Source organism: Schistocerca piceifrons, chromosome 7 (genome assembly GCF_021461385.2).
Source record: "Schistocerca piceifrons isolate TAMUIC-IGC-003096 chromosome 7, iqSchPice1.1, whole genome shotgun sequence".
In the NCBI taxonomy this organism is placed as follows: domain Eukaryota; kingdom Metazoa; phylum Arthropoda; class Insecta; order Orthoptera; family Acrididae; genus Schistocerca; species Schistocerca piceifrons.
Window position 1 is genome coordinate 235,968,285 of NC_060144.1, and position 288,358 is coordinate 236,256,642.

At 40.3% G+C, this 288,358-nt stretch overlaps 1 protein-coding gene across 1 annotated transcript; it reads left to right on the plus strand.

The window, feature by feature from the left end:
- The first annotated feature begins 99,698 nt into the window (after window positions 1-99,698).
- LOC124804709 (nuclear pore complex protein Nup58-like) lies at window positions 99,699-229,199 on the plus strand. The gene is made up of 8 exons (XM_047264968.1): window positions 99,699-99,870; window positions 122,442-123,451; window positions 138,999-139,083; window positions 157,078-157,252; window positions 159,917-160,115; window positions 193,544-193,768; window positions 198,203-198,277; window positions 224,525-229,199. The coding sequence occupies exons 1-8, from the start codon at window positions 99,806-99,808 to the stop codon at window positions 224,722-224,724; spliced, it is 2,034 nt and encodes a 677-aa protein (XP_047120924.1). The 5' UTR covers window positions 99,699-99,805; the 3' UTR covers window positions 224,725-229,199.
- Window positions 229,200-288,358: the final 59,159 nt, after the last annotated feature.

The following is a 288,358-nucleotide window of genomic DNA, read 5'->3' on the forward strand; positions in this document are numbered from 1 at the left end:
GAACATGTGGCAACTGCAAGCTATGTAGCAATTTCCAGTAGCCATTGAAATAGCATTCGAACAGAGATTATCTATGTCTGTCTCTAAGTTAGAGAAATTTCAGTGAATAGAAGGGACAAGTTACTGATTGCTACTTATCCTTTATACTATAAGACAATTATTTCAGAGTGTTGATGATTTATGATTTAGGCCAAGTGCCCAGGAGTTGGCAAACCGAGTGGTAGTCAAAGCACTCGTCTCTGATAAAGGTCCTTCCTAACGACTGGACGTCCTATTAAGAGATTTTGGTCTGACACCTCTGTAAACAAATTTATTGGTAGAATAATAAACGAATTGAGAAAAAGTTCAAAATGGCTTTGATCACTATGGGACTTAACTTCTGAGGCCATCAGTCCCCTAGAACTTAGAACTACTCAAACCTAACTAACCCAAGGACATCGCACACATCCATGCCCGAGGCAGGATTCGAACCTGCGACCGTAGCGGTCGGGTGGTTCCAGACTGTAGCGCCTAGAACCGCTCGGCCACTCCGGCCGGCATTTAAAATGGGAAAAATCAAATAATGTAAGAGTAAATCAGTAGGTGAACCGTAGAAAACAATCGGAATGGCACAGGAAAAAGGACATAAAATTTGGAATGCAGAAACGCAAGAAATAATTAAAGGGAAACAAAGAACATACGCTGTTTTCTGCGGTCTCCCAATCGCCAAACAAGAGAAAAGCACAGACTTATTACAAATTGTGGTGTGCGTACTGTAAGACCTTCAGTACACACACCGTCAGATTATTTGACTTGTCACCCTAACGAAGTAGGCGAGTGTCAGCAATATGTCTCGTGATTTTATTGTGGCGTGTTTATCTTCTGCCGTTAGGTCAGACGATAGAAATGCCACTTGCACGCTTAGAGTAGCAGATTGACGGTGACCAACTTTAAACAGAACTTGATTAATTTTCACACACATTTATTAAAATATTAACAAGCATAAACATTACGTAAGTTGATTCTGGATGCTATTTACAATTGACAATCTGAAGTTCCTTTGGTCTTGGTACGTTAATCTTATTCTCACATATCTCTGATACTTGACAAAGTGTCTATACTTTTATCTTCATGGCTATGTACGGGAATATGATAATCTTCTTGGGTGCAGTCTGAAACTTGACTATAGACTGGTACAGACTAATGTAGACTGGTACAGACTGCTGCAGACTGGTAAAGACTGGTGCAGATAAATGCAGACTCGTACAGACTAATGCAGACTGACTAATCGGAGGTCTGTACACTCGTTATAATACCTCGCACGTTCAGGTATCACTGCGCGAGTGTGATCCACAAGAAGAAAAGGTTCTACGTTAGCAGCAATCTCATTGGCTGCGTTACATATTAATACGTGGATCGGCGGAAGCAGAATTTGGTCCGTCTCTAAGGCAGCACCATCTCGTAGTGCGGAGACGGACGAGTGCTGCGCCTGCGCTGTTGTGCTTAGCGGGGCACGCTCTAGTGGGAAAGTTGTGTACGCGCTGACTATGCGGAACTATGTACACAACACAAATAAAGCAAAATCATCTACAAGAAAGACTGATAGTAATAGGGGTTGAACATAATGTATACAGAAGACAAGACAAGACATCACTCTGAAAATACTAAGAAATGTATGTAATCCTGAGAAAGATGTAGTACCAATAAATGTAATAAGTCGGGAACAACGGACTGAACATTACAAGAATCTTTGGTATAATGCAAACGCACGTAGTCATTACGAAAATGGAGCTCATTGCGTTAACACATATTTAATTACTTTTTTAAAAAATTCTGTATTCTTGATCTTTATATATTATGTATACAGGGTGGTCCATTGATAGTGACTGGGCCAAATATCTCACGAAGTAAGCATCAAACGAAAAACCTACAAAGAACGAAACTCGTCTAGCTTGAAGGGGGAAACCAGATGGCGCTATGGTTGGGCCGCTAGATGGCGCTGTCATAGGTCAAACGGATATCAAGTGCGTTTTTTTTTAATTGCAACCCCCATTTTTTATTACATATTCGTGTAGTACTTAAAGAAATATGAATGTTTTAGTTGGACCACTTTTTTCGCTTTGTGATAGATGGCGCTGTAATAGTCACAAACGTATAAGTACGTGGTATCACGTAACATTCCGCCAGTGCGGACGGTATTTGCTTCGTGATACATTACCCATGTTAAAATGGACCGTTTACCAATTGCGGAAAAGGTCGATATCGTGTTGATGTATGGATATTGTGATCAAAATGCCCAATGGGCGTCTGCTATGTATGCTGCTCGGTATCCTGGACGACATCATCCAAGTGTCCGGACCGTTCGCCGGATAGTTACGTTATTTAAGGGAACAGGAAGTGTTCAGCCACGTGGGGAACGTCAACCACGACCTGCAACAAATGATGATGCGCAAATAGATGTTTTAGCTGCTTTCGCTGCCAATGCGCACATCAGTAGCAGACAAATTGTGCGAGAATCGGGAATCTTAAAAAAGTCAGTGTTGCGAATGCTACATCAAGATCGATTGTACTCGTACCATATTTCTATGCACCAGAAATTGCATGGCGACGACTTTGAACGTCGTGTACAGTTCTGTCACTGGGCACAAGAGAAATTACGGGACGATGACAGATTTTTTGCACGCGTTCTATTTAGCGACGAAGCGTCATTCACTAACAGCGGTAATGTAAACCGGCATAATGTGCACTATTGGGCAACGGAAAATCCATGTCTGCGACAAGTGGAACATCAGCGACCTTGGCGGGTTAATGTGTGGTGCGGCGTTATGGGAGGAAGGATAATTGGCCCCCATTTTATCGATGGCAATCTAAATGGAGCAATGTATGCTGATTTCGTACGTAATGTTCTACCGATTTTACTACAAGATTTTTCACTACATGACAGAATGGCAATGTACTTCCAATATGATGGATTTCCAGAACATAGCTCGCGTGCGGTTGAAGCGGTACTAAATAGCATATTTCATGACAGATCTATTGGTCGTCGAAGCACCATACCATGGCCCGCACGTTCACCGGATCTGACGTCCGCGGATTTCTTTCTGTGGGGAAAGTTGAAGGATATTTGCTATCGTGAACCACCGACAACGCCTGACAACATGCGTCAGCGCATTGTCAATGCATGTGCGAACATTACGGAAGGCGAACTACTCGCTGTTGACAGTAATGTCGTTGCACGTATTGCCAAATGCATTGAGGTTGACGGACATCATTTTGAGCATTTATTGCATTAAAGTGGTATTTACAAGTAATCACGCTGTAACAGCATGCGTTCTCAGAAATGGTAAGTTCACAAAAGTACATGTATCACATTGGAACAATCGAAATAAAATGTTCAAACGTAGCTACGTTCTGTATTTTAAAAAACCTATCTGTTACCAACTGTTCGTCTAAAATTGTGAGCCATATGTTTGTGACTATTACAGCGCCATCTATCACAAAGCGAAAAAAGTGGTCCAACTAAACCGTTCATATTTGTTTACGTACTAAACGAATATGTAATAAAAAATGGGGGTTCCTATTTAAAAAAACGCAGTTTATATCCGTTTGACGTATGGCAGCGCCATCTAGCGGGCCAACCATAGCGCCATCCGGTTTCCCCCTTCAAGCTAGTTTCCTTCTTTGTAGTTTTTTCGTTTGACGCTTATTTCGTGAGATATTTGGCCCGGTCATGATCAAAGGACCACCCTGTATACAACCCACCAACTTCACATGATTAGTGGGTCCTTCAGTATTACAATATCATTATTATTAGCAGCTAAATTACAGAGTTTACAGGTGAGCTACAGTACAGTACAGTACAGTGTGTTGCGATGGGCAAGTTATTTTCTATTATTAGTACTCTACGTATTCTAATGGCTACTTACGGCTAAACCTGTGCTGCCTGCAGCGTCACAGGTGTGTCAGTGAAGTGTATAAACCTGCTGCACGTCCTTGCCCACCGAGCTAACCCTGATGAGCGTGCCCCTGATACTAGTCAGGCCAAGGATGACTCGAATCGCTGCAGGTTCCTATTTTTGTTTCCTATTTCTAAGTCCTGCTATCCTACGTGAAGTCCGGTGCATGTCTCAGTTCGGTTTGTTGTACCCCACTCCCCCCAGTCTTGCACGTGGCGGATTCCAACTGTGTTGTTAAGTCGACCTATCCACGCACAGGCGGTACGGGATCAGGGTCCTGGGACACATTTGGTTATTTGTTACTGTTCACGATTCTCCCTCAAATATTCTGATACAACTTTCCGTGATACCTTGCTTGCTAGATTGTTGAAAGTTCGAAAGGTATCCTCACGTCACAGTAGGAAGTAGTTAATTACTTTGCAAGAATTGAAGATATAATTATAAAACAAAAATTCAAGAAATGCTCAGGATCTAGCGGGATTAGTATTGAGTCTGTTTAACATTGCGGGTTATTGCTATAGTTCAGAATTTTACATCTTATCAGTACCTGTTTACCAAACGCCAAAAATTCCATAAGACTGGCTTACAGCAAACATTTTGTCACTGTTTAAAAAGGGGAATGGGAGCAAAAGGACGTAAGGATGTTAGACACTGCCTATAAAATACGTTCAGGTGTATCAAATAAAAGATTAAAGATTGTTTCAGAAATATTACTTTCAGAACAAAGCGACTTAATAACGAAGTCAGCATTGAGGATTATAACGTGAATAAAACCTGCTTGCTTTCAGGGAAAAAATATGTTGCATTTATTATTGAACGCCCCTCGTATATTGCAGTACGTAATGCATTGTTTAGTAAATACAGAAGTCCCTCGGAGAGTTGAATGACGAGAGAATTACCGAAACAATTGACGAAACAATTCGAGTTGGATTAAAGGCCCCAAACAGGAGCTAGGGATCGCTGCGATCCGCCACCAGGTCGTGCGATGTGTCCGTAGATAGCAGTTCGTGGCTCTCAATGACCGATCACTGATCGCTTGCATTCTCAGGCAATTTTTTGAACCGCATGCGATACTTCGCAATTTGGCTGTCTGGATTCAACTCGTTTGTCTAGTTTTTAAGTGTGGTTGTGTAGTTACGTAAAAACTTTACGTTATAGTTATAGTTATTCAGGGGCCACGCGAGAAGTGAGTTGAGAAGTGGTGCTGCGACCGATGTTGCTATTTACGTTAGGACATAATACAAAAACGACATTGGCAGCCTCCGATTTTGCGGTGACTAACTATGTGCGTGGAAGTAGAAAATGGAAAGTCCATACAAATAGTCGCGATAGACTGGACTCCACCTGACGACTGCGAGTTGTTTATGAAACAACTATACGCGTTACGAAAGCTTTTTACTTCTATACTAAATGACACACTTTAATAAAAGTGGAGATTTTAATTTAAATGTTTAGAGCAAGTAAACGATCCAGTCAAATTAGTGTGACCACCGCTTACGTTCAGCGTCAACCTTCAGTAACCACTCACAGGCGTCAGGTGGCAGCGCTAGCATCGAGGGATATAAATCTTGTCCGAGGGACGGGGAAAACAGTGCAGTAGTAATGCGGAAACGGCGCAATTTATCTGACATCCAAAAGGGTATGATGATTGGCTTGCGGGCTAAGGGTGGAAGCATTTCCAGAATGGTAAACTTCGTAAACTGTTCGCGTGCCGCCATACTTAATGCATAATGTTGATGGCAAAATTGCCGAATGCAAAACTGCCGCTGAGGGGAACTGTGGCTCATCATGTGCAATAGGTAACGGGGGAGACAAATGGCTGCAGAGATGTGTACGAACGAACAGACTAGCAAGTGTTGAGCAACTGGCCTCCCGAACGAACCAAAAGGCTTCTACAGTCTCATCTGAACGACCATTCAGCAAACATTGCTGCACAAAGGCCCCCACAGCAGGCGTATTGTTCGTGCACACATAACCGACGATGCCTGGAATTTGCACACCAGTACCACAACTGGACGTTCACTGAGTGACGGCAGGGTATCTTTTTAGATAAATCACATTTATGTTCCACCAGCGTGGAACGCCTGAAAGACAACACCCTGCGACAGTCGTCGGAAGAGTCCAGGCCGGAGGAGAGAGCGTTATGGTCTGGGGAATGTATTCGTAGCATTCCTTGGGTGATCTCGTCATTCTGGAAGGCACAGTGAATCAACATAAGTATGCATCTATCCTTGGGGACTATGTTCACCCCCTACATGCAGTTTGTTTTTCCTCGACACGGTGGTATCTACACTCATGCTCGTAAATTAAGGATGATTGCAGAATGTGGTGCTACACAACGTGGCACAACACAAAACTGGCGCTAATAGTATAGGCACAAACACACACGACACAGATCTGTATGTCCAGGATATTGGTGATAACTTGAGAAAACCGTCCCGAAACACATGTGGTACAAAACACCACTGTTTCCTGCGCATGTACCCCGACATCAAGATGGGATATGATCACCATGCACATGTACGCACGCCGCCCAAACGGTTGACATATTCTGGATCAGGTGGTCGAGCAGCTCCTCCAATTCTTGCACCAGTGCCTGTCGGAGCTCCTGAGGTGTCCTAGGACTTTGAAGACGTGCAGCGATACGTCGACCGAGAGCATCTCAGGCGTGCTCGATGGGGTTTAGGTCTAGAGAACAGGCAGGCCACTCCATTCCCCTGATATCTTCTGTTTCAAGGCACTCCTCCACGATGGCAGCTCGGTGGGGCCGGGCGTTATCATCCATCACGACGAAGGTAGGACCCTCTTCACCCCTGAAAAGGCGGACATCCTGGTGCAAAATGACGTACCGATACAAGTGACCCGTTACAGTTTCTCAGTCAAAGACATGCAGGGGTGTACGTGCACCAATCATAATCCCACCCCACTCCATCAAACCACGACCTCCATACAGGTCCCTTTCAAGTACATTAAGGGGTTGGTATCTGGTTAATGGTTCACGCCAGATGAAAACCCGGCGAGAATCACTGTTCACACTATACCTGGACTCGTCCGTGAACATAACCTGGGACCACTGTTCCAGTGACCATGTACTGTGTTCTTGACACTAGGCTTTACGGGCTCTCCTGTGACCAGGGGTCAGTGGAATGTACCTTGCAGGTCTCTGGGCGAATAAACCATGTCTGTTCAGTCGTCTGTAGACTGTGTGTCTGGAGACTGTTCCAGTGGCTGCAGTAAGGTCCCGAGCAAGGCTACCTGCAGTACTCCGTGGCCGTCTGCAGGCACTGAAGGTGAGATATCGCTCTTCTTGTGGAGTTGTACGCAGTGGACGTCCCGTACTGTAGCGCATGGCCACATTGCCTGTCTGCTGGAATCGTTGACATATCTTGTGATCACACTTTATGGCACACGGAGGGCCCGTGCTACGACCTGCTGTGTTTGACTGCCTCCAGTCGCTCTAGTATTCTACCCCTCATTACGTCATCAATATGTGTTCTTTGAGCCATTTTCAACACACAGTCACCATTAGCATACGTCTGCACACTTACTCGCTGCACCATACTCTGACATGCACCAACACACCTCTGCGTATGTGGACTGCTGCCAGCGCCACCTTGCGACGACCGCAAGACAAATGCACCGCATGGTCATACCTCGACGTGATTTAAGCCCGCATACCGCCCACCAGAGCGTTGTTTCACCATGTATCAGCATTATCCTTAATTTATGAGCATGAGTGTACCAGCACGACAATGCAACGTGTGACTGCTCGCAGTGTACGTGCATGGTTCAAAGAGCACCTAGATTTAAACCCAATCGAGAATTGTGGTCCCCCTCGATCGGGCTGTTCGCGCCATGGATCCTCAACCGAGAAGTTTAGCGCAGGTGGTCAGGACGTTGGAGTTGGCATGGCTCCACATCCTTTTCGGTGCCTTCCAAAAATTTGCTGATTCTTTTCCTGCACCTCTCGCAGCGATCCGCGCTGCAGGAGGTGGTTATTCAAGATTTTGACAGGTGGCCACGTTAATGTGATTGGACGGTGTATTACACACTGAGGTGAAAAGACACACGGGGCAGCGGTATGTACATATACAAAGGGCGGTAGTATGGCGTACGCGAGGTATAAAAGGGCAGTGCATTGGCGGAGTTGTAATTGATATGCAGGTGTTTCATGAGAAAAGGTGTCCGATGTGATTATACCCGCACGATGGGAATTAACAGACTTTGAATACGGAATGGTGTAGTTGCAGCTAGAGGCATGGGGCACTCCATTTCGGAAATCGTTAGGAAACACAATATTCCGATATACACAGTGTCAAGCGTGTGCCGATAATACCAAACTTCAGGCGTTAGCTCTCACCACGGACAACGCAGTGGCCGACGGCCTTCACTTAAAAGACCGAGGGCAGAGGTATCTGCGTAGTGTTGTCAGTGCTAAGGCACAAGCAACACTTCGTGAAACATGCGCAGGAATCAATGTGGGTAGAACGACGAACGTATTGGTTAGGATGTTGTTGTTGTGGTCTTCAGCCCTGAGACTAGTTTGATGCAGCTCTCCATGCTACTCTATCCTGTGCAAGCTTCTTCATCTCATAGTAACTACTGCAACCTACATCCTTCTGAATTTGCTTGGTGTATTCATCTCTTGGTCTCTCCCTACGAATTTTACCCTCCACGCTGCTCTCCAATAATAAATTTGTGATCCCTTGATGCCTCATAACATGTCCTACCAACCGATCCCTTCTTCTTGTCAAGTTGTGCCACAAACTCCTCTTCTCCCCAATTCTATTCAATACCTCCTCATTAGTTATGTGATCTACCCATCTAATCTTCAGCATTCTTCTGTAGCACCACATTTCAAAAGCTTCTATTCTCTTCTTGTCTAAACTATTTATCGTCCACGTTTCACTTCCATACATGGCTACACTCCATACAAATACTTTCAGAAACGACTTCCTGACACTTAAATCTATACTCGATGTTAACAAATTTCTCTTCTTCAGAAACGCTTTCCTTGCCATTGCCAGTCTACATTTTGTATCCTCTCTACTTGGACCATCATCAGTTATTTTGCTCCCCAAATAGCAAACCTCCTTTACTACTTTAAGTGTCTCATTTCTTAATCTAATTCCCTTAGCATCACCCGACTTAATTCGACTACATTCCATTATCCTTGTTTTGCTTTTGTTGATGTTCATCTTATGTCCTCCTTTCACGACACTGTCCATTCCATTCAACTGCTCTTCCAAGTCCTTTGCTGTCTCTGACAGAATTACGTCATCGGCGAACCTCAAAGTTTTTATTTCTTCTCCATAGATTTTAATACCACCTCCGAATTTTTCTTTTGTTTCCTTCACTGCTTGCTCAGTATACAGATTGAATAACATCAAGGAAAGGCTACAACTACCATCTGGTTTCTGTACAAATTGTAAATAGCCTTTCACTCCCTGTATTTTACCCCTGCCACCTTCAGAATTTGAAAGAGAGTATTCCAGTCAACATTGTCAAAAGCATTCTCTAAGTCTACAGATGCTAGAAACGTAGGTTTGCCTTTCCTTAATCTAGCTTCTAAGATAAGTCGTAGGGTCAGTATTGCCTCACGTGATCCAATATTTCTACAGAATCCAAACTGATCTTCCCCGAGGCTGGTTTCTACTAGATTTCCCATTCGTCTGTAAAGAATTCGCGTTAATATTTTGCAGCCGTGACTTATTAAAATGATAGTCATTTTCGCATCTGTCAACACCTGCTTTCTTTGGGATTGGAAGTATTATATTCTTCTTGAAGTCTGAGGGTATTTCGCCTGTCTCATATATCTTGCTCACCAGATGGTAGAGTTTTGTCAGGACTGGCTCTCCCAAGACTGTCTAATGGAATGTTGTCTACTCTCGGGGCCTTGTTCGACTCACGTATTTCAGTGCTCTGTCAAACTCTTCACGCAGTATCATATCTCCCATTTCATCTTCATCTACATCCTCTTCTATTTCCATAATATTGTCCTCAAGTACATAGCCCTTGTATAGGACCTCTATATACTCCCTCCACCTTTCTGCTTTCCCTTCTTTGCTTAGAACTAGGTTTCCATCTGAGCTCTTGATATTCATACAAGTGGTTCCCTTTTCTCAATGTCTCTTTAATTTTCCTGTAGGCAGTATCTATCTTACCCCTGGTGAGATAAGCCTCTACATCCTTACATTTGTCCTCTAGCCATCCCTGCTTAGCCATTTTGCACTTCCTGTCGATCTCATTTTTGAGAAGTTTGTATTCATTTTTGCTTGCTTCATTTACTGCATTTTTATATTTTCTCCTTTCATCAATTAAGTTCAATATTTCTTCTGTTCCCCAAGGATTGCTGGAAGCCCTCGTCTTTTTACCTACTTGATCCTCTGCTGCCTTCACTACTTCATCCCTCAAAGCTACCCATCCTTCCTCTACTGTACTTGTTTCCCCCGCTCTTGTCAGTTGTTCCCTAATGCTCTCTCTGAAACTCTCTACAACCTCTGGCTCTTTCAGTTTATCCAGGTCCCATCTCCTTAACTTCCCACCTTTTTGCAGTTTCTTCAGTTTTAATCTACAGTTCATAACCAATAGATTGTGGTCAGAGTCCACATCTGCCCCTGGAAATGTCTTACAATTTAAAACCTGGTTCCTAAATCTCTGTCTAACCATTATACAATCTATCTGAAACCTGTCAGTATCTCCAGGCTTCTTCCATGTATGCAACCTTCTTTTATGATTCTTGAACCAAGTTTTAGCTATGATTAAGTTATGCTCTGTGCAAAATTCTACCAGGCGGCTTCTTCTTTCATTCCTTCCCCCCCAATCCATATTCACCTACTGTGTTTCCTTCTCTCCCTTTTCCTACTACCGAATTCAAGCCACCCATGACTATTAAATTTTCGTCTCCTTCACTATCTGAATTATTTCTTTTATTTCATCATACATTTCTTCAATTTCTTCGTCATCTGCAGAGCTAGTTGGCATATAAACTTGTACTACTGGAGTAGGTGTGGGCTTCGTGTCTATCTTGGCCATAATAATGCGTTCACTATGCTGTTTGTAGTAGCTTACCCGCACTCCTATTATTTTATTCATTATTAAACCTACTCCTGCATTACCCCTATTTGATTTTGTATTTATAACCCTGTATTCGCCTGACCAAAAGTCTTGTTCCTCCTGCCACCGAACTTCACTAATTCCCACTATATCTAACTTTAACCTATCCATTTCCCTTTTTAAATTTTCTAACCTACCTGTCCGATTAAGGGATCTGACATTCCACGCTCCGATCCGTACAACGCCAGTTTTATTTCTCCTGATAACGACGTCCTCTTGAGTAGTCCCCGCCCGTAGATCCGAATGGGGGACTATTTTACCTCCGGAATATTTTACCCAAGAGGACGCCATCATCATTTAACCATACAGTAAAGCTGCATGCCCTCGGGTTAGGATAGTGTGTCGAAATTTGGAGAACGGAGGCAGACGACCGACGCGAATGCCTTTGCTAACAACACGACATCGCCTGCAGCGCCTCTCCTAGGCTCGTGACCAAATCGGTTGGGCCCTAGACTACTGGAAAACCGATTCAGTTGGGAAGAGCTGATGGCAGGATTCAAGCATTGCGCAAACCCCTCGAAGCCATGAACCTAAACTGTCGATAAGACACTATGCAAACTTGTGGAGGCTCGATAATAGTGTGGGCTGTGTTTACATGGAATGAACCGACCACTGACTAGTTATGGTTATATTCGGCTGCATGGAGACCATTTGGAGCCATTCACGGACTTCACGTTTCCAAAGGACGATGGAATTTTTATGGATGACAATGCGCCATGTCACAGGGCCACATCTGGCCAGCCAGATCGACAGAGATGAACCCCATCGAACATTCACGGGCCATAATCGAGAGGTCAGCTCGTGCGCAAAATCCTGCACCGGCAACACTTTCGCAATGTTTCTGGAGATGACTTCGAACGACTTGTTGCGTCCACGCCACGTGCAGTTGCTGCACTGCGCTGGGCTGAAGGAGGTCCGACACGATGTTAGGAGGCATTCCATGACCTTTGTCATCTTAGTATATATTGTACTTAAGTCTTTTTCGTTACATGTAGTGTAACTCTCCCTCATCCAATTTATATTAAGAGTTATGACAATCGTTCGTGCTGCTGTTGACAATATTTCTTTAGACACATCGAGATTTCAAAACAAATAACAAAGCAAATACTCACAGTTAAACAATAAGATTAATGGATGAGAGGAATTGAAAACTAATAAATGAAAAAACGCCAAAATAACTGTTCATTACTTTGATAAATTAAAAATGGATAACACACGTTGCAAAGAAGTTAGAGGGGACACGGATGAACTCCAAATTAATCCACAAGATATTGGGGAACGACTGCCACTCAGAGAGAAATTTCAAGATTCCAAAGATTTCCGTGAAAAACCCAAGAAGGAGACTGAAACCACTCGGACAGAAGATAGAAGAGATGAATATCGAGAAGGGAGAAACAATTGAACTAACCGTAGTCCATAGCGGCTCATACTTAAAAGAAGACGAAGAAATGAAGAACTAATTGTATTAGCGCGCTGAAAAAATGTACACAACTTGAAACTTCCTGGCAGATTAAAACTGTGTGCCGGACCGAGACTCGAACTCGGGACCTTTGCCTTTCTCGGGCTAGACCACTTGCCCGCGAAAGGCAAAGGTCCCGAGTTCGAGTCTCGGTCCGGCACACAGTTTTAATCTGCCAGGAAGTTTCATATCAGCGCACACTCCGCTGCAGAGTGAAAATCTCATTCTGGAAACATCCCCCAGACTGTGGCTAAGCCATGTCTCTGCAATATCCTTTCTTTCAGGAGTGCTAGTCCTGCAAGGTTCGCAGGAGAGCATCTGTAAAGTTTGGAAGGTAGGAGACGAGGTACTGGCGGAAGTAAAGCTGTGAGGAGGGGGCGTGAGTCATGCTTGGATAGCTCAGTGGGAGAGCACTTGCCCGCGAAAGGCAAAGGTCCAGAGTTCGAGTCTCAGTCCGGCACGAAGTTTTAATCTGCCAGGAAGTTTCATATCAGCGCACACTCCGCTGCAGAGTGAAAATCTCATTCTGTACACAACTTATTCGGCGTCAGTGAAAAATGTACTATGTTCCATAAAGTAGCCCACAGTTCCCAAGACATGCGTTTCAAAACAAATTTAATAAAATACTCGTACAATCCCTGTTTTTTTTTTTTTAGTTTATTTATTGCAAGTATATGTGAGGCTGCGGAAATCCAGCGCCTTGGTGCAAAACATATCAGTTCATTTTTACCGACCGCAGCGAGTCCGTCACTCTTGTGTGGGTCCTTTAGATAGCCGCCTACTTCAAATTATAGTGTCTGCGGGTCATCTGTCATGACAATTGGTTTGATTTATCGATTTACCAGCACACATGAAATTTCCCCGATTTATTGATTTTATCGAGGAACCGATTTTATCGAAGTTTGAAGTAACTCTTTCTCTCTTATTCTCATTAAATCGTCCTACATTTCCTTCCAATCATGCAGCGACGAAAATACGCGAAGATTTCAATGCCATCAACTTTCAAGCTCCACTCCAGAACGCTGCCAGTAAAAGAATATTACAGGAGCATTTTCTAATTCAGTATACTCTTCAGACCACTCGCTGTTCTATTTCTGTCACATTTTAATATGTGTAAGCATTCTTTCATGGTACAATTTGTGACAGAGATGGCAGAAGCGAGCGACTGTGGGTACCAAATTTAATTTATCACTTTACGCGTTTACCGCTGTATACGCGCGTACACTGCCGGATTTGATGATTAGCTACTAACATTAATTTTAATTTGCAATTCACTATAATTCAGCTGTATATTATTCAGTGTACGTTGAACTGTTAAAATGTGGTATGATTATGAACGCATTATATTAAAAGAGCTGCGGCGAGTAAATAACTTAATTACTAGCTACAGAATAAATCAGCAGATATTATCGTTTCCAATATTTAATTTAACTTCACCATTGTATACTTCAAATGCCCAGCATTAAGAGTGGACGTTAGCATTACGTCATCTGCTGCAACTTATGAAAGGAAGTTTTGCCTCCAGTCTTAACAGGACTTTTGTTTTGTGTGACTCTTGTCGTGGAAGAGTAAACGCAAATTCTCATTTCATGATCACAGTATGGCTTTAATTTGTGATCATAACGCATCGGACCAATGAATTTGATAAATTTCCTTGAATTTACGTCTATGGTCAAAAACTTTTTGTTAACAGATTACCGGTTTCGGTCTTTAATGACCATCATCATATCTGCAGCAAAAATGGGAAAAACATAAATACACTCGCAAACTCTCTACAGCTTAAGAACAAAACATAAAGTTTGTGACCATAGACGTAAATTAAAGGAAACTTATTACATATACGGGTCACTGTTTCTTTCGCGACGATGTCGCAGCTTGTGAGAATTTGATAAAACTTTTATCCATTCTGGATTTGGAACACTGCGACTGTCTTGTTAAATGTTTCAGGAACTACTGCAACCAATCGCCGTTTTTTCTTCAATTTTTATTTATTCATGACCGGTTTCGAATCGCCTAGCGATTCATCATCAGATGATACAATTTAGTTTGGAGTATTGTGGCGTCGTGCATTGTTTTTATTCTTGTGACAGGCACTGGTCTGGAAAACATAATGTATGCTTACCAATATCGTTAAATATCAAATGAAACAGGCACATATGCTGTAAAGTATGTGGGAGTCGCCATCGGTGGAAAAGTGCCTGTTTCATTTGATATTAAACGATACTGGCAAGCATACATTATGTTTTCCAGACCTATGCCTGCCACAAGAATAAAAACAATGCATGACCCCCACAATACTCCAAACTAAATTGTATCATCTGAAGATGAATCGCTAGGCGATTCGAAACCGGTCATGAATAAATAAAAATTGAAGAAAAAAACGGCGATTGGTTGCAGTAATTCATGAAACCTTTAATGAATTTGATTCCAATGAAATAAAACAACATGGCTTGTACGCAGAATGTTAACTGAACAACAAGATTGAATTCGCCGGAAATTCAGACACTTAACGTGTATTCATGTGCCGAAGGAACTTTCCAACGTTGGTAAAAAAAAAAAAAAAAGAAACAAAGGGGGACCATTGGTACAATTTTCAGCCTGTCAAAAAAAATGAAAGATTAAGATTGTGAAATGTAGGAATAACTGAATGGTAAAAGTGGTACCCTATAGAGAGAGAAAAAAAGACATAGAACACATTTAAGAAATCGTCTGAAAAGGAAAACTTCATGCATGTTCGACTACAATTCGATAAAATAAACGATTAAGGCGTCTTGACGTATTATAACAGTTTGTCGGCTCAGACTCAAAGACTTAAAAGCTAGCTTTCGCGGGAATTCCTCTTACCGACAAAGTTATCTCTGTGTCTCACACTGTTTTTTATTTGTGTGAACCATTCCGCCCCTGCACCCTCATTAGGTCCACCAAATCAAAGATGACTTCGGTCTAAATTTTGAACTAGGAATAGATTTTCTCTTGGAATTCGGCCTGTCATAATGGACTCAAAAGAAAAAAAATCGGTATTATGATTCTCTGTTACCTAAATATCTTCCGAGGTACACAGTCACCACCCACGATCCTCGCCCTCCCCTCCAATCCCCCCCCCCCCCCCCCCCGTTCCCTCTAGTTTAAGTTCCGCCAGTGGATCTCTCTACGTTCTGTAAACAGTTAAGTTACCGTATTGACTGATCTACATCACTTAAAAAGAGAATATTTTAGTGTTTTATCTCCATCTGCAATACGGTCTTCTATATATTTGTTGTTGTGGTCTTCAGTCCTAATACTGACCTGGTACAGTCCGCCATATTATGCTGTCCTGCACAAGCCTATTCATCTCTGCGTAACTACCGCAGTCCACATCCGCTTGTACCTGCTTCTTGTATTCAACCTTGGTCTTCTTAAACAATCTTTATCCGCCCCCCCGCACGCACACTTCCTTCCATTATCACATTGACAACTCATTGATGCCTCAGAATGTGTGCTGTCAATAAATCCTTCCCATTAATCAAATTGTGCCATAAATTTCTTTTTCACCAATTCGATGCTGTACCTCCTCGTTTTTTTATTCTGTCTACCTATCTAATCTTTAGCATTCTACTAAAGCACCACATTTCAAAAGCTTCTAATCTATTCTTGTCTGAACTGCTTATTATCCCCGTTTCACTTCCACACGAGGCTACACTCCAAATATCTTTAGGAAAGGTCCGCAGCTCGTGGTCGTGCGGTAGCGTTCTGGCTTCCCACGCCCGGGTTCCCGGGCTCGATTCCCGGTGGGGTCAGGGATTTTCTCTGCCTCGTGATGACTGGGTGTCGTGTGATGTCCTTAGGTTAGTTAGGTTTAAGTAGTTGTAAGTTCTAGGGGACTAATGACCATAGATGTAAAGTCCCATAGTGCTCAGAGCCATTTGAACCATTTTTTCTTCAGGAAAGACTGTCTAATATTTAAACTGATTTTAGTTGTCAATAAATTTCTCTTTTTCAGAAATGCTTTTCTTGTTACTACCAGTCTACATTTTATATTCTGTCTACATCGAGCACTATCACTTATTTTTCTCCCCAAATAGCAAAACTCATCTCCTACTTTTAGTGTCGCGTTTCCTAATGTAATTCCCTCAGCATCGCCAGATTTAATTCACTAAGACTGTCGTACCCTTGTTTTACTTTATTTGATGTTCATCTTACAATCTCTTTTCAAAACACTGTCTATTCCGTTCAAATGCCCTTCCAAACCCGTTTCCATCTCTGACAGAATTACAATGCTATCAGTAAAACTTAAAAGCTTTTATTTCTTCTTCGTGAACTTCAGTTTCCTTTATAAATTTCTCGTTGGTTGTCTTTACTATTTGCTCACTGTACAGATTCTAGAGGATGATTCAACTGCCCTTACCAACAGGTTTTATGCAACCCACGATGCCTTCGAAAGCCATAAGCAAGATTTTCATTTCTCTCGCTCGCTACGCGAAAAATATCAATCCTACAGAAAAACGAATAGGACCTTTTGTAGTTAATTTAACGTAGTTAAATTTTGTACTGGGATATGATTTTGCTGGAGGCGCAGTTTTCGAGTTATTCGAGAAAAATGCTTTTGAAAGTCAATTTTGTACGTTTTTCTTGAATAAATCGAAAACTATGGCGCCTAGGGAAAATGTATCCCGATACAAAATGTGACTAAATTAAAATTCTTACAAAAAGGTCTTGTTCATTCTTTTATAGGACGAACAGTTTGCACATAGTGCGTGAGAAGATAGGAAAATCTTGACCTTTGGATTTGAAGGCATTGCAGGTTGTATAAAACCCGTCGATAGGGGCAGGTGAATTATCCTGCGTACACAGAGACATGAAATGAAAGATAAGTATGGTGTTCGACTGTCCCACAACTAGCCACACACTTTACACTCGAGTTACCGAACGGAGTCTAGAGTGCTTCAGCCACTGGATCTGTATTTGGAGAAACGGCGTTTAAATTCGCGTTCAACTATATCGTTCTGGGTTTACCCCGGTTTTCCTAAATCATTAAAGGTCATTTTCTGAATATTACCATCAAGAAGATGGCAGCTGATTTCTACCTTCACGTTTGTCTAACTAAGCTAGTTTTCCGTCCTTAGTCACCTCGTTGTTGACCGACCTACCCTCGTTCATTCACTCATTCCTCCACTGAGGAAAATGCAACAGAACAGAGCACTTCGTTTTGGGAGCAACTGGGAGGGTCCCGTCAATGAAACCAGTACGTAACAGGATCTACGCGATCAATTTTCTCTAAAGACGTTCGTTACGAACAAAAGAATAAACCGTCCAGCACCGTAGTGCGGGGGAAAAGGTAGTCAAGGGAGCACGTGGAGTGGAGTAAGAATCAGTGGCGTCTGGTTCTCATCAGTAATTACTTGCCATGCGCCAAATTATCGTCGCTGAAAAGCATGTACTAGTGCTACAAACCTAACTACTGATTTTTTTTCTTCTAAAGCCGCCAAATTCGATTGTTGGTTATGTGATTGTGAAGTGGAAATGAGAAGAGACAACTAGAGATAAACCAAGACAAGGCAAACCTCATGTTGTGACGGACAGGTTATAAAAAATCGCACGAAATCAGCGGACGGGATCACTCGTGAGTTCGAAATGCAGCGCAATGAACTGTAGCAACAACGGAAGGAAGAGACTGCATTTGCCTGTCTTAAGTTTCGCAAGAATCCTGAGAGATATGAAACATCACATTACAAGACTCTTTGGTCAAAGAGCAGCGAAACATTTTACACTGTACAGGGTAGAGCAACACAGTAGTGAAGTTTACCCCACACTAGATTAAGATTTCACAGATTTTTTTTTTTTTTGGTCATCAGTCTACTGACTGGTTTGATGCGGCCCGCCACGAATTCCTTTCCTGTGCTAACCTCTTCATCTCAGAGTAGCACTTGCAACCTACGTCCTCAATTATTTGCTTGACGTATTCCAGTCTCTGTCTTCCTCTACAGTTTTTGCCCTCTACAGCTCCCTCTAGTACCATGGAAGTCATTCCCTCGTGTCTTAGCAGATGTCCTATCATCCTGTCCCTTCTCCTTATCAGTGTTTTCCACATATTCCTTTCCTCTCCGATTTGCGTAGAACCTCCTCATTCCTTACCTTATGAGTCCACCTAATTTTCAACATTCGTCTATAGCACCACATCTCAAATGCTTCGATTCTCTTCTGTTCCGGTTTTCCCACAGTCCATGTTTCACTACCATACAATGCTGTACTCCAGACGTACATCCTCACAAATTTCTTCCTCAAATTAAGGCCGGTATTTGATATTAGTACACTTCTCTTGGTCAGAAATGCCTTTTTTGCCAGGGCTAGTCTGCTTTTGATGTCCTCCTTGCTCCGTCCGTCATTGGTTATTTTACTGCCTAGGTAGCAGAATTCCTTAACTTCATTGACTTCGTGACCATCAATCCCGATGTTAAGTTTCTCGCTGTTCTCATTTCTACTACTTCTCATTACCTTCGTCTTTCTCCGATTTACTCTCAAACCATACTGTGTACTCATTTCACAGATATGCACTTTCAAACAGACCGCCTTTATACAGGGTCATTCATCTGCTCCTACCTATGGGTTTTATGAAACCCGCACAGTCTTTAAATACCATGATCGAAACTTTCATATTCTCTCCCTCACTGCGTCCTACATAAAAAATGAACATGACTTTTTTGTGGCCAAATTAATGCAGTTAATTTTTGTATTGTGACCTGTTTTCGCTAGAAGCTGTAGCCTTGGAATTATTAAAAAAAATGTGCAAATGAATGAAAGAGACATTGAAACATGTTTTTCTTCAAAAACTCGAAAGCTGTGGCCTCCAGCGGAAACATATCCCAGTACAAACTTTAAAAAATTAAATTTTCTACCAAAAGGTCACGTTAATTTTTTCTGTTGGACTAATAATTTGCATGTTGTGCGTGAGAGAATATGAACATTTCATGGGTGGTTTTTGAAGGTGTTGCGGGTTGCATAAAGCAGATAGGGGCAACTGAATCACCGTGTATAGAGAGAATAAACAGGTGTCTATAAATGTACTAATGTCTTCCTGACATCTAAAGATTACTAAAAGTCCGTATAAACGTGTGCCCGAAAATCCTTCATTTGTGGGCTACAAAAAATATTCCCTGTAGTGAACCTCGATTATGTATAGCACCTAAGACATGTTTTCTTACTCACGTTCTTATTTACAGATGATCTTGGCATTTGTTTTTAGTTTTATGATTATCTTTTGTTCTTTTTTGTGTTTGTCAAAATAACTTTTATTTTTATTTTGACTGGTTACCTATCGTTCCTTAGTGTTATATCCAGGCCGGCCGAAGTGGTCCAGCGGTTCTAACTTTTTTTTAAACCAGATTGTAATTAACAAACAACGTTTCCAGTAGATTGGAAAGCAGTTTTAAACAGTAAAAATGTTTTTTATGTTTCCAAGACAATGAAATTTCAACAACAGTTATCGAACATCGAAATAATTAATTACAAGGTATTCAGACAATCAACCGTCATAAAAAGCTAAAGGTTATCTCCACAGCAAACAGTTAGTGATGCTATTCCACAACAATAAATGACAAACCTTATTCACAACATTAGATTTTAAATAGTAAAAAAATTATCGCAAAACAATAATAATGCTTTAAGCTGCACTTAAACAGCGGAGCTCAAATAATCAATAATTTTACCTCACACAATAATAATGACAAAAGCATAGGAAAAATCAGTTTTCAAATAAATAAAAATTTTTGTCCCAGAACAATGGCAACGATAAAGCTGCACTTGAACAGTAAGCGCTCAAATAATTAATAATTTTACCTTACACAATAACAATGACCAAAGCTTAGCAAATCTGTTTTTTAAACAATAAAAAGAAATTATCCCAGGACAATAGTAATAACAAAGCTGCACTTGAATAGGGTGACCAGACGTCCGGATTAATCCGGACATGTCCTCCTTTTTAGCTCTTTGTCCGGGGTCCGGGCGGATTTTTAGTGTCCGGCTCTTCGCAAAGTTGAGCGTAATACAGTTAAATTTACAATTCGTCCCGTTCTATTGCTCTTTTCTTAAATACTTTAACTATTGGCACAGCCTTCGTGATAAACTCGTACGAAGGCGGTGTTAGTAGGTGGCACCAGGATCGTCGATGTTATCGTTGATCTACCAATTCCCGGCAGTCATGTGACTTGTCCAAAGCTGACGGGTGGTATCCTCACCTGCAGTTGACCCGTTTGATGCGTCCTCTTTCTTCTTCCTTTGTCCTCTTTTTGAAGCTGTTTGTCCTCCTTTTTAAACAGTTGCATCTGGTCACCCTACAGTTGAACAACAGAACTCAAGTAATGAATTATCTCACTTCAAACAATAAAAATTACAAATGTGTATGCAAATCAGTTTTTGAAACATTTAAGAAATTTTATACCAGAACAATAATAATAACAAGCTGCACTTAAACTGCAGGGCTCAATTAATTAATTATCTCACCCCACACAAGAATAATGACAAAATCTTATAGAAAATCCATTTTTAAATGGTTAAAATTAAAACATTAACCAGCGGATCGCGGTATCTTACAATAGGTGATGCTGTAATTTACCGTCTAGTAAGGTCATCCGAAGACAAGTATCAGTTGCAAAGCGATTTCGAAAAGATTTCTGTTTGGTGTGGCAGGTGGCAGTTGACGCTAAATAACGAAAAGTGTGAGGTGATCCACGTGGGTTCCTAAAGAAATCCGTTGGAATTCGATTACTCGATAAATAGTACAATTCTCAAGGCTGTCAATTCAACTAAGTACCTGGGTGTTAAAATTACGAACAACTTCAGTTGGAAAGACCACATAGATAATATTGTGGGGAAGGCGAGCCAAAAGTTGCGTTTCATTGGCAGGACACTTAGAACATGCAACAAGTCCACTAAAGAGACAGCTTACACTACACTCGTTCGTCCTCTGTTAGAATATTGCTGCGGGATGTGGGATCCTTACCAGGTGGGACTGACGGAGGACATCGAAAGGGTGCAAAAAATGGCAGTCGTTTTGTATTATCACGTAATAGGGGAGAGAGTGTGGTAGATATGATACGCGAGGTGGGATGGAAGTCATTAAAGCAAAGACATTTTTCGTCGCGGCGAGATCTACTTACGAAATTTCAGTCACCAACTTTCTCTTCCGAATGCGAAAATATTTTGTTGAGCCCAACCTACATAAGTAGGAATGATCATCAAAATAAAATAAGAGAAATCAGTGCTCGAACAGAAAGGTTCAGGTCTTCGTTTTTCCCGCGCGCTTTTCGGGAGTGGAATGGTAGAGAGATAGTATGATTGTGGTTCGATGAACCCTCTGCCAAGCACTTAAATGTGAATTGCAGAGTAATCATGTAGATGTAGATGTAGATGTAGATGTAAACACAACCCTTGGCCCCTCCCAAAGGCACACAAAGGGCCTCGCCTCCTGACGACATACACGTCACAGCGCCGCTAAACAGGCTACTGGCCTGAAATACCAAATGAAATTACATCTACAACACACTAAGATAGGTCATGAGCGGCCGATAATGGAACATACAGAATTCAAAAATAAATGTACGTATACCGGACTCTGCATCTTGTACTTCCCCTTTTGTTTTTTTCCTTTTTTTTTCTCTTTAGGCACTGGACGGAAACAGGGAAAGTCCGGACACTGCAGAATACTTGTGCACGAATCTAAAAATCTGTTATACTCCCACTTGTTCGAAACTATCATGTTTTAATCTCATTCCACCTGAAAATAAGATGTAGTAGTTGGTTTCTCGTACTCATTGTAGGTTAAAGGCCTTTATGTCTTTTACTCTACTTTCCTACGATGTTTGTGAACTTTCAGGCCGGCCGGAGTTTCCGTGCGGTTCTAGGCGCTACAGTCTGGAAACGAGCGACCGCTACAGTCGCAGGTTCGAATCCTGCCTCGGGCATGGATGTGTGTGATGTCCTTAGGTTAGTTAGGTTTAAATAGTTCTAAGTTCTAGGCGACTGATGACCTCAGAAGTTAAGTCGCATAGTGCTCAGAGCCATTTGAACCATTTTGAACTTTCAGAGCTTGGCAGAAGTGTAATTTTGTGTTGAAAGTGGAAGAACTTTTTTTAAATAAATAATTCGTAAGGTGGAACAAGCAGACAAGTGTCAGCCAGCGTGGGCACGCCACAAACACAAGAATAACTGGGGTGATATAGCGTCGTTAGTGAGCTAACACATGTATCCTGCCCCCCCTAGGCAAAATTCGCCACTTATGGCAAGAATGAGGCGAGCCCACTCTAGATCAAATTTATCTTTCAAGACAACTCTATTGCACATTTTAATGAGGCACTAGCTAACTAAAATTTAACCTTGCATGGCAGATACTTAAGACACTAACCAGAAATAACTGCTCTTAAATCCACACAAGACAGTCAAATCCCCAATGTTAAAGAACAGTAAAACCAGCTTCACTAAAGAAAGTTACGAAAATTTGAGAGCCTCGCTCATGTTGCATAGTGTGACACTACAATACACTCCTGTAATAGTCCAAACCATTGCAGTGGAACAGACAACCAATAGCCAAAGCAACCAGGAGTGACCGGGGAAACAACAAATTCCCACAGTGAGGATAGGTAGTCCACCACCAGTGCTTAACATTGTAGGTTCATCTTACGCTAGGGAACCGAACCAGCAAACAGCAGTCAGCGGCAATGTTCAAGATAACAATCACAGTGGTAACATGTTTACAAGGTGAGACAGCACATCAGATGGACCTCGTACAAACAATATGAATGCTCTCACCTTCCCTCACTTGAAAGAAACAGCATCAGCTAATACAGGGGTAAAAAAAAAAAATACCATGCCAATGGAACACACTAGCCCCTCTCCAGGAAACACTCGGACAGGTAACACCAAAAAAATGGTTCAAATGGCTCTGAGCACTATGGGACTTAATTTCTGTGGTCATCAGTCTCCTAGAACTTAGAACTACTTAAACCTAACTAACCTAAGGACATCACACACATCCATGCCCGAAGCAGGATTCGAACCTGCGACCGTAGCGGTCACGCGGTTCTAGACTGAAGCGCCTTTAACCGCACGGCTACACCGGCCGGCAGGTAACAGCAGACATCCTTGGCGTAGACCAAGTGAATCGGCTGCGCAAGAGCCTCCCTCCAGTTCTAGTTGTCCCCACCGCCAACCCATGTACTCGTAGAATCAACACCCGGCGCCGTCCGGAAGAAGGAAGCGTCTGCTACTCACCTGTGTCTGTTCATCCCTGCTTGCGACCAGGAGCCATTCTCCAAGCCGTGCGCGACGGCCAGTAAACGGCTCTGCTGCCCAAGCCATTCGCGCAATGGAAAGGTAGCACAAAGTGTCCAAATTGAGGTTTCTAATTCTGCCCATAAAGCCTTACCGAACAAACGTACCTATAGGTTCTCAGGAATAAGATGCTTCACTTACATTTTAATATACCTCTAGAGGTCATACAACAAATGTGGCTTGTGCACGATGGTGCTCCATCTCACTTTGTAGGAATCTCGATGAGCAGTTTCCGAATCGACAGGTTGGTTTGGCACCCTTCAAAAGCGTAGGAGTGAGACCGGGAGAACTTGGTGACCACAGAACTAGCTCTCCCCTTCCAATCAAACAATTGGGAGAACATTGTCTAAATGTTCTCTGCCGCCAAAGGTAAAGTGAGCATGGGTCCCTTTACCCTGTAACCACAATCGTTACTGCCAGAGGGATATTCCCCAAAATTTTCGGTAGTACTTCACGGAGAAATATGGTAATTTTTATCCACCGCGCATGATGGGCAGAAGATACGGCCCAGTCACATGGTTGAGAACTGTACCAGCCCAAACATGTACGGTAAGAGTTTGTTGATGGTTGAACACGTGAGTTGCGTTAGGAGTTTCCAATTTCCAGGCACGGCTATTTGACAGTTGAACTGTGCACTTTGGCAGTTGATCTGTGGACTTTGGCCTAATGGAAGTCCAGCCTCAGATTCTTCAAGGACCCCTAGCGAGGAAACGGTGCACATGTGATACTTGTTTCACATAAAAAGAGTACTGTTTTTTAACCTCTAATAACTCTATAAATTTGCGTACGCAGTTTTTATATACCAAAATGATAACCAGGCAGCCTTAGACGGAGCATATGTTGTCCACAACAAGCTTCGGGACGTTACAATATGAATGCTCTCACCTTCTCTCACTTGAAAGAAACAGCATCAGAAAATACAGGGGTAAAAAAAATACCATACCAATGGAACACACTGGCCCCTCTCCACGAAACACTCGGACAGGTAACACCAGACATCCATGGCACAGACCAAGTGAATCGGCTGCGCAAGAGCCTTCTTCCTGTCTTACTTCCCGACGGCGGGCCTCTTGAGGTCATCTGGGGTCTGAGGGACTGTTCCTGCAACGATGCTCTAAGTTTTGTCTGATGCCAAGGGTATACTGGGGATTCCACAATTCCTAAGGTCGGAGAGAGAACTTAGTAAATAAAGTTTTGCTGAGTAACCGAATCCGAAACTGCATCGTTTGGATGTAAAATAAATTTGAAGATCGGATCACCTTGAAATCTCTCGTTTCATGTTATGCACACAGCGGAGACCACGGGCTGTGATATGTGTGCTCTACAGGAGCAGCTCCAAGTGGCGACGTGGCGACCCTGCAGGGTGAGGCAAATAAAAGTGGCCCGGATGAGAGGATACGATTGGACGTGAATGTATGCATATAACCAAAGCCCGTGACGCGTACACCACGTTTATACCGTCACGTGATCCACACCAGTTCAGAGCATAGTGCGCGCTGTGTCAAAGTGCGTGAGGCTGTGCAAAGGGGACGATGGTACTCACAGTGGAGCAGCGGGTGTTCGTTGTGCAAAGTTGCGTGACGATAAAGTCGAGGAAACGGTGTGGTGAATTGTCTGTTGAGAAGTTTAATGGTGTCAAAGTGCTGTTGTTGTTGTGGTCTTCAGTCCTGAGACTGGTTTGATGCAGCTCTCCATGCTACTCTATCCTGTGCAAGCTTTTTCATCTCCCAGTACCTACTGCAACCTACATCCTTCTGAATCTGCTTAGTGTATTCATCTCTTGGTCTCCCTCTACGATTTTTACCCTCCACGCTGCCCTCCAATACTAAATTGGTGATCCCTTGATGCCTCAGAACATGTCCTACCAACCGATCCCTTCTTCTGGTCAAGTTGTACCACAAACTTCTCTTCTCCCCAATCCTATTCAGTACTTCCTCATTAGTTATGTGATCTACCCATCTAATCTTCAGCATTCTTCTGTAGCACCACATTTCGAAAGCTTCTATTCTCTTCTTGTCCAAACTATTTATCGTCCATGTTTCACTTCCATACATGGCTACACTCCATACGAATACTTTCAGAAATGACTTCCTGACACTTAAATCTATACTGGATGTTAACAAATTTCTCTTCTTCAGAAACGCTTTCCTTGCCATTGCCAGCCTACATTTTATATCCTCTCTACTTCGACCATCATCAGTTATTTTGCTCCCCAAACAGCAAAACTCCTTTACTACTTTAAGTGCCTCATTTCCTAATCTAATTCCCTCAGCATCACCCGACTTAATTAGACTACATTCCATTATCCTTGTTTTGCTTTTGTTGATGTTCATCTTATATCCCCCTTTCAAGACACTGTCCATTCCATTCAACTGCTCTTCCAAGTCCTTTGCTGTCTCTGACAGAATTACAATGTCATCGGCGAACCTCAAAGTTTTTATTTCTTCTCCATGAATTTTAATACCTACTCCGAATTTTTCTTTTGTTTCCTTTACTGCTTGCTCAATATACAGATTGAACAACATCGGGGAGAGGCTACAACCCTGTCTTACTCCCTTCCCAACCACTGCTTCCCTTTCATGTCCCTCGACTCTTATAACTGCCATCTGGTTTCTGTACAAATTGTAAATAGCCTTTCGCTCCCTGTATTTTACCCCTGCCACCTTTAGAATTTGAAAGAGAGTATTCCAGTCAACATTGTCAAAAGCTTTCTCTAAGTCTACAAATGCTAGAAACGTAGGTTTGCCTTTCCTTAATCTTTCTTCTAAGATAAGTCGTAAGGTCAGTATTGCCTCACGTGTTCCAGTGTTTCTACGGAATCCAAACTGATCTTCCCCGAGGTTGGCTTCTACTAGTTTTTCCATTCGTCTGTAAAGAATTCGTGTTAGTATTTTGCAGCTGTGACTTATTAAGCTGATAGTTCGGTAATTTTCACATCTGTCAACACCTGCTTTCTTTGGGATTGGAATTATTATATTCTTCTTGAAGTCTGTGGGTATTTCGCCTGTTTCATACATCTTGCTCACCAGATGGTAGAGTTTTGTCAGGACTGGCTCTCCCACGGCCGTCAGTAGTTCCAATGGAATATTGTCTACTCCGGGGGCCTTGTTTCGATTCAGGTCTTTCAGTGCTCTGTCAAACTCTTCACGCAGTATCATATCTCCCATTTCATCTTCATCTACATCCTCTTCCATTTCCATAATATTGTCCTCAAGTACATCGCCCTTGTATAGACCCTCTATATACTCCTTCCACCTTTCTGCTTTCCCTTCTTTGCTTAGAACTGGGTTTCCATCTGAGGTCTTGATATTCATACAAGTGGTTCTCTTATCTCCAAAGGTCTCTTTAATTTTCCTGTAGGCGGTATCTATCTTACCCCTAGTGAGATAAGCCTCTACATCCTTACATTTGTCCTCTAGCCATCCCTGCTTAGCCATTTTGCACTTCCTGTCGATCTCATTTTTGAGACGTTTGTATTCCTTTTTGCCTGTTTCACTTACTGCATTTTTATATTTTCTCCTTTCATCAATTAAATTCAATATTTCTTCTGTTACCCAAGGATTTCTACTAGCCCTCGTCTTTTTACCTACTTGATCCTCTGCTGCCTTCACTACTTCATCCCTCAAAGCTACCCATTCTTCTTCTACTGTATTTATTTCCCCCATTCCTGTCAATTGCTCCCTTATGCTCTCCCTGAATCTCTGTACAACCTCTGGTTCTTTTAGTTTATCCAGGTCCCATCTCCTTAAATTCCCACCTTTTTGCAGTTTCTTCAGTTTTAATCTACAGGTCATAACCAATAGATTGTGGTCAGAGTCCACATCTGCCCCTGGAAATGTCTTACAATTTAAAACCTGGTTCCTAAATCTCTGTCTTACCATTATATAATCTATCTGATACCTTTTAGTATCGCCAGGGTTCTTCCATGTATACAACCTTCTTTCATGATTCTTAAACCAAGTGTTAGTTATGATTATGTTGTGCTCTGTGCAAAATTCGACCAGGCGGCTTCCTTTTTCATTTCTGTCCCCCAATCCATATTCACCTACGATGTTTCCTTCTCTCCCTTTTCCTACACTCGAATTCCAGTCACCCATGACTATTAAATTTTCGTCTCCCTTCACAATCTGAATAATTTCTTTTATTTCATCATACATTTCTTCAATTTCTTCGTCATCTGCAGAGCTAGTTGGCATATAAACTTGTACTACTGTAGTAGGCGTGGGCTTCGTATCTATCTTGGCCACAATAATGCGTTCACTATGCTGTTTGTAGTAGCTTACCCGCATTCCTATTTTCCTATTCATTATTAAACCTACTCCTGCATTACCCCTATTTGATTTTGTGTTTATAACCCTGTAGTCACCTGACCAGAAGTCTTGTTCCTCCTGCCACCGAACTTCACTAATTCCCACTATATCTAACTTCAACCTATCCATTTCCCTTTTTAAATTTTCTAACCTACCTGCCCGATTAAGGGATCTGACATTCCACGCTCCGATCCGTAGAATGCCAGTTTTCTTTCTCCTGATAACGACATCCTCTTGAGTAGTCCCCGCCCGGAGATCCGAATGGGGGACTATTTTACCTCCGGAATATTTTACCCAAGAGGACGCCATCATCATGTAATCATACAGTAAAGCTGCATGCCCTCGGGAAGAATTACGGCTGTAGTTTCCCCTTGCTTTCAGCCGTTCGCAGTACCAGCACAGCAAGGCCGTTTTGGTTATTGTTACAAGGCCAGATCAGTCAATCATCCAGACTGTTGCCCTTGCAACTACTGAAAAGACTGCTGCCCCTCTTCAGGAACCACACGTTTGTCTGGCCTCTCAACAGATACCCCTCCGTTGTGGTTGCACCTACGGTACGGCTATCTGTATCGCTGAGGCACGCAAGCCTCCCCACCAACGGCAAGGTCCATGGTTCATGGGGGGGTCAAAGTGCTATGCAACGCTTAATCCGAAAATAGCGTCAGACAGAATCTATTTTGAACAAGTCAAAAAGCATTCCGTAACGTGCTCGCACACCAGAAAACGTGGCTGCAGTTCACCAGAAAATGCTTCAGAGTCCTACCAAATCAATCCCACTCCCGTCGTAAGAGACCGGCACATAACGTGGATCATGAGGGCGAATATTCCACCTAGACCTGTACATGCATCCCTACCGAGTGTCTGTGGCTCTTGCGTTAAAAACCAGCAGATGCTCCTCAGTGCCTCCAGTTTTGTGAGTGGCTGTTCACTGAGATAAGAATGAATGGCTTGGACATGGATCTGTTCTTTATGTCTGGTGAAGCCTGGTTTCACCCGAGTGGTTATGATAACCTACAGAGTCACAGTTTCTGGGCAGCGTAAAATCCGCATAACTATCACGAAACACCATTGCATGATCAGAAGGTTGGGATTTGGTGTGCAGTGTCTGTACGCCGCATTATTGGTCCCATCTTCTTTCGTCACACGCTGACTTCGGCGAGTTATATTGCCAACGTTTTGAAACCATTTGTAGCAACATTAACCGAGAGGAAAAGACCTACAGTTAGTTCCAACATGATGGAGCAACTGCCCATACAGCCGGCCTAACCTCAGAGCACATTTACACAATCTTGGCGCTTGAAAAAGTTGTTAGCAGAGGTCAGTGTGATCGCGGCCCTAGCTGGCCATCCAGGTCACCTGATCTGTCAGTGTCGATTACTTTGTGTGGGGAGCCCACAAGTCTAATGTGTGTCGCGACAACCCTCACAGTCTGCAAAACCTGCAGCAGAACATTTTAGATGAGATTTCAGCAGTTCCATCAGTCCAGCATCGATTTGTCTTCATCAGCTTGCTGCCTAGGCCCAAACATGACAAGAGATGAATGGTGGTCACTTTCAACATCTGCTATAGCCTTTCCTCTGCTGCGTTTCTTTTTACCCTGTAAGGGCCTCTTTTGTTTGCCCACCCTGTGTAATATGTACCTGCGACGCACACTTTCATACACATAGTCCACAAACCCACGTGCGCATCTGTGGAGCACCACAGCAAACTCACCTAGTTGGGAATGTACCAGTTTGTCAATGCCGTTCCTGTCAACAGTGCTGCCATCAGAGACGAAGCACAAATTCGGATTACAAAAGGTTAGAAAAGGAAATTGTATGTGCTCTTTTCGAAGGAACCATTCCGGCATTTGCTAGGAGTGATATAGGGAAATCACGTAAAACCTAAATTTCGGTGGTCAGGTGGGGATTTGAACTGTCCTCATCCCGGGTGCCAGACCATCATGCTCAGTGTGGGCTGTGCAGCTCTACCATTACCTACAGTACTGTGAGGAAGAGATCTGAAAGTGATCCGATCTTCAAACTTACACTGCCTTACAAAAAGAGCAAAGCTCCCAGAAAACATAGTCGGATGTCAATGTAAATTCATATACGTATCAACATCTGCGGGCAGTTAAATGATACTGTTGCAAGTCTCCGTTACAGGTAGAATTGCCACCAGAGTAGATTAGTGTTGTTCGTGTTCAGTGCTGTTACCGTGTTTGATAAGATATATAAGGGGCCAGAACAGCGTCCGATGTTGAGTGAAGGACACGGAGATACCGCGAGCTTCTATGGGACAGCGTTATCATATCTGACAGAGTGTGAAATGGGAGTCTTTGTGGATCCCCATTTAGCCAGCTGGTCGAATCGTGCAATATCCAGATTTGTGGAGCATTCGGATGTGAGAGCAGCTCGATAATGGACAGCACAGAAACGTAGAGGCAAGCCAAGTTTCTGATCAACTACGTCTGACCACCACAATGGAGGATCGTTGAATTGCACACCAGGCACACGGTAACTGTGGTGTCGTCCGAAGAACGAGGTCCCATATCAGAGAGGGTACCTCAAACGGAACCACAAGTAAGAACAGTCGCTGATAGATGCAGCAACTAATGAGTGACGTCGGCGAAGACACGTCCTCAAGTACAATACGCTGCCACTGCCGGAAGATACGTCAGTGTGCAGCGCCGCTCAGCCCATTTTGTAATCATCGCCTATGACGACAGCATCGTCTTAGCTCAGATCCGGCTGCAACCTAACAGAGCTATTAGTCATTAATGTACATCAAAGTTATTCTACACAGAGATGTGACTATTAATCTACATTGTATCAAGTGATAAAAGTATTAGTATTCGGCGACAGTAACAAATACATAGTGAAATTGCTGTGGATATGGATTATTTTCAAGGTGAGTAATTTACACTCTTCAAATTTTATTTAAGTCATCTAATATTTTGTGTGTATTGTAGTATCCGCGCAACCTCCTCCAGAAGTAAATCTAGGCTTGCTACGACACACTACAATAGCCCGTTCACATCTGCTCCTACCATTCAAGAACAAGTAATGGACTCCATGCAACATTCTGTGAGGTCCCGCACCATTGGCCGGAGACTAGCAACCGGACAAGGGAATTAGCTTCCCATGTGTAGGCTGCCTGTAACACCACAATACAGACGGCAGCTGTTGGAGTTATGCCGTAACAAGGAAACATGGACTGCAGTTCTGCACTACCCTGAATGACCATTATCGCCGAGTATGGTGGCGGGAGAGGCTCCATTCTTCCAATGTCTTGGAGAGGACCAGGAGTCATGGTGTGGGGAACCATCAGGTATCACTTGAGGTTCACCGCTCGTAGTGATTGAGATAACGATGACGGCACTACGGTACTTCAAGGACATATTGCATCCTCATGTATTACCTCTCATGGTGCAGAATCGTGGTGCCATTTTTCAACAGGACAGTGACCTTCCGCACATAACACTTGTTTCTACAAACGCGCGGCTTGATGTTGAGGTACTCCCGCAACCAACAGGATCTCCAAATGCGTCCCCAACAGAACGTGTGTGGGACCATTTCAGTTCTCAACTTCGACTCAGGATATTAAGGACCAGTTTCAACAGCTGTGTGCCAGCTTGCCTTAAGGGAGGATGCAACGATTTTATGATACTCTTCCCAAACGAATCAGTGCATGCATTCAGACCACAGGGGATGAAACGTCACACTGATAAGAGGGCTCCTACTGCCAAGTTCTGTGTAAATCTGACTCGATTTTGTAATCACTGAGAAAACATCACACACACTAAAGCGGAGTTACTAAATAGAGTTTTCTGTAATTCCTTCACGAAAGAAGATGAAGTAATATTCCAGAATTCGAAACTAGAACAGCTGTTAGCATGAGTGACATAAAAGTAGATATCTTAGGTGTTGCGAAACAACTCGAACCACTTAACAAAGGAAAGTCTTCCGGTCCAGATTGCATACCAATCAGGTTCCTTTCAGAGTATGCAGACACAATAGCGCCTTTTTTAGTAATCATATACAACTGCTCACTTGACGAAAGATCTGTTCCTAAAGACTGGAAAGTAGCACAGGTCACACCAATATTCAAGAAAGGAAACAGGAGTAACCCATTGAATTACAGACCCATATCACTGACCTGAATTTGCAGTATGATTTTGGAGCATATACTGTACTCGAACATTATGAATCACCTTGAAGAAACATAACCAACATGGATTCAGAAAATGTCGTTCTTGTGCAACGTAGCTCTTTATTCCAATGAAGTAATGAGTGCTGTCGACAAGGGATCTCAGATCGATTCCATAGTCCTAGATTTCCAGAGGGCTTTTGATACCGTTCCTCATAAGCGACCATAAATCAAATTGCGTGTATATGGAGTATCGTCTTAGTTGTGTGACTGGATTCGTGATTTCCTCTCAGAGAGGTCACAGTTCTTAGTGATAGACGGTAAATCATCGAGTAGAACAGAAGTGATATCTGGCGTTCCGCAAGGTAGTGTCATAGGCCCTCTGCTGTTCCTGCTTTACATAAATGATCTAGGTGATAATCTGAGCAGCCCCCTTAGATTGTTTGCAGATGACGCTGTAATTTACCGTCTAGTAAAATCATCAGACGATCAATTACAATTACAAAATGATCTAGAGAGAATTTCTATATGGTGCGAAAAGTGGCAATTGACACTAAACAAAGAAAAGTGCGAGGTCATCTACATGGGTACTAAAAGAAATCCGATAATTTTTGGGTGTACTACAAATCGCATAAATCTAAGGGCTGTCAATTTGCCTAAATACCTAGGAATTACAGTTACGTGCAACTTAAATTGGAAATACCACACAGATAAAATTGTGGGGAAGGCGAAACAAAGACTGCGCTTTGTTGGCAGAACACTTAGAAGATGCGACAAACCCACTAAAAAGACAGCCTACATTACACTTGTCCGTCCTCTGCTGGAATATTGCTGCGCGGTGTGGGATCCTTACCAGGTAGGATTGACGGAGGACGTCGAAAAAGTACAAAGAAGGGCAGCTCGTTTCGTGTTATCGCGCAACAGGGGTAAGAGTGTCACTGATATGATACGCGAGTTGGGGTGGCAGTCAGTGAAACAAAGGCGGTTTTCTTTGTGGCGAGATTTAGTTGCGAATTTCAATCACCAACTTCCGAATGTGAAAATATTTTGTTGACACCCACCTATATAGGGAGAAATGATCATCACAATAAAACCAGGGGAATCAGAGCTCGAACGGAAAGATTTAGGTGTTCCTTTTTCCCACGCGCCATTCGAGAGTGGAATGATAGAGAAGTAGTGTGAAAGTGGTTCGATGAACGCTCTGACAGGCACTTAAGTGTGAATTGCAGAGTAACCATGTAGATGTAAATGTAGATGTAGACTCTCACCCCATGCAGTTTAATTTCGTTATCTGCTTCCTTTCTGGGTGCTTCACTTTTTTCTATCAGGCACTGTATTTTATATCCAAACGGTAAATTTCCGGACATGGGTTCCTTATCGGTAATAAACCCCTAGAAGCCTGTAATTGGAAATATGGAACTCCCTGTAAACATGAGGGGCGTTCAATGAGTAAGGCAAAACATTTTTTTCTGAAAGCAGGTTGCTTTTATTCAAGATTCCAGTACACTATATTATTCCCCACTCTTTTGGCTACTAAATCCTATTTTTCAACATAATCTCCGTTCAGTGCGGCTGCTTACTGGGAGGACGTGGCCGACATCGGAGTCAACGTGTTGGTTCATCAGTAGCCTCCCATCATCCACGTACTGCTTCTTGTGGAGTGCATCCTTCGTTGGGTCGAACAGATGGAAGTTGCGAGATCCAGTCTGTAGCGCGGTTGAGGAACAACAGTCCACAGAAGCTTTGTGAGGTCCTCTCGGGTGGACTGACTTGTGTGAGGTGTTGCGTTGTCAGTGGGAAGGACAAGTTCGTTTGCACAATGAGGGAGGACATCCAACAGGAAACTCATCAGAGACCCAGAAGACCGTTGCCATGACTTTACTGGCTGAGGGTGCATCTTTGATCTTTTACTTCAGAAGCGATGTGAGGCGACGCCATTCCAAGGACTGCCATTTTGTCTCCAGTTCAAACTGAAGAACCCATGTTTCACCGCCAGTGAGGAGGTTAGACAAAAAAATTGTCACCATCAGGCTCGTAACGCGCAAGCATTTCAGCACATAAGGATCTTCGTTGGTCCGTATGGTCTTCTGTTACGCTTCGAGGAATCTAGTGGGCTCACACCTTCATCTACCCCAACTGGTGGGCGAGTGTGTCAGCACTACCAACAGACGTCCAGCTGAGTAGCGGGCTGTTTGATTGTGATCCGTCGTTCACCTCGAATGAGAGTGTCCGCACGTTCCAACACTGCAGGATTCACAGCTGTGTGCGGCCGGCCGGCACGCGGGATATCGGACTGGTTTGCGCGACCTCGTTGCGATGATGAGAGACACCTTGTCCGACTACTCACCGTGCTTTTGTTCACTGTCAGGTCTCCGCAGACGTTCTACAAGCGCCTGCAATGCTCTGGTTTTGCGCCATAAGAAACTCAATGATAGTTCCCTGTTGGGAACGCACCTCCGTTACAGACGCCATTTTAAAGGTTTCGTGTAGCGCCGCCACATATCGGAATTTCACAAAACCATAGGGACGGAAGCGGGAATATTCCACGATGCTCCACGACAAATTCCACTTTTTTTTCAACCGAAATTGTCCGACAAAAAATGTGTTGATTACTTATTGAAAGCTCCTCGTATTTGTCCATGGCTTCCATTCAGTCCCTTATTGACAAGTCTGGTGCGGCAGTTGAAGATAGCGAAACCGCCGGCCCGGGTGGCCGAGCGGTTCTAGGCGCTACAGTCTGGAACCGCGCGACCGCTGCGGTCGCAGGTTCGAATCCTACCTCGGGCATGGATGTGTGTGATGTCCTTAGGTTAGTTCGGTTTAAGTAGTTCTAAGTTCTAGGGGACTGATGACCTCACAAGTTAAGTCCCATAGTGCTCAGAGCCATTTGAACCATTTGATAGCAAAACCAAAGCTGAAGTTTTAAATTTCACGTTTGTGTAAACATACCGTCATTTGACCATCGAACGGACTCCCATATGGACGACATAGTAATAAGCATACCAGGCGTAGAGAAACCATTGAAGGATTTGAAAGCAAATAAATCATCAGGTCCTGATGGAATCCCAGTTTGATTTTACAAAGAGTACTCTACGGCACTGGTCCCTTACCTAGCTTGCATTTATCGTGAATCTCTTGCTCAGCGCAAAGTCTCAAGCGATTGGAAAAAAAACGCATGTGACTCCAGTATATAAGAAAGGTAAAAGAACGGACCCGCTAAATTACAGATCAATATCTCTAACCTATGTTTGCTGCTGGATTCTTGAACATATTCTCAGTTCAAATATAATACACTTTCTTGAGACTGAGAAGCTTGTACCGAGCGGTCTAAGGCGTTGCAGTCACGGACTGTGCGGCTGGTCCCGGCGGAGGTTCGAGTCCTTCCTCGGGCATGGGTGTGTGTGTTTGTCCTTAGGATAATTTTGGTAAAGTAGTGTGTAAGCTTAGGGACTGATAACCTTAGCAGTTAAGTCCCATAGGATTTCACACACATTTGAACATTTGAGAAGCTTGTGTGCATGAATGAACATGGGTTTAGAAAGCATCGCTCATGCGAAACTCAGGTTGCCCTTTTCTCAAATTATATACGAAGCACTTCGGATGAAGGGCAACCGGCAGATTACATATTTCTAGATTTCGGAAGGTATTTGACACTGTGTCCCATTGCAGGTTGTTAATGAAGTTACGAGCGTATGGAATAAGTTCAGGATATGTGAGTGGCTCGAAGACTTCTTAAATAATGCAGCCCAGTATGTTGTCCTCGACGGCGAGTGTTCATCAGAGACAAGGGTATCGTCAGGAGTACCTTAGGGAAGTGTAGTAGGACCACTGTTGTTCTCTATATACATAAATAAACTGGCTGAAGGGTGGACAGCAATCTGCGATTGTTTGCTGTTGATGCCGCGGTTTACGGCAAGGTGTCGAAGTTGAGTGACTGTAGGAAGATACAGGACGATTTATACAAAATTTCCAGTTGGTGTGAAGAATGGCAGCTAAGCCTAAATGTGGAATAATGTAAGGTAATGTCGTTGAGTTGGAAGATCAAACCTGTAATGTGCAGATATAGTATTACTAGTGTCCTGCTTGTCACAACCAAGTCGTTTAAATATCTCGGCATAACGTAGCCAAGCGGTATAAGGTGGAACAAGCGTTTGAGAACTGTGGTAAGGAAGGCGAATGGTAGTCTTCATTTTACTGTGGGAATTTTAGGGAAGAGTGCTCCATCTGTAAGGGATACCGCATGTAGGACGCTATTCTTGAGTACTGCTCGAGTGTTTGAGTTTCATACCAGGTCAGATTGAAATAAGATATTGAAGCAGTTCAGAGGGGGACTGCTAGATTTATTACCAGTGTTACGGACATGCTTTGGGAACTCAAATGGGAATCCTTGGAGGGAAGGCGACGCTGTTTTCTAGCAACACTGTAGATAAAATTTAGAGAACTGGCATTTGAAGCTGTCTGCCGAACAATTCTACTGCCGCCAACATACGAGGGTAATCCCAAAAATAAGGTCTCCTATTTTTTTTATAAGTACATAGACCTGTTTATTTCTACAGTGGTTTACATCAGTTTACAGCTTGAACATGTAGCTATTTTTCGACATAATCACCGTTTCTGTCGATGCATTTTTGTAGACGCTGTATCAGTTTTTGTATACCCATGTCACACCAGCTCGCCGCCATGCTGTTCAGAAAGCTATGAACCTCTTTTTCACCTCGTCGTCGGAGCTGAATCTCTGGGACCACAATTAACGCTTACAGGTACTGTGAGACGCTGAAGAAACTCAAACAGGCAATTCAGAACCGGAGAAGAGGAATGTTGAGCAAGGGCGTACACATTCTCCATGACAACGCTCGCCCACACATCGCTCGGCAAACCGTTGCTCTCCTGCAACAGTTTCTGTGGAACATAATCACCAACCCACCCTATAGTCCTGACTTGGCGCCCAGTTCCCTAGGTTAAAAGAACATTTGGCCCGAAAGCGAATCAGCTCCGACGACGAGGTGAAAGAAGAGGTCCATAGCTTTCTGAACAGCATGGCGGCGAGCTGGTATGACATGGGCATACAAAAACTGCCACAGTGTCTACAAAAATGCATCGACAGAAATGGTGATTATGTCGAAAAATAGCTAAATGTTCAAGCTGTAAACTGATGTAAACCATTGTAGAAATAAACAGGTCTATGCACTTATAAAAAAAATAGGAGACCTTACTTCTGGGATTACCCTCGTACATTGCGCGTAAGGACTACGAAGATAGGCTACGTGAAACTAGGACTCATACAGAGGCATACAGATAATCCTTTTTCCGTCGCTCTATTTGCGTGTGGTACAGGAAAGGAAATGACAAGTAGTGGTGCAGGTACCGTCGGCCACGCACCGTATGGTGGCCTGCGGTGTATCTATGTACATGTAGATGTAGATAATGCTTATTCTTCCGATACCCTGTTTACTTCTAATCTACTTCTATACGCGTTCACCGATACGCAGGTAGTGCAAACTTCTTTATAGTACATAACGTGACGCTGAGGTCGGTCCACCGAGCACAGGTAGCGGCGTTGCGGTAGTCGCGTCACGTCACGTGACTCGGCAGAGCATCCAAACGCTATCTGAGCCGCCCCCGGAGCAGTCGGGCGCTCCCTCGCGGGCTGGACATCGGTATGGGGATCAGGTTGCAGGCGGCGCCAAGGGGCTCGAGAAATGGCCGGTGTGGGCGCGGTGGGCGGTGGGCGGTGTGCGTAGGCGGCGCAGCTCACGTAGCGCCGGCCAAACTGCTTCAAACGAGGTTTCCCGGCCGGCTCTGCTCTGCACGAGCGGAGCGCAGAGACAACAGGCAGCTATTTGTACACCGCAGCCCCACAAGCTGGCCGCCTTTGTGGGCCGCGCGTGACGGACATGGATAGGAGCCGGCGCCCCCCCCCCCCCCACCCTGCCCTCCCCTTCCTCACAAGCTCGCAGCCGTGCGGCCGGCCAACTTCCTTAGAAATAGTCAACTCGAAATACCAGGGCGCCTTACTGCAGACTCAGAGGCGAATCGTTACAACCAGAGTAGCGCTCTACGGTTCAGTAGTTTTGGTACACTGCATAAATGACGAGTAAATGATAGGACTACCGGCAGTACTGGTAGAATTGATAGGGGAAACAATGAATGTGCAACAGAAAAACAGGGAGCCGGCTTCTCCTTGCTTCTTTTTTGGTTTGTTTGATTGTTTCTTTTGCACATAATTGGAACCGCACGTCATTCATTGTTAGTCCATTGTATAATTCATATCCTTACAGAATATAAATTAAATTTTGCAAGTAATAAAAATTAATTTATCACGTAATTTCTGTGCTTTTACGTAACCAAAGCAATTACACTGAAGAGCCAAAGAAACTGGTACATTGCACTATGAATCCTGCAGGGCTGTCCATAAATCCGTAGAGTACGAGAGGGTGGAGATCTCTTCGGAACGGCACGTTGCAAGGCATTCTGGATATGCTCAATAATGTTCACGTCTGGGGAGCTTGGTGGCCAGCGGAAGTGTTTAAACTCAGAAGAGAGTTCCTGGAGTCACTCTGTAGCAAATCTGGATGTGTGTGGTGTCGCATGGTCCTGCTGGAATTGCCCAAGTCCATCGGAATGCACAATGGACATGAATGGATGCAGGTGATCAGACAGGGTGCTTAAGTACGTGTCGCCTTGCCAGAGTCATATCTAGACGTATCAGATACTCCATGTCGCTCCAACTACGCACGCCCCACACCATTACAGGGCCTCCACCACCTTGAACAGTCTCCTGCTGACATGCAGGGTCAATGGATCATGAGGCTGTCTCCCTAATGTACACGTCCATCCGCTCGATACAATTTAAAACGAGAATCTTCCCATCAGGCAACATATTTCTAGCCATCAACAGTACAAGGTCGGTGTTGACTGGCCCAGACGGGGCGTAAAGCTTTCTGTCGTGCAGTCATCAAGGGTAAACGAGTGTGCTTTTGTCTCAGAAAGCCCATGTCAATTATGTTTCGTTGAATGGTACGCACGCTGGCACGTGTTGATGGCCCAGCATTGATATGTGCAGCAATTTGCAGAAGGGTTGCACTTCTGTCACGTTGAACGATTCTCTTCAGTCGTCATAGGTCCCGTTCTTGAAGGATCTTTTTCCGGCGGCAGCGATGTCGGAGACTGATGTTTTATCGCTCGGCACACTCGTGCAATGGTCGTACGGGAAAATCCCCACTTCATCGCTACCCGTGTCCCATCACTCGAGCGCCGACTATGACACCCCGTTCAGACTCACTTAAATCTTGATTACCTGCCATTGTAGCAGCAGTAACCGGTCTAACAACTTCGCCAGACACTTGTTGCCGACCGCGGCGCCGTATTCTGCCTGTTTACACATCTCTGTATTTGAATACGCACGCCTATACCAGTTTCTCTGGCGCTCCATGTACTTTTTATGTAAGTACAGTTTGCATGCTCTAACAAAAAAAATATATTTAACCATCGTTGTTACTTTGCACTCATTAGAACGTTCTTCATTATGATCAAAGCAAACGTTTCTTGCTGTTATTGATAAATTCGAAAGTTGTTTATGAATGACAGACAGATGTGCTGTATAAGTTCGACTAACTAGACAAGCGATGACTGATATATTTCTATTTTGCATTTTTTTAAAATTTTACAATTTGTTGAGGAAATTGCGTTTACCAGCACTATATGATAAATCTATATATTTTCATTATTTTTACTGCAACATCCCTCAGTTTCACTTTACAAATCAACAATTTTCGAATAATATCTGAATTAACCATTGACAATTACAGTTCTGCTATAAATATTGTTTATTCTTAAGTAACAGACAAGAGTACAACTACGTAGAAGAAAAATGTTCTGTAAGGATCCGGTCCTTTATATATCCCCACTCAGATTTTGCACGATTCATCACTTCCGGTTCTTAGGGGACATTGATCACATTAAGGTAGCCATCGTTAATAGAGAACCCCAAATAGGTATGCAACACATCCAACGTACAGGTAATGCAGGTACGACCTTAACCGACAAAAGCTACAAGGGAAACTACTGCTGTAGTCTACGAGCCGCGCGGGGTTAGCCGAGCGGTCTACGGAGCCGCAGTCATGGACTCTGCGGCTGGTCCCGGCGGAGGTTCCAGTCCTCCCTCCGGCATGGGTGTGTGTGTTTGTCTTTAGGATAATTTAGGTTAAGTAGCGTGTAAGCTTAGGGACTGATGACCTTAGCAGTTAAGTCCCATAAGATTTCACCCACATTTGAACATTTTTGAAGTGGTCTACGATAGGTTTACAACTCTATCACAGACGAATCATTACAAGGAAAGAAGACTACTCTTCATACGCTTCAGTCACAGTATAGTAACTTACATTGATCCAAGACGACTAGGTTCAACAGTCTTATGCTGCCATTATGTCGTCATATGGAACTTCTACTAAAGGTGCCAAGTTATACAGGGTGTTACAAAAAGGTACGGTCAAACTTTCAGGAAACATTCCTCACAGACAAAGAAAGAAAATATATTATGTGGACATGTGCCCGCAAACACTTACTTTCCATGTTAGAGCTCATTTTATTAATACTCTTCAAATCACATTAATCATGGAATGGAAACACACAGCAACAGAACGTACCAGCTTGACTTCAAACACTTTGTTACAGGAAATGTTCAAAATATCCTCCGTTAACGAGGATACATACATCCACCCTCCGTCGCATGGAATCCCTGATGCGCTGATGCAGCCCTGGAGAATGGCGTATTGTATCACAGCCGTCCACAATACGAGCACGAAGAGTCTCTACATTTGGTACCGGGGTTGCGTAGACAAGAGCTTTCAAATGCCCCCATAAATGAAAGTCAAGAGGGTTGAGGTTAGGAGAGCGTGGAGGCCATGGAATTGGTCCGCCTCTACCAATCCATCTGTCACCGAATCTGTTGTTGAGAAGCGTAGGACCACTTCGACTGAAATGTGCAGGAGCTCCATCGTGCATGAACCACATGTTGTGTCGTACTTGTAAAGGCACATGTTCTAGCAGCACAGGTAGAGTATCCCGTATGAAGTCATGATAACGTGCTCCATTGAGCGTACATACTGACGAAACTAAAATGAGCTCTAACATGGAAATTAAGCGTTTCCGAACATATGTCCACATAACATCTTTTCTTTATTTGTGTGAGAGGAATTTTTCCTGAAAGTTTGGCCGTACCTTTTTGTAACACCGTGTATTACATGAAGATAAAGCACAAAGGCACTCATTTGTACTTTGACTTTCTGTAATGTAACATGCTTCTTTTATAACAAGTTCCGTAAGATTACATGATGGCAGCATAAGAGTGTTGAAAGTTGTCATCTTGGAACATGTGAAGTTCCTGTACCACGATCGCGGCGCCTTCAAAGGGTGTTCTTAGTTTCCAACCATACAGATCGCCCCACAGCACAATATGTGTACCTTACAGAATCATTACAATTCATAGCTTTAGAGTGTCACATCATAGAACTACTGATTAAAGTATCTGGACACCTGTACGCAATGCGGAACTGGCCACTAGATGTCACGAGCGGCCGAGGAGGCGGGGAGTACTGTGTTGTGACCAGAGAATCACTAACAATGGCATGGATCGACCACGAAATCTCAATACATTTGCCCGTGGATTGGATGTCATCTGAATAACAAATCCATTAGCAACATTCCCACCTTTCTAAAACGGCCAAGGTTGACTATTGGTAATGTTTCTATGAAGAGGAAATGTGAAGGAACAACCACAGATAAACTAAGACCGGGCAGATCTCATGTAGTGTGGAATATATGTTCAAAAGGATCAAACCCCTCGACAGCAAGTAACTAATACGTCTCCTCTACAATCGTCCTAAAGCAGGTAGGTTTTCTTGCTTTGAAACTGTTCTTTCAGGTCTCGAATCAAAATGTCTCTCTGTCTCCGTCTGAACAGATGTCGGAAGGCACAACGTTACCGAGTGACCGACGTGTCATCCTCAGCCAAGAGGCGTCACTAGAGGCATGTGGTCAGCACAACACTCTCCCGGCCGTTGTCACTTTCGTGACCGCAACCTCTACTTTTTCATCAAGTAGCCGCCTGCCACCAACGCTCGGAAGACCCAGACGGTCACTCCTTCAGCTACTAGCCAAGCCCGACAGAGCTTAACTGGCGGGAACCGATGTTACCACCGACGCAAGGCTGTTGCTTCAATAGACATACGAGCGTATAATATTATAGCCCGTGACACTAACACAAATTTTCTGTACACCAGTCCTTCTAATGTGAAATTTAAGCTGATTTTTTCTGCTTCAAATGCGTCACTACTTCAGCTTGCTCCCACCTATCATGCGAACATAGTCACACTCTCATAGATATATTTTCAAGAAAGTCCCCAAAGAGAGTACTTCATGCCTCTCAAATACTTCCACCTGGCATAATTTTCACGGTTATCTCTCTAGAATGTCTCAGAAAGAAACCGCAGCTGACTACATACCGAGACTTCAAACACATTAATTTATCTGAACTTGAAACTGAGGTGCAAGAAACAGCTTGGGGAAAGTCTTCCATTTCCTTCTCGGACATAAACGAAACACTTCATTGATTTTCTAACAAACTTTCTCAACAATAAGACAAAATGCCCCCTTAAAGACCGGAAAAGTACGAAGGAAAGACGCACCTGGCCTAACTCAAAAAATAAAACACCTTACGAATCTCACAGGCGCTGCACATCAGCCAAACAGAGCTCTGTGCTTGAAAATCATCTTACTTACAAGCGGGGGCGGAACAGAGTTAGTGAAGCTGTGGAAAATGTAAAACTCAGACATGCCCGCACATTGCCCGACAACAGAAACTGACCAGCTGTCCTACGGAAAAACCTGCGTGGTCGTGATATAGGCAAAGTTAAAGCTGCAGCTGATCCCTTTGTCCCAGCGATGAGATGAACCGGTACTTCACATTACCTACAATGACAATTGAACCGTAAACGAAACAGAGAGTCATTGATTACTTCAAAGGGGTAAACTACTGTAGCCACGAAAAATTCTAATTAAAGCATGTTACTTGCAACAGCGTCAAGAAGGCCATCGTGCGCATCAGATCATCGTCCATTAGAGAGGATGGCATCTCAGTCCAAATGATGAAGCTTATTATTGACCCAATATAGCAGATATCTTCAACCACTCCTTAACCACAAGCATGGAAACAGGGGCTAGTTAAGCCATTACCCAAAAAGGACGCTGCCGCAATAACCTCTGATTGTCGACCTGTTTACATTCTTCGTGCACTGTCCAGGGTTTTAGAATGTATAGCCAACTACAAACAACCTAACTACAAACAACTTACTAGAAAAATATCACTCAGGCTTCCGTAAACATTGTAGCACAACATCTGCCTTAATAAATGTAAAGAATGACCTCAAGCTTACCATGGATGCACTAGAAGCAATTGTCAGGTGCTATATAGGCTTCAGCAAAGCCTTTGGCACTGTCGACTATGATATTTTACGAGCCAAACTTAACAGCCTAAATTTCTGCCGGCCAGCGTGGCCGAGCGGTTCTAGACGCTACAGTCTGGAACGCGCGACCGCTATCGTCGCAGGTTCGAATCCTGCCTCCGGCATGGATGTGTGTGATATCCTTAGGTTAGTTAGGTTTAAGAAGTTCTAAGTTCTAGGGGACTGATGACCTCAGAAGTTAACTCCCATAGTTCTCAGAGCCATTTGAACCATTTGAACGTAAGTTTCTCACCAAGTGGAGTGCAATGGTTTCGCTCATACCCGATGTCTTGGCAGCAATGAGTCATGTGCGGCACTCTAATGTTACAATGGAGGCAAGCAGTATGAGACGTCTCTCAGGATTCGGTATTAGGTCCTACACTCTTTTCACTGTACGTAAATCATGTGTCATCAGTCTTGTATTATAGCAAGTACCACAAGTAAGATGACAAACTCCAGCTGCATCTAAGAGGAAAACCAATAATCCTGAAGACAGATACCGAGAATCTCAAGACCGACCTGTCTGCAGTATCAAAATGAAAGCGGGATGCAGGGTTAAAGTTCAATCTATCCAAAACCCATGCGGTGCTGGCTGGTCATTCCAGTCTCATTAGTCCGCAATATCGGGGATCCTCACCATCTTTAACCCTAAATGGGACAAATATCAACTTCTCTCCTTCAGCAATGAGTCTAGGAGCAATAACAGATGAAAATCTAAGTTGAACTGAGCACTTAACCGTAAAATGCAAGAATGCATCTGCATAACTCCACGCTCTACTAAAATATAAAGAGGTCTTCCCTCCTGACCTGAAAATAAAGTTGTACAAACAGTTATGCTTCCTGTTATTGATTACAGCGATACTCACCCTGCAAGGCCTTTCTCAGGAAAGCTCACGGCGCCTGGAACTGGTTATGAACGCCTGTGTTCGTTATATCTGTGATAGCCAACTCTTTGATCATAGTTCACCATCATATGCACAGCTATTTTGGCTTCACGCAGACAAGTGCAGAGATTTCCATACCCTCTGTCTTCTCTGGCGTCTTATCAGTAAACATTGTCCCTCATATCTCTCCTCAGAGATCTTGTCTGAACAACGTGGCAGAAACGCTCGTTCCCATCAAAGCAAAATCATTTCTGTGTCAAGCCATCGTTTAGCCACCTTCTGGAAGTTCTTCTCAGTAGCGGGAACCCGACTCTGAAACAAACTCCCATACTATATTGAAAGGGTACAGTACCGCCCGACATTGAAAATAGGTACAACATATTTCATTATTTTTGTCAGAACAACACATTTTTTTTGTAAAATAACTCAATTTCAATTAATACAGCGAAGCCGGATACCAGTGTGGGAAAGAATGACAACTTATTTATTTAATTGATCACATGTGCACTCCCACAAAGTAAATCCCTACATCCAGTTTGGTGAGATCTGTGAAATGAATGAATGTATGGTCGTCTGCTAACCGCAGATAGTGAATGTGAATATATGATCATCTTTGAGTCGATCCTTTGGCCACCTTTGGTGGGACCAAAGAGATGAAATTTACCAGAGCTTTGAGCGCCTGAAATGTGGCTGACCAATACGATAGCAAGGTGTTTCACCCACCTCGACAGAGATGGGAGAGGACCGAGAGAACGGCCATGTTTCAGCACTCTGCCGCTGGATCTTGTGCTGTTAAGACCTGTTTTAGTTGTGCTCCGTAATGATGAAAGAGTGGAGACATGGTATGCATGTGGAATATTTAAGAGTAGTTTGAAATAATAATTTCTCTATTTCAGGAACTTTTGTGGGGAGAATTAAATGTCAGGCAGGTAATATTAAAGGGATTGTAGTAATCTTCGGAAGTGACCAACGGTCACAATGAAACCACGTGTAGCAATAAGTTGAAATAATTCCGTGTGTTTAAGTTAAGCTGAACTACTAGCGTGTGTACAATAAGTTGAAATATTTAAGAAATAGCGTGTGTACCATAAGTTGAAATATTTAAGAAATGGCCTGTGCAGGACTTGAAATTAGAGACGAGTACTTCCACGTGGTGAGTACTGTGTGAGTCTCAATCTGTGTATGAGACAAAGGATAAAGAGAAGTACTCGTCCATGGTATCAGTTGAGGACTCGCGTGTGTGATGAATACGTTCTTAATATTACCTTGCGTGATATAATTCCGTGTGACGCTAGATTCAAACTCTGAGAGAGAAGCAAGGTGAGTCGGCCGTCTATCCAGCAACGCCACTTGGCTTGCATTGCACAGGAAGACGTGCATATATCTCCAGAGTTCATAGTAGGAAAGTAGAATTACGAAGTGGGGCAGTTGAAAGGGTCCTGTAGCCACCTTTCATTGCCAACTCTCGTAGTAGTCAAGTCGGCAAAGAGGTTTCCGCTACTTGGGAGAGATCCACGTGCGTTAGGTTGGTGGCGGAAATGGCATCCTGGGGTTTTCCGGTCCACGCGGAGCGTGGAAGAGGCTGGAGAAGCGGGAGGCAGTCTGCCGCCGGAACGGGAAGCGTACACAGCTGTGCTCCAGTTGAAGAAGGGTGAGATGGACTGACCGCGTGGCGCGTTGTCACATAGAGAGGGGAGCTTTTAGCTTTTGGTCTCGAATTTCGTCTTATAAAGATTTACTTGCTGGGCTTTTGTAGACTTTCAGTTTGATTCCCAATGCAGTCTTGACTTTGATCCGTGAGAGGAACGCAGCACAAGGGAGTTGCATATGTTGAAGTGCCCTCGGTTCAGTGTGAGTGTTTATGTGCCTACAACTGTGTGTGCATGCTTCTAATCTTTTCCGGATCTTGGTAATTTTTGTGTATTTGTGAATTTTCTTTGTCTCATGTGATTAAAATTTGGCCACGGTCCATAGAAATTGTCTCCGCGGACCGAGTGGGCACGCGAGTCTGTTATGAAACGTATAGTATTTCACAAGCAATTGTACATAGTTAGCATGCAACAGCAGTCTATAGATGCACTACATCAATGTTTTAAGGAATAAATAATTTTGCCTTCAATCTTATCTTGTGTACCGATGTTACGTCGCCGTTACCTTCGCCATTTACCTTGTAGTTTTCCTTGTTGGCCCACCTATAGCGTTTCCATGTGCACAGGTGTAGTGATTAGTGTCCCTTTTTTTATCTGAAACAAATGCTCTGGAATAGATCGTGTTTTCACGAATCTTGCTGCAGGTTGCACTTACGCATGGTGTTCACGCCCTGTTTACTTTACTCAATATTTGATTCACGGGAAGAATGCCTGGATCATATTAATAACTACATCCCATTCTTTATCAATGACTTTACAATGAATGTTCTTTTGTGAGTTTTTCTTATTAATAAATTAAGTAATTTTCCGACTCAGTGCTACCACTTCTTTGTCGTGTGGCTAGAGTTGGTGGCGACCCTATTTTTTATATTGATTTCAGTGTCAAGTAGCATTTTCTTATTCAAAGTGCGCGTGGCTCTTTCAGCTATCAGGATACATTCAAAGGGCGCTTCATGCTTCTTGCACATAGCATCCTTTTATTCACGCTACTTACACAGTGTCGTGTGAAACTGGGATAAATATTAATTGAAGTGGGAAAGCTGAAAGTGATAGTGTTGTGACTATTTAGTGTTTTATATTTCTTATTGCAGTGTGATGTATGTCATGTAATTTGGGTATGTGTGGTTTGCATGGGAGAGTAGCAAGGTAGTTTCAAAAGATTAGTGGGTTATGCTTGTTCCTTCGGTACCGCTCGGTCTGGAGGGAAGTTTTGTGATGATGATTGTGAGAGTGGAAGTGTGAGGTATAATAAAAGATCCACCATCCTATCCAGAAAGTGCACTGTAGCGTTAAAAATAATTACGAGACCATAATATAGAGATTCACCATTGTAAAGCCATGCCCACTGGGCGGAATTTCTCATGTGTTATTGTTGTAGGTTGTAGAAATTGTGTGTTTAGGTTAGAGAATTTATCGGAATAAATAAGATAGTGAAAAGAAAAAGATTGGTGGACTTTTCCTTCGAATTGTATGTTGTCATAATGTCCCGAATTTATAGTGTGTGCGCCATTCAAATTCAGTGCGGTGGCCACGTGTTGACAAAAGCCATTAAATAAAAGACAAAAAGAAAATGTGGTATTGCCAGTGCGTAGTGTACAGTCAGAGTTCTGTAAATTACTGATAGTCAGATGCGTGTTTCTGTTGCGTATTAATCATGTAGGAGGATAACTTGTAACTTAAGTGTGAGTATTAGAGTTCATGTTACTCGATAAATAAGAATGAATCCACTCGCTTGGCAGACCACTCATCTTGCAGGCCTGACTGCTTGATGCCACAGTATGAGCAAGGCATGTGGGTGCCTCTCATAATTTCGACCCTGCCAGGATATTTTGCTGTTAGGTTTATTGCTGTTAAGATTTTTTTTATGGAATGTATTGTGATAGCGCTAGGAAGTAAAATTTATTTTGTTTGCAATTTCTTTCTGGATTGGTGAGGATCTTTTTTTATGTAATTAATTGCTGTATCGTCCAAGGCTGGAAGATTGTTGCATAATTTTTTTTTGCGTTATGTCCGTAGTAACTAGGTCGCAGTCGAAAAGTGTAGTCACCATGGAGAATAGCGATTCTGGGGTGAACGTAGCAGTGCAGCAGGAAGTAGGTGTCGACCATGAGCTAATGAGCGGGGACGACAAACACTCGGAAGGGGCTGAATTGTTCAGTGGACCGCTGCTAGGTGATCCTTTATGCGGCGGGCTTTGTCCACAAACGGGGGCTTTTCCCGACGACGCGGGCGAGCCGGGACTAGGTCAGGTATGCAGTGAAAGTGCAGCTACCCTTAGGGAAGCTACGGTTTCACAGGCGAACGAGGTGAGCGCGTCGAAAGTAGCAAATGACAATGTGCTACTATAGTTTTTACAGAGGATGGATAGAGATAATAAGGAGAGAGATAGGGTGGTTAAGGAGAGAGATAGGAAGAATAAGGAAAGATTTGAAGCAACTAAGGAAAGATTGGAAGCAAATAAGGAAAGATTGGAAGCAAATAAGGAAAGACTGGAGGCAATGGATAAGGGAAATAAAGAGGCAATGAGGAAGCTACCACAGTTATCGATGAGCGTCTGTCCGCAGTTAATAATCGGTTAGATGAGGGGAGAAGAATCTGGGCGCGTTGAAGCAAGTATGTGATGCCGTGAAAGAAAAAGCCAATAATTTGGAAGTACGAATAAGTGCAATAGAGAGCGATATTACAGAACATAGGGGCGTGTGGCCGGATGAGCGAATCAAAGAGATAGTGGAGGACTTACTTGCAGATAAACAAGGGGCATTAGACAGTGTGGAAGCTCAAGTCACACAGCAGGAAATGGCGCTAAATAAACACAGGGATGAAGTTGCGGAGGTAGTGCTCAGAATGAATACGATTAGCGCAGATGTAGAAAAGATCAGTATAAGAGGCGAAACAGGCTCTGACAGTACACAGCGAGAGGTTTATGCCAACCAGGAGGAGATACAATCACTATTACAGTTTAAAGAGGCACAATTAGAAACAAATAGGAAACATAGGGAAGAACTAGCACAGTTGCAATTAGCGTGCAGAAGCGAAGGTGAAACACCACCAGGTAGACTGCAGAGGGAGAGTGAGATAAATTCAAAAAACGAAAATAGGCAGAAAGAGGAAGACGAACTCAGAGAGTTAGAAGAACGGTTGTGTCGGATAAAGCAGGTGGCAAACCCAACTGGGTATAGTCCAAGGTCGGAAAACATAAATGCGGAAGAAGAATGTAGGAGGCACTTCGTGTCGGTACAAACGTACACTTGTTTTCCGGATCCTGATAATTACCAACATCCGTGCCTGTGGCTGTCTCAGTTTCAAGATTCATTATCTTCATCGTGGGGACCGCTCCTCAAAATGAAGTTTGTGTGTAACCATTTGAGGGACGAGGCGAGAGCGAAAAGGCAGGAAGTTACTAAAGACTGTAGTAGCTACAAGATATTTTGTGACAAGTTTTTAAATGAATTCTGGTCGAAAAGTAAGCAGGACCAGGTTAAGCAAAGCATATTGGTGATGCCAAATTGTAACGAAGGTGGTATAAGAGATCCAGTGTCGTGCTATCAGGAAATGCTGAGACGAAACAGGTATTTGGATGTGCCATACGAAACTGGGGAGCTCATTAGGATCTGTATAACGAAGTTGCCAGTGAGATTGCGCAGAGATATAGTGATAGCAGGCAGAGGCTTGAACGATTCTGCGTCATTTCAGCACTTATTACAGGAACTGGGTAATGAGAGCAACATTGTGAACGGCGACATGACTCATAGGTCAGACAGAGTTGAGGATAGGAATGGTAGAAACTATCAGAATGACAGGAGAGCATGGAATCAGAGGAATGACGGAAATGGAAGATGGCGAGGAAATAGGGGGCAAAATTCATGGGGATATCGACCGGCAAACCGGGAAAATAGAAGATGGGACAGAGATGGAAGAAGAAGGGAAAATGAAAATGATGGGCGAAGAGAGGATAGGCAGTCATTGGGTTCACGAGAGGCCAATCACTCTCAATGACGGAGGGACAAGAAGGTGACTGCATGATAGACGGGTACAAACCAGGACTATTAATGACGTAAATATTAGGTATATCGATTACGGAAAACTAAGGGAGAATCTGTTAGAGGAGGTAGAAGATGTGGGGAGTGAAGTCCACCCAATAATTAGCGTAGAAATAAATAATATAATCGTACCTTGTGTCATCGACACAGGCAGTGTAATGACTGTTTTGAGGGAAGATGTGTTTAATTGTTGTAGTCTTACAAAACCATGGCCAACGTTGCCATTGCAAAGGACAACAGTGAGAGGGGCAGTTACAGGTAAGGGAATTGAGGTGAAGTTACAAGCGCAGGTAGACTTTGTGTGCCAGGCGAAAAGGTTTAGTACAGTGTTCATGATTGTGTCATCTCTAACTGTTGAAGGGATATTAGGAGTTAATTTTTTGAACCAATATAAAGCAGTCGTTAACATGAGAAATGGTTCGATGGAGTTGAAACGAGATTCGGAGGAAATTACATTAAGATTCGACTATTGCTTATATGCTAAAGATAACGCACACTTGGCATTATGTCTGGCGGTAAAGTCCGGTAGACAGGCACAGAATACGGGGTTCGACCAAGGGAAGAAGGAAATTCATAAATGTTTGGAGGAGGAGATCAGGGAGAAAATCTGGCATTTACGAGGGACCACGGTCTACGGGGAATTGCAGAAAATTTTATACGAGAGTAGAAAGGTATTTAAACATGCTGCGGGAACAATAAGAAATTTTGTGTATAGATTCAAGGTCAAGCCACATAAACAGTTTAGGGCCCAAGTGTACCCGATACCTGTTGTGTACAAAGAAAGAATGGAAGCTGAGATCGAAAGCATGCTACAACAAGGGATTATCGAACCAGCATCCAGTCCGTACAACAGCCCGTTAGTTTGTGTTGAAAAAAAGGATGGGTCAATTAGATTAGTTTTGGACGCAAGAAGGATTAATAAGATAATAGAGCCAGAGACAGATCGGCCGCTGACACTTGACGAATTGCTACAAAAGTTCCACGGGATCAGAGTTCTCAGCTCAGTTGATTTGAGAATGAGTTTCTTTCAGGTGGAGTTAGATAGGGGGTGAAGAAAATACACTGCTTTCTTGTGCTACGGGAAATCGTATCAATACCGGAAACTACCATTTGCGTTAAATGTATCATCCGCGGCATTTATCAGAGCGCTAAATACTGTCATTCCTAATGAAATAAAAGATAAGGTAACACAGTACGTGGATGATGTCCTGATAGCCGAAAGAAACTGGGAAGACCAAAATAGAACGTTAAGCATATTGCTCGGTGCATTGGAGAGACATTGGGTAACCGTGAATTTGGGAAAGTCAGAATTTGGACGAAAAGAAATCGAGTTTCTAGGTCACATTGTGACACCAGAGGGAATAAGACCAAATCCGGACAAACTCGAAGCAATCAGAGATTTTCCGGTGCCAAGAACAAAACGTCAGCTACGGGGTTATTTAGGATTAATCAATTTTTACAGGAGGTTCATTAAGATTGGGGGTGCAGCGACGCCCAGACTATGCCAGCTGACTGGAAAGAAAACGGTATGGAATTGGGACCCTGTCGCACAGGAAGAGTATGAGGCGTTAAAGAAGGCACTGCTATCGGCACCTCTTCTCGGGCATCCAGACCTAGGGAAAGAGTTTTGTATGGCCACGGACAGTTCCCGTAGTGGACTTGGGGTAACATTGTTCCAAGAGCAAGAGCAAGGAGGAGAAGTAATACAACAACCTATTGCATTTGCGAGCCGAGTGCTTAGCAAAGCTGAGATAAATTACACGGTAACTGAGCTTGAAGCTTTGGCAATAGTATGGGGTTTTAGTAAGTTTAGATACTATTTGTACGGAAGGCATACTAAAATCTATACTGACCACAAGTCACTACAGTTTCTGATGTCGGCCAAACTTAACCATAGACGACTCGCTAAGTGGGCACTCTATTTACAGGAGTTTCAGTTTTCAGTCATGTATATTCCTGGGCCACAGAATGTAGTGGCAGATGCGTTGTCAAGGAACCCAGTAGGTCATGGTCAATGCTTTGATGAGGAGGTAAACGAGAACAGATTTGATATATTGTTTATGCAGGGCGTGCCGTTCGAGAAATACATAGGGGCAGTACTCACAAATATCGCGAAAGAGCAGGATAAAGACGCGTCATGGAGAATGGTGAAGGACAGAGTTAGAGCGAACTTAGATGCCAATATAGCGCGCTTTTATACAATTCAGAACGGGGTCCTTTTCTACCGTAGAAATCCGAACACACAGGACTGGGTGTTGTGTATACCAAATGAAATAGTCAACAAGTTGATCTGGTACACGCACCTAAGTTACGGGCATTACGGGGCAAGGAAATGCTGTAAGAAGTTAAGGGAATCAGTTTATTTCATTAGTATGGAGAGGAGGATCAAGAACGTGCTTGGTAGTTGCAAATTGTGCCAGAAGGCAAAATCGTTAACTATCTCATGCAAAGCACCGCTTTTTCCGATAGTGCCAGGTAGATTGAGGGAATTCGGAGCAACAGATTTGTTTGGCCCGCTACCTAAGTCAGTGCAGGGATATAGATATGTTTTAGTAGCAGTGGAATTGGTGTCGAAGTATGTGACTTTTACCGCATTGAAACGTGCGACGGGAAGGACAGTGGCAGCAGCGATCGTTAAAAACTTTTTGTGAGAAGTAGGAACTGTAGAAAAGTTCATAGCTGACAATGGACCGCAATATAGATCCAGACAATGGCTAACCACACTGAAGAGAAGAAGGATAAAACCGGTGTTCATATCCCGATACCATGCTGCAAGTAACCCCAGTGAAAGAGTGGTAAAAGAACTGGGAAAATTGTGTAAGATCTATTGCCATAGGCAACACAGAAGTTGGAGTATTTTTCTCAAAGATTTTCAGGACATCCTCAATGAGCTACCACATGGAGCAACTGGTTTATCACCAATTACGGTACTAAAGAATGAACCACCACCAGATCGAGTCAGGGAGCTGGTAGATTTTCCGCGATCAGGAAAGCAGAGGCACACAGAAATTGTCAAGGTTGCGATAGAGCGTATTAAGAAAGCAGCTAAGGATAGGCAGGAGAAGCAGAAAGGAAAGATCCGTAAGATCGAATTGGCAGTAGGAGACAAGGTTCTAATTAAAACTCATCGATTATCAAAGAAGCACAGATTCCTAACTAGCAAATTCTTTACGGTGTATAGTGGACCATTCAGAGTGAGGCGGATTGTCCATGAAAATGCTGTACTGATTGAGACGATCAAGGGAAAACAATCTCGTGGGCTTCATCACATTTCTAACATCAAATTATGGAAAAGTTAAGGATAGATCTAAAGTAGGCAATTTATGGTAGATAGTCAGTGTATTTATTTGTGGTGTGTAACGTTGTGCAGGGTCAAAATCGAACATAAGAATTTTCAGGCGGGATGTCAGGAAGTATGACGGAATCGACTGGTCGAATGAGTCATGAACAGGAGTCGACAGAGTGGTGTATGTACGTATTTTTTTTTGTCATATGAATAAGGATCAAGCAGAAACGACGTGATGATTAATGAGTGGATAAAGATGGTAGATAGAGAAGCGACGTGATAAATAGAAGTGGATAAAGGTGATATATAAGGAGAGAAGCGCCGTGGAGCAGTGTGATTAATAAAGAGAGATTCGACGTGGTGAAACAGTGGTAAATAAAGGTGAGTAGAATTGAATAATGTGGAGATGTCTTAGATGTATGTTACAGAGAGGCCGGTGTATGCTGCAATCGAGATAGATGCAAATGGCGAAGGAAGACCAGGAAATGATGGAGTAATGGACGGACGGAGAGCCGAAATACGAATGAAGAGATGAGGACAACTGCACAACATGAAAGGACGTAAAGGGAGTATGAGATCCAGATGGTGAACGTTGTGGAATACTGACGTGAGATGTAATATAAGTGTAACTCTAATTCTTACCATAACAGTTGCTATGTGAAAAAAATTATTTTTGTTGTTTTTGTTGTTGAAGTGTGGTACCAGTATAACTAATCAAAACGGTACCAAGAATGTGTACAGTTATTTTGCAGGAGGAATAATTTGTGTATTTTTTGTTCTTAGATGAAATGCCACAATTCTAAAGTGATATTTAGCAGGAAGAATAATCGGTAAAGTGAATGCGGAGGTAAGCCGATGGAGAGAGGTGCCAGAGTGAAAGGACGAATTCGGAGACTGGAAAGCTATCTCCGAAGCAGCTTCATGTGTTATGTGGTTGAGTGTAAGGGAGCAAAGGTATGGTATGTTGTCGTGAGTGTGGTGGTGCTAAGGTTAGCTGACTTCTAGACCTATTCTGTTAGTGTATTAATGGATTGAATGAGAAGGAAAATGTGATGTCTGGTGAGTGAGAGTCGTAGAGTAGTGTGATCAATGCGCACACTCCTGTAAAGGGGATGCTACCGACCCATAACTAAAACAGTATTGTGCTTTATTGTTTGATTTGGATGAACCTCGATGGCAGGTCAGGATCTGACATCATGTGGATGGTTCATACATGTCCTAGAAATGTTGTTATATATAATAAAAAGGTAAAATATATAAAGAGATATTAATTTCAGTCTGTCACAAGCACAAAGGTGCATTGTATGTTGTAGATTTAGAGTCATCAGTTTCTAAAATGTTTATTGTGTTAGGATGTTAAAGTAGTTTACTATTTAATAACATGTGGTAGGTAATTGTGAGCTGTGTAGATTATTTCTTATTTTTTTGTTAGAACACTTTCAAGCGGTATTAATTTCAGTCTGTCACAAGCACAAAGGTTCGCTGTATATTGTAGTTTTAGAATAAACAGTTTCTAATATTTTCACTGTGATAGGATGTTAGCGTAGCCTACTATTTGATATTGTAATTATGAGCTGTATAGATTGCTTATTATTCCTTTTGTTTTTTTTTTACACTTTCGTGTTTTGTATGAGGGACGACAGGTACAATCAATAGCACAAGTGTGGGCTGTATATAGAAAAGGGATAAATGTTGATGTTGTATGTGTAGAAAACTAGGGGGTATGATTTTATGTTTTTTTTTTAGAACAAAGATTCTTTTATTACCAATGTATCTAATAGATCATACATGTAATCAATGAGTATTTAAATACTGTAAGAATATCCTTTTGTCTGTAATGTTGCGAGATGTACGGAAGGGTCTGACTGATTGGGTGTCGTAGCGCTGAGGGGCTACGCCGAACGCGCCCGTACGACATAATCCAAGGAGACGTCGGCAACAGAGCCGGTGCACTCCCCACTCCACTGCCGGTCAGGGTACGCTCCACGCGCCCGCTACAGCAGGTCAACGGCCTGGGGCGACACGCACGTACCACTGGCCATTCATAAGTTCCGCCACCCTTACGACTGGGAAAAGTATCCCGCGGAGGCAACAGCGGGTGGTTTCTTCTGCTCAACGCGGCGCGCAGCGGCGCCACGGCAGAATGGACGGCGTGCGGCAGAGCCCGGCGGGCATTTGTTACCAGCAACTATTAACTAGTACTGGACTGTGGAGCCGTGAAACAAGACGACTGCTCGTTACGTCTCCATAAGGTGGAAAGTGAAGGACTGCTGTTTCCACGTTGTGAGTGGTGGAAAAGATTTTGTCTTTAGCAGACAGGACGATCGTTTTGTTTTGTCTTGACCACTAAATGGTGGGATCCATAAACTTTTGGCAGCGACTGGTTAAGTGTGCTTTGTGAATTGCATGTGGGATGCTTGGTATACTTAAAGAGGACAGTTGTCGTTTGGTGACTAATTATTGTATGAACGCAAGAAACTAGAGTGGGACATTGACATTTGCGTCTGTAGTAGGAGACATTTCTTTAATTGGTGCGGGAATAAGTGCTGTTTGTTGGAACTTACGACTTTTAATTACACCATGAACTGAAAGGACAGAACCGTGGGTAATAGTAGTTGTAGGGCTATTTCTGGACGACCAGATTCGTGTGGATGGTGCGCTGAGAGTGACTATGACATTTGTGTTTAATGTGAGATACAGTTTACTGTTCAGTGCGTGTTCAAAATGCCGATTTGAGTGACTTAAAGACTTTCGTCCGGGAAACCATGGGAGAGCTTTGACACCGAGACAGTGTTTCTAGGAAAACTATCAGCAACTTTTTGACCCCAATAAAATCACAGAATGAAATGTTTCCGTGTGACTCGCAAGATAGGGAATAATGTATTTGAAATTGTGTAAATGTTTTTTTTTATATGTTTCATTCCTGAAGGGACAGCAAGTGTAATTGTATTTCATTAACATTTGTGTTTACAATAGTTAGTGTTTTTCTTGTTTGTTCTGGGTTATCAAGTTCACATAGCATGTTTATTAGAATATTTGGTACAATGATGCTTTAATTATTAGCCAGTGGCGTAGTACTAACGTAGCGGCCCTTGTAGCATTGATCAGTAAGATTGTCACAGGGGACAAGAGTTTGCATTGCACAACAAATATCGGAATTAACTGATGCATTTTAATGTCGTGGACAGTAATGATCTTGTTGGTGTGTTGACTGAAGTCACTTATTTTCATTATCGCAGTGGTGATATTTCACATTAAAGTGTAATGAAGGCTAGTCGAAATGCAAGTTCTTGTCGTCTAAATGTGTGACAACAGAGAAATGTGCAGTAGAGTAAGATACGAGAGCTACTGGTGGATTCAAGCACTTATTGCTAACTATTTATTGCGTGTATTGATATGGAGCCTGACTTCTACGTGTAACTAGTGTACTCAATTTTTTCTCTTTTGTTGATTTTGTTTTGTATTTAGACATTGCCGTGTAAAGATTATTACAACGCAATTTATGAATGTCAGATTACTTGTTCTGTGTTTGGACGGTGAGCTATTTGAAATTTCATGAGTACAATTAGTATTTTCTTTTATTTGTCATAGAATTAGTGAAGCTTGGATTACTCATAAAAATAATGGAGATCCCGGTAACTAAGCAATTTTTTATCTCACCATTATTTTTTATTTGTATGATGTAATGTTTTATTTGTCATGTGGATTGTTGTAAATTTGTATGTGTACGTTACTCTGCATTGTGGAGAGTACAATAATGCAACAACTGTGTCAATAATTTGGTAAAGTAACAACATTTGGACGTCAATTTGAGGTCACCAGGGGCTAAGGTCTCCTCCTGGTTATTTTGATGACTTGCTAAGTTTGTTCTAATACAGCTTTCTTAAAAAAATGTTCGGAACTACCCTCGCATTGCAAGGATAGTACCGTGCCATTTTTTTTTTGCATGGGTAGCCGGTGGTGAAAGGGTACTGTACCGCCCGACATTGAAAATAGGTACAACATATTTCATTATTTTTGTCAGAACAACACATTTTTTTTGTAAAATAACTCAATTTCAATTAATACAGCGAAGCCGGATACCAGTGTGGGAAAGAATGACAATTTATTTATTTAATTGATCATATGTGCACTCCCACAAAGTAAATCCCTACATCCAGTTTGGTGAGATCTGTGAAATGAATGAATATATGGTCGTCTGCTAACCGCAGATAGTGAATGTGAATATATGATCATCTTTGAGTCGATCCTTTGGCCACCTTTGGTGGGACCAAAGAGATGAAATTTACCAGAGCTTTGAGCGCCTGAAATGTGGCTGACCAATACGATAGCAAGGTGTTTCCCCCACCTCGACAGAGATGGGAGAGGACCTAGAGAACGGCCATGTTTCAGCACTCTGCCGCTGGATCTTGTGCAGTTAAGACCTGTTTTAGTTGTGCTCCGTAATGATGAAAGAGTGGAGACATGGTATGCATGTGGAATATTTAAGAGTAGTTTGAAATAATAATTTCTCTATATTTCATCCCACTCATGGCTATCAATGCATTGAAATCGTTTTCCATGTCAAATCTATACCTTCTGTACGACCAGAGATAGTCATTTTCTTTGATCATATCGGAACGCTGAACACAGTAACTTTACACTCCAACAGACACACACATTTCCGATTCTCGTTTATATGTGTATAGCGCCTGAAAAATGTATATCGACACACACATTGGCTAGGTGTCTCGATTCTTCTCAGTTCTAGGAAATTATTTGACATTTAAGTCTTCCAGCCAATTAGATTCGAGAACAGATTGCAGGTATTTTCAGTCAGCAGTTCTGAAAGGAGCTGCATACCACCAGGACTGTCTCAAATCAGTGTTGTAAACCACAGGCAACTGGCACTATACGATAATCGAGAGAGCTCCCGTGGATGGAAGGGCTAGAAAGACATCATCGATATGGTTTGGTGTACTAGAATATACATCGCATTCAATAGCCCGAAAAACAATGTGTGAGGATCAGCTTAGGGTAACCAATGAGAGGATCATCTGTGTATCCAGCCGTATTGCCAGCCCTGTTTGTACACTATAGCAGCCCAGTTGACCCATGCATTGGTATATTGTTCAGGTGTTTACAAAATGAATATAACACCCCTTAAGGTCGAATATACTCCTCAGTGCTTTGAAATAACAATTCTCCTTGCCGTATCTATCCTCCCCTTACAACTAGACATTCGTAATCTTTTTACAGGAATAGTAATCTGATCACAACCGACACATGTCTGGTGATATGTCAGAACATTACCTACAGTAACTTTACGTCCAACAGTATAACGTTCGCTACAATTAACGTGATTATCATTTTTGTACATGTCCGAAAAATTAAGGCATGTACACACCCATATCAGCTGGGTGTCATTTTGCACAGCCTACCATAGCTTCCCAGTAGGAAACACTCCCGCCACATCGTCGTTATCACAGATTTGTCGAGGAATAAAGGGAGTAATTACAATTAAAAATCCCTCACGTCTTTTATTTACGTTAGGTACTTTCTTGCACAATAGCCAGCGTTTGCCAGAGTAGAAGGAACTGTTACCCCAGCCATCTCACAAATCCCTGCTAGTTCCCTCGAAATCCCATCATGTTCTGACAGCACTGTTCCACAGTTAGAAGGCTGTCTAGTCCTCCATCCATCACTGACTATGTAGAGAGCTATCACAACAAAAAAAATAGCACGTTAATTTGCAGTGCACAAAAAAATTCAGAAGCATAACACCTACAATTCATCGATAACGAATGGCAGTCTATAAATATCGCCCTGTGCATGTTCTAATCTCCTTTATCGTATTCCTGTCGCTAAATTAGAGTCATCACAGTTACGAAACTCAAGACTCTGTTTATGTCCAAGATATGGCAGGGGAATGGAGTACTTCACATACATCTTCTTTCATCTACAGGAGGGTACCGAAATAGGTTTCCCATTAGTTTGGTGGATGTGATTCGTCACATGTGTGTTGCAGGTCCTCTGCTGACTGTGGTATGGAAAGGTTTGCTGTTAACTGTCGCAGGTAGATAGTGTTGTAAGTGACGCACACAACATGCAATTGTACATGAGTCGAACGCAGGTTATACAACATAACTGATAGACCCAGTGGAACAATGGAAAGAAAGGTTAACTGTGTGATAAATGATCTGCCACAGCAACTCCTTCTCTCTAGAATGCACCATCAGTCTACCACTAAATCACACCTCTTTACAACCACTCTCAACCGATTACTCCATCTACTTTCTATCATCCTTTAACGCAGATCCATGTCAGTTTAGAGGCAGCTGGTTCTCTTTCGCAGGATAGCATCAAAGATAGGAGTCAATTTGTATGTATCCCTATTACCTCAATGGATATGCAACACTACTTTGTTAAAATAATTAAAGGAACTATTATGTAAAGTATTTGCTAGAATATTTGTTGGAATAGATAGTTTAACGTAGATGACTACCGAATGTAGAGTAATAAATTTATATATGTTGGGTCACAAGCCCAGGTATAACCCTACAGTTATCGGCAACCACCTTACAGATTTTTGGAAAGTGTCTTTAGCGTAAGAGTATTGTATTGCCAGCTTTGGGTCTGCAATATACAACTACAGAATGAATCGCCTGTTTGAATCTGTGCAAGACAGTTTACATGTTTTAAACTCTAACAAACAGTATTTACAATGTGCTTCTCTGCAATCTCTACCAATCACAGCTGTTTGGAGTGCTGGAGGATGACATAAGTTGTCTTCAATCAGAAAGACTTCCAACAATTAATAATAAAATGATATGTATTAAGTATGAACAAATGCCCAAATCAAATGATGCTTCTTAGACGTTTGAAATTATTACAAGTCGTCTAAACATTACAATCCCGTCACTGTGTCTACGAGTGATGCCAATGTAGAGTCCAGAGCTGTCCTACAATGTCTATGGAGCCTACGTCTTGGAGATGATGGACAAACATTGCAGGCTGTAGACTTGTCAGTAACTGGAAACTACACGATTCGGCACACTGAAGAGAACTGTCCACTGTAGGTCAGTATTTCGGTATTTAACGAGGCATCAACTAATTGCTATCAATACACATGATGCCCATGGGTTGGCAGCTGCAGCCCCTGGTGGATCTCAGTATAGTTTGTACTACTAACCCTTATAGATCATGCACTACGATGTTTCGAGGATGGCTTATCGATTGTAGTGTGGTATTCTCTGGAGTCGTGAGTACTGTCAGCACAACACCCATGTCGCGTGAGCTAACGAATACCTTACAGAACACACCCTGTTACATCTTGGACATAAACAGAGTCTTCAGTTTCATACCTGCGGTGATTCTAAGTTACTGAGAGGAGTTTGGGGGATAATTGCAATCACTGTGTTTACATTTGCTTGATAGATATTGTGTGTGAAAGAGAATGTATCTGTTTACGGAATTAGAGCAGCATGGCGTTAATTTCACGTGTCCAACACCACTGCTAAGTGTTTGTCAATTTCCTCATAAGATGTCGTTGTTTCCTCCATTTTCCATTGCTGATGATAATTTTATATGACTGATGCGAGCATAGCATAATTTCCGAACCGTAACCTGGTTTGAACAGTAGGTACTATATACATTTGGAAAGCTATATAGTACACAGATCACAAAGAAGCTATGTTTTCTTTTCCCCTTTGGTGTGCAAGGTAACAGTTTTCTCATCTTAAAGTTTCTCACCATGTGAGTGTCATAGAAAACTTACAGGGTGAATGTATGTCAGGTACTGGAAATACAGATCCATAAGATCACCAATGGTACAAGGACGTCCCATTACGTCCAATGCTGGGGTGCTTGCCAATTTCGGAGAGCCCTGGCAGTAGTGACACTATGTAAGGGAAAACTAAATTGAAGTTTGTGTTGGGGAGGGAATTACAGCTTAGGTAGTTCGTGCAGGTGGTGTAATGGTTAGCATTTCTGCCTAGCAAGCAAGAAGACCCACGTTCGAGTCCTGGCTGCAGCGCAAATTTTAATTAATTTTGTCTGCTTCGATCATTACTGGAAATATATTTCCTGCATTGGTGTATTAACAGCGTTTCAGTCCATGCGACTTATATATCGGGAATCACACTGCTTTCCTAACATGCTTAAGTTCAGAATTGTGTAGCCTCAGGAATGTATGCTTAGGTTCTACGACCATTTTCCCCTTACCCATACCTTCTTGGTATGAAATCCAAACACTACAACAGTTCTACAGAATTGATAGCACACGTGATTTACATAAAATATTTCACTCTCCTTCTGTCTCGAGCTCCATTACACATAAATCATATGTTTCTTTTTTTTCTTCTTAATCATCTGTTATATCACCAAAATACTCTCAAATGTATCAGGCTCGTATCTACTATGCGCCATTGATTGCTAAACTCCTCAGCATACAAGCATCTAGAGAGATTGAGTGTAATTGTATGCGTGATGTGAGTAAGACTGGTATGGAACAATCTTCACAGAATGGCAGTTACGGTATTGGAATGAGAATACTGGTCTGTATACTGGGGTCGGTTAGTACAAGTTTGGAACACTCTCTGCGAAAGCAAAATATCGAAGTGTATTGATTATGTGGAACTCAGCTCATTCTGTCCCTTCACGAGACATCGAATGTACGGGTGTAGTACTCTCCTATTTCTGGTCAGTTCCAAATTAAATCGGAGACAATATTACAGGGAGGGCTGTTTAAAGACAGGGAAAGATTTGCGAGATGCATGGAGAGAGGCCATTTAGAGTTTTGCTCAGGGTTCTTAGCCGATATGTTCAACGAAAGGGTAGCTTGTTTCGAAATAGAGAGCAGAGTGCTAAATGTCTGAATCTCCTATTTCATTCTATGAATTTTAGAATACTTTGTCACTCCCATCCTCGTAGGGGGAGATGGCAAATCGTCATGAAACCTCACCAAATTTATAAAGTGTTACCACTAAGGAACGTAGTTTTTGCACTTCCTCTCTGCTGATGGCCGTTTCCTACCCTAAGAAACAGTGGTGTAGGCTGTGTAACAGGGTTAGCAATCTATCCACATTTATATGACCCTCGCAAAGTAATTGGAGGGGGTGATTTAGCAAGGATACAGTAATTGAGAACCGTGCAGCAATGTCATTGGCTGATAGTGTCATGAGATCGACATGATGAAACGTTTTGTTGATGTGACACCTCATCGAGAGTGGTGGTTTGGACCTCGAGTAATTGAGTAAAATGCTAGTATGGAAAACCTGGTAAAATTATGAAAATGATGAAAAATACGTTAAACTGATGAAAATTCGACGAAAATGTGGAGGGATGAGGGTAATTACATGCTCGCCTGAGTGTATGAAAATAATTCCATTCCTCCACTAATGGTGCATACTATCTGTACCCTATGTGTTTAAGTCCTGAAGAACACTCCCTTGTTCCACTTGCGTTTGTGGATTGTGCTTAGTCAGAAAAATGAGAAACGCTGTGTCCAGTGATTTGGGGGTCAGGGTGACTACTGCCTAGGACACGGTATGCTAGGATGCGGTATGCTTCACCAATATGAGGACTCAATGCTCTGGGTCTCTTTGAAGAAAGAACACTGAGACATTTGCAGCCCCGTCACTGTGGAAGATGAGATTGAATGTAGAGGTCGTCACCTTCGAGTAGCTGTTTCAAAACGCTCTATTATGCCGAAACCTCTTCCAGTTTCCATATACTGAGATATCTTCCATATTTATGTCAATAAGAAACAACGCCTCTGCCTTTTATTTCAACCATTCTTTGTGTTGTCGGAGCAGTTTGGTTTACACCATGCGATGTCAGCTTTCTGTGGGAGTCAATGGGCCAAAATGGGTTAATGCCGGTTCAGTATCTGACAAAGACCTCAAGGTGTTGGCAGAAAAAGAAAACGTATGTATGTTTACACATCTGGGCTCGTACATTGCTTCGATGTGTTACAGCAAAAGTCAGTGTATCAAACTGCTTCTGAAACGACATACAAAAACTTTCTATTGTGATTGATAGTCCGTGGGATATGGTCTTCCTCCAGTGCAGACGACAAAACTTTACACACTTCGATCACTCGCTGCCTGCTGCAATGGACCAATATGGGATCAGCACATATGGTAGATATCGACACGCAGTCGGAATTTGTTTCCGATGTATCAGAAGAGATGGTGAAATTTTATCGAGTTCTCTACTAGGTGACGTTAGCGAAGTTTTTATAGTTCGAAGTTTCACTCTATTGGATGTTACAAACATAACGAGGAGAAAGAGATACACTGTATTGTCAATGAAGACTCTGGCAGCATTACACTGTCATATTTCTAGCGTGGTTGTCATAGGAATACGATAAAGGAGATTATGACATGTAGAGGGGGATATTTATAGACTGTCATTCGGGTATCGATGAATTGAGGGTGTTATGCTTCAGAATTTTTTTATGCGCTGTAACTTAGTGCGATATTTTTCTCGTTGTGATAGATCTCTACCTAGTCAATGGTAGATGGAAGACTAACCAGCCTTCAAACTGTGGAAAAGTCCTGTCAGAATATGATGGTATTTGGAGAGAATTAGCAGGGGTCTGTGACTTTGCTGGGGTATCAATTCCCCCTGGTCTAGCAAGCGCCGGCTATCATGCAAGAAAGAAAGTTATCTAAATAAAAGATTCTAGGGCTTTTTATTTTTTATTACGCCCTTTAATGTGATAACAATGACGTGGCGGGAGGGTTTCGATATTGAGAACTTATGGTAGGCTGTGCGAAATGACACCCAGGTGGTGTGGATTTGGACATATCAAATTTTTCGGACACTGTACACCTATAAGTGATAATCACGGTAGTAGTCGGGAATGTTATGCTGTTGGAATGTAAAGTTACTGCAGTTACTGTTCTGACATACCACCAGACTTGTATGTACCATGATCAGACTACTAACCCTGTAACAAAGTTACATGTGTCTACTTATAAGTGGAGGATAGATTTGACGTGGGGAATTGAGATTGCAATGTATTCAGGAGCATATCCGACCTAAGAGGTGATAGATTCATTTCGTAAACACCTGCACAGTATACCAATGCAGTTTAAACTGGATTGCTGTAGTGCGCAAACAAGGTAGACAATATGGCTGTAACCAGAAAGATACAGAGAACGTCCTCTTATCGCCTCCTCTAAGCAGAGTCTCATATATTCTTTGTCTCACTATCAACTGCAATGTTTATTACAGTACACCAACCCATGTCGGTGATGTCTTTCCAAAGCTTTTGTCTCTGTGAGTGTTATTTATTATCACATAGTGCTGGATGCCAGTGCCTTACAAACATTAGTTTGAGAGAATTTTGGCGGCTTGGAGCACCTTCTGGAACTACTGACTGAAATCACCTGCAGTCCATTCTCGAAACTAAATGGCTGGTAGGCTTATATGTCAAATAATTTTCTAGAACTGAGAAGAATCGAGACACCTACCAGGTGTGTGTGTGCATATATCATAACTTTTCACAGGCTGTACACATATAAATGATCATGAAAATGTGTGTGTTGCAGTGTAAAGTCCCAAGAAAATAACTATGTCCAGTCATAAGGGAGGAATAGATTTGGCCTGGAAAACTACGATTTCAATGCATTGATAGCTATAAGGAGGCTGGAAGTATTTATGTGGAAAATTATGTTCAGTCACAACAAGGATATAGATTTACGAGGGAAATTGATGTTTCCAGAGCCATAGTCGTCAGGAGGAGGTATTTCCAATACTTTTATCATTGTCAAATGTCACCAGATTGACACTACAATCGAAATATTTAATTGTAATTACACCGATATATATGTCGCAAGTTTCCTTGGACGACTCTGCTCGCAATCTGGGTGTATGTTGGAGGTAGCTGGTGACCAAAACGAACAGACATTTCTGTCTTAATGTGCAAGCCAGCACTGACCCTTCCGAGCTGGTCAGGTGGAGTATGGGGATGCAGTCATCCCGGACACCCTCCACAGTCAGGTGGTACTTCTGGTTGGCCGAGTCTGGCTGCAGAACTGTCACAATCGCTGAGATGTGTGTACTTGGTGGGAACTGAAGTGTCGGCAGAAGTGCCAACACCGTGTTGTTTGAGGAAGCCGAAATGCACGCTATAAGCTCACGCAGGATGGCGTGAGGTCTGAAACAGGATACGTAATGAATGCTATAAAGAAAAGTACGTAGCTGCTGGAATACTTAACTTTAATCCACAATTGGGGAACATTGGTCTTGTTGATACAGTATTATCATTTCAATATAACTTGGTGATGGCGCCTTGCTAGGTTGTAGAAATTGACTTAGCTGAAGGCTATGCTAACTATCTTCTCGGCAAATGAGAGAGTCTTCGTCAGTGTCTGTTGCTAGCTACGTCGGCTGTACAACTTGGGGCGAGTGCTAGTAAGTCTCTCTAGACCTGCCGCGTGGCGGCGCTCGGTCTGTAATCACTGATAGTGGCGACACGCGGGTCCGTCGTATACTAGCGGACCGCGGCCGATTTAAAAGGCTACCACCTAGCAAGTGTGGTGTCTGGCGGTGACACCACTGGAACTATCACTACACAACCTCTGACCTAGGGTGCTGCATACGGACATTGAGACATGTGCTCGCGGGATTTACGAGTGTTCCAGCGATCTAACTGTGACAACTACTACTACAGAATGGAATGTGGTTGAAGTGTATGGTGTCTATTGCTTCTCAATACAGTCCAGTGGACTCTGTCTTCCAGAGGAAAGGTGGGTGTGCTATTCGGTGTTGTTACTATCCAATCATGTGCTAGACCATTCCTCCTCCTCTGTCTCAATCCTCATCCTGGTCTAGCGGAGAGAACCAACCCAGGGATTATATAGTGATTTAAAAACCAATGGAAATGTCAAATTTCCGATTGATCAATTTATGGTTTCCACTAGTGGTACTTCGAGCATACTCCAGTCGAACCCCTGCCCTGTCTGCTGCAAACTGTTTAAGGACATAGCGCAGTTCAGCTGAAATTTTAAATTCTCAGCTACATCTAATGTAATGGACTTCCTGCCAAACGACCTAACTGTACCAGGTAAAGATCTTTATAGTAGCCACCCATATGATGCAAGGTAAAACTGTCCCACATAGAGGTTATTGAGTTAATTAATTAGTCAATCAGTTTGATAGAGTGGGGGACCTATTTCTAAGACATTCACAACCTAGCATTTTTGGAGGGCCTGGGGGTTTCTCGGGTATCTTCTACTTTGTTCAGGACAAGGGAGAGGTTAGTGTGGTTTCTGGTGGCAGATGACAGATACTACCTAACTCTTCTGGAATGCCTTCGTTCCATCAGCTACAGGTTTCTACAACACTGGAAGTGCAAGAGCAAAAGGATATACCAGCTACCAGCGCCTGGTCTGCATGAGGAATGGGAAGAGGGGGGGGGCAACACCTTGGTCTCTGTATGTTTGCACATGTTATTTCACTCACAAACAGGCAGTAGCCACTTGAGAGAATGCAGCGACGGTTTCATAGGTATCTAATATCAAAGGGTTCCCACCACCTGATACTTTGTTCAACAAGAAGTAGCCACTTGACAGGGGTTGATGCCTGTGCGAACCTCCAGTCCTGCTCTGGCTGGCAGCGGTGTCACGTTTTGTGGTCACGGCGAAGTGGCGAGCACTTGGGTGCACTAAGACACAATGCTCCAAACAGTATGGCCCCCGTGATGACTGGGTGTTGTGTGATGTCCTTAGGTTAGTTAGGTTTAAGTAGTTCTAAGTTCTAGGGGACTGATGATCGTAGATGTTAAGTCCCATAGTGCTCAGAGCCATTTGAACCATTTAGTATGGCCCCCAGCATGTCAGCCCTGTGGACAGTCCAAAGATGCAATTGGAAGTTTTTTAACATTGTAATTCCATGTGGTGAGTTAAGTTAACACCGATCTCATGATGGTATTCCTTGCACTATCGAAAAAACAGATCTACTTATGTATTTAATTCCTTCTTTTTGATGTATTTTACAAGACCTTCATCTTCCAAAATTAAATAAACGATAGAGAATGATGAGTTTTCCTACAAAATAAAAGAGAGGACCAACCCCTGCAAACAGAGTTTATAAATAAACAATATATTATTACACCCTCTGCAATGTAGGCGACTTTCCTGTCATGAGATCCTTGCAGTCCATCAGCTCAACGACTTTTTCAACCAATTTTTTTGTGGGAGGGACGGGAAGGGAGGAGGTGAGGGTTGGGGGTTAGATGACCTCTGCTTGTGGCATTGTGCATTAACTCAGTCGATCCCTGCACACCAAGGTGAGCGCTCATGTGAAAATTTCAAACCAGACAACACTTCCAATCTGCAGCAGCGAAATTACATAATTGGGACATGTAGTTCTGGACAGGGTAAAACTTTCACCTCCCACACCAACAGCTCTGCACAGATTGAGCGATTTTCCCAGCATTTTTTTCTAAGTGGAGGGGGGGGGGGGAGAGTTGGAGGCAAAGGAGGCTGTGGGATTTCCCAGGACAGGATCAGGGTATTTAATTGATCAATTTAATTAATTAATCAATTAATTTGGTATGAAAAATGTGCTTGTATTGGCGAAGGGGAGAGGGAATGTTGGGGATATCCCAGAGGTGTTGAGGGAAGAGGGGAGGGGGAGGTGTGAGCAGTTTGTCAGAAGAATGCATTGATTGTCCCCAGAGGTCATAAATTAACCCCTAGGGATTCATAAATCAGTTACCATAACAGTAGGTTAAGGGGAGGAGGAGGAGGAGGCAGTCATAAACGAATCAAGTTTACACCGAATGTATGCTTGCACCTGAATGTATACAACCTGCACACCAAAAATGCGCCAGAACTGATATTACCTTGCTACTAGCATGTACCCTTTGTAAGTGGTATGGATGTAATTGTTGCTCATGCATTACATCTCAGACAATACTGTGACTAACACTCATTGCATGTGCAATTTTTCGAGTATCCATTGATGGATTCTCTTCAATATGATGCAGTACATCTTCTTCATATTCACTCGTGAGGCGTTCCTGTGGAGTGCCACAGCCCTTCCCCCTCATAGTGAATCTACCTGTTTCCTGGAGCTGCTGCGTAACTTGGGCAAAAAGTTTGTGCGATGGTGTGCTACATTGCGAGAAACGTTAGTGATACAACCTACTAGCAGCTCTTCTGTTAACTCGAGCTTCATCATACCCAAGAACATGTCCGTGTATTCCGAAATCATATAGCAAACCATCGAAGACTCACAGCCGGCCGGAGTCGCCGAGCGGTTCTAGGCGCTACAGTCTGGAACCGCAAACGGTCGTAGGTTCGACTCCTGCCTCAGGCATGGATGTGTGTGATGTCCTTAGGTTAGTTAGGTTTAAGTAGTTCTAAGTTCTAGGGGACTGATGACCTCAGAAGTTAAGTCCCATAGTGCTCAGAGCCATTTGAACCATTTTGAAGATGCACAGGCATTGAATAGGTCTCACAGCAAGACGAACGTTATGACATCTGGTGACCATCTGACGCAGTACACTTCTTCCTGTCTAACCTCTTGCATATCAGGACAAGTAACTCTGATAGTTTTCTCTTTTCCTCAGCAGACGTAGACTGGTTCTACATCTGAATTGAAACCGTAGTAGATCGGAAACGGTACGTTTCCGGACATGGGTTCCTATTAAAAAATGTTTTGCACTGACTCCCCTCTACAAGTCGTAGAAGTCTGTAAGGGGAATTTCCGAACGCCCTGTATTTGGGTATTCAATTTGAAAAAACTCTGGCATTTCGAAAGCACTGCCAAAACGTGAAGGGAAAAGATTGTACAAGGGATAATATCATCCCAAAACTCACCAGGACAAAATGACGAGCTCAACCTCAAATTCTGAGAGCATCGGGTCTTGCAATATGTTTCTCTGTAGCAGAGTATGCGACACCAGTCTGGTACAACTCTGCATACGCCAAATGTGTGGACGATGTGGCAATTAATGAAAGAGTGCACATAATGTGTAGCTGCCTAAATCAACGACAGTTCAACGAATTTACCCCACTTTCGACATTGCACCACCCACAATCAGAGGGAAAGTTGCAGCTGAGTCCGAAAGAAGGAAACGATCCAATGATCAAAGGCACCCATTGTACAGTTACCGAATACAGCACAGCCGAATGAAATCCTGGCAAAGTTTTACGTGAATGACCAACCCTGTAGACGAGTTGCCTGAAATACTTCGAAAAAATTTATGGCAAAACTGTATTAATCAGACGCAAATAAACAAATGAACAATTGGCTACTGGGAATCGTTTTCCGACATGGAGAATGCTTAACGGCTTAAGAACTGGGGTCACATGGTACTATACCACCCTGGGAAAATGTGAATATAGAGAGCGATTGTAGTGCAATAGAGGATCATCACAACCTAATGATATGCCCAAAAATAGGCTAAACTTACAAAGTGATAGAATTTATCATTGCAAATAAAAAAGCCGTCAACGTTACTGATTATTGGAAATATGCAGTACAGATGGTGATCTGGAAACTAAAACAAACACTGGACTGTGGACGATTGGAAACGAGTGATTTGGGGCGATGAATCACACTATATCCTGTGGCAATCTGATGGAAGTGATTGAGGTTTGTCAAATGTCTGGAGAACCTTACCTGTCGTCATGTGAACTGCCAGCAGTGAAGTATGGTGGAAGAGATGTTATGGTATGGGGGTGTTTTTTGTGATCAGGATGTGGTCCCCTTATTGTGCTTAAGAAGAAGCTAAATGTGGAAGGATATGCTAACGCTGACGCTGAAAAGACGAGCCTATCCTTGGCTCGAGGTGGTGCAGTTTAGACAAAATTTGTCATTCCTGCGGTTCCTGTAAAAGAGAGAAAGATATATTACCACTCTTGTTGATCGGTCCTAGCTGGTGTAACCTGAAAAAGAGAAAGACACACTCTGTTGAGGGATTAGTAAAACTTAATCCCTCAGCAGGTCAGGCCAACGCGTGGTTGGCCTCTGATGAGGTTGTTGGCCCAGTCCTCGGATGAACCAGTTGCGGGAGCGTCCCGTCTTCTCGTAGAACTTCCTGGCGCTGGCGCGAAACCTGTCTCAGAGAGACAGGATCCTGGTGTTCTCGTGGAGTTGGCGTGTCGACAAGCGCCTCGGAAGATGCATAGCTGTATCCGCTGCAGAGTCACAATGTGCGGCTTTCCCCCAGACCACGGCCGCATACTCTAACAGTGGGCGAACCAATGTCAGGTAAAGGGTGATGCCGTGTTGCGGTGGCAATGACGACTGCGGGTTTAGCAGCGGATACAGGGCGCGAAGGCGTCCTATTGCTCTCCCTTTCACATCACGGATGTGATGCTTCCAGGTGAGCCTGCGGTCTACGGTAACCCCTAAGTATTTCGCCGTCCCACTCCATGGGATAGTTTCTCCCAGGATTTCAACCGGCGTAAGCCCTGGCGGCAGAAGTCTTCGGGTGAAGACGACTGCCTGGCTCTTTGTGGCGTTGAATTTCAGCCGCCACTTTGTTGCTCATGAGCCTAAGGCGTCGCACCCGCGTGGAGACGGTTTCTCAGCACTTGGGGGTTCAAGCTGCGAGTGAACAGGGCTGTGTCATCAGCGTACAGCGCCAGTTCGACTCCTGCCATTTTCGGCGCGTCGGCAGTGTACAGGAAGTACAGCGAGGGGCCGAGAACTGACCCCTGCGGCACCCCTGCACGTATCTGCCGGTCTGTGGACGTACCGTCGTCAGCCCTCACGTGGAAGGTTAGTTCACACAGGTACGACCGCATCAGCGTCATCTGGGACGTCGGTATCCCTTGTTCAAAAAGTTTGAACTCGTGACCGTCGTGCCACACCGAGTCAGACGCTCGGGAGACGTGGAAGGATATGAACATATTTTGTGGCATTGTGTACTCTGTACAGTAGAGAAATTGTTCGTAGAGATGTGGGTTTGCATCGGCATGACAGTGCATTCTTTCATAAAGCATCATGTGTAAGACGTTCGTTTGTGGAAAATAACATTTCTGAAATGGACTATGCAGCCTACAGTCCCAACCAAAACCTAACACAACGTCGACTTCGCTCCAGATCGACTTCGCTCCAGACCCCAGCGTCCAACCTCACCACCTTCTCTGGTTTCGGTTCTTGAGGAAGAACGAGTTCCACAGACATTCAGACACCACATTGAAAGTATCCCTAGCAGATTTCAAGTCATGTTGAAGGTGATGGATGGACACACGCCACTCTAAAGTCCACTGATATGTGTCTCGGTAATTTTGAGCAGATGGTGTATAAGCGCTCTTGTGACCATTAAAATTACAGCATTATGAAAAAGCCATTCAAGAAATGTCAGTTTACCGGTAAATGAACTACACGCTTGAATATGCAAATGGTTAGCGTATCAGCACAAATTCACAAAGTAGTTAGGAGTAATACCGTCTGGATTCTGTACATAATGAAAGATTATGCAAAAGGTTTCTCATTTCAAAATCGCATTTTAATGTTAGTTGTTTGCGAAAAGATCGTGTCATGCCACGTGTAAGAAGGAGAAGCATCTTACCAGCAAGTGTCGGTACTGGACAGCGATAGGACAAGAGCTGCTGTAATCTGCAGCAAATAAATACACACTTCTACAATTACAGTATTTACTGGCCATTAGACATTAAGACGACATATATCACCGTGTCCATGTATCTGGGAAAACCTGGAGTCCACAATAAAATACGAGGAGCAGAAACAATTGACACTTTGGGTTCCTTAAGATCAGGATGCAACCAGTGGCACTTCATATCATTCATAGACTAAAACTGTGTAGCGGACCAAGACTCAAACCTGTGACATTTTTTGTACATTTTCGAAATATTTAGTTGTCTCGAGTTAAAACAAATGCCCTGTATATTAATTCTAAATAAATTCGCTGACTACGAATATCTTGGCATGATCTGTATAGCATATTAGTGACATGAAAATTTGTGTCTAACTGCCAACTGAATCCGGGTTTCCCACGTACAGCGAGAAGTCACCTTAACCACTTTGGCTACCACAACACACCTCCCAGCTGGACCCGAGCTTCCGCACATCACATTATCTACATCCCTACTCCATAGTCCCCAATATTCACGTACTGATATGTAGTAGCTAACTCAACTGATGCCAAGATATTTGCGCTCAGCAAATTTATGGCGAATTAATTTCGGATGGCTTCCAATCGTCAGTAATGTGTACATACAAAGTGTCGTCAGGCGCATTTTCTCTGGTGTTTCGGCAGATGTTTCCAGTTTCATTTTTGCGAAGTGCAGCTGGAGTTAGCCCAAAGAAATCCTGTGTGTCAAGTCTTCCATGCGACGCCCAGAATCAATGGAAAGCATCACTTTGTTTCATGTTACCAAGAAAACGATTTTTAAATCGGAATTCTACGTGGCCATTCGACAGAGTGGTCCCAGATTAGTCTAGTGCGGTATTCTTTTTATCGACGTCTATTAACTGGAAACCGGAACAGTAAAACAAGAATAATAACGAGTACTCCAGCAGCGACAGCTCCACCCTGACCTGCACTGACTGCTACAGTCACGCAGAAACACTGCTCCATTGCTGCTGGAATTCTAGATTATTCTTCTTGTTTTACTGTCCCTGTTAACATATATCGATAAACGAGTATCGCACTAGACTAATTTGGGATAGCTCTGTCGAATGGCGCATAAAATTCCAATTTAAAAGTAATTTTGTTGGTGAAGGGAAACAAACCGGCGCTTTCCGTCGAAACGGAACATTGCATGAGAAACTTAATGAGCAGTGCTTGTTTGGGCTGCTTCCAGCTACACATTACTAGAACGAAACTGCAAATACCTGCTGGAACACCAGAGAAAATGCACCTGAGGACCCGTAGTGTGGGTATCAGCTCTGCTCTGTTACTGTAAAACCTAGTCAAGTTTTGTCTTTCAGATATCTGACCTTGGTTGTGGAACAATAAATGGAAAAAATTCAATTCGTCACGGAATATTTGCAATTTGCCGTGGAAAAAAGCATAATAATAAAATAAAAATTTAGAAGACACAAAACCATAAAAGACACTACTATCACATGACAGAACACAGTGAAAGTAGGGTATTTTCTACAACTGCATAAACATCTACATCCATGCTTTGCGAACCACTGTGATCTACAGAGGGTACGCTTCATTACACCACTTATTAGAGTTTCTTCCCGTTCCATTTACCTTTGGATTATAGGATGAATGGTTGTTTAAATGCCTCTGTGTATGTGAACATTACATAGTGGATGGTAGTATATTCCTACATTCATCATTTAAACCCGGTTCTTGAAACTTTGTAAGAAGACTTTCTCAGGATACTTGGTGACATCTTCAAAAGCCTGCCAGTTCAGTTCCTTCAGCATCTCTGTGGCATTCTCCCGTGGGCCAAAGGAACCTGTGGCCATTCCTGCTGCCCTTCTCTACGTACGTACAATACCCTCTGTTAGTCCTACTTGGTACAAGTCCCATACACTTGAGCAACATTCTGGAACTGCTCGCACAAGCAATCTCGTTTGTAGACTGACTGCACTTCCCCACTGTTCTACCAATGGACTGAAATCTACCCCCTGCTTTACCCATGACTGAGCCTTTGTGATCATTCCATTTCATATCCCTACAAAGTGTTACACCCATATACTTGAACGAGTTGGCCAATTCCAACAGTGACTCACTGATATTGTAGACACCGGCTAATACGTGTTTTTTCATTTTGTGAAATGCAGAATTTTGTATTTCTAAATATTTGAAGCGAGTTGCCAATCTTTGCACCACTTTGAAGTCTTATCAGGATCTGACTCCATATTTATGCAGCTTCTTTCAGACAGTACTTCGCTATAAATAACTGCCTCATATGCAAAAGTCTAAGGTTACTATTAACATTTTCTGCAAGGTCATTAATATACAACATGAACAGCAAGCGTCCCGACATACTCCTGGAGCACACCCAAAGTTATGTCTAAAGACGAACTTCCATCCAAGATAACATACTGCCTCCTCCCTATAAAAAAATCATCAATCCAATAAAAATTTCGCTTGATATCTCGTATGATGATAGTAATTTTGACAATAAGCGTAGATGTGGTACTGCGTCAAATGCTTTTCGGAAATCCAGAAATATTGCATTTGTCGGCCTGCTTTGATCTAAAGCTTTCAATATGTCGAGTAAGAAAAGTGCGAGTTGGGTTTCACATGATCGATGTTTTCGGAATCCCTGCTGGTTGTCATGGAAGAGGTCGATCTATCTGAGATAACTAATTATGTTTGAGCTCAGAATATGTTCTGAGATTCTACAGCAAATCGATGTCATGGATACTAGACGGTAGTTTTGTGAATAACATCTGCTATCCTTCTTGTAGACAGTGTGACCCGTGCCTTTTTCTAAGAACTGGACACATTTTTGTTCGAGATATCTACAATGGGTTATAGTTATTAGAGGGGCTAGCTCAGTGACAAATGCAGTATAGAATCCACACTGAAGCTTTGTTGAATTTTAAGTATTTTAGGTTAATCAACACCGCTGATAGTAATACTTATTTCACTCATCTTTTCAGTGGTATGAGAGTTACATTGGGTCAATTATCCCAGGTTTTCCTTTGTAGAAGCACATTTGAAAAAGCATTTCAGCTTTTGCCCTGGTACCCTCAGTTTCGGTTCTGTCTCAATTGTGAGTGACTGGACACTAAGTTTGGAGCCATTAACAGCCCTTACATATGATCAGAATTACTTTGGGTTTTGTGAGAGATCATTTGACAATATTGTGCTATGGTAAACACTGAGCACTTGACACACTGCCGTCTTGACAGCCAAACGTGTTTCATTCAGCATCTCTCTATCTATAGCCTTATACTTTGTCTTATAACTGTTATGCAGTTGTCTCTGTTTCTTTGGGAGATTCTTTACAGTGAATGTGTACCACAGAGGGCCCTTCCCAGTATGAACTGTTCTACTGGATACATATCTATCCAATGCAAGGTCAACATTTCTTTTAAAATTGGGCCATAGTTCCTCTACAGGCGCCTGCGCTGTGCTTAAAGTCTTCAAGTTTCTCATTGAGATATGACACTACTGCTTTTTATACCTAGTTTACTCAACATATATATCTTTATACTTGTTTTAGTTGTCTTTTATACTTCGGTAATCACTGCTGCTAGAGCTGACAACAGTTTCCATGTGAATATCCTCAAAGAGGTCAGGTCTGTCTGTTGCCATAGATCCAATATGTTTCCATCATGAGTGGGTTCCAAACTATCTCTTCTAGATACTTTTCTGAGAAGGCATTTAGTAACATTTCACAGGACGTCTTGGCACAACCACCACTAACAAAACTGTACTTTTTCCAGTTAATTGTTGAATTATTAAAAGTCTCCACCAATGATTACAGTATGATTGAAGAACTTACATACAAATGAATTGAGATTTTCTCTAAAGTTTCAGGGTTTTCTGTTACATCAGAAGATATCTTGTGGGCGACAGAAGGAGCTAATTACTGTTTTATACCCGCTATTGATACTGATTCTTGCACAATCAATCTTGCATGCAGTTGCAATTTCTAACAAATACACCACTTCCATTTTCTATTTGCCTATCCTCTCGATATATACTTAATTTTTCTCCATAAATCTTACTGCCATCAGTTTCAGGTTTCAACCAGTTTTTTGCAGCTAGTATTATCTGAGTTTCGCTATTTTTCAGGAGCGCTTCAAACTCTGGCACTTAGTTGCAAATGCTTTGAATGCTTTGGCAGTTAACTACTTGATTTTAATGTTCTAGAGGGCATTCTTTTGGATCTTACATGTATACTTCCGGCTGTCCTACAGTTGTTATCTGTACTGGATAGCCACCTAATCTAAAAAAAAAAAAAAGACTGTGTGCACCACACACACACAGTCAGCTACCTGGGTAGCAGTGTCTGACGTGTAGTGCGTACTTGACCCATTTAGGGTGACCCTACATTTCTCAGCCCTTTTGCACAGCATAACTTGTCACAGAACCTTCAAAGTCTCTGTTTCAGTCTTTCCACCCGACTCAGAACCAGGAGGCCACGAGCAGTTCTGAGATTAATGCTGCAAATTGTGGGCTTCTTTGAAACTCTGTCTGCAAGTGTGGTCTTATCAATCTTTCCTGGCAGTCATTGGAATGATACCAGTATGACCTCAGAGTCTAGACGACAGGCATCATTTGTTCCAACCTGCACCACAATCTACATTTGGTTGCGCCCTATTCCCTTCGTGGCTGCCGAGATATTTTCTCCAACATGTTGAATGAAGCCCCAGAACATCACACTGAGTGCCCCTGGTGCTGTTTCCTGTCCCTTGCTGCCATTATCCTAAGGGTACCATTGGAGGGCAGCGTGGAGTGTAAAAATTGTAGAGGGAGACCAATAGATGAATACACTAAGCAGATTCAGAAGGATGTAGGTTGCAGTAAGTACTGGGAGATGAAGAAGCTTGCACAAGATAGAGTAGCATGGAGAGCTGCATCAAACCAGTCTCAGATCTGAAGACCACAACAACAACAACCATTAGTCACTATATGTTTGAACCGCTGACGACTCATAGAACCCTACCCTTTTGTGTTTGTCACCTCTTGACACAGGACAAAACGATTTCTCCAAAACAGGTGAAGTGAGTCACATTACGGATCATTATAACATCCTGAAACATCTCTGGCCCCCGTCTACCCTACACAGGACGCCTAGCTTTAACACTGATACACCACTCACAGTCAAGAGGACGAGCAACGACAGACCCTATACTTCCTGCAGAGTATATGGGATACACAAGAGAAGATAGTACTTGAGGCACCTTTGTTACCAGTATCACAGGTATATGACTGTCAGGAGCTCTCTCAACATACCGATTAGCAGCAGTTGCCAGTCGTTTGATAGTAGTCAGGGCGATTCCCAGCTGCTTATGGACATCAACTAGCTCACCCCATGTTTGAGAACAACAGACACAGTGGGGCTGCACTGTGTCTGGTGCCATGCATTACAGGGTAGTGAACAAATAGCTTCACACTAAGTCTATTGAGCTTAGAAAATTAGTAATTCCCTAAAACAATTGAAGCAGATACACAAAACGTGATTAGTACTAACGCAACAGGAAAACCTGTAGTAAAAATTACTAGTTTCCAAAGACTTTTCGAGGACACTTATAGTCATTAACAAACTCGAAAATAGAGTTTATTTAAGACAGATGTAGATAATATATACTCCTCTTGAAGGAAAAGCTAAATGGAACACAATATGTTAGTTACAATATTTGCTACAGTAACTAAATCACAAACGCCAAATAAATTAACAAACGATGGAGCTGATCCCCATTGGTGCACAAAATGGAGCAAACACAGTTGCAGAAACAAAGAAAAAAGCATGCCAAATCTGAGCGAAAACGAAATCTCCAAGATTGGCGATCTTCTACAGAAGGTCGAAATTTGGCATGCGAGATGCTTATAATCGTTTCCACAACGAAACTTTGTCTCTAAATCTGGCAGAAAGTAAGAGATGCTGGTCGTATATAAAGTACGCTAGGGGCAAGACACATTCAATGCCTTCTCTGCGCGATAGCAATGGAAATACTATCGATGACAGTGCTGCTAAAGCAGAGTTACTAACCACAGCCTTCCGAAATTCCTTCACCATGATATACGAAGTAAATATTCCATAATTCGAATCAAGAATAGCTCCACACAAGGGCGTACCAAGGATTTGAACTGGGGGGGGGGGGGGGGGGGGGGGCAGGTCATACTAGTCTCAGAAAACAAGGACTCGAGACAACATACAGCACTTATTAAATAAAACAGTAAACCAGTGAAAAACTGCTTTTAATAAACATATTAAATACAAGAATGCACTTGTACAATCCGAGAAAACATGCACCATTTCTTATTAAATAAAACAGTAAACTATTGAAAAACTGTGAATATCTTCTAGGGGAGGGGGAGGGGAGGGCAGCTGCCCCACCCTGCCCCTCGCTGGGTACGCCCATGGCTCCACACTTCGTATCATATACAATAGCCCGCTCAGCGGAAGATATCTACACAAAGACTGAGAAGTTCCACAGCTTATGCCTATATTCAAAAAAGCAGTAGGATTAATCCACTAAATTACAAGTCCACATCATTAACGTCTATATGCAGCAGGATTCTGGAATGTAGATTTTGTTCGAACATTGTGATTTACCTCGAAGAGAGCAGTCTATTGACAAACAGTCAACATGTATTTATAAAACATCGTTCTCGTGAAACACAACTAGCTGTTTGCTCACATGAATTGTTGAGTGATATTGACAAGGGATTTCAAATTTATTCCGTATTTCTAGATTTCCAGAAAGCTTTTGACACTGTACCTCACAAGTGGCTTGTAGTGAAATTGTGTGCTTGAGAAATATCGTCTCAGATATGTGACTGGCTTTGTGATTTTCTGTCAGTGAGCTCACAGTTCATAGTAACTGATGGTAAGTCGTCGAGTAAAATAGGAGTGATTTCTGGTGTTCCCCAAGGTAGTGTTATGGGCCCTCTGCTGTTCATTATCTATATAAACGATTTAGGAGATAATCTAAGCAGCTGTCTTACGTTGTTTGCAGATGATACTGTCGTTTATTGTCTAGTTAAGTCATCAGAAGATCGAATAACATTGCACAACGATTTAGAAAAGGTATCTGTATGGTGCGAAAATTGGCAATTGACCCTAAATAAAGAAAAGGGTGAGGTCATCCACATGACTGCTAAAAGGAACCCGTTAAACTTCAGTTACATGATAAATCAGTCAACTCTAATGGCTGTAAATTCAACTAACTATCTAGGAATTACAATTACGAACAACTTAACTTGGAAAGAACACAGAAAATGTAATGGGGAAGACGAACCAAAGACTGTGTTTTATTGGCAGAACACTTAGAAGATGCAACAGATCTACTAAAGAGACTGCCTACACTACCCTTGTCTGTCCTCTTTTGGAGTACTGCTGCATGGTGTGTGATCCCTACCAGATAGATTAACAGCATATATCGAGAAAGTTCGAAGAAGAGCAGCACATTTTGTATAATAGAGAAGTAGTGGAGAGAGTGTCACGGACATGATACAGGATTTGGGGTGGACATCATTAAAACAAAGATGTTTTTCGTTGCTGCCGAATGCGAAAATATTTTGTTGACACTGACGTACATAGAAGGAAACTATTATCGTAATAAAATAAGGGAAATCAGAGATCACATGGGAAGATCTAGGTGTTCGTTTTTTCCGCGCGCTGTTCGAGATTGGAATAATAGAAAATTATTGTGAAGGTGGTTGGATGAACCCTCTGCCAGGCACTTAAGTCTGATTTGCAGAGTATCCGAGTAAATGTGTAGACTATGAATTACACACAGGACAATGGTAACTTCCGAAAATTGTCAAAAACTGAACGTTTAGTTACATTGATACACATTGAAATTCAGAATGATCTATGGTTTGGCAGTAACTGTGAATCAGAAACGGTAATTTGTTACAAAATAAGCTATTCACAATACTTGTGTCGGTAACACGAAAATAATCCACGATATGGTTTTGTAAGAGACCAAAAATTCTCAAAAGTAACCTATTATTCACATAATTACACAATAAAATTAGAGACTGGTTCTCAAATACTTCAAAGAGCACAAACAAGTCTAAGCCTACAAGCGATGATAGTGGTATGATTTCTCCTGATACTTCGAAATTTCACAATCGGCATACGATTTGACACATGCAGTCACAAGGCCAATTCACATTCGCCATCATGGTATCATCATGTCACAGCACTGTAACTTCATGGTGTTTTCACGCTGTCCATCGCATCTCGTCATCTCAGGTTAATTCAGAGCATGTGGACTGAAGGCGTATGGCTGCCCTCAACTGTTTTTCGCGGCAACTGTCGTCTTCACAAGATGATGTCAACTGTTTTCAAGCACGAAGTGCACGTAGACAACATGATAGCTTATATATGTGGCTGCTGGAGTTCAGCTCTTTGTATGAAAATGACCTTAATCGGATTCAAATGTTTTACAGCTTGCAGGGATAGTTTGTATGTTAGTGTAGGAAGACAGAAGTGCGACAAAACGCAAAAATGCTACTATGTGGTACAGAATGGGAATTTCAAACACTTTACAAGAATCCCAAGGAAGAGGAATTTGCATTGTATATCTATTTCAGAAAGTCGAAACCCCATTTTACTTATTTACTACGTCAAATTTCACGCAATATTGTTAAAAGGAACACCGTGATTTGAGCAGCCCTCACACTACCTAACAAATTGGTTTCTTTAAGATTAAGTTTCATTGCCAGTCCAATGCTAATTTTTGTGCAATATTTGTGTGTCTTAATATCTCTCCGTTCATGATTTACAGGTTTCCTCTACATCTTGTACTTGGCTTCTAATAGTTCACGTGCCTTATTTGTACTGGGATTAGCGAGTGAAACGACATAAATATTGTGCACTGATGCTTACAGACCTGTTCCACACACAATTCACAGAGCTTCTTAACAATAAATAACCCAACTGAACAGTTTGCGGCTGGTCTACCAGCCCATAGTGTCCAATGGTTGGAATCTTTCGGCGATCAGACGTGTCGTCATCGTCAGGTGCATTGACGAACTGAGCACCTCAGGTTTTTTTTCTTTTCTTTTCATCGCTTCAGTCCTTCCTCTGTGGGAGGAAGGTGGGCTGTTTGAGTGGGTGAATGCACTATTCACCTTACAGCCAAAGGAAAACTGCAAATGCCAGCCAGAGCTCCTGTTGGTGTTACCAATATAATCCTAACCATATCTTCCCATTCTTCTTTGCCTGTTTGTCCGAGTCATCTCCATACTGCAACCATGCGTTTATTGCTTTCTTTAAATAGGCATTCTTTGTAGATCATTAGTAGTTTTCCTTCTCTGACCACTTCATCTGTTTGTGACTCTTGGTTGACTGGGGCGATGGTTTTTTTTTTTTTTTTTTTTTTTTTGCGTCTCCTTCTTCTTCCAGTTCCGACACTGTCAATTGCCTCCTTCTGTGGAGTTTGGTTTTCCACCTGCGTGTATTGCAAAGTCATCTATCGCAACAGGTCTTCTGGCTGCACCAGCTTCCAATATTTGCCGTTCATGCACCTCACACAGGAAGAGGCAGGCAGCCTCCAGATCTGCATGTAACAACATCCTGAATCAGCTTTCGGCTTGTCAGATGACAGCATCAACATTGATACCCAGTCGTCTCTCCTGTTGGCCGCTTCTGTACCACCTTCTGCCACTGTGGCGGCCTGTCCGTTTCAGCAGGCTGATGATGAGTCACTTCCCTCCGATTCGCACAGCTGGCTGCCCTACCCATCACTATCACTGGTAGATGGGTAGATGGGGGCTGCACGTTATTGACTGGGGGGGGGGGCAGCCGTGCACATCTGGTTTTTCAACTTGCATTTCTTCTCACTGATGTCACTGGGGCCTGGGAAGACCGGGCAGCCACGCCAGTTTGCAACATGCGGGCCGCCACAACAGGCACTTATAGGTCGATCTTCTTCCTGCATTGTACGTTCTTGGGTGGAATAATTGCCAGTGCACTTGATGCACTTTGCTTCATTGCAGCAGTATGTTGCCACATGACCCTCCTCTTGATACTTAAAGCATTGTGACTTTGTGTCAAGTCCCACTGGTAGAGTTCCTGTCTGCAAGCTGAAGCCCAGGAGCTTGTCGGTCTTGAAGACTTGACCAGCTTCTTTGTTGTGCCACTGGTTCTCAGATGTATACATGGCTATGCTGAAGAGTGGCGGTTTCTTCCTACTTGTTCGCTTATGTAGCTTGACAACCACATTCCTGAACCCACCTTGCACCAGTCTCTTGCAGACCATGTCTTCAGTACACCTCCAAGGCAGCCCTCTAAGGAGCACCATGGTTGTCGTCAGAAGGCACACGACTGACTTATATCCCCTCCCACTTCAAACCATTCCCTTCATAGTCCACCCCTGAAAGAGCGTGTTGGCAGTTATAGAGACTTTCGTGTTGGCGTTTGCGGTAGCATCGATGAAGTTACTCTGTCTGCCCTGGTTGTCAAACCATTGTGTTTGCTGAGCGTCTTCTTAATTAGACCCAACGCTCCTTCCCAAGCCTTGCTGAGATAATAGCCAAAGTCATGACTGATGAGATTATCCCTGGTGCGAATTTCGATGGCTTCTGTAACGACACTACCCCAGTATTTGAAAGTCTGTATTAATATCCTGGTATATTCGTATTCCATCTCATGATTCTCTGACAAACGACGCTCTATGACCACTGGCTTATTGAGGTACATTAGTTGAGAGTGATAGTGGTATTCTTGGCATCGATTTTCCATGGTGAGCACTGTTTGTCCAATGTATGTGTTGCCACATTGGCACAGAATTTGATATACCCTGGTATTTTGCAAACCAAGGTCATCTTTGACACGTCTGTGTTCTATTCATTAGGCAAAACAGTTATTACACAGTGCTTTTCCAGTATGCTCCCAACTTTTTCCAATAGCATGCTGGTGTACGATATAAAGGCTGTGACTACCACTTCCCCAGTGATATCTTCTGTCTCCACAGATTAGACTGTAGTGGTGGGGTGAAGAGCACACTTAATCTACCTTTCTTGGTATCCAGCTACTGAATATATAGCTATTCAGAATGGCAGATTTAGTGCATTCTTCACTACACCACTACAGTACTACCTGTGGAGATTGAGGATATCACAGAGGACAAGATAGCCACAGTCTTTATCTGTCTGCTGGCACGCGATTGGAAAAAGTTCGGTCGTACTGATAAAGCACCTTGTAAGAACTGTCTTTTGCCCACAGAATAAAACATGGGCATTATTGAGGATTGTCAAAGATAACCTCGGATTGCAGAAGGCTAGAGTACACTAGATTCATTGCCAATACGGCAAGACATATATTGGACAAACAGTGCTCACCATGGAAGATAGACACCAAGTATACCGCTAGCACACTCAACTAATGTACCTCAATAAGCCAGGAATCACAGAGCATCGTTTGTCAGAGAATCATGAGATGTAATACGAACATATCAGGATTTTAATGCATACTTTAAAATACTGGGATAGAGTCGTTACAGCAACCATGGAAATTCGCACCATGGATGATCTCATCAGTCGGGACTGTGGCCATAATCTCAGCAAGGCTTGGGAGGGAGCACTGGGTCTAATTAAGAAGACACTCGGCAAACACAATGATATGGTGCCCAGTGTGGACAGAGCAACTATATCGATGCTACCAGGGACGCAGGTGCAAATGTCTCCATGATGGCCAGTGCATGTCCTCAGACATGGACCATGGAGGAATGGCTTGTGGTGGAAGGGGATACAAGTCAGCCACATACCCTCAGAAATTCAGTTTGACAACGCACATGACAATGGCGACATATCTGATCGCTGAAATATTGTGCCCATTGGACACTATGGACCAGCAGTTCACTCATGAACTGTTCAATCAACAAATACACTGTGGAAAATTGAGGAATCAATAAAAGAGCCTACCACAAACATATATTTAAACAAAAAACTCTAATACATTAATTGATATATAGTTCACAAAAAGGCATTTTGCCACTTTTGCAGTGTCTGAAAGTTTCAGTCCATTTCTTTATGAAACATTACAAAAGTCTAACAAGATACAAATAAATTTCCATTTACTGATCAATCTGATTCTACCCACAGTACGTTTTCCACTTGAAGTTGGAGCCACATTGCAAATCCGTTTCATTAAAATTACAGTAACAGTATGTATAAAAATCGATTTTATAAATGTAGTAGAGGGCAAGTAATTTAGCATGCTTATGCCATGCAATTTAGACTCTTGGCTCACTGTTTCAATTAACTTCCATAACTCATTATAAAATTATAAATTTTAACAAAATAAATAATGAAATGAAACAATTTATAACAAAAATAATGAATAACAAAGGCTTAGAATAACAACTTATATCAACCAAAGGAAACAAAGTATGGAGATGAGCTTGTGAGTCCTGTGACCAACAATGGATGAGGAAAGGCCAGTTCACACTGACTGTCACGTCACACCACATCCTGCCCTGTCAAAACAGTCTGCAATGCATTTTAAAACGTGGCATCCACTCTGGCCATCCCATCCTGTTACATCATATGACACCACCATCAAGGTTTCTTGGGAAGAAAGTTTTGCCAACTGACACAATACATCTCTTGTTGATCACATGACCCCCAAGCACATAAAATGAAGATTCCTCTTCCTCGAGCTTCTTGTATAGTGAGTGAAATTTCCCTTCTGTACCACTTAATGACATTTTTCAGACCCACACTCTTTTTGTGTTATTTTGCACTTTTAGTCTTCCTTCTCTAATATACAAGCTATCCCTGCAAGCTGTAAACCATATGAGTCCAATAAATGTCAATTTCACACAAACGTGCATTCCAACATCCACGTATATGCACTTTGCATGTAAAGACAGTTGAAAACCATCTTGCGAAAATCCCAATTCCCACGAAAAAAGCAGTTAAGGCAGCCAAGTGACTTGAGATCAACATTTCATGAGTTGAATTGACTTGACATGCCATGATGGGATGGAAAGTATGAATACACCTTGATGTGATTGTTCTGTGATGTGGCAGTGCCATGACGGCCAATATGAATTGGCCTGAAGTTAGTCATCAAAACTTGCTTCACAAGAACTCTTGACGGTGTCGTTATGTGTCGTGATGGAAATTGTGGATATTTCCATTTGAAATGCACTGAAGAATGTTTTGACAGGTTTATGACATGACGAGATGATCAGTGTGAATTGGTCTTCACATAAAGGAAAATGCCAAATTTGGCCTTTACGTATAAATAAACATGCAAATTGCACAGATTTTTCTTAGCTGCCTTCCACACTGTCAGGCCGAAGATGAACACTTTTGATGCTAGCAAGTGACAACATCATAAAACTTTATTCTAAAGTAACCTTGATGGTGATGTGGCATGATGGTCTGTTGACAGCCTATGTGAATGTTGCCTTTTAAAATGCAATATGGAATGTTTTGACATGATGCGACATGATGGCACGTGTGGATTGCCCTGTATGTGGTAGTGATCACTGCATGTCTTGCACTTTTAAAAATCGATACCACACTCTTCCTAGTATGTATCTCTGAATGAGTTTTGTTCATATTACTTTTGAAAACGTATTTATAGTATAAAATCGTGTAAAATATTCTACATTATTTTGTTCAAGCATGTCATTGGTGTCGTTAGGTAACCCACAGCCTAACAAACAAAGTCGTGACAGTCTTTGTTGTGAAAGTTGTTACCGTTTGACAGCTAGCACAACACTAGTGCTCCAAGTGGTGAGAAACCAGACAGTCACATGCATTGTAAGGATAAAGTATGTTTTCAATTGTTTTTCTACTTAATCATGACACATTTATTACGTACTGCATTCCATACCTTACTAAACTAGCAAGAAAAAAATAAATCATGAAAAAATATAAAGACAGTCAAATCTCATTTATTCAATGATATAAGCTACAACTTATTCTGAAGATGTACTTTCGAATCTGTGCTTAATTTCAGCTTATTCCACTGAAAGCAAGACAATATAAACACATACTTCATGCATGAGAAGCATATTTTTCTGTTCTTGTCTGTTCCTATTACGATAGGCACTTTTCTTGATATGTAAAAATTTGTATGGAGTCTAATGATTCGCCCATTCTTACACTTCAGCCAACTGTTTAATACACAATTTTTTTTGTAAATGTGATAAATTTTGCATTCAAAGCTTATATGTTGAAGATCCTTACTGTTTGTTGCTATATGTAACAAAAATGGTGGAAATGGTTTCTTCTGCATCAGGAAACAGTTTTATTGCTTTTAACGTTTTATTATTATAGCTGCATTGTTTTTCTTCAGTTACAAGTGAATCAGCTTACTAGATTAGATTCAGTTTACTTTCCATAGACCCAAAAATGAGGTGATTCTTTTAGATATGGAACAAATCAGAAAGTACAACATAAAGACATAAAAATCTGAATATAATACTCACTACCCTAATCATTTGTCAGGATACTGTCAAAATAGGTGAGCACATTACAGTAAATTGGACCTGATCATATTTACAGAATTAATACTCTGCCAGGAGGAAAATATTTATACACTTTTAATAAATTTATCAAACAAAAAATACCTAATACTGACTGTTGTGACCAACTGCTGTCAAAGCTGAAATGTAATGGACTTTACTTGAGCTGGTCTAACAGTCTCTGTTAAGCTATTCATCTATAGGGTAGACGAAGTTGCCTATCAAAAAGTCTTTCAAACTCTGTTCAAACTGTGCTTTATCCGAAACCAAGTTTGTTATGATTGCTGGTAATTTATTGAAAATGTGTGTTCCTGAATATTGGACCCCTTTCTGGAACAAGGTAAGTGATTTTAGGTCTTTATGTAGATTTTTCTTATTCCTAATACTGATAATATGTACTGAACTATTCGTTGAAGGCAGAGACCTATTACTTGCAACAAATTTAATTAATAAATGAATACACTGAGAAGCAGTGGTTAGAATACAAAGTTCCTTAAACAGATTTCTACATGATTTTCTTGAATTTACACCACCAATGTGTCTTATTACACGCTTTTGCACAGTAAAAACTTTTGCTCTGTTTGACAAGTTACTTCAGAATATGATCCTGTGTGATATAATAGAATGCTAGTAAGCAAAGTACGCATTTTTTTGTTTTTTTTTTTGTACCTCCTACATCCGACATCAACCTCACTGCAAATACAGGCTTCTTTAGGCACTTCAGCAATTTTGTGGTATGCCTTCACAACTGAATTTATTATCAGGCTGTAATTCCAGAAATTTAACACTGTCAACCTCTTCACTCTGCTAGTCTTCATATGTTATGCACATGGTGGAAGGAAATCTCTTACAGGATCTGAATTGCTTATAGTGTATCTTTTCAGAGATTATTAACAGTGAATGAAATTTATAAATCTGTATGCGACTTGCTCCTTATTGCAATGTTTGTAGCATCCGCAAAGAAAACAAACTTAGCATCTGACAATATAACAGACAAGATTTCATCAATGTACACAAGAAAAAGCAATGGACCCAAGGTAGAATCTTGAGGAACACCACATGTAATTAAGTTTATGGATATCCATCTTTTTGACTGCAGTTCTGTGGGACTATGGCCATTTGCTATTGTAAGAAAATGAAACGCCTACCTCCATCCTTATGATCTTATTTATTGTGTAGCAACTAGTTTTGGCACTTCAATGCACCATCTTCAGGCCTTAGCTGATGCTGAAGGAGTTTTACGATCCATATACAAAATGCATCAGTGTCCAACATAACTGGTTTACATAGACAGTTGTTGATACATCACAGTTACAGTTAGTCAACACAAGCTAGTCACATTGGCCACTGATACATCATATATATGGATCACGATAACTCCTTCAGCATCACCTGAAGCACTGAAGGGCCGAAACTAGTAGCTGTACAATAAATAAGATCATAAGAATGGCTGTAGGCGTTTCATTTCTTACACTATGTACCTAATTCCCAATCAGATGAAGGCATTTGACAGGTCACAGAAAATGCCAGTAGCTTCTAATTTATTTTCTAATGAATTATGTACTTTCTCACTCTACATGTAAATAGCTTTCAGTACATCAGAACTCTTAAGAAATCCAAACTCCGACTTGGACAATGTATTATTTGCAATTACATGCTTAAGGAGTCACTTGAACACAACCTTTTCAAACACTTTTGAAAAAGCTGGCAAATTTTGAAATTCGTTGATAGTTTGATGGTATCTCTTTAGCCTCCTTCTTGTGAAGAGGCTTAAGTTTAGCAAGTTTTAGCCAGTCTGGAAATGTTCCAGTGATAAGAGACTGATTACACAAATAACTTAAGATAGTACTCAACACATGTGAGCACTCTTTGATTAACTTTGTTGATATATTATTATAACCACCAAAATACTCAGATTTCAAGGATTTTCTGATAGATGCTACTTCTTAGGGAGATGTGAGTGCTGCACAGAATGGCCGCATGGTTTGAGGCGCCCTGTCACGGATTGCATGGCCCCTCCCACTGGAGGTTCGAGTCCTCCCTCGGGCATGGGTGTGTGAGTTGTTCTTAGCGTAAATTACTCTAAGTAGTGTGTAAGTCTAGAGACCGATGACTTCAGCAGTTTGGTCCCTTAGGTATTCACACACACACACACACACACACACACATGTGAGTGCCATTTCCATTTTACTAAAGTTATTTGTAAAGACTGGTCCCAGATACTCCATAGCACTGTTTATCGAACCCGATCGCGTCAAGCTGTCAGTAACAGAAACAAAGTATTTGTTTAAGAGGATTGCAACACTACGCCTACTTGTTACCAATGTCTCATTTATTTTTAGAACTATCTCTCCCTCTTCCATTTTAGCGCCATCTGTCTCTGTCTTCACCATGTATCACATACTTTTTATTTTGTTGTCTGATGTAATTATCATTCTCTCATAATAAATCTGCTTATATTTGTTAATTACTTCCTTCATTATTTTGCAGTATTCTTTGTAATGCATTGCAATGCTAACATCAGAGCTGTTCCTAGATAGTAGATACAGTCTCCTTTTTGTCTCTCTTGATAATTTCGTTCCTTGTGCAATCTGTGGTTTATATTTAGACATCTGTTTGACTTACCTTTAGCGGAAAACAATTTTCAAAAGAGGGAGCATCTTTATTAATGAATGCTTTGAATTTTCCATTTGATTCAGAAGTACTGTAGCCATCTATCCAGCCCACGTCTTTGAGCAATCTCTTAAACCTCTCAATTTTGGGCTGATTTATTGCTCTCCTATACTCAGATTTAATAGATTTTTTTATCCTGACAAGTTTAAACATTTAACACAACATGCTGCATGTCACGACCAGATAGCACATCTACTATTAGTTCTTGTGATATGACGTTTTTTCTAGAGTTGTACACAGCGACATTATCAACAATGGCCTCAGAGCATTTGCATACCATAGTTACAAAGTTCACAGTAGAAATTATTTGGTTCTTTAAATAATGTAGGTATTACATTCCATACAAAATGGATGCAGCAGTATATTGCACACCTTTCTGCACAAGAGTTAAGGAAGCCCTATCCAAATGCAGGTTTGATTTCTGCTGAGTATTAACTGAGTGAAAACTGGTTATTCTTGGGAATAAGCTAATATTTTAACAAGAAATGACATTAGGTATATATATTGAGAGGCCAATATCAAAATACCCAGACTTGTGAACAAGGGTCGACAAGAGATTTGTGAACTTACACCATTTATTAATCGAACCGACCGCTCCTGAGCCAAAAATATTCTTTTAGAATGGGAAGAGTTACCCCAAAATACAATACCATACGACATGTTGTTGTTGTTGTTGTCTTCAGTCCTGAGACTGGTTTGATGCAGCTCTCCATGCTACTCTATCCTGTGCAAGCATCTTCATCTCCCAGTACTTACTGCAGCCTACATCCTTCTGAATCGGCTTAGTGTTTTCATCTCTTGGTCTCCCTCTACGATTTTTACCCTCCACGCTGCCCTCCAATGCTAAATTTGTGATCCCTTGATGCCTCAGAACATGTCCTACCAACCGGTCCCTCCTTCTTGTCAAGTTGTGCCACAAACTCCTCTTCTCCCCACTTCTGTTCAATACCTCCTCATTAGTTATGTGATCTACCCATCTAATTTTCAGCATCCTTCTGTAGCACCACATTTCCGAAGTTTCTATTCTCTTCTTGTCTAAACTATTTATTGTCCATGTTTCACTTCCATACAAATACTTTCAGAAACGATTTCCTGACACTTACATCAATACTCGATGTTAACAAATTTCTCTTCTTCAGAAACGCTTTCCTTGCCTTTGAAGTCTACATTTTATATCCTCTCTACTTCGACCATCATCAGTTATTTTGCTCCCCAAATAGCAAAACTCCTTTACTACTTTAAGTGTCTCATTTCCTAATCTAATTCCCTCAGCATCATCCGACTTAATTCGACTACATTCCATTATCCTCGTTTTGCTTTTGTTGATGTTCATCTTGTATCCTCCTTTCAAGACACTGTCCATTCCGTTCAACTGCTCTTCCAAGTCCTTTGCTGTCTCTGACAGAATTACAATGTCATCGGCGAACCTCAACGTTTTTATTACTTCTTCATGGACTTTAATACCTACTCCGAATTTTTCTTAGGTTTCCTTCACTGCTTGCTCAATATACAGATTGAATAACATTGGGGACAGGCTACAACCCTGTTTCACTCCCTTCGCAACCGCTGCTTCCCTTTCATGCCCCTCGACTCTTATAACTGCCATCTGGTTTCTGTACAAATTGTAAATAGCCTTTCACTCCCTGTATTTTACCCCTGCCACCTTTAGAATTTGAAAGAGAGTATTCCAGTCAACATTGTCAAAAGCTTTCTCTACGTCTACAAATGCTAGAAATGTAGGTTGGCCTTTCCTTAATCTAGCTTCTAAGGCAAGTCGTATGGTCAGTATTGTCTCACATGTTCCAACATTTCTGCGGAATCCAAACTGATCTTCGCTGAGGTCGGCTTCTATCAATTTTTCCATTCGTCTGTAAAGAATTCGCGTTAGTAATTTGCAGCTGTGACTTATTAAACTGATAGTTCGGTAATTTTCACATCTGTCAACACCTGCTTTCTTTGGAATTGGAATTATTACATTCTTCTTGAAGTCTGAACGAATTTCACCTGTCTCATACATCTTGCTCACCAGATGGTAGAGTTTTGTCAGGACTGGCTCTCCCAAGGCCGTCAGTAGTTCCAAAGGAATGTTGTCTACTCCCGGGGCCTTGTTTCGACTCAGGTCGTTCAGCGCTCTTTCAAACTCTTCACGCAGTATCGTATCTCCCATTTCATCTTCATCTACATCCTCTTCCATTTCCATAATATTGTCCTCAAGTATATCGCCCTTGTATAGGCCCATTATATACTCCTTCCACCTTTCTACTTTCCCTTCTTTGCATAGAACTGGGTTTCCATCTGAGCTCTTGATATTTATACAAATGGCTCTCTTTCCTCCAAAGGTCTCTTTAATTTTCCTGTAGGCAGTATCTAACTTACCCCTAGTGAGATAAGCCTCTACATCCTTACATTTGTCCTCCAGCCATTCCTGCTTAGCCAATTTGCACTTCCTGTCGATATCATTTTTGAGACGTTTGTATTCCCTTTTGCCTGCTTCATTTAGTGCATTTTTATATTTTCTCCTTTCATCAATTAAATTCAATATTTCTTCTGTTACCCAAGGATTTCTACTAGCCCTCGTCTTTTTACCTACTTGATCCTCTGCTGCCTTCACTACTTCATCCCTCAGAGCTACCCATTCTTCTTCTACTGTATTTCTTTCCCCCATTCCTGTCAATTGTTCCCTTATGCTCTCCCTGAAACTCTGTACAACCTCTGGTTTAGTCAGTTTATCCAGGTCCCATCTGCTTAACTTCCCATCTTTTTTTGCAGTTTCTTCAGTTTTAATCTACAGTTCATAACCAATAGACTGTGGTCAGAGTCCATATCTGCCCCTGGAAATGTCTTACAATTGAAAACCTGGTTCCTACATCTCTGTCTTACCATTATATAATCTATCTGATACCTTCTAGTATCTCCAGGATTCTTCCATGTATACAACCTTCTTTTATGATTCTTGAATCAAGTGTTAGCTATGATTAAGTTATGCTCTATGCAAAATTCTACCAGATGGCTTCCTCTTTCATTTCTCTCCCACAATCCATATTCACCCACTATGTTTCCTTCTCTCCCTTTTCCTACTCTCGAATTCCAGTCACTCATGACTATTAAATTTTCATCTCCCTTCACTACGCGAATAATTTCTTCTATCTCATCATACATTTCATCAATTTCTTCATCATCTGCAGAGCTAGTTGGCGTATAAACTTGTACTACTGTAGTAGGCATGGCCTTCGTTTCTATCTTGGCCACAATAATGCGTCCACTATGCTGTTGGTAGTAGCTTACCCGCACTCCTATTTTTTTATTCATTATTAAACCTACTCCTGCATTACCCCTATTTGATTTTGTATTTATAACCCTGTATTCACCTGACCAAAAGTCCTGTTCCTCCTGCCACCGAACTTCACTAATTCCCACTATATCTAACTTTAACCTATCCATTTCCCTTTTTAAATTTTCTAACCTACCTGCCCGATTAAGAGATCTGACATTCCATGCTCCGATCTGTAGAAAGCCAGTTTTCTTTCTCCTGATAACGACGTCCTCCTGAGTAGTCCCCGCTTGGATATCCGAATGGGGGACTATTTTACCTCCGGAATATTTTAGCCAAGAGGACGCCATCATCATTTAATCATACAGTAAAGCTGCATGCCCTTGGGAAAAATTACGGCTGTGGTTTCCCCTTGCTTTCAGCTGTTTGCAGTACCAGCACAGCAAGGCCGTTTTGATTAGTGTTGCAAGGCCAGATCAGTCAATCATCCAGACTGTTGCCCCTGCAACTACTGAAAAGGCTGCTGCCCCTCTTCAGGAACCACACGTTTGTCTGGCCCCCAATAGATACCCCTCCATTGTGGTTACACCTACAGTACGGCCATCTGTATTGCTGAGGCACGCAAGCCTCCCCACCAACGGCAAGGCCCATGGTTCATGGGGGTAGGACCATACGACATATGCAAATGAAAATAAGGAAAGTAGACTAATTTTCGTGTCGAACAATCACTCACTTCAGATACTGTTCGAATAGTAAAAATTGCAGCATTAAGTCTTTAAACAAGATCCTGAATGTGGGCTTTCCATGACATTTTACTAACTACCTGAATACCTAGAAATTTGAACAGTTCAGTTTCACTAATCGTACGCCCATTCTGTGAAATTAAAACGTCAGGTTTTGTTAAATTGTGTGTTAGAAACTGTAAAAACTGAGTCTTACTGTGATTAACCATTTGTTTATTTTGTACAAGCCATGAACTTAGGTCATGAACCGCACTATTTGAAACCGAGCTAATGTTGCCCACAACATTCTTTACTACCAAGCTAGTTTCATCAGCAAACAGAAATATTTTAGAGTTACTTGTATTTTGAGAGGGAATATAATTTACATAAATAAACTGATCCCTGCAGTACCCCCCCCCCCCCCCCGCTTGACTATACCCCACTCAGAGCCACCATCACAGCCATTCTCAACATTGTAAATAATGACATTTTGCTATCTGTTGCTAATGTGAGAAGTGAATCAATTGTGAGCTGCTCCCCTTATTCTGTAATGGTCCAACTTCTGGAGCAATACTTTGTTATCAACATAATCAGAAGCCTTAGTTAAATCAAAAAATATGCCCAACATTCAAAACCTTTTGTTTATCCCATCCAGTTCCTCACAGAGGAAGGAGAATATAACATTTTCAGTTGTTAAACGACTTCTAATGCCGAACTGTACATTTGATATCAAATCGTGTGATATAAAATGATCAATTATCCTTACATCCTTTTCAATAACTTTAGCAAACACTGATGGCATAGAAATAGGTCTAAAATTACCTACATGGTCCTTTTCTCCCTTTTTATAAAGCGGCTTTACTTGTGAATACTTAATCATTCAGGAATCTGACCATTCCTAAAGGAAAAATTACAAATACATCTAAATACAGTACTTTAATATTCTGCTAGGCACTCCATCGTAACCATGAGAGTCCTTAGTCTTCAGTTATTTAATTATTGACTCAATCTCCCCCTTGCCTGTATCACAGAGGAGTATTTCAGACATCAATCTCAGAAAGACATTTGCCAAGAAAGTTATGTGATTCCCTGTAAAAACTAAATTTTTATTTAATTCACCAGCAATGCACAGAAAATGATTGTTAATATTGTACATGTATCTGATTTATCAGATACATGTTTATTTTTACTATGTACTGACTATATCGCTGACCTCGTGCTGGTGACCAGACGCTTCCTTCACAACTGACCATATGGTTTTAATTTTATCATGTGAATTACCTATTCTATTTGTATACCACATACTCCTTGCCTTCGTAATAACAATTTTAAGCACCTTACAGTACTGTTTGTAATGGGCTACTGTAGCTTGGTTGTGACTACTTCTAACATTTTGATATAACTCCCACTTTTTTCTACATGACATCCTTATCCCACTAGTCAGCCAATAGGACTGTCTACTACTGCTAGTTCCCTGTTTGTTGTAATGGAAAGCAACTCTCAAAGACATGAGAAATGTGTTAAGGAAAGCATTATATTTATCATCTATGTTATCAGCACTGGAAACAATCTACCACTCTTGTTCCTTGACAAGATTTAAAAAACTCTCTATTGCTGTTGGATTAACTTTCCTACATAGTTTGTAATTATATGTGATATTGAAGGATTACTTAGGTAAAACAGAGTATGGGTTTGATGGAACATGTTATACAAATAAATAATAATAGAAATGATTGTAAAATACCCGACATTCCACATAACACCTTCACTTTATGTTTTTTTTCCTTTCTAGAAATACTTTCTTCCTCTTTCTGAGCACAGCATCTCACTCTTTATGGAGGGATACTGACTCAGTTTTTCAGGATAGCAGATGGGAAGTTGCAGTACAGAAAATGGCCCAGAGATCACAAGTGTGTGTGTGTGTGTGTGTGTGTGTGTGTGTGTGTGTGTGTGAAGTGATATAAAACAATGTGTGTATAGTGTGTGCAGTGACTGATAGTGAGATATGAGTAAACAATATGGCATTACATTACTTAATAGGCTATTTGTAAAAAAAAAGTATTAAATACCAGGAATGTTATACGATAAATCTAATGATTGTCTTTAACTAGAAGTTTGTAAATATATGTGTGTACGAATTAGCTTATTTTAAATAGATCTAAATTTGTAAATACTTTGACATGTCCTATATCCTTGTAAAAAGAGATCTACGGATGAATAAAGCTACTACTACTACTACTACTACTACTACTACTATTACTACATTTGTTTGACTAGAAAAACCTTTTAGTATTGAAATTTGTGCATCATGGTCTGAACGGCCATTCACTCTTTTACTAGCAGAATGCCCATTCAATAACGAAGAATGAATAAAAATATTATCTATGGCTGTGCTACTGGTCCCCTGCACCCTAGTTGGAAAAACACAACCTGCATCAGACCATATGAATTTATAAGATCTATAAACATCCTTTTTCTTGCACTTTTATATACAAAATTTGCATTGACATCACCATGTATAACTAAATCTGGTACTTCCTAGAAAGTGAATCAAGAACCCTCTCTAGCTTGAGCAATAATGCTCTGAAGTCAGAGTTAAGGGACCTATAAACAACAACAATTAGAAGTTTAGTTTCACTAAATTCAACTGCTCCTACACAACATTCAAATATCTGTTCAGTGCAGCGCTGTGATACATCTATAGACTCAAATGGAATGCCGTTTTTTCGTACATAGCCACTCCTGTACCTCGCAAGGAACTCATTGAAAAACAGCCAGCTAATCTATATTCTGGTAAAGGGAGCCTCTGAATTGTAAAGCTGTTTAAGTGGTGCTTCGACATACTAATAATTTCAGAGTCAGCATCTATAGGCAATTCACTAACTTTATCTTTAAGTGAATTACAAATCAATATGTTGTTGTTGTTGTGGTCTTCAGTCCTGAGACTGGTTTGATGCAGCTCTCCATGCTACTCTATCCTGTGCAAGCTTTTTCATCTCCCAGTACCTACTGCAACCTACATCCTTCTGAATCTGCTTAGTGTATTCATCTCTTGGTCTCCCTCTACGATTTTTACCCTCCACGCTGCCCTCCAATACTAATTTGGTGATCCCTTGATGCCTCAGAACATGTCCAACCAACCGATCCCTTCTTCTGGTCAAGTTGTGCCACAAACTTCTCTTCTCCCCAATCCTATTCAATACTTCCTCATTAGTTATGTGATCTACCCATCTAATCTTCAGCATTCTTCTGTAGCACCACATTTCGAAAGCTTCTATTCTCTTCTTGTCCAAACTATTTATCGTCCATGTTTCACTTCCATACATGGCTACACTCCATACGAACACTTTCAGAAATGACTTCCTGACACTTAAATCAATACTGGATGTTAACAAATTTCTCTTCTTCAGAAACGCTTTCCTTGCCATTGCCAGCCTACATTTTATATCCTCTCTACTTCGACCATCATCAGTTATTTTGCTCCCCAAATAGCAAAACTCCTTTACTACTTTAAGTGCCTCATTTCCTAATCTAATTCCCTCAGCATCACCCGACTTAATTAGACCACATTCCATTATCCTTGTTTTGCTTTTGTTGATGTTCATCTTATATCCTCCTTTCAAGACACTGTCCATTCCATTCAACTGCTCTTCCAAGTCCTTTGCTGTCTCTGACAGAATTACAATGTCATCGGCGAACCTCAAAGTTTTTATTTCTTCTCCATGAATTTTAATACCTACACCGAATCTTTCTTTTGTTTCCTTTACTGCTTGCTCAGAGGCTACAACCCTGTCTTACTCCCTTCCCGACCACTGCTTCCCTTTCATGTCCCTCGACTCTTATAACTGCCATCTGGTTTCTGTACAAATTGTAAATAGCCTTTCGCTCCCTGTATTTTACCCCTGCCACCTTTAGAATTTGAAAGAGAGTATTCCAGTCAACATTATCAAAAGCTTTCTCTAAGTCTACAAATGCTAGAAACGTAGGTTTGCCTTTCCTTAATCTTTCTTCTAAGATAAGTCGTAAGGTCAGTATTGCCTCACGTGTTCCAGTGTTTCTACGGAATCCAAACTGATCTTTCCCGAGGTTTGCTTCTACTAGTTTTTCCATTCGTCTGTAAAGAATTCGTGTTAGTATTTTGCAGCTGTGACTTATTAAGCTGATAGTTCGGTAATTTTCACATCTGTCAACACCTGCTTTCTTTGGGATTGGAAATATTATATTCTTCTTGAAGTCTGAGGGTATTTCGCCTGTCTCATACATCTTCCTCACCAGATGGTAGAGTTTTGTCAGGACTGGCTCTCCCACGGCCGTCAGTAGTTCCAATGGAATATTGTCTACTCCGGGGACTTTGTTTCCACTCAGGTCTTTCAGTGCTCTGTCAAACTCTTCACGCAGTATCATATCTCCCATTTCATCTTCATCTACATCCTCTTCCATTTCCATAATATTGTCCTCAAGTACATCGTCCTTGTATAGACCCTCTATATACTCCTTCCACCTTTCTGCTTTCCCTTCTTTGCTTAGAACTGGGTTTCCATCTGAGCTCTTGATATTCATACAAGTCGTTCTCTTATCTCCAAAGGTCTCTTTAATTTTCCTGTAGGCGGTATCTATCTTACCCCTAGTGAGATAGGCCTCTACATCCTTACATTTGTCCTCTAGCCACCCCTGCTTAGCCATTTTGCACTTCCTGTCGATCTCATTTTTGAGACGTTTGTATTCCTTTTTGCCTGTTTCACTTACTGCATTTTTATATTTTCTCCTTTCATCAATTAAATTCAATATTTCTTCTGTTACCCAAGGATTTCTACTAGCCCTCGTCTTTTTACCTACTTGATCCTCTGCTGCCTTCACTACTTCATCCCTCAGAGCTACCCATTCTTCTTCTACTGTATTTATTTCCCCCATTCCTGTCAATTGCTCGCTTGTGCTCTCGCTGAATCTCTGTACAACGTCTGGTTCTTTTAGTTTATCCAGGTCCCATCTCCTTAAATTCCCACCTTTTTGCAGTTTCTTCAGTTTTAATCTACAGGTCATAACCAATAGATTGTGGTCAGAGTCCACATCTGCCCCTGGAAATGTCTTACAATTTAAAACCTGGTTCCTAAATCTCTGTCTTACCATTATATAATCTATCTGATACCTTTTAGTATCTCCAGGGTTCTTCCATGTATACAACCTTCTTTCATGATTCTTAAACCAAGTGTTAGTTATGATTATGTTGTGCTCTGTGCAAAATTCTACCAGGTGGCTTCCTCTTTCATTTCTGTCCCCCAATCCATATTCAGCTACTATGTTTCCTTCTCTCCCTTTTCCTACACTCGAATTCCAGTCACCCATGACTATTAAATTTTCGTCTCCCTTCACAATCTGAATAATTTCTTTTACCTCATCATACATTACATCAATTTCTTCGTCATCTGCAGAGCTAGTTGGCATATAAACTTGTACTACTGTAGTAGGTGTGGGCTTCGTATCTATCTTGGCCACAATAATGTGTTCACTATGCTGTTTGTAGTAGCTTACCCGCATTCCTATTTTCCTATTCATTATTAAACCTACTCCTGCATTACCCCTATTTGATTTTGTGTTTATAACCCTGTAGTCACCTGACCAGAAGTCTTGTTCCTCCTGCCATCGAACTTCACTAATTCCCACTATATCTAACTTCAACCTATCCATTTCCCTTTTTAAATTTTCTAACCTACCTGCCCGATTAAGGGATCTGACATTCCACGCTCCGATTCGTAGAACGCCAGTTTTCTTTCTCCTGATAACGATATCCTCTTGAGTAGTCCCCGCCCGGAGATCTGAATGGGGGACTATTTTACCTCCGGAATATTTTACCCAAGAGGACGCCATCATCATGTAATCATACAGTAAAGCTGCATGCCCTCGGGAAAAATTACGGCTGTAGTTTCCCCTTGCTTTCAGCCGTTCGCAGTACCGGCACGGCAAGGCCGTTTTGGTTATTGTTACAAGGCCAGATCAGTCAATCATCCAGACTGTTGCCCTTGCAACTACTGAAAAGGCTGCTGCCCCTCTTCAGGAACCACACGTTTGTCTGGCCTCTCAACAGATACCCCTCCGTTGTGTTTGCACCTACGGTACGGCTATCTGTATCGCTGAAGCACGCAAGCCTCCCCACCAACGGCAAGGTCCATGGTTCATGGGGGGGACAAATCAATATATACGACGACATTTCCACTCATCCGATATGGTACTCAAAAGAGCAGCTTGATGGCCGCTTGGCGCGTTGCTATCGAGTGGGTAACAGAAACACGACGGGGTGTCGCGATGTTCTGATGTTGACTGGTGTTCTTTGTAATGAGTGGAGTATCTGGCAATTTAACTTCCATGAGTATATGGTGCAATGCTTGGCGGCCTGTTTTGTTGGGATTGTGAACTTGTTGTCAGTTGTGACATTAATCGCCAGAAAGTAAACAGTGAGAAGACAACAAAATATTTAAAAAAAAATGTCGTTTGGCTTCGGAAGTCAAGCTATTACAACCACCGGAACGGCTTTCGGGTTCGGTGTGAAGTGAGTAAACGAAATTAGTTCACACTAAAAACTCTAGTTTGCACAGCGAAACTTTTCCCTCCACTTGTGTTTATAGCATTTCTGACTGGCATTGTTTCCCACATTATGTTAAAATCGTTAGCGATCACATTTGTTATTTGAAGCGTCGTTCAAGAAGCTATAGTACGCTGCGCACTGAAAATTTGGACGGATCTGTAAAGAGGCAGAGGAACGATTCTAAGGGGCTTGCCCATCATTTTAAAAAACACGTCCCGGAACTTATCGTTTGTTGTGGTATCGTAATTTTAACTCTTACTGCAAACACAGTTTTTTTGGTATGATTTGTAACTACGTCATACCAATAACACTAGCTTATCATATTAATTGTTCGATGTCATCATGGACATATATAGAAAACTGTAGTGGAAATTAAATACATATCCGTAAAGTTGTTTTGAGGTTCCAAAAGCAGGAATGAAATATAGGCTACTGAAATAAGATTGTTATATTCTCCATGCATGTAAGGGCAAATATGAGTGGCAAAATATGGAAGTAGATAGGAGAAAAATTTTGTTCTGAGTTTTTAATCCCTAATATGATGAGCTATAAGTTTACTGAATATGTGAGCATCTAGGTAACATGAAGGTGCATAGAGCTTTTTATCATCTCATATCACGATATAGCACTGGACTCGGATTATTTGTGCCCATTACCTATGTTGTGTCTGAACTTCTGATATCAGTTGACCTTTTTGTTGAATAATGCTTTTCTTAGGTACTCCATTGAACTATTTGTGGTCTTGCAGAATTAATTTTCTCTACGTCTATCATTTTGTTTTCTGGGTAACAGATAAGTGTTTTACTTAATGTAGTGCATTTCCTCTCATTTAAGAAATGTAATTTGACATTTTGCACCACATTGGTTCCACCATTCCATTTAACGGTTCTAGATCTTTCTTTCTTTTTTGCATTGACATACAAATTTAGCAATGAAAATATACGACAACCTTGTTAATATTAATCTTCCTTTCTTCTTCTACATTTATTACATGCAACTTCTTATTATATATCACTTATCTCTCAAACATTTTTACTACTCTTTGTATTATTTTGAACACCTTTTTTTCAGATTATCAACAGATGATCTCCTGAAATGGTTAGGTTCAGCTAATTATGCTATTAGAGTTATTTCAAATTTTGGTGATAAATATGTCAGTAAATTAGTCTACTATGGCTGTTTTCATTCACTGCTTTCGTATGGCATTGTATTTTGAGTGATTCATCATTAAGAGAAAAAGTATTCATCGCACAAAAGCTTGTAATCAGAACAATAGCTGGAATCCACCCATGATCATCTTGCAGACATTTATTCAAGGAACTCGGGATATTCACAGTACCTTTGAAATACATAGTCCTATATTCACTTATGAAAATTGTTATTAATACCCCATCCCAATTCAAAAATAACAGTAAAGTGCATAGCTATAACACTAGAAGAAAGGACGATGATCACTATTCTGGGTTAAATCTGACTTTGGCATAGAAAGGGGTGAATTATGCTGCCACAAAAATCTATGGTCATTTGCCAGATAGTCTGACAGATAGCCAACCACCATTTAAAAATTAATTAAAAGAATTTCTGAATGACATCTCCATCTACTCAATAGATGAATTTTTAGATATGAAGTAGTAACTGCAAAAAAATAAAACTATTTTCTGAAAAGAAAACTTCTAGCCTACTAAAGTGACACAATCCACATCATTACAAAATCTTGTATTCATGGTCTGTGGAACAAGTATTGATAATTGTATGTATGTAATGATATCGTTAGGTTTGACAATGAATTTTATTGTAATTTCAGTGGATGTTCAAATTGCTTCTCTGGTTCTTTTACATATTCTGTAACCAAATTGGTACTTGTTCTGTACCTCAATTTTTCTTACTGTTTTATCTGCACTTGATGCAGGCTATAATATGTCAGGCTGATAGTGTGGCAATTCTCACACATACTCCTTGCGTCTCCTTCATTTATATGAGGGTAATTTTCTTTAAAAAAAAAATCTAATATGTATCCACCTCCATATATTTTGAGGTAGGTTCCAATAACCACTTAGCTCTGATATTTTCCAACTGATTTTAGTGATTGTAAATGTGTTGTATCAGCACCTTCTGTTCTGTCATTTTCTGACCATTAGGCAGCTTCTTTTTTTCTCCTTTCATATTTCATAGCTGCTCTTTTCTGTTGGGATGACTTTGATGAACAACTGTTTGCCATTTTTCTCATTGAAGAGTAATTTGCATATCATGAGTTAACTTCTTAATTTTTTATTATTAGAACCTGATCTTAATCTTCCAATACGTATCATTGTTTCCCATTACAAAATCTATTTAAATATATTTAGTCTCCCTTTCACACATTCTGATTTTGCTACTTTGAATTTGTTGTTTTCTTTTTGAAGCAAATATACTGCTTGCTTCACACAATGTCCTTGGTAATCTTCTGTTGCCTTGCTTCATGAATATGCTGAAATGTTTAGAGTTTTTCTCAAAATATTTGTTATATTTTTCTAATTTTGAAAAAAGTGATTGCTCTTCTTAGTTTGTACCTGTCACAGAAAGAACCATAGTTCCTCTAGCAAGATCCCCCCCCCCCCCTTACTTCATTTCTAGACTGTACAGTAATACTACCTTCCTTTCCCTCTTGTCGTAACAATTTATAGCTCCATGGAATTCCATATCCTCTCTTGTCCCTTCCTCAACCTACTACACATGCTAGTTTGTCGTTAACTTGTGAAGCCGGTGTGTTGATGTGCTAAATGGAAATGTTATTCTATTTTCTAGTGCTGCTGCTGTTATTCTCTAGTCAACTGATAAAACGTCATTATCTTGATTACATTTCTTTTCAACGGCTTCCATTAAGGCTACTTCTCTCTCCATATTCTATTAGTTGCCCATAATATCTTCTAAGATGTCCCATTCCAGTTTTAACCAAATAAATCTTAACAAACGTATTCCTTAAGTTTGATATTGTAAACAAGTTTTTCTACAGGAAATAGTTTTGCAGTTGTTGTCTGCTTGTGCTTCATAAAGAAGTATCTGAATAGCTACTATTATATTACATAATGGTTTATTTGCTTGCTTGCTGTTATAAATGTGTATTTGGTTTTAATTTTAATATATTGTAACCTACTGAACCTGCTGGTAGTGGATGTCAGCTTTTTCTTTTAACGTAATTATATGTTAGCAAATTATCTTTTACATTACAAGTTGAACAACTTCTTACTGTTGTCAGACGAACATATTTGATAATGTATGGTAGGTGTTGTAGGTGCACATTAAATTTAAGATTTTATTTTAAACAAAGAAAAGCACGGAGTTTAATCTCTCTCTCTCTCTCTCTCTCTCTCTCTCTCTCTCTCTCTCTCTCTCTCTACGCTTCTTGGCTTACATCCACAACTTGCAATGATGTGGAGTATGTCAGTATAATCCCATTTAATTAATTCTTCTACAAAAAGCATGCGTATATCTGGCCATTAACATAATTGGATTTTTAATTTTGATCTTAATGGACATGTGATAAATGTAACCCACCGTGTGGAAACTATCTACTCAGAAATTTGTCTGCTGGGTAGGGGGAGGTGTGAAGTAGAAATGATTTCAGTTTGTTTTTAAAAATTTCATTATCCAGCAGAGTGAGGATGGTAAAGGCTGTTGGTTTCTCATGTTTTTGAAGAGTTCTATAGCATTATTTCAAATAGTGCCTGATTTGGTAAATGTGCTTCTACAGGCCCCGACCCCGCAGCAGTTGCATTGCTTGCCAATGTTGGTAACAACTCATGATGAATTGAATACAACAAATTGTGAGTTATTTGATAGTAGCCAGTCACAATGCTTTTTTGTAATTTGCTATGTTTCCTATTTAAAGTTAGCTGGTATTTTGTTCTTTTAGGTTAGAATTTTGCTGACATTGATAGAATTTCCAGCAAAATGAGGAAGAAGATATACAAGTACCTTATTGCAATGACAGATGTATATCTTGGGCTGTGCTAGACAGCATTCTGTTTGGCAGTCTGCCACATTCCCACCTAACCTAGGTCTCAAGCTACATAAAAGATCAGTCTGTCAGCATATCTAGTTTTCTTCCAGATTCCCATACCGAAAACAAATGTAATCAATTGGTGTCTTCCACTGAAAGACATCATTAGATTGAAGGACTTGCACTGGCTAGTGTACACTATTGCCTGATGACCAACATCAACAAATTACCAACATCAGGATGCAATGCAAGCGCTGTGGACACAGTGAGTGCACTTTAGCCAACTGATTCTTCACAGTGATTTCCATATGAGAGTAAATGTTTTGTGAGGCTGCTGTTAGTATGTTCAATTTTCTAAACAGTTACCACAGTATGGGGTGAGACTATATTTTTTTAAGATTTTTGATTCCAAGACTACATTTCCTGAGGATTCTTCCAACGAATCTTACTATGGCTTGTGCCCTTTCTGTGATGTGGTCGTTCCATTTTTAAATCACTCTGTATGCATACGCTTAGGTATTTTGTGAAAGTAACCATTTCCAGTGATTGTTCTGCAATTTTGTAATCCTACATTAATTTCGGTTTTGTTTAGTTTTTATTTGTCTGTGAGGCTTTGGTTACATTTAAATTTGCAGTGAAGCTCTCTTTGTTTTCATAGCACTATTCTAATGCAGCTTCCAAACCATAATGAGTCTTTTCATCCATCGCAACTCTGTTCAGCACATACCTGCTTAAAGCATGTCAATGCACAATGCTCTTGAATATCATGTCCATTGATACACATTTTGTTGGTGGTGGAGATGAAATTTTCATGCTGACCTCTTGGGTAATCTGCAAGCTGTTAGTTCCCTGATAAGGCATTTAGAGCAATTTCGAACAATTCCCTGTCCCTAACAGGTGCTCTAATCACTTAGGTCCCTCAGTCTATAGCTGTTAAGTAAAAATCTGCACCTACAACTGTAGCACAGTCTGGAAATGTACACAAAATATTCTCAATGTTTCCTCTCAAATGTTCAGGCATTACTACCGCTGAAGCAGGGAGTCTATAAAAGGGACATTCCATGTCAAATGAGCTCAATTTTAATGTGAATTTTATCTCACCATCTCTGACCCATTTTGAAAATAGGTGATGTGAATTTGTCTAAAATACCCCACTACCATAATTTGAAACTGCTGTAACAACTCGCCTATGTAAACCAAAATGATGGGATAAGTTTTTCAAATGTAAATAAAAATTTTAAATAACAGCAGCTGATGGTGAAACATGCATTTTACACATTACTTGATGGCTGTTGGTTGCCACCTTTCAAAAATGTTTCAAAATTTAAATCTTTACTTTATCAAAGACATCTTCAAAAAGATTTTAAAAAATGTATAAAACACTTCACATTTTTGTTAACTAATTCCCTAATTATGAAAGTGGGCCTGTCAGGGGTTCACACTTGTACAAAATTTTTAAAAAAATATATTTTGCTAAAAATGACATTTTTAGATGTAACGACATTTATAGATATAATTGTAAAAATGCATAACTTATCCATAAATAAATTTTCATTTGCTCCATAAATTTTTTTATTCATGAGAATAGAAGCTGAAGCAATGAATTAAAAATGGGGCCTTGGCCGGAACTGTAACCCAGGTCTCCTGCTTACAAGGCAGATGTGCTAACCATTATGCCACCATAGAGTTATGACTTTATGTTTAAAATGTAGTTAGTGACTGAGATGTGTGATTATTTCTTTAGACCTACTAAAAATGAAAGTTTTTTAATTAATTTGTAATCCAATGTAACCCGATAAAAAGCATACTACAAAATGCATTTAGTAGTAATATGGTCAAAAATATGACTTTTCAACAGTGGGTTTCAGTAAACTTAGAAGCAATCCAGAATACCTCATCAGAATTCATTGAACGAGTTTCAGAAAAATTGACTGCATGATTTTCTAGCTGAGCTCTTTTGTAATTAAAGTTAAGGAAAGCTTGAATGAGGGTGAATATGTTGTTACTTGCGACTTCTCTTAGAATTATACTTTCGATATTATGAGAAGGAAAGTTGCCACTCACCAAAAAGCAGAGATGCTGAGTCGCAGATAGGCCCAACAAAAAGACTGGTCTAAGGCATTAGATAACATCCCCAGATATCCTGCACTTCCGAAATAAATTTGGAAAATAAAATGTAGGTGAAACCTGGTAATTGGGACCTTGTGTAAACAAACTGAAAGGAGCCTACACTTAACAAAGTAAGTAAAAGTGAATGACTGAATGCAGAGATCAGAGGTATGGCCAAGTCAACATAGAATACAGCATCCCTTGGTGCAGTGGCTTGATGCCCCATACTTACCATGCATATACTCAGAAATAGTTGAGCCCATTGAGTGGATTAACTAACACACAATCACAAGTTTTCAAACAGCTCTTTTGGTATGGTAACTCATAATTCAAGGATAGCGCAGCTACTCATTCTGGTGTGTCTCTATATGATGTAACCATGTTTGAAAATATTCAACAAGTAAATATATTATTCAGGTGAAGGAAAATATTCTTCCTTAAGTCCTGAAAAGCTGTTGTACCTAATTTCTTTAAAAAGTTTTCCGCATTTAAAATAGACATTTGTATTAGTACTGTACTTCACTGTCCTAGCCACAAATGCAGCTGTATATTCAACTACGTGATTCACATATAAAATGAGAGAAGCTCAATAAAGTATGCCATCATGCTGATGATTTACGAGTATTAGTGTAGTTTCTAGAACAGATGGCAACTCATTACATTTTCTTGATTACTTGATGTTACACTAAGGATTGTGATAGAATCAATGGCAGAGCAATTAGTGCCAGTAGATGTACTAAGCTAAATGTATACTGAACATCTCTTGAACGCAGCTTCAAACTACTGCTGTGCTGTGGGTTTGTTGTCCTGCCCCTCCCACGATGTCTCACAGCACTATAAAACAAACATTTCCAGGCTGTCTTGACTGAGTTTATATGTTTATAAGAAAGTCATTTGGTGCAGTTCTGCCTGTGATAGTCTTATATGCAGCTAATGAAGAATAGAGACTATTAATTATATGTATGCAAGCAGTTCTTTTTGTTGGTTGCACCAGTAACGTTCCCTCATCTGTTTTAATGTAATTAGCCATACCTTTTCTTTACTTTACATGTAGGCATATATCACTGTACATATTTGTGCCAAAGGGACTTTTGAATCCCTTTGAAAATAATCTGTGCTGTTGAAAATATCAAATAAATCATTAATTATCCTGGAAAATTTCACTTTTTCGTCACAGCCCTGAAACTGAAGTAGGCCTGATTTTCATCATGATATCTGAAGTCACTGGCAACAATTTCAATTAATGTCTGTACACCGAGTTTAATCTTCATTGTGCCAGTTAATAGGAAATTTTGTTAATTTTGTGCTTAAATACAATTTCTCTTGAGCCCATAATTCTTCTAGTTCAACAAAAAAATCCACCTCATTAGGCTATCTTCACTGAAGAATTCCTCATTTGTGGAAAGACAATTTCTAACAAGTTTTAACATGTGACAAGCATCTAATACAGGCCTGTTAATGGGCTTACAAACCATAATTTCGTCCTGTCTAGACTAAATTCAGCTCCCAAATAATGAGCAATTGACAAATTAGCAGTTGCACCATCAAATGATAAGGTGAGTACATTAATTCCAATCTCTTTTAGAAAATCAAGACAAACCATAAATTGCCCCTTTCACTACCAGTCAAACCACTTGTCAGGAAATACTCCATGGGAATTTTCCAGTTGTCATCCAGTGCTACAACCATGAATACCAAGGCATCTATTTCCTCTGGTCAACTGTAGAAATTATTTTACTATTGCAGTTTCAGTCTTTGGGCCATTGTGAAATGATACTGCAAAAACAACAAGGAAAGAACAAACAAAAAACTAAACCACAGAATGTAGAGCCAGAGTTGCACAAACACCACAAAAATAAGAGAAATTAGGGCTCATATGCATGTATATAGACAGTTGCTTTTCTCTTGCTTTATTTGGTAGTGGAACAGGAAAGAAAAAGACAAGTAGCGGTACACTGTACCCTCCGCCACCCACAGTACAGTGGCTTGGGGAGTATAGATGTAGACGTATATGAACATGCCATCAGATAGTAGTACGCTACAAAATGCAGTGAAAATAGCATATCACCTAAATTGTGTTTCAGCACATGTCATAATTTGAAATCGTCAAGCATGTATACATCATCAGAAATAAGACTTTTGACTTTAGAAATAGGGCAATGCCAGACGAGTGCGAAGCTATGTACATAATTGAAATGATGTAAATTACATGAACTGTTGCCAGATGTTCCAGTTCAGCCAAATATTAATTATTTTGATAGTCCTAACTAAGATCAGTAAAAAACTTGATATGCCAGTTATATGGTATTAAACATTTGAAAAACTACACTGTGCGCAACTTGTAAGGGCGCATGTGACATTAAGAATGTTAAGATTCTGTAGAATGGGGTATTTGTTTCTTTTGACATCACAAATATGTACACAAATGTTGCAGATTTAAGAGACAGTAAAAGTAATAAGAACAGGTTTAATTATGTGCAAACTCACATGAGCAGAGGTTTGCAATTTTGTTAACTTATTAGAATTACTCACCTCCCCAACATCAAAGAAAATTCAGTACTGTAAACGATGTATCAGTGGTTCATTAGTACTTTCTGAGGGATTTGTTACCGATGTAGATATAATGCATTACTAACTTAATAGCCTGCATCCCCGTATAAAATTTATGGAAGAAATAGGAGTTAACAAAAGTACAACTTTCCTAGACGTCCAACTATCAAATATTGACAACAAATTTTTAAGTTTTTCATAGCCAGTCACCATGGATTGTACTGTATGTAATGATTCTTGCCATTCAGTGTGCCATAAGTGAGCCTATTATAATTGTGTGATACATTGACTAAACAACCTGCCACTAGATGAAGATGAGGAAATGAAAAAAAGAAGAGAGAACCGGCTGTCTCACAAGGAGTAGCTATTAACAGTGGTTTCAGAGGGGAAATGATCACTGAACTATGTGAGTGGAAAGTTAATACAAACAGTGCAGATATAACTGATGGAGTGACAGTAGAAATAAATACTATTAAAAACAGTCTTGATCACGATTTATTTAACAAGGTGACCGGTTTCGACCACTACTGTGGTCATCTTCAGACCTGTAAGTTGTATACAAAGCTCTAATTAGAGGGCTACATACATTAAACAGAATACATAAAGTTATAAAGCTATAAAACGTTGAATTACCATTGAGTAGGAACCTCTTTCTGTTGGAGAATCACTACTGGAGAAACCAGTGCACGCCTTACTATATATAATGGAGGCTCCACCCACTTCTGACTGCATGATGTCATTATTAACCAATGAGTTACAAGTCGAATTACAATTTAAAATTACTTAGTTAAAAGAACATTGTCAAGAATTATAAATAAATACACACTAAACTTAGCTTATTAAGCAGCTATTGTCAATTAAGAAATGTTAAAAATATTTAAATATGTAGGAAAATGAACTTCGGTTTGGCAGTACATGGGCTGCCCTCTCAAGGCCTGTCAGTGAACCATTTGGAACCACTGGTTGCTATGGTGAAGTTAGACGCCGTTGCAAAGATGATGCAGCAGGCTTCTTTCACTGAAGTTGTTGTAAAGTCAATAGTCGAACTATTGGTTGCCATGGTGAGGACAAACACCAGTGCAAAGATGTGGCAGCAGGCTTCTTTCCAACGAAGTTGTTGCAAAGTAGAATGGCAAAGACTGTAGCGTCAGACGATGTATTATTGAGTAGCAACTTGTCTTTATTGAAACGAAAAGAGTAAGCTACAATAATCTGTAGCTAACATGTACACTACATGCTGCCCAAATATGATACGAAGTAGTTGTCCGTATATATGAAATATTATCTATGAAGTTGATATGTAGATTACATGAGCCTTTTTTTTTCATTTAATGCATTGCTATTCCTCTGTTTATATGCCAGTCATATAAGCAAATAAAAATGAAAGACTTTAAAAATTATAAAATTATGAACCAGTGTCAAAAATAAAACGATGCAAATTAGCAATATGCAGTCTAAAAGCATAAAAGCAAAAATTCTAAAACATATAGTCAATCATAAAATAATGTTTGGTAAAAGACAATTACAATGTAAAGATAAAATATTTGCTAAAAGTCTTTATAATAGAAATATATATATAAACAAAGATGATGTGACTTACCAAATGAAAGTGCTGGCAGGTCGACAGACACACAAACATACACACAAAATTCAAGCTTTCGCAACAAACTGTTGCCTCATCAGGAAAGAGGGAAGGAGAGGGAAAGACGAAAGGATGTGGGTTTTAAGGGAGAGGGTAAGGAGTCATTCCAATCCCGGGAGCGGAAAGACTTACCTTAGGGGGGAAAAAAGGACGGGTATACACTCGCACACACACACATATCCATCCACACATATACAGACACAAGCAGACATATTGGTCTTCAAATAGTTGATGTGGGTTTTCTATAAATAGAAATATTATGTTTTCCATTCTGATGTAATAATAAATGCTACATCATGCCATCCATTAAGATACAAAATGGCATTTTTTAAAACTATGATACATAGGATACTGAAATTACCCCTCCAACATGATGCAATCCAAAAGGAAATTGATACATTAAAACAGATAGCAGTTGCTAACAATTATAATTCCCTTCAGGTTGATCTGTTATATCAAAAATTAAAAGAAAAAAAATGACGCTGTTATAAATTCCAAGAAGAGATTTACACAAATGACATACATGGGACCTATCTCAGATAAAATAAATAAATTATTTAAGAACACAAGCGTGACAATAGCATTTAAAACTAATAACCCCCTACAGATGAAACTGAAACACACAATTGGAGACTCAAATAGATACCAAAAGTCAGGCGTTTATAAAATAATATGTAATGACTGTGAGAAACAGTGTATTGGCCAAACTGGCCGTAACTTTTTAACACGTTTCAAAGAACATACTACTGGTACTGCATGCATAAAATCAATATTTGGTCAACATCTTGATGGATACAATCATTCTGAGGGTTGCATTTCTAGCAATTTGAAAATATTACATACTGTGCCAAAAGGACCACTGCTAAATACCTTAGAAGAAATTGAAATTTTTTCACTTCACAAAAGTAATCCATTATCTGTTTTAAACGAACAAGTTCAGTTCAAAGACAAACATTTCTTTGAGCTTTTCGATGATCTGCTTTAGAATGTTTACTCTTCTGTTCTTTGTTTTTATATATATATATATATATATATATATATATATATAAAAACAAAGATGAGGTGACTTACCGAACAAAAACGCTGGCAGGTCGATAGACACACAAACAAACACAAACATACACACAAAATTTGTGTGTATGTTTGTGTTTGTTTGTGTGTCTATCGACCTGCCAGCGTTTTTGTTCGGTAAGTCACCTCATCTTTGTTTTTATATATAATTTTTCCCACGTGGAATGTTTCCTTCCATTTTATATATATATATATATATATATTTCAATTATAAAGACTTTTAGCAAATATTTTAACTTTACATTGTAATTGTCTTTTACCAAACATTTTTTATGATTGACTATATGTTTTAGAATTTTTGCTTTTATGCTTTTAGACTGCATATTGCTAATTTGCATCGTTTTATTTTTGACACTGGTTCATAATTTTATAATTTTTAAAGTCTTTCATTTTTATTTGCTTATATGACTGGCATATAAACAGAGGAATAGCAATGCATTAAATGAAAAAAAGGCTCATGTAATCTACATATCAACTTCATAGATAATATTTCATATATACGGACAACTACTTTGTATCATATTTGGGCAGCATGTAGTATACATGTTAGCTACAGATTATTGTAGCTTACTCTTTTCGTTTCAATAAAGACAAGTTGCTACTCAATAATACATCGTCTGACGCTACAGTCTTTGCCATTCTACTTTGCAACAACTTCGTTGGAAAGAAGCCTGCTGCCACATCTTTGCACTGGTGTTTGTCCTCACCATGGCAACCAATAGTTCGACTATTGACTTTACAACAACTTCAGTGAAAGAAGCCTGCTGCATCATCTTTGCAACGGCGTCTAACTTCACCATAGCAACCAGTGGTTCCAAATGGTTCACTGACAGGCCTTGAGAGGGCAGCCCATGTACTGCCAAACCGAAGTTCATTTTCCTACATATTTAAATATTTTTAACATTTCTTAATTGACAATAGCTGCTTAATAAGCTAAGTTTAGTGTGTATTTATTTATAATTCTTGACAATGTTCTTTTAACTAAGTAATTTTAAATTGTAATTCGACTTGTAACTCATTGGTTAATAATGACATCATGCAGTCAGAAGTGGGTGGAGCCTCCATTATATATAGTAAGGCGTGCACTGGTTTCTCCAGTAGTGATTCTCCAACAGAAAGAGGTTCCTACTCAATGGTAATTCAACGTTTTATAGCTTTATAACTTTATGTATTCTGTTTAGTGTATGTAGCCCTCTAATTAGAGCTTTGTATACAACTTACAGGTCTGAAGATGACCACAGCAGTGGTCGAAACCGGTCACCTTGTTAAATAAATCGTGATCAAGACTGTTTTTAATAGTATTTATTTATAAGACATTGATCACTGCTGTTCCCATAATGCATTCAAAAGTAATGACAGTAGAAAGTCCCAAGCACAAAAAGACTTAAGTTTGCCTAACTACCATACTTAGGTGCAGTCCCAGACAATATTGCACTAGTATTCAAGAAAACTAATGTAGGGACTAGTTTTTATATAGGTAATACATTAGGCAAGAAAATCAGACATAGCACTGGTACACCAACCACTTTGCCAGACATGGGGTCTACAGAAGAAACCGTAGCACTTGCACAAAATGTTATATTGGACGAGCAGAGAGGGTGTTCAGTGGCGGGTCTGAGGGTGTATTAGGCAGAAAGAGAGTAGTAACTCTACTGTAAGCAAACATCTAAGTGAGAACAAACATACAGTGAGGAACATAGATTCAGCCCTTCCAATATTGTATACAATGCCTGAAAGTAGAATAATTTGTTCTTGTAGAAATATAAATTTTACATTTCTTACATAAGTTTGATCATAAGCAAGTCATTGGGATTATTTCTGATGTAGTATCAGAAATAATCCCAATGACTTGCTTATGATCAAACTTATGTAAGAAATGTAAAATTTATAGATAAATTCCAGTGTGCTTTTAAGTGCAAATGATAGAATGTATCATGGCACTAGGTTGCTTTATTTTTTCTGGTGTGGTTCTGCCCCAACATTATGTACAGAAATGTATGTATCTTGATTTTATAATATGTATGGTACTCATAACATTTTTATTTGAGGATATGGCAGAGTCATATATGCTATGACTTCTATTTTATCTTTATCTTATTTTTAGAATATATTATGTGGTGTATTTTACCAGGTCTTCATAAATGAAAATAAAGTTTTATAAGTGTTTCCAGTGTTTTCTATTGCATTGCAATTTTTGTACATAATGAGAGAGAATGGAGTGCACTCCCATATGTTTTATGTTTTTAATTTAATTTATGATCTGTATTTCATTTTATCTTTAAAAGTGTGTCTTGTCTTACCTGTTTTAGTAGTGAATCATAATAGGGTGTTATTACTTTTTACATTTTTCCTTATAAAGTTTTAAGCACTTCGGAACTGTATTACTATTATATGTACATATGTTTGTACATAATTGCATTTTATTTACCATATTAGAGCTTAGTAAAAATACATTCCTATATTTAAGGGTTTTCATGTCATCATCATCATGTATTTTCTGTTTGCTGTGCTGCTCTGTTGGCTGTTTCATTGGGCAAGCATTTTGCTCCTTCTATATTTTTAATCATTTGCAATGTATATGCAGAGAAAATGATATGTAAGATTACTGTTGCCATGTTCTGTATCAGTACGCAAGCCTCTGTAAGATCTTTAGGACAGATGAGATATGTAGTTTAATCCCACTCCCTTATAAATTTCTGTAAACTGTCTCCTTGTACCTTACGGCCAAATTGTCACATGAAAAGCTGTGTGCTGCCAACAGATTGGAAACAATGTTATGATATGAAGCTTAGAGTTGTTATTGCTGGACTGTACTATTTCTGATAAGTGCAGAGAAAATTGAATTGTGAATGTATTTTCACACCAGTGACCCCAGTTCACATGGAAACAGTGTTTAGAACATTGATTTATAGCAGTTTGTGTTAAGGATGTTAACAGGGTAACAGTTCACATAATTTAAATAATTTCCACAACATACAGAGTTTTGCACTCTTTTGATGCCACTGTATTCCTACATTCAGAAAGCTTAGTTCTGAAGATGATGGGTATACATGTCAGAGGTTTTTAATACTGACCTGTGCTGAAGAGAAATGTAAATGAGGTGTTATTTTCATCATTTCTTGTAATGTTTTACTGTCTGGTGGCATGATTGTGCAGCTGTCTATACTCACTTGCTTCACTTTTTGTATATTTTTTAGCTTTTGATGTAGGACTTGATAATGACCCAGGGGCTGAAATTGCAATAGTAAAATAAATAATTTCTACAGTGACTGATGAACATTTTGTCTTTCAAAAAATATTACATTCCTGTGAACCCAGAAGTCATTCTGTGTGTATTCTAATGAGCATTTCATCTATCATGAGAAACTTCATCTACCGTGAGAAACAACTGTCATGTTCATGACAGCCATATGGTATCATTTCAGGATCATTGCAGTTTTTGCTTCTGTGCTGAACCCTGGTTTACCATATACTCCTTGGTACAGTTTTTGTAAGGTAGTGGGATGTGGTGAAGCATTAATGAAAAAAAGAAAAAACTTCTGACTTTGTTATAGGCGTGGCTTAAAAAATAAGAGTAGACAAAGGTAAATTTTTCCTTTTGATGCTGGGCAACCACTAGAAGAAGATTCTAAAAAAAGAAAAGGAACGGTTTTTACTATGACATGAAAAATATATTTGGACAAAAATGGAAATATGCACACAACTTATTTGTACAAAAATCCCCGTTTACAGTAATTGTCATAAGTATATAATAGGTGTAGATTACTGCTGTCAAGCTCAGATACTTGTCTGTTTGAAAGACTAAATGTATACACACAAAACAGTTACCAATGAAGCACTATTAATTACTCTGTAGAACTCTTTAACATTTGCAGCTTTGTGTAGGTAATAAGACAAAAAACGTGTAATTGTTTCCAGTAATCCGCTGCTTTCATTTTAAATCTGACAGCAGTGTTTCAGCAGTACTGGATTTGTTTACTAAATGGTGGCAGTTTTACATTAGTAAATGTAAATTCTCCTTAGTTTCTTCAAGCCTATTTCTAGAAACTTCCACTAAATTAGTTGTTTTATTTCTTGTCATAAACCTATACATGTGATTTTCTGAGTTTCATGCCTTATTTAGTTGCTGACCATGGGACTAAAAAAGCAATATGTTCACAAAATTTTCTGTGCTTATTCTGAACATAAATTTAACATTAACTACTAGCAACAAAAATCATAGGGGCTACAGTACTTCCATTTTGAATCAGTAACTAGTAGTGCTCTGGTGACAACAAATATTATTCAGTAATACTAGTCATGATGTTTCTACGTAGATTTTTATAAAAACTAATCCAAAATTGTGCTAAATGTAGTTCCAAATGGAATGAAATTACATGTTTAAGTGATTGAAACTAGTTCTCATTAGTCATGTTGATGAGAATACTTAGTTTTCTGTAGTAAATAATGGCCATTTGTCTTAGCTGGTGGTTTCCTCTTTTCTCCTTTAGATGCAAAGTGCTGAAAAAAGTCAAAAATTGATGGTACAACACCTTGGTTCAGTTCTCTTCTAGTAAACCAAAGCTCTTAATGTTGAAACTGCTGGTGAAAAATGTATGCTCTTTGTCATTGTGTAGAAGTTTGGTTTAAAATTCTCCATTTTCAGAGTGACTCCCTAAACATTCCTTCGTATTTCATCAACGGGAAAACTGCAACCAGTCAAACAGTGAAAACAAGTTATGATACTAAACAGAAAAAACTAAAGACCTTGTGGTTAATATTCATAAATTTTCGCATTTATTTTAATGAGATATAGAGTATAATGTCCCTTATCATTCACTTCATGATATTTAAACAGAAATAAATACTATCAATTAGAAAAGACTGTTCGCATTTGCTTTGTGACAACATTACTCCTTTGCTTCATCCTGTAAATATGTTGACTTAGTCTCGAAAAATGGCTTCACAAATCTTTTTGCATTTTTAAAACCTCTTTACCCATGGAACAGAATAGTAGGCTACTTCCTTTCACATATCTTTTGATGTGTAAAATGCCCTGCAAAATTTCACCTCTGTAATAAAGAAACCCGAACTGAAAATACTGCAGTTAAGATAAATTGAACATTATTCCAGAAGTCACCTGCAAATATGTATAGGCTGTGCATGCAACCACATAAACTTGGTTTCTTGTCCTGTGTCGCATGACTTAGATGTTGATTACATTGTAATGAAGTTATGTGCAGTCTATCTTACTTATGTTCTAAGCCTGATACCCAGCATGGCAGCCAGTCCTACATGGAGTGTCATCAGGTACCTACACAATTACAGTCCCCCAACCATGCAAGGAACACACTGTTGATGCCTGCATTGTTTCCTCCCAAAGACTGCCCAGAAGTATGTGTCTATATTATGTGGGCACAAGAGAATTCTGGACAGCAATGCATGGGCTGTTGCTTAGACAGGATGGCACCCATGGGAAGAGACTCCAGCTGGAGTGGGTCAGGTTGAATCACACTGATCGCTGTAGGGGTCCAGCAGCCTCATCAGAGTGCCTTAACACAAAGGCTTATTTCAAAAGATAGACAACACACACACACACACACACACACACATACACGACCACAGTCTCTGGCAGCTGGACCCAGGTGACAGCAAAACTGGCAACCCTGACTTCGCAGGATTTCCCCCTCCACTGCTATCAGAATCATGCTTGTGGATCGTAGCTAGTAGGTGGTGTTAAGCCAAATCAAATTGTGATTAACAATTCTAACCTTTTCTTACTACCATAATTGGTAATGGTTGTTGTCACTGCCCTGATGAACAGGAACACTTGCTCTCACTTTGCTCAGTGGTTTGCATAGCTCTTCAAGAAACTTGGTTCTGTACTTAATTACCTGCCTATTATAAGGACATAATAAACGCTGAAAGATGCTATGAGAGTGTGTACAATATAGGAATCGCCCTTGCGACATATATATCCCATCCCTCCTACGGGTGATGCGGCATATTGGGAGATCATCAATTTCATCTCCTCTTTAGCCCCGCCCTTTGTTTTACTGGATGATTTTAATGTCCATAACCCTTTATTTGGCAGCTCCGAGACCAAAAACAGTTGTAACATATTAGAAAAACCATTTTTAAATCTGGACCTCTGATCCTGAATAATTTCTCCCCCACTTATTTTAGTCCAAGATGAGTAAATGCAACTAGCTTATTTAGAAATCATTTTTTTTCCCAAAAAAAGTAATGCAGATATGGGACTACTCAGGAGAACATTATTATCAGGAGAAACGAAACTGGTGTTTTATGGATCGAAGCGTGGAATGTCAGATCCCTTAATTGGACAGGTAGTTTAGAAAATTAAAAAGGGAAATGGATAGGCTAAAGTTAGATATAGTGGGAATTAGTGAAGTTCAGAGGCAGGAGGAACAAGGCTTATGACCAGGTGAATACAGGGTTATAAATACAAAATCAAATAGGGATAATGCAGGAGTAGGTTTAATAATGAATAAAAAAAATAGGAGCACGGGTAAGCTTTTACGAACAGCACAGTGAGCACATTATTGTAGCCAAGATAGACATGAAGCCCACACCCACCACTGTAGTACAAGTTTATATGCCAACTAGCTCCGCAGATGACGAAGTGATTGAACAAATGTATGATGAGATAAAAGAAATTATTCAGATAGTGAAGGGAGACGAAAATTTAGTGGTCATGGGGGACTGGAATTCAATAGCAGGAAAAGGAAGAGAAGGAAAAGTAGTAGGTGAATATGGAATGCGGGTAAGGATTGAAAGAGGAAGCCACCTGGTAGAATTTTGCACAGAGCATAATTTAATCATAATTAACACTTGGTTTAAGAATCATGAAAGAAGGTTGTATACACGGAAGGGGCCTGGAGACGCTGGAAGGTTTCAGATAGATAATTAACGGTAAGACAGAGATTTAGGAACCAGGTTTTAAATTGTAAGACATTTCCAGGGGCAGGTGTGGACTCTGACCACAATCTATTGGTTATGAACTGTATATTAAAACAGAAGAAACTGCAAAAAGGTAGGAATTTAAGGAGATGGGACGTGAATAAACTGAAAGAGCCAGAGGTTATAGAGAGTTTCAGAGAGAGCATTAGGGATCGATTGACAAGAACAGGGGAAAGAAGTACAGTAGAAGGAGGATGGGTAGCTTTGAGAGATGAAATAGTGAAGGAAGCAGAGGATCAAGTAGGTAAAAAGATGAGGGATAGTAGAAATACTTGGGTAACAGTGGATATATTGAATTTAATTGATGACCGGAGAAAATATAAAAAAGGAGTAAAAGAAGCAGGCAAAAAGGAATACAAATACCTCCAAAGTGAAGCATTTTGCAGAATTTTAATGATGATATCAAGCAGATGGCATCTCAATACAGTGTCTTAATAAAACTCGGAAGTTTCCTTCAACTCTTTGACGCATATCAATGGGTATGTTGGCAATATCTTGACGAATGTTGTTCTTCAGGTAAGCCAGAGTTGTAGGTTGATCGTTGTAAAAACATGATTTTAGAAATTAGGTGACCTTGCTGGCCAGTGCAAATCTCCCCTCAAGGAGATGAGGCATCCTGGGAAGCATGGCCGCAAAACAATCTGTGACATACGCAGGGTGTGTGGCATGGCATTGGTCTGCTGGAACTGTACATCTCACACAACCATCTCATTGAATGTTGGCAGGTAAACTCTTCAATCGTGTGGATGTAATGGTCAGAAGTCACTGAAAAAAACACACTCTGTGCATATATGGAGTGCTGATGAAGTTGTTTGGGGTATCAGTTGGGGGTATTAGTTCTTCATGAAGGATCCACCTCATAGAATGAGTGATTACTAAACGACTGTAAGAAAAGCAGCCCTACCTTCTCGAATGTGCCTACCCCCCCTCCCCTCCCCCGCAGAACAACAGTTGCTTCAGGGGCCCAAATTCAAATAAATCAGTTGCTCTGCTCTACCCTGTACAACATGTGGATCCATTTCAGCTGATGACAACATGGTGTTTAGCCTTGGTTTACTCCTTTCTTTGATGGAAGATTTATGATGAACTTCAGGATAGTGTCTACTATGTGATCATTTTATCCCCCACACCAGTACTCAGCTGAATCGCTCTGCCTTGGATTTTTAAGGCTGCTGATTGGCACACTTTTTGCACTTCTTTAATGCTTAATGTAACTCACCATGAGACTGTTGAAGAGGCCCATAGACCATCAAGATCATAAGTCGCTATTGCATGACGCGTGTGTAGCGCCCTGCAGTTGGCAGGAAAGAACTAACAGTCAATTTGAACACATTTTATTACAATTAAAGAAAAAATGCCTTCTTGGTTTACACTAAGTTTTAAATGCAGAACAAACAAAAAAAGAACCCCACAATACTTTGCTAGCAAAAGCAGATAAGGAAACAAGACAATGGAAGAAAATACTGGGTGCTAACAACTACTGATCTCCTTTTTCTAATGTAAATGATGATGAATGTGTTAACTTTAGTAAACATCATCACTATGATGATATCATCACTAATCCCTGTGTCTATACTGACACTGTCAATAATGTCAGGCATGTTTGAAGCTACAAGGTCTAAAATATTTCCATTTCATGTGGGCTGTCACACTAGCGGTTGAAGACTGTTTTTGTAAAACATGTTCAAAAGTACTTCACAAGACATATCTGTCCATACTAACTGCAGAAAATGTATAGATTTCCAGTCTATATGCAGTGGATTAAAATCACCTCCAACTAATACTACATTGTCTTAAATAACATCTCCTTGGGTCCAAACCACACCACAATTTTGAAACTTCATGATGCTATAATGTTGTCATGTTGATATTGTAGCAATTTGGCCCCTGGTTCGGCAGCACTGTGACTCCTAGACCTGATCAACCTTTGGGGATCAGGCATGCAACTGTTGCCTTCTGGATGAGCCCTGGGGATAACCTGGTAGAGACAGGAAATCCCCCTGCTCCATGAAAGTGTGTTCCAGTTTCAGTGGTATATTATAACTGTTGAACTTAAACCATTAACAACAAGTTGTACATCAAATTTAAGGTAAACTGATCTAGTTTTTCTTACAAATGTTCAGTATGTACATGTTCAGTTACACGGCACATTACCAACCTAAAATCCAGTTCTTCCCACACTTTAACACTTATGAAGCAATGGAAGAACAGCCTCTGCAATTCTTTGTCTCAACTTTGACAGACCATCAGGACACATTCTTTTATAAAGTCCCAAAGAAAAAAAAATCACATGGTGTGAGGTTAGGTGAATGTGTAGGCCAGCAGAAAGGAGCTCTGTCCTATTGACCATTATGACCAATCCACTGGTCAGGGACTTTCAGTCACTCTTGTACAAAGAGATGCCACTTGGGAGTGGTTTAATCTATGTGGTAAATAGAGTTTTCAGGGTTACCTTTTAATTGGTGAAAGAGTCACTCTTGCAACATATCCAGATAAGCAACCTTTGGTACTGTAGCTACAGTTAAAAAAGCACAGAAAACATTAAAATTTTTGGGGAATCTCTGATGTTAAACAGGTTCATAAGGATGTTCTGACCCCAGATATGAATATAATGAGTACTTACCTTACCTAGTTACGTGAAAACTTGTACCATCACTGATCACCACACAGTCAAGAAAGTCGTTTTCCCACTGTAACACTTCACTTGCAAATTTGTAACATACACAATAGTTTTCTAGTAAAGCATGCACCAACTGTAACATTATGGGCATGTGTAAATGTTTTCTTAAAACCTTGTGCACTTTTGTCTTTGGCAACTGAAGCTCAGGACTTGCTTTCCGAACAGACATCTTGGGACTGTGAAAGTAAGATACCCTGACATGGTCAACATCCTCTTCAGACACTTTTGGTCATCCTGTGCTTTCGCATTTACACACACATCAAGTAATTTCGAATTGACTGTACCATTAGCCAATGTTTCTGCAACATGGGGGATCCAGTTAAACTTGAAAAGAAACATGAGTTGAACTGAAATTATAGATTCACACTTAGCAAACTGCAGAACACAAAGCACTTTACACTCAGGGGCCACCATTTTGTATATGTGGTGCGGAAAACTGGAAACAACAAAACAGTACTCATGCATGCACTTATCTGAAACTGTTTGAGTTATTCTTTAATTGTGACCTTCAACCAATGCTCTACAAAGACGATAGTTGATACTATTAAAATTTATAAGAAAGACATTCTTTTATGGACAGCCTGTCTATTTTATGCAATTTAGCTGTCTAAAATGATGGCTACAATTGCATTACATTATCAGTTATCCTCACACATTCCTTTGGCAATCCTAATCAATGGATCATATGAGTACATCAAGCAACTCAGTTAGTGTACACACAGAAGATCCACTGTGCCAGCCATATTTAGAAAAAAACGTCATTCGTCATTCTAGAATAAGTATAGGAAATTGTGAAACATGTGCACCTGTGTGTGTGTGTGTGTGTGTGTGTGTGTGTGTGTGTGTGTGTGTGTGTGTGTAAGGAATAAACCAAAGTGGTGTTAATATTAATGCTGAAATGTTAATAGTATATGGGGAGCAACTTCTTTGCTGCAAGCCATCAGCCTCTCATATTAACAACGTACTGGACATCCAGTTGCTATGACTTCATTAACAGATGTGTTACATATTTCATGTACCGCTCGGAACAGTTGCAGCGTTCATAAGTAAACCATGGCTGGCAGTGTTTTTCCAATACCAGTATTCTACAAAGAGAGCATTTGCAAAGTCAGCCAATGCTGAAAGATGGGTGGATTCTTATATTGAAAATTAGCTGAGGTGGTGTGGTATGAGTGTAAATTTTGTTTTGCCCAGCAAGTAGTCTTATGAAATCAAAAATCTTATGTTATTTTTCAAGCCAGTGTAGTACAGATGTGTCATGATGGTAAAGTGCTGTACTTGTAGATTCACATTCAGGAGTGGGGTCCAAATCTCTGTCCAGTTACCCTTTTCTCTAAATTGCTTCAGGCAAAGGGAAAGGAATATTTAATCACTTGATAATACTGTTATTTACATGTTTTTAATTTTTTGTTATCTGGATTTATTAATTTTATCATACAATACTAAGATAAAACTGTGTGTGTAAGTCTTCTTGTAACTTCCCTACTATTTTGTGGAAAATTTATTTAGCAAAGTTTTCATTTAACTGTTGTTCTTTTTTCCAGACCATCTACACCAGCTTTTGGCCTTGGAACTGCAACTACGACTAGCTCTCTTTTTGGAACACCGCAGCAGGCAAATGCAACTTCAGGAATAACATTTGGCACTCCTGGTGCTACACAGAATACTGGTTTGTTTGGAACTGCAACAACTACACAGGCTTCAGGATTAACATTCGGGACACCTACTACCCAAGCATCAGGACTTACGTTTGGAGCACAAGCCACAACTGGTCTTTCATTTGGGACACCAACTACCCAACAATCCCAACCAACTGCAGCATCTACATTGCCATTTGGGACTCCAGCGTCATCTGCACAGCCCACAATTAATTTTGGAACTCCCACCACTACAACTCAGACAGGGCTTACTTTTGGAAGCGCAGCACTCTTTGCCACTCCGTCCTCCTCTGCTCCAGCTCAATTTGGAACACCTGCAACAACTAGCCAACCAACATTGGCATTTACTACTCTGACAACTACCGCGGCCCCAATTCCTTTATCTTTTGGTAGTCAGGTGACGACTTCAGCTGCTCCTACTCCAGCTTTTGGTTCTGGTGGTTTTGCCTTTGGAGCATCGTCTACTACAGCAGCAGCAGCACCAGGAACAACAGCAGGAATTGGTACTCTTGCAGCAGCAGCTACAACAGCAACAGCTGGGACAGCATTTGGCACTCCAGCAACACAATCACAGCCATTTGGGTCTTCCTTGTTAGCTACCCCTACCTCAAGTAACCTCTTTAGTACACCTACTACAACAAGTACAAGCCTAGGCTTTGGTATTGGCACAGCAACAACAAAGCCAGCGGGACTTTTTGCCACAGCAGCAACTGCAACAACTACATCTGGATTAACACTACCAGCTTTTGGTAGTACGGCAACGGCATCTAGCAGCTTATTTACTTCATTTACAAAACCTACCACCAGCACAGCAACCACAACTAGTTCTGCACCTTCCATTGGTCTAGGTGGTCTTGACACAACACAGAGCAAAGGTCTAGCCAGTAGTATAACAGGTAATTGGACTCAGTTTTTGTAAAGACATCATTATAATATTTCCAGTAAATTATTAAATATTTTAATGGATGCCACTTTTAAATAATGGATATATTAATATAAAAATTTTGTATGTACTTAAGAACATTATAGTTTAGTAATAATGTAAAAATGTGGAACTGATGATGTATTGCAGTCAGTAAAAGTAAGGTTTTTGTTCTTTGAACTGCAGACACCTATTATGGATCAAACAAAAAGCTAAGTCATTTAAAGTAGCAGAATATAAGTCTTAGAGACATAGAATAAATATTATGACAGACACAGAATAGTGATGCAATGATAATATCGTTAGAAATGTTCACATATCTGTTACAATGAGAGCTGTACATTACCACATTTCAGCCAGTTTCGTTCCCCATTATCATTTAATTTTAATGATAATGCCCTTGCAGAGTCCTGTGAGCTCAGCAGAAGTTACCAAAAGGAAGTTGTGAAATCACGATTGACGCATTGCAAACTAGATTCTGTTTGACATATCTCACCTGCTGCCACTGAAGGTGTTACACAGAAAAAATAACATTATTGCTCATGTTCATTTTCAACAACACCCAAAATAATAATTGAATTCTAGTGGGGAAGCTGGGTCCCGCATTTGTAAGGCTCTTGGTCCTATTCAGTACATCATGTTTCAGCACTGTTGACTGTTGATGGTAAAAATAATCCCCCTTACTCCTTTCTTGAATCTGGTGGAACAACAGGCTCTTGATCATCTACCTGGAACCATAAAAGAGCCATTCTTTGCCTGAGTAGTTGTAACCTCTCAGCACTTGCATCACACATTTTGAGAACATTGAAGTAGTGCAACAGTCACGTTTCTAGATTACTTCTCTCAATTGAATGAAATATGTAATAATGTAAAAATGTGGAACTGATGATGTATTGCAGTCAGTATCATACATACTTTTATTTAATTGTAAGGAAAATTATAATTGAATTTGACTTGGTGGTGAAGTGAATATCTGCCAAATTACAGCTCTAAAGATTTGGGTGTCAAATCTTTGTCTTCTTCTATCTCTTATCACTACTTCCATCTGTGACAATGAGTTGTATATGTAAAAATTGCTAAGTTGTGCCATGGTTGAGAGCCCCTGTTGAACTGTAGGTCACCATATTACTGGCCGGGAAAGTCAGTTGCACAGATTGAAGGAAGGTAAGAGGGTACCACCTAAAATAGAACCATACCTAGTAAAGCACAGCAGTGTTCAAACCACTTTGTGTTTGTTCAAACCACTTTGTGTTGAGGTCAGTTTTACTTTGCATTAAAACAATGTAATGCATAAAAGTAGTGTGCAATGTAGTGAAGATGCTAAGCAATCCTTAAGACATGTAACCAAGAGCTTGAGCAGGGTAGTTCATCTCTCAGGTATTCTTTTTCAGATTAAGCCCCCTCCCCCAAACAAACGAACACACACACACACACACACACTCTGTGCACCTACATTGTGCCAGCTTACCACACAATTCTGCAATTGCATTTTGGCAGGTGGACGATGGTGTGGTGGTTGGCGGGTGGGGAAGGTAGAGAGAGAGAGAGAGAGAGAGAGAGAAGCCGGGACTGGGGGTGGGTAGCTAGCAGCATGGAGGTAGGCAACAGGTTTGCTGCCTTGGAATATGGGAAGAATGGATGACTGGAAGAAGGGAATTGGATGGGGGTGACTAGACAGAGCGAGGTGAGTTGTTGAGTAGAGAGTGTGGGGACATTGGATTAAGAATCAACTAGGAAGGAATGCCCCCCCCCCCCCCAAAAAAAAAAAAAATCCCTCTGGACTGGAAGAACTGCACCATGTCCTTCGCCAGGGCTTTGATTATTTATCATTGTACCCAGGTATGAGGGAGGTCCTACCCAAGACCCTTCCTGCCCCTAATAAAATAGTATTCTATCACCAACCCAACCTACGAAACATCCTGGTCCATTCCTACATCATTCCCAACCTCTTGTAACAGAATCATATCCCTGTGAAAGACTCAAGCAACACCTGCGCAGTCCACCCACCCACCACTTCCTACTCCAACCCTGTCTCAGGCTTTTGCTGTCAGAATCCAGGCCACATGTCAAAGCAACCACGTCATATACCAGCTGTCTGCAATCAGTTCACAGTTTTGTATGTCAATGTGATGACCAACCAGTTGTCCATTGAAATGAATGGCCACCACCAAACTGTGGCCAAGAACAGATTTGGCCACCTAATGGTACAACACTCAGTTGAGAACAGCAGGTCACATTCACTGGCTTCTTCACACCTTGGGCTACCCTGACCCTTCTTTCACCACCAGCTTTTCTGAACTACGCAGATTGGAGTTATCCTTGCATTGCATTCTTTGGCCCTGTAACTGTCCTGGCCTCAATCTCCCTTAACCAGTTGGTCCCACAACCTCTGCCCAACAGTTTCCTCTTCATATGTCTGTTACCACCTCCCAATCTAGGCCTCCATGCCACCTCCATTGTGTGCTGCACCCCACAGGCTCTGGTACTCATGGATCACATGCCTAGCCCATACCCCTGCCATCCCCCCCCCCCCCCTTTTTTTCCCTTCTCACATTCCTAGCCAGCAAACCTGTTGCCACCCCTCAAGCTGTTACATACACACCCCAACCCCTCTTTCTGCCACCCACCTCTCTCTCACCTACCCACCCCACTGGCACAACCCCATACCACCGTAGCCCACTTGCCGACATGCAGAACGTGTAGAGCTCAGAAATGAGCATTGTATACTCTGATGTATATAGACTGAAGCAGCAGGTGAAAATTTGTACCAAAGCTGGGAATTGAACATGGGTCTTCTGCTGCTTACTAGGCAGATGGACTAGCCATTAAGCCACCTTGGCACAGTGGTTAGCACAACTGCACAGATTACCCTGGCACTACTCCTTCATTGATCCAGATTCTCACTGTTGCCTCAGTATACTTTAAATTCCCCCTTACACATGAACAAAATTACCGAGGCTCTCCAGTAAGCAGGAGACCCGGGTTCGATTCTCAGCCTTGTTACAAATTTTGAGCTGTTGCTTCAGCGTATATACATCAAATCACATCTGTATGAGACCAGTGAAGTCTCTAAAATTGTGTCATTCCTCTGTATACTCACTTTAAATTTGCCATTGGGCCCTCTGATGCCATCTTCTAACTGGCCATTCCTGTACACTAGGAGACTTGACTCACGAGTCTCCGCCACTGCCCATTTACAACTGTGAACTCGTGGCTTGAATCTTGTCAGATACAAGTGAAGTCTACCAGCATTGAAAGGAGGGCAAGTATAAGATTTTCTAGCATAACCAAGGACTCACAGCATTGTCGCTACTTAGAAACTGTTGAGCATGACAACTGTTATATACCAGTACAGTGACTGGCCGTTTAGCAGTGAATATTGTTCTGTTATTATTATAGTATTATGAAAAGGAAAGTTTCTACTCATTATATAGAAGAGATGCTGATTGCAGATAGGCACAACAAAAAGACTGTTGCAAATAAGCTTTCGGCCAAATAGATGACACACACACACACACACACACACACACACACACACACACACACACGACTGCAGTCTCTGACAGCTGAAGCCACACTGCGAGCAGCAGCAGCAGTGCATGATGGGAGTGGCAAATGAGTGGAGCTAAGGAGGAGGCTGGGACGGAGAGGGGAGGAATGGTAGGGTGAAGGTGAGTGAGAGTGAAGTGCTGCTGGGGAACACGCAGAGATGAGATGAGGTGAGGAGAGGGTATGGCTGCTAGGTGCAGTTGGGAGGTTAGACACAGGGCAGGGAAGAGTTTGAGGGGAGATGGTGGGGGGGGGGGGAGGTAGTGGAAAACGAGAGAAGTAAGAGTACTGGGTGCATTACTGGAATGAGAGCTGTGTAGTGCTGGAATGGGAACAGGGAAGGGGCTGGATGGGTGAGGACACTGACTAATGAAGGTTGAGGCCAGGAGAGTTATGGGAACGTAGGATATATTGCAGGGAGAGTTCCCACCTTCACAATTCAGAAAAGCTGGGAAGGATCCATATGGCACAGGCTGTGAATCAGTCATTGAAATTACGGGTGTTATGTTGGACAGCATGCTCAGCAACAGGGTGGTCCACTTGCTTCTTGACCACAGTTTGTTGGTGACGATTCATGCGGACAGACAGCTTGTTGGCTGTCATGCCCACATAGACTGCAGCACAGCTGTTGCAGATTAGCTTGTAGATCACATGACTGGTTTCACAGGTAGTCCTACCTTTGATGGAATAGGTGATGTTTGTGGCCGGACTGGAGTAGTTGGTGGTGGGAGGATGTATGTGACAGATCTTGCATGTATTTCTATTACAGTGACATGAGCCATGAGGTAAGGGGTTGCGAGCAGGAGCACATTTGTAGGTTTGGTGGACAGCGGAATACCACTGTGTGTGTGTGGGGGGGGGGGGGGGGAGGGGGGGGGCTAGGGGGCAAATCTGGGGTACGGCTATGGGCACCCATATGGCACCATCCTATGCCAACCTATTCATGGACCATCTAGAGGAACCTTCCTAAACACACAGAATCCTAAATCCCTCACCTGGTTCAGGTTCAAGGGTGACATCTTTGCAATCTAGATTGAGGATGGAGACTCCCTATCCACATTCCTCCAGAACCTCTATAGATTCTTCCCCCATTTGCTTCAGCTGGTCCTACTCAACCCAAATATCCATCTTTCTATATGTTTACCTTCACCCCAAAGATGGATACATCAGTACTTCTGTCCATATTGAACCTACGAACCACCAGCAATACCTCTACTTTGACAGCTGCCACCCATTCCATACCAAGAACTGCCTTCCATACAGCATAGTCACCTTTGGTTGTCACATCTGCAGTGACGAGAGGTCCCTCTCGAAATATACCAAGGTGTGTGTAAAACTTTTTTGAAAACTACTTTAAATTTATTGTAATTAGAGCCTGGATTTTATGTAACATCAAATTAAGAATTATTGAACCAAAATTGGTGAAATATGTTGTTGTTGTGGTCTTCATTCCAGAGACTGGTTTGATGCAGCTCTCCATGCTACTCTATCCTGTGCAAGCTTCTTCATCTCCCAGTAACTACTGCAACCTACATCCTTCTGAATCTGCTTAGTGTATTCATCTCTTGGTCTCCCTCTACGATTTTTACCCTTCACACTGTCCTTCAATACTAAATTGGTGATACCTTGATGCCTCAGGACATGTCCTACCAACCGATCCCTTCTTCTAGTCAAGTTGTGCCACAAACTCCTCTTCTCCCCTATTCTGTTCAATACCTCCTCATTAGTTATGTGATCTACCCATCTAATCTTCAGCATTCTTCTGTAGCACCACATTTCAAAAGCTTTTATTCTCTTCTTATCCATACTATTTATCGTCCGTGTTTAACTTCCATACATGGCTACACTCCATACAAATACTTTCAGAAACGACTTCCTCACACTTCAATCTATGCTCAATGTTAACAAATTTCTCTTCTTCAGAAACGCATTCCGTGCCATTGCCAGTCTACATTCTGTATCCTCTCTACTTCGACCATCATCAGTTATTTTGCTCCCCAAATAGCAAAACTCCTTTACTACTTTAAGTGTCTCATTTCCTAATCTAATTTTTGTTGATGTTCATCTTATACCCTCCTTTCAAGACACTATCCATTCCGTTCAACTGCTCTTCTAAATCCTTTGCTGTCTCACAGAATTACAATGTCATCGGCGAACCTCAAAGTTTTTATTACTTCTCTCTGGATTTTAATACCTACTCCGAATTTTTCTTTTGTTTCTTTTACTGCTTGCTCAATATACAGATTGAATAACATCGCGGAGAGGCCACAAACCTGTCTCATTCCCTTCCCAGCTACTGCTTCCCTTTCATGCCCCTCAACTCTTATAACTGCCATCTGGTTTCTGTACAAAATTGTTAATAGCTTTTTGCTCCCTGTATTTTACCCCTGCCACCTTCAGAATTTGAAAGAGAGTATTCCAGTCAACATTGTCAAAAGCTTTCTCTAAGTGACTTATTAAACTGATAGTTCGATAATTTTTGCATCTGTCAACACCTGCTTTCTTTGGAATTGGAATTATTATATTCTTCTTGAAGTATCAGGGTATTTCACCTGCCTCATATATCTTGCTCACCAGATGGTAGTTTTGTCAGGACTGGCTCTCTCAAGGCTGTCAGTAGTTCTAATGGAATGTTGTCTACTCCCGGGGCCTTGTTTCGACTCAGGCCTTTCAGTGCTCTGTCAAATTCTTCACGCAGTATCATATCTCCCATTTCATCTTCATCTACATTCTCTTCCATTTCCATAATATTGTCCTCAAGTACCTCGCCCTTGTATAGTCCCTCTATATACTCCTTCCACCTTTCTACTTTCCCTTCTTTGCTTAGAACTGGGTTTCCATTTGAGGTCTTGATATTCATACAAGTTGTGAAGTATGTAATGAAGCAATTATATGTAAAATCCAAAATTTTATTTTTTTGCTGGAAAAAATAAGCTCACTGGTAGGCTAGTCAAATATCTATGTTAATTCTTAATCAGTTCACTTCTTCTAAAAAGTATTGAAGTACAAATATCTCCTATTCAAGCCCGGGATATGCAGTTCATTATAGTGTACTTTTGCAAATATTCTGTTGCCATGCACAGTCTTTCATATGACTACATCTTTTTGTAATATAATGTAATTGGATAGATATAAAAAATCTACTCACCAGGAAGTGGCAGGAGAACATACGTGTAGTGAAAGGTTTTACGTATGCAGTATTTCAGAGCCAGTGGCTCTTTCTGCCACAAGGAATGAAGAAAAAGGAAGAGGGGTGAAGAAAAGGACTGGAGAGGTTTAGGAAAAGGGGTGAAGTTTGGAAACGTCACCCAGAACTCGGAGTCAGGGGAGACTTACTGGATGGGATCAGAAGGAAAGACTCGTCGTCTTTTTATAAATAGAGATAGGTTACTCAGCTTCGCCAAAAGTCAGAGGTGCATATTTATACTGAGATATTATGCTAGGAATAATACTCTGAAGGAGTTCTACCATTTTGTCATTAAATAAACAAAACACAATAGCAAGATTCGAGTATCCAGGGTTCTTATCCAGCCCAGATTGCAGTTTGCTGGAATCTGCACCACCCATTTCACCTGGTTGGACATTGACCTTCAGAACTGCGCCTTCCAGTATTCCCGCAGTCTCTTGGGGAGGCATAATTGAAGTCTCCAATTTCTTGATACTGTCATGAAGCCAGCTGATGTGACTTGCAAATAATGAAACTCAACTGAGTGCTTTAGAATTGTTGAATGCTGACATGGATTCACTCACAGATACCCTGCAGGATGAGAAGAAAAGATCTCTGTCACTGACTTCGCAGCTTGAAAGTGTTTACTGTAGAAAATAACAGCTGCAGTCCCTGTTGTCACCTTGTTATCATTGGCTCCAGATGTAGAGGTACTACATCAGGCAGTAGCTGTTTGTAGCGATGTAAACAATAATGACATTTAAAGAAAACCTTCTTTATTTCTGATTTCAGTGGAATATCAGGAAACTGATGTCTGTCTCTGCCACTTGTTGCAATGCATAAGTCATACACGTAGCTTGCACAAAGTTTGGATAAAACACATTAAGCAATTTCTCCGCTTTCAACATGTATGGAGCTGGTTCAGTGTGCATCAGTAGGACCCTCTCTTCTTTTATGCCATCAGACCATAATACCGTAAGTTTATTGTTAATGAATTCAGCAATTGTTGAACTATCTGTTGCCTCCAAAGACTTACAGTAAATTAAGCAGTCTCGGAGTCAGACTTGCTCACAATGAAGTTAGCCGTGGAATGGCCTATGGCATCTGTTGTTTCATCTGCAGAAATCCATATAGGTGATTTGACTAGGTAAGCCCTGATTTTTTAAAATATGTCAACATTGCAAGAATCCAGGTAATTCTTCCTGACAGTGAATTCATCGGGAATATTGAAGTTGAAGTAGTATTTCTGTAAGAAATGATTAAATTAATGTATCTGAAGTTTGTCCCTGCAACCAGTGCAAACACAATTCTTTGTAAAATTTGCTATTAGGTGATGTATGTTTTCCCGGCAACTGTGTAAGTAGGATCTGTTTCTTTGAAGAAATCCATTGTTTATTCTTAATATGTAAGATTGCTTCATAAATGTTGTTTTATTTGAAATGTCTGCATACATCCTATACGTTTATCCAAGTTTGGCAAAGGACTATTTCACCATCAGTGGTTAAAGCACCATCAATCGAAAACCATGTTTTCAGCTTTAATGGCAAGATGTGAAGTGTCTGAGAACAAGAAAGGAAATCCCCCCTCCCAGGGAAGGAAAAAATCACTGTATGTTACTTTCCGATCATCCCTCATAATTCTGCAATAATATTAAAATGTGCAAAGTTATGTAGTATAGCATGAAATATGTACTACATCTCAAAATATGTAATTTAAAACTTTGAAACAAGGGTCTTTTCAGTGTAATTTGTAAACATTTAGTTTTTCTTATAACAACATACAAAGGAACAGAATACGTTAGTCATAAAATCGGGGCTATAATTTTAACAATCTCTGTTCGGAGAATATCTAACAATTACATGATATAAACACATTTTCGGCACATTACTGAGTCTTTAACGACAATGCAAGGAAACAGGGCACTAGAGAGGAAATGTATTCTGGAAATGGCGATTAATTATTGAAATAAATTTTCAGCAGTTTTTGAAGAAGTTAGAGATATTAATGACAAGCTTGATATTAGCCCTTAAATCCAAGTTGCCATGACTAAAAGAATACAGAAATAGTGCGTATATATTTTCTCATGGTGGAGGTGGCATGTGCAAGAATGCACCCATTTTCTTTTCATTGGACAAACTTTCTATGATTATCATCCAAAGGGTGGAGTAGAGCATCAAGCTTTTCCAGGCATCACTCTTCCTCTAATGGATCGCGTTTGCAGTTGTATACATTGCACCACTTAGCTTTCTTCTTGAACCCTCCCCAGTCTGACAAAAAACAACTTCATTAGAGACCACCTGATCCTGATGTTTAGTGATTTTGTCCTGTCAGTGTTAAATTACAATAGCAAAATTGTGCACTCAGCATCCGTACTAGGCTACACACCTGCCTGCTTCTGTAAGAGAGAATGAAGCGACAAGTTGGGACTGATCGCCAGGCCACCATTCTCAGACTCATCAAATTTGTGGAATTACAGTGGAAAGGAGGAAGCCAGTGTAACACTGATGTAAGAGAGGTGCCCTGATTTCCTGGGTATGCAATCCTCAACATTAGACTTACACTTGCTCCATTTATGACCTGTAAATCCCAGCATTGTCTCTCCCACTAATACACAGCATGCATGCAAGTGTGTGTGTGTGTGGGGGGGGGGGGGGGGGGCAAACAGAAGGAACAGAAAGTTTTCTTCCTATTTTCCCCTATTTGTCCATAAAGTAAAACCTTCTTCAGTGCCGTATCCCTACCTTCACTTGCCTTCTTTCCTCTCCAAAATAACCCTGATATTAGTTACATACAGAAAACTGAATAAATTTTGTCACTAAATAGTGGTGGGAAGAGGGCTATGATTCCTACTCCACTGCTTCATTTTCTAGTTATTTCAGTATACTCAGGTTTAGTTTATAAAGTCATAATGAAATTTGTAATTTGATTTTACTAGATGCATAAGAAACATGGACTCCTATTGCTTTTTGTGCTCTGTGAGCTCTGGTAATTAAAACAATGGAGTGGTTGAAGTATTTATCTCATAGACACTAATAACTGGCAAAATTTTCACCCAGTTGGACCAAGACTGCACTGATGCTAACAGCTTCACCTATTCGTAATTTATCAGAAAGTAATGATTAACGATGTCAGGAATAAGGAATTAAGATATAACAAAGAAAGAGAATTTGCAAAACATGTCATCATCAGGCGAAGAAGACAGAACGATCTGTATCATTTATAATAAATTTTAATAGTTTTGATTACAGTACAATCCAAAGATACCTAGGTGATGACTAGTTTTGCATTTTCCAACAACCATTTTCAAGTCACGAATTCACTGTAGATCCAATTGGTATCTGAGACTTCAGACAATATTGTTGTTGTTGTCTTCAGTCCTGGCACTGGTTTGATGCAACTCTTCAGGCTACTGTATCCTGTGCAAACTTCTTCATCTCCCAGTACTTACTGCAACCTACATCCTTCTGAATCTGCTTAGTGTATTCATCACTTGGTCTCCCTCTACGATTTTTACCCTCCACGCTGCCCTCCAATACTAAATTTGTGATCCCTTGATGCCTCAGAACATGTCCTACCAACCGGTCCCTTCTTCTTGTCAAGTTGTGCCACAAACTCCTCTTCTCCCCAATTCTATTCAATACCTCCTCATTAGTTATGTGATCTACCAATTTAATTTTCAGCAATCTTCTGTAGCACCACATTTCGAAAGCTTCTATTCTCTTCTTGTCCAAACTATTTATCGTCCATGTTTCACTTCCATACAGGGCTACACTCCATACAAATACTTTCAGAAACGACTTCCTCACACTTAAATCTATACTCGATGTTAACAAATTTCTCTTCTTCAGAAAAGCTTTCCTTGCCATTGCCAGTCTAAATTTTATATCCTCTCTACTTTGACCATCATCAGTTATTTTGCTCCCCAAATAGCAAAACTCCTTTACTACTTTAAGTGTCTCATTTCCTAATCTAATTCCCTCAGCATCATTCGATTTAATTTGACTACATTCCATTATCCTCGTTTTGCTTTTGTTGTTGATCATGTTATATCCTCCTTTCAAGACACTGTCCATTCCATTCAACTGCTCTTCCAAGTCCTTTGCTGTCTCTGACAGAATTACAATGTCATCAGCGAACCTCAACGTTTTTATTTCTTCTCCATGGATTTTAATAACTACTCCGAACTTTTCTTTTGTTTCCTTTCCTGCTTGCTCAATATACCGATTGAATAACATCGGGGAAAGGCTACAACCCTGTCTCACTCCCTTCCCAACCACTGCTTCCCTTTCATGCCCCTCAACTGTTATAACTGCCATCTGGTTTCTGTACAAATTGTAAATAGCCTTTCGCTCCCTGTATTTTACCCCTGCCACCTTTAGAATTTGAAAGAGAGTATTCCAGTCAACATTGTCAAAAGCTTTCTCTAAGTCTACAAATGCTAGAAATGTAGGTTTGCCTTTCCTTAATCTATTTTCTAAGATAAGTCATAGGGTCAGTATTGCCTCACGCGTTCCAACATTTCTGCGGAATCCAAACTGATCTTCGCCGAGGTCGGCTTCTACCAGTTTTTCCATTTGTCTGTAAAGAATTCGTGTTAGTATTTTGCAGCTGTGACTTATTAAACTGATAGTTCAGTAATTTTCACATCTGTCAACACCTGCTTTCTTCGGGATTGGAATTATTATATTATTCTTGAAGTCTAAGGGTATTTCGCCTGTCTCATACATCTTGCTCACCAGATGGTGGAGTTTTGTCAGGACTGGCTCTCCCAAGGCCCTCAGTAGTTCTAATGGAATGTTGTCTACTCCCGGGGCCTTGTTTTGACTCAGATCTTTTAGTGCTATGCCAATCTCTCCACGCAGTATCGTATCACCCATTTCATCTTCATCTACATCCTCTTCCATTTCCATAATATTGTCCTCAAGTACATCGCCCTTGTATAGCCCCTCTATATACTCCTTCCACCTTTCTGCTTTCCCTTCTTTGCTTAGAACTGGGTTTCCATCTGAGCTCTTGATATTCATACAAGTGACTCTCTCTTCTCCAAAGATCTCTTTAATTTTCCTGTAGGCAGTATCTATCTTACCCCTAGTGAGATAAGCCTCTACATCCTTACATTTGTCCTCTAGCCATCCCTGCTTAGCCATTTTGCACTTCCTGTTTATATTCCCTTTTGCCTGCTTCATTTACTGTGTTTTTATATTTTCTCCTTTCATCAATTAAATTCAATATTTCTTCTGTTACCGAAGGATTTCTACTAGCCCTCGTCTTTTTACCTACTTGATCCTCTGCTGCCTTCACTACTTCATCCCTCAGAGCTACCCATTCTTCTTCTACTGTATTTCTTTCCCCCATTCCGGTCATTTGTTCCCTTATGCTCTCCCTGAAACTCTGTACAACCTCTGGTTTAGTCAGTTCATCCAGGTCCCATCTGCTTAACTTCCCACCTTTTTTGTAGTTTCTTCAGTTTTAATCTACAGTTCATAACCAATAGATTGTGGTCAGAGTCCACATCTGCCCCTGGAAATGTCTTACAATTTAAAACCTGGTTCCTAAATCTCTGTCTTACCATTATATAATCTATCTGATACCTTCTAGTATCTCCAGGATTCTTCCATGTATACAACCTTCTTTTATGACTCTTGAACCAAGTGTTAGCTATGATTAAGTTATGCTCTGTGCAAAATTCTACCAGACGGCTTCCTCTTTCATTTCTCTCCCCCAATCCATATTCACCCACTATGCATCCTTCTCTTCCTTTTCCTACTCTCGAATTCCAGTCACCCATGACTATTAAATTTTTGTCTCCCTTCACTATCTGAATAATTTCTTGTATCTCATCATACATTTCATCAATTTCTTCATCATCTGCAGAGCTAGTTGTCATATAAACTTGTACTGCTGTAGTTGGCATGGGCTTTGTGTCAATCTTGGCCACAATAATGCGTTCACTATGCTGTTGGTAGTAGCTTACCCACACTCCTATTTTTTTATTTATTATTAAACGTACTTCTGCATTACCCCTATTTGATTTTATATTTATAAACCTGTATTCACCTGACCAAAAGTCCTGTTCCTCCTGCCACCGAACTTCACTAATTCCCACTATATCTAACTTTAACCTATCCATTTCCCTTTTTAAATTTTCTAGCCTACCTGCCCGATTAAGGGCTCTGACATTCCACTCTCTGATCCATAGAACGCCAGTTTTCTTTCTCCTGATAACGACATCCTCTTGAGTAGTCCCCGCCCGGAAATCCGAATGGGGGACTGTTTTACCTCCGAATATTTTAGCCAAGAGGACACCATCATCATTTAACCATACAGTAAAGCTGCATGCCCTCAGGAAAAATTACGGCTGTAGTTTCCCCTTGCTTTCAGCCGTTTGCAGTACCAGCACAGCAAGGCCGTTTTGGTTAGTGTTGCAAGGCCAGATCAGTCAATCATCCAGACTGTTGCCCCTGCAACTACTGAAAAGGCTGCTGCCCCTCTTCAGGAACCATATGTTTGTCTGGCCTCTCAACAGATACCCCTCTGTTGTGGGTGCACCTACGTTACGGCCATCTGTATCGCTGAGGCACGCAAGCCTCCCCACCAATGGCAAGGTCCATGGTTCATGGGGGTAGGCAGACAATATTACTTACCACAAAATGTTACTGTAAGTAACTTGTCAAAAAAAAAAAGAAAAAAAAAAAAAAAAGATTTTACTCATTGTAATGATTCTATGGTGGTTAGCACCATATGTTGTCTTAGGTACCAGTTACGTTGGCGGTATGATCTAAAGATCATTGTTGTCAACGAAACCAGTTACAATTTATTTATTTATTTTTTAATTGGAAAACTTTTAAAATTTGTGTTAAAGAAACATAAACTATAAGAGTTTCGGTGTAGCAGTACCAATACAGAGGAGCAGAAATCATTTTTGTCAAGGGTGGATTTTAAGAACATAGAAAAATTTAAAATAGATCTTACACAAAAGTAGATCATATAGTTTAAAAGTTTTGCCATATTTGGGGATATCGACGTCATCAGGATTTTGAGAATGAAAATAACACAACAGTTGCTTAATGGAGGCTACCAATGAGGCAGATAGTTTTGAATTTTGATAATGTTTGTTTTTACAGCCAATTTAAGCAGTCTTGAGTATTCTGAGCAAGAACTTTTTTTCGTTGGAACTATGCAAAATGATGATATATACCAGTAATGGAATTATTATACAATGGATGTAATCCCACACCCTTGACGTTTGGCATGAATGGGCATCTCAGGTACAGCTTCAAATACTGTAGTTATATTTCTTTTCAATTCAATCTAATAGAGGCATGTTGTAGCATCAGTCTAAGGAAGGTAGAACCACCCATATCACTTTTGCTTCAATCTCAGTAAGTTCAGTGTCATGTAGTTATTTTGATGTTCCTTTGCAATTACATTTGGCCAAGATTTTGAAATCTGATACCCATCAGTTAAAATCCCCTAGAAATTTGGACATTTAGCTTCTGGGGTGTAAACCAGACAGTGATCACATTTTGGACCATTATTTGCAGCAACTGAAAATGTCATTGTAATGTTATGTAAAAAGTGGAATAAAAAACAGTGGGGATCCAGTAATTACTTTTTTGAAATTTGAAAACATGACAGATTAAATATGATATAAAGGGCAGTTAATAAATCAGATGTAAGAAGATAACAGGCAAATTATATGAGTGTAAAAAGAACAACAGAGAAGCAGCAAATGATATAGTGCAGAAGAATCAAAGGAACATGACAGATTAAATATGATATAAAGGGCAGTTAATAAATCAGATGTAAGAAGATAACAGGCAAATTATATGAGTGTAAAAAGAACAACAGAGAAGCAGCAAATGATATAGTGCAGAAGAATCAAAGGAAATGACAGATTATGACAAAGTGCAAAATATGAGACAGTTAGTGTAAACTGAGGCCCAGTTGGGGGTGACAATCAAGCATGTGTCCCACTTCTCTCACCTCTTTTGCATTCATTGAAGAAACCTCTTAATCTGAGAACTAGCATTTGTGTCATTTTCTGTATGTGATTGTTCCTTGCACTGCCTCTTTTTAATTGTATGTAATACGGGAGTCCCTTTCGTTCTAAAGGCTCAGAATACTGTGGTATGTGAGGCATAATTTCATCCCTTGATTGTTTTGTCAGTAAAGAGAGAATTATGGTGCTATAAAAACCTCTTTTAGCTTGGATACATAGTCAGCACAATGGATGAATTGGCAGCAAATAACTCATAATCACAAGATCAGTTTTGAAACCCACTGATAAGCTATGAATTGCTGTGAGCTGTTTGTTGCATGGAAGTAGTCTGTAAGCTGGTGCTGAATTTTATCCACTCCCTTTTCACTCCATCAAGAATATAACTGTAACTACATTTTAATGACTATTCATCAGTCGTCTCCACAAATCTTTTACAAATAAGAAATGGAATCAGATACGATATTCAGTGGAAAAATGTCAGATGGTTGCCTGTTATAAACCTGACATTTTTATGTTTGAATAAGCTGTATTATTCAACCTTTTTCAACAGAAGAGTTGTTTAATTTACTAAAAGAATTACACATTGCATTCTTCATATAATATTAGACACTTGATATCCATCAGGTACCAAAATTTCTCATGGTGAATGTACAGTTAAAAAGGACAGAAAAGAAAAGTTGTTGTTCATCATACTAAATGAAAATGCTTTTATATTTTGGAGTTGTGCACTCGATTATCACTAATGTGTAAGAAAATTTATTATTATTCAGAATTTTCTCATTAATTTATCACATTGAGTTACAGGTGCTTCAGTCAATCGAGGAGAGTCAAAAACAGTGAAGGAAACTGCCGTTCCTAATGAACTACTGCAAACAGTGGACAGCTTCAAGTGAGTGACCATTTTCTTTTTCACCTAAGGTTGATGTATGGCTTTTGTTATGTCAGATTTTTTAATTAATATTTGCATGTTACTCCATTAAAGAAATATAAGAAATGTTTATTTCCAATGAGAACTCTTAAAACCCTTATGTAGTACATACAAGAAAAGTAGTGGTAATACCTGTACTTTTATTATTGCCATTACCATACAGTGAGATGTCCTGCATTTCTTGAAGAAAATAAAATTACTTCTAATTTTAACATTCAGTATAGAGTTACTCCTACATTGGACACACCACACAACATGGTACACAGATTTACAGGGAAAAAGGGGCAGAACTGCTCTGAATGGACCAGAGTACATGGTTCCAGTACATGGGTCAGTAAAAATGGAAAATGAATTTCTGAAAATTGGAAGTGTTGCTTTCGCAGTTGTTTATCATCAGCTGAGTGGAAAAATACATAGAAACATCATCTGTGTGCGACACCAGTACTGAAAAGTCGAAAGATACATGGGAAAAATAATGTCTGATTTACTATCACTGGTGATGGAAAATTTGATTATATTTTTTCATGTGTTGTCAGAATACTGGAACACTGGATCAGTTTTTTTATTTTATTTTTTTTAATTTATTTATTTATTTATTTATTTATTTATTTTATTTATTTTTTTTTTTTTTTTAAATCATAATGTTTCAGATTCCACAATCTGGCCATTCTCAATACAGGTCTGTTATGTTTCCTACTTTTAATGATTCCACTCAAAACTCATTTTGAGATAGCATACAAATTAATTTACACACCTCCTGTCGATAGACGACCACCTTGTTCCGACTTGGTGCAAATATAGTAAACAAACCATTTCCTTTGATGTACCAACATTGTGCAGAGCAAGTTTGTTGTTGCTCTCCAATGAACAGAACAATGCAGTTTGCTATCCACATTGGAAATGTTGCACTGCAGCAAACTCTTTTTCTTGGTTTTGCATGGTGCAGGGCATGAGAAAGATAGTTACGCTTAATTCTGAAAGTTAGCAGCAGTGGATTTTGTTCAGACATGGCACCAAGAAAGAGTTGGAACAAATATAAATAACAAATTAATATTTCATGAGTGACAACACATTTTTCGCTCTCAGCTTTAGTTCACTAAGCTCATATATAACTCATAGGGGCTTACAATGTATAACCTATAATTTCATGTGCTGATCTTTCCACTCTTTTAATGGGATTTCTGACAACTAGTCAGTTCAACCAGGGGCTCCAGCTCATAGTCTCAGATTTGACTGAAATTCAGTACACTAATTCTACCATGTGTGGAACACTTGTGTACAAAGTGTTAGTTTCCCCTGCCAATTAGTTCCAGAATTATGACTTGTGAAAGAAGGTGGCAGGACCCGGAAATTGCAACCCGCATCTGGCAATCTATCTTCAGTCCCAACTTCAGGTCTTAATTACATTGGAACTATTCCACACAGTCCAGTGAAATTTTTACAACCTAGTAACATCCACTTAGAGAACACACTCTGTGAATCAAAACACCAACAACATATTTCTGAGGGAAAATAAAAAATTCCAAAATGTGATTAAAAAAATGTAATACATTAAAAGGTACATATTGTAGGTGCCCTCTATGCCAAATATAATTCACTCAAAAAGGGTATAAATATTTTTGTGGTAAGCTTAATGTGGCCTAAACACACACAGAACTCATCTTGCCCATATCAGTCACAAAAACTGAGTTACATGCACACGAAAATACAAAAATTCGAAAAATTACCTGAAAAACATGGATTTTCTAAGTGTGGTAGCACAAAACGGACAAGTGGTATCCAAGCCAAATTTTACACACTGCATAAGTAGACCATAATGATTTTATTTTTATAAAACTCCAACACTAGCACCTTTATTTCTGAACTCAATTGCTTACCCTGAGCCTGCTGAAGTTGTGGAAGCACTCCTTGGGTTGCTTTTACTTTCCTAGCTTGCTTTACCATATATGTAGAAACATTGAATTCCTCTGCAGTGTAGTCAGTAGACCATCTGGAAGGTGCAAGGGTAAGAATAGCTACTTTTTTGTGGCGTGTGGATATGGCACATTTTTCTTTCAAATTGTGCACAATTTTGTCCAAATCAGAGCATTTCTGGCATGATTTCTGTTCATTTGGAGCAGATAGTTCTTCCTCTTCCACCATTAGTGTGTCAGCTATTTTGTGTTTTAATTACATTTGAGCTTCTTGTAGTTTTCTTCTACCATAGCTGGACCTGTCTCTTTTCCCAACTTTGTGTGTCTACGTGGGAGACAAACCAAGAGCAGTCACTGAAGTATTTAATTCCTCATCCGCTGTGGTTGTAGGTGGCTGATACCCTTCGTCACTGTCATGTAAATTATCAGAATATTCTTCATTTTTAGCAGTGTAACACACCTGGAACATAACTTTTGTCCCGGTTTCATGTTAAGTCCCATGCACTGATTCACTTTCAATGTTGATTTTATATCAATTTCTCTGAGGCTACACTTCACTGTCTTCTTATGGATCTGAAATGGATCAAAACAACTTCTTTGTAGGAAAGAATATTTATCCAGAAACACTTTCATATGATGATAACAAACACTAAAGTTTCCGGGAACTGTACTTCTTGTGCCCACAGGGTGTATCCCGGATCTCCATAGCAACAAATCTTGGTCCGATTCATCCAGATCATACAGTACAAAGCGAATGCCACATTTTGTTCCATATGTTGTTTTATGACATTCAGATGCTTGTGCTCTACTATTACTGCAACTTGTTTGAACGAAAGCACCACTAGTACACTCTTCTGCCTCCATACTGACTTACCACAACAGTACTGACCAGTCTGAACTAGAATCTTAGAAACATGAGTAACCTGTAATTGTTGCTTCTTTCCTTTGTTGATCCTTCCTAACAATGACTCATTCTGTCCCTGAAAACTACCCTTGTTTAACTTTCTGTTGCCTAATGGTTCCCAACAATTGTTACATCCTTATCTGAAACAAGCTGTCTGCATCATCACTGTTACTTGCTAAATCGTGTTAAAAGAAACGTAACCAAATATGTCTCTGTCAACTTTTATTGTACACAAATGCCTTGCAATAACAAGTTGAAATTTTGACACATATTATATTATGGTCTACTTATATAGTGTTTGAAATTTGGCTTGGATATCACTTGTCCTTTTTGTGCTACCACACTTAAAAAATCCATGTTTTTCAGGTAATTTTTCGAATTTTTGTATTTTCATGTGCATGTAACTCTGTTTGTGTGACTGATATGGGGAAGATGAGTTCTGTGTGTGTTTAGGCCACATTAAGCTTACCACAAAAATATTTATACCCTTTTTGAGTGAATTATATTTGGCACAGAGGGCACCTACAATATTTACCTTTTAACGTATTACATTTTTTTAATCACATTTTGGACTTTTTTATTTTCCCTCAGAAATATGTTGTTGGTGTTTTGGTTCATAGAGTGTGTTCTCTAAGCGGATGTTACTGGGTTGTAAAAATTTCACTGGACTGTGTGGAATAGTTCCAAAGTTATTAAGACCTTAAGTTGGGTCTGAACATAGGTTGCCTGATGCGGGTTGCAATTTCCAGGTCACGCCACCTTCTTTCACAAGCCATAAATCTGGAACTAATTGGCAGGGGAACTTAAAATTTTGTACATGAGTGTTCCACACTCAGTAGCATTGGTGTGCTGAATTTCAGCCAAATCTGAAACTATCAGCTGGAATATTTTCTCAAATTGGTTGAATTGACATGGAATGACCCAACATAGTGTTACATGAACAGAGTATCCTTTTCTGTTTCATTGCACAGAACAAATCTTTGGCAACATTTTTAATTTTCTAGCTGCTAATATCACTTGTAGGAGTGGAAATTTGTAGCTGTGTTGACAAAATGCTGCTATGTGCTGCTACTCTGAAAACTATTTATGAAATAATGTTTTTTCCCAGATGAGCATGTGGTGTTTTTGGATCTCAGGTAATTTTATTACTTCCTCCTTATAAATACCATGATAATAAATTTAATATTTCTGCTAGCAGACATTGCGACAGAGATGGAAGAGCTGGCTTGGCGTTACTAGTGCTGCAGAATAATGGAGAAACCTGCCATGAAGGGCACACATGGCACATACACTGGTGTCCAAAATTATAGCAGGAAGCTGCTATTTCCCCATCCTGTGTCTAATTCACGATATAATCATAAAAACTGTCAACGTATGTCTACAAAATCTTGTTCTGCACGGAAGATAACATTCCGGTCAACGGACAACCATGCCAGTGGTAACGTCAGGGCACCTAGCAAATGGTATAGTGTTTTCCGGGTAGTCCCACATCAACAGTCGCTGTGTACACGGTCACAGATGGTGCCTTATGGCACAGACAAGATGCTTACAAGACTCTGTGTGTTTTAGGGCCATAGGAAGAATGGAAGCAGGACAGTCACAAACTGATGTTGCCCGATGGCTTAAAGTGAATAATTATATTATTTTTCAGATGTGGCGACAGTTTAGAGAGACCGAAACTGTATCCAAAGACCAGGGCAGGGCTGACCACGTGTGACATCAGAAAGAGAGGACTGTTATTTGGCTGTAAGGTCACAATAATACCACTTTAGTACTGCATGGCAACTGGTCTGACCTTGCAGCATCCACTGGACGTGTTGTATTGAGGCAACCAGTGTACAGAAGACTTCGGCAGGGTGACCTTTATTGTCGGAGACCTGCTGTATGTGTACCTCTGATGCGTCGTCACAGAAGGGATTGCCTAGAGTAGAGTCGTCAACATGCCACCTGGCCAGCCAAACAGTGGGTCAATGTTTTTTTCGAAGATGAGTCCTGATTTTGTCTGGAGAGTGGATGGTTGACGTATTTGCATCTGGAGGGAATGTGGAACATGATTTCGGGACCCAAACATTGTGGAAAGAGATCGATATCGAGCAGGATCCCTTTTGGTGTAGGAAGGGATTATGTTGAACACTTGAACACCTCTTCATGAAATTGTATGTGTGAGCTGGCAAGGTTTAACTGCTGTCAGGCATTGTGACAAAATCTTGAGACCTGATGTGCAGTTGGTGTGACGTTCTGTGGGCCCAGACTTTGTATTGATGGATGATAATGCTCTACCTCATAGAGCACTCCTGCATTGCTCTTCTTGTTTAAATCCCATAGAGTATGTGTGGAATATGCAAGGGAGACGGTATGTCAGAATCCACCAACCACTCTCCAAGACTTACAAGCAGCTCTGTAGGAAGAATGGGTGCATATTACAGTTGCTTACACTCTTGTTTTCTTTACATTGTTTGTACTTTACTATCATCTGTTTGTACTGTTTTGTGACAAAATAAACACAACCTTGCAAAATTTCCGTTTGTTGCTTTAATTTTGGACACTAGTGTAGTATGGGCAGACCTGCGGACTGCAGGCAGCAGTGATTCAGGCAGACCAGTGATAAAGCTGAGTTCAACTACCGTGGACCTCGCACATCATGTTGAGCATTGTTGCCAAGTGTTGAGTTGACAGCTGCATTCTGAGTTATCCCTGTGCACATCTACATAAGGTTTTGGCCTTTCTGCTTCCTGCAGATTGACTCTTGTGGTGAGTTTTCATTTCTTCTCTCATGGTTCTGTTCCCTGGGTACTATTGAGCCAATATTGGACCATGAAGTACCCACGCTGGCCGTGTAATGCAGTGGCATTGTCAAGCCAATGGCATGTGGCAATGAAGGAAGTTCTTAAGTGTGTGATGCCCCTCTTTCAAACAATAGAAACTCCAGGCTGGTATATCAACAGTTTAGGAAAAGATAGATTGCTGCTTACTGTACAGCGACAGGATCAATTAAAAGACACTTATACATATGCTTTCAGCCCCTGTCTTCATCAGAAAAAGAAAGAGAAACTCTCACCATTCATTCACTTAAGCAAGCACACCTCATGCACACATGACCATCAACTCCGGCAGCTTGGACCACAATGCATTCTGAAGGCATTCTGGTCTGAGCTACTGGAGCTCATGGTGATGTGTGCATGAGATGTGCTTGGCTGTATGAGTCAATGGTGTGTGTTTCTCTATCTTTTTCTGGTGAAGGTTGTTCTGAAATGTTATGTTTAAGTGTCTTTTAATTGTGCCTGTCTGTAACTTAATGTGTCATCTTTACAGTAAGTACCAATCTGTCTTTTCCTACATTATTGATGCCCCTCTTTCTTTGTTTCCATTTTTAGTGGTAATTTTAGGTCACCATGGACCTGACAGTATCCAAAAAAGTGGGAGAATTACCAGTGTCTGTTCTTACTTCACTGCCATGTAATGTGTATCGTCAGTCCAGTGAACGAGGCCACCTTGTTGTTGTAAAGCAGCACTGGCTTACACGTGTCCAAAATTTGAAGCGCTCCACAGAACATAAGAAACTTCCCTTTGATAAGCTTTGTTGTTTGTTGTCGCATAATCTAAGGCAATTAGGCAGCCAGTAGAGTTGTTGGCGAAGTTGTTGGTAGCCAGTATTTTTCACGCACTGACTTGTGTGGTGCCTACCTGCAGCTGCCATTGCATGCATTCTCAAAGACTTTCTTGGTCCTCAACACCCTGTTTGGACTTGAAACTGAAGGAGCTCCAGTCTTGGGTAAGATTTTGTGTTATGCTCCGTTCATTCCTTGTGCCACGCACATGTGCCAGCCTCTTAACCAGCTTTGTCAGAAGAGCATTAGGTTTTTCTGGTCTGCAGATTGTCCATGGGCTTTCAGTCTCTCAAGCAGTGTTCGTGCTCTGCTCCCTGAAAAAGTGCAGTTTTTTCTTGCAAAAGGTGAATTTCTTGGGACTTGAGCGTAGCAAAGATGACCTTGTCCTGATAGGTGACCTATCAAAGCCATCCTCAACCTGCTGGTTCCCAAAGGCCTAAAGAAACTCCAATCTTTTCTGGATAAGATTTCATATTTCATTTTATGCTCAGTTCAATCGCTGGACTGCGCACATTTCTCATCCTTTTAACTGTCTTCGCCAGAGCGGCATTAAGTTTGTGTAGTTTGTGGATTATGAATGGATTTTTCAGTCTGTCAAGCAGTGTTTGTGATCCACTCCCTGTCCGTCTTTTCTACACCAAGTAAACCGTTAACTCTGGCCTCTGACGTGTCCCAGTATGGCTTTGGTGCAGTCCTGTTCCATCAGAACCCAGACAGCACTGCACCGAACAGCCCATCACTGATGCATCAAAGAAGCTTTCTGCTGTTCAGTGTCACGATCGCTGGCCAGTAGACATGATGTCACGCCAGTGCCTTTATACAAGCCGTACACCAGTGTGATGTTGCAGCAACTGGAGTATGTGAGGGTAGCAACACCATGACAACCACTCAAGAGCATTTCTTCTCTGTGATGAGGGTGAGGACCTCTTGGACAATGATGAATCGATTCTCAGATGGAAAAGGAGGCACTATCCATTATTTTTGAAGTTAAAAAGTTTACATTTTCTTATATAGGGCGATGTTCCTTGTCACTTCTGACCACAAGCCACCGATTTCCTTATGTGGCCCTCATTCCAAGTTGCCCGATAGGTCTGCCCACTGACAGCTGAGTTGGGTCCTCTTTCTCAGTATCTGTTGCTACAATATTCATTATTGCTCCTCCACCCAGCATTCCAAAGCTGATGCGCTACTGCATCTCCTGATGGCCCCCAGTCAGCAGAAGGCTCTCATGGTTGTGTTCAGTGACGCCTTGCGGCGAACCCTGTCAGATTTTCTGTTTATAGAAAAAGAAGTCATGAACAACACAGCTGCTGACCTGCGTTTTCGGAAAGTTGTTTCAGTGGTCCAGATGGGTTGGTCAAGACATGTCTCCTTGGGTGCAGATAAGACATGGAATATGTTTCTCCTTCTATATGATCATCATTGTCCAAGGGATCCTCAGGCATAGCCTGGAGGAACAATGCTGTTGAGTAGTCGTTCCCGTGGCATTGCGACCCCACATACTCCTGTTGCTGCATGCATCACACTGCGGTATTACACAGATGAAGGCATTGGTGTGAGATCCTTGGCTAGTCCCAGAGCACCACTGCGACAGGGTGTCCATTTCACAGGTCAGTTTGTGGGCAGCATGTGGTTGTTCATGGTTGGCGCATTGGCCAATTTCTCATACATGGCCAAGTAGTCCTTCATGTTGTCGACTGCCGCTTTTCATGCGTGCATTGTCAGTTCTTTATACCATTGAGGGATCCCCCCAGGTCCCTTGTATCTAGTAATGGCAGGCAATTTGTGTCATGGGAGTTTGAAGACTTCTGCATCTGTAACAGTATCCAGCATCTGAATACCACCCTGTTTCATCCTGCTTCTAAATCAGAGGTGGAGCATGTCGTGTAGATTCAAGACCCAACTGAAGAAATCAGTATCTGCTTCTGCCCATGATTGAGTCTTCTGGCTACATACCAGGCAACATTGGTGAACAGATGCAATCCGGCAGAACATGTGCATGGGCACCAGCCACAGGGTCTCTCCTGGTTTTGTGGCACCCCGAGTTGCATGCCACAGACCTCGGTGGCCTGTTGCAATTTCATCCCAGTGCTACTGTTTGAGCCTGGTCCTTCAACCAGGGGTGGGTGTCATGGTGGGACACAGAGGTTGGCAGTTGTTTGTGGTGAACGGAGCAGCTGATCCACCATGCAAATCAGTTGTGCCTTGAAGCTGGCAACTGCACTGACTGATTTGGAGCCCATGGATTTTGATCCACTCTCCTCCTCTGCCTCCGCCCTCTGCACTCACTGATTATGGCGACCTCGGCCTCAACTGTTCCCAGTGAACCTCCCCTTGCTTCAGACAGCTGGGTCGGTGTTGCTTCATGTGTAGGTCAATCTGCTGCTGGCTTCTCCGGTAGCCTCTCTGGTTCTGCGCTGGTGGCCGCAGCCCTCCCTGTCAATTTTCAGCCCTACATGGGCTTTTCAGTGGGTGAGGGATTTAGTATTCCCACCAGTGGACACCACAATGAAGAGCGAGCTTGGGTAATGATGTGGAATAGTCCATAAACCCGAGATGGGGGGTGCATGAAGTGTGTAGTATGGCCAGACCCACTGACATCAGTGTTTCCCTGTGGGCAGCAGTAACCCGGGTACACCAGTGCATACACGGAGTTAAGTCTTGTATTGCACATTCTGTTAAGTGTTGTAGTCAGTTGACAAATACCCATGCCAACTGTGTGCTGAATTACCCTGTGCATGTCTGTATGACTCCCCAGACTTTCTGTTTCCCATAGATCGACTCACAAGGCGGGTTTTCATTTCCTCTCACAGGGTTGTGGTCCCAGGTTGTCATCGAGCCACCATTGGCTTGTCAGGCACTTGCGCCAACAGTTTAGTGTAGCGGCAGTGCCATGCCTGTACAGATCCTAAAATAAGTTATAATATTTACTTACCAATTCACCCCATGGTCTGATGACAGTAGGATAACCAAAACAGTTTACCAATCAATAAAATTGACGATTGTGATTCTAGACTTCTAATTACTGTGTAATGTATCAACTTAAGCTCGTCAGACAACATAAAATCTTATCATAAAAGACCACATTGCTCACTTTGAAACACTGTGGATGGTGAAGAACTGTTACAAGATGTTCAAATAACTTACGGGAATGCTGCTAGGTGGCATCGTCGACAGCTGCTGATATTTTGACACAAATACACTCTGACATTTTCAAGGCATAATTGCAACAAGTGCAAGGGAACTTAAAACCTTGGTTTTTGGAGAAACTCTGGAAAGATAACACTCAAACAAATTATAAACACTAGTGCTATCACAAATCAATGGTGGCTGTTGTCAGAAGTTATCAGTGGTGAAATTAATAATCAACAGGTGAGGTACCTTGAACTCTGTTTCTTTGTTTTTTGACAAAGAAGAGAGCAGGATTCTGTGCAGAATTTAAACAAAAACCACCAACTCTATTTATAAGGTCACTTGCTAATTTAATTTCAAGAAGCTCCATAATCACACTATCCCAGTCGTCGGAAGTGCATGCATTCTGCAGGATAACCAGTGCCGAGACAGTGTTCTGCAATGGCAGATTTGCTCAGCTGTTGTAAGTTTGTGTAATGCTTAAGCTAAGTACACCTGTCCTCCTCAGTCTTGATAGTCTGACCAATATATCACATGGCATAACCTGACTTACGCAAATCTAGATCATCTATTATGGAACCTAAAAGTACCTCGATCTTAGATGGTGGTCAAAAAACATACGTCACATCTTATTTCCACAAAATACAACCAATCTTGTTCAGAGAGCTCCCTGTGCAAGGCAAAAAGGCCATAGACTTTCGTGCCCTCTTAGGATTATCATCACCAGACCAGTCCACAGTTGGTCGATAGTGTGACGCATGTGTAATCTGTCTTTCACTAGAACCATTCTGACAAAAGGTGACTTCTTGGTGGGCTAACTAAGCTGACAAACTCTCAGGGTCCGAGATGACGTGGACCTGTGAACCAAGGTACAAAGTACCTCCCACGCTGTGCTAGCTGGTGACAACTGTCGACATACAGATACAGGTCATTCTGAGTAGTTCCTATAAATGGCACGTACTAGCATACCGTCAACCTTCCTCCTGACCGACACATCAAGAAAGGGAAGGCAGCCATCCTTCTTCACCTCCATTGTGAAACAAATATTCAGGTGGACTGAATTCTGGTCTTCTAAAAAGTCAACTGAATTCTCACTGCAGTGAGGTCAAACAACAATAGTATTGTCTACATGTCTGGAAAAACACAATTTTCAAAGCCACCGACTCCAACACACTTTCCTCAAAGTCTTCCATTAACAAATTCACAATAATAGGCGGTAACGGGCTTCCCATCGCAACTCTGTTTGTCTGCACTTAGTACTGATCATTGAATATAAAGTAAGTGGAAGTCAACTCACGTTGAAATAGATTTGTTAATTCCGCACTGAACCTAACCTCAATCAAGCATAATGAATCAGACAGAGGAATACGAGTGAAGAGAGAGACCACATCAAAACTTAATAAAATATCAGAGTCATTCAAACACATTCCCATTAATCGACATAAGAAATCTGCTGAGTTTTTAATGTGGTGCTCAACATAGTAGCTAGGTGTTTTGCTACACGATATGTCAGAACACCAGTGTTACTACCGATTGGGTGAAGAGGAACCCTTTCCCTATGGATCTTAGGGAGGCCATATAACCTAGGGGGAACTGCACAATAATAATAATACTCTTGATAGTGTCCTTGACAAGGAACTTTTCTTCAGGAAGCTGTTAGTCTTTCTGTCAACACATTTTGTGGGAGCAGCATTAGTTGTGCAATACGCTGAATCAGACTGCAGCCCCTGCAACTTTTGAATGTAATCCTGCTTGTCCAAAACAGCGGTAGCATTGCCCTTGTCTGCAGGTAAAATAACAATATCCAGATCAACTCTAAGTGAACATAAAGCAGCTAGCTGCATGCCCATAAGTTATTTGAACATTGTATATTGTTTGCTTGCAGAGGTTGGATAAACTTTGCAGCAGTAGAGTAAGATTGCGATGTGCATTATTGTTTTTGCTGACGAGGGAAACTCCCCATTGCAGCCCCCCTCAAATAAAGTGGTAAGAGGGCCCGGTGGACAGCCCGTCAAAAACTGAACCCAGATCAAGCATGAAAACAGGGAGAAGGTGTGCCGGACTGTTGAAGGAAAAAAAAAATAAAAAAATAAAATAAAATAAAGGCAAAATAGAAACTGTGAATGGTCCAAGAACAAGAACTGCAATAGAGAGCAGCCTGCAAGAGAAATGGCATTGTGGTTAAGTTGTTATGGTGTTGAACTGCCAAGTGGGCAAACCATGTATAAACCTCCACCTTGCAATTATTTTTTTTTCTTTTTTTTCTGTTAGCTTTATTCAAATTTGTGTCTGTGCCATTGTGTAACATCTGTTTGCAACAGCGAGATGTAATGTAATGTATAATGGTAGCTGATTCTACACAACTACTCTATTAGCAGCCAGAAGGAAATAGCTTTCAAATGGGATCCGTGATGACGAGGCGACAAGTCAACCGAATCCTCCACCGGAAAACATGTCTGGTGTGTCATACATGGCATTAGTGACAGTACATATGTAATATGATAGGAATCTCTTATCGATGCACCTGATTTGTACTACTGGTGAGTGAGTGAGATATGCCTCCTTGCCCAGTACAGGTGTTCGTATGAAAGTGAATGCTATAACTTCCAAGGAAATGATGAAAACATAATAGTTTGTCACATAAGCTGCAACAAATGAACGCAACAGTTTCACAATCACAGTTTCTCTGTGCTCTGTCGAAACATGTTTTTAACATTTTTCAAGTTGCATTCCATTTTGGAAGTCTTGACTCTTGAATTCCTTTGTTGTAGCATAGTTCACACCGTTTACTTTTTGTTTTCATTTCTGTGAGACGTCTATGTGGTATCTTGCCTACTCTCACTATTCATCAAATTTTTTGGTGAAAGTAATGTATTCTTACCACCTGACTCATATTCTATACGCAGTGTATAGTGTGACAACTACTAAGACTATAGAAAGAGAACAAACATTTCAGTGACCGGACAAGAAATTCATAATGTTGTGAAGAAAAAAAAAGGGTGTGTGTGTGTGTGTGTGTGTGTGTGTGTGTGTGTGTGTGTGTTTATAAATGGCGCAAGGGAGTTTTGAACATGCTTGTCTGACCAACACTGTGACCACTGACCCACAACACTGTTGGTGTTTCAGGCTGCTCTATATCACACTTCTTGTTTTTGGCCCATTCACTGTTCCTATTTTTTTTCCCCCACAGTTCAGTACACCTTCCTGTTTTCATGCTTGAGCTGTGTTCAGTTTTTGACGAGCTAATCTCACCACTAAATCTGAGGGGCGTGCAATGGGGAGTTGTGGTTCCAGTTTTTGCCCAAGGTGTGGGTCATATTATCCTCCTGCCACTAATTGCATTAGGCAACATGTTGGCTTAACTCTTGTTCATGACAGGAGCCATTAAACTCATCAACGATTGGATTTTGTTTCCAAGGAATTGTTTTGACTTCATTTAATGATTACTTGAAAAAATTTTGGCTATTTCTTGGCATTGGCTGGACAGTGCTTTATGGATGCAGTTTGACAGGGCATTTCATTCTGTAACTGCCTGGCATTTGGTGAAGTTTGAACATTTCTGTGGCTTTGGGGTATGATACTAAATCTGGGCATTCTGTGATACATCTCACGGAGGAAGCTTTTGGTGACAAAAAATGAGGTTTTAAATTCCCTTGCACAGTGCTCCTTCGCAGCAGTTATACCTCAGGAGTTACCGTGTGCTTAAGTGATCCTCTGTCATAAATCATGGCAGTCAAGTGGCTTGTTTGCACCTGTCAGTAGTATGGAATCAACACATTAAGATGGGTTGCCGTGAAGATGTTTCAGAATGAGTTACAGTATCATGTTTGGCCATATCCGTAACCCACTCCATCAGACCGTTATGTTTCCCTCTACTCCAGGAAAAAAAATTTTGGCAGTGAAACGGTTTGTATATGGCACTCGATTGTATCGAATCAGCACAGTAAGAAGGTCGATATGGACATGTAATAGAATGGCAGAAAGGAGCTATTGTATTTGGATGCTCCTGTGGTCACACTGTGAATTTTTGGCTAATTTGTTGATGTGTCGACATGGAGTGTCTCATGTGTCTTCAAGAAATGGTGTACCTCTTGCAGCTATGTTACAAGGCATAAGAAAAGTGATTGTAAAAATGTCTGACCCAATAAGAACAGGAGTTGAATTTAAAGTTTTGTCAGTGACAGCCAAAGATGGTATTACACAGTATTGCTATGATGTCTCCCTCGGGTGCCTATCTTTTTGTGTGGTGTCTTTTCCCCCATTCTTTTTGTTCATCTAACCACCCACACACCATGCAACATTCTCCTTAATTTTTGATGCAAATCTCTAAGTCTCATACCCTGATGTTCCAGAATAATATACTGGGAACTTATTCTATAAAGGATAGTGCCAAATGATGTGGCCCACACAATAAATGACTTTTAAAGTGTCTTCTCCTACATTCTTAGCACTACAATGTTGTTGATGGCCAGGTACAGTTTTACAGATCACAGTTACATGGGTAGAGAGGCCTGCATCTCTTCCTTCACCAGTATGTTTGGGAGAGAAATAGTCCAGGCATTAATTAGTGACACAACATTTGTTGAATATCACAGTGGCGTAATTTGCAGCGACAGAAATGTGAAATTACATTGCACACTATTTGACTTACAGTACAATCACAAAAATGAATTACACTGTCCAGCAAATAGTGTTTGTGGAACATTAATATTTTAAGGTTACGTTTTCACTATTTCACACTAGATTTTATGATACAAAGTTATTGTACAGTTGCAGAACTTTTACAGTAACTGACGTATTGACAAGGCATTGAGGCAAAAAAGTTAATGGTGTTATGAGGGTCTGAACTTTCTGGTATTGAGTTTCAGATAATTCTAAGTATGTTTTCAGAAAGAGTGAAAAATTGTTAGAAAATGTATTTTAACCATTGGTTGTTTTATTTAACTTATATATCATCCAACGGTTTCGGTCAGTGTTTAAAGAACAGGCTACAATAGTTATTTGCATGATTTCATTATGACAAACTTGATGTATCAAATTAGAGGGGAAAATGCGGAATGTTTTTAACTGATATGTTTCAGGTTACATCCTGTGATGACATTCTGTGACCAAAACTGGTAGATGATATATAGGGTAAATAAAACAGCTTTTAGTTAAAATGCATTTTCTAAAGTACTTAATGACTGTTGATTCTCACCTGATGAAAACATTAAAAGTGAAATGACTGTTTTTGAATTAACAATAACAGTACTTTTTTAGATGAGTGTTTCATCAGCCAAATTCCTTCTCCAATTCTTTTCCAACTAAGCTGATGATCAGTTTTTAGTAATCTCAGTGTTTTTCAGTACCCTCATCTCCTCTATTTATTACACTTTTTCATTTTGTGTATGCTCTTTTACATTTTCTATTATTATTATTATTATTACTGTGGCTATAAGTTGAAAAAGGAATTAAAATTTAATGGGATATAGCAGGGTTACCAAAAGTCCAGCAAAAACATGAGGACCAAATAGAATTAAAATCAGGATATGTTTTGCTCTGCAGGAACACTGTAGGGAGTAATTACAATTATAGGCTTTATTGTAAACAAGAAAATTAAGAACAATATTGCATTTATGGAATGAAGAACAAGTCGTGTTAAAAATCAGCAGAATACATCCCATGGAAATCGTTAGCCTGTGTGCCAGTATGCTTACATGATAGAAGACCTGTACAAAGAGTTGCACAAGAGCTACATGAGCTGATGAACAGCAACAAATACCACCAAAAATACAATGATGTGGCATTCTTGTGCAGAAGTAGGGGAAAAAAGTAAGAATGATTCTTCACTCCAGAAATGCCAGAGGTTATACATTAGTCGTATTTGCCAAGGAAACACAGAAAATAGACTCGACGATGACCAAATGAAGCTTTAAATAAAATTAATCATATTTTACCAAATGTAAAAGAATTACACAAACACGATGGTCCTAAAGCACTTTCGAATCGCAAATGGCTGCAAACTCGTAAGGTACAAAGTAAAAACAAATACAAAACTGGAAAGAAACTTACTCATCAGTAGAGAAGTCAGAAATGTAGATTATGAAAATTTTAAGAATTGTTAAGTAAACCAGATTGAATTAAGCAAAAAGTCCAGTATCAGAGAAAATGATGTAGACGGATCAAAGGGATAATTATTTGTCAAATGTACTTACACAAACAGCAAAAGGTGATGCAGGTACAAGGAGAGTAAAGCAAAAGAAAATATACATTGGAGTGAGGCATCATATAAGACTGTGAAAACCATTTACAAGTTGTGAAGGATTAGAGCTTTAGAGTGGTGCAGTAAATATGAATTACCTGTTTCCCTGGAAATATTGGATTTGACTCAACCTATGTGAGTGTACTGAAGGACACATATGTTAGTGTACAGTGTTTCCATTACACTTCATCCGGATGGTGAGAATTTTGGAATTGGAAGGAAGGAAAGGGGGGAGGGGGGTGGAGGTCAGGCAGAAATTCCAGCTTCAGCAATGTGTGGACGAAAATCAATTGTAGTAAGACCGAAACAGGTGTTGTAATGAATAATGTATTGAAGATTGACTGACAAGCCACACACTAAAAATTAACAGTAACATTATAGAAATAAAACCTCAAGGAGTATATTTACCTTTTAATTACTGCACATAAATGACATGGTTTTCCCCTTCTGTTGAATAAGTTCTTGTACCCTGACAAAAATAATTTTAGTTTGCTACAAAACTTAAACTAAAAATAAATAAAGTGTAACAACTGGACACCAGGCTCAAACTCTTACAGGAATTGGCAAAATGCCATGAGTAATGAGGGTAATGGGAAAGGGGCACTAATTAGTAGTGTGTGGGTAGGTTGAGAATGTGGGTTTGATAGGAAGTGTGCTAGGGCAGTCCAAGCAGTGTCCGAATGGCTTAGTGGTCAGAGCAACTGCCTAGTAGGCAGGAGACCCAGGCTTGAATCCCATTCCGGCACAAATATTCAACTTTCCCATTTATTTCAATCAGTGCCCATTCACAGCCAGTGTCTGTAATTCTTTTGTGTCTGTAACAAAATGCTTCATACAGGGGAACGCATAGCCTACTTAACCTGTAATTTCTGAGAATTGAAGTACAGACTTTTCTTATTGAATAAGCATCCATCTTACTGTTGGAACAGGATTGTGTTGAACTTTACTCAGAATAAAGTCAAATCATAATTATTTGGGAGAGGGGTGAAACTTGTTCCATCAGCAGCATTTCCGAAGATTTTGAAGCTGGTAAGTTTGAACATACAAGAAAAGTGCTACTTTGAGATACAGGCAGTAATCTGTTTAACAGCGATGGCACGGTAGATCCAACTAGATGAGAATGTTATGTTATTGGTAGTTTGCATCACAAAACAGAAAATTTCATCTCATTTTGTCTTTGACCATTAACAGAAAACAGTTACTGGACATCGTTTGAATTATTATTGAAATTGTTTGTTCACTTGATGAAGTGGAAAATACTTACAGCATTACATACCTTTCAATACTATTTATATTGAAGAATATTACTCCTTACACCATTACTACGAAGGTAACCCCAAAAGTAAGACCTCCTATTTTTTTATAAGTACAAAGACTTGTTTATTTCTACAGTGGTTTACATCAGTTTACAGCTTGAACATTTAGCTATTTTTCGACATAATTACCATTTCTGTCGGTGCATTTTTGTAGACATTGTGGCAGTTTTTGTATGCCCATGTCATATCAGCTCGTCGCCATGCTGTTCAAAATGTTATGAACCTCTTCTTTCACCTACCTCGTCATCGGAGCTGAATCGCTTACCGGCCAAATGTTCTTTTAACCTAGGGAACAGGTGATAGTCACGGGGCGCCAAGTCAGGACAATATGGTGGCTGGGTAATTATGTTCCTTTGAAACTGTTACAGGAGAGCAACGGTTTGCCAAGTGATGTGTGGGCAAACTTTGTCCTGGAGAATGTGTACACCCTTGCTCAACATTCCCCTTCTCCGGTTCTGAATTGCCCGTTTGAGTTTTTTCAGAGTCTCACAGTACCTGTCAGCGTTAATTGTGGTCCCAGCGATTCAGCTCCAATGACGAGGTGAAAGAAGGGGTTCATATCTTTCTGACCAGCATGGCAGCGAGCTGGTATGACATAGGCATATAAAAAATGTCACAGCATCTACAAAAATGCATAGACAGAAATTGTGATTATGTCAAAAAAATAGCTAAATGTTCAAGCTAAAAACTAATGTAAACCATTGTAGAAATAAACACGGCTATGTACTTATAAAAGAATAGGAGACCTCACTTTTGGGACTACCCTCGTATTATATTTTTTATACAATAGATAATTTATTGTTCGAGTTTGTAAAATGATTATTTTTCTTCTTTCTTGTAGGGACTTTGTCAAAAAACAGAAAGCTTACTGTTCAGACGTAGCAAGAAGCTCCCCTAAAACTATGCATAAAGTACAAGAGGATTTAGAATTGCTGAAACAGATGGTTGCATCAGAAGTTAGTGACCTTCAGAGGAACGTCACGTTGTCAAGCAGGCTGAAGGCAGATACTGATAAGGTAAGACACTGAAGTTTCAAATACAGTCTCTCTCTCTCTCTCTCTCTCTCTCTCTCTCTCTCTTTCTCTTTCTCTTTCTTTTTTTTTTTTAAGCATTGTCAGATTGCCATGTAGAAAATTCACATCATCTGTCAGACAAAGTCCAGACCTTCAAATTTGTGGTCTTACAGTTACCTGTTCAACCATGAAGTTCACATAACTTTCCCACCCCACCCCCTCCTCAAAATAAAATAAAAGTTCATACTAATTTCCACATTACATTGTGTGTGTGTCAGACAAAGTCCAGACCTTCAAATTTGTGGTCTTACAGTTACCTGTTCAACCATGAAGTTCACATAACTTTCCCACCCCACCCCCTCCTCAAAATAAAAGAAAAGTTCATACTAATTTCCACATTACATTGTGTGTGTGTGTGTGTGTGTGTGTGTGTGTGTGTGTGTGTGTCTTGCTGTTGATATGAAGATAAAGAAATTAATTAAAACCAAGGTGATTTATTACTAAAATTCTTGACCATTTATATTGGTTGACAGAACTAAATGTGTTTCTTGTCAGGTTGATGAGATTCGTGCATGTTGAAATGAATCACAACAGATTTCTCGAAAGATTTCAAAAAAGTTCAAGACAAATTCATGTGCTCCTCTAAGGAGTTTGACACACACACACGCACACACACACACTACAAAATTCTGCTAAAGACCTTTTCCCAGAAACTTGTCCAAAGCTCTCAAAGATGATGCCGAAAAAATAGTAAGCCTAAATGGCATTCATTTAACCATTAAACTGTTTGTGACATAATTATCCATAGTGAACTTCTGCTCTGTGCTAGTGACTTATATACATTGCAGGATGAATTGTGGCAATAGTGTGAATGTTTTAACATGACACGAATGCACGGCTTGACCTAAGGTGCTTCATTAGGGTATTGCCTGCACTAACAATTACATTAATATTTCTTGTAGATGACAGAAGCAGCTTTAATAGTTATCTTTTACTTATTTTATGGGTTTATAGTTCAGGCAAGTGTTGTGAAGCACTTTGAAAATTTACAAGTGTGGATTATCAAATGTGGAAGTAGGAAGTTCATTTATGAACAGTGACAGTGAGAATGAAGTAATTTTCCTTGTCGTGGTGATACTATGGAAATTGTCAATTCTGCCCTGGCATCACAGGTCTGAGAAAACTGTTCTTCAGATTTCTCGCACTGACCTTCCTGAAGTGAAACTGATGACAGTGACAAACAAGAGCATGACAGTAGAGTTCCCTTGCAGTATGTCGACGGCGCAAGGTGCAGCACGCCACATGCAGCAAGTGGACAGCTGCTAGCATTAACTTGGCAACGAAAGGGTTAAGGTGGTAACAACGAACGTTAAAAAGAAAGCTGGTGTGTACATCTGGCTTGCTTCTTCCAATTCTAGCAGTCAATAGCTACTTGTTCTAAACTGTCAAAATATTTTATACAATTAAATTTTTGACATGGTATTACTATTCTTTCTGGTTAATCATGTGGTAAGATTACTCACTTTAATTGTATGAGCTTCAAGAAATGTCAGATCTGTACTCCCTTTAGTGGCAGTGTGTATTATATTAGTATTTGCTATTGGATCTTCCACTTATGTCATTATCTGGTATTTTAATGTATTTCTTGACAGCTTCTGGAAAGAGGTGTAGAGTAAAGCTCCTCCTAACACACATGCCCTTTCATTAACCTCAGTTTATTTAAAAAGATGTCAGCACATTCTCGTAAGCCTTCAAAGACCTTTTCTTAATAGGAATAAGTCAGTCGATTAAACTTACCTTGATTATTTTTCAAAAGAAAACATCGTCAATTATAGGCTGAACAATTTTCAGTTTATTTGCTATTGACCAATTTTGACTTTATGGTCATTATAAAGCAACATTCAGCTGCCTTTATGCAACATGTCACAAAAGATTTGCCATACAATTCAATCCACTAGTCCACATGTCTTCAAAAACATTTATGACTTCTGTTACTTTCATTTTGACTCTTTATTCTTCAAGCAAACAGGAGATTCTACATCTCCTCATCGGTTTTCTTAAATATCATTCTGAAGACAACTCTCTCTCTCTCTCTCTCTCTCTCTCTCTCTCTCAACAAATCCCACAGAATTTATTCTCATACCATTATCATCATTATTTAAAACCAAATCCTGTAAGAATTATTTGTGATGGCAGTTTTAGAACATTATGCAGGGACAATTTTTGAAAAAATTGTCGTTGGCTGTTGTTTCTCAGTACATACGCTTATTCATTAATATCATTTTTTGTTTCTCAAAAAATGTGCTATATGTGAATAAAAATGAGGATCAAAGACAAACTTTGTTCTGGGGATTTAACATTACTGTAGAAAGAAATTGTGATACACCAGCAACTTTTCACCCATTTGAAACAGAATGTGATACAATTGTAATCAAGTACATAAGACATCAGAAAGACTTGAAGTTTGGAAGTTTCATTTTGAAAGGAACTGTACCTGGTTTGAAATATGAGAAGACAATAAAAAGATTTTGTGCCTCTATTTAGCTTTCAAATGCATACATATTTATGCAGTCCCCTGTCACCCAGTCCTGCAGCTTACATGTTAAATGTTCTTGCTTCTGCGAAGTACGAAATAATATTTAATAAATAGTGTCTCTTCTTTTATAGTGTCTGCAGACTGTGGAAATGGCTCAAAAAACACAAGATACACCTCCAGGATTACAGTTTGAAAACACTGCTCCTGATAAATACTTCGAGGACCTTGTTACACGTTTTGAAAATCAAATTCAAGTGTACAAACAAGAGGTTGATAAAATTGAGGCTCATGTAAACGCAGTACTGAGTCCAAAACCTCTGTCATCACAAGGTAACATATGATTACTATGTTAGTTTTGCTGTAGTGCCAGTATTTTAAATGGATCAATGCAGTGGTAATTGTGACATTGATTTTCATGTGAAACATCTTTACATATTAAAATGGTATGCTGCCCATGACTTCAACCCAGGAACTTGCCTATCATGAACACTTATCTTTACCTAACTGCACTAACCAGGCATGACTCAACACCAGCTCTTGCAGCTTTAATCCCAGTATCTCTCACATACCTCCCAGACTCAATGCAGGTCTGCTGCATGCCTAGTGGGACAAGCAAACCTGGAAGAAATGATATTGTGGAGAAGGGTCTTAACCACACTCTAAGGGTTGTTTCCAATATAAATTTATCACTCTATAACGGAGTGTGTGGCATTTTGAAATGTCCTGGCAGATTAAAACTTTGTTCAGGGTTGTGACTCAAATCTGGACTCATTCTAGGAACATCCCATAAGTAGTGGGTAAGTCCTTTCTCAGTGGTCTCTTTGTTTTAGAAGTGCTAATCTGGCAAGTTATAGAGAAGAGTTTTTGTTTAGTTTTGTAAGTAGGAAGGAGGTACAAACAAAACAAGCTTTTGGGGTGAATTGTGAGTTGTGCCTGGGCAGCTCAGTGAATACAAACGTTGTCAATGAATAGCAAAATTCTGGATTCAAGTCCCAGTCCAGCACACAGTCTTAATCTAATACAAAGCTTCAAACAGTGTGTTCTTGATGTGGAATGAAATATTCATTCTGAATTTATTTTCATTATTTTTTAATGAATTTGAACAGTATTAATTGTTTTTTTAAAAGTTACATTTTACATGCTTCAGAACTACAATTCAGCACCACAGTCGTACATGGAAAAAGTTATAATACAGAAGATGCTTCTTTTCATGAGCATTGTTTTAATTTTGTTCCAAGTGGCATTTATCAAAGTGTTTTGCAATGTGTATTCAGTGACTAATAGGACAGTGCAGCAGTTGGAGAGAGGTAAGCGTGCACAGTTTGAGTATCATATGCAAGAGTTACATAAAGGTGATGTATTTCAGTGGATTGAGTCGTTAAAACTCACACGGGGCCATTGTTATCATGCCAGAAATTCATTGCATTGAGAGAACACAATACAAGTTCAAGGTAACCCCATAGTCATAAATCTTGTCATTTCTTCACAGCATTCCAATTGCTAATATACGGTATTACAGTGGGATTGAGTGTACAGCCCTCCAGTCACAATACTGTTGCTTGTAAAATCTCTGTAAGCTGTGCCAGTTGCGTTATGATCAGGCCCAGATTTAGTACTCCTGATTATGCCCCTGGGCAAAAAAAAAAAAACTCTGCTGTCATGTCCTCCTCCCCCTCCACCTCCCCTCCACCCACAACTTATAAGACATATATTTCTAAAATATTATGAAAAGGAAAGACTGCTACTCATTGTATAGAGGAGACGTTGTATCATTGGTAGGCACAACAAGAAGACTGCCATACATATAGAGCTTTTGGTGAAAAGGCCTTTTTCAAAAGTAAACAACACACACACATTCATGCATGCACAAATCACACACATGACAACTGTGTCTGATCACTGAGGCTGGTCTGCAAGCAACTGCACCTGATTACAGAAGCAGTCTGGGTGGTGGGGGTAAAGAGGAGGCCGGGGCAGGGAGGGGGAAGCTAAAAACGCTGCTTGTGTGAGCATGCAGGGACATAATAGGGCAACTAGATGCAACCTGGAGGTTTGATATGGATTGGGGGAAGTGGAAAAGGAGAGAAGTAGAGGAGGGGGAAAAAGATCAGTGGGTGCGTGAGTGGAATAGGAAGCTGTGTAGCACGGGAGTAGGAGCAGAGAAGGGATAGGTGAGTGAAGGACAAGGACTAACAAAGGTTGAGGCTAGGGGAGGTTACAGGAATTTAGGATATATTGCAGGGAGAGTTCCCACCTTCACATTTCAGAAAAGCTGGTGTTGCTAGGAAGGAACCAGATGGCACAGGCTGTGAAGCAGTCATTGAATTGAAGAATGTTGCTTTGGGCAGCATGCCCAGCAGCTGGTTGGTTCAGCTGTCTCTTGGCCACAGTGTGTCAGTGGCGATTCATGTGGGTAGACATCATGTTGGTTATCAAGCCCAAGTAGACTGCAAGATAGTGGTTGCAGCTTAGTTTGTAGATCACATGGCTGCTATTATGGGTAGCCCTGCCTTTGATGGGATAGGTGATGCCTGTGACCAGACTGGAGTAGGGATATGACCCCTGATGCAAGGGGTTGGAAGCAGGGATGGAGCAGGGATAGACAAGGATATTGTGTAGATTTGGTGGGCAGTGGAATACCACTGTGGGAGGAGTGGGAAGCATAGTGGGTTGGATATTCCTCATTGCAGGGCACGACAAGAGGTAGTCAAAACCCTTTCGAAGAATGTGATTCAGTTGCTCCAGTCCTGTGTGGTACTGAGACACAAGGGGGTGCTCCTTTGTGGTCAGTCGGTGGAACTCCGGGAGGTGATAAGTGAATTCAGAGACAAAGTGCGGGAGATCTGTTTCTGTACAAGGTTGGGAGGGTAATTTCAGTCTGTGAAGACCTCACCGAGACCCTTGGCATATTTGGAGAGTGACTTCTCAGCACTATTGATTGATTTGATTTGATTTTTTAATAGGAGAGCTAAAACAGCTTAGGTCTAACCTGCCACTGCCCGCACCGAAACTAGGTTTATTGTGCGGTATCGCTCCCTGTATATCTAGTAAAGTCAACCAGTGCCCTTAAATAGTGCAAGGAGTCCCTCTACCAGTTTTTTGTGCAGACACAATTTCTTCAGGTCTAGTTGTTCCGAAGATTCTGTATCTTTTACTCTCCAATGCCATGCATTCAAAGATTAGGTGTGATGCAGTTTCTTCACCCTCATCACAGATCCTACATTTAGGGTCCTCTTCCATTATGCCCATTGTGTGTAGGTGTTTTTTGAAGTTCTCATGGCCGGTCATCAGTCCAGTCATGAGCCTGATCTCTTTCCTATCCAGTCCCAGGATTACAGAGCTTCTTTTAAAACATGGCTTGGGCACCATTACCTTATCATGTTTTTGTTTATGGACCTTGGTCCAATATCCTACATTCTGTTTCCTAAGCCAGTTCCGTAGTTCTAATTTGATCATAGCCTTGGTGATTGTCAAGACAGGTTCCGGTCCAATAAATGGAGTTGTAGCCCCCATCCTAGCCAATCTATTGGCTTGTTCATTGCCACAGAGCCCTGAGTGGCCAGGTACCCACACTAGGTACACCCTATTGCTTCCCCCTAGCTCCACCAGAGCCCTGTGGCAATCTGCAACGATCTTAGATCTTGTTGCAGGAGCTGCCAATGATTTCAGGGCTGCCTGGCTGTCTGAATAGATATAGATGCTACGATCATTGTAGCACCTACTCATATTCTCCACCACACATGCCCTGATTGCAGTAATTTCGGCTTGGAATACAGAGGCCAGTTTCCCTAGAGAGATGTTGCTCTCCAGTCTTGGCTGAACTCCGTACAACCCTGCCCCAATGCCTTGACCTGTTTTCGACCCATCGGTGAACCAAACGATGTCCCCCCGTACGGCGTCGAACTGTTTTCTCCCACTGCTCCCTACTTCCAATTATTGTATTGTAAGGCTTGTCGAAGCAGTTAGCAGTTGTTATATAGTCAGTGGGCATTTCCCCAGCCATACCTGTATTTACCTCATTCACTATGTTAGTGTGTGATTCTGGATATCCAAATGAGACCCAGTTTTGGCCAGTTTTAAGTCTGTATGCCCCAGCTGCTGCCTCCATCTTAACCCAAAGATGAAGTGGAGACATGTCTAGCATGGCTTCCATTCCAGCGGTTGGTGTGCTGCTGATTCCGCCCATTACGGCATAGCAGGCCAATCTCTGCACATTAGCAAGCTCTTTAGCAGCAACCTGCTGTTCTACCTTCTTCCACCACACTATGGCCCCATAGGAAATCCTGGGTCTAACCACTGTGGTGTATATCCAGTGCATACCCGTGGGGCTTAGGCCCCAGTTTTTGCCACAAGCCCTCCTAGTACTCACTAAAGTGCTTTTTGTCTTGGAGCAGATACTCTTAATATGAGGGGTCCAAGTTAGCTTCTCATCCAAGGTTACCCCTAGATATTTCACTGTCTCATCACTATACATGTGGCGGCCATGCATGGCTAGGCAGTTTGGAAGGGACTTCATGGTGTGGAAAGGATGGCACCTGTCAAAGTGGAGGTATTGCTGGTGGTTGGTAGGTTTGATATGGATGGAGGTACTGTAACCATCTTTGAAGTGGATGTCAACATCAAGGAAGGTGGCTTGTTGGTTGAGAAGAACCAGGTGAAGTGAATTAATTGAGGTTCTGGAGGAATGTAGACAGGGTCTTCTCACCTTTGGTCCATATCAAAAAGATGTCATCAACTAATCTGGACCAAGTAAGGGATTTCAGATTCCTCTAGATAGCCCATGAATAGGATGGCCTAGGATGTTGCCATGCCAGTATCCCCCCTGCCTTCTACCTTCATTAGTCCCTGTCTTTCACCCACCTGTGTCCTTCCCTTGTTCCACTCCACCACTAACAACTCTCTATTCCACCAGTGTACTCCCCCCCTCCCCCCCCCCCCACACCTCTACTTCTGTCCTTTTGCACTCCTCTGCACCCCAACCTCCCTTAAATGTACCAGCAGCACTAGCTGCCCTACCCTGTCCCAACCACATTCCTTCTACCCTGCTATTCCTCCTCCTCCTCCTCACCCCAGTCTCCTCCTTATCCCCACCCAGATAGCATTTCCCAGTAGATGTAGTTGCTCGTCGCATGTATGTGTTGTCTACTTAAAAAAAGAAAAAAGACCTGTTGTCTGAAAGCTCAACATGTAGGGAAGTCTTTCTGTTGTCTGTCCACGACTCAACCACTCCTCTCTATGGTGATAAGCAATCTTTTCTTTTCGTAATGTTTTCATTATTCCAACTTGGATTTTACATTGTTAGATATTTCTCAAAGTTTGCCTAACATGTGGGCATGTTTTTCATCTGTATAGTACTTAACTGCAAGTTGTAATTTAAAACAGTGCTTTTATAAAAGTAACATAGAAAAACTTAACAAATTGTTATGCAATAAATATAAATGAAAACAGTATATTTAGCAGTTGTTAAAATGAAATAGAAACAATACAAACAACTTAAAGTACATTGAGGAAGGTCTGGGGCCAAAACAGTGATTATTTAAATAACAAAGTGGTTTTTTTTTCTACCATCATTTGCAAACAAGTTTTATAGTCCAGTGTCATTGCCAAGCTTGATTCAATAGCGGGGATACCAAGATAACTAAGAGACACTGTTCTTTTCACGTTGTAGTGCCTCAAGAATTTCTGTGTAAATTCTAAAAACACTTGGCCTTCCACTGTCTGGAACACCTGATATTTTAGGTATAAGTGTAGGAGAGTGAGAACATTCGTACCAGTTCACTTGTTTCTATGTGCTGGTCGGAAGTTTGTTATTAGAAGTCTGTAAGAGGGGGACGACGACAAGTGTTGACCGCCAGTGCCACAGAAGACGTGATGAAAACTCAAGGAATAATTATGTAGTATTCTTTGATGTGTTAGTGTCCGTGCTGATTGTAAAAAGACTAATGAACAATTGAATATAGATTTCTATGCACATTCATGTATTAGACTTGCTGGAGACTAGAGACTTTTAACTTACTTCATGTCTTAGACTCGCAGAAGTCAAAACGCATGTTCATATTTTTATATGGTTTTCAAATCAACTCTTATGTTTCATTGTACTTAATTACTTCTAAAGCTCGAGATACGAGTGAGATGATGAAGGTTAATCAACGAGTACTTTGAGACCAAAGTTCATATATGTGATAAATAGATAACAGAAATAAGAAGATATTATTTTCTGTCGTCCAGTAAGCATTAGAACTTGGCAACCTAAGTGATAGGACCCAAAGAAAATGGCAATTAAAAGGCAGAAACGGAAAGAAGATACTAGGTGTTGCCATAGCACCAGACCTAACAAGATATGAGAACTGTTTCCAGAAATCGTATTGAGTCCAATAAACAAATGGAAGAAAGTTGTGAGTGCAACGCAGCAAACGATGTGAGAAAGTGACAGCAGAGAAAACTGGAGAGAAGACCTCAACTTTGTGACTAAGAAGATCGGGTGTGGAGAGTAAGCAGTCTTCACACACTTACATCACACTGATGCCGACACAGTAACCAGCCACTGACATCGACTGCACTAGCTGCTGCTCACTGGTGCTGACTCCGCGTCTGCTCACCGACGACGACGCTGAAACCAACATTCGATGCCACTGGTGCCAGTGTTGTCCACCGGCGCTGATTACACATTCGTTCACCAACGCAGCTAGAATTCTACGCTAGGTGAGGGAAAAACCAATAATTATTTGGTAAAAGTTGAAGGGACCATCCATGGCCATGACAGTGAATAGGACAGACTGGACAGAAGGTGCAAATTTAATTAAAGGACTAAGTTTAAGGTAGACCTGGTAAATACTCAGTTAAATGCTAGATTAGATGACCAAAGTGCTAAATTGGATGACCAGAAGGCTGACTCAGCCGCTCCAAGTGAAAAAGTGGATGCTCAAAGTGAAACCATGAACAGTCAGGCAGCTAATATAGTTTTATTTAAAGACTGAATTTGTGTCATTAAACAATAAGGTAGAAAATCTGAAGTTAGATTTAAAGAGTGAACTCACTAGTTCTTTGAATACTCTTGTAAATCAACTATTCACTGACTTCAATCTGAGACAGAATGAAACTTCAAATATTCAAATGACAAATATAGGTTTGTTGCCCGCCAAAATTGACACTCAAAAGCAAAGAATCTAGTAATCGATGCGACGGCGTAGTTACTTTGGAGACTGAATGCAACGTCAAATATTATAATAATAATAATGTAGAATCTGAATGTAGTGAAAAATTAAAATCTTGTGAAAATGTACGTAATATTAAATTTAATTCTGTAAGACAGGAAATGAATACTTTGGAAGAGAGCATGGACCAGCCAAAGGAATTAATATCGATTATTCAATCGAAAATTCCAGGTGTTAGTATATGAGCTGTCAGTTAGCGAGTAAATAATGTAGAACAAAATTTGAAATAAGAAACAGTCAACTTTGACATTATAAATGTAAGTAGTCTGGCGGAACCTTTTAAGCTAATTATAGATTAAGAAATTACCGAGAGTATAATCTCTGGAAATGTTGTGACTGTCGCTTTTTCCAAACATAATGATACCAACAAGGTTATTGACGACTTGTGCGAAGAATTCTAGCTTGTCCAGGACAGATTAGAACGTAGAATAGCTTTACCTAATGTTGTGTTACCGAGGAAAGTGGTGATTATTTTGTTGTGAGGAGACTTTCACACAATTTGATGAAAAGTTTTGCTCTGTAAGTAATCGAGTGAGGTTAAGGCCAGATCGATGGGATCTGGGCGGAGTCACATCTGTCTCCCAGGGACTTTAATGTTCTGTGTTAATGGGTGGAATGCCAAGTGTGGGATCCCTAGTTGTTTTCGGTGTTCCGTCAACTTTAGTTTTCCTGCACCGAATTCCCTCCAATTCTTCATCTAGTCTATAATCTATTCCTCAATTCTTAAACTATCCTATAATGTTAGTAATTAGGAAACCTGATATGACTACAAGATTGAGATCTGTTTAAGAGAATCATGGATAAACAGTGATCTCTAAACGTGGAATGAAATGAATAGAATATAGTACTAGTATAAAGATAATATCACGGTACTATTCAAGCAGAGTGATATGTAGACAACATAAACTGAAAAGAATATTTTATGTGTGTATAAAATATAGTATAAAGTGATTAGCTAAACAACTATTTGATTGTAGTGTATAATTTTCTATTTTTATAGAATATTTTATACCTTTTGTGAGATGTAATGTAAATGGGAGGGTTTGTATCACTGTTGGAAGTACGAGCATGACTAGCACTAATCACACACCCCGCCTTTCAGACCACCCTCGCAGATAGGTGTAACTGATTCTTCACCATTTGTCATTCCATAGGTGTTGCTAAGATTTTTCTTTGGGGGCTTCAAAGGTGAAGGTGAGAATGTCCGTTCTGTAAGAGACATTTAACATCATACCACCTCCGGCTTCTCACTCAAGTACCAGCGAAGTAGGGATCCTGGGGAAAGGGGGTGGGAAGGGTTTTCCTGTCTTTGGGGCTATTTTCTTTCTCTTCTTTGATCTTAGCAACCATTTCTACTTTTTCCTTTCGTACTTCTCATCTGAGTACTGGTCTATCTTTTCCTCTTTCCATATGCGTATACTTCTATTGCTGAAGTCCCTCTTATTTTCCGTGGTTTCCAATAAACTTAACCTTATTTCATATAAGTAGGCCGAAGAATCAGGGTACACAAACACACATCTACATACACACGAAGATATACTTAAACACAAACAGGAGCATTATGAATTAGAAACCTGAAGTGATCTCAGAACCGCCAAGGGATGTAAGGGAATAAAAATATATGTACATCTGAGTAGATGCACGTATTACATTGTTGATATGTGATGGTTCTGCATTGTTACTTTCTTGTCGCTCTCATATATATATTTACATGTGTATATCTAAAAAAAACATTCCGTAACTTACCAAACGAAAGCGTTGGTACGTCGATAGAGACAATAACAAACACACACACACACAAATTTCAAGCTTTCGCAACCCACGGTTGCTTCATCAGGAAAGAGGGAAGGAGAGGGAAAGACGAAAGGATGTGGGTTTTACGGGAGAGGGTAAGGAGTCATTCCAATCCCAGGAGCGGAAAGACTTACCTTGGGGGGGGGGGGGGGGGGAAGGGACAGGTACACACACACACACACACACACACACACACACATCCATCCGCACATATACAGACCCAAGCAGACATATGTAAAGGCAAAGAGTTTGGGCAGACATGTTAGTCGAGGCGGAAGTACAGAGGCAAAGATGTTATTGAATGACAGGTGAGGTATGAACGGCGGCATCTTGAAATTAGCGGAGGTTGAGGCCTGGTGGGTAATGGGAAGAGAGGATATGTTCAAGGGAAAGTTCCCATCTCCGGAGTTCTGATAGGTTGGCATTAGTGGGAAGTATCCAGATATGTAGGTGAAGGACGAGGCGGGTGAGGGCTATGGATTGTTCAGTTTGGAACTGGTATAGGGACTGATGGAAAGACGGGTTACAGCCAGAGATGGGAACTTTAAGTGTGAGGCCTTTGGGGGTAATGCCAAATGTCAGACAAGCCTGAGTAAATAAAATATGGGAGCAGAATCTGGCTAGGGCGAATGCATGTTTACGGAGGGAATGTAAATAAAACTTAATGGGGTCGTTGTGGGGATGTTGTGAGGGTGACATGGTATTAGAATGTGGAAAGTGTAACATGAGGCTCAAATGAAAATAAACATATATGGGGAGAGATAAAGGTAAACTAGAAAGCAATTGGAGATCTGGTGTGAAAAAAGTCGAAAAGTGTTGGTTAAACCTGAGCTATGTTGATCCTGTGCTGAACTTAGGTTGGTAAACAACAATGTGCACGAAGGGACCCACCTCCTCTTCCTCAAAATCACCCTCTCCAAACCTTCCAGGAATTTCTCACTTCCAGCCTTGCCTCTCAGTCCTTCTTGAAAAACATTAATCCTAATCCCAACATCACCACAGCTGAAGCCCAGGCTATCCGTGATCTGAAGGCTGACCGATCCATCGTCATTCTTCCGGCGGACAAGGGTTCCACGACCGTGGTACTTGATCGTCGGGTGTATGTGGCTGAGGGACTGCGTCAGCTTTCAGATAACACTAAATACAAAGTTTGCCAAGGTAATCCCATTCCTGATGTCCAGGTGGAGCTTCAAGGAATCCTCAGAACCGTAGGCCCCCTACAAAACCTTTCACCTGACTCCATCAACCTCCTGACCCCACCGACACCCCGCACCCCTACCTTCTACCTACTTCGTAAAATTCACAAACCCAATCATCCCGGCTGCCCCATTGTAGCTGGTTACCAAGCCCCCACAGAATGTATCTCTGCCTACGTAGATCAAAACCTTCAACCCATTACATGCAATCTCCCATCCTTCATCGAAGACACCAACCACTTTCTCGAATGCCTGGACTCCTTACCCAATCTGTTACCCCCGGAAACCATCCTTGTAACCATTGATGCCACTTCCTTATACACATCCAGGGCCTCGCTGCAATGGAGCACTTCCTTTCACGCCGATCACCTGACACCCTACCTAAAACCTCTTTCCTCATTACCTTAGCCAGCTTCATCCTAACTCACAACTTCTTCACTTTCGAAGGCCAGACATACCAACAATTAAAGGGAACAGCTATGGGTACCAGGGTGGTCCCCTCGTACGCCAACCTATCTATGGGTCGCTTAGAGGAAGCCTTCTTGGTTACCCAGGCCTGCCAAACCAAAGTTTGGTACAGATTTATTGATGACATCTTCATGATCTGGACTTACAGTGTCCCTTTTTCCCCCCAAGGTAAGTCTTTCCGCTCCCGGGATTGGAATGACTCCTTATCCTCTCCCTTAAAACCCACATCCTTTCGTCTTTCCCTCTCCTTCCCTCTTTCCTGATGAAGCAACCGTGGGTTGCGAAAGCTTGAAATTTGTGTGTGTGTTTGTGTTTGTTATTGTCTCTATCGATGTACCAACGCTTTCATTTGGTAAGTTACGGAATCTGTTTTTAGATATATTTTTCCCACGTGGAATGTTTCCCTCTATTATATTCATATTTACATGTATGTAAAGACAGGAGAATAACAATCAACGCACGTGCCATGCTAATCCTTTGAGAAAAGGCGTGGTATCTACTGGGAGTTGGTAGATACAGGTAGACATAGCATCTACTATGCGTGGCATTGATATGTCTATATAGTAGGAGTGAGGAGTGAAAGAGGACTCTAGGGTATTAGAGGGAGTATTGGAAAGTGGAGTTAAGATGTAGAGTAGAGTTGTAATTTTATCAAGAGAAAATTTAAGAATAGTATTCATAAAGACGTATGCTAGGACAATGAACCAGTAGGCCTACTCAAGAAGGATACGGAGGGTTCACTCGACATTTATTGGATCAGAAAAAGGGCGGATAGGCAGACCTATGAAAGGCTGACGTATACTGCACGGACAGGGGCACCAAGAAGGGAATTGACCTGTACCATAGGAGGATAGGAATAAGAAAGGGGCGTATCTGCCGAAACAGAAGGAGAAAGGGTACTCCTAGGATCAATCCATATAAGCTATAGGTACTGCTCCTAAAGGGAAAAAGGGCAGACTGCCCCTAAAGGGAAAAAGGGCAGGATCGTGACAGAAGTCACACTTTTAAAGAAAATAGTCAGGTAAGTTTAAATTCTATGCATCAGTAGCCTTATTACGTTTCAGATTTACAAGTATCCAAGAAGATAACACTTTTATTCTACCTAGAGTTCCTCCAGAATACAATAAGTAATGAATAAGCACATACTTGGGAAAAGTCGTACGGGAAGTAAGAACAAAGCAGTAGAGTATTCAAGAGTTATGTACTCCTGGAATTTACGATTGGAAGAGGAATAGAAAACAAAAATGTGCTACTCATGAATTTTTGGAGATTGTAAAGAGCTAACTCCAACAAGGATTGAAAGGTTCACGCTTTATAATTGTGGTAAAATATGCACGGTTATTAGTAGAAAATGATGTACTGTTAAAAGATAAAGAATTGTCTTGTGTGAGGTTATTGTACATGGTGAATATATATAAAATACCACGTGTTCAAGCTAAGGGGAGGGATATGTAGTGCCTCAAGAATTTCGGTGTAAATTCTAGAAACCCTCAGCCTTCCACCGTCTCGAACACCCGATATTTTAGGTACGGGTGCGGGAGAGTGAGAACATTTCTACCGGTCCACCTGTTTCTATGTGCAATCGGAAGTTTGTTATTAGAAGAGGGGCAAGTGACTGACTAGGACAAGTGTTTGCCGCCAGCTCCACAGAAGACGTGATGAAAACTCAAGGAATAATTATGTAGTATTCTTTGATGTGTTAGTGTCTGTGCTGATTGTAAAAAGACTAATTAACAATTGAATATAGATTTCTATGCACATTCATGTATTGGACTCACTGGAGACTAGATACTTTTAACTTACTTATCATCTTAGCTCTGCATGAGACAGGACACATTATTGGATTGTTTCAACATATGATATTGTACTTGTGATTTATCGAGTCTGATGTTTAAAGACACCAGTTGACTTGCAAGAGTTTACTTACTTTTGTGAAAAAGAGCAAACATTACTTTTATGTTGAGAGTCGAAAATATACCATGAATGATCTGAAAGTGTTTCACGAGTACACAAATCATTTCAAGGATAGAAAAGTAGCTTAATTAATTCCTGTAACCCTCTATAGTCTTCAGAGAAGAAGTTTTTGAGAGATCGACATAGCTGATTACCCAGAGAAGAGGATCGGCTGCACACAATACGTAAGTCAACTGTGAGAGACGTACAAGTCTTGCACCTCAGTACCACACTGTCTCGTGTTGTCCAAAAAATGTTAGCATGTCCTTAAATAATTATCTGTATGTCTTTCAGCATAAACTGACCTTTCTATTGAGCAACTGGAAGCATGAGTAATGAAGTGCAATTGAAGAGCTGTGTTCAAATTTGCATAAACGTTCTCTAAATTGCTACCTTGTAGCATCTTGCACAGTTCTGGAAGAGTGTATGACTCATTTTCATTCTTTGTGTGGGATGCATAACTTGCGAAGCGTAAGCATTCAAGTACAAATACTGAATCTTCAAGATTTGAACTATCGATTTGCTGAAGCCTGGTCAGAAGTTCATGGATGTCAAGTGGACGTAGCTTCTTCAGCACTTCAAAAACATAAATGTTTCACTGCAGTTGGTATTAGAAGAAACTCGTGTTCAGTTCTTCAGTCGACTTACCCATAATCAAAAGGAAGGAAAATGTGCATCTCGTGTGATTCATTAGTTTTATCAATGTCTGAATCAGATTCAGCAAACAAACTTTTATTTTTCTCATTGTATTTCTTTTCCTGAACTTAATTTTGTTGAATTTTAGCAGTGTTACAAAGAAATTCAGCTTTTTATGACCTAGATTCTTGAAAACTTCATAACGCATTTTTATTTCTTCCAAGAAACCGTCTAGGGAACACTACAACTTCAGATCAGTGGCTACATCCATGTCTGCTGCTTACAATTGTTTACTTCCAACACTGAATATTTCAAGGATTAAAACCAAATTACAGATGTAAAATAAGAGTCAAAAGTACACAATTTTTTCATTATGTCTCTAGCTTCAATTTCAGCAAAGACTTCTCACATTAATTCCCAATGATTGACAACTGCGGTATGATGATTGCCTCACCATCTTTGTTCAAGCTTCTGCAAGCTGCTTCTCTAGCAGACCATCAGGTTATAGAGAGGAATTTTTACAGTCAAGTTGTCTTTACTGAAAAATGTGCGTGAATGCTTCCATCGTTGACTAGAACCATAGGGTTACACCATTTTCCTGCATATGAACTCCCCAAATTCAGAGTGTGTGTGTGTGTTGAACAAGGAATATAGTAAGCATAAAGAAAGAGAACATAGATTCTGGCTTGCAAGCCAGAGTAAATAGGTGACATATTTGGTACATTGTCATAACTCTGTCGTCTACAGTTCCTTATGTAAAATACATGCCTTTGAAGAAAGTGATGTACTGCATCTGCCAGGTCCTGGTCACCATGTCTAGGATTGGATACAAATTCAACAAATCACCCTTCTGCCAATCCCAGTTTATTGACATACCACAAGACACAACTTAACTGAATATTATGTGCAATGCCAGGACCTTAGTCAATAGTTTTAGCTGCAATAATTTGTGCCATTATTTCTTTAACTACTATTTTCCCCATGATTTTGATTACTTTCTCATATGAGGTCTGTTCAAAAAATTCCAGATCTTTCACAATTTTTTTTTTTTTTTTTTTTTTACACTTAACTTTACTTATTGTGCATGGGTCTCCTTTGAAATACTCTCTGTCACAATTGATACAATGCTCCTAACACCGTTCGACTTCCGGAAGCAGTCTTGGTTTGCCTCCTGCTGGATCACACAAAGTACCATCTACTAATTTTCTTTTATCTCATATATTGTTGCAAATCTTCGCCCTTCAATGGGGTTTTCAACTTTGGAAATTAAAAAAAGTCCACAGACGCCAGGTCTGGAGACTATGGAGGGTGAGGCAGCACAGTGATTTCATTTTTTGTGTAATAGGTATGCACCAACAGGGATGAATGTGTGGATGTGTTATCATGATGCGAGAGCCATGAATTGTCTCGTCACATGTCAGGCCATTTCCTTCTCATATTTTCTCCCAGATGTTGCATCACTTCCGGATAGTACCATTGATTAACAATTTGTCCCTGTAGCATGAATTCATAATCCTTCAAAGTCAAAGAAAACTATCAGCATGATTTTGACATTTGACCTGACATAACAAGTTTTCTTTGGTCTTAGAGAACCTTTCCCGACTCACTGTGAAGATCAAGCCTTGGTCTCAACATCATAACTGTATCATCACCAGTTAGGATTCTCTTAAGGAACATTAGGTTCTCATTTGTTCAATCCAAAAGCTCTTCACATATTGCGAGGTGGTCTTCCTTGTCTTAACTCATGAGCCTTGGGACAAACTTTATAACAACAATGATGCATTCCAAGGTGCTGTGTCAGGATTTCATAACGAAATCCACCTGAAATGTTACATTCTTCTGAAATTTCTCGAACAGTCAGTGTCCAATTGGCATGCACAATTTCGTTGAAATTCCTGAAATGAGCATTATCAGTAGACAATAAAGGACATCCTGAACAAGGGTCATCTTTAACTTTCATACAGCCATTTTTAAACTGTCTGAACCAATTGTAACACTGAGTGCGGCTTAGGCACTCGTCACTGTAAGCTTCCTGCATCATTTGTTGTGTCTCTGTAAAGGTTTTTTTGAGTTTCACCTAAAATTTAATGCAGGAGTATTGCTTCTTTAACTCTGCCTCGACAAACTGTGCGGCACAACATTCTACTCAGTACGGCACTGAACAATAACTAGCAGACACACAACACTGAAACTTTTGGCAGTTACACATTAAACAAAGGCATAGTTTGCTCCAACACACCATTGGCGTGAAATTACCGATGTTCCAGAATTTTTTGAACAGGCCTTGAATGGAACAAAAGTAATCGCTATGTTGTGGCATTTGACTACCAATAAATAGATAAAATTCAGCAATAAATTCCATGTACATTAAAAAGTTATGATTATGCACACTTCCAAGTACTTATTCACCACCGTGGAAAGGTAGTCCTTTAGTCCTCAAGAAGAAAGTTTCTTCACAACAGCAATAATTCTGAACACATTATGGGAGGCTTTCATTTTAAGATGTGTGAATAATTTTCCATCTGTCCTGGTCAGAGCCAAGGTTCTGTTTTTAAAACTAAAAACATAATCTCAGTGCAGTGGACTATTCTCATGAGCTGCAAATGCCTATGGATTTTTTCAGTCAAAAAACCCACAAGGTCCTGCCAAATCTGATGTTCCCTCAAACAGCGTACATGGTGCACAAATTAATGTTTCCTGCATTTCTGAATATACTAAATATTCTCTATCAACAATTTCATTGTTTCTCAGCATTCTCTGAAAAAATGCGCTAGGAATACACCAGTACAGCATTTTATGGTGCTATCTTTAAATTGATGTTTTAGTTTTTAAAAATCACTTTCTTTTATTTTGCCCTGATCATTGATGTACAGTCACATGTTTTCACCAACTTTTTCCCAAAAACAGGATTGGCAATGAGTGTGAAATATTTCTCATCAGTGATGGCATTCAATTTTCACTTTCATTTGGTGGAAGTGTTTCTTTATCATCTTTGGGTTTATTTGGGAGAACTGTTTCTTCCTGATCTTCCACATTCCACTTGGGGAGAGTCTTTCTTCTCTACCAGAATTCTTCAAGGAAAACACCCAGGTGCAGAACTTTCTTCAGTGCTTCTTTCTCTCTTTATTTTTTTCTTTTGCCAATAATTGGAAGAAAGCACATGTCACATGCTTTTACAAGAAGGGTAGTAGAAGTAAGCCACAAAACTGCTGTCCAATACACTTGACATGGATTTGTTGTAGATTCGTAGAACATATTCTGAGCTGAAACATAATGAGGTACCTCAAACAGGATGTCATCATCTGTGCCAACCATAATGGAATCTGAAAACATCAGTTATGTGAAACCCAACTCTCACTTTACTCACATGACATATTGAAAGATGTGGAACAGTGTAGTCACGTGGATGCAGTATTTGTTGTTTTGTGAAAACCTTTTGGCTCAGTACCACATCTATGCTCATTGTCAAAAGTAATAACATATGGGATATCAAGCGAAATTTGTAACTGGATTGGAGGTTTTTTTAACAGGGAGGATGCAGCATGTTATCTTGTATGGAGAGTCATCATCAGATGTAGAAGTAACTTCAAGTGTACCCCATGAAAATGTATAGGGACTCTTGCTGTCGATGTTGCATATTAATGACCTTGCAGACAGTATTAATAGTAACCTCAGACTTTTTGCAAATGAGGCGCGCGCACACACACACACACACACACACACACACACACACACACACACACACACACAGTAGCCTATGACTACAATGTCAGTGAGTCACTGTTGGAATCAGCCATCTCATACAAATACCTGGTTGTAATATTTTATAGGGGTATGAAATGGAATGACCACATAGGCTCAATCTACATCTACATCATCATCATACTCTGCAAGCCACCTAATAGTGTGTGGCAGAGGATACTTTTGGTACCACTATCTGATCCCTCCAACCATGTTTCATATGCAAATAGTGCATGGGAAGAATAATTATCGTTAAGCCTCTGTGTTGACTCTAATTTCTCAAATCATCTCCTTATGGTCAATATGTTGTAGTGCCTCGAGAATTCCAGGGTAAATCTAGAGGCACTCGTATTTCACTGTCTCGAACACACAATATTTTAATGTGTGAGAGTGGAAATGTGTGTACTGCAACACGGTTTATGTGTGTGCAGGACGGTCATGTGTTATGAGAAGACTAAAGTTGTGGCAGTCTATCGGCACTAACAAGTTTTGGCCGCGCATGCCTTGGAAGCTCTATGTCCAGTACAAGAAGTAATCAAGGGCTACTCTTTGGCAGTGAGATAGTAGTGACTGTTGGGAACAAATGAAGTATGTTTTATCTAGAAACTCTTATACTCTGTTGTTTGACTTGCTAGGAGCAAGAACTGTTTTGACAAGGGTTATTAAAACCAAAAGAGACTGTAATGGTATATGTTAAGTACTAAGATTTTCCAGACGGGGTTGATTCGTGAGACTTGAAAGCACATGTGAAACTTGTGTAGTTGTTTTATTGTGAAGAAGAAAATATAGCGAAGTTGATATGAAAGTATTCTGAGAGTAAGAAATCATTTCAAAAGTAGATAAGTAGTTCAGTATCATTTCCCTAACCAGCACGAAATCTTCGAAGAAGAAGCATTGTGAATATCAACACAGCCGTCTGTTCTGAAAAGAAGATCGGCTGCACACAATACGTAAATCACCCATGAGAAATGTCTGGGTCTTGCACCCCAGTACCACACAGTTTCAGGTCGTCAGAAAAATGTTACAACGTGAGATGTATGTGGGGGGAAGCAATATGTTGTCTGACTCCTCCTGATAGGTGCTGTCCTTAAATTTCAATAGTAAATCTCTCTGTGGTGCACAATACCTCTCTTGTAACGTCTGCCAATGGAATTTTTTCAGCATCTCTGTAATGCTGTCTTGCTCTCTCGCCAGCTAAACAATCCCGTGATGAAACGCGCCGCTTTTCGTTGGATCCTCTCTATCTCCTCTACTAGTCCTACCTGATAGGGATCCCAGATAGATGAACAATACTCAAGAATCAGGCGAACAACATAGATGAGTTACATTTTCTTAGGATTCTTCCAATGAATGTAAGCCTGGTATCTGTTTTTCCCACTATCTGTTTTATGTGGTCATTCCACCTAAGGTCACTCTGGATAGTTACTCCTAGATATTTTATGGCGGACACTGTCTCCAGCTGTTTGTCATCAATAGTGTAGCTGTACAATAGGGGATTTCTTTTCCTATATATGCGCAATATGTTACATTTATTTACGTTCAGGGTCAACTGCCAGATCCTGCACCATTCATCAATTCTCTGCAGGTCATTCTGCAAATTCTTACAATCTTCTGGTGTTGCTACTTTGGTATAAACAACTGCATCATTTGTGAACTGACGCTTTCTTCTAGATCATATATATTTTTTTACTCCGGATATTACCTTGCCGGAATTTTTTTCTTTTCTTTTTTTCGTTAAGAGCGACGTGTCGAGTTCTGTGTGCAAGAAAGTCTTCAATCCAATCACAGGTCTGCTCCAATACTCTGTAAGCTTGTATTTTTTTCATTAAATGGCAGTGGGAGACGGTGTCAAAATCTAGGAACACAGCATCAACCTGAGCGCCGTTGTCCACTGTGTTGTGGATCTCGTGGAGGAACTGAACGAGCTGAGTTTCGCAGGATCTCTGTTTGCAAAATCCATGTTGATTTTTATAGAGGAGATGTTCATTTCCCAAAAAACATAATTCTTGAGCATAAAACATGTTCCATAACTCTACAACAGATTGATGTCAATGATGTAGGTCTATAATTATGTGGATATGTCTAACGGCCTTTCTTAAATGGGAATGACCTGTGCTTTTTTCCGGTTGTTGAGTACCTTTCATTGCGATCTACAATAAATTACTGCTAGAAGGGGGGCAAGTTCTTTCACATGATCATTATAGAATCTTATAGGTATCTCATCTGGTCCTGATGCCTTTCCACTACCAAGCGATAGTAGCTGCTTTTCAATTCTGCGGTTGGTTATCTCAATACCTGCTATTTCGGCGTTCATACGACAATTGAAAGGAGGGACAGTGTTACGATCTTCCACGGTGAAACAACTTCGGAACACCAAACTCAATATTTCAACCTTCTCTTCGTTATCTCCGTTTCGGTGCCAGTGTGGTCACTGACAGAATGAATAGATTATTTTGACCCAAAATCTCTTAGGGTTTTTCCTCAGGTCAGTTGACAATGTCTTACTTTCAAAATCATTCAATGCTTCTCTCATTGCTCTCCTTATGCTCATTTTCGCTTCCTTCAGCATTTGTTTGTCGGCTAGGTTTTTACTTCTCTTGAATCTGAGATGATGTGATCTTTGTTTATGTAGTGCTTGCCCGTCCCTTAAAACCTTACTTGGAACATACTTGTCTAGGACATATTGAACGATGGCTTTGAATTTTTTCCATTTGTTCATCACATCTTCATCCTCATCACCGAATATTTCATGCTGACTGCTGAGATATTCTGAAATTTGTATCCTGTCACCCTTGCTAAGCAGTTATATCTTCCTTCCGTTCTGAACATTCCTTGTAGGACCCGTCGTCAGAGACACTGTCACACAGCCTTATGATCACTGGTATGTTGCTCTACGTTAACTGATTCGCTAAGTAAGGGTCTGTTTGTTGCTAGGAGGTCTAAGACGTTACCATCAAAAGTTGGTTCTCTATCTATCTGCTCAAGGTAATTTTTGGACAAGACATCCAGAAACACTGGCTCTGACACCAGTTTTAATAGCATAACACTCCCAATCTGTACCTGCCAAGTTGAAGTCACCCCTTATTACAACGGCATGATCAGGAAAATTAGTAATGATATTCTGCAAGTTCTGTCTGAAGCACTCTACAGCTGCAGATCCTGACCTAGGTGGTCTATAAAAGCATCCAATCACCATTTTTGACCGTTCTCTGATACTCAGTTTCACCCAGATTAATTCACATTCAGAATCCATGATAACCTCGCTGGATTTTATCAAAATTTTTTATTGCAATAAACACACCGGCACCATTGGCAACTAACCTATGCTTATGATAAACATTCCACTTAGGATTTCGTTGTCATTGACATCTGGTTTCAACCAGCGTTCTGTTCCCAATACTATCTGTGGATTATAACTTTCAGTAAGCATTACTAATTGTGGGACATTTCCGTGGATGCTCCTGCATTCGTGCTCACATGTGCCACTACATGCAGCCAGCAGCACCCAGTGCGCTCGATAGCCACCAGCAGGGACTCCTCCACATCATGGATGAGACCTTGTCTGCTGGCCCAATGGGAGAGGCATCTCGTACTGGCTCATAGTTACTATCAACACTAGGTAGCAACTCGTACCTGTTGCTAAGAGGTAGGGAGCCAGCTGCACGGCCAGCTCCCTCTTAGCCTTCCACCCAGTGACACACAAACCCATTGCTGTCTGCCACCCAATCTAGAGTGAGGGCGGACTGGTCAGATGTTCTGTATCATAAGCCACAGTGACGTCTGGGTCACTAGGAGATTCCAGTGGCAGCAAAGATGTCATAGGTCTTGTCGCTGGCGCCCCAACATCACCACAACCCATTAGCTAGAAGCTTATCGGCGGTAGCCAAGGCAGCTTCCAGCTGTTTATGGACAGCAACGAACTCTCCTTGTGTCCACTCACAACAAGCACAGTCTCCAGCCATATTGTACTGTGTATAAAATAGATATAAGGTATCAAATGGTGCTACTGAGTTTGAAAAGTATTCAAAATATGTCAAAGGAGAATAAAGTAACGCTAAAAATTGCTGTGCAGATTTCTCACTGTACTCTGACACCGCAAGCTATTAAACAGAAATAAATTTCTTACTGAAGATGATGTATTTACAGATACCTGTTATTAGAAACCCTGTTTACCAAAAAGTTACTGCACAAGATAAATATTCAAACTAGAATGCACTGATCTAAACTGTATGCTGCCTACTAGCACAAAGTTGAAACTTAGTGGCATGAAGGAGTTTCTGCCAATGAGAAAATTTATACTAGAAAGCCAGCCTATGCAAGGATATTCACAAGAGTAACACAAAAACAAAAACTACGATTAATTTTCTAACCACTAGTCTGCACAGTAAAATACAAATGTATAGTTCACTTCTCTGGAGAAGCGCATGGAAAAAAAGAAAGAAAGAAAAGAAAAGAAAAGAAAAGAAAGGAAAACAAAGACTAAATTAATTTACTTTTTATCAGACAACTGCTGCTGCTGCTGGCAACACTGCTGCGCATCCTCTCTTCTCAGCGGCCATGGGTTAAAGCATTTGGTAGGCTTTGGTTTATTGGTGGGATACTGGGGAAATGCAATCAGTCTAAAAGAAGATGGTTCACAAATCACCCATGTAACAAGTTCTAGAATATTGGCCAAGTGTGTGGGACCCACACCAAATAGGTCTAACAGGGGATAATAAACTAATACAGAGAAGGGCAGCATGAATGGCCACAAGTTTGTTTGGCTCATGGAAGAGTGTCACAAAGGTGCTGAAGACACTGAACTGGCTGAAACTAACCTGAGAAAGTCTACTAACAAATTTTCAAGAACCAGCTTTAAATGATGACGCTAGGAATATACTATAACCCTCTACGTATTGCTCACATAGAGATCATGAGGACAAGATTAGGATAACTGCAGTATTCACAGAGGCACTTGAACATTCAAATTTCCTGCACTCCATGTGTTATTGGAATGAGAAGAAACCCAAGTAACTGGTAAAAATGGGACTTCTTGGTGGTTTCCGGAGTATAGATGTATATGTAGATTTACATTGAACCCCACTTGGTTGCTTTCTTCTAATCATTTTCTTCCGTGATTGTCAAAATAGCACAAAGCAACATCCATTAATGACAGGGTAGGAATCATATTAGAGGTCACTTGCCATTTGATTTAATGAACTGTATTCAGTCACCCATGTGGAACTTGTACAGAGTGCATTGCTACTATCTGCTGTTACAGGCACATACCCAATATAAAACAGATGTTAGGTTAATTCACCATTTGATTAACAGAAAATTTAGTTTATTGAACATGCCTGGAAAGTTTCAAAAATATGTCATGGTGTTCATGTGCAAGAAAAGATGTGCATGAATACTGCTCACAAAGTGTTTGTTAAAAAAATTAATGAAACCACACTTGTACCTTAAAGCCATTTTAACCACGTTGTCACGTAATTGCCAATCGAAAATGAAACATGTATGAATGCGCTCTCATTATTAATAAAAAGAGTTGATTAACGTCGCTATATCAAATTAATTCTTACCGTTGCTAATAGTGTCAAGAATAAATGACACTGTGTAATACAGGTCTATATGTGCTTCAACTAATATTCTCCAGTGAGAGAATCACATTTTAGGAATGAACTGCAGTTTGCTTGAATCCATTTGTAGTTGGAATTGAACTGACTTTAAAATTTGGCAAATACTCAACAATAGTATTCATTTCTGCAGGAGATGGTAAAAGTCTAGACAGGGGCCAGTGGTGTACTTACATATTTCATACTGCAATATTGTCGGCACCTGCCATCATGTATGACGGGAATGAAATGGGTGTGACAGCCACTGGTACTACACAGTCAGTGCGAGAGCAGCGGGCAGACGATATATTTGGAAGCAAGAGAACTTCTCACATTGCTGTCGAAGCCAAATCCAGTATGTGTTCGGATAAAAACAACTGTGTTCTGAGCTCCCGCGGTAACCATAACCTCAGAAATCACAATATATTCAGAAGGAACAGCCAAATATCTTTGACAATGCAGATATAAACTTCACAGCTTTGCTGTTTATATGATGATGATTAAAAATAGTGATACCACAGATGGCAGGGTTTGTTGTTGTTGTTGTTGTTGTGGTCTTAAGTCCTGAGACTGGTTTGATGCAGCTCTCCACGCTACTCTATCCTGTGCAAGCTTCTTCATCTCCCAGTACCTACTGCAACCTACATCCTTCTGAATCTGCTTAGTGTATTAATCTCTTGGTCTCCCTCTACGATTTTTACCCTCTACACTGCCCTCCGGTACTAAATTGGTGATCCCTTGATGCCTCAGAACATGTCCTACCAACTGATCCCTTCTTCTAGTCAAGTTGTACCACAAACTCCTCTTCTCCCCAATTCTATTCAATACCTCCTCATTAGTTATGTGATCTACCCATCTAATCTTCAGCATTCTTCTGTAGCACCACATTTCGAAAGCTTCTATTCTCTTCTTGTCTAAACTATTTATCGTCCACGTTTCACTTCCATACATGGCTACACTCCATATAAATACTTTCAGAAACGACTTCCTCACACTTAAATCTATACTCGATGTTAACAAATTTCTCTTCTTCAGAAACGCTTTCCTTGCCATTGCCAGTCTACATTTTATATTCTCTCTACTTCGACCATCATCAGTTATTTTGCTCCCCAAATAGCAAAACTCTTTTACTACTTTGTGTCTCCTTTCCTAATCTAATTCCCTCAGCATCACCCAACTTAATACGACTACATTCCATTATCCTCGTTTTGCTTTTGTTGATGTTCATCTTATATCCTCCTTTCAAGACACTGTCCATTCCGTTCAACTGCTCTTCCAAGTCCTTTGCTGTCTCTGACAGAATTACACTGTCATCGGCGAATCTCAAATTTTTTATTTCTTCTGCATGGATTTTAATACCTACTCCAAACTTTTCTTTTGTTTCCTTTCCTGCTTGCTCAATATACAAATTGAATAGCAACGGGGAGAGGCTACAACCCTGGCTCACTCCCTTCCCAACCACTGCTTCCCTTTCATGTCTCTCGACTCTTATAACTGCCATCTGCTTTCTGTACAAATTGTAAATAGCCTTTCGCTCCCTGTATTCTACCCCTGCCACCTTCTGAATTTGAAAGAGAGTATTCCAGTCAACATTGTCAAAAGCTTTCTCTAAGTCTACAAATGCTAGAAATGTAGGTTTGCCTTTCCTTAATCTTTCTTCTAAGATAAGTCGTAGGGTCAGTATTGCCTCACGTGTTCCAACATTTCTACGTAATCCAAACTGATCTTCCCCGAGGTCGGCTTCTACTAGTTTTTCCATTCGTCTGTAAAGAATTCGCGTTAGTATTTTGCAGCTGTGACTTATTAAACTGATAGTTCAGTAATTTTCACATCTGTCAACACCTGCTTTCTTTGGGATTGGAAATAATATATTCTTCTTGAAGTCTGAGGGAATTTCGCCTGTCTCGTACATCTTGCTCACCAGATGGTAGAGTTTTGTCAGGACTGGCTCTCCCAAGGCTGTCAGTAGTTCTAATGGAATGTTGTCTACTCCCGGGGCCTTGTTTTGACTCGGGTCTTTCAGTGCTCTGTTAAACTCTTCACGCAGTATCATATCTCCCATTTCATCTTCATCTACATCCTCTTCCATTTCCATAATATTGTCCTCAAGAACATCGCCCCTGAATAGACCCTCTATATACTCCTTCCACCTTTCTGCTTTCCCGTCTTTGCTTAGAACTGTGTTTCCATCTGAGCTCTTGATATTCATGCAAATGGTTCTCTTTTCTCCAAAAGTCTCTTCAGTTTTCCTGTAGGCAGTATCTATCTTACCCCTCGTGAGATAAGCCTCTACATCCTTACATTTGCCCTAGCCATCCCTGCTTAGCCATTTTGCACTTCCTGTCGATCTCATTTTTGAGATGTTTGTATTCCTTTTTGCCTGCTTCACTTACTGCATTTTTGTATTTTCTTCTTTCATCAATTAATCAGTATCTCTTCTGTTACCCAAAGATTTCTACTAGCCCTCGTCTTTTTACCTACTTGATCCTCTGATGCCTTCACTATTTCATTCCTCAAAGCTACCTATTCTTCTTCTACTGTATTTCTTTCCCCCATTCCGGTCAATTGTTCCCTTATGCTCTTCCTGAAACTCTGTACAACCTCTGGTTCTTTCAGTTTATTCAGGTCCCATCTCCTTAAATTCCCACCTTTTTGTGGTTTCTTTAGTTTTAATCTACAGGCCATAACCAATAGATTGTGGTCAGAGTCCACATCTGTCCCTGGAAATGTCTTACAATTTAAAATCTGGTTCCTAAATCTCTGTCTTACCATTATATAATCTATCTGAAACCTTCTAGCATCTCCAGGGTTCTTCCATGTATACAGCCCTCTTTCATGATTCTTGAACCAAGTGTTAGCTATGATTAAGTTATGCTCTGTGCAAAATTCTACCAGGCGGCTTCCTCTTTCATTTCTTAGCGCCAATCAATATTCACCTACTACGTTTCCCTCTCTTCCTTTTCCTACTACCGAATTCCAGTCACCCTTGACTATTAAATTTTTGTCTCCCTTCACTACCTGAATAATTTCTTTTACCTCATCATACATTACATCAATTTCTTCATCATCTGCAGAGCTAGTTGGCATATAAACTGGTACTACTGTAGTAGGTGTGGGCTTCGTGTCTATCTTGGCCACAATAATGTGTTCACTATGCTGTTTGTGGTAGCTTACCCCCACTCCTATTTTTTTATTCATTATTAAACCTACTCCTGCATTACCCCTGTTTGATTTTGTATTTATAACCCTGTATTCACCTGACCAAAAGCCTTGTTCCTCCTACCACCGAACCTCACTAATTCCCACTAAATCTAACTTTAACCTATCCATTTCCCTTTTTAAATTTTCTAACCTACCTGCCCGATTAAGGGATCTGACATTCCACGCTCCGGTCTGTAGAACGCCAGTTTTCTTTCTCCTGATAACGACGTCCTCTTGAGTACTCCCCACCCGGAGATCTGAATGGGGGGACTAGTTTACCTCCGGAATATTTTAGCCAAGAGGACGCCATCATCATTTAATCATACAGTAAAGCTGAATGGCCTTGGGAAAAAATACGGTTGTAATTTCCCCTTGCTTTCAGCCATTTGCAGTACCACAACAGCAAGGCCTTTTTGGTTAGTGTTACAGGGCCAGATCGGTCAATCATCCAGACTGTTGCCCCTGCAACTACTGAAAAGGCTGCTGCCCCTCTTCAGGAACCACACGTTTGTCTGGCCTCTCAACAGATACCCCTCTGTTGTGGTTGCACCTACAGTACAGCTATCTGTATCGTTGAGGCACGCAAGCCTCCCCACCAACAGCAAGGTCCATGGTTCATGGGGGGGGGGGGTTAGTAAGCAAAAAATGTAGAAAATAAAATGATCCACAAACCATTCTCTTCATTTACTTTGTTTCTCCGTGTATTATCGAAACATAGATAATGAAATAAATGGCATAAATTTAAAATGGGCGTAATGTTAACTTTTTAGGCAGATACTTTATCTCAATAAAAGTCTGTAATTTTTATTAGTCAGAAGCCTCTTGAAGGAAAGGATTTACTCATATAATCAGGGTTGTCTTATATATGGGTTAAATATGGTAACTCAGCTGCACAAAGCTGTCTGTCTTTGATGCATAATAAATTATTGGAAACTTATAAAACTATTTAACAAGCTGCTGAAGAGGGCAACAATAAGTGCATCATTGTTACACTTTCTACACAATGTGTATATTACACATTCAGTCTACTACACTCTAGAAAAATGTCGTACATAGAGTTATCAAATGGGTTTCATTAATGTGCTAGAGCTATACAGGGTGAGTCACCTAACATTACTGCTGGATATATTTCATAAACCACATCAAATACTGATGAATCAATTCAACAGACCGAACTTGAGGAGAGGGGCTAGTGTAATTGGTTAATACAAACCATAAAAAAATGCACGGAAGTATGTTTTTTTAACACAAACCTACATTTTTTTAAATGGAACCCCGTTAGTATTGTTAGCACATCTGAACATGTAAACAAATACGTAATCAGTGCCGTTTGTTGCATTGTAAAATGTTAATTACATCCAGAGATATTGTAACCTAAAGTTGACACTTGAGTACCACTCCTCCGCTGTTCGATCGTGTGTATCGGAGAGCACCGAATTACGTAGGGATCCAAAGGGAACGGTGGTGGACCTTAGGTACAGAAGAGACTGGAACAGCACATTACGTCCACATGCTAACACCTTTTTATTGGTCTTTTTCACTGATGCACATGTACGTTACCATGAGGGGTGAGGTACACGTTCGACGGGCGTTTCATAGGACGTGGAGGATGCATAAATTGGCCAGCCCGTTCTCCTGATCTTACACCTCTGGACTTCTTTCTGTGGGGTACGTTAAAGGAGAATGTGTACTGTGATGTGCCTACAACCCCAGAGGATATGAAACAACATATTGTGGCAGCCTGCGGCGACACTACACCAGATGTACTGCGGCGTGTACGCCAGAGATTGCAATTGTGTGCAGCAAATGATGGCCACTACATTGAACATCTATTGGCCTGACATGTCGGGACACACTCTATTCCACTCTGTAATTGAAAACGGAAACCACGTGTGTACGTGAACCTCACCCCTCATGGTAATGTACATGTGCGTCAGTGAAAAAGACCAATAAAAAGGTGTTAGCATGTGGACGTAATGTGCTGTTCCAGTCTCTTCTGTACCTAAGGTCCATCACCGTTCCCTTTGGATCCCTACGTAATTCGGTGCTCTCCGATACACACGATCGAACAGCGGAGGAGTGGTACTCAAGCGTCAACTTTAGGTTACAATATCTCCAGATGAAATTAACATTTTACAATGCAACAAACGGCACTGATTACGTATTTGTTTATATGTTCAGATGTGCTAACAAAACTAAGGTTTGTTTTAAAAAACATACTTCCGTGCATTTTTTTATGGTTTGTATTAACCAATTATACTAGCCCCTCGTCACATTCAGTCTGTGGAATCGATTCGTCAGTATTTGATGTGGTTTATGAAATATATCCAGCGGTAGCGTTAGGTGACTCACCCTGTATAACAGTTGGGGTGCATATCACGTTTACCATGTGACTTACCAGGATGCTTTGCAGAATAAAAACACTGTACTTAGCTGTGATAAGCATAATCCACACATCGCACAGACATCATAAGGAACAGCATAATTTTCGATCTGTAAAAACAGTGGTCTGTGATTAATGATCCAAGAACTATCTACATAAATATTGACAGAAATCAATCCTTGGAAACTGCAGCAAGGAATATCAGCAAAGGAAAAAGACAGATTGCTACTGACTACTGACTACTACTTAAAAAGACACTTACATAAAGCTTTCAGCCACAGCCTTTGTCAGTAACACACACACACACACACACACACACACACACACACACACACACACACACAGAAAAGCAAGCATACCTCATGCACACGCAATCGCCAACTCCAGCATCTCGGGCTAGCCTGAGATGAGATGCCGGAGTTGAGGGTCGTGTGTGCGTGAGGTGTGTTTACTTGTGTGTTTGTGAATGGTGTGTGTGTGTGTGTGTGTGTGTGTGTGTGTGTGTGTGTGTGTGTGTTTTACTGACAAAGGCTGTGGCTGAGAGCTTTATGTAAGTGTCTTTTTAGTTGTGACTGTCTGCAACTTAATGTGTCTTCTTTGTGGTAAGTAGCAATCAGTTTTTTCCTACATTGTAAATATTGACAGGTATAGTCATTTCTCAAATTACTGTACTGAGGAATGCATGCGTAACAGGGAGGAAGGAATAACAGATTACTAAATAGTAATCACTGATGAAGACAGATGGTTCATTTAATTCAGTACCTGGTAGCAGCTCGGACACAAGGCACTTAAAAGAAGTAGCTAGATGAGGCAATAACCTCTCATGTTAAAAACAGTGTGTAGCCGCTGCTTCTGTAGCAGCCATACGGTTAAAAAATACATTTAAGCCAAAGGACTGGGAGAGGACAGATATAAAGCTGGCAGTATGCAAAGTACTAACCTGTACTTAGTATTATTCCTGAAGCATGTTAGTGCCACCAGTTCCCAAATGCTGAAAATTCTGTGCATTCTTAGACACAAACATAGGGCCCAGTGGCGGATGTGGATGTCGATTGTGGTGCTAACTATAAAATAAATCTATACTTTCTGGGAAGCAAGACCATGAGGATGTGTAGTAGTCATCAGTATGCACTCATGGTTAAGTTGTTTTAGGGTTGCATACAGATGTATGGTACTGTCAGGATATATCATAATTACTCTGACTAAATAAGATACCAATTGCATCCTCACACTTCATGTTCCGAAATTCACAGCAGTTTTGGTGGAGGATCATGTTGTACAAACTTCCATAAATGTAAGGCAGCATAGGAAGTTAATCCTGATGAGGAAACTTTAGCAAAAGATATGTAAGGAAAAGTATAGAGACTCATTCAGTCTATTGCAACTCTCCATGTTTATTTAACTAGCAAAAACAATTTGTTGAGTTCTCCTCCCCTCCCCCTCCTGTAATTGTGGAAGAAAATTAAGGAGCTGTTACTTATTTAGCTTTAAGTTACACATGTAGTCATTAATCTATGATCCACAATTTTGTTAGTTCCAGTCTTAATGTACGATTGATTGTGCTTTAAGAATGTTTGTTTTTACTATATTAAAAAACTGATAAAGCACAGTTAACATTTCAGACATTTGGGAAGAGATTGCAAGAGATTTCTCCCTACCAAGAAACTGTACAGATACAAATAGTTCTGGGTTATTATATTGGATCATTCCTGTTCAAATACCATATTTTTGCATTTCAATTCCAGTTATATGGCCTGAAAAAATGTTTCAGTACAACCAAATACTAATATAATGCAGCATACAAAGATTTTAGTATATGAGAACAGCCATAAAAATCTTCAAATTTTTTCCACTTTCAATCTGTTCACTCTGCTGAGGAGATTAGTTTCTGCTATAATTCGCATGACTTGGATGGTGGCTCTGCACAGAGAGGTGGAGCAGAAGGGAAGTGTGGATGGGATGAGGCGTGTATAAGCATAGCTGCGGTGAGGTGGGAAACAAAGTTCATGTTGTTAAACTGTGTTTCTGCACAGTCAACAGTCAGATTAATTTGGCTGCAGTACATCACATTATAATTCAGATCTGTGAGGAGAATACACAATGTTCTAACTGATTTTGATAATTTGCATACATAGGAGCAATCTTATTTCATCTTGATGAAGCTGCATTAGCTGCTCTACAACTATAGTCCATGTCAGGTTGGAAGGTAAAAACAGCTGAGGCAGCTTTGTGGAGATAACAAGTACAGTTTTTTCAAAAAGTCGATTGTGTAATGACAAGGTCATCAAAATTGGTTACAGTACTTGTCATTTTTGTGTGATTTGGACTGTAGTATAGTACGTAAGCAGCTATTGATAAGAAACTGAATTGAAATTGAGTTCACGTGTTCACATGTTAAGTGTCCAATCCGTGCAACTTTTTCCATTGTATATAATAGCAGACATTGGTGATGAAAATGACAGTAAGCTGACTTACTGTTTCTACTTTCATTCAGTAATTAGTTATGGTATCATATTCTTTAGCAATTCTTGTTTGTAAAAAAATTTGTCACACTGAACTGTGTAATAAGGATCATATGTGATGACCACTGTAGAATATCTTGATTTTACAATTATACATACTGGCTACAGACTTGCAGCACATTATTGTATGGAGTTTGTTTTCAGTGAACAGTTGCAGTTTGAAAACAACACCACTCACCATTACACTAATAGAAAGAAGACCACTCCACAGATAGTAGAAGCATTAAGCTGTCAACAGGCTCACACAAAGATAGAGGAAACTTGCTAGCTTTCGGAATGATTTTTTTGTGTGTGTGTGTGTGTGTGTGTGTGTGTGGGCACGCGCACGCACGCATGTTTCACTTTGCATGAAAAAGAATTACAGGTATCAAAGATTAATGCAAAACACAGTCTTGTAAATGGTCACATTTTGTCATTTTTTTCATTGACTAAGAGAATGTTAATAAACTAACCTCATGGTGAGAGACCGCATGTATGATTCGTGGAACAAGCAAACCACTAACCATCTTCTTCAGATAACTTGAGGGAATGTTGCACAGCAACTTCATTGAAAACAATTTATATCTCAACAAGTAGTCCTCCCATCTTGTTGTAAAGCTTTTCCACTTTCTGCTTTGGAAATACATGTATCAGAGTTTATGATGAATTTAACTGGCAGCATTTTTGTGAGTTATTAGAATAGTACATAGTGGAAAAACTTAAAGTTCACAACACAGTCAATATTCTGACAAACATAGCCTGTTCTTTAACCACAAGTCTTTAAAACTGAGATCTCTTGTCACCTTACTTCGTTCCAAAGTATACATCATAATACCATTGTCACAGCAATCCGAGTCTGCGCACAAACCAGCTAGTTGTAAATTTATGATGATCGCTTTGAGTCTCGTTTCTGGTCTTTACCTTCCTGTCAAAATTCTCTTTCTGTAGCTTTTCAGTGTGCCACAGTCTGTCTGTCCAAGCTGAATGGGATATGTCCGTTGCCTCATGTAGAAGTGATCCAGTGTGTGCACCTTGAATGTTTTGTTCTTTTCTGCTGCATAGCTGTTGACCTGTGCTCAAATTAATTCAATTAGATTATACTGACAGGAGTATGGTGGTAAATACCAAATTCTGTGACCACATTCACTGCAAGTAAGGAAAGTTCATACATTTTCTTGTATGACTTGTTTAAATTAATGAGTTACAGGATTTCAGCACAGGTCTGGTTTATACTGCGTGGAATATTTTCAATTTTAAGGCAGGACACGATACCTGCATTCCTGTTTGTACCTGGTATTTCCTCTGTAACTGATGAATGGTAACTGACATTCTCCATTACAGTGACCAGTTTAAGAGCACTCATGTTTCTTACACCTGAACACAAATTTTTTCTCAGGGATGAAGCCAGAATGCAGAATAATTATCTGAGAACATTTTTCCTTTGGGCACTTTAAAATCACCAGTACCATAACGCATTTTCTGGCAAGTTTTCCTGGAATAATTCCGATTCACACTTGCTTTGAGGCAATACACTGTTGAACTACCTTCCTCTCTCATTTTGTGCATCTTTTTGAGGAATGTGGCCCATTCGAACAGTTATGTCAGTTCTTTTCATTATCACTTTCTTCCACCATTACTTTTATTGTATTTAAATCACTGTCTCTTAAAACTGTTTGCATTGACAAAGTACAATCTTTGAAACCAATTGTCTCATGCATGATTGTAACTAGTGTTTGTGACATCAGATGTTCACCATTTGTATGTGTAAGAAAGTTGCATACATCATTCCATGCCCAGACCATTGCATAACAAGAGTGGTGCATTGAAATGTCTAACTTGCATGCGCATTCACATTGAAACTGGTGGATATGGACCGAATGCAATGTTGTATCCATTCATAGTGAAATGGTCTCAACAATTTGACCAAGATTGTACAGATGTGCTGTGAAGCTGATTTGGGAAGGATAGCATCGACATCCAGCTGAGACGACAGTGTCCAGGCAGCCTAGGAGCTAATTCACATCAGTCGTAGAGTGACTGTCGTAGACATAGCTCAGCAGATGGGTGTGTAAAGGCAGTGTTCACTCCTTCATCGAAGATCGTTCACTGTATTGGGAATTGTGTACATTCTGGGTTCCACTATACTGCACTATTCAGTTTCCATCATTTCAGCAAGCTAAAAGAACACATGGGGTGAACAAGTTTCCAATTATGAAGCACTTGACACAGTGGTTCTCGAATGTAAAGTTACTTGACTGCTATAACAATGTGTCTTACACCATGTAGTCCACATGTACATTTCAAACATGGGATGCCCTAAAACATCCTTGGCAGAACCATCCTGTTGTATTATAGGTTTCTTGTGATTATAATGCTTTCCAGAGGACACTAAACAAACTTATGACATTTCTACAACACTGACATTTTTGTTTACAATTCGCTGCATGCTTCTGCAGTCTGTTCTTGTGTCTTCACAATGTCAATAATAAGAGTCTCACTTTCAGATTCACATTTGAAAAAGTTACAAACACGATAAGTAATCCCCCTCACTTGCTTATGAAACACTTAACTTTTACTGCTGTCACACGACACATCTATTTTGAAATTACACTAAAATATTTACAGATACACATTCACTACTATGCTGCTACAAGAAAATGTCATCAACAATTGAATGAATAATTGAGTCGCTCTGTGAATGAAATTGTGTTGTCGTCAAGTACGGCAGCAGTGCAGCCTGCGGGAGAGATTCTCACCACCTAATAGCAACTTGTGGATAAGTACTTGGAAATAGAATGAATCTCATTGACTGCCAGTGGTTAGTAGAGGGGGATGTGCAGAATGTTTGAAAGCTGTGTTGTTGCCTTACTACATGATGCAGACTATAAAAATTATGCAGACAACTTCTGTCGTAAAAAAATAAAGTTATGTAGCCCATTACTCACTCTTTTGTTTTGTACCTACAGGTTTGGAATCTGAAATTTGAAATGAATGAGAGAATTTTTCAAACTTCATTCTTTTTATATTTGCTATGTATTATACAAGTGCTGTTATCTTACGTTGTGTCTTTCCAGAGTTCTGCTTGGCGTTAAAAAGGCTCCTGGATTGCTTTGTTGCTGTAGCAGGACGTTTGCATGAAGTTCATAACATGGTGGAGAATCAAAAGGAACAGTATTTAAATTTACTAAAATATTTTTTGAAAGATACAACAAATGTATTTGAAGAAGACAATAAAAAATCATCAGACACAACAAAAACAAAATCTCCAACAATATCAACAGGGCCTACAGCTTTCTCTGGTAAGTTTAGTGAACACTGAAAACTCCTTGTTCTTTAATGTTTAGAGCAAAGGATTTATCTGCTGGCTGGATATTTTCTAATGTTCTAGACTTATGTTGGCAATATGTATCTGAGACTAGGCCGTATCATTGTAATAACAGAGCTAATTAAAATTAAGTGCAGCTTAAATGGATTTTTCTTATTGGGATTGAAAATAACGATGATGATGGGAAATGCAAAAGATAATTGGTGGGTCATTGGAATGCAGTGTTAGTTCAGAAGTTTTTGAACTTTAACGCGTCTACTGCATGGTCATATACGAGGTGTGTTCAGAAAGTGTCAGGAATTTTCATTTTTTGCAGATAATTTTATTTATTCATCTACATTAATGTTATCACCTTCAGAGTCGTCCCCATTAGATATTTATTATTATTATTATTATTATTATTATTATTATTATTATTTATTTTATGACCTTCATTGGATCACTGTAGTCAAAAATACAAAGTTCTAAACAAGTTGTTACACATGGATACAATTTGGTTCGACAATAACTTAATATATTTAGGTAATATAATTATTAGAGGCTATTCTTATATGAAAGGTGTTTCGCTCTTCTGTCTGCCCAATATTTCTTCATTCTTTCAGATATTTTCTTTCTTTCTTCATCTGAGACAACTCTTCCTGTACTCCTTTTATTGATTTTCATTTGTAGTCTGGTTTGGTTTGCGGGTCTTGCAGTATTCTGGTTTTCTCTGTCTTGTTTTTTAGGTCATCTACTGTAATTTGAAGTTCTTTTATATCTTCCTTAATTTCTGTGATCCATTTAATGTCGCTCTTGCTATTCCACAATTTTTGTATTATTTTTTTACTAATTCTGTTTTCTGGAGTTCTCATCAGATGTCCAAAGAATGAGATGCGTTTCTTCCTGATTGTACTCATGACTGGTTCTATTTTCTTATATACTGTTTCATTTGATGCTATTCTCCAATGTCCATTTATTTTATACTGTTTATTTATACATGTCCTAATTATTCTTCTTTCTATTTTTAGTATTCTGTCAATTTCTGCTGTATTAGTTGTTTTGAAGATAGTTTCAGCTGCATACGTTATTTCTGGTTGTGTAACTGTTTTATAGTGTTTTAATTTTGCATCTGTAGATAGGCTTTTTTTGTTGTATGTAGTTTTGGTAATGTAATTAGCATAGTTCAGTTTTTTATTCTATTTTGCCATGATGGCTTCTCATTTAGATTGTATGTTATTATTTCGCCTAAATATTTAAATTTATCAACAGTTTTGATTTCCTGTTCTCCTATTGTAATTTTGTTTGCAAGTGGTGGATCAGTTAGCATAATCTCCGTTTTTTTCCAAAGGATATTCTAAGGCCTACTTTCTCTGCTATTTCTTGTAGTGATTTCACTTGTTGCCTGGCTTCTTGAACGGTGTTGGCTAGGAGAGCAAGATCATCAGCGAATCCCAAGCAGTTTAAGCTAATATCAACTTTTGCACTTCCAATTCTTATCCTCTTTGGATTGTCCTTGTACCATTCTCTCATTATGTATTCCAGTGCACAGTTGAAAAGTAATGGTGATAGGCAGTCACCTTGTCTTAAGCCTGTTTTTACGAGGAATGGTTCCGAAATTTATCCTCTAAACTTCACTTTTGATTTGGTGTTAGTTAGAGTGAGTTGTATTATTTTAATTAGTTTTGGATGGTGTCCTAGATTTCTTAAAATTTTTAATACTGAAGGTCTGTGGAGACAGTCATATGCCTTCTTAAAATCTACAATGTTATTGCCAGAGGTTTGTTCCGTTTCTTGTAGTATGCCATAATCAATTTTAAACTAATTATCTGCTGCCATTAGATATTATGTACTTATGCTAGCACTTCTTCCAATCACTGAAACACTTTTGTAACTCAGTCTTTGGAATAGCACTTAGCTTTTTCAACAATGCGCTTTTAATCTTGTCTTAGCTTGGAAAATGAAGGTGCTTTAAGGTTCTCTTTATTTTTGGAAAAAGAAAAGTCACACAGGAGGTTGGGGCACAATTACCGTGTTGTTTTTCACCAAAAATTCATGAACAAGCAATGAAGTTGAGCAGATGCATTACCATGGTACAAAGGCATGAATTGTTTCCCCAAAAATCTGGTCATTTTTTCTGAATGCTTCCTGTAAACAGCATTGAACTTGTAAGTACTACACCTTGTTGATCATATGACCTTCTGACAAGAACTCATGATGCACTATGCCATTAAATCAAAGAAAACAGTTAGCAGAACCTTCACATCCGACCACACTTGTTGAGCTTTTTTTTAGTTGTGGCAATCCAGAATGCCTCCCATAGAATGAATAAGCCATGGTTTCGATGTCATGCCCATAACGCATGTTTCATCACCTGTTATCACACATTTCAGTAGTACCACATTGTTGACTTCATTTAGCAGCACCTGAGCAACTTCCATTTGCCACTGTTTGTGCTTGAAATTCGACACCTTTGGCACAAATTTTGCTGTCGCATGTTTCATTCCCAAAACATCTGAAAAGATTTAACGGCAAGATCAAGTTGATATGCCAACATCATCATCAACTTCTCTGATTGTGATTTAGTGATAGTTCATGATCATTTCTTTAACTTTTTCCATATTTTCATCGGTTGTTGTTGTTGTTGTTGTGGTTGTTGTTGTTGTTGTTGTTGTTGTACTGGGCGGTCCTGAACATTTGTCATTTTTAACTTCTTCGCAGCCATTTTGGAAATGCTTACATCATTCGTAAACCCTTGTTTTACTCATATCAGGCTCATCAAAAGCAATATGCGACATTCCTAAAACTGTGTTATGTTGTATTCCCTTTTTGTGGAAAATATAATGTGCATTCTCTGATCCATTTTTGAAACGAATCAGTAATTGCCACTCGTATGCAAACACATGTAACCATCTTGACAACTGATGACAGACTTAACATCCAGTATGGCTTTCAGTGTACAGATAAATTTCAGCATGTTTGCCAACACAACAACAAAAAAATTGCGTGAATCGGGCTAATACAACACACGAAATTACAAAATTCCCAATACTTTTTAAACATATACCATACACACAAACAGGCAAACAACAAAAAATATTAATTAACAGCAAAATGGTTTTAATTTAAGATTGGATTTATTGAGTTCGAAATCTTGAAGGGGGGAAAAATAAATAAATAAAATCTGCACAGTAATATTCTGTGGCTGATACTGAGATACATGTACTAATTACGTCAACAGAGATATCAACCAAGTAATATCAAAACACTGAAAAGATTCACATCTTTTGGGGAAACCTATCAGTCATAAGTTTCACAGTTTAAAGAACAATGCCACATCAGGTGGATTTTAGGTTTTAAGTCTACATCTTTATCCATATTTCCTAATAGCTGCATTCAAAAAATTCATTAGTACTTCACACACTGTGTTATAGTGCAAATTTTGTGTGGAAAATGTAAGATTTACACTGTAAACTACAGTCAGAAAAATATTTGTCTTCATAGTTTCAAATTACCAATCGCAAATAAGAATTTTTGAAGCTTCTGCAGTTAAGTTGTAAATACAAAGACATTCATTCAGTCTCCTGTCCCATCATTATTAGAAGGTGTTGTTAACTTGGAATAGATTTCAAGGGAATAATATGTGACTTCCTCCAGGAATCATACTAAATGTATGTATATATGATCACCACTTTTGTGTCATTCACAAGAAATACTTCACAATGAAGTTGTCAATACACATATAGAATAGTGGATGCAAGTAAACGGAAAACGTTGTGTGAGATTTTTGTGAGCAATGGATTTTTCTATGTCAGTATTGCTTGAAGTGGACACTATCCGTATATGTCCATAGGAAATGTCCATAATTCATATTGCTGGCATTTTATTCAGCTTCAGGTTTTGTCAGTGTGATTAATGATGTGCTTCTGTGTGTTTTGCTGAGTTGTTGTTTCCATTTTATGCACAATATTTCAGTGCATGAGCCAGATGTTTTCTTCGGGTGCTATGAATTTTGCTGTTATATGAAGAAGATGCCTAGGTTGGACATCAAAATAGTGTGCATAAATGGACATTGTAACTTGGTGGAACACTCAGAAGCATACCATTAATCAAGTTTGCACTTAAACATTTTACCCAACACTTACTTATAATGAATATATCCAGTTGGCCGTTACACAAGTGCTATTTTATATAGTTTGGATTAGGAAATAATACTGAATGATTCTTTCAACATTTAACAGGATCTATCTTGTTAACAACATTTTCTTAACTAATTTAAAGATTAGAGAAACCATGAAATGATAGAACATGTCTTTACATCTGTGTGTGATTAAGTGGTACAAAACCTTTATATAAATATTATCCTTAAATTGGCATTTACACTAACTGAAGGCTAACTACCTTTTTATTTTTGGTTTGTAATTTTTTTCAGCTCTGGGAAATCAAGGTTTTGGATTGATATCATCATTGCTTTCAAAAGCTCAACTTCCTTCAAGCAATCCATTAGGTAAATAATGTGGTTATGTTATTGTTTGAGTTACCATATTTCAATTGCTTGTTCGTGGGCATAGTTGTTTCTGAAAATATTACTCCTTCCACCCTCTCTTTGCACTATTCATTAACCGCTTAAATCTTTTCTAAGGTCTGACCTGGAATTATTGAAATGTTTCATTTAAGAGGTCTGTAAAATGTTAAAGTATGCTACTTCAGTTTTAAATTGCTTTTCTAAATTGCAGATGGCATTTATTTTGCCAGATATTGGCAGGGCTTTCTTTCTTGATATAAATTATTTGTACTTTGTTCTGTTGAGGAGAGATTTGTCAGTAGTAAGTGAAATGTGTTGACTACTGCAGTTAAATTCTAAACACTTGTTAATTACAGTTTTTTTTTGTTTTTCTGTAGTTTGTGTTTATTATCTGTTGTACTTTCATTAAAGTTGTAAATGCTCATGAAATGGAAGAATATATGAATTAAATGAAGCATTTTATGTAATTTTTTTACCTTCATACTGTTTACTAAGTATTTAAAGAAACAGTTGTAGTTATTTAAAAGACTCTGCATATCTCTGAATCTGTGAATTGAAAGAGCTTAAAAAAGCACAGACACATATGGGGAGGGGGGGCTAATTATCTGACCCTCCATGTTTCACTTTTGCTTCAGTTTTTGGTAGTGTGACTTCCTAACAGCTGGGGATAAATTGTTATTCCCTAAGTACAATTATCTTTTGTAGGCAACACTCTATAGTGCAACATGGAAGCCAACCCTCATATAAAACAGTGCAAAAGCCTTAGAATGTCCATTGCTTTTTCTGCATATACTTTGAAATTATTTTGGCTGTAATTACTTTGCTGTTGTTCCTTACAGTAGTTCCTTGATATTTATTTTTGAGTGTAGTTGTAGTTAAATGGTCACCCCCATAGACTCCATTGACTAGAAAACCATTTTTTAAATATTTCTACTTGGAGAAATGTAGTTGTTAGTGTTGATCTTTTCTTTAGTGTCTGTTACATAAAATGAAAATTGGAATCCATGATCATACCAATAAGTACAACCCTTCTTTTTTCATAATCAGGTAGGTGATACTTATCTATTATCAATCAAATTTTTTCTTTAGTATTGTTAAAGGATGGTTTGTTAGCATCCACAGTATTTTTTTCAGTTAATGTTTTAATGTTACTATAGTCCTCATGTTAATCAATAAGTGTTATTATTGTTGCACTGCTGATATAGTTAAATGATACTAATATTTGTGGTAGAATACATGCCAAAAATATATTTTATTGTTTTGTAATAAAATCAAGATTGCACAAGGAACTATTTTTTTATGGTGTTGTGTGTGGAAAATGACTGAAAAGCTATCCATTACATCTAACCTATGGGACTGAGGCATTGCCTTCCACTGATACGGAGACAGCAGGTGGTCCTTGCCTCTCCTGCTCTAACAGAATTCTCTCCTCTGTCATAGTTTGAGCAACTACAGAGGGAAAAGAAGAGGATGTTAGCTGCAGCTAGTTCCATTCCTCCCTCGTAGGGAAGATAGTATCATGGAAACAGAATGAATCCAGTGTACACTAATTGTGTATTTCAGAAGGAATTGTTTGGCAGATTGAAGTGGCCATCACAGGAGAAATTGAGAGCACATGTTGCAGTCAGCTGCAAATTGTTACACGAACAACATCTGTTACATGGGATGTAAGAACATTTTGAGTTGTTTTTGGAGATGGGTGGAAGTGGTGAAGACATTTAGTTCCATTTATAAAGTCTTAACAAAGCTGTTGATTTGCAGCATCATTCTCAGGTCTGATTAGGGGTTTGCTGGTGGAGAGTCAAGTGTAACAGCTAATGAGAGACTTGGTAAACTCAGTGACGAGTTCAACTGTAGTTTCCTCTCAACCTGCACTACAAGCTGGAGACTCATAAAGTTACCCTGCATAGGGAAGATGTGTATCAGAATAAGTCACTTGGGTGGCTGAGTATGAATGGCGAGTACAGGGGATTTTTTTAGGTTACACAAAATTCCAAGATCCTTTGTTAAAAAGCCAGTATCATACAAACCAATAAAAACAAACCTGATAGCTAATGCAGAGATAATCTTAAAATATTGGTTGTTAACTGCTGAACCATTCATAGCAAAGATTTGACACTAGTGACAATTGATTCTGCACTGGAAGTGTAAAAACAGTTGTGTAAGCCATAAAGACAAATCTTTTGTTATAGTGAAAATGTTCCACAACAGAAACAACATCCAGAAAATGGTAGAGGACTGGCAACAAGCAACTCATGCACTCACGACAGCCTACACAGACACAAATATCTACAACACTGACAAAGGCGGATTCAACAAGGAGATGACTGTGGGCCACACTCTCGCGATTAGAGGTTCTAAAGATAGGGTTTTACAGTCTGTTCACGTGACAATCCATACATATACAAGTATTGCATTGCTTTCACATATGGGTAAACTTGTTCCAAAGCTGTTCATTGTCCTTCAGAAGCCTTGTTTTTTGAGTACTCATACACGCCAATCCATGTTCCCAGCATCAAATTTAATTGTCCACTCTCACTCCTCTGGCAAAATGACCAAAGAACTGCTAAGGACATTTCTTCAAGAATCAGTAGTGGAACAAATCAGTTGGAGAGAAACTTTTGCTAATACAGGAATCTTACAGGCTCCACAAAGACACTAGTATTCTTCATGACTTGCATGTACAAAATAACCTACTGGAAGACAAAATCGCAAGTCATGTAATTCCAGCAAACACAACCTCCATTTGTTAACTGTTTGATCTTCATTTGTTCAGAATGTACAAGTAGATGATTTGTAAAATGTCCAGTGCTGTTCGAGAATCTTCAGAAGAGATTAGCCTGCAACAATGGAGTGATCTGCGTTCCCTCACGTACAATCAGTTATGTTCTCCAAATTTCTATAATTGTCACTGTCACTGCTAGGTAATGGCTAAACTTGTTGACAAACTCAGACCCTTTGAGACTTTGATAAAGTTCTGTTCCACACAAGCTTTCATTCGGCAATCTACAGGGTGAATGCACAAATGTGGGATTCATAAAATATGCTTGGTGTACGAAAGTAATTTGCTTCACACACCTCTTCGTATGCAACCATTATCATCAAGCCTTTGTTCCTGAATTAATGGCACTCTCTCTCTCTCTCTCTCTCTCTCTCTCTCTCTCTCTCTCTCTCTCTCTCTGTGTGTGTGTGTGTGTGTGTGTGTGTGTGTGTGTGTGTGTTTTGGGGGGGAGGGCAGGAGACTCATGTTTGCATTAATTTTTGAATGTTATGTTCCTATTTTGTTATTGTTATTAATATTACTTCCACATGTGTGATGCAGTTGTTTCATTATTTTACTGTTCTGATTGTATATTCTGTGAAACTACAGATGTGCTCTATAGGTTTACTGATTTCAAAGAAATGAAATGAAAACAGACTGCCAAGAGAACATTGCTGTAAACTCCAACAGCCCTTTTATGTGTCACAAACATGTTTTCCCATGGCTTTCACATATAATATAGTAAAAAAATTGTCATTGTCATAGTTTGAACTCAGGACTCTTGGTACGAAGATTTAACGCTCTACCAAGTTCCCCACAAAAGCTGTAGCCATTAGTTACAGTTATGCTTTTCCTGTACTCCATAGTTCTGGTGTTATTTTTAATTTAATTTTCACACCCGTTCTGCTGGACCACAGCACATAGTACAAACTAACTCGGAGTTTTGGTTGATACTCTATCTACATACAATGTTTGGTACCAATCCAATTGTCTGACATCTGAAGGTTTGAGTGTGAGTTGTGCTCAAGTTCAACGGCTATTTCACATCCTGTGCGATCTGGATCCTTCCCCCTGCTCTATCCTTTCTGAACTACGCAGGTTGTAATTATCTATCAGTACTTTCTCTGCTCCCTCAATCCTCATGACCTCAGTGCCCACGAACCAACACCAACACCAACACCCACACCCTCTACCCAACATCCTCCTTTTCCATTGTCCTGTCACCATTTCCCAATCCATAACTCCACATTGTTGTAGTCATGTGCCATGCAAACTCACTGGCTCCATTGCCCATGCACCTGCTGCCACTCCCTCCCACTTTTCTATCCTGCACACCTACACGCCTCCCTCCAATTCACCAGGTGTCCTTCCCGACCCCTTCCTCTCGCTTCCCACTTTTTTCTCCCTCTGTGTCACCCCCACCCACACCCCGGCACAACTCATAACGCCAGAGAACACATCAAACTGCAGCCCCTGCACTGTGTTTTCAACCAGCACAATTTAACTGTGCAGGTGTGTATGTATGTACTCTAACTCCTTAAAGATTTGCCTGAAAGCAAGATATTTTTTTTTATTCTTTTTTTGTGTGCCTGTCAATGACACAATGGTTCTTGTATTTGGTGAGTTGGCTCCTTCAGTCCTAAATTATTTACATTCTGCCAGAACATCCTTACCAAAAATATTACGACCTACTTTTAAAAATGTACCCATGAATGAGGATACTACCATACCAGTGTTTAACCACTGCACGCAGTTACTGATGGAGGTACTGAAATAGCCCCCAGTATTGGAGACAATTAAGACCATGGGAAGGGTACCACGCCCCAAGTCTGGCAGAATATCTATTCAGTTTTTGAGAATATATAGTGTAGAAAATAGTCCCATTGTGACTGGAAAAAGAGTACATGTCACTTTTGTCTATAAAAAAGGTTGGAAGATTTAATGCATCAAATTACAGACCAATATCTCCAACATCCATGTGTTGCAGCAAAATAATGCCCACCCACACACAGCTATAGTTTCTACTGCTTGTCTTCATGCTTTCCAAACACTACCTTGACCAGTGAGGTCACTGGCTATCTCGCCAGTTGAGAACATTTGGAGCAGGGCCTTCCAACCAGCTTGCGATTTTGACGATCAAATGTGCCAGTTAGACAGAATTTGGTATGATATCCCTCAGGAGGGCATCCAACAACACTTATCAATTTCGAGCCGAGTAACTGCTTGCTTAAGAGCCCGAGGTGGACCAATGTGTTCTTGACTTGCTCAGTTTGTGAAGCTCTTTCTCTTTAATGAATCATCCAACTTTTCAGAATCTCTACTCATTTTGTTTGTCTGTACATGGACGTCACATCTACCTTAGAGTGTATCTGAGATTTGCGTAAATGTGAGAAGATTGACTGATTTCTTGAATATTTTTTGTGATTAAATATTTTGAATTAACTGTTCGTGATTCATCAGTCAGAACTTCCTGGTCTGCAGTAGAAGTTGTAATTTCAACCAGCTTTTGATAACTGAGAAGCACTTTTCTCCTTTGCTACTTCAGTATTTCAGGAGGCAACTACCCACTGATACAGACAATTATTTTAGTGATCTGGCATTTCTACAACAAAATATGTTGGTAAAATTAAAATGATTTAACATCCTTGAATCTGGTAATAGACTTACAAGTGCTTAATGAATTTCAGACACTGGAATGAATGAAAATGATGAAAGTATAATAAATTTCAGTTACTGAAATGAGTTAAAATGATAATAATATAAAGGAAAAAAATATACAGCTTTTTCTTATTTTGAAATGTTGGCAAACATTTTGAACTTGTGGAAAAGGATATGCATTGTGTAAAATAAAAACATTGTTGACATTTTCTCATTCACAATATATGTAGTTTTGGTGGCACATTGGGTAAGCACATTGGCGTCCTCTTGGGTAAAATATTCCGGAGGTAAAATAGTCCCCCATTCGGATCTCCGGGCGGGGACTACTCAAGAGGATGTCGTTATCAGGAGAAAGAAAACTGGCGTTCTACGGATCGGAGCGTGGAATGTCAGATCCCTTAATCAGACAGGTAGGTTAGAAAATTTAAAAAGGGAAATGGATAGGTTGAAGTTAGATATAGTGGGAATTAGTGAAGTTCGGTGGCAGGAGGAACAAGACTTCTGGTCAGGTGACTACAGGGTTATAAACACAAAATGAAATAGGGGTAATGCAGGAGTAGGTTTAATAATGAATAGGAAAATAGGAATGCGGGTAAGCTACTACAAACAGCATAGTGAACGCATTATTGTGGCCAAGATAGATACGAAGCCCACACCTACTACAGTAGTACCAGTTTATATGCCAACTAGCTCTGCAGATGACGAAGAAATTGAAGAAATGTATGATGAAATAAAAGAAATTATTCAGATTGTGAAGAGAGACGAAAATTTAATAGTCATGGGTGACTGGAATCCGAGTGTAGGAAAAGGGAGAGAAGGAAACATAGTAGGTGAATATGGATTGGGGGACAGAAATGAAAGAGGAAGCCGCCTGGTAGAATTTTGCACAGAGCACAACATAATCATAACTAACACTTGGTTTAAGAATCATGAAAGAAGGTTGTATACATGGAAGAACCCTGGAGATACTAAAAGGTATCAGATAGATTATATAATGGTAAGACAGAGATTTAGGAACCAGGTTTTAAATTGTAAGACATTTCCAGGGGCAGATGTGGACTCTGACCACAATCTATTGGTTATGACCTGTAGATTAAAACTGAAGAAACTGCAAAAAGGTGGGAATTTAAGGAGATGGGACCTGGATAAACTAAAAGAACCAGAGGTTGTAGAGAGATTCAGGGAGAGCGTAAGGGAGCAATTGACAGGAATGGGGGAAATAAATACAGTAGAAGAAGAATGGGTAGCTTTGAGGGATGAAGTAGTGAAGGCAGCAGAGGATCAAGTAGGTAAAAAGACGAGGGCTAGTAGAAATCCTTGGGTAACAGAAGAAATATTGAATTTAATTGATGCAAGGAGAAAATATAAAAATGCAGTAAGTGAAACAGGCAAAAAGGAATACAAACGTCTCAAAAATGAGATCAACAGGAAGTGCAAAATGGCTAAGCAGGGATGGCTAGAGGACAAATGTAAGGATGTAGAGGCCTATCTCACTAGGGGTAAGATAGATACCGCCTACAGGAAAATTAAAGAGACCTTTGGAGATAAGAGAACGACTTGTATGAATATCAAGAGCTCAGATGGAAACCCAATTCTAAGCAAAGAAGGGAAAGCAGAAAGGTGGAAGGAGTATATAGAGGGTCTATACAAGGGTGATGTACTTAAGGACAATATTATGGAAATGGAAGAAGATGTAGATGAAGATGAAATGGGAGATATGATACTGCGTGAAGAGTTTGACAGAGCACTGAAAGACCTGAGTCGAAACAAGGCCCCCGGAGTAGACAATATTCCATTGGAACTACTGACGGCCTTGGGAGAGCCAGTCCTGACAAAACTCTACCATCTGGTGAGCAAGATGTATGAAACAGGCGAAATACCCTCAGACTTCAAGAAGAATATAATAATTCCAATCCCAAAGAAAGCAGGTGTTGACAGATGTGAAAATTACCGAACTATCAGCTTAATAAGTCACAGCTGCAAAATACTAACACAAATTCTTTACAGACGAATGGAAAAACTAGTAGAAGCCAACCTCGGGGAAGATCAGTTTGGATTCCGTAGAAACACTGGAACACTTGAGGCAATACTGACCTTACGACTTATCTTAGAAGAAAGATTAAGGAAAGGCAAACCTACGTTTCTAGCATTTGTAGACTTAGAGAAAGCTTTTGACAATGTTGACTGGAATACTCTCTTTCAAATTCTAAAGGTGGCGGGGGTAAAATACAGGGAGCGAAAGGCTATTTACAATTTGTACAGAAACCAGATGGCAGTTATAAGAGTCGAGGGACATGAAAGGGAAGCAGTGGTTGGGAAGGGAGTAAGACAGGGTTGTAGCCTCTCCCCGATGTTGTTCAATCTGTATATTGAGCAAGCAGTAAAGGAAACAAAAGAAAAATTCGGAGTAGGTATTAAAATTCATGGAGAAGAAATAAAAACTTTGAGGTTCGCTGATGACATTGTAATTCTGTCAGAGACAGCAAAGGACTTGGAAGAGCAGCTGAACGGAATGGACAGTGTCTTGAAAGGAGGATATAAGATGAACATCAACAAAAGCAAAACAAGGATAATGGAATGTAGTCTAATTAAGTCAGGTGATGCTGAGGGAATTAGATTAGGAAATGAGGCACTTAAAGTAGTAAAGGAGTTTTGCTATTTGGGGAGCAAAATAACTGATGATGGTCGAAGTAGAGAGGATATAAAATGTAGGCTGGCAATGGCAAGGAAAGCGTTTCTGAAGAAGAGGAATTTGTTAACATCCAGTATTGATTTAAGTGTCAGGAAGTCATTTCTGAAAGTATTCGTATGGAGTGTAGCCATGTATGGAAGTGAAACATGAACGATAAATAGTTTGGACAAGAAGAGAATAGAAGCTTTTGAAATGTGGTGCTACAGAAGAATGCTGAAGATTAGATGGGTAGATCACATAACTAATGAGGAAGTATTGAATAGGATTGGGGAGAAGAGAAGTTTGTGGCACAACTTGACCAGAAGAAGGGATCGGTTGGTAGGACATGTTCTGAGGCATCAAGGGATCACCAATTTAGTATTGGAGGGTAAAAATCGTAGAGGGAGACCAAGAGATGAATACACTAAGCAGATTCAGAAGAATGTAGGTTGCAGTAGGTACTGGGAGATGAAAAAGCTTGCACAGGATAGAGTAGCATGGAGAGCTGCATCAAACCAGTCTCAGGACTGAAGACCACAACAACAACAACATTGGGTAAGCACTAGACTACAAGCCTAAAGGTGCAGGGTTTAATCCTCAGGTCCCCCCCCCCCCCCCCCCTCTCTCTCTCTCTCTCTCTCTCTCTCTCTCTCTCTCTCTCTCTCTCTCTCTCACGTGCGCGCGCGCGCGCACACACACACACACACACACACACACACACACACACACACACACACACACACACACTTCTCTTACTTCTGACAATGATTCGTCAATGTAAAAAATGGCAAGCTGCACTGTTGTTTGGAGTTCGCCTTAATCTGTAGGTTCTCTTATAACTGGCTTGGTAAGTCAGTTCAAAGGTTGGACAAATGCAAGGACATAAGGACATACCACCTCCAATAGGACCATACCCAGTAAGGCACTGTGGTGGTCAAACCACCCTTTAAGTTGAGAACAGCTTTTTCATAGATTTCAAAGCTATTCAACGTTTAAGTAAAGCAATAGAGGAAATTCCTGGATGGAACATGACATAAAATAAGCGAAAGGCAACCACTTACTTATAGTGGTCTGATCTGTGGAACAAAGAAACATGCAACAGAAAACTCATGACCTGATCTCCACACAGGAAGATGGGGTAGACAGAGACAGAGATCGCATGTGTGGGGGGAGGGAACGAGGAAGAGTGTTGGAAGGAAGGCAGTACACTACCTGGATGGTGAAGGGGAAATGATAGGTAAGGTGAGGCAGTGGGAAACAGGTTAGCAGAGATGTAGACCAGAGATTGAGAGCACCAAGTATGCTGGGGAGATAAGTTCCCAACTGCATAGTTCAGAGAAACTAGTGCTCCATCTGAGAGGTGAAGGTCAACACTTAGGAAAGTGGTTTGTTGAGTTGAGAAGGACCAGGTGAAGCGAATTTGGGAGCAGGCATTGAGCCTATGGAAGAAAGAACATAGTTTTCCTTGCTGTGCCTCTAGATTATGAATGTGTCATTAATGAATCTGAACCAGACAAGAGTTTTAAGTGTTGTGTGAATATGAAGGGATCCTGCAGATGGCCTATAAGTAAGTTGGCATAGGATGCTGCCATGAGACAAAGGATATCCCAGTTATATCGGACCCACATCCCTGAAAGTAAAATCATCTGTGTTGCCATTATTGCACAGCATTCTTTGTGTGTCTGACAAATAAACAATAGTCTCCTTGCTTAATGATGACTGCCAAGCTAGGGTGAGCCACAGGAGATGACAATTTTGTTATCAAGGACAGACAGGTGGCATTAAAGTTGTATTTTGGTTTATAGGTGGCATTGCTTACATTACTTTATTGTTGTTTTGTGGCATGTACTGTTTGTGTTGTCGGGCTTTGAGTATCTTATTGGCACCTCTCAATTCATGTGTGCTTAAATTATGTGTTTCTTGTCCAACTTGTAATCACAATGGCAAGGTAGCTCATTTTGGCCTTTTTTCAGATTAATAACTTAAATGTTCAGGGTTCAATGATTAGTTAATTCTATAAGTTTAACTGCATTTTAATTTCATATTCATGTATAGGAGCACTTTTCCTGTATCAAAAAGTGAATCACATCGTAGTTTGAAGCCCATTTTAAATTCCATGTCCCAGGTGTGAAAGTAATGATTATGCAACACCTGTTTCTTAAATCTGGAGTATTGTCATTACCACATTCAGGCATTAAATTCGTAAATATATAGATGGTTTTTCACTTTTCTAATGACATGGAATATATGAGTAGCTGACAAAGCTGTGGAACCTAGTGGATGTAAATCAAACTTCAGATGAGTAGTGTTGTTGTCGCTCACTGCCCCCGATCTCTTCCCCTTCCCATAGAAGACTTTCAGTTTTTGCAGATACTTCCAACAACTGGTTCAAACCAGAACCACTCCTCTCCTTGCAGTTTTTGGACTTCTTTGGAAATAAGTTATTAAGTGAAAAATTGAGAAACTTTCTGAGTTGTTTACATGGAAACAGTTGACTAACAAGAAACACTAAGGAAAGTAATGTTAAGTAAATGGGCTGAAAGATTTGTAGGAGTGGGTGCCATGACAGTAGGAGAAGTGACAGCAGTTTGTAGAATATTTAAGATTCTTTCAAGTCTAGTTCATACAACAGTTAATATTATGCAAGTAAACTATGCCTTAATATTCTGTTGATAAATAGGGTATCACAAAAAAGAAACAAGACTACTCACATGATTAATGAACTATTTGTCATAGCTTAATTGTGGATAACAGTTATTTAACTATGAACTGTGTCCATAACTTTGAGACAAGTTTCAACAAAATCAGTCGTATTCAGAGGAAGTGAACAAGCAGTTTACTGTAGACATGTTCATGGACTCCACTATAAAATATGGTTTTGATCTGTGACACAAAAAAGAAATGATTCTTTGCATATTTGTGTTCAGTTAGATTCTACACTGAAGATGACAGCTGCTATTTGATCCCACATATGTCTGTGTAGGGCATAGGGGCTCTGCAGTTTTTGCATTTTAGGTGAGTGCAAGAACAACTTAGTAGTGATTTACACATTGTTCGGTGAACCTTGGATTGTCACCCATGGAGAGTGAGACAAGACGACAGTACGACAGTAGATTCATTTAATTAACTTTTTTATTCTGGCCCTCGGCCACAATACCTCAAGAACAGCTTGATGGAGGCATTCAGTTGCCACTCACGTGAAACAATGGATGTCTGGCATTGCTGATAGTGTAAGGAATGGGTCCGAGCACCAAGCATGGCATCACTCGAATGCCATGATCAACAGTGTCTCCAGCTGTGACACTGTGATGACAGCACAGCAGCATGGCTGACAGTACTGTGGAGGCAGCTATGACCTCCCTCCAGCAAGTGGAAGGCTCTCTGCCTCTCTGCTCCAGTGGCAGGTACACCCGTGACTCAGGGCAGGCTACCCCTTCTGCGGTTGAACAGTGGACCTTGTATTGCATTCTGGGATGTCACTCTGTGTGTCACAGGCTCATGGTGTAGGCTGTGATACTAAGATGAGAATATACATGAATGGCCGAGTACTTATACATCCCAGACTATGTTCATTTAAGGCTTAAGGCACACACTCTAAACCCTTCCACGATGGCAAGTGAGGAAAGGCTTCCACCCTTCCACTAGCGTATTGCAGCGTCGTCTGGTGCTATACTGCACGCAACTGGCTCTGCTTCGCAACACCTGTCAGCCGCAGTTTGCTTCGCAGTGCGTAACGCTCTAATGCTCTTACCTGCCTGTGGTCATTCTGTTGCAACTCACTTCCACTCCGGCACACTTTTTGACCAAATACAGTCAATATGCTACATTGCCCTTCTTTTTATCTAGAAGGCTCCTGGTGACTGGCCCTTCTGGCCCTGTTCGGCCTCTTGAGAATTAGTGTAACAGTTGGTTTCCTTAATCTTACACATATCTACAGGGCCGCTTGCCCTGCTCCTTAACTCAAACACCATGGAGCTTACTTCATTACAAGGCTTCTTGCACAATAACTTCTAACTCGGTGTTATGAACTTATAAGCTAAAATAAATCAGTTATCCTTAATGCTACCCCATTGTGTGTTCACCTTCCTTGTGCTGCTTTTATACTCAGGGTATCCTGTTCACTGGAATCTGAAAAACAGCTGGGTCTAAATTCCCTCTTGTGCTTCGTCTCCTGCGCACCAAAATGAGGACTGTGCTCTGCAGAACAAGTATCACTGCGATGGTTGGTATGACAATAGTCATTGTTGTCTCTTTCCAGTACTAATTTTCTCAATATAAATATACAAGCTGCACTAAGGTTACCAGGTGGACTCATCCCTCCTGCTGGTTCAGAAGCTCATTTATAGACTGCATTAATTCTAGTCCTAGAGTTCGAGCTAATAGATTTGCGGCACGTAGGGCTTCTAATGGCATCTCTGGTCAATACAAACAAGACTGCGAAATATTCAGGCGAGTTATCCCGGAAATCATGTTGGGTAAATAGAAATCAGGCCCCTTTATCTCACATGCTGTTCCATTTAACAACAAACCACTCCCATTTAACTCTAGCCTCTTTGCTGTAAGTTTCCCTTCTTGAATCAGGTAGCCACTGCTACCATCTTGTCACAGGTGGAGTACAATCAATGCACCTCGACCTGCTGAAAGGACAATTTTGGCTTGGTCACTTTTTTATTGCATTCTCTCACCTCCTTTTGCCCCATTAGCAATTTCACTGTGCTAGAATCCTGCCCACCTCATATTACCGTATTCGGACAGACTGTGATTTCCCCTCGGTAGCTTTTTTGTAAATTTGCTTCCTCCATTTCTGCATAGCTTCCATTGTCTTTTGCAATTAATAATAGTAGCTGTTCTTTGAATCTCTCAGATTTCTTTAATATCTCCCACTTAACAGGATATGCATGAACTATGTAGCACTCATAATGTGTTTGTTTCCCTGCTAGTGGTATAAAAACAGAAGTGTAAACTTTCACTCCATAAGTTCTCACCAATACTGTGGATACCTTGAAATAAAAAGTTAAGTTTTTTGTGCTTGAGTTCTAAAACCAACCCCATCTCCATTGGTAGTTCCTTCTATACTTTCCTTAGACCCTCTAAATACTGCTCCGTTACAACTAGTTTACCCCTTGCTGACTTCTCACAATCTGCTGCATAGCCTCCTGCAGTTCTGTTATTTTCCCTCGTGCTTCCCAGACAATATCTTCTACGGACTGCAACCATTTTGTCATTACTACTTCCCTATCTGAGATTTCTACTTCGGTTTGTAGTTCCCTGATATTCTGAGTAACTACCCCTTCTGCAGCACTGGCATACCCTCTTACTTCCCTAGTCAGTTGTCATAGTAGTTGTGTGTTATTCAATGCATCCTTCTGTAAACTTGCAATCTGCATAGTGTGCCAGTCACTTATGGCTTTGTTTCCTTTTTCCCACTGCTTAACCTCTTCTATCGTCTTGTTCACCCTTTGAACATCATCTTCATCAGCAGTGCCAAATACTGTTTTCATAAGCTAACCTCTAGCGTTGATCCATCCCCTCTTCCTTAGCATATGTGGAAGAACCCCCAGTACCTCGGTCATGTCACACCTTAATTTACTGAACAATTCATGTACATTCTCACATATCCCGGCACTTCCTTTCAGTATCCTGTGCCTTTCTGTTCCCTTGCAGAATTTGTTGAATGCTTGTTCCAATCTTCTCACTTTGTTATTACACATCTCCCATGCATTGAATACCACCTTTATCACCCAGCAATGACTGACTGATGATCAATACATCTTCCTGGTTGGCGAACAGCACTCCCCTTCCCAGTTGCTGGTTCCGAAATGCTTCCACTCCAACGAAGATCAGTAGTCCCGTTATGAGTTGCATCATCTCTCATCTGCACCTCCCCTACGAGCAGGATTACTAATCACTTTCCTCCCCCTTCAACTCATTGCTGCTCTGCATCTGTTTATACTAATTACACTAAATCTATATGCAACTTTAAAAAATATGAAAGACTATCTTCCAGGCCTTAATCCATGTGGGTTCCTCATTACTATTTCATTCACAACCTCATTTTTATCTCCCAATACCTTTCTCCCCACTCTCCATTTCCAGTCCACATCTCTTATCCCTGGAATAACTGCTGGACTCCCTTATCAGCGATTGAATCTTGGCTTTCACTGGCGACATACTCTGTACGCACATATCCATCCACACATGTCTGTATGTGTGGATGGATATGTGCGTGTGTGCGAGTGTATACCTGTCCTTTTTTCCCCCTAAGGTAAGTCTTTCCGCTCCCGGGATTGGAATGACTCCTTACCCTCTCCCTTAAAACCCACTTCCTTTCGTCTTCCCCTCTCCTTCCCTCTTTCCTGATGAGGCAACAGTTTGTTGCGAAAGCTTGAATTTTGTGTGTATGTTTGTGTTTGTTTGTGTGTCTATCGACCTGCCAGCGCTTTTGTTCGGTAAGTCACCTCATCTTTGGTTTATATATAATTTTTCCCACGTGGAATGTTTCCTTCCATTATATATATATATATATATATATATATATATATATATATATATATATATATAAAAACACACACACACACACACACACTGGAACTGATTCCATACATGACACTGAGTGGCCCTCAAGGTTACATGTGCACTTCTAACTGGCACTAACCAATTGTGACTTCCACTACTTCTAAAACTAGGCAAGTCCACTGGTTCTCTGTTTGCAATAAAATCTACATTATAAAATGTATGACTGTCAAACCTTTTCTCCATGACCAAAATAAAATCAAAATTTTTTGATTCATCGTACCATAGGCTGTAGGTATAGATGTTACTCTAAAAAGGCAATAGCGATCTGGCACCCTTGTTAGATAACCCATGAATTGTCACCTGTGGAGAGTGAGATGAGACTTCAGGATGACAGTAGGTTTGTTGAATTAACTTCTTTATTTCAGCCCTCAGTCATAGTAAGTCGGGAACAACTTTGTGGAAGTGTCCAGTTGCCTGTCATGTGAAACAGTAGACTTCTGGCATTGCTGACAGTGCAATGTGCTATTACTCTGATGCCGTTGTCAGCGACGGTGATGGCAGCGAAGCTTATGATACCATGGAGGCGGCCGTGACCTCCATCCAGCCAGTGGGCAAATCTCTGCTCGCCCATAGCTGCTCTCATGACTCAGGGCAGGCTGCCCCGTTCTGTGGTCCAACAGCAGACCCTTTACTGCATTGTGGGATCTCGCTCCAGTTGTTAACAGGCTCGTGGTGTAGGCTGTGATACTAAGATGAGAATATTTTAGTACATGAATGGCTGTGTTTGTTTAGGTCTTAAGGCACCTAGTCCAAACAATTATGTGGTGGCAAGTGAGGAAAGGCTTTCATTTTTCCACTAGCATATCGCAGCATTGGCTGTTGCTGTACCGCACCCAGCTGGCTCTGCTTTGCAATGCCTGATGACTGTGTTTTGCTTTGCAACACTTAAATTAATTCTTGCCTGCCTGTGGCCTGCTTTGTTGCAACTCTCTTCTGCTGTGGCATAGTTTTTGGCCGAATACGGCTGATAGGCTGCTATGTGCACTAAACTGAGTTGATGAAACTAATCACTATGTATTTAAAAAAATATGATTTTTACTTATTTTTAGTATCATAACACACAAAAATTATAATAATTAATTCAAGAGCCCTTATTTTTGAGGAAATGATGTTTTTTTGCAGTATCTCACAAGAAAATATATAATAGAAAAAAATCAGATATGTAAGAGTGTTCTTTTTTTGGCTTACCTCTGGTACTGTGTTGTGGAAATGTCCTCTTCTTTTCCAACCAGTAGAGATTACTTAACTGGCAGCACTTCATTATCTGTGCTACCTTTGCTCAATCAGCAGAACATCAATGAAAGTGCTCACTATGCTCTTCACTCCCACCGTAGCAATTTTCAGTGAAGTAGTTCAGGTGTGATTGCAATAAGCACATTTTTAATGAAATGTTGGGTTTCACCTAGTAATCTGAGTGCATCAGTTCATACACAAGTTGCTTAAGTTTTCTGCTTTAAAGTTTCCCAGAAAATCGTTCAAAACATTTTTAAAGTGCTGCCATGTTCTTTTTTTCATCTTCTCTTTTAGCACATTTTCTGAATTCAGGGACATCTGCATTTACAGATTTTACAAGAGTCTTCAAAAGACATAATTTTATATGTAATGCCAGAAATGTAGCTGTACTTGACTCTATCAGTAGTTTCTGTATAACTTTTTATTTATTTATTTATTTATTTTTTTTAATCCTGGAGTTATTGACACTCGTTTCGGCCATTTGTTTGTGAATAGTATTTACCGTAGCTTGCCTGTCTTGCTTGCACAGGATACAGATGTAATTGGTGCAATCAGATTGCTGTTGTAATACATTGTTCAGTCACATTAATATGACCACCAATTATGTTTGACATCAATGTGCAATAACCACTCACAGATAGCAGGTGGCAGCGCTAGCAATGGTGGGTATATAAAGTCTGTTCATGGGATGCAGAAACAGTGCAGTCATTCTCACAATGCAGAAATAGAGCAATTTATCTGACATCCAAAAGGGCATGATCCATAAGCTTTCAGGCTATGACTGGAAACATTTCCAAAATGGCAAATTTGTAAAATGTTCGCATGCCATCATGTTTAAAGTATACCACGCATGGAAAAGTGACATTATCCAAAACCAGTCCCGAGGCAACTGTCATGCACCACAGAATATAAATGACAGGGGTGAATGATGATTGTGGAGGTGTGCACCGGTGTATAGATGTGCAACTGTTGAGCAATGACTGGCCACGTGAACCAAGCAGCTATCAACAGTGACTCCTCTGTGACTTCAGCGAACATTGCTGTGATGGACCTCCAGGAGGCACCTGCTTTATGCATCCATGCTGACTGCTGGTCATCAGCGATGAAGACTGGAATTTGCATGTCAGTATCATTGCTGGAAATCCACTGTGTGTTGAGAGGTGGCCTTTTCAAATGAATTATATGTTATGCTCCATCGGACAGAAAGCAAACATCCTGCAACAATCTTCACAAGGGTCTAGGCAGAAGCAAACATCCTGCAACAATCTTCATAAGGATCTAGGCGGGAGAAGGGAGAATTATGGTCTGGGGAACCCTTACATTTAGTTCGTTTTTCCTCGGCACAATGGCATCTACCAGCATGGCAGTGCAACGTGTCACATAGCTCTCAGTGTACATATGTGGTTAGGAGAGCAGAGAATGAGTTTAACATACTCTGCTGGCCACCAAACTCCCCAGATTTAAACCCAATCAAGAGTACGTGGGACCACCTCAACCAGGCTGTTCACGCCATGGATCATCAGCCAAGGATCTAGTGCAGCTGGTCACGGCTCTGGAGTCGGCATGGCTTCACATCCCTGTTGGTACCTTTGAGAATCTCATTGACTCTTCCTGCACATCTTTGCAGTGGTCCATGCTGTAAAAGGTTGTTATTCAGGCTCTTGACAGGTGGTCACTTTAATGTGACTGGACAGTGTAATACAGCAATAACTTTCAAATCCCCACAAAATTCCCTCTGGTATCTCATATGGTCTGCTTGTATCAAGATGTTACTCACATTTTTATAAGTTTCTTCTGCATTAGTAGCATTGGCCACAAGAATTGAAAGTAATGTGCTCTTATTGCATAAAAGTACTCCTTTAAGAAGTGTCAATGATTGATTGCCCTTGATTAAACTGTGCACCATATTCATTGCTTCAGTTGAATCATCTGTTTCTCTGCACTAATTAATGTCGCCTACAATTTTAAAGAACGCCTCCAATTATTTAGTTCTATGAAAAAATTTGGACACTTTCACAGAGTGGTGTAGATATTTACAATGTTTTAAATGTGATGCCAATAATTTTGTCTTACTTTCCCATACCAGATTTCTGCTGAGCTTGCTTTGTATTATCTTGTGAGTTGAGGCAGAAATAACTTGGGAGAAGTCTTTGTATCTCGAATTGTACTATTTTACTGAGATTTCATTAGAGTTCATCAAAACATCTAATACCAAACAAGGTGGCGTAGTAGTTAGCACACTGGAGTAGCATTTGGGAGAGTGACGGTTCATATCTGCAGCCAACCATCCAGATTTACGTTTACCCTAAATCACTGCAAACAAATGCCAGGATGGTTCCTTTGAATGGCATGTGTGATTTCCTTTCCTGTCTTTTTTTTAAACATTCGGAGCTTGGCCTCCATCTCTAAGTGACACTGACGTCGACAGGTTGTTAAACCTCAACCTTCCTTTCTCCTTTCAGAACCTCTCTAGAAAGTTGAGAAACTAAAAGTTCTTTGTCATTAGGTACAGGATTAATTGCAAAGCATATATTAGCACGATGTAATTGGATAGATAATAAATTTACACACCAAGCAGCGGCAGAACACATATGTAAAGGTATTTAAATTTACAAGCTTTCTGAGGCAGTGGGTCTTTCTTCTGGCAGAAGGGTTGAAGGGAAGGTAGAGAGGTGAAGGAAAATGACTGCTGAGGTTTAGGAAATGTGGAGAGTTGGGGAAACTCACTCGGAATCCTGGTTCACGGGAAACTTACCAGATGGTGTGATAAAAAAAAGACTGTTGACTCAGTTTTCATATTCATCCCGTTCAGTTTTTCTCCCCTGACCTGGGGTTTTGGGCGACTTTTCCAAACTCTCCCCATTTTCTAAACCTCACTAGTCTCTTTCCTCCACCCCCTTCCTTCTCCTTCAACCCTTCTGTCAGAAGAAGGAGCCACTGGCTCTAAAAGCTTGTAAATTTAAATCCTTTATACATGTGTTGTCCTACTGCTGCTTGGCGTGTAGGTTTTTTTAAAACATCCAATTACATTATATTTTCAAAGCATGTATTAGAGTGTACAAGTCTGTTTCTTCCTTCTTCATGGGGGCTCCTTGGTTCATTGGGAGGAGACATACAAAAATCATAGTCATTAGTATGGTTGGTAGGCTTCGTCCAAGTCATTGCTCTATTTGCATTTAAATAAACATAATTTTCAATTTACCAGGTGTGTGTTGCCACAATTTGTTGAGATATCTTCAGTGACCTGAAACAAACAAACATTTTCACTTAAATTTAGCACTGTTGTCTTACATCTCGTGCCACTGTACTTACAGTCTGCAAAGAGTTATTGTTGTAGCATTTTCTTGTTCATTGCTTGTCTGTTGTTCCTTACAGTGTGTGTTGTGTAAAAAAGCAATTAAACATTAGTATTGAACATAAAAAGTGCTTGGACCAGGACTATTTGTAGCTTGCAAGTACAATTACACAATGTGGAAGTTGAGTGTGCTGTGTTCAAGTGAAGATGGGTGTGTATTTCAGGCCAGTGAAATAAAGTAAGTGAAATGTATCCTGAATAAATAGCATTTATTCAGTTCCACATAAATGCACATAACAAATAATCAATCAGTAATACAATATTACTGGCAACTGAGGATAGACAGGCCAATAATATTAAAGATGTAGTTCTTCATGTGATGCGCATTTTTTACTCTAGACCGCTATCTTATAGTCTAAATACAATAAATGTGCCCTTTTCTTTTGGAGTTGTAATTGTTAAAACTTCCTGAAAGCAAATGTCAATTCCTTGCAAATACACCGGAAGTTGTCTGCATTAGTAATAGATATGTAAGACATTGTTGTATGTGCCTGTTAATAGAAGTTTCCCAACAGGAAGTATATCACAGCACAGTTGTCATGATATTACTTCAAAGGGCAGCAAAACACACACGCATTGTTATAAGGTTATCTGGTTAAAATGCTGCTGATCACACACAACATGCAGCCAATCAAATTATGTTCTCATGCAGTGAAAAATAACTGCATGCTCATGCAATGCTGCCAACTGCTTGTATGTATGCCCAATAATTAGTGACTAAAAGTAATTATGGGTAATGGCAGCAGTGCTAAAAACAAAAATTAATGTGCAAGTTTTAACATCAGTTTAGAATTAAGCTGCACTAAATTAGTGAAGTGTAACTGACTTTTTTCCATAATTTTTTCTGGTGAACAGTATATTAATTATAATGTAATCCTCCCTCCACCGTGAAAACAGCTTTCAATTGTTTCACGTTGATGCAGACAGTTAAGTTACAAAGAAACTGAACAGTTAAACATGCTGTATTTTACAACATAAATTACACAGGTAATATTTTACATTAAGCATAATTTTATTTTTATTTTTTTCTCCCCGCCCCTCTCTCCCTCCCCAGTATTCATTTTGAGGAAAATGGGGTTGGCTTGTTACGTAGGACACTTTATGATTTCTCTGTCATTGCTTTAGAAAGTTCTTAGAATTTTACAATGTATCAAAAAAAATCTAAAATCTAAACCCAACTCTTGGTAACATAAAAAAATGGTAGTGTCTAGTTAGATAACAGTCTAAAAAGAATGTAAAAAATAAGTAGCATGTATAACATTATTAAAGGATGAGAAAAATAGTGGAGTATATGACTGATGTAAAATATATTGGCCACTTCGCAACTACTACATATTATAGATTATTCTCAGTACATTAGTGAATTTAAAAACTTTTTTGTGCACTTGCATCTTCAGGGTACTATTATTATTATTATTATTATTATTATTATTATTATTATTATTATTATTATTATTGCAGTATTATTGATTTTCAGCCTTAAGAGAAATTACTATTCCTTTTCTTTCAAATAAGTTGCAAAAGTTCGTCAGCTCCATAGTAACTGCAGAAGGGAAGAAGAGATCACAAAGATGAGTGATATTCATTTTCATCCCATTACATTCAACGTCTGTTATAAATTGCCAGCTAGAAATTTCGTGAGTGATAGCTATGCCAGCTAGAAATTTCATGAGTAACAGCTGTGGAAATGTGAACCAAGGAGTACCTAGTCTGATATATATAATCCCCATTTGTTACCATCAACAGATGGTGATAGTTCTTTGAAACTTTTATCCATTTATGCTAGCAAACATTATGAAAAAGTGTGAACAATTATAGCCAATTATAGCCAAATAAGTTGCCTCTTCTCACAGTTGAATACCAACAACAACTGTCTGTCAATTAGTGTTGAGGATGATTGGCATAGGTGTCCACAAGAGGGTGCACATGTCTTTAAGTGTACTAAACTGCAGATCCTATATTGCCGAGTCCGATGAGAAATAATGTGACTTAAGCAATCACAGAATTATATGGATTCCTTGGTGCTGCGAAAGATTCCGTGTTCTGCAGTCGAGGTGGATAAGAGAATGGCGCCAAAATTGTCCCTAATCATTTTTGTATCACTTCTTCATGCAGTTTTTACCAAACTGCAGAAAGGGTCCAGTCTAACATCCTAGATAAAATACTTAATCCCCGAGCTAAAATGCACCAGTACTAAAAATAAAATATCATTTTTGTGTACTAAAACAGAGGGAAATTGTGTGAAATTTTAAGGCTGAAAAGTTGCCCTCTCATCAGTTTGAAACTTCCCATAATATAATCCAAGACAAAGGCACAAAACAAAGGCATCATCCAAATGGGATGGAAATTGGTAGATGTGATGTACATGTATAGACAGTCAAGTGATTAAAATTCAGAAAAATTGGATGATTTATTCAAGAAAAAAGAGCTTCACAAATTGAGCAAGTCAGTAATGTGTTGGTTCACCTCTGACCCTAACGCAAGCAATTATTTGGCTTAGTATTGGTTGATCAACTTGTTACACGTCCTGCTGAGGGATACTGTGCCAAATTTTGTTCATTTGGCATGTTAGATCGTCAAAATCCTCAGCTGGTTGGAGAGCCTTGCCCTTAATGCTCCAGACGCTCTCAGTTGGGGAGAGATCCGGGGTATCTTGCTGGCCAAGGAAGGGTTTGGCAAGGATGGAGATAAGCATTAGAAACTCTATGTGTGTGGGGATTAGCATTATCTTGCTGAAATGGAAGCCCAGGATGGCTTGCTGTGAAGGGCAACAAAACGGAGCATAGAATATCGTTGACGTATCGCTTTGCTGTAAGGGTGCCATGCATGACAACCAAAGGGGTCCTGCTATGAAATGAAATAGCAGTCCAAATCATCACTGATGGTGGTTGGGCCATTTTGGTGGGCAACAGTCAGGTTGGTATCTCACAGCTGTCCTGGGAATCTCCAGTCACATGTTCACTGGTCATTGGGGCTCAATTCGAAATGGGACTCATCACGGAACACAATTCTATTCCAGTCAATGAGGTTCCAGACTTTTTGATTATATATTATTAGGATTAACTTAAAACCTGACAAACACCGAGTGGAAAAAATGATCTACCTTTTTATAATCCCATTAGCATGGTTAACCTTAATAAAACCAAGGCAAACAACACTACTTTTATGCTGCAAACTCATATTTTAAACTATTAAGTACAGCATTTTGAGAATTGCTTTTATTCCATACGATCATCTTGCCTACAAAGCAGACCATTTAAAAAGATTGTGAAGAGCTAAGAAAGTGGTGGCCAACCGTAAGTATTGTCCAAATAATGATTGGGAAAGTGAAACTACAGCCACACAACATTAACTTTTTTATCACTTGTCCCAGAAAAGTGTCATAACTATTCTTACATAGAAGTAAATAAATGAGAGTAAAAACTACTATTTAGTTATTGCAGACTCTCAAATATTTTTTCATACTTTTTAAAGTAACGCAAATAAAATAAATAAAAACATATATACTTGAGAAACAGTACCAAACCAGTTGGAATACTGCATAACACTCAGCATAAATAATGAACATAAATAAAGTCTACAGGGAATAATTTCTGGAACTGATTCATTCCCTTGATCATAGGTTGTCAAAAAGGCAAAAAAAACCTGTTGTTATGCTGGTAATACTGGAAAAAAGAAAAATAATGGTTAGGTTCCATCAATGAGAACATTAGAAACTGAACACAAGTTTGAACTGGAAAATAACGCAAAGTAATTGGCTGTGTCTGTTCAAAAAGAATATCCTTTGTGTTCCCCTTAATATGCCTCCATAGCCAAGTGGTTGGTGTAACTGCCTGTGATGTGGAAGGACCTAGGTTCATTTTGCAGTTCGTGCTCAGATTTTTCCTGAGGTAGGGAGGTGGGGAAAGGGCACCACTCCACCTCGTGAGGCAGGAAGAGGAACTTCTGGAACAGAGAACAGCAACATCATCTGGATGCTTCTATTGGCAATAATGGCTGGAGGGATTGGTGATGTGCTGACATGTCCCATGATTCCAGATCGCTTCTCATACTTCCTCATAGGCAGCAGTCTGAACAGCCCTAAAACTTAATCCATGAGTAATGTTTATGTTTACTAAATCACAATGGCTGGATGAACACTTGAACATCACTTCTCCTACATATGAGTCCAGTGGATTAATTTCTGTGCCCCTCTTTCTGTATATGACTTGAACAAGTGGGGGTGTTGTAGAATTAAAATATTTCTAATGGCAGCAGAGTAATGAGGAGGAATTAATTTGTTTACTGAGTCTAATGAGATCACCAGAGGAGCAACTTTGGTATTGAGGTAGTACCATGTTTTCTCTGAATAGCTTTTGCTCGTCAAATGAGCCATCAAAATCATTTATAAGGTAAAATTGACGTGATTGGGCTGATCCCTATGTAGTATCTATAGTAAAAGTATGTAATAATTTTCTTGTGTAGTAGCAAAGATGCCGTAAAAACATTGCACAGTTACTTGTCATGTAATGGGCATCACATAAACGGATTTTCTTAGTTCATTTGATTTTGGGGAAATAAACTGCCGTGCGTGTGTCAGAGGCACCAGATGCATGGGCCACTCTTCATGTAGAACTGCCTAAACAACTTAAAAATAATGCCACATACCAGACAGCTGTTATACTAGATTAATTTGTTCCTGACAAGTTGTTAAGCTTGCCCTTTTCTTGCACAATATCTTGCGAACCATGGATGTAGGAAAGCAGGCAGATTCCGTATTCCTACATTTCAAGAAAGCATTTGATACAGTACCCCACTGAGACTGCTAATGACAGTTATAAAGGTCTGAACATACAGATTAGGTTCCCAGAGTGGCTCGAAGACTGTGTAAGTAATAGGACCCAGTATATTGTCCTCGATGGCGAGTGTTCATCAGAAACGGGTATTGTCGAGAGAGCACTGGGGAAATGTCATATATGACCATTCCTGTTCCTTACATGCATAAATGATGGGCGACTGTATGCTGGTGATGCTGTAGTGCACAGGAAAATATCACCGTTGAGTGATTGTAGAAGAATGCAGAATAACTTGGACAGAATTTCTATTTGGTGTGATGAATGGTAGCTTGCTCAAAATGTAGAAAAATGTAAGTTAATGCAGATGAGTATGAAAAACAATCCTTTAATGCCTGAATGCAGTATTAGTGGTGTGGTGAGAGGTAGTCATGTTAATAAAATATCTAGGCAGTAAGAGATGGAACAAGCATGTAAGGACGGTAGCAGGGAAGACAAATGGTTGACTTCGGTTCATTGGTAGACTTCTAGGAAAGTGTAGCTCTTCCATAAAGGTGACTGTGTATAGAACACTTGAGTGACCCATTCTTGAGTTTTGTTAGTCTTTGGGATCTGCATCAGGTCAGATTAAAGGAAGACAGTGAAGCAATTCAGAAGCCTGCCATTATATTTCTTACCAATAGGTTTGATCAACGTGCGGGTGTTACGGGGATGCTTTGTGAATTCAAATGGGAATCTCTGGATGGAAGACGACATTCTTTTTGCAAAACACTATTGAGAGCATGTTAGAAAACAGTCATTTGCAACCGATCATTGAATTAAGTTTCAGAAACAGAATGACATCCAAGATGAGTGATCTGTCATGTACTTAGCAGTTGATGTATCGACTCAATCTTCTTTTATTGGTACATGTTTTCCTAAGCCTAATAATGTCTAAAGCTCCTGCATACATATTATGGAATCCCCAAGTTTGTTTTGAATCTATCCTACCCTGAATCTTCTACCTATTTTGTGAAAAGATTGACAAGCAGGCCGGCAGCATCTCCGAAACTTTTAAAACATTGTGTTAAGAAAATAGCTTAAAACATTCTCACATATTTTAACTCTTCTACCTCAAATTTTCACTTAACAGTTGGTGTGCAGATAAATGGCTTTGTCTAGCTATTGGATGACCTCACCAGACAGGAAATTAATAGTACAGTGAAATGTTCCATTGTTTACTTGAGGTTTGTTCTTTCACTCCTGAAATGCCACTACCTCCTTAATGGCAAGGAAATATTCAGGTTTGGACAATATGGCATCTTAACTTGCATGTGACAGGTAAAATTCCATTGAAACAGATTCATTATTGTCAAAAATCACATTTTTTCAAAATGTAGTTTACTGGGAGAGAAAAGAGCTGGCAGTGAGAGTTTCACATATCATGCCAATAGTGTTTCAGGAGGAACCTCGGCAGACTCTTGCATCAACTTATGTTCTTCTTTGTTGTAGTCTTAAGAGATACACTGCCAAGGATGATCTCGGTTGCCAAAAGTTGTCAGTTAACAATTTTATATTTCATTTGAAAAGCGTGTCTTGACCACACTTACACATGGTGAGACAAAGAAGTGTGACTGACCCACAGAAAACGGCCAAAAAAATCAGTTAATCTAGATCATTTCTATGCCGTAAAATGTGAAGTGAACTATAAGACTTTAAAGTACTGATACAGCTCTTCTCCTCATGGTATTGTAGCCCATTAGTAGCCCATCTAGATGATGAGACAGTAAGCATCAACTGAATTATATCAGTAATGTACTTCTGAGACTCCTGAAGATGGATAGCAGATAAGAGCAACTCATACAGCATACAAGATCTCTCGTTGAGACCTGAAGGCCAGGCCAAGTCCTGGTATTGAAAAAGTGTTATTAGTTTACAACCTTCTTTACCATTAACAGAAACGAACTGTATAACATTTAAGAGGTTAAACATTAATTTAAGGGTAAACATTAATGTAGTATATCCCTCAAAATACACACATGTATGATGTAAATATCTTGAATTGTTAGTATGTATAATCAGGAGCTGTTGTGTTTCAGTCTGTGACTGTGAATGTAGTTTCTGCTTTGATGGAATGTTGTTTCCTTATAATGGGATACTACAGTGGACATTTGTTGTTGTTAAGTTTCTTGCTGGAATGTTGAAATGATTCCTCCCATTGCAGGTTGGGGATCAAATCAACAGCAGAGTTCATCATTGCAACTACACTACCCACAGCAGCAATTCTTTTCATCTGGTTCAACCCTCCTGTCTGGTGGTATTACAAGTAATATTAATGCACTTTCCACGCCACAACCTGTTGAAAATCAAAGTTTTCAGCTTCAGAAACCACCTGTGGGCAATAAAAGAGGAAAGCGTATTTGAAAAAAAATTACATTCAATTAGACTGGCATTTCATGTGTTTTTTCTCAATAGACTTTTTACCATATTACTTCCATTAGTTAGAAGTTGTATAGAGTTAGAGTAACAAACTGAAGTGTGATGATAATTTCTGTGCATCTATAAGATGTGTGTATACCCATGCATGAAAAGCTGCAATCATAGCCTTGTGTGATATGCAGCACAATGTCAGTTCCTTTCCGAGCAAAGGAGAAAATTAAGTTTCTTTTTGTATTGGTTGTGATATTATATGGTTAAACTCAAATTTCCTCTTTCTTTATGAATTTTGAAATGTTTGTTTGTATTGAATTGTTAAGAAAGTCATGGCACACACACAAACTTTTTTAAGTTCTTTTAATTATTGATATCATGTTGAAAGAGCTGTGCAGTGCACAACTGGACCTAAATTGTCAGAGTTTTCGATTCCCTAGCTACGAGAGGAATGAATGGACCTAATCTACTTGTTAAGTATGATTCTGTTCATTTTGGGTATGTCTGTTATTATAGAGAAGCTCAAAATTTTTGTTGAAAATGTGAACAAAGGAAAATAGTTTGAAGTAAACTCTGTGAAACATTCCATTTGTTTATTTAGACTCTTTGGCTTCATTTAGATTTCTTACCTCTTTCTTTCTTTCTATTATTGATTTATAATAACCATTACCATACTTACAGTGGAACACAATATTTGATACTGAACATAACTGTAAAACAGAAATGAGCATACTACTTGATTTGTATGACAAAATATTATGTGAGTCTATATATTAGAAAAAGCCTTCATTGGTGATTTTAGTTTCCTAAAACCCTGCTTCACTTTCCCACATAAATGTTGCTCACATCTAAGCATTTTTTTCTAACGTTACACTATCTTCTTCAGTGCCTTCGCATAGAATTGACCCAGTTGATAATAGAGGTCTTGAGTTAATCATTATCTCTAATGATTGTCAGCCAAGTCACTGTTTCAAATGCAGGAAGAGGTAATAATCAGTATAATGCAAATTCTTGACTGTAGGATGATTGATTCAAAAGTTGTCAACAGAAATGATGAATTTTACTCTTCGTGGATGAATATTGTCATGGGTGCGAACTGCCGCAGTCAACAGTTTCCTGTATTGTTGATTTTAGATGGCATATACCAGTTTGGTGAGCATTTGGCAGTACATTTCAGCTGTAATTGTTGACCCATATCTCATGAAGTAAAGCAAAAAACACCTTTTTTGTTCTAAAAAAAACTGTAGCCTGTATTTTTCAACCCGATTAAGGAGGTTAGGTGAATTCTTTTAGTTTTTGTGCGGCCCTACTGCATTATCTGTTGTTCTGGTTATGCATAGCTCTTGGACATCCACATCTCGTCATCGTTCATCTTGTCAGTAGCAATTCAGAAATGCTTATTTGATTGATATTCTTTGCTCTTTATGGTGGTGGCTAAAAGTTTTGGGAACTTACCCAGCACATAGTTTGTTATATCCAAGCTTTTCCTTAACAGTGGAGTAGATAATGGTGGATTCTGCAAAAGGAAACTCATCAGCCTAAGCACTACTCGTCAATCTTTGATCAGACTGCAGTTTTTGGTCCAACTTGTTGCACACTCTTATTGGTCTGGATACTGGTCTTACCACTCTACTCTTCATTGCATACATTTGTACTGCCACTTTTAAAGTCTCAATAGCACTGTCTAATCTTCCCTCCACTTATTACAGTAGGCTCATAAACTAGACAGCTTCTGATCAATTTAACAGCTGTAGATACTTTTGCTCCCAAATTTAATTACAGCACACACTTCACAACTGAGAGAAGTAACAATTTTCACAACCATTGTTATTTACGTTCATCCATGTCAGATTACTAATGAATCAAAACAATAGCTTCTGTGGAGTTGTAAATAATTACTGCATTTGTGCAAATTTGTTCTGAGCTGCCAACATTTAAATATAGGCAACAACTCTTACTTTTTGAATAAGCCTCCTACTAAAACATATTTCAGCTACCAATATCTTTGATTTATCTGTCATTGCTGTGCTTGTTGTTCGCTTTATAATCTGTGGAATAGGATTACTTTTGACAGAAGTGAACAACTGTACTGATGGTGAAGTAGCTAGATAGTATGTTCAGAATCTTGTGAGATTTTCTAAACCCTTCCAGGAAGCTGACTTGTTCATCAGAGACATGTTCGCAAGCAAACAGGAAAAGAAAACCAAAACTCATTGTGTAATGAAAGTAAGATAATGGTATTGACAGTTTCAGGTATTTCCAAGTGCAAACTGAATTTCAAAAGTGAAAGTACATGTCTGTGAATATTCATTTATGTTGCGGGCTATCTTTTGAAAAATGACGATTCTAAAAATGTAACACTGGCCCAAAACGAATAGTAGCAGAAAGTTTGTAGTTACGTTTTTTTTTCATTCTTAAATAATTAGCAGATGTACCAAGCAATAATAGATTTCATTCATGTTAATTGAAGTACTTTGTTACATAATTTTGCTCCATTGTTATTTGAGGGTAAAGGAATGTCTCAAAAACTGGAAGAGGATGTTATATTGATGTCAGTTTCAGTGCTTCATTTGATTAACAGTCACTAATTGTAGAACTATGTATGAAACTGCCTATATTTTCTTGAAGATTTTGGATTCATTACTAAATTAGACAGCAAATTGTTGAAAACATTGTATTCATGGGAGGAGCAGAGTCAAATACCAGACTGGCCATCATGATTTACATTTTTTGTTGTGCAACCATATTGCTTTGAGCAAATTTGATTGTATTTATTTCAGTATGTGCATTGCCAATTTTTTCTCCTCATTTTTGTATAAGTTTCATAGTGATACATCTTTTGTGGCTCTAAAATCACAGGATATTATTCTAGGATTCTGGTGCCAACATTGATTACAGTACATACGTTCCCTAACATACAGAACTTAAATTTCAGAAAACTCTTTAACAGTGCTAACTATTATGAGATGGAAATTTCTCCCGATGATAGCCATGCAAACAGCATTCTCGGTTTACTTGTCACCTAAACTCTCGAGTTTTCGGCAAATCTCCATCTGATGATTATGATTTTGGTAGTGCACATACATAAAATGGAATGAAAATGTGAACTGGTACAACTGTGGTGTCGTAGAAGTGAATTGCTAATGCTGTGTTCCTGGTCTCTGGATGAATTAAATATCAGAATGTGTGCAGCATTAAAATGACCTGAAAAAAAGGAACATGTAATAAAGTCACCACTTTGTTTTTGGTGACAAGGAAAGTCAATAAGAAATTTATTGTGTTTAGAATTATGAAACACTTCTAACAAGGGAGATGGTGTGTGTTCGTAAGCAGTTAATGGTAAAAAAAAGTGCAGAATAGAGCAATTACTCTCTCCTCCTGTGAAGATTATTTGTGAAAATATTACTGCATTATTATAATAGCAAGTTGTAGTTACTTTAAAGCTGGAAAGGCTCCACATCTGTGAACAAAATAGAAACAGTTGTCTTAGATACACTCATATTCCTTGCAGTTTTTCTAGTTGCTGTACAACACAGACTCAGGCTGTACTAAACACAAGATCTTTAGGGTTGTAATGAGGGTTTTCTTCACCTGTCAGTGTTCTTTTGAATAATGTTACGTTATTGAACCTGTATGCCATGATGTTGAGAGAAGTATTGTATCTCTTAGTTCATATTGTAGGTAGTTTTTTTCCCTCACGTGGATGTATCATCATCTTGTGCTGAGAGTTAGAGTGCACCAAATAAGTCCAGTTTTCCTTCATAATATTTTTAAGTAACCTTTCTCATTCCTTTTAGATTACATACATTTTAAGTATGTTTCTCTGAAAGAATGAAATTTGTATATATCTGTGTACGTAATGTAGATGTCGATTTTCTTACAGTGTATAATCCCACTCTGAATATTAAGGTAGATGCAGTATGTCAAATGTGTTGTTGATATTGAGTATGTTACCATAAGAAATGCCAGTCTATTTGAATTGTAAGGAATATCCAAAGTGATGGACACTGTTGTTGCTGTTGTATTGTTCTGGTTGATATTTATGATCTCTGACATGATAGTGATGACAGTATTATATGCTGTTTAGCTATAACACACTATATTACATTATTTAGAAAATAATCATAGGCTAATGAGTGAGTGAACGTTCATTTTTAATACCTTGGAGTGTCTTCAGAAACTGGTTGTTGCCTGAATCCAAGTGAAAAGTTTATCACACACCTGAATTTTTATGAGAAGCTTCATGTGAATCCAAACTTTAGATGGTAGGTATATCACATTTATGCAATGATTTCAATTTTAAACTGAAGATGCTGTTTGCAGCATGACAGTGTATCGTAGGTGTCATTTATGAACAAGTTTTTCTCGGTATTGTGAGAATTTGTTCAATTGTGTTTTGATTGAATGAAAACTGATTTGTATGAGCAGGTTGCATCAACTTGCATAATTTCTCAGGATTTTATTTTTGTATCGACATAATAATAAAAAATTATCTCTGATTATCAATGTTTAATTTCTCATCATTTTATTCCATTGCTTCCTTGTCTTATCAGCCATACTAACTCTCTGGATGTGCAAAATTTGTAAACAGAAAATAATAATGTGGATGGGTTTTAATAAGTAATTAACAATTGTCTCTGTTCATAAGGGATGAAAGCAAAATGTGTGAACATGAAAGTCAGCACATAAATGAAATGAAAAAATTAAAATTTTGTAGAGAGGGAAGACTAAAAAATCAAACTGAAGAAAATATGATAGGAAATGAATGAAAAAAAGTCATAGGCATACTAGTTGATAAAGACATAACGAGAGAAGAGCAATGGGAATACAAGATAAGATGAATGATTGGAAATTTGAAGAGAGGTCATTATTAATCAAGTATTGATGGATGACAAGTATAAAGTGTATATCTGTGTTGTGTCAGGGGAGTGGGGGAGGAGAGTTAGCACCATCTTGCATCAGCATTTTGGAGCCAGATGCATGTTGTTAATACAGAATACATATCCTACTAAATTCTTTCATTTTGAGAATGTTTTAGTGACTGTCCAGTGTGGAATGCTGAGCAGTAAGTACATGGAAACTAACAACATGAATGCTGATGAAACAATATGTTAGCAGCAGAGCACTCAAGTAATGGTGGTAGAGCTTCATTCACCAACAAAACTGTCAAACAGGTATAATGCCAGTAAGTAGGTTTCTCAAAGATTTTATGGTTCATACAGAGAAGACCTTCATGAGAATTACACGGTTATGAAAATGTGCATTAATGAATCACTAGCAGTGGCACCCATGGGATAGGGGTAGCATGTTTGACTAATAATCCAAACATCCTGGGTTCAAACTCCACCACTGCTTACATTTTTAATAAAAACCATCAGCAATGGCAGCCAAAGACTACCGACAAAAGAAGGGCTACCAATGGTTTTGTGAAAGAGAGTGGAGGAGCATATGGAGGTTTAGAGCACTCTCTTGCCCTTGGGGTTGGAAACTTACTCTAACAGGTGGAAGAATCAGCAATCAACAGCATGAGGATGCAGAAGGGAATGGAAACCACTCCATTAAAGACACACAATGTGTATCCACAGGACATGTGGTCTGTAGTTGACAAAATGTCATGATGATCTCTCCATTGGCAAAAGATTGAAGTGACCATGAGAAAAAGATTGAATGAGCAACGAAAAGGTAACCTTCTACAAATCGGGACATGGAATGTCAGAAGGTTCAACATGGTAGGGAAGCTAAAGAGAAATGCTAATGCTCAATTTAGATACAGTGGCGGGTAGTGAAGTAAAATGGAAAGAAGACAAGGATTTCTGGTCAGTCAAATATAAGGTAATATTTACAGCACCAGGAAATGGTATAACAAGAATGGGATTCATTATGAATAGGAAGATAGGGGAGAGAGTGAGTTACTGTGAACAATCCAGTGATAGTGATGTTCTTATCAGAATTGACAGCAAACCAACACTGACAGCAATAGTTCTGGCATGCATGCCAACATCAATCATAAGCAGAAGGTGAAGAGATAGAGAAAGTATAGTAGAATACTGAATGGGTGTTTCGGTATGTAAAGGAAGATGAAAATCTAATAGTCATGGGAGATTGGAACTCTGTTGTAGGGGAAGCAGAAGAAGAAATGGTTAAGGGGGAATATTGGGTTAGTAGTAGGAATGTGAGAGGAGAAAGACTAATTGAGTTCTGCAATAAATTTCACCTGGTAATAGATAATACTCTGTTCAAGAATTGCAAGAGGAGGAGGTGGAATACTTGGAAAAGGCTGGGAGATACAGGGAAGATTTGAATTAGAGTACGTCACAGTCACAGTCAGTCAGGCAGAGATTCTGAAGTCAGATATTGAAATGTAAGGTGTCAACAGGGAAAGGTGGGGGGAATCCAATATTAAGAGTTCAGAATTTATATAGCTTTGAATGACTAAAGATCAAGTAAGGCAGACAAAACAGATAACATTCCATCAGAATTTCTAAAGTCATTGTGGGAAGTAGCAACAAAATGAATATTCATATTAGTGTTTAGAATGTATGAAACCAGTGATATACTGTCACACACAATTCCAAAGAGAGAAAGAGCCGACAAGTACAAGAATTATTGCACAGTCAGCTGAACAGCTCATGCACCCAAATTGCTGAAGAATGAAAAGAAAACTGAGGATCTGTTGGATGATGATTAGTTTGGTTTTAGCAAAGATAAAGTCACAAGAGAGGCAGTTCTGATGTTGCAGTTGACAGTGAAAGCAAGACTGAAAAAAAGAAGAAAAAAAAAGAGACACATTCATAGGATTTGTCAATCTGTAAAAACCTTTCAATAATGTAAAATGGTGCAAGAGTTTGAAATTCTGAGAAAAACATGGGAAAGTATAAGGAAAGAGGGGTAATATACAGTATGTACAAGAACAAAGAGAGAACATTAGGACTGGAAGACTAAGAACAAAGTGCCCAGATTAAAAAGGGTGTAAGACATTGGTGTAGTCTTTGGCCCTTCTATTTAATCTGTACATTGAAGAAGCAGTGACTAAAGTAAATGAAAGGTTCAAGAGTCGGGTTAAAATTCAAGGTGAAAGGATATCAGTGATAAGATCTGCTGATTGCATTGCTATCCTCAGTGAAAGTGAAGAATTATTACGGAATATGGATTGAAAGTGAATCAAAGAAAGGCAACATAATGAGAAGTAGCAAATATGAGAACAGGAAGTAACTTAATGTCAGAATTAGGGATCACGAAGTACACAAAGTTAAGGAACTGTGCTACCTTGGGAGTAAAATTATCTGTGATGGACAGAGCAAGGACGACATAAAAAGCAGACTAGCATGGGCAAAAAGGGCATTTCTGGCCAAGAGGAGTTTACTAGTATCAAACATAGGCCTTAATTTGAGGAAGAAACTTTTGAGAAAACTGCAGAGGAGGACCGAGATTTGAATACATCCAGCAAATAATTGAGGATGTAGGTTGCAAGGGCTACTCTGAGATGAAAAAGTTGTCACAGAAGAGAAATTTGTGGTGAGCTGCATCAAACCAGTCAGAAGACTGACAGGTCAAAAGGAAAAACCTCTGGCGAGATGTTTATTGGTAGATGCCATGCCAGGATAATACCATGTCAAGAATGAATTATTTAGTTGATAGTGCAGCCAAATTTGAGTTTAGCCAAAATGAACAAATGCAAATTTAGGGAGGGACCTTTGTACCAATCATTGTAAGATGTTCCATTTATATTTCTGTTGTACTTTCCAATGGAAACATTTTTACAACATAGAAAGTGGCATGAGGGAAAAAGGATGAACTTCTAATATCACCACAGGAAACTGAAAAGACGAATACACAAACACAACACCTGTAAATGCCTAATCTAAAATAATTAAAAAAGAGAATTATGCAAAATGTTGTATGGTAAGACACTTAAACATTGTTGATGCTTGTGCAAAAAATCAGTATTTCTCACAAGTGAATGCAGGGAATATGTCACTTGCATTTTTGAAGTCTAAATACTCATTATGAAGTCATTGTCTATAAATAATATTGATAATGTTATTAGCTGTTCATAGTAATTGGCATTGTCTTCCACGTATAGACAAATTGCTCTAGCTCACTGGCATCATAAGTCCACCCAGAAGTATGTTCCATTAAAATGATCCTGCAATTTATTTATAGGAAAACACTACAAGTGAGAGTTCTAAACTATTTTCCTATGTATCTGAAGCTACATATTCAGCTTAAGGAATTTTTGGAATGGCTTGAATTTCAGAAGTGCTCGAGTGCAGGGTCTGAGACACTATGTTAATGATCAGCAGCCACTTTCAATTAAGAATGAGCTTGTAAATTTTGATTATGGTTCCTCATCAGCTGTAGAATGTTTCATAATAAATGAAAAGTTGTACTGGACTAGGACCTGAACCCAGATTTCTGGCTTGTCCATGCCATCACATTAACCACTTTGGCTATCTGAGCCTGCTTCCAGGTGCACCCCAAATCCCCATGTGTCCTCATTCATGTCTTCTCTCCCTTGTGCTCACACTGTATTATCAGGATTCCCACACAGGGTGAGACACTGATTTCTTTCATCATTGCCTTGCTGTGACATGAAATACTGCAGTGCAATGTCAGATTCTACGTTGACAATTAACAGGTGCATTAAATTAAGAATGAACTCACAAGCTGTGCTTATGATTCTGAAACAGCTGTAGAATGTTTCAGAACAAATGGGGATTTGGACCACTCCTGGTACTGTGCATAGGTGGTCGAAGTGGTTAAGGCGAACGCATGTGACAGACAGAAAATCCGGGTTCGAGTTCCAGTCCAGCACAAATTTTGATTTGTTCTGAAACATTCTACAGTGGATGCAGAGCCATAATCACAATTTGCAAGTTCATTCTGTATTTCACAAGATTTCTCCAGCAATGTGAAAGAGAATTGTCTTGTTACAGGGTGATTCCTTGAAGGTGTTACAAACTTAGAGTTATGATGGAAAAAGGTAAATGTATCAATGTGATGTAACTGATCCTAGTCTATAAATGAAAGAGTCAGAAGGTATAAGTGAAAAATCTAGTTAAGTTCCAGCTCAGCCCATCACATCACTTAAAGAAAGGCCCCCAAGTTTCAGATCCTGTTCATGACATACAGATTACCCACTGAATACACTCCCCAATACCCTCAGATAATCTCCCTGTTGATGGACTAGAGTGATGGAGTCTGTTTCACCAGAGACGGAATGCTAAACAGTTGAAATAGTCATGTTTGGGTCAAAGAGACTACCCAACAATATAGCTGTGAATCATGTGCAGGTAAAAGAAATTCATTATTATTGTACCACAGATTTATGATTTTCAGTCTCTCTGACATTTAACCCACAGTTAACTTGATGCCAGAGAGACTGAACATGACACGTCTAAGTCAGTTGGAGTCAAAGCATGCTCTTTCTGCGGATGGTAGGGGTGTAGTTGCATTTCCCATAATATTCACCACACAGTACTCTGCGAAACATTCATTTCCTTGCTGCTGATTGAGTGCTGATTGCAGGTGCCTCATCCACTCGAGCAAGCACTGCATATTCTAGGTTGGGAATCCATGTAGTTCAGCATCCTCCTCAGTCATTGTACTTTGGTACCAATTGCCCTCAACTTGCGAACACAGACCGCAGTCTACTAGAGTACAGACATTGTACACCATGACGGCTTGACATGCATGTCCGAAGGAACATTGCATCATATTTCCGAACAACACAGGTACTATAAAATTGTGTATGTTTATGTAATTGATTATACAATAGATCACTGAACCAGATGGTGCAGTAGTGTGATGTTCTTACATTCCAGAGGAAGGCAAATCAAATCTCTTTTCAGTCATACAGATTTAAGTTTTCCATGATTTACCTGTACTGGTATAGGCAGATGTTGAAATGGTTCCTTTGAGAAGGATGTGGGCATTTTCCCGCCACAGAGTTCTCCAATTCAACCTTTTGCTCCATCATCATCGATGTGATGAGATGAGATGAGATGAGATAAAATACAGACAACTCAAACTAAATGAAACAATGGAAAATCTTGGATGGAATGAAACAATATTATGAAAAGGAAAGTTGCTCCTCGCCATATAGAGGAGAGGCTGAATCACAGACAGGCACAACAAAAAGACCGTCACAAATAACCTTTCAGCCAGTAAGGCCTTTGTCAAAAATAGACGACAGACACACACACTCATGCAAATGCAACTCACACACCCACAACTGCAGCCTCTGGCAACTGAAACCACACTGCGAGCAGCAGCACCAGTGCATGATGGGTGTGGCGACTGGGTGGGGGTAAGGAGGAGACTGGGCCAGGGAGGTGGAGGGATAGTAGGGTGGGGGTGGGGAACAGTGAAGTGCTGCTGGGGAGTGCCCAAGGATGAGGTGGAGAGAGGGTAGGGCAGTTATGTGCAGTCAGGAGGTAAGACGGTGGGCAGGGGAGAGGTGGGGGTGGGGGGGGGGGGGGGGGGGGGAAGTAGTGGAAAATTAAAGAAGTAAAAAGACTGAGTCTGGGGTGGAATGAGGGCTGTGTAGTGCTGGAATGGGAACAGGGAAGGGGCTGGATGGGACAATCACTAATGAAGGCTGAGGCCAGGAGGGTTATGCAAACATAGGATACATTGCAGGGAAAATTCCCACCTGCGCAGTTTTCAAAAGCTGGTGTTGGTGGGAAGGATCCATATGGCACAGGCTGTGAAGCAGTCATTGAAATGAAGGATGTCATGTTGGGCAGCATGCTCAGCAACAGGGTGGCCCACTTTTTTCTTGACAACAGTTTGTCAGTGGCCATTCATCCAGACAGACAGCTTGTTGGTTGTTATGTCCACATACAATGCAGCACAGTGGTTGCAGCTGAGCTCGTAAACCACATGAGTGGTTTCAGAGGTAGCCCTGCCTTTGATGGAATAGGTGATGTTTGTGACAGGACTGGAGCAGGTGATGGTGGGAGGATGTATGGGATAGGTCTTGCATGTAGGTCTATTGCAGGGATATGAGGTAAGGGGTTAGGAGCAGGCATTGTGTAGGGATGGATGAGTATATTGTGTAGATTTGGTGGACAATGGAATACCACTGTAGAAGATGTGGGAAGGATAGTGGGTAGAACATTTCTCTTTTGAGGGCACGGCGAGAGATAGTTGAAACCCTGGTGTAGAATGTAATTCAGTTTTCTCCAGTCCTGGGTGGTGCTAAGTTACGAGGGGAATGGTCCTCTGTGGCAGGACAGTGAGACTCTGGGAGGTGGTGGAAGACTGGAAAGATAAGGAACGAGAGATTTGTTTTTGTACAAGATTGGGAGGATAATTACGGTCCATGAAGGCTTCAGTGAGACCCGCAGTATATTTCGAGAGGGACCGCTTGTCATTGCAGATGCAACGACCATGGGTGGCTAGGCTGTATGAAACAAGTGGCAGCTGTCAAAGTGGAAGTATTGCCGGTGGTTAGCAGGTTTGATATGGGCAGAGGTACTGATGTAGCCGTCTTTGAGATGGAGGTCAACATCTAGGAAGGTGGCTTGTTGGGTTGAGTAGGAGCATCTGAAGCAAATGCGGGAGAAGCTGCTGAGGTTCTGGAGGAATGTGGATAGGATGTCCTCACCCGCGATCCAGATCGCAAAGACGTGATCAGTGAATCTGAACCAGGTGAGAGGTTTAGGATTCTGGGTGTTTAAGAAGGATTCCTCTAGATGACCCATGAAAAGGTTGGCATAGGTTGGTGGCATGCAGGTGCTCACAGCCTTACCCCAGCTTTGTTTGTAGGTAAAGCCTTCAGAGGAGAAGTAATTGTAGGTGAGGATATAGTTGGTCGTGGCGACTAGGAAGGTTGTTGGTTTGGAATCCATTGGGCGTTGAAATGCCTGTTGCTCTAACTCCAGATGGAGCTGTTTTGCTTATGTGATTATAATAGTTAGACATAATGAAAGTTTAATGTTTTTGATACATTCTAACTTCAATTTTTGTACGCAACTGGCTTAGCTTTTGAGTACAATGACATTGTGTGTTGCCACTATGAGACATTTTCCTATTGACTGCATGACTTAACGTTGCATTCTGTTGACAAGAACCGGGAGTAAAAAGAAAGTCTCACAGATATCAGCCAAAAAATTGTAATATCTGTATTTTCATTCATTGCTTGAGCCAAAATCATATTCAGTGAATGTCTAAATGTTCTTTCAGAAGAGTCTGAACATGCTTGTGACTGCCAACATGACAGCTGCATCACCTACAATCAGAAAAATAACTTTATCTGGATTATATCTGTCATTCAGTTACTTCATTAAAGGCTCTGCTACTTAGAGTCTTTTTTTTCCTCCATAACGTCTCCAAAAGTGCAGAAAGTTTCAAGCTGTTCTACAGGTTTATCCTCCGGCAGAACATACTTGATAGTCACGACAAGCTGTGAATTTGTTTAATTCCTTGTTGCTCCATCTGTTATGACTGGTGCAAAATCAGCAGGGGCAATTTCCTCTATTTCCTGCTCATGATAAACTTCTAGCACATGGATAATAAATTATTGTAAAAGTTACTTTACGAAACACTGCCTCAGTTGCTGTTGAGAACTTTACTGGGTCCACTATCAGCTTTGGTCTTTATATTTGGTCATCAGTTCTGGAAAATTATGCCATAGTGGACAGATTTCTTGATGACATCTTCATGATCTGGACTCACAGTGAAGAAGAACTCCAGAATTTCCTCTCCAACCTCAACTCCTTTGGTTCCATCAGATTCACCTGGTCCTACTCCAAATCCAATGCCACTTTCCTCGACGTTGACCTCCATCTGTCCAATGGCCAGCTTCACACATCCGTCCACATCAAACCCACCAACAAGCAACAGTACCTCCATTATGACAGCTGCCACCCATTCCATATCAAACGGTCCCTTCCCTACTGCTTAGGTCTTCGTGGCAAACGAATCTGCTCCAATCCCGAATCCCTGAACCATTACACCAACAACCTGAAAACAGCTTCCGCATCCCGCAACTACCCTCCCAACCTGGTAGAGAATCAAATAACTAGAGCCACTTCCTCATCCCCTCAAACCCAGAACCTCCCACAGAATAACCACAAAAGTGCCCCACTTGTGACAGGATACTTTCCGGGACTGGATCAGACTCTGAATGTGGCTCTCCAGCAGGGATACGACTTCCTCAAATCCTGCCCTGAAATGAGATCCATCCTTCATTAAATCCTCCCCACTCCACCAGTAGTGTCTTTCCGCCGTCCACGTAACCTTCGTAACCTCTTGGTTCATCCCTATGAAATCCCCAAACCACCTTCCCTACACTCTGACTCCTATCCTTGTAACTGCCCCCAGTGTAAAACCTGTCCCATGCACCCTCCCAACACCACCTACTCCAGTCCTGTAACCCGGAAGGTGTACACGATCAAAGGCAGAGCCACGTGTGAAAGCACCCACATGATTTACCAACTGACCTGTCTGCACTGTGAAGCCTTCTATGTGGAAATGACCAGCAACAAACTGTCCATTTGCATGAACGGACACAGGCAGACAGTGTTTGTTGGTAATGAGGATCACCCTGTGGCTAAACATGCCTTGGTGCACAGCCAGCACATCTTGGCACAGTGTTACAACCTATCAGAACTCCGGAGATGGGAACTTGCCCTTGAATATATCCTCTCTTCCCATTACCTACCTGGCCTCAACCTCCGCTAATTTCAAGTTGCTGCCCCTCATACATCACTTGTCACTCAACAACATCTTTGCCTCTGTAATTCCACCTCAACTGACATCTCTGCCCAAACTCTTGGCTTTACATGGCCTGTACATATGTCTGCTTGTGTCTGTATATGTGCGGATGGATATGTGTGTGTGTGTGTGTGTGTGTGTGTGTGTGTGTGTGTGTGTGTGTGCGCGCGCGTGCGCATGCAAGTGTATACCTGTCCCCTTTTCCCCCTAAGATAAGTCTTTCTGCTCCCGGGATTTGAATGACTCCTTACCCTCTCCCTTAAAACCCACATCCTTTTGTCTTTCCCTCTCCTTCCCTCTTTCCTAATGAAGCAACCTTGGGTTGCGAAAGCTTGAAATTTGTGTGTGTGTTTTTTATTGTCTCTATCAACGTACCAACGCTTTCGTTTGGTAAGTTACAGCTTCTTTGTTTTTAGATATATTTTTCCCACATGGAATGTTTCCCTCTATATATGTGTGTGTGTGTGTGTGTGTGTGTGTGTGTGTGTGTGTTTTTCACATCTCCTCATAAACCACTGGACTGATTTCAACCAAACTCGGTGTGAGGTGTAAGAACCACCTAACTATGAAAGGAGTGGGGATGGGGAAAGCCGTGTAGCTCCCAAGGAGCAAATTTGCAGACTTTATTTGTCTAATTATTTCATAATAAGAGCACTTAGTGACTTTCAACAAAGTTTACATGTAATTTTGAACCTCTATGAAACCTTTTCTCTCTGACAATCTTCACAAAATGATGAAAGGAATAAAGTTCATTGCTTACTACATTTTTGTTGTCCATGCAGTAAAACTGCTGCATCGGTCATGATGTTTTAATTTTTTATTTCTTTACTATAATTGTATTATGGCAAATTTTGCAGACAGTATTCACATATCACACAGAATGTATCTGCACAATAATATCATTGTTCAACATAAAGTTCAGGAGATGAGACATCATAAACACTGAGATCCATGAAAAACTGCCTCATCATGCATGACATTTTAATTTGTTACAACTTTACTGCTAATTCTACTCACAAGACATTTCTCATATTGCACAAAAATATGCAGCTTAATGTACCTGCAAAACTATATCAATTATGACACATTGTTCAGGAGATATGACATCACAGAGATCGAGCTGCATAAAATTCAAACTGCAGGACAAAATTCGCTACAGCTAGGGCAGAAATACATGGTGTGTTCAAAAAGAAACCGAACTTTTGAAATAGCACGCCAACCTTGTCTGCAGCTGTCTAGTAAAACACCACATTCTCTGGACCTGGCCCCAGCAGACTTTTCTTGCTTCCCAGACTGAAGAAATGTTGAAAGGATGTCGTTTCCAAACCATACAGGAGATACAAGTCAATGCGATGAGAAACCTGTGTGCCAGCCCACAAAATGTGTTCCAAAACTGAAAGAAATGATGAGAACCGTGTATTGTCAGTAGAGGGGAATATGTTGAAGGGGATAGTGCATAAGATGTTGTACAATGAGCAAAAGATCAGTTTCGTTTTGAGCACACGTCATATGTGTACAAATAGGTATGAAATATGTTAAATGTATATGACAAGTGTGTACTCTGGCAAAGCCATTTCTAAAAATCTCCTCCTAAACCTCTGGACTGATTTCTGTCAAATGAGGTACACATATTACTATATGGAAAAAAATACTGCGGGGGTAAAAACAAGAAGCCTATTTGGGTGGTGGTGATAATGTAGAGAGAGAAGGGGGAGGAAGGACATGGGCACAGATATGGGAGAGGAGGATATAGACAGAGAGAGTGGGTAGGATTAGTTGATTGGAAAGAATTGGGGGGTAGCAGATGGACAAAAGGGGGACAGGAGACAGTGTGATGGTGGTGGAGGTGGGCAGAGAGGGTGGGGGTGGGGGAGATGAATATGGACAGAGAAGAGGGGAAGGAGGAGATAGGCTAATAGAATTGAAATAAATACATACCTGGGCAGTGCCAGGTACTCAGCTAGTAAGGTATATAATGTAAGATGCTCGTCCACAACATCATATACTATAACTGCCATATATTCTGTTTGTATTATAATCTTCATTTTTTTTTTATTTACTAGAGAATTATGTTAAGTACCACTGCACCGTGGAGTGTAGCTGCACTCTTGTTGTGCTGGTCAGCTGCCACAGGGGTTCCCTCAGAGATCACTGTTGCCATTGTAGCCTCAAAGTCACAACATGGAATTCTTTCATGTCGTCTATGAGCTGTTTCTTCATACATATGCCAAAGCTATGGCCAATGGTTTTATCACAAAATAAACTTATTTCTTCTTAAGTAGCCAAACAATTCAGTACTGTGTCTGCTCACTTATCTCTCCTCAGTTGTTGACTTGAGTTGCTCTGGTCAATGTTATATTTTCTTCTCTTATGTTCATCAAATTTACTGAAAAATCACAAATGCTCTCTCCCTTTTTGCACCACAAATTCACATCCTGTACTAGGAAGCCAAAATTGTGTGTTTTGTGGTTGGTTTTGAATTGCAGTCCACATATGATCAGTCTTCCTGATGTGTATCTGTCAGCTTTACCTCATATTTAATTTCCACTCGCCATTGTCGAAGGTAATTCCTTTTGTGATCCTGCTATGCAGTGCTACAGAACCATACCGTTGGACTTCTTTGTCGGTTGCAATGTGAGGGTGCTGGAAGAGAGCTCCAATCTGTCCAATTACTAAACAACATAAACAGTGCAATGATAACTCTTCTGTATTTTGTGCCCAATGTTTTCCTTATACAGCTTCAATTACAATGATGGGTGAAAAGATCTCTTTTACTAAAGTTAAAATTTCCTAGTTTGTTAGGCCATGTCATGTTAAATCAAAGAATTGAGTTTCCATCCCTCTGCTGGGATCTTCTTCAGGATTTGTGGTTCCGCTGTAGTTTGTTCTCTGTCGGAGACCAGTGTACCCTTCTCTTATAAAGGGGGTTTTTCCCTGTGCATGTGCTGGAGAAGTGGGATTATTGAATAAAAATCATGGGCTACCACTGGTGGGCCATCATCATTGGACAGTAAGAGAAGTTTTCCTGTGCTAATGCTGAAGAACAGGGTTCTTGGCTAAAACTCTTGTGGCTGCTTTTGGTTGGTCAATGTCACTGGCTAGAAAGGAATTTTTCCTACATTTGCACTGGAGAAGAATTATAAGTTAAAATTTTTCCTGCTGCTATTGGCGGGCCCATATCATTGGCCACAAGCCAAATGGGCAAAGCCCGAGAAAATATTTTTGTCTGCAGAGATCACTTCAAGGGCATTGTTTGTATTGCTTCCCCACTGTGACCATGTATTCAGTTCCTTGATAGTGGGGAGCCATGATGCCAGAAGACTATAGCCATCCTCTCTATTGAATTTTTCTATTGGAAATTGAAATATCTGGTATCAGACTCCAGAGTGGATAGGTACATTACTAAGAGTCTTATGGCTCGAATACTTGTCTCGTCCAGAATGTATGGAGTACCCAAGATAAACAAAGAATCGGTTCCTTTGAGACTTATAGCGAATGAGATTATCTCTCCACTTACTTTTTAGCAAGTCATTTATCTGGAAAACTGAGGCATCTAGTTGGAGAAACAAATACTTTTGTCAAAGATTTGAGACATTTTTTAGAAATTCCACGTATCAGATACAATGGAGATCATAAGGGACAAAGTTGTGGTGTTGTGGCATTACTGACTCATGTCTTTGGTCAAGCTATTTTAAATACAGTTGTGAATTGTATGAAAAGTCCGATGGTCCTGCTATGGGGTTACCCTTTTCACCAGCAGCAACTAATGTTTTTATGGAACATTTTGAGCAACAGGTATTAAGTGGTGCCCCTTTGAAGCCTTCCTGTTGGCTCCTCTATGTGGATGAAACATTTATTATATGGCCACACAGCAAAGAAGAGCTTCATGGGTTCCACAAGTTCTTAAATTGTATTTACCCCAAAATCAATTTTAGCTTGGAGGTTGAGAGTGAGGTCGGTCTCTCATTCCTCAATGTGTTGGTATATAGAAGATCTGACACACTCTGGGACGCAGAATGTACAGAAAGTGTGCTAACACAAGTAGGTATTTAGATGCCACTTTGCACAATCACCCAGCCCATAAGCGAGCAGTGCTCAACACTCTGTCTTCACATGTCTTCTATATCAGCGATGTCAACAGCTTGAAATCAGAGTTGGATTTTTAAGGAAGACAGTGAAGGCCAGTGGCTATGACAGTTGGTCCATAGACAGGACGTTTAAGCACAATATCAATTCTACCAACAGGAAGGCTTAGGAACCTCCTTCTCACTCTACTAAGTTACCATTTGTTTCTGGGGACACTGACCACCTAAGCAGAATTCTAAGGAAGAGTGCAATTCTTACCACTTCCTTCAGTCAAAACTGAGTAAAAGACTTTTTCTGATGGAAAACAGATGCACTTGATTGCTTCCACAGTGTGGGTGTCTATTAAATGATGTATGGCTGCAGCAAAATGTATAGAGGCCAAATGGGAAGGACTGTTAAAGAAGGAATTAAGAAACACGAATGCCACATGTGGCTGAAACAAAATATGAAATTGGCAGTAGCAAAACATTTCAAGAACTGTGGCCTTGACATTGATTTGAATAATATATGTGTGCTGGCTAAGGAAACCAATATTTATCCAGGGAAAGTCCAAGAAGGGATTGAAATTTCTGAGAACGCATCTAACTTCGATAGAGAGGATGGCTATAGGCTTCTATCATCATGGCTTCATGCCATCAATGAAGGGATTACGTGACTGTGGCATGCAAGCAATACATGCAGCACCATCAAAGGCACCTCTGTGGATAAGAATATATTGGATAAACATTCCTCTTCTCATACTCTGCTTGTTCGGCTTCTAGCCAATGATATGGGACCACTAACAGCAGCAGGAAAAATTTTATCAATAACTCTTCTCCAGCATAAATGCAGGAAAAATGACTTTCTAAACAATGATGTTGACCCACTAATGGTAGCCACAGGAGTCTTAGCCAATAACCCCTTCTTCGGCATTAGCACAGGAAACTTCTCTTACTGTTCAAAGTCCACCAATGATAGCCCAAGATTTTTACTGATAATCCCACTTCTCTAGCACAAGTGCAGGGAAAACTCTGCTTTATAAAAGAAGACACACTGGTCTCTTGACAGTGCCCAGTCTACGAGGGTTGCACAGAAAGTAATTCACCACATTTGTTTTCTTCAACAATTCTTTATTGAACATAATGAGAATTATACCCACAAAAGAATGGTGTCTCATCTGTTGTTGTAGTGGTCCTCAGTCCAGAGACTGGTTTGATGTAGCTTTTCATGCTACTCTATCCTGTGCAAGCTTCTTCATCTCTTGGTCTCCCTCTACAATTTTTATCCTCGACACTGCCCTCCAATACTAAATTTGTGATCCCTTAATGCCTCAGAACATGTCCTACCAACCCATCCCTTCTTCTAGTCAAGTTGTGCCACAAATTCCTTTTCTCCCCAATTCTATTCAGTACCTCCTCATTAGTTACGTGATCTACTCATCTAATCTTCAGCATTCTTCTGCAGCACCACATTTCGAAAGCTTCTATTCTCTTCTTGCCTAAACTATTTATTGTCCATGTTTCACTTCCATACATGGTTACACTCCATAAAAATACTTTTAGAAAAGACTTCCTGACACTGAAATCTGTACTCAATGTTAACAAATTTCTCTTCTTCCAAAATGCTTTCCTTGCCAGTCTATATTTTATACCCTCTCTGCTTCGACCACCACCAGTTATTTTTCTCCCTAAATAGCAAAACTCATCTACTACTTTAAGTGTCTCTTTTCCTAATCTCATTCCCTCAGCATCACCAGATTTAATTTGACTACATTCCATTATCCTCATTTTGCTTTTGTTGATGCTCATCTTTCAAGACACTGCCCATTCCGTTCAACTGCTCTTCCAGATCCTTTGCCATCTGCTACAGAATCACAATGTCATAAGCAAACCTCAAAGTGTTTATTTCTTCTCCATGGATTTTAATTCATACTCCAGTTTTTTTCGCCTTTACTGCTTGCTCATTATATAGATTGAATAACACTGGTGATAGGTTACAGTCTCACTCCCTTCCCAACCACTGCTTCTCTTTTATGCCCCTCAACTCTTATAACTGCCTTTTGGTTTCTGTACAGATTGTAAATAGCCTTTCGCTCTGTGTATTTTGTCCCTGCCACCTTCAGAATTTGAAAGAGAGTATTCCAATCAATATTTTCAAAAGCTTTCTCTGAGTCTAGAAATGCTAGAAACATGGGTTTGCCTTTCCTTAATCTCTCTTCTAAGATAAGTCATAGGTTCAGTATTGCCTCACGTGTTCCAACATTTCTACGGAATCCAAACTGATCATCCCCGATGTCAGCTTCTATCAGTTTTTCCATTCGTCTGTAAAGAATTCGTGTTAGTATTTTGCAGCCATGACTTATTAAACAGATAATTCAGTAATTTTCACACTTGTGAACTCCTGTTTTCTTTGGAATTGGAATTATTATATTCTTCTTAAAGTCTGAGGGAATTTCACCTGAGTCATACATCTTGCTCACCGAATTGTTGGAGTTTTATCATGGCTGGCTCTCCCAAGGCTTTTAGTAGTTCTATTACCAAGGCATTATTTCAACTTAGATCTTTCAGTGTTGTGTCAAACTCTTCACACAGTATCGTATCTCCTATTTCATCTACATCCTCTTCCATTTCCGTAATATTGCCCTCGAGTATATCGCCCTCGTGTAGACCCTCTATATACTCCTTCCACCTTCCTGCCTTTCCTTCTTTGCTTAGAACATGTTTTCCATCTCAGCCCTTGATATTCACACAAGTGGGTCTCTTTTCTCCAAAGGTCTCTTTAATTTTCCTGTAGGGAGTATCTATCTTACTCCTAGTGATATATGCCTCTACATCCTTCCATTTGTCCTCTGCTTCGCCATTTTGCACGTTCTGTCGATCTCATTTTTGAGGCATTTGTATTCCTTTTTGCGTGCTTCATTTACCGCATTTTTATATTTTCTCCTTTCATCAGTTAAATTCAATATCTCTTCTGTTACCCAAGGATTTCTTTTTGCCCTCATTTTTTTTACCTACTTGATCCTCAGCTGCCTTCACTATTTCATCCCTCAAAACTACCCATTCTTCTTCTACTGTATTTCTTTCCCCCGTTCTTGTCAATCATTCCCTAATGCTCTCTCAGAAATTCTCCACAACCTCTGTCTCTTTCAGTTTATCCAGGTCCTATATCCTTAAATTCCCACTTTTTTGCAGTTTCTTCAGTTTTAATCTACCGTTCATAACCAATAAATTGTGGTCAGAGTCCATATCTGCCCCTGGAAATGTCTTACAGTTTAAAACCTGCTTCCTAAATCTCTGTCTTACCATTATATAATCTATCTGATACCTTTTAGTATCTCCAGGCCTCTTCCATGTATACAACCTTCTTTCATGATTTTCAAACCAAGTGTTAGCTAAATTATCCGGACAGCTTCCTCTTTCGTTCCTTACCTCCCATTCCTTATTCACCTGCTACTTTTCCTTCTCTTCATTTTCCTACTATCGAATTCCAGTCCCCCATTTCTATTAAATTTTCGTCTCCCTTCACTATCTGAATAATTTCTTTTGTTTCATCATACATTTCTTCAATCTCTTCCTCTTCTGTGGAGCTAGTTGGTGTATAAATTTGTACTACTGTGGTAGGTGTGGGCTTCATGTCTGTCTTGACTACTATAATGCATTCACTGTGCTGTTCATAGTAGCTTACCCGCGTTCCTATTTTTTTATTCATTATTAAACCTATTCCTGCATTACCCCCTATTTGATTTTGTATTTGTAACCCTGTATTCACCTGACCAGAAGTCTTGTTCCTCCTGCCACTGAAGTTCACTAATTCCGACTATATCTAACTTTAACCTATCCATTTCCCTTTTTAAATTTTCTAACCTACCTGCCAGATTAAGGGATCTGACATTCCATGCTCCGATCCATAGAACACGTTTTATTTCTCATGATAACATTCTATTTTTCCATGTAATCTCCATCCTGTTCAGTGGCCTTCCTGCAACGCGAAACAAGTGCATGTATGCCATGTCGGTACACATACTTTTGAATATCCAAGAGTGCAAATATTTGCATCCTCACTTCCTTTGCTGATTGACAGATGCAGCGCCAATGGCGGAGTCATAATGTGTCTGTCCTCGTGAATGACAACATCAGCTTGCTGCAACATGCCCGGTGTAACAACCATGGATGGTCTCCCTAACCACTGCAAATCATGGAGCTCCACCAAACCATCTTCTGATGACCTCACTCTCCATGCCCAGTGACTAACTGTACTTCTGTCAACGGCAAATGCTCCATAGACTTCACACAAGTGTTTGTGAATAGTCCCCGCAGCTTCTTTCTCTGCAGTGAAAAATTCAATGATGGCACATTGCTTGTAATAAACACCACCTATAGACGCCATTTTGAATCTGTCCTGCAGCTACGCTATCTGTCGGGAGTGATGGAAACTAGGCGTGCTCACTCAGGAGACTTCAAACAATACCTATGTAACATTTTGCATTCGTAGCATTGTTTTATACCCAGAAAAAAAAAATTATGAATTATTTTCTGGGCAACACTAGTACATTGGACACCACAAAATCCTGAATAAGATTCCAACAGATGGATCAAAACGTGGATTGTTTGAAGAAATAAGATGTGGCCCAACAACCCAGGAAATTTTAGTTTCAGTGACAACAGCCAAGGAAGCCTGCAGACTTACAGATCTCTTTTATTTTGTAGCTCATGACAGACTTATGTTACAGTGCAGATGCACTGTATCAAATAAGTCTGAGAAGGCCGTGTGTAGAACTGCAGTTTGGTAGAGGGTCTAAGCACTTGGTTCCTATTTAGGCTAGGAACATGGGTTAGAATGTTTTTGGTTCAGCCCAGATCAGCGGCCATTTGTATAGCCATTGGAATATCTGTCTTACTGTAGCTATGTTACAGTGTACTAAGCAGTATTTGAACGACAACTAACTGGAGCTGGTGCCCAAGCAAATAATGCAAATCAATTAAATCCTTTTGCAAAAGACATTAATTGGGCTGAAATTAATGCTCAGCTAATGTCACCATTTGTATCTTCACCTTTCAAAGTTTACGTGCAAATATATCCAAAAAAAAAAGCATGTTTATTTGGGAGGTTTCTGAAGGGCACCATTGTTATACTTTAAACTTACGTGAAATGGTTCAAATTTGGCACTAAGGTATTCATCCATCAAGGGAATCTAGAATCACAACAATTTTTTAACTGTTATTGATATAGATACTGACAAGATATCCATCCCGAGAATTCAAAGGCTGTATCAAAATCTCCACAGCATTACTCATGCTAGACCAGACATACAAGAAGAAGCCAGCATGCAACTTCAGTTTATATATGTAGACATAAAAGATTTAATAAAATATTTTTTTTATATTTACTTACCAAAACATGATTATAATTTACATACCGTACTGCATTTGCGTGCAGTGATGTTAATGTATTGTGCTTTTGACAGATGATGACTGTAATGTATGTTCTAATGCCAAAAGATATTTTTAATGTGATGTAATTACAATTTAATAATTTTCAGAGTTTTTTGCTTTACTTGTATTGTAAGCCTAGCTTCTTGCAAAATTTCATGATTCTACATCAGTGAGAAGTACCCTCTAGGTTTTGATGAGTATATGACATAAATGGCCAAATCCTTTGATTGCATTGAATTAGAAGCTCAAATTTTTCCAAGGAACCATATACTTTAGTAAGTGCCATAAATTTGAATTTGATGCACCAACCTGTTAAGAGAAAAAAAGGGTCATAACAGACGGACAGACAAAGACAGTAGGATGAAGAATGACAAAAAAATATTTATGCATGTTATATAATTAAAGATTCCCAATTTTCGGATTGTTTCCTGTATGGGTGCTTTTAAACCTTTCTTCGTGCCAAATTTAATGATTCCAGATCAATGGGAAGTTTTGGTGATGAGTTGTTTTGGGAGTTTCAAAATATGTGACATAAATGGTCGAATCTTTTGGCTGAATTGACTTGTAAGCTTAACTATGTTAGATTGCCAAGGGGTCATAGACTTCAGTATCTGATATAAATATGAACTTGATACATCAACTTGTTCAAGAAGAAAAAGGTTCTCAGTAGACAAACAGAAAGAGAAATTCAGTCTGCTTTCACAGGAACAACCTGGGGCAGAAGGTAAAAGAACAGAATGCGCCATCGGGTGTCATGTTGGCCCTCACAAAAGGACTTATCTTCGCACCTTCACCAAGAAGCATCCCTTTCGTTGACATCATAAGTGTTCTGGAGCAAGCAGTTCGTAAGTTTCCCTGTGAAACTGCAGAAGAAGTCCGTCACGAAACGAGCCACATTCTTTCAAAATCCAAGCCACCGATCTCAGACTTTACAAGAGCTGAGCGTAATGGTCTTAACGATTTTCGCAACGATCCTCTCATCGTAGTTTTACCAGCAGACAAGGGCAATGCAGCCATCATTACGGAACGATCTGACTATGACTCAAATATCCCATTGATGCTGGAGGAGGAGATGTATTAAAAACTTTCAGGGGACCCAACATCCAGAATAATGAAGAAGATGTTGGAGCTTTTAAAGCGGTCTTCACTGGACTATTGATACTTCGGTGGGTGAGGGGGAGGGGGGTCATTGGGAACATGGCACTAGCATTAAGAACCTTTCAGTTCCCATGGGTTTGCTCTGAAATTTAAAGTTACTGTTCTCTTGACTGACTAGGGGTCCACTATGGATTTTCGACTGAAGAAGGGGTCCGCCAGCTGAAAAGGTTGGGAAGCCCTGCTCTAACACATCGTAGTTCCACTTTAGTGCTCTTAAATTCCTTGCCATTAATGCTACGTCATCTGCACATATGGTACCACTTGAACTTGCTGATTAAGTCTTGTTCCTCCTGGGTTTATTGGCATTTGCTGCATCATCTTTTCTAAAACTAAGTTAATTAGCATTCTAGAGATCACATCTCCCTGTCATAGCCCCCTCTGTAATTGGAATTCGCCAGACAGTTCTTACTCTATTCTTATTTTACACACTGTAGCTTTCATTGTCATTTCTGTTAAATTGACCAGTTTTAGTGGGATTCTAAATTCTTTCATGGCCTGTACAATTTTATTCCTGTGTAGGCTGTTGTATGCTTGCTTAAAATCAATGTACAATTGATGTAGTTGCTTGTCATATTCATAAAACTTCTCTAGCACTTGTCTTAATAAAAATATCTGATCCATCACGGATCTGTTCCTCCAAAATCCAGCCTGATAGTCCCCCAATATCCCTTCTATCATCCCTTCAAATCTGGAGGCTAAAATTTTACTTAAGTCGTCTTTTTTATGTAACGGGCAGATAATTACCATGTTCCAGTCCTTAGGCATTGCCTCCTTTATCTGTATTTCCTTTAACAAAAAATGGTTCAAATGGCTCTGAGCACTATGGGACTCAACTGCTGTGGTCATAAGTCCCCTAGAACTTAGAACTACTTAAACCTAACTAACCTAAGGACATCACACACATCCATGCCCGAGGCAGGATTCGAACCTGCGACCGTAGTGGTCGTGCGGTTCCAGACTGTAGCGCCTTTAACCACTCAGCCACTTCGGCTGGCTTCCTTTAACAATTCATGGATTGCCTCCTCCATTTTCTTTCCCCCATATTTTAATAATTCGGCCTCTATGCCATCTTCTCGTTCTGCTTTATTATTTTTTAACACCTTGATAGCATTCTTCATTTCCTCTAGCTGTGGTACTACTTTCTCTTCCTGATCCTCTACATCTTAACTCTGATTCCAATTCTGAGTCCTGTTCCCTTTCATTCTCAATCACTATTCCTTCTTCTTTATCCTCTTCTTTCCCGTCAAGCAGATCGGTAAAATAGTTTTGCCGCCTTTCTAGGACTTTGCCTTTATCTCCAATTACATTTCTGTCCTTATCTTTATAGAAAACTGCTTGAGGTTAGAAATCTTTCTTCAAATCTCTTGTTCTTTCATAAAAACTTCTGATCTCTTTATTGTCTCCCATTTCGTCCAGCTGCTCTATCCTTCTATTTTCATGCTGCCTTTTCTTTACCCTACAAAGCTTATCCGCTCTTTTTCTCTTTTCTCTGTATTCTTCTGCCGCTAACCTCATGTTCCTTTGCAACATTCTCTGTCTTGCTTCATTTCTCTCGTGTATCACCGTTAAGCATTCCTTGTCAAACCACTGAACCACCCTTCTGCGTTGTTCTCTCCCCAGTATCTCTCCTGCAACTACGCTAAGGCAGTTTTCAATGACTCCCATTTAGTTTCCACATTATCTTCATTCCCTGTGTTTCTCCCTGCTTCTAATATCTCTTCTAGTTTCTCCCTATATTCTTCCTGTGTTTCCTTCGTTTGGAGTCTTTGTATATTCTGTTTCATTCTTATCTTATTCTTTTGGTTTCTTGCCAAAACTATTTTCTGTCTATATCTAGTTCATACTAAGTAGTGGTCTGTGTCTCTATCTGCCCCTCTGTAGCCGCTAACTTCTGATGCATGCCTTTTGTCTATGAGTACGTGATATATTTGGCTTCTTGTGTTCCCATCTGGTGATACCCATATACATTTCGTAATATCTTTCCTTTGGTGCTTTTTATTATCATGTTGTCCCCACTGGCGAAGTCTTATCAGACTGAACCCATTATCATTACTGTCATTGTGTAGGCTTCCCTTTCCTATTATACTTCTATATACCTCTTCTTTCCCTGTTTTTGCATTTAGGTCTCCAAGTATTATTTTCACATCATGCCTTTGAATTTTGCCAATTTCTTTCTCCAATTTGGCATAAAATATATCCTTTGCATCTTCATCTGCCTCCTCCATAGGGGTGTAGACGTTCACTATTTTAACTTAAAAAAGTTTTGCCCTTATCCTTAGAGAACACATTCTGACACTTATTGCTGTAAAACCAATTACCTTAGCCTTCATAGACCAATGTAGAAGGAAACCAGTACCATAAAGGCCTGTATCTCCACCACTATACATCATTAAGTGTCCCCTGACACTATCATTCCTTGTCCTTTCCATCTAGTTCCTTGTATTGCTGCTATTTTCACTTGATACTTATCTAGTTCATTCCCAATTTCTTGTAGCTTGCCAGGCCTCTTGAGTGTCCTTGCATTCCAGGTGGCTATCCGAATATTCAGGTTCCTTCTCTTTAACCGTTTTTTTTACTGGGTCGTCAACAGGCAATCCTTTCTGTTCCGAGGCTTGTGTACAGTATCCGCAACAGGACTTTTTTCCGAGATGGGGTTGTTAGCCTCACGCCCAACCCCCGACTTGGAGGACCTGGATTTTTTTAGGGTTTACTCCCCTAGGATGGTTAGCTTCCCTATGCCTATAGAACCCCCCTGCCCTAAGTTGTGGGACACACTTTGTCTGGCTCCCCCATCGAAACCAGTCCAGCTTGGGTGACCCTGCCAGTAGCTACGTTACCGCCAGCACAGCTCTTGACTTCGTCAGAGTAAGCAAACCCTCCCGCCTGGCACTGAAGGTGCCTACGATTAGGCTGTGTCCCCTGGGAGGAGCTGTCATCCCTCCTGTGACGTAATCCAAGATGGTGGTCTGGAGGGGAAAATGGCACGAAAATGACTCAGCCTGCACCAGGTTGCTGGAGAGAGTGAGGAAGGAGTGTACTTCATTTACTTTGGAACAATTTATTTAGGGATGGAGTACATTTATAACACTGATACAAAACACATGCTTGGGGTAATGCCACACAACCCCCAGACCTGTAAACTACTCCTAAATAGCACTATGCAGACACACAAACAACTCTTGATTTACCAAAATAATTTCAGTACAGACATACAGACTCCTCCTAAATAATGCAGTACAGTAATGTGTAGACTCATTCAGTACTCATAAACTGTCCAAATAATGCACAGCGCAGTCTACAGAACTGCTCGCAGAATAATGCAACAGACACGCAAACAATGTACGCAGACACCGCCCGCTGCCCCCTGTCCATTGGACCACACAGGAGACTAACACACATGCTCCCAGAAGTCGAGATGCACTGACACCCCTCCTCGAAATGATGCACAGATGCCCGTTTGGGTCCCACACGCATGAGGCAGCTACATATCTTTCATACTTGCTACCTAGAAATTCCTCTCAAAATGTGTGTTCACCGAGGCACCATTGCTGACGCGACCGGACGGGAGCGAAGACCTATTTACAGAGTGCAGATGCTCCAAGGTGGGTTGTGTGTGCGTGTGTTCGTCGCTGCTGGCATGAACCCTCCCTCTACCTGGGGTCCGATGAAGAGCTAATTGCTGAGCGACACTGCAGAAATCCAATCCAGAATAGCACAAGCTGCTTTCTCCCTAGCGATTCTAACAGACCATGCATGATGTGTGGCTGACGAATTGCTGCGCATAGCTACTTACCATCGCAAGAACATCTAGCAGTGTTCTCAATGTCATACCGAAGCCACGTGACTATCTGAAATAATAGGCAAGTCAAACTCTAGTAAATTGCATAGTGTCCCAGAAATATTTTACATGCGCTTTTGTAGGAGTTTTTGTGATGTCTCAACTTGTATGCACGGAAATTCTTGCCCTAACAGAACCTGTTTACGAAAACAGGGCAGAATAACATTGAATGCAGTCTTCCTAGTGGTCCTAACATGGCACCCCGTCCATCACATTTTACTCAGATAGCTCCATTCATTCACGAGACGTGGAGTGTAGCGGTCTACTTCTGGTCGGTTGCAGATTAATTCAGTAACGGTGCTGCTGTGTGGGTTGGTCAATGACAGTGTGATGAGAGTCTTTCACTCTCTAATTTTACCTTAAGACATCGAGAATACTCTGTGACTATCATACGCAGAGAGATAGATCGTAAATTAAGCACTATGCTTGAGGTGTCAGAAATATGTATAGCGCTGTCTTATATACAACGATTGTGTATGTGTTCAAGAATTATCACTGAATGGATGTACTGAGCAGTTATCTATTCACGTTCGCAATGATACTCGCACAGTTGAGAAGGGGTGATTTAGCTATGATACTGAAATTGGGAAACATGCTGGCACATCATTGGTCAGTGTTGAAATTAGTGTAAAATTGCTAAAATTGTTTGCACTATCAACTGTGATGATTATTATTAGAGAAGATAGATGTTGATTTTTCCATCCCATTCGTGCACTGGCACGCTCTTGGTTACTACATAACGACTGACTGATATCGCTTGTTTGAGTTGGAGAAAGAGTTTTGCTGGATGGACAGCACCTTCTGGGGTGGATAGCACTGAAACAGTGATCACGTACATGGCTGCAATATTATGAATCAGTCGAAATGGAACATACAGTCATCAGATGTTCTGTGACTGTGATAGATGAGTTTAAATGTAGAGCTCGTGGATCACTTTCGGACTGTAGTTTGGAAACTCTCCACAACTCCGCAAAAACTCCCCCAATTTGCTTCTGTTGTAACTCTCTTTCATGTAAAATCATCCAGTATGTGTGGCGTGTTATGGTGTCCGCAGTAACAATATGATTTACACTGTGTGACGTCTAGTTTTCTGCGAGAGGCTGTGGATCAGAATGTCTTAATGTCAGACCTCGAAGTCATGGTAGGAAAACAAAATGTATGGCAGTGTACAAAGCATGCTACAGCAGAAAAAAATTATGTTTCAAACAATGAGACAGGGCCACAGGGAGCGTCTCTTGCGATTTACAGTATAGTCTGCAGGATACGATCATCCTCCTACAGTACAGGTGATGAAACTTTAAACTGGCCTCTGGAGTGGATCAATACCTGTATATTTAGTAGGATCGTCCCACACTAGCAGCAACAGAAGCAGCAGTTCGAGGTGTAAATTCGATGAGGGATGGGGTGTTCTGTTAGGAATGCTAGGAGGGATGCACGCTGTGCTATTCTGGGAAGCATTGCATAATCTCTCTCACTGTGGTGGACCGCACCGCAGCTATGGGTCATCGCCTGAGCAACAGTGCCTAGGTGAGATCTATATCGGATGAAGTTAGTGGAGCTTATATAGTTCTTAATTTTTCTCTTTTGGGGGGTAGAGAATAACGATGATAGTATGTTAGGCTGATAGATTTGAATAGACATGGATCTGCTTCGGAGTGTAGTATCTGTATTTAGTTTGGAGATGCACCACAATGCTTGCAGTTCCACCGAATGGTCAAAACACGCTCCTGTTGCACTACCTCAGGTCGTTCTGTTTTTACATGGGTTGCAGAACGTGGTGGATATGGATTTCTCCGACTTCTTCTCAGTTCCGGCTTAAATTCGAATGATCACATGCGCTAAGCTGTAGAAATGGGATCAGTTGCATGATGCGTAGGGGCTGACTAAAACCAGGCTGGAATTTTACTGCAGCAGACAGGTTCGAGAAAGCTGTCTCGTTTAGAGATATGTGAGTGCCAGAAATATAATTCACTTGTGGCCATGATCCAACACAGGTATGTAGTTGAATGGGAGGACTTGATTCCAAATCATAGGCATCATTTCTTGTGGATAGCATAACACTAGACATCTGAGAAGCTGGTGTACATTTCTTACGACCTCAATCAGCACACCATCTACTGCTGTTTGTGATCTCCTCAATCAGGCATCGCCTATAACTCAGTGGATATAGCACAATACCTCGGACGTGGTATTGAGATAGAATACGTTACACATACTATCTAGCTGAGGTGGCGTCAGGGATTCGCAAATACTTGTCACATACCACGTTCCGTAGCTGAATCACTTTCAAAATTTAGCGGTTTTATCACGAGGTTGCATCGTGGGCTACATGTAATTTTACTGCTGGTCTGATAATATACACTTCAGCGATCACCATCTCGGTATTTATCCGGAAAAACCACCTCATTTAGAGGTAATGGCATACCTGGATTTATAAAGCAAGTATAGCTTTTAATATGGACACATGTGCACCTATAGAAGCAAGACCACTTGTCTTGCTTGCAACATACAGTAGTTGTTGTGATCGGGTTTTTTAACATCTGGCCGATTACGTCTCTCTATCGAAGACACAGCAGTAGCACTCGCAAGAAAAACTTATGAGACACATCCACCCATCACTGCTTTTCTCTCAGTATTATTTTGTATCATAGGCAATCACTTATTGGTGAAGTACATACTTAGTAGTAGTAGGGGATGCATGATAGGTTCACCTTGAGCATCAGGCTTGTAATGTATGTGTTTGTGTTCCGACATGTGCAAAAAGGAAGGTACGGATTTGACGTGTGATACTGTGATAGCAGAGGGAAGAGTATCTAAAGTGATAATGATGGTACAGATATTTCTATTTGCAGAGCCAGAGCCGTCAGCATGGTGTATTTCTGATACTTCGCTCACTGTCGAATGTTATTTAACTGAGACCTCAATCATAACATTTAATGTAAGTATAGTGATCAAACATACAGGGTGGTCCATTGATCATGACCAGGCCAAATATCTCAAGAAATAAGCGTCAAACGAAAAAGCTACACAGAACGAAACTTGTCTAGCTTGAAGGGGGAAACCAGATGACACTATGGTTGGCCCGCTAGATGGCGCTGCCATAGGTCAAACGGATATCAATTGCGTTTTATAAAATAGGAACCCCCATTTTTACTACATGTTCGTGTAGTAACTAAGAAATATGAATGTTTTAGTTGGACAATATTTTTTCGATTTGTGATAGATGGCACTGTAATAGTCACAAACATATGGCTCACAATTTTAGACGAACAGTTGGTAACAGGTAGGTTTTTTAAATTAAAATACAGAACGTAGGTACGTTTGAACATTCTGTTTCGGTTGTTCCAATGTGATACATGTACCTTTGTGAACTTATCATTTCTGAGAACGCATGCTGTTACAGCGTGATTACCTGTAAATACCACATTAACGCAATAAATGCTCAAAATGATGTCCGTCAACCTCAATGCATTTGGCAATATGTGTAACGACATTCCTCTCAATAGTGAGTAGTTCGCCTTCCGTATGTTCGCACATGCACTGACAATGTGCTGACGCATGTTGTCAGGCGTTGTCGGTGGATCACAATCGCAAATATCCTTCGACTTTCCCCACAGAAAGAAATCCAGGGACGTAAGATCCGGTGAACGTGCGGGCCATGGTATGGTGCTTCGACGACCAATCCACCATAAAATATGCTATTCAATACCGCTTCAACCGCACGTGTGCTGTGCTGAACATCCATGATGTTGGAACTACATCGCCATTCTGTCATGCAGTGAAAAATCTTGTAGTAACATCGGTAGAACATTACATAGGAAATCAGCATATATTGCACCATTAGATTGCCATCGATAAAATGGGGGCCAATTATCCTTCCTCCCATAATACCGCACCATACACTAACATGCCAAGGTCGCTGATGTTCCACTTGTCGCAGCCATCGTGGATTTTCCATTACCCAATAGTGCCTATTACGCCGATTTACGTTACCGCTTTTGGTGAATGACGCTTCGTCGCTAAATGGAACGCGTGCAAAAAATCTGTCATTGTCCCGTAATTTTTCTTGTTCCCAGTGGCAGAACAGTACACGACGTTCAAAGTCGTCACCATGCAATTCCTGGTACATAGAAATATGGTACAGGTGCAATCGATGTTGATGTAGCATTCTCAACACCGACGTTTTTGAGATTCCCGATTCTCGTGCAATTTGTCTGCTACTGACGTGCGGATTAGCCGCGACAGCAGCTAAAACACCTACTTGGGCATCATCATTTGTTGCAGGTCGTGGTTGACGTTTCATATGTGGGTGAACGCTTCCTGTTTCCTTAAATAACGTAACTATCCGGCGAACGGTCCGGAAACTTGGATTATGTCATCCAGGATACGGAGCAGCATACAAAGCACACGCCCGTTGGGCATTTTCATCACAATATCCATACATCAACACTATATCGACCTTTACCGCAATTGGTAAACAGTCCATTTTAATGGGGGTAATGTATCACGAAGCAAATACCGTCCGCACTGGCGAAATGTTATGTGATACCATGTACTTATACGTTTGTGACTATTACAGCACCATCTATCACAAAGCGAAAAAAGTGGTCTAACTACAACATTCATATTTCTTTACATACTGCACGAATATGTAATAAATAATGGAGGTTCCTATTTTAAAAAAACGCAGTTGATATCCGTTTGACCTATGGCAGCGCCATCTAGCAGGCCAGCCATAGCGCCATCTGGTTTCCGCCTTCAAGCTAGACGAGTTTTTTTCTTTGCAGTTTTTCCGTTTGACGCTTATTTCATGAGATATTTGGCCCGGTCACTATCAATGGACCACCCTGTATATATACATATATATATATATATATATATATGTGAGCGGTTTTTTAGGATGACTCTGTGTATACGTGGCCTATGGTGGGAATGATCCACATTTCCTGTTAACAGTAGGAGCTGTCAGAATGGAGAGGCCTGTTCGAGTGTAGGAATATAGATGAATTAACCACATTGTCCTCTAGACGACCAAATAGCGAACTAATATGTAGTATGTGTTGGACAGCTTTCGTGATCAAGTGTAAATTTGAGAAGATTGAATATGGAGGTGCAGTTGCGCTGGGCCATTATTCCCTCCCATTTAAATTGTTTGGTTGACTGTTTCTTCATATTTCCTGTCTTTATTTAGTTGAGAGAATAGTGATTGTGGTGTGTGCCTATAGCATGTGGAATACAAGTTTGCCAGTTCTCTATACATGAGAACCACCTTAGTTGACCTTGCAAATTATACAGATGATTTGGAATCTGTTACATCACTGACATTGGTATTCGCGAGTGGAAATATCTATTTCCTCTATAGTTTCGAGTTCTCACATAAAGGTCTTCACAGATGGGATAAGTTTCCAGTTACTCAGTGGTCTAGAGCACACTCCACCTAGCTAAAATTTCAGGATTGTTGAGAAATAATTCCCAATCTGCATCTTCGGAATTATGTTGTGTGAACGATCGGTAAGATACTGCTTTGTGCGAACCATATGAAAATATATTAGTTCTTGTAATCCCAGACTCTGGAGATGGGTGTAGAAAAAACAAGCAGGGAAGCGGGTCCGGACCAGAAACAGTAATGCATTTGTGTCAAGGGGGAATGAGCCTGAATTTGTAGAACAGTTTTGAGAGTGACTTCGGCCCACTGAGGGCATTGTGTTCACACGTCGGGAATGGATGACCGCCGACCTCTCAGGGAACTATCTAGTGCCACGAGTACATCTACGGTGCTGTCTGTCTTCGCGGTACATGTACAAATGATGTAAAAGGGGCGATTTTTGTATGGCGTATGATATGAATTTTATGTTAACTACATCGACACGGTATGTGGTGATATACTGCTGGGTTGGAGATCGGTTTCACACTTTAATATTCAAGCTCCTGTCCTCAATGCGAGGGCAGTGTAATTGAATAAGAGTGTTTCCGTATTTGACGATATGTAGGGCACATTGCGAGGTTTAGTTGCTGTTGCAATATGGCGATCAGTGTAAAATAGTTTTTTGCCGCTGAAAGTCTCGTCTGCAGAAAGAAAAAGAAAAGGTGGGTGGTGCTTCCATACCAACGGCATCAGTAATTTGGTGGTTAAATTCGATAAGAGCCAATCATAATCCCCCAATCATTCACAAGACATCCTTTGTGCAGAGATATAGGAGTCTCTACATAGCGGTGAGAACATTTGTGTATTTTGAAAGCAGGAGGGGTAATACATGATGGATTGGGTGCCACGTTAGGACCGCTAGGAAGACTGCATTCAATGTTATTCTCCGCTATTTTCGTAAACAGGTTCTGCTAGGGCAAGAATTTCTGTGCCTTCAAGTTGAGACATCAAAAACTTAAACAAAAGTGCACATTAAGTATTTCTGGGACACTATGCAATTTACTAGAGTTCGACTTGGTTATTATTTTAGACAACCATGTGGCTTCCGTATAACATTGACAATGTTAGTAGATGTGCTTGAAATGGTATGTAGTTACGCACAGTGATGCCTAAGCCAGATGTCACGCATGGTCCGTTAGAATCGCTAGCGAGAAAGCAACTTGTGCTATTCTGGAATGGATTTCTGCAGCGTCGCTCGGCAATTAGCTCTTCACCGGACCGCAGGTAGAGGGATGGTTCACGCCAGCAGCAGCAGCAAACAAATACGCGCGTGGCACACCTTGGAGCATCTGCGCTCTGTAAGTAGGTCTATGCTCCCATCTGGTTGCGTCAGCAATGGTGCCTAGGTGAACACGTATTTCGAGAGGAATTTCTCAGGTAACAAGTATGAAAGGTATGTCAGCATCTCTTGCTTGCGGGACCTTAACAGGCATCTGTGCATCACTTCGCAGGGGGTGTTGGTGCATTCTGACTTCTGGGAGCGTGTGCGGTGTCCTCCTGTGTGGTCCAATGGACAAGGGATGGTGGGCGGTGTCTGCATCTGTTGTTTGCGTGTCTGTTGCATTATTTTGCGAGCAGGCCTGTAGGCTGCACTATCCGTTATTTGGACAGTTTACGAGTACTGAGTGTGTCTACACATCACTGTACTACATTATTTAGGAGGGTCTGCATGTCTACTGAAATTATTTCGGTAAATTAGGAGTTGTTTGCTTGTCTGCAGAGTTTTATTTAGGAGTAGTTCACAGGTCTGTGTGTTCACACCTGAACCCAAGCATGTGTTTTGTATCAGTGTAATAAATATACTCCATCCCTAAATAAATTGTCCCAAAATAAATGAAGCACACTCCTTCCTTACTCTCTTCAGCATCCCAGTGCAGGCAGAGTCATTTTCGCGCAATTTTCTCCTCCAGACCACCATCTTGGATTATGTCACAGGAGGGATGACAGCACCCTCTGGCAGCAGTACTGTGTACTGGGTCAGTTGGACTCTAGATCTCGTGCTGGAGACACTGTTTGCAAAATAAAGACTTATGTCCAGCACAGGCAGAGTCCTTTTCCCCGCCATTTCCACCACCCTGGACCGCCATCTTGGATTTTTCTGGTGGAGGGTAAGGGAGGGGGGTTTGGTTAGTGGAGGTGACCTCTCTTTCCCGGCATTTTGTTAGGTTAGTAGAGATAGCCCAAGTGACCTTTCTTTACCGCCAAAATTCAAATTTCTCGTCAATTCCTAGGAAGAGGTAGCAGTCGGATGACGTGGGTTAGAGGAGGTAGCCCAACTGCCCCTTCTTTCCTGCCATTTTTCTTAAGTTAGTAGAGGTTGCATTATCCTGATCGAATTTGAACTCCCCACCATTGGAAGGGGAGCATGGCACTTTCCCGCCATCTTGGTTAATGGTACTTGCGTCATCAGCTGACATCATGGCTACCATCTTGGATGACGTCCTGCGCTGTTGCCAAGTCTACAGGCCGCCATTTTCGATGACGTCATCGACGCCATCTTGGATACATCTGGTAACAGTAGAGAGTGGGGCCGCACCCCTGTAGCCCTACTACTGATTGCTGTACACACTGGTACCTCTAATAACCCGTAGCACGTCCTCTTGCATTGATGCATGCCTGTATTCGTCATGGCATACTATAAACAAGTTCATCAAGGTACTGTTGGTCCATAGTCCCACTCCTCAATCTAGATTCAGCGTAGATCCCTCAGAGTGGTTGGTTGATCACCTCGTCCGTAAACAGCCCTTATCAATCTATCAAAGGCATATTCGATAGGGTTCAAGTCTGGAGAACATGCTCGCCACTCTAGTTGAGCGATGTCATTATCCTGAAGGAAGTCATTCACATGATGTGCACAATGGGGGCACGAATTGTCGTCCATGAAGATGTATGGTTCAGCTATGTGCTGCTAATACGGTTGCACTATCGGCTAGAGGATGGAATTCACGCCTTCCATTACCACCAGCGGCGTATGTCGGCCCCACATAATGCCACCCCAAAACAGCAGCATGGAACCTACACCTTGCTCCACTCGCTGGACAGTGTGTTTAAGGCGTTGAGCTTGACTGGTTTGCCTCCAAACACGTCTCTGATGATTGTCTGGTTGAAGGCATATGCGACACTCATTTGTGAAGAGAATGTGATGCCAATCCTGAGCGGTCCATTTCGCATGTTGTTGGGCCCATCTGTACCACGCTGCATGGTGTCATGGTTGCAAAGATGGACCTCACCATGGACGATGGGAGTGAAGTTGTGCATCATGCAGCCTGTTGTGCACAGTTTGAGTCGTAACACGACATCCTGTGATTGCACAAAACGCATTATTCAACATGGTGGCGGTGCTGTCAGGGTTCCTCTGAGCCATAATCCGAAAGTAGCAGTCATCCACTGCAGTAGTAGCCCTTGGGCGGCCTGAGCGAGGCATGTCATCGACAGTTCCTGTCTCCCTGTATCTCCTCCACGTCACAACAACATCACTTTGCTTCACTCCGAGACGCCTGGGCACTTCCCTTGTTGAGAGCCATTCCTGGCACAAAGTAACAATGTGGACGCGTTCGAACCGCGGTATTGACCATCTAGGCATGGTTGAACTACAGACAACACGAGCCATGTAGCTCCTTCATGGTGGAATGACTGGAACTGATTGGCTGTTGGACCCCCTCCGTCTAATAGGTGCTGCTCATGCACAGTTGTTTACATCTTTGGGCGGGTTTAGTGACATCTCTGAACCGTCAAAGGGACAGTTTCTGTGATATCCATAGTCAACGTCTATCTTCAGGAGTTCTGGGAACCAGGGTGATGCAAAACTTTTTTTGATGTGTGTAGTTTCCTTCTTGTACAACCCTTACTCTGGTCAGGACATATTCGCCTTTTTTGTGGTTTAATAGGAACACTTTTCATTACTACATATACGTGTATTGCTTTAACATTATCAGTCAAAATAATGATAGTGCTTATAACGATTTTTCAGTTGTTTGTGATCGTTTACATTCTTCCACGTGTCCTTTTGCTCCTTGACCTTTGAGGCACCGTCAAGACGTGACACCCAAAGAACAAGCATTCCGCCACAGCAGCTGGAGAGGTTTATCCGCCATCACGCCTTGCTGATATCCAGAGCTGACATGTCTTGGGCTACACTTCACCTGCCCACATGAGGTCTGTTCAAAAAAATCCGGAATTTTGTCCACAAAATTTTTCTGCGCTTAACTTTTACTTATTGTGCATGGTCACCATCCAAATACTTCCCTCCACAATTGATACACGTCTCCCAACGCCGTTTCCAGCTTTGGAAGCAGTCCTGGTAAGCTTCTTGCTGGATCACGCAAAGAACCGTCTGTGAATTTTCTTTTATCTCGTCTACTCCTTCAAATCTTTGTCCTTTCAATGGGGTTTTCAACTTTAGAAATAAAAAAATGTTCGCTTGGGGCACGTCTGAAGACTACAGAGGATGAGGCAGCACAGTGATTTCGCTTTTTGTGCAGTTGTCACATGCCAACAGGGATGAACGTGCGGGTGCGTTACCATGATGCAAGGGCCATGAATTGTATCGCCACATGTCACACTGTCTCCTTCTCACATTTTCTTGCAGGTGTCGCAACACATCCCGAGAGTACCATAATTTAACAGTTTGTCCCTGTGGCATGAATTCATGATGAACTAATCCTTCAAAGTCAAAGAAAACTATTAGCATGGCTTTGACACTTGACATGACCTGACAAGCTTCTTTTAGTCTTGGAGAACCTTTCCCAACCCATTGTGAAGATTGAACCTTGGTCTCAACATAATAACTGTAGATCTACTTCTCATAACCAGTTATGATTCTCTTAAGGAACATCTCGTTGTCTTCCGGACGATCCAAAAGCTCTTCACAGATTGCAAGGTGAAGGTCTTTCTGGTCTCGACGCATGAGCTGTGGTACGAACTTGATGGCAGTATGATGCATTCCAGGATGCTGTATCAGGGTTTCATGACATGATCCACCTGAAATGTAACACTCTTCTTCAATCTCTTGAACGCAATTTCGTTGGTGTACCTGACCTGAGCATTGTCGGTAGATGGCGAAGGGTATCCTGAACGAGAGTCACCTTTAACTTCCGTCCAGCCTTTTTTAAACTGTGTGAACCATTTGCAACCTCGAGTACGGCTTAAGCACTAATCACTGCAAGCTCTCTGCATCATTTTGTGTGTCTCTGTAAAGGTTTTCTTGAGTTTCATGCAAAATTTAATGCAGACGCATTGCGCCTCTAATTCTGTCTCGAAATTCGTAAACTGTGCGACACAACATTCTACTCAAAACAGCACCGAACAATAACTAACAGACATACAACAATGAAACTTCTGGCACTTACACATTAAACACACTCCAACACACCATTGGCGCGAAATTACGAATGTTACGGAATTTTTTTTAACAGACCTAGTACATAAAACGAGAGCACGCTCAGTGGAATGTTTTACACTTAATAACCACATAAAGTACATTTTCACTTCTCACGAAGATTTTTCATCGGTGTATGAGGATAAAATTGGACCATATTATTTGTGAGAATCCCATGTTACACCCATGTTACAGCTGCTGTGTAAGAGCACAAGAGCATGTGAACACCTTAACTTTTATTATTTTTCTTTGAATGCTGTTAAAACGTAACATAGATGCTGCAATCTGAAAGACATGACACTTAAATCTACCATGCTACTGCTCCTTTCTACTCCGTGTAACTTAGCATCAGGGTCATGAGCACACCTTCAGTTGTGCACGTTTTAAGGAGCATTTGCGCATGTGCAACTCGCCTGACGTAATTACTTTACGAGCCAAATACGTACGGATCTGATAAACAACATCCACTGTTAATGATGTGCACAGCTATCCCTTTTCACTCACCTAGAAGTTTACGTCAGTGCCACCAGATGGTAGCACACTGCGGCAGACATTTATCCCCGTTTGCTCGGCATAAATCCTACTAGATGATAACATACTCCTCATTGTCAGATATGTTAATTACCTCACTGTATGCTGTAGTATAATTAGACTGGACGTCAGTATAAGTTATAGTTGTACTGACAGTAAACCTGTTTCACGGATTTTTGAATGAGTTATAGTATGTTATGTTATGAATTTTATCGTACAGTAATCCACATGAGACACTGAGAATCATAAGGGCCTAAAGCATATCGCAGTCGATTGTGAGATTATAGCATTTATTCATGCTTCTGAAATCTGTTGATCCTGTGGTGAGTTAGGTTTATCTGTGCTGTAGGCCCTACATTGTATGTATGAAAATTCACAAAAGCTGTATCAACAGTTTCTCTGATATTCACTTAAATGTGCTATTGACGACGGTGTGCTTTAGGCCCTTATGGATCTCAGTGCTTCATTTCTATTCTAGTCAAGTGACCACGTTGGTAGACATTACTAATTGAGTTTAATCATTTCCACAAATAGCACTTTGTGTTTGGAGTTGGTTGTTTACTGTGCGGCAATCGGCTTTCATGTGCAGAGTAAACATGAACTATGTTGAATCTATTTTAAATGCTAAAAGAAAAGTAAAGCTGTGAGGACGTGTCGTGAGCCATGCTTGGGTACCTAGCTCAGTCGATAGAGTCTCAATACGGCACGCAGCTTTAATCTGCCACAGAGTTTCAGATCAGTGCACATTACGCTGCAGAGTGAAACTCTCATTCTGGGAACAGAAAAGTTAATTACCAGGAAAAGCTAGCTGCAAAGGAACGAAATCAAAATAAGCATGACACAAGCGAACATTTAACGAGGAAGTGTGCAGTTAGTATTTATTTATTTATTTATTTTTATCCATCTTTCAGCACTAATATGCAATCAATATCATCATAAGAATTAGAGCTGTTTGTACATTAAGTTTTACATAACAAAATATTACATGGTAAAAATATAGCAGTGTTGTACCCTATTAGCTTATAACTGCCTCTAGACCCATTTCTATACATAACAGTAAACCTTAATTTATCAGCACTAACATGCAATCGATGTCGTCAGAAGAATTATAGCTATTTGTACATTATGTTTCATATAACAAAATATTACATGGTAAAAAATATAGCAGTGTTGTACCCTATTAGCTTATAGATGCCTCTACACCCATATCTATACATTATAGTAAGCCTTAATTTATCAATAAATTAGGTCATTTTTACAACTATTTCGAAATTCTTCTATACTATAAAAGGTGTTTTCCTTCATACACACTTTGGTTTTGGTTTTGAATATATCCAGTGAAACCAATTGAACCTGTATGCGTAAAGTGTTGAATAATTTTATGCCTATGTGTTCATATCTATATTGGGTTTTCTCAAGCCTGGTTGTGGGTATATCAATGATATTCGTTTCTTGAGTATTGTGTTGATGAACAGATTTCCTTATAGTGCAGTAGTTTACGTTTTCTTTTATGTTTAATAGGCAACAATATATGTAAAGAGATGGGACTGTAAGAATTTTTAAGTCTTTAAAATAAGGTCTACATGAAGTCTTGTTCTCATTGATTCCATGAAGATGTCTAATTGCTTTTTTCTGCCAAGTGAAAATTGTTTTGGCTCCTGGGGAGTTACCCCATAAAAGAACACCATATTGTAGATGACAGTGAAAGAAGGCATAGTATGACTGAAGTAATAAATTTTGCGTAGCACTTGTGTGTAGTTTGGCTAGTAGGTAGATAACTCGTGATAACTTTTGACATACATAATCTGTATGTACGTCTCACATTAATTTCGAGTCACCGTGTATTCCTAGTAGTTTAACAGATGATAACTCAGTGTTACTCTTTGACAGACTGAAGATTATCTTCACAGTCTTTTCATAGTTCATACTTACCTCATTAGCTTTAAACCAGATATTAGATATTTTGAGACATTCTTCACTTTCTTCCTTCAATTTGTTTATATCCTTTCTGGAATTAGCTAATGTCGTGTCTTCAGCATAGAGGATAGATTTACAGGGTAAGTTACTCGGAATGTCATTCACAAATAATACAAATAGTATAGGGTCAAGCACTGAGCCCTGAGGAACACCTGGTTTTCTACTTAGAGTCTGTGACTTTTGGCCATTATGCTTTACAATTTGTTTTCTGTTGCTGAGGTATGATTCAATTACTGAGATTCCCAAGTGTTTGATTCCATAGCAACACAGGACGGATTGTTGTGTGGGTGCAGCGTAAAAATATTTGATTTTCAGCCCAGAAGTAAAGTTGTGAACTAATACATCTGCTACAGATCTTGTACATTTGTCTGAAAAAAATGAAAAAGCACGAAAACTCCCACAATGCGAAATGGAGAGTTGCAAAAGTTTACACATTATCTCGATATTGCCCTAAATTGTACTTAATTACGTACAAAACAATGAAATTCCACAAAAACAATTCTTTTTTTATCAGACAACTTATGCATCTTATTACTATTGTTAATGTTATTATTACTGTTGCTTTTATTATTGGCAGTGGCTGTAATTGCATAAACTTATCGATAAGCATAACTGTTATACAGCAGATGCTATTAATTTCACACACCCAAATTTACCTGAATCTTAAAAATTGTGAACACCCAGAATGTATAATCACGAGCCGCCAGTGGTGATTTTGGTTTTCTGCGTTCCTCCAGATTACTTTCGACGAATGTGTGGATGGTTTCTAGTATAAGGGTACAACTGTTATCTTGTCCCATCCTTGTCAAAGTACACTCATAAGTATGTTAAGCTATACTGTTACATAAAGAGGGCAAATGTTGTTAACAAAAATCTCGAAAAATTCTTGATTCATTTACTTCAAATTTTTACACAACGCTAGAAAAGTTCTTGGCCCAATTTCTTCAAATTTTTATGCAATACCCTAACAAACGTTTGAAAGGACATAGGCTGTATATTTCTTCAATATATGGGGTGTTGAGAAACAGCCTGAATAGCTTATAAATGTGTTGCATGGTAGGTTGTGCTGAGAAATGATTTTTAAGAAAAAACTTCAATACGTTGGGCCATTTCCAAGTTTATGGGCATTGAAGTTAACTAATCAGGCCGTTACGTTCACAAATTCAAATGATCCACTAGAGATGGTGTCGCCAAACGTGTTCTTTGATTGATTTCCTAAAACCAAATAAGCGAGCGATACAAAATCTGAACTCGAGGCGGTATCTAAGTCTGATACATACAGTCATGGAACTCTCTGGTCCAAAAGTTTTTACTGTTCGACAGCTGGAGCGACACAAGCGTTCCAGGCGGTGAGAAAGCAGATAGTCACATCCGCCGTAAGGATAATATTTGTTTTTAATTAATTTCTACGTAATAAACGAAATAGTTGTCACATATTTGCGTTCTCTGCGTCAGCAAATTACCAACAGACATGAGGTATCGTGAAACAAACATGAAACAGCCGAATCACACTGAATCAGTTACATAGGCTACAACTTATTCGTAAAAAAATAGTTCCGAATATGTCTCTATTTGCAGCTTACTCCTATGAAATCAAGAGAATACAAATACATATCTCATGCTAATGAAGCATATATTTCCGTTGTTGTCTGTTGTTATCATAGGCAATTTCCTTGACACTTAAAATTTTGCTATGGGGGTCCAGTATTGATTCACCCATTTTTATGCTTCACAGGACCTTCTAATACACAAGTATTTTTGTAAACGTAATTACTTTTGATTTAAAAGCGAATGTGTTAAAGCTTCATGCCGTTTCAGGCTCAGATTTATTAACAATTGTAGAACTGGTTTCTGTTGGGGAACAGTTTTGTTGCTTTTAATAATTTGTTACCACGGGTGTAACGTTTTCGCCTAAGCTACAGGTGTGGTGGCTTCTCTGATACATTAAATAATGCAGGTATTATATTCCACATAGGTTGTCTACGTTCCACAGTCACGGATTTGGCTTAAAGCCTAGCAAAGAAAATTCTTCTTTGTCGGATAGATGTACGAGGTCTTTCTGCGAAAGGTCTTATGGTATTTGCTAGGAATTTTTTTGTTATGAAATGTAAACGACGTTATTCAGTAAATATCTGTACAGTACGACAGTATCGTAAATAAACTGTTCTGTAATTTACCGTTTCGTACCTCCCTATGTCCTTAGGAACAAGGAACTATCTTCAATGCCAATTAACTCAGAAAAGGCACAACGTATCGAATTTTTTTTCCTAACACTTATTTCTCAACACAACACCCTCCAACTCACTGATAAGTTTTCCGGAATATTTCTGACCATCCATACGTGGTATATGAATGCACATACATAATGTATAAAGGAGAAACATTATTATCAAAAATCTCGAAAAATCTTCTCTGTTTTAAACGATACTCTAAAAATGATAGGAGATACAGGAGGAAATGTTATTAGACTTTGCTAATAACATTTTTTTTGTTGACCAATTTACTTCTAATATTTACACAATACTCTAATAAACATTTGGCAGACACAGAATTATATATATAATATACAATGAGCATTAGACTTGGCCACTGTTTCTATGTTTCGATACAGTGTATCGATACGTGGAACTGTTTCAGTGTTTCGGAACGGCTGTGGTTCACTGTTTCGAAACAGTGGTGTTTCATTCCGCCCCTGTCTCGGATATCCGGACCAGATTCGATCTCGAGCCAGACACAAAAACTGTATCGTTGTTTCAAAATAACGCTGTCTCAGTCCACCTGTGCTTGGAACGGACTGATTGTATCGAAACAGTGATGTTTCATTCCGCTCTGTGTCGGACGAGATTCGGGCTCGGCACAGGTACTGAAACAGAACATACCACTTCGTGAAACACTTTCAGGAGTGTCGAAATCGTTTTGACAAGCAATAGCATGAAGCTTAAGATATCCGAAAATAAAGCTTCGTTTCTAGATGACTGTCCTATTCCGAAATGGCGTAATATTTGCTTTATAAACATTAACCAAACAATAAAACAACGCATACTATTCACATTCAAAATAATAAATATGTGAAAAATCATTCAGTTAAATTACACTTTTTTTTTATAACATACATTTCTCTGTTCAAGTACAGTAATCATATTAAGAAACGCAAGTAAGCCTAGAACATTTTGAATTAAAAAAAGGCGTAGAGTGACAGTTATTATACATATACATAAATTTAATGTCGGTATAATTGCAAGCAATCTGTTTGACATATCACTGATAGTGTAATGGTGAACGGGAAGGGCTGGGAAGCATGGTGAATTTATAGTTACGGTTCGAAACACCTTGAAAGACAAGAATTTTTCTGTTATATTTTGTTATTTATTCGAATTATTTGGCATTATTTGTGAGTCTATAGTCAAATAATTTTTGCCTATTACCCACAATGATTCCCCTTGTGTGCATGGAAATTAGCAGGATGGGTATATTACCCATACTAACGGAATGTGGGAATCCCAGTAGCATATCCGTTGTTTCTAAAGTTCGCTCCCACCTCCAGTTCCGTTTGTGGTGGTTCTTCTGTCTTCAGCTATGGCTGTCCTCAGCCAATTGAAAAGTATGAAAGTCACACGACACGAAAGCAGCGCATTTGCTGCATGAAATACGAGGAGGAGGATATTAGTGTTTAACGTCCCGTCGACAACGAGGTCATTAGAGACGGAGCGCAAGCTCGGGTGAGGGAAGGATGGGGAAGGAAATCGGCCGTGCCCTTTCAAAGGAACCATCCCGGCATTTGCCTGAAGCGATTTAGGGAAATCACGGAAAACCTAAATCAGGATGGCCGGAGACGGGATTGAACCGTCGTCCTCCCGAATGCGAGTCCAGTGTGCTAACCACTGCGCCACCTCGCTCGGTATGAAATACGAAACTGCCAAGACGCCTAAGTGATAGTTTCATACTTCTGCGATATGATTAGCGCTCTCGCACTTCATTTGTGTTTATATGGACATACCTATACAGTAGACATTCAAGATGATAAAATGTCTAGGTTTATTAGATTACAAAACACAAACTGTTTCAGTGTTTCGAAACAGTTATACGTGTTTCAGTTTGCCCATCTCTAATGAGCATCAAAGAAGTCATGCAACACATTTTTTCTCAGCCAAATTTGTTTGAAAAAATGTGGAATTTGTTGTGAGACATCGTGGAATATTCCCGCTCTCAGCCAAATTTGGTTGAAAAAATGTGGAATTTGTTGTGAGACATCGTGGAATATTCCCGCTCTCAGCCAAATTTGGTTGAAAAAATGTGGAATTTGTTGTGAGACATCGTGGAATATTCCCGCTTCAGTCCCTACAGTTTCATGAAGTCCCAATAGGTGGCAACGCTATACGTGGCTTTCAACATGGTTTCTGTAACGCAGATGCGTTGCAAGCAGAGAACTGCCACTGATTTTGTTTTGGCGGAAAACCAAAGCATGGTACTTATTTATTAGATCTTGCAAGATGTCTACGTAGACCTGGTAGTGAACAAAAGCACAGTGAATCATTTGGCGAGGCGTCGATCAGCATCGCAACGAGATTGCGCAAGCCTGTCCGATCTCACGTGTGCTGGCTGTGAAGAAATGACTTTAGTGTGTTCGTTGCCACAAAAATGAGTACAAAATTCTTCTTCTCACACAACTCTATTGAACTGTTATTCCTCATCCACCCACAGCCCAGATCTTGAACCTTCTGAATCAGTTTTACATATGATAGCAGGGCATTTAAACCAGTACACATTTTTTTCTTCTATGTATATATTATTTTTGCATATATGTAATTTTAAACAAAAATTCTATACACAACTGTGTGCTGTTATGCTTGCTGCCTCGCAGCTGTTTTTAACAAGACCGGAAAGTTGTATTTATGGCTTATCAGCTTATGGTAAGAATACCTACTTCATAATCTGAATCACCTGAAATTTTGCAATTCTTCACATTTTCAGAGTAAAACAACGTGAAATACTGTCATTGAAGCCACTATCTTCATAGATCCAGCAGCTGGAGAGGGCTTTTCTTACCACATATAACAATGATTGCAACTGATTTACTCATTCATTTTAAATAACTTCGATTCCCAGTCAACAATAATAGCCAAGGTTCAGGGTGAGAGAGAGAGGGGGCAAGAGGAAAGGGATAGGGGAGTGGGGAAATCGACTTAGAGAGGCAGAGGTATATATGGTTAGACGGTGGTGGAGGAGGAAATGGAGTGTGAGAGGGGAAGGAGGTGGTAGATAGAGTGGGGGGGGTGGGGGAGTCGTGATGGAGTGTGAGGGAAAGGAGGTGGTAGATAGAGTGAAAGGAGGGGGGTCGTGGTGGACAGAGAGATGGGGGAGGAGGAGGAGGTGTACAGAGAGAGGTGGGAGAACGAGATTAGGCCATATACACTGATCAGCCAGAACATTATGACCACCGACCAATTATTGATATAAACTTGTCCACGCGATAGCAGCATAACCTGGCAAGAAGTGACTGCTAGTCAGACACATGCACCATGCATGTAGTATCAGAGAATGTGCTGTCCATGTGTAGACTGAAGAAGGCACACAATCTATCTGAATTTGGCCGAGGGCAGTGTGTGAGGCCCTGGCCAGGTGTTTGAGGAATGCTCTGGTGAGTATCATCAACAAATGGACAAACCAAGCTGAAAGTGTATCCAGATGTTGTGGGTTTGGGCAGCCACCCCTCACTGCTCGCAGATGTCAAATGTTGTAGGCTAGCCATCAGCAGCAGCGCCACCTAAGCGGCCAGCGAGTGGTCGCTAGACTCGGACTCAGTTATGATTTGACTGTTAAAGTGACACATGTCTTACTCTGTTTACTTGATCTGTGACTTTCATGTATTGCGTTGTCCTTGAAATATATTTGTTCAACTTGAAGTTGTAACACCGTGCATATGCCATGTTAACACCACGACATTAGCAACTACATATGAAATGGGTACGTGACCATCTGCACTGGACATTGGTGCAATCACAGAGAATTGAATGTTCTGACGAATCCCAATACATTCTTCATCATACCAATAGGAGAGCACGAATCTGTCTTCTTTCAGGTGAACAGCTCCTTGACACCTTTATGATGGGATGGAAACAAGCTAGCAGCAGCTGCATTGTGCCCTGGAGAACGTTCATGTGGGCATCCCTGGGACCAGTGGAGCTCATGCAAGGCATCGTGATGGCCAAGTGGTATAGTACATTGGTTGCAGACCACATACATCCCTTCATGGCAATTATATTTCCTGATGTCAGTCGCATTTTTCAGCAAGATAATGCACGATGTCACAAGGCCTGGAGTGGTTGGAGGAACACTGTGACAAGTTTCAATTGATGTGCTGCCCCCCCTCCCCCAGCTCACCAGATCTGAACCCAATCGAACATATCTGGGATTTTACTGAACGTGGCCTCAGAGGTCATTTCCCCTCCCTGGAATTTACAGCAATTAGGTGACTTGTGTGTGCACATATGCTTCCAAGGCCTCATTGCATCTATGCCAAGATGTGTCGCCGCTGTTATTAGTGTCAAAGGTGGACATACCAACTATTAGGTAGGTGGTCATAATGTTCTGGCTGATAAGTGTGTGCAATTCCATGCATATTCTGCAATTGAAAAGCATTGCTGGTACTACCACCACCACCACCACCACCACCACTACTTCACACAACACACTACTATGGAAACTACACAATTAACTGTACAGTTTATTACGGATATTGTGGAAGAGATCTAAACTGATTTACTATAAGTGCTCATTCTGAAAGTTCTTACAATTTATGTACTTTTATTTTTAGTTTCTTACTAATTTTGTATCCAAAGTTTTTCTTCCGAAACCCTACATACAAAACATACCTCTAAGGAAAAGAAATTAGTCTTTCCATGTTATTTAGGTAATATTTGTTTTATGTGCATCAGGTGATGGTCCAAGGCATATTTCTCTGCTTAAGGTTTCATCTTCCAGTGCTGGAGACATCATTAGAGGCTATAATAACTCAGAGGCAGGTACAGCCTCAAACAAGTTCAGCAAACTGTACTGTTAATATGCAAGTCATGCTGATGTCTTACATAGCTTGTAGTGGGAAAGAGTTGGTGCTTTTTGTTTTATTTTGCACACAGGCCCACTACTTGTCTAATTTCAGTCCTCCTTCATTTCTGTTAAAGTTGTTTTTGAGCTTCTGAATTTCTATGGCCTCTCTGTACATCCTAGCACAGTAATTATTAGACACTGATAAAACCATAATATCAGAGAAATGTATTTGGCCATTCCTTGGCCTCAATGTATGAACTGACATTACTGATTTAGCCTTGTTGCCCAGATGCAAACTGCTCTTGTGTTCCTCAAGATGGACTACTTCTTTTTGTAGTTTCTATGAACACCTGACTGCATGTGCAAAGGATTTTATGTTCTTGTGCGCTGGCCGGAGTGGCCGAGCGGTTCTAGGTGCTGCAGTCTGGAACCGCGTGATCGCTAGTCGCAGGTTCGAATCCTGCCTCGGGCATGGATGTGTGTGATGTCCTTAGGTTAGTTAGGTTTAAGTAGTTCTAAGATCTAGGGGACTGATGACCTCAGAAGTTAAGTCCCATAGTGCTCAGAGCCATTTTTTTGTTCTTGTGCTGTGGAAAGTGGTAGTTGTACATGCTTTGCAAGGTTCAAATATTCTCACAAATTTTTTGTTGGTTTAAACATAGTGTCAACGCCATGTCTTCTGAGCACTCTGGTGATGCAGTCTGCGACAGTTTTTTACAGATGGGAGGAATACTTTCCCTGTCATTGGCTCTTATTCATTGGAAGCACCAGATCTTTTATGGCATAGTCCCCTTTTTGCCTCTATCAGAGTAGCTGTTTTTTTTTCTGAAGGCAGTTGCTAAATGATTGAGTTTGTCCTCCAAGTACTGCAGTTTACAAATTTGTAACAGTGTCAGAGAGAATGAAGTGGACAAGTGGTTCTCTGCCGGAAGTGGATGGAGGAGTAGACAATTAATGCAGCCAAATATTGTCAAAGTTCTTTATTGTTAATCAAAAAGGTATATAGTGCAGCATGCTTGCAATAAGCAGATGACAGACGATGGGTGTTGAACCCTTCTCCCAAGTGCACCGATGTGGACAGCTGAGAGTAAAGCAGGCAAGTGGCCATCATAACAGAAGACAGCTGTGATGTCCAGATGCTGGAATGCTGCATTTGACAGCATTGGAACCCAGCACTGCAGAGCTGGGAGGAACTTCATTTGTATGTCAGACAATGAGGTGGTTGCAGGCAATCGTACAGATTGGCTGTAGGAAAGTGGCTAAGTGTTTGGTGATCCCATAAAACAAACGTAACCAAACAGATGAATACCAGCCATAAGAACCTTCATTGCACAATTTCCATTGTTATTGTAATGAATTTTCACACGTCTTCATTATGCACTAGACATCGCTTGTGTGAGAACTCACCTGTTCAAAATCAGAAGTAGGAACTGAATTCTCCCTCATGGCATACATATACAGAAAGTAAAGTTGATTGCAGTGTTAACAATGTAACTGCAACAAGTAAGAATCTATTAGTTACTGACCAGACTCTTCTTGTTATCTGAGCACCAAAAATACACATTAACCTCAAGATTATTAACGTTACAAATGTCTTAATTTATAGAGTAGTGTAAATATGAATTAGCTCAGATATTTGATAGTATATCTTAGTTTCGTAGAATGACTGCAGTAGTAAGACAAATAATGCTCTAAATAGGTTAAGCAGCAGGAACGAAGTGGAGAGTAATACAAACCAAAACGTTGTTTCAGTGCACAGAATAGGAGAAAACTCCTGTCCCATTCCCTTATTTGGCTCTTACACCAAACTCAGTAACTGGAATGCAGATTTAGGGGGTTCTCAATGGGACTTTTCACATGGGTTGCATCAGGTCAACCCGTGCAGGTAAGAACTGGCTGCTACTCTCAGACAGGTGGAAAACTGATACACAGTTGATATAAATTACTAAGTAGCTGTCTGTCAAAGATGCTGGAAAATGAGAGAATTAAACTTCATAATTTTTACATAGAGAAAAAATTTATCAGATGTCCCTGGAGGCTCACTACTCTTTTGTGGGTACATGCATAGCAAGCATGGTGTCCAGTACTTCTTCCTTTCCTGTGCTTTAATTTTACTTTCTGATTACATCTTGTTATATCTTTTCATTAACCTATTCTGTAGGACAGATTCCCGGCTGACAACTTAGCTCTCTCATAGGCCATTGACTAAGGTTTCTACCTCTTTGTTTCCTGTATTTTACACTACCTATTTCTGTTGACTGATGTTCAGTCACCATATCTGCGTTTTACCTCCATGTTTTCAAGATTTTTTACAGATTGTGCAGGCTCTGCAGATAAGGTTGCCCAATACCCAGCACAGCAGTCAGTCCTTGTGGTGAGTCATGGGGTGTCCGTATGGTGGTAGCCCCCAGATCACGCAGGGATTGCACTATTGATGTCTGAGTTGTCACCCCTCTGTGTGTGGGATGGAATAGGTGCCTGTCCATTTGGGGCCACCAGCACTCCGAGCACTGGCCATCGTGCCGAGTGACCTTTCATCTGGCTGGTGATGCCCTTGGGGAGAGCCCTCATTCAGAGTAGGCAGCATCGTGGCAGATATATGTGTTATGAAATGACAACAGTTAGCAGTCTGTGGCCATGAGACTGTGGCAGTCCCTTCAGACAGATTGCAATTCAGTGTCAAACATTATGACTCTAGGGTATTTTACTCCTTGGACATTCCATGGGAGGACAACAAAACCAAGTGACTTGCAGGCGGTTGCTCCCCTCAGTTTGCACCTGAACAGATAGAGCATGGTTCTTCTCTACTAAACTAATGTTCTTTGTGGAGAATATTGAAAATGTATTTGGTGAACTCTCTTCCCTTATCAAATTACAAAGTGGTTCCATCTTCATTCATGTGGCAAATTCTACACAGTCCTGGGCATTATTCTCTTGTAAACAACTTAATGAAGTCCTTGTTTCCATCACATTCAATAAGAAACTCAGTTTAGTACAGGGATTAATTTTTCACTGGGACCTAATGCTACAGACAGAAGAAGAACTACATAAAAGTGTAGAGAGATGTGGGATCATCTTCATGCATCTTGTACATTGAGGCTCACCAGACAATAAGGCAGGCAATGGTGAATTCGTCCTTGCTTTTGAATGAAATTCACTTCTATAAAATGTCAAAGTCATATGTTTCCATTGGGATCTGAAGCAGTATTTCTCACCTGCAATGTGCTTCTTTAAATTCCAGCACTTCGGTTTTAAGTCTTCCTGTTATACGTATGACCTGATTAGTTGTGACTATGGCCAACTGCTTCATGAAAATTCACCATTTGCACCTTTCTTTGCCAACAGCGGGAACAACCACCCTCTCTGATCCCCAAAGTGAGCTAACCTACTCAAGGAACGCAAAGTCCAGGAGCTGAAAGTCATAGACACCTACTCATATTTTGAAGGTCGTGGTATACTTGCTAAAGGCCAGGAGATCGCGAAGACGTCTGAAAGCAACTGTAAAAATGGTGGTCATGGAAGTTGGAAAGAAAACCATAAGTACAAGGGAGGCAACTGGAAAAAAAAAATAAATAAATAAATAAATAAATAAAAAATAATAATAGAGGAAATACTTTAGCTGACTGACAAAAGAGGAAGAACAAAAATCTTCAGGGAAATTCAGGAATACAGAAATACAAGTCACTGGGAATCAAATAAATGGGAAGTGCAGGGAAGCTAAGGCAAAATTGCGACATAAAAATGTGAAGAAATTGAAAAAGAAATGATCGTCAGAAGAACTGACTCAGCATACACAAAAGTCAAAACAGCCTTCCATGAAGTTAAAATCAAGGGCAGTAATATTAATAGTGCATTGGGAATTCCACTGTTAAATGCAGAGGAGAGAGCAGACAGGTGCAAAAGGTACATTGAAGGCCTCTACGAGGGGGAAGATGTGTCTGATGATATGATAGAAGAAGAAACAGGAGTCAACAGGGAAGAGATATGGGATCCAGTATTAGAATCAGAATTTAAAAAATCTTGGAAGACTTAAGATCAAGTAAGGCAGAAGGGATAGATAACATTCCATTGGAATTTCTGAAATCACTGGGGGAAGTGGCAGCAAAACAACTATTCACGTAAGTATGTAGGCAGTATGAGACTGGCAATATACTGTCAGACTTTCAAAAAAACATCATTCACACATTTCCATAGATAGCAAGAGCTGAAAAGTGCAAGAATTATTGTACAATCAGCTTAATAGCTTATGCATCCAAATTGCGGACAAGAATAAAGTACAGAAAATTAGAAAAGGTACTGAGGATCTGTTTGGTGACAATCAGTTTGGCTTTAAGAAAGGTTAAGTCACCATAGAGGCAGTTCTGAATTCAATTGATAATAGAAGCAAGACTGAAGAAAAATTGAGACACATTGAGTGGATTTGTTGACCTGGAAAAAGTGTCCAACAGTGTAAAATAGTGCAAGATGTTCAAAATTCTGAGAAAAATAGAGGTAAGTTATAGGAAAGATGGGTAATATACAATACATACAAGAACCAAGAGTGAACAATATGACTGGAATACCAAGAATGAAGTGCTCAAATTAAAGTCTGTACATCAAAGAATAAATAAGGGAAATAAAAGAAAGGTTCAACTGTAGGATTAAAATTTGGGGTGAAAGTAGATCAATGGTAAGATCTGCTGATGACTCTCCTATCCTCATTGAAAATGAAGAAGAATTACTGCTTGAATTGAATGGAATAAACAGTGTAATAAGTACAGAATTGAGAGTAATTTGAAGAAAGATAAAAGTAATGAGAATTAGCAAAAATGAGAAAAATAAGAAACTAAACATCAGAATTGGAGATCTTGAAGCAGATGAAGTTAAGCAATTCTGATACCTATGGTACAAAATAACCCATAAAGGAGGACATAAAAAGCAGACTAACACCGGCAAAAAGGGTATTCCTGGCCAAGAGAAATCTGCTAGAGTCAAGAGGAAGAAATTTCTTATAATGTATGTTTGAAGCACAGTATTGTTTGGTAGTAAGATGTGGACTGTGGAAAAACCGAATCAGAAGAAAATCAAAGCCTTTGAGGTGTGGTGCTACAGAAGAATATTGAGAATTAGGTGGACTGATAAGGTAAGGAATCAGGAGATTCATGGCAGAAGCGGTAAGAAAAGCGCTATATGGAAAACACTGACAAGGAGAAGGGAAGGACGATGAGATCTGTTAAGGCATCATGGAATAACCTCTGTGGTGTTAGAGAGAGCTGTAGAGGGTAAAAACTGTAGATGAAGACAGAGACTGGAATACATTGAGCATATAGTTGAGGATGTAGGTTGCAAGTGCTACTCTGAAGTGAAATATTGACACAGGAGAGGAATTTGTGGCAGGCTTCATCAAAGGAAGAAGCAGCAGAAAGGAACAAAAAAAGAAAATGTCAAAGGGAAGTCCTTCCATTCAGATGGTGAACTGAAGGACACAGAGGAAAACTGGCTCCTGTTACAGTCATAGCAATTCTGGGAACAGGGAATCCTTTGGCTCATGAAACAGAGGGATAGTTATACTCAGGCCCTGGTTATTGCTTTTGAATAAAGACTTCAGTTATAGCCAAAGTGTTGTTACACATCTTTTCTTCTCAACACCTCTTGTTTTAGCATAATCAACAATACAACACTGAAATTAGCTTAATTTTTTTCTAGGGACTGTTTGACAGAATAAGAAGTGTGAGCTATGAGAAAATTGCTTAGGATTATTGCTAAGATTTTTTAATTGTTGAAGTAGCTTTTTGAAAAGTCTGCACCAGAATACTGCACACCTTTCTGCACAAGGAGATGTGATCCAAATGCAGATTGGATTTTTGCCCAGTATTAAGTGAGTGAAAGCTGCAAATTATTAGGAGTAAGCTAAGATTATTAACAACAAATTACATTAAAGAAAATAAATATTGAGAGGCCAATGTCAGAATTCCTAGAATCCTGAAAGGGTGTCAACAAGAAGTTCACTAACTTACACCAAATATTGCCTGAACTGCCTGTTTCTGAGACAAAAATACACTCTGTGAATGGGAAGAGTTACCTCATAATGTAATGTCTTATGTCATAAGTGAATGAAAACAACCTGAATAGACTAATTTTTGTTTTCAACTATCACTTATTGCAGATGCTGTTCAAATGGTAAGTATAACAACATTCAGTTTTTGAATGAGATCCCAAAGATGGGTCTTCTGTGGCAGCTTGCTACCTATCTCAACACCTAGGACTTTGAACTGTTCAGACCCACCAACCACATTCCAATTCTACGTAATGAAAATGTGAGTTTTAATTCAGTGGTTTGTGAGAAACTGTGCAAACTGAGTCTTGCTGTGATTTTGCATCAATTTATTTTTCTACAGTCCATGAACTTATGTCCTGAACTGCACTATTTGATACATTGGCTATGTTGCACTCAACATCTTTCACCCCCAAACTACTGTCGCCATCAAGTATTTTAGAATCACCTGTCATATTAAAAGTCATATCCAGTAATGGTCCCAGCTCTGATGCATGAGGCACCATCCACTAAACTATTCCCCAATCAGATGCTACTTTGTAGCAATTCTCTTTCCTATGGAGAATGACCTTTTGTCATCTGTTCTTAAGGTATGAGAGGAACCAATTATGAGCTACTCCTCTTATTCTTTAATGGTCCAAATTTTGCAGTAATATTTTGTGACAAACACAAACAGCTTATTTAAATCAAAGGAAATGCCTAGTGGTCACAACTTTTGAATACAGAATTTTCAGTTGTTAAACACATTATGAAAACCAAGCAGTGCATTTGACAGCAACTTATGTGAGCTGAAATGACCAGTTACTCTTGTATTACAGCCTTTTCAATAACTTTTGCAAATACTGATGGGCTAGAAATAGGTCTAAAATTGTCTACATTATCTCTTTCTCCTTTTTTATAGAGTGGTTTCACTATTTATTACTTTAATCATTCAGGAAACTGGCCCATCTAGAGAAAAAAATTACAAATCTGGCCAACTGCTGGGCTAAAATATGCAGCAGAGTGCTTTAGTATCTTCTAGGTACCCTGTCACATCCATGACATTAATTAGTCTTAGAATTAAATGTTGACTCTGTTTCCCTCTTGTTGGTATCATGGAGGTATATTTCATATAGTTGTCTTGAAAAGCTCACAACATTCTTTTTGATAATCTAGGGAGAAGATTTGAGGATAGGAGTCCACCATCCTGTGTCACCTTTGCATTGGTCTTACCAGATTAGTCTATTTCTTATTTATTTATTTATTTTTAGCTAACTAGCCACTTCCACGTTGTGGTCACAGCAATTTACAGACAGTAACTCACATCCTGGTGGAATGCCCCATCCTTCTGGCTCTCTACACTAACTGGGGTTTCTGGATTCTTCACCTCTAGTATTGGTGGATGACTCATGGGCAATTGAACTGGTTCTCTATTTTCTCTATGAAAGTGGTTTTTATTCTCACATACAACATTTTTAATTACTTTCAGGGTGGGAGCAAGGTGGCTGCAATTAGGACTTCTTCCACCACATACTCAGTCTGAGGGTCCCTCAAACTTATCTCCTTTGCCAGCCGCCTTAGCGATTCCTCTTTTACTCAGTTTCATTTGCTTTTAGCTGTGGTTGATCCAATATCCATGCTATTTTCAGTTTTAGTAAGTGCTGTTCCTATCTTTAACACTTTGAGTATAATGGATTGGGGATGGAACAATTGTGGGCAGGATGGTCTCCGTCACAGGCAAAGACCAAGTGTACTCTCGCCTGGCCCCAATTACCTACTGACCAGATTATTTCTCTCACCCTATTTTATTACTGTCAGTTCAACTGATGCACTTTATGTTTTTAGCCTTCTTCCTTTTACTATTACAAATCTCCCAATTAGAAAGCATTTTTTACTCTGTAACTGTCTTCACTCTTAATAAGGTTGGTGGGGATTGGATGCAGTTGGGGTTTCTTTTGCCACAGATGAGCCGTGGCAAACCCCTTGCCTGCTCTGATTTATCAAATGGCCCAACCCTTATACTTTTTCTACCCTTTAAATTATTTCTCGGCTCTAGTATCATGCTGTCAGTGCCTTGATTCTATCCTACATGTTTCTGTAATCCACTCAAATTTCTGGCTGATGCCACTGTCAGATGAACCACTCTTTGACCAAGTGACTGATGACTCTATTGTTTAGACCTGTACCAATCAACCAAACAACCTTTATTAGATGACAGTAGTGTGGCTATGGGGCTAGAGTTCATTGGACCATAGCGGGAACTATAACTGATACACATCACTAGTAGAGAATATTTTCATTTTCACTGAGTAATTAAAGTCTGTATTAACACATTAATATGGCATTAACTGGAGATTTTTTTTTTGTAATGCCTGATTCTGGATTTTCTACACAAAAACAGAAATTCTAAATATAAAGTGAGAAAGATCTGGAACCTATTTTTTTCTCCATCAGTCTTCTGATTAATTTGGTGTGACACACAACAACTGCCTCTCCTCTGCCAATCTCTTCATCTCAGAGTAACACTTACACTCAACATTCTTGATTAATTTTTCACATTGATTTCAATCTCTGTCTCCCCTTACATTTTTAGCCTCTACAGCTCCCTCTAGTACCATGTGTATTAGCACAAGTCCTATCATCCTGTCTCTTCTTCTAGTCAGTGCTTTCCATGTATCATTTTTCATGCCAATTTGGTGGAGAATCACATCAGTTCATAATCTTATCAGTTCACTTGATTTTCATCATCCTTCTGTAGTACCATATCTCATACACTTCAGCTCTTTCTTTTCCAGTTTCCTTATATTCTGTGATTCACATCCATACTGTGTTGGCGTTTCAGATGTACAATATCAGGAATGTCTTCCTAGAATTAAGGCTTATGTTAGAAACTAGTAGACTTATTTTAGTGAGCGATACCCTCTTTGCCTGTGCTCCTCTGCTTCTTATACCATACTTGCTTTGCCAGTCTCGTGTTGTTTTGCTTCCAAGGTATCAGAATTGCTTCAGTTTGTCACTTTTATTGTCTCCAATATTTTTGTTATGTTTATGACAACTCTCATTCTTGTACGCCTCATTATCTACATCTTTCTGTGATTCACTCTCAGTCCCTAGTCTGTACTCATTAGACGGTTGATTTTATTCAGCAGATCCTGTAATTCTTTCTTGCATTTGCTGAGAATAAAAGTAACATCAATGATTCCTGTCATTGATATTCTTACATTCTGAATTTTAATCTGTGTCTTGAACTTTTCTTTTATTTCCTTAATTGCTTTCTTTGTGTACAGGTTGAGCATTATGGGAGAGAGACTGCATGACTGCCCTTTTCAATCAAAGTGCTTCTCTGTTGTTCTTCCATTCTTATTGTTCTCCATCTTTTCTTGTACATATACCACATTACTTATCTTTTCATGAAGCCTACACCCATATTTTCTGAAAACTTCAACCTTTTTTAAACATTTTATGTTGTTAAATGCTTTCTAGGTTGATGAATCATTTGTTAAGTAATATAAAAAAACCGGCTGAGTTTTTAACATGATGTTCACAGAGACCGCACATGTGGAGCTAGGAGAATGGCCAAGTACTTTGCTAGCTAGTTTGTTGGTTAACCAGTGGTGCATACATTGAGGTAGAATGACATCTCATCCTTGTGGATCTTCAGTAAAGCATAAACAACAGGTGGTCTAAGTGCCTGTGGGAGAAGATTCTTGACCACACTGTCTTCCACTGAAGACCATCTGAGAAGCTCAGATGTCTTTCTTATTAATTCCCATTGCTGCACCACATAATAGCTTCCAGTAGGTATCTTTGTCCCATAGCACACAGATCTTCATATTGTAGTCCATGTATTCCATAATTACTGCTGGATTGCCAATGTCAGCAGGACGAACCACCATGCTTTCATCATTGTGTAGTGCACGCAGGCCATTTTGCTCAGTCCTGGTCATGCTGGGTACTGGTAGCTGTGCTTTCATGAGAATACGGCTCAGACCAAGCTGTATTTCATGTACTGTGTGACTTGGGAGCTTGTGGATGGCATGTTTGATGCCATTTATTATTTCACATACAGGAATGTCCCACAGTGGAGGTTTGAATTTAAGTTCTTTCTTAGGAGTTGACATTGTACACATGTCTCTATCTCTCACTATCAACTTGATTATGGTGCATTCTGAGGCTCTGTGTTCTGCATCGTGTTGTTGTTGTTGTTGTTGTGAAAGATGGCTGAACTTTTCTTTCTGTTTCTTTGTGATTTATTCTTGTGATTATGTTTGTTGGGAAACTGTAGCTGCATCAACCGATTCCCAGTCCAAAAGTGGAAGTATCCTTGATAGTTGCACATGCAAGGACATAAAAGCATGTCCTTTTGTATCCAACTGTTGCCTGGTGTTGTGTATCCTTTCTCATATTAGTGCAAAGCTTGCACAACAAAGTACCCTCCAGGAGGTGGCAGTGTTAATGTGGTGGGATACAATAGCAAATCATGGAATAGTCTTCTCATCATGGCAAAGCAGTAGGAAGGCTAGCAAACTCACTAGATTATCATTCTTGATACACAGCTTCCCCAGATATTTAACACTGCACAACAGTTCCTCCCTGTAGAGGTATGTAAAATAAGAATGCAGAGTCTTGCAGCAGTGTCATTGAATAAAAAGTTCTTAGACAAGCTTCTGGCAAAGCACTCCTTGGCCATCCTCAAGTGGTATGACTGCCAGTGGTCTGGTGGTATGCCCTTATACAGGGTGAATCACCTAAAACCTGCACCATAAATATTGCGGAAATGGAAAGTGTTTTTGATGTGCAGTTTTCACAGAATGAATTGGTAGTAAGCTACACATATTGTTAGCCAATAAACAGAGTGACTGTTTCACATCGCCGGGCACATAAAACAGCAAGTCAGTATGACAATTCTGTGAGTACCAACGATGTCACAGGCGGCAGCTAGCACATATAAGGGTGTCCCAGCAGCCCAGTGGCAGTCAAACCACTTGACAATGGCCGAGGAGTACTTGGCTAAGAACTAGTGTGATTTTAATCACGTAGGTGGCTGGAAACCTGAGGACCTTTTATTCAACGTCACCACCACAAGACTCTGAATTGTTGTAATGAAATCATTGGCCAACAAAGTTAACTTCATAAGAGTGACAGCAAGTGCATGAATTAATAATAATCAATGACATAATTGTTAGTAATGAAATTACAGCTTCTGTCAAAATGTAGATATAATGTCTACCTCATGCCCTCTTTACTGATATCTGATGATAGTTAGGCAGAAGATGACTTAGCTGTCAGTCAGCAACACACGATCTCTTGGGCCTGATGGCATAGGTTGGTTGGTAATGATCTCATACATTTACTGACACTGTGTATAACATACTCGGATTAAAGACATAACAAAATTTGTTAGACTGCCGGAAATCAGTAAAATGTCAGGTTAGAATGATTTTATAGTAGTGCATTAAGGTCTTGTCCTGTCTTTTTTTTATTTAAAAAAACTTTGAACTATCTTGGTAATCATTCAAAACTGTAGGAAAAGATAGATTGCTACTTACCATAAAGATAACATGCGGGGTTGCATTGGCAGAGGGTGGCAAACAAAAAGTGTAGGAAATGGGAATGGGGAGAAGATGATAGGACAGAGGGGATGGAAACTGTTGAGTGGAGGATGTGGCAACAGTATGCTACCGTAATGGTAACCCACCCATCTTGTTCCACTCCTCTCTATTTTTGCTCCATTTTTGCCATCTCCCTGCCCCACAACCAAATGGGAATGGGGAGGAGATGATAGGACAGAGGGGATGGAAACTGTTGAGTGGAGGGTGTGGGGAGAATACGCTACTGTAATGGTAACCTACCCATCTTTCCCCACTCCTCTCCGTTTTCACTCTGTTATTGCCATTTCCCTGCCCCACAACCTCCTGGTGCTGTGCCTGATGGCATCCTAGTCCCTGCACACTCCACCAGACAGTGCCCTTCTCTTCCTCCACCCACACACTGCTATCCCTTCCCCTCTCCCTTCCCCTTTCCAACCCCCTCCAGACTGATGCTACAATCCCACATGATAGACGCATCTGGCCTGAGCTGCCAGAGTTGGCAGTCATGTGTGTGTGAGGTGTGCTTGTGTGTGTGAATGAACGGGGCATGTGTTTCTCTTTTTTCAATGAAGGCTGTGACCAAAAGCTTATGTGTAAATGTCTTTTCATTGTGCCTGCCTGCAACTTAGCATGTTAACTTTACAGCAGGTAGCAATCTATGTTTTCTTACATTGTTGATATTTCCACCAGAAGTTTCCATTTTTTAGTAATCATTCAGTGACTCAGGGCACAATTCTTGTGAACTTTGAAGTTACAGAAACATTTTTCCCCATGGATAGCAGAGTATGGGTGGGGGAGAAAAGAGCACTTTCTGACGGAGTGTGCAGGGAGTAGGCTGTCAACAGGCCCAGCGTCAGGAAGCTATGGATGAGGGTGGCAGGGCCCATACCTCACCCATTTCCTTTCTTCCAAGTTTCTGTATATATTTAACATATTTGTACATATTTTTACATAGATACATGCATTTTTGTATATTTGTACACATTTTTACTTAACTGTGAGTGTTTTTGCATGTCTTTGTGTATTTCTTACGCATCTTTTCTGTTATCCAGCTCACCTCAAAACCATCTAACACCTGCATTTGCCCAGTTCCACATCTTTCCCATTTCCCCAACACCATCCCTGCCACAATGGATCCCTGCTCCATCTTTCTGCATCAGTTCAGAGAAGCATTTCTTACTTTGGCTAAAACCTGGTCTCACATCCTGCTTCTTAAATACTGCTTAAACCATGGAATCCCCCCATCCCCACCCCCAATGGTCTGACCACAAATAATTGTTTTTTCTTGATCCAACCCCTCATTCCACAATGACTTTCACCTTTTCAGATTCCATCAGTCCCTGGTTCTCACAAACATCTCTGTGGCACAAGTACTCCAGAACCACCTCTGCCCCCTCTACAAGATACTGCTACTGTGCTATCCCTGCCACATACATCACATCTCTGAAATTTAATCTCATGCTCTCTGGCACCTGGAGGAGCATTCCAGACACCATCACCAACTTTCTGACTTCGTACTGCCACCTCATGGTACCACTGTTCAACCCCTATCCTACCCACAGCGTTCTTGCTCATCAACCCCTCATAGCACCCAGTCTCTGCTTAGTTGATCTTTTCAACTTTCCACATTCCCCAAAACTCTCTACCAACACTCCACCAAATCCAGAACTGAAATAACCTTCCACCAAAACCTCCAGCCCCACAGAAGTGTCAGACCTATCCAAAGGCCTCACCTTTAGCCCTACACCCAAATTTAACCATGTTGGACTTGTCAAAGATCTACTCTCCCGCTCCCGATCCCTGCAATGGAAACACTTCTTTGCCACCAGTCCCTCCAAGTAAAGCCAATCTAATCCCAACATTGAACCCTGCCTCTCACAGTTCATACCACCGTCCAACCATGATCCTCCACCCCCAATCCCCCTCCCCACTCCCACCTAACCACCCCCTAGTCACCATCCAGGAATTCCTTACCTCCAACTTGACCTCACCATTCTTGACATCCCTTCCTCAGAACACCAACCTTCCAGCAGAAGAAAGGACAGTCATAACCTAATCATTCTACTTGCTGACAAAGGTTCCCCCACAGTCATTAAGAATCGCACTTACTACCTGACAGAAGGCTTCTGTGAATTATCTAACTCCTCCACCTATAAACTCTACCAGAGTGATCCCATCCCAAAACTCCAACATAATCTCCAATCCCTACTTAAATCCTTAGCCCCCTCCCAGAACCTCTCCCCTGAATCCATTCCTGTTCTCACCCATATGACACCCCACACATTCACCTTCTACATGCTCCCCAAGATCCACAAATTCAACAATCCTGGACACTCCATTGTAACTCATTATTGTGCCCCTCTGAAAGAATTTGGCCCTCACTAACCAACACCCCCAACTAATTGCCCATAATCTAGCCTCCCACATCAAGGATACCAAACACTTCCTTCATTGACTCTCCACCATCCCCATCTCTTTACCTCATAGATCCCTGCTTGTCATCTTTGATGCCACTTCTCTATGCACCAACACTCCTCACGCCCATGGTCTTACTGCTATTGAATACTACCTTTCCCAAAGTCCTCCAGATTCTAAACTGACTACCTAACTAATTTTATCCTAACTCATAACTACTTCTCTTTTGAAAGGGAGGTATACAAACAAATCTGAGTCACAGCCATGAGCACTGGTATGGTACCCTCCTGTGCCAACCTGTTTGTGGGCCATCTAGAGGAGACCTTTCTAGCCTCCCAAAATGCCAGATCCCTAGTCTGGTTCAGGTTCATTGATGATATCTTCATAATCTGGAATCAGGAGCCAAGACACCCTGTCCTCATTCCTTCACAACCTCAAAACTTTCTCCCCATCCATTTTACCTGGTCCCCCTCAACCCAATGTGCCACCTACCTGGACGTTGACCTCCTCCTCTCCAATGTCTCTATCCTCAACTCTGCCCATATTAAATCCACTATCCACCAACAGTACCAGCATTTTGGCAGCTGTCACTCCTTTCACACCAAAAAATCCCCCCCAATACAGCCTGACCACCCAGGAACAGCATATATGACTCGCCCAGTATGCTAAGGATCTCACTAAGGCCTTCACACACACCCATAATTCTCCCACCTACCCCCTCCTACAAAGGAGAGCCCCCTTCATCATCCAATACTACCCCAGAGTGGAACAAGTCAACCACATCCTTTGTCAGGACTTTGATTTTCTAGCATCATGCCCTGAAATGAGGGACATCCTACCCAGAAACCCTCCTACCCTTCCTAAAGTGATGTTTCGTCACCCACCCAACCTCCCCAGCATCCTAGTCCATCACTGTGCCTCTTCCAATCCTAATCCCTTGCCACAGGGATCATATTGATACAGAAGATCCGGGTGCAAGAATTGCCCAATCTACCCACCCATCACTACCTATTCCAGTTGTATCACAGGCTTGACCT

Coding starts and splice junctions, on each gene's coding strand:
- LOC124804709 (XM_047264968.1), top strand. CDS start 99,806: ATGTCGTTTGGCTTCGGAAGTCAAGCTATTACAACCACCGGAACGGCT. Junction 157,253..159,916: donor TGAAGGCAGATACTGATAAG/GTAAGACACTGA, acceptor CTTCTTTTATAG/TGTCTGCAGACTGTGGAAAT. Junction 193,769..198,202: donor AGGGCCTACAGCTTTCTCTG/GTAAGTTTAGTG, acceptor AATTTTTTTCAG/CTCTGGGAAATCAAGGTTTT.